The 217,740-nt window shown below is 44.8% G+C and overlaps 1 protein-coding gene across 4 annotated transcripts; it reads right to left on the bottom strand.

The window, feature by feature from the left end:
* Positions 1-32,080: 32,080 nt before the first annotated feature.
* On the bottom strand, positions 32,081-172,044 carry NFIC (nuclear factor I C). Of its 4 annotated transcripts, none has more exons than XM_069962558.1 (11): positions 171,851-172,044; positions 128,082-128,613; positions 98,745-98,816; positions 98,536-98,610; positions 95,368-95,491; positions 92,796-92,920; positions 58,789-58,917; positions 58,411-58,595; positions 57,676-57,829; positions 54,771-54,856; positions 32,081-36,647 (listed from the first exon to the last, which is right to left on the bottom strand). In XM_069962558.1, the coding sequence occupies exons 1-11, from the start codon at positions 171,851-171,853 to the stop codon at positions 36,630-36,632; spliced, it is 1,503 nt and encodes a 500-aa protein (XP_069818659.1). In that variant the 5' UTR covers positions 171,854-172,044; the 3' UTR covers positions 32,081-36,629. The 4 variants fall into 4 exon arrangements, with proteins under 4 accessions (XP_069818659.1, XP_069818660.1, XP_069818658.1 ...); XM_069962559.1 differs by lacking the exon at positions 171,851-172,044 and adding an exon at positions 167,994-168,394 and having other exon boundaries at positions 57,676-57,778; XM_069962557.1 differs by lacking the exon at positions 171,851-172,044 and adding an exon at positions 167,994-168,393.
* Between the last annotated feature and the right edge of the window lie 45,696 nt (positions 172,045-217,740).

Raw genomic sequence — 217,740 nt, 5'->3', positions numbered from 1 at the left:
GAGACAGTGAGGCAGACAGAAATTTAAGCAGAGTCTGCAGCAGGGATTTAGAAGCTCGGAATTTCTGCCTGTTTTCCACAGTGTGAACAGGCCCTTCGACTAATACCAATCGGGTCCTATCCAGCTTTTTTAATGGCAGCATTCACACAGAATACAGGAATACAATCTGCAAGATACATACCAAATAAACAAAAATCCTGCTTGTTAACCCCTTAGGGACCAAGCCTATTTGGACCTTAATGACCAGGCTTATAGCTCAGTGATGCTTTAACGTATGCTAGCAATTCTGAGATTGTTTTTTCCTAACATATGGTACTTTATGTTAGTGGCAAAATTTGGTCACTGTCTTGTGTGTTTTTTGTGAAAAACATCAAAATATCATAAAAAATTAGAAAAATTTACATTTTACGAACTTTGATATTCTTTGTTCCTAAAAAAAGAAAGTCATATCACATAAAGAAGTTAGTAAGTCACATTATCAATATGTCCTCTTTATTCTGGCTTCATTTCGTAAACATATTTCACTTTTTTAGGGTGTTACGGGGCTTAGAAGTGTATCAGCAAATTATGAAATTTTCATACAATTTCCAAAACTGATTTTTTTTTAGGGTCCAGTTCTTTTTTTAAGTTTATTTAGGAGGCTTGTATACTGAAAAACCCCCATAAGTGACCCCATTTTGGAAACTAGACACCTTAAAGAATTAATCTAGGGATATAATTAGCATTTTAACCCTACAAGGGCTGGAGGAAAGTATTCACAATTAGTCCGGAAAAAAATGGAAAATAGAAATTTTCCAATAATATATTTGTTAAGATTAAAGTATCTCATTTTCATAATAAACATGAAAGAAAATGCACCCCAAATTTTGTAACGCAGGTTCTCCTGAGTACAATGGTACACAGCCGGGCTCAGAAGGGAAGGAGCGCCTATTAGCATTTCCAGTTCAGATAATGCTGAAGAAGTTTCTGAGCAGCAGGTGTGTTTGCAGAGCCCCTATAGTGTCAGCAGAATAAACTCCCCCCCAAAAGTCACCCCATTTTGGAAAGTACACCCCTCAAAGAATACATCTTGGGGTGTCGTGACCATTTTGACCCCACAGGTATTAGAGGACAGTATTCAAAAGAAGACAGTAAAAATGAAAAAATAGAATTTTTCCAATAATATGTATGTTTAGTTTAAAATTTCTCAATTTCACGAGGAACAGGGGAAAAAAAGCCACCCAATATATGTAATACAGGTTTCCCTGAGTAGAATGGTACCCCATACATGGGTATAAACCACTGTATGGGCACACAGCAGGGCTCAGAAGGAAGGGAGTGCCAATTAGCATTTTCCGTGCATGATTTTTCTGAAGAAGTTTCTGAGCGCCAGGTGCGTTTGCAGTGCCCCTGTAGTGCCAGCAGAATAAAAAAAAAAAAAAGTCACCCCATTTAGGAAAGTGCACCCCTCAAAGAATTCATCTTGGGGTGTGGTGACCATTTTGACCCCACAGGTATTAGAGGAAAGTATTCAAAAGAAGAAGGTAAAAATTAAAAAATTGAATTTTTCCAATAATATGTTCATTTAGTTTGAAATTTCTCAATTTCACAAGGAAGAGGGGAGAAAACTCACCCCAATATATGTAACGCAGGTTCTCCTGAGTAGAATGGTACCCCAAATGTGCGGCGTAAACCACTGTATGGGCACACAGCAGGCCTCAGAAGGAAGGGAGCGCCAATTAGCATTTTCAGTGCATGATTTTTCTGAAGAAGTTTCTGAGCGCTGGGTGCGTTTGCAGTGCCCCTGTAATGTCTGCAGAATAGAACCCCCCCAAAAGTCACCCCATTTAGGAAAGTACACCCCTCAAAGAATTCATCATGGGGGGTGGTGAGCATTTTGACCTCACAGGTATTGGAGGAAAGTATTCAAAACTAGACAGTAAAAAAAAAAAAAATAGAATTTTTCCAATAACATGTTTGTTTAGTTTGAAAATTTTCAATTTCACTAGGAACAGGGGAGAAAAAGCACCCCAACATTTGTAACGGTGCTTCTCCTGAGTACAATGGTACCCCATATGTGGGCATAAACCACTGTATGGGCACACAGCAGGGCTCAGAAGGGAAGGAGTGTCATTTTAGTTACAGGCAATATGTGAGTGTTTACTGGCTATTTGGGGTTGTAATGGACAATCTTGGGGTGTTTACTGGCTATCTGAGGTTGCGACAGGCAATCTGGTGTGGTTATGGGCAATCTGGGGTGGTTACGAGCAGTCTGTACCAATCTGGGGTGGTTACGGGCAATCTGGGGTGGTTACGGGCAATCTGGGGTGGTTACAGGCAATTTGGGGTGGTTACAGGCAATCTGGGGTGGTTACGGGCAATCTTGGGTAGTTACGGGCAATCTGGGGGTGTATACTGGCTATATGGGGTGGTTACGGGAAATCTGGGGGTGTTTACTGGCTATCTGGGGGTGTTCACTGGCTATCTAGGGTGGTGAGGGGCAATCTGGGGGTGGTGACGGGCAATCTGGGGTGGCGACGGGCAATCTGGGGTGGCGACGGGCAATCAGGGGTGTTGACAGGCAAACTGTGGTGTCGACGGGCAATCTGGGGAGGCGACGGGCAATCTGGGGAGGTGACGGGCAATCTGGGGAGGTGACGGGCAATCTGGGGAGGTTGCAAACAATCTGGGGTGGTGACAGGCAATTTGGAGTAGCTACGGGCAGTCTGTGGCAATCTGTGGTGGTTACAGGCTGTCTGCGATGGTTACGGGCTGTCTGCGATGGTTACGGGCTGTCTGCAATGGTTACGGGCAATCTGGGGGGTTACGGGCAATCTGGGCAGGTGACGGCAATCTGGGGTGGTGATGGGCAATCTGTGGTGGTTACGGGTAATCTGGGGTGGTTACGGGTAATCTGGGGTGGTCACAGGTAATCCAGGGTGTTTACGGGTAATCCAGGGCACTTGACTTTGGTGACGGGTAAAAAAGTGCCGGCACCATTTGGGACAAGCGATCAGTGGTATATAGTATATACCGCTGATCGCTTGTACTGGGACCACACCAGCTGGTCCCCGATCATTGCCCCATGCTCTCTGCCACCTCCGGTGGTGGAGAGAATGGAGCTTTGATCATTTTTAGAAATTCCATCACTGTGAACAGAGTCTGTTCACAGTGATGGCGGCGGCCATCTTGGATCAGATGGCCGCCCAGGGAGGGGAGGGTCAGTGACCAGGTCACTAGGGTTAATTCTGGGGACAGGGGGGGACATGTTCTCATCTCCTCTAACCGTGGATTCACTGTGAGAAGAGATGAAAGCGTTCAGCTGCGCTGGCAATGTCTGTTACCGGTGGCCGCAGTTATACTGGTAATAACGGCGATCGCCGGTGAGGGGACTGGCCGGGACTCAGCCCACACTCTGCCCCAACCCCTCAGCTACCGAAGCGCCGCTGCACTATTCTGCACCATCTCCATAAAGAGCTGATGGCAGCAGAATAGAGCCCATTAGTGATCACCGTAAAAATCCGTATCTGCGGTCACTAATAACATAATACATGTATTCTCTGGGTCACTACGGTTACGGCGATACCACATTTGTGTAGGTTTTTTTAACTATTACCACTTTGGCGCAATAGAAACTATCTTCCTAGCAAAAACCCACAAAAACTGTCGCCGCATTGCAAGATCCATAGCGTTCTTATCTTTTGCGCGACAGAGCTGGTTTGGGGCTTATTGTTTGCAAGAAGATCTGTAGTTTCTATTGATACCAAGTTTTATATGTATATGACTTTTTGATCTCTTTTATGACGTATTTTCTAAAGTGGATTGATAAAATACAGCTATTCTTGTACTGTTTTTTTAATTTATTTTTTACAGCGTGTGTCGTGCGGTGTAATCATTGATATAGTTTTATAGACTGGGTCGTTACGGACGTAACGATACCAAATATGTATAGGATTTGTGTTTATCACTTTTATGTCACGTTTTATTGGGTATAGGGAATGTAATGCATCTTTATTATTGGGGGGGGGGGGCTGTGTTGTGTTTGGTGCACTTCTTCTTTTTTTTCTCTTTTTTTTTAGTTTTACACTAGTGTACATTACTGTACGCTAGTGTAAAATACTTATTTTACACTACTTACTTATTACTTATTATTCCAAATTAAACTTCTTTTGCCATTTCTCTCCCCAAGCCTTCAGCTTCCCCAAAACCCTCTGTAATGTAATATTATTCTTCTCTGTGGTGATTATTTTACCCAGTTTAGTGCCAACTGCAAATATGGAAATTCTACTCTGTAGCCCCTCTACAAGGTCATTAATAAACAGAGAAACAGAGCTGTCATGCCTTCAGCAGTTTATGTTATGTAAAATGTATACTGTTGTATAAGGTTTTGCACTTGCTGTTCCTTGTATTCATGCTGTAATTAATCTGTATTCAAGTCTTTAATACTCCATCTAGTGGCCATTTGCATACACTGTACTATGTATGTAAAAGTTTGTTTGGTCAATCTCAGCTACCTTATCTGTAGCCTATGACCCTGATGATATTATCATCATCTTCATCATTCTAGCCATTACCCTCAGAACACTGCAGAGCCAGCTGTATCCTAAGCCATCCTCTTCATCCAAGCTTACAGTAGCATCACTCGTACGTTTATACACTCATCTAGCATTGTATACCTGCATCTTATTGTATATTAATTAGTGATGAGCGAGTACTAAAATGCTCACGTGCTGGTTACTCGAGCCGAGTATTTCCCGATACTCGAGTGCTTGTTTCGAGTAACGAACCCCATTGAAGTCAATGGGAGACTCGAGAATTTTTTGAGGGGACCCAAGTTTGGTAGAGGGAAGGTCATGTGAAAACCTGTCAACCTCAGAAATTGATGGAAACACAACGGAAATGGACAGGAAACAGCAGTGGCAGCATGTATGCATGCCTCTGAGGCTGCCTAATGGCAACATTATGCGTAATTCTGTGCAACAGCCTGGTTAAAACAGAGGTAGGCATAGGGACCACCCAAAAACTCAGCCTGACACAGCATGGCATTGAGAACACAGGGAACCATTAAAACAGAGGTAGCTTATCATGAACCACCCAAAAATTCAGCCTGACACAGCATAGCGGTGAGGACAGAGTGAACCAGGTAGAAGCGGTAGCCTTCCAGTATGGATGCCAGTTAAGGCCCAGCAGTAGTCAACATGGATGCCAGTAAAGGCCCAGCAGTAGTCAACATGGATGCCAGTTAAGGGCCAGCAAAAAGGAGGCAAGGGCAGGCACACCTAGTGAGGCTCCCCAAAACTAGGCCAGACACTGCAGGGCCTTGAACACACAGAGAGCCATTACAAGTGAGTGAGGAAGCTAGTGAGGCTCCCCAAAACTAGGCCAGACACAGCATGGCATTCAGCACACAGAGAGCCATTACAATTGAGTGATGAAGCTAGTGAGGCTCCGCAAAACTAGGTCAGACAGTGCAGGGCCTTGAACACACAGAGAACCATTACAAGCGAGTGAGGAAGCTAATGAGCCTCCCAAAAATTAGGCCAGACACTGCATGGCATTCAGCACATAGAGAGCCATTACAAGTGAGTGAGGAATCAAGTGAGCCCACCCAAAAATTGGAGTGAGTCCAGGGGCTGGGATATGTAGTGGACATGAACCTGGGTGCTGACAGCTAACTGGCTAGGCCTGCTCTCACTCACCACTCACCATCAAGAGTACACTTGATGCCTCTCGACCGGGTGGGGTGAGGCCCTGGCCACGGCTAGACAAAAAAAATAAAACAAAACAGCTGGCTGGTTGGCGGGGGCGCGATCGGCGGGCCCCCGGCAACCAGTCCCGCTCCTCTGCAGACGTATTGTGACGTCAGGCAGTGAGGACACATAGAACAATACAGTCTTCTTAAGAGGCCCTGGAATTTGAGAACACGGGGAACCATTAAAACAGAGGTAGCATATCATGAACCACTCAAAAATTCAGCCTGACACAACATGGCGGTGAGAACAGAGCGAACAAAGTAGAAGCGGTAGCCAGGGGCGTAGCTAAAGGCTGATGGGCCCTGGTGCAAAATTTTAGCTTGGGGCCCCCCCATCTCCCCCTGATCAGGCAAAGTCCTATCTAACGTTATATCCAATTACTCTAATGTGCCACCATGTTCTAATGCCCTGTCACTGCCTCCACCTCATGTACTGCACTACTGCCCTCTATAATTAATGGACTGTACTGTGTCATTGACTAATCATTGTATTCCAATCTTTGACTCTACAGCTGAAAAACTACAACTCTCATCATGAACTGCCAGTTGGAAACGATGGGGGTTGTAGTGCTGCAACCTGAAGAGCCACATGCTGCAAAACTACAACTCCCATTATAAACTGTCAGCAGGGCACGATGAAGTTTGAACTTCTGCAACCTGGTGAAGTCACCTGATATCACCTGCAGTCCTATGTAACACCACAGATAACAGTGATATCCCTCTGAGAACAGATAATGTAGTAGTCACCTGCAGTCATATGTAACAGCACAGATAACACAGTGATATCTCTTAGTACAGATAATGTAGATGTCACCTGCAGTCCTATGTAACACCACAGATAACGCAGTGATATCTCTGAGTACAGATAAAGTAGTAGTCCCCTGCAGTCCTATGTAACACCACAGATAACACAGTGATATCTCTGAGTACAGATAATGTAGTAGTCACCTGCAGTCCTATGTAACAGCACAGATAACACAGTGATATCTCTGAGTACAGATAATGTAGATGCAGCACAAGCTGGAGCTCAACGCGGTAAAGATACGGCCATAGGACACAGCTTGGGCCGCCAAGGCAGATGTCTGGAGGAGGGGGCGCTGGTACTTGCTGTCATCTGATTAGGTAAGAGGCCCAATCAGATGACAGCATGTGCCAGCGGGCGCAGCGGGACAGATTAGCGCAGTGCTTCCCAACCTTTTCCACCTCGGGGCACCCCTACTAAATGATGTTCTACAAAATAAGAAAACCGTCATACAGTGACTCACCGGTGATGTCTTCTTTGATCTGAGGCGTCACTTTCCCTTTTCCTCTTCATCCGGCCCAGTCCTCCATGATGATTCCTTCCAGATACGTTTCATCCCCTTAGAACCTGCGAGACAAACAATTCAGGCTCCGCACATTTCTAGCAACTTCCTTCCCTTCCTCCCTCCTGTAGGCTCCCATAGTAACTGCACTGTTTGGTGTAATGTGCAGTAAAGTGAGTAGGAATGTGGGATGCCCCCTGTATGTAGGATTCCCTGCTGTGCCCCCATACAATAATAATGCCCCCAGAGGTGCCCTCATGAGCTAATTATGGCCCCAGAGGTGCCCCCATACAATAATAATGCCCCCAGAGGTGCCCTCATGAGCTAATTATGCCCCCACAGGTGCCCCCATGAACAAATAATGGCCCCAGAGGTGCCCTCATGAGCTAATAATGCCCCCAGAGGTGTCCCGATGAGCTAATAATGCCCCCAGAGGTGCCCCCATGGACTAATAATGCCCCCAGAGGTGCCCCCATGAACTAATAATGCCCCCAGAGGTGCCCCCATGAGCTAATAATGCCCCCTGCTGTGCCCCCATGAGCTAATAATGCCCCCAGAGGTGGCCCCCATGAGCTAATAATGCCCCCAGAGGTGCCCCCATGAACTAATAATGCCTCCAGAGGTGCCCCCATGAACTAATAATGCCCCCAGAGGTGCCCCCATGAGCTAATAATGCCCCCTGCTGTGCCCCCATGAGCTAATAATGCCCCCAGAGGTGGCCCCCATGAACTAATAATGCCCCCAGAGGTGCCCCCATGAACTAATAATGCCTCCAGAGGTGCCCCCATGAACTAATAATGCCCCCAGAGTTGCCCCTATGAACTAATAATGCCCCCAGAGGTGCCCCCATGAGCTAATAGTGCCCCCAGAGGTGCCCCCATGAACTAATAATGCCCCCAGAGGTGCCCCCATGAGCTAATAGTGCCCCCAGAGGTGCCCCCATGAACTAATAATGCCCCCAGAGGTGCCCCCATACAATAATAATGCCCCCAGAGGTGCCCCCATACAACAATAATGCCCCCAGAGGTGCCCCCATATACTAATAATGCCCCCAGAGGTGCCCCTAAAAAAACAAACATCCTACTCACCTAATCCGCGCTGTGCAGGCAGCAGCTCTCCTCCTCCTCTTCGGGCTCCATCTTGCGAGCCGCAGGGACGGGACTTCCGGCAGACGTGATGACGTCACATCCTCACGCCTGCCGGAGAGGTCACGTCCCGGCCTCCCATAGGCTGCTGGCATGAAGTGCCGGCAGCCTATGGGAGAGAATACAGGAGGAGGACACTGACAGGTCCTTTTTCTGTATTCTGATCTCTTTAATGTTCCGCCCGCTCACTGTGCGGGCGGAACATCAAAGCGATCTGTGCATCCCGAGAAGCTGCGCGGCCGCAGCTTCTCGGGATGCTTAAGGTGACAGTGTCACAAGTGGCAAGGGGGGCCGTGCGGGCCCCCCTAGCGTAGGGGCCCGGTCGCCATGGCGACCCCAGCGACCCCTATAGCTACGCCACTGGCGGTAGCCAATTAGCCTTCCAAAAATTTTACCAGACCTAGCATGGCATTGAGTACACAGAGAATCCTTAAAAGTGAGTGAGGAAGCACGTGAGCCTCCCAAAAATTAGGGCAGAAGCAGCATAGCCTAAAAGAGAAAAAAAAACACACAAAATGTGCAGAGCAATTTCCACTGAACCCGCAAATACCCCACATGTGAACACAAAGCACCATGTGGGCACAGGGCAAGCCTCAGAAAGGAAGTAGCGCCATTTGGATTTTGGAGACTGGACTTGGCTAGAATGGATGATAAATGCCATGTCGCATTTACAAAGCCCCCGTGCTGCCAAAACAGTGGAAACCCGCCACAAGTGACCCCATTCTGGAAACTATACCCCTCGAGGAATCTAACAAGCAGTGCAGTGAGGACATGGACCCCTTGATGATGGCCACATTTGTGCCGTGAAAGTGAAAAAATGAAAATTTTTACTTTCATGTCACATTGTTTCACATTTGTGCCCGTCACTAGTGGGGTCCATATGCTCACTGCACCCCTTGTTAGATTCCTTGAGGGGTGTAGTTTACAGAATGGGGTCACTTGTGGGGGGTTTCCATTGTCTTGGTTGAATAGAGGCTTTCTAAATGCGACATGAAATCCATTCCAGTGAAATCCAGCTTCCAAATGCGAATTAGCTCTCCTTCCCTTTGGAGGCTCGTCCTGCGCCCTCTTGGCACTTTATGTCCACATGTGGGGTATTTCCGTACTCGGGAAAAATTGCGCTACACGTTTTTTTTTCTTTTATCCCCTTGTAAAAATTAAAAATTGAAGGCTAGAACAACGTTTTAGTGTAAAAAATTTAATTTTTACCCCACATTGTTCTGAAAATCTGTGAAACACCTGTGGGGTCCAGATGATCACTGCACCCCTTGTTACATACACCCCATGTTTTTTATGTTTTGTCACCCCAGAGCCTCTGCCAACCTGAAGTGGTACAATCAGAAATGACCAAATATAATGGAGGCATTGAAATTCACTAGGTGCTCCTTTATATCTGAGGCTTGTGGTTGTGTCAAATAGCGCAATAGGGCCACATATGGGGTATTTCTATAAACTGTAGAAAAGGGGCAATAAATATTGGGGTACACTTCTCTGGTAATAGTTTTATAATTATTAAAATTTTAAATTTTCTTACACACTTAGCTTTTATTTCTGTGACTCACCTAAAGGGTTAAAAAAACCTTTCTGGATGTACTTTGCCACAGTTTTGGGGGGGGGGGTTGCAGTTTCTGAAATGGGGTGCTTTCTAACATATAGTCCCCTCAAATACACTTTAAGGCTATGTTCACACTACGTAAAAGGACGACAACGGGCGTACTTTGCACGTGTATGCACATTGCCTCTCCTTCTATGGGATCCCGGCCGGAGCGTATACACATCGTATACGCTCCAGCCGGGATCCCATGTGGCGCCGCAAAGAACCGACATATCAGTTTTCTGCGGCCGCAATTCAGTGAATTGCGGCCGCAGAAAGACCTGTCAGTTCACACAATGAAGCGAGCGGCTCCGGCCGCTTGCTTCATTGTGTGCTATGAGAGTTCTAATGCAGAACACTGCGGACGGCACTTCTGTGACCCGGACGGTCTCTTACAGCGTGTGAGAATAGCCTAAACCTGAACAGGTCCCTAAAAAAATCAGATTTTAAAATTTTTGTGAAAATCTCTAAAATTGTTGCTAAAGTTTAAAGCCTCCTACTGTCTAAAAAAATTTAAAGAAAGTTTAAAAAATGCCGCCAACATAAAGCAGACATATTGCTTATGCTATTTATTATATAATTTATGTGGCAAAACCATTTTCTGTACAAGCAGAAAAGTTTCAAAGTTGGAAGAATGCTTTTTTTCCACATTATTTATTTATTTATTTGTTTTTCATAAAGATTCATTACCAGAAAATTACCAGAAATATAAAGTACAATATGTCACGAGAAAAATCTCAGAATCGGCAGGTAAAAGCATTCCCAAGTTATTTGCCTTGGTCCTTAAGGACATTTCAGCCACGGTCTTTAAGGGGTATACTATAATATACTATATGACCATTACATTGGCACCTCATTTAATCAAAAATTATCTTCTGTTCCATATGATCTCTCATAATCTGTCTTGTACCATCGGATAGCTGCTTTTAGTCCAAGATTTGTCCTGGGGTCCATTCGGCAGGTGATGCAGTTAGTGTCCTAAAAAACAACTTTTGAACTTGCAGTCCTGTGTCAAATTGGCGTGGCCTACAGTGTCGAGGCAAGTGATGATTAGGAAAAGTCCTGCCCAGGGGCATTCTAAATGATGATGAAGGCAGAGAGGAGAAACGGAAAGGTGTCACAGGCCTAGGGCACAGACACTCTAGGGTTTGTAAATTAGTGTGTCTTTATGTCTTAGCAACATCTAACAGTGTCAGCAGTTTGGAACATGAATTACAGCTGACAGATTACCATTAAATTATGGTCTAACCTCTTTACTAAAAGATTTGTGTCTTGACTGCTAATGTCTTTAAAGGGGTTGGCCTCATCTTTGTTTTTTTAATGACAAATTGGTTTCATATCTTAAACAAATAGCCTTACATATATTTACTTTAGATTTAGTTTTAACTCTAAAATTAGCAATAGTGAAATATTATATTTTTATGTCTACCCAGAAAAATCATTATTTTGTCTTTCATTTCCATGAAACATTTTCCTTAAGACTAGTAATTGCTTCCAAAATTTGTCAAGCGATCAGAAAAATAGGGCTTTCACAAAGAGGCACGAGTCAATAGTACATTGTGTTTAATATCTACCAATCAGCTTATTTGTTTTCATGTCAAGTTAAGCCAAGTCAGCTATAAAATTTGTATTTTTCTATAGAGATTTTTAAAATCATAGAAAGTTAATAATGCAAGGCTAACTTTTGTAAACAGAAAACAATGCTAAACTACATAGTTACAGAGGTCGATAAAATACACATCTTTGAAGTTCAGTTTTTATTGCTTTATTTTTAGTACTGGCCTTTTCATGTGAGGAAGAGAGACTTTATGGACCCAGTCAGGCCTAGACACAACTGCACCTTTGTACCATCTATGGCTATGCTCATGCATCTCAGCTTGTTATTCACTATCCATATGATAGGGCATAACGAATTGATCGGTGAGGGTGCAACCACTGGGACCGCCACCAATCCGAAAATAGGGCACAGTTGTCCCCAGAACGAATAAAGTAAACACCACACCTGCACTCCTTTCATTCTCTATGAGCTCATGAACTTTTTCAAGCATTGAACTGCCTTATCATACACAGCCCACGAATAGAAAGGGTATTGTTTTTAGGGGAGAAAAAGGCTTTTTTTTTATAATTCTAGACAAAGGATTTTCTCTTGGACATGATTCCTAAAGCCCATACAGTTTATGGTGACATTAATGTACAGTTTTGCCAGGAGACCAGTGTGGTGGGCTGTGGGACCTGCCCTTCCCTGCTTAAAGAGTCACTGTCGTATTTTTTTTTTTTTGCAGAAATCAATAGTCCAGGCGATTTTAAGAAACTTTGTAATTGGGTTTATTAGCCAAATCTGCCATTATCTGCATGTAAAAAGCCTTTTCCCAGGTCCCCCCCTCCTTCCTCTTTTTCATCCACTCCAAAAAATCTGAAAATTGTGACTTGTTGCAGGAGACGTCCCCTGTCTGCTCTAGGGAGAGGGGAGGGGGGAGGAGGAAGGAGGGAGTTAGCCGGCAGCAGAAAGCAGATAACAGAGGATTACAGGCACGGAGCTGGGTGACAGCTGTAATCCGAGCCCAGACAGCTCACTGGTGACTGTCCAAGAAGATAACGGCGAGATATTTGTAGATTAACTCTTTGTTGTCCTGTTTTGGTCTTTTGTTTAGCTCTCTCCATAGGAGAACAATGAAGACAGGGGGAAGCGCTTCAAACAGCTTTTTCATGATAAAAATGCATTTTTCTGATAATAAACCCAATTACAAAGTTTCTTAAAATCGCCTGGACTATTGTTTTCTGCAAAAAAAATTTTCACGACAGTGACACTTTAAGGGACCTATTGAAAAGGAGCAGAAAACCCCTTTCAGTATTCCATATAGTTTGGTGTAAACTAAATAAAGTTGTAAACTAAATAAATATGGAAAACTTGCACCTCATTATTCAAATAACCAAAATGCATAAATAAGAACACTCACATTTCTGTATTGTAAAAATGTGTTTTGTCCTCCAGTGTGACTGGGGCCTGTTTATGACACTGATGATTTCACCCTGCTGCTCTACCCCCTCCCTGCTAATCACAACAGGCAGGGCTCTCACACGGACAATGGCCACGTGGCTGAGCCACTTTCTGATGTCTCTTAACACACCCTTACAGTGAGTTGCCTCTTAATCTTTCTACTTAATTAAAGTTGAAAACTATGTTTTGTATTAAAACGTTATTGACTTATTATAAAAATGACCTTAACCCCTTAGCGACCCATGACGTATCTGATACGTCATGGTGCCGCTCGGGGTGTTCAGAGCGGGGTCCCGCCGGGACCCCGCTCTGAACGGCGCTGATCCCGGCTGACACGTGCAGCCGGGCAGTGCCTCTATTAGCCGGCGCGGGTCCCGTTGCCGCGCCGGCTAATTAAGCCTCTAAGTGCAGCTGTCAAACCTGACAGCTGCACTTAGATGCTGTGCTCTCCGTGTCCCTGGTGTCTAGTGGAACGGATCTCCCCCCCCCGCGATGCGATCACGGGGGGGAGATCCGTTGTTCTGCCCGTGCCGGAATGACGCTGATCCCGGCTCGGCAATAGATTGCTATGGCCTGCAGCAGGCCATAGTAATCTATGACCGATCTAATCGATCTTTGCTGTGTATATACACAGCATTGATCTCTATGAGAGATCAGTGCTGTCTATATACAAGTCCCCCAGGGGGGCTTCTAGTTACAGTAAAAAAAAGTAAAAAAGTGTTTTTATTAATAAAAAATCCCCTCCCCTAATAAAAGTCCAAATCACCCCCCTTTTCCCATTTTATAAATATAAATTAATAAATAAATAAATAAACATATTTAGTATCGCCGCGCGCGTAATCGCCCGAACTATTAATTAATCACATTCCTGATCTCGCACGGTAAACGGCGTCAGCGCAAAAAAATTCCAAAGTGCAAAATTGCGCATGTTTGGTCGCATCAAATCCAGAAAAAATGTAATAAAAAACGATCAAAAAGTCGCATATGCGTAATCAAGGTACCGATAGAAAGAACAGATCATGGCGCAAAAACTGACACCTCACACAGCCCCATAGACCAAAGGATAAAAGCGCTATAAGCCTGGGAATGGAGCGATTTTAAGGAACGTATATTTGTTAACAATGGTTTGAATTTTTTACAGGCCATCAGATACAATATAAGTTATACATGTTATATATCATAGTAATCGTAACGACTTGAGGAACATGCATAACAAGTCAGTTTTACCATAGGACGGACGGCGTAAATGCAAAACTCCCCGAAATCAAAACAAATTCGTTTTTTTTTTTCAATTTGACAGCGCAAATGATTTTTTTCCGGTTTCGCAGCATATGTTATGGAAAAATAATGCCTGTCATTGCAAAGTACAATTGGTTTTGCAAAAAATAAGCGCTCATATACGTCTCTAGGTGAAAAAATGCAAGCGCTATGGACTTTTAAACTTAAAATGGAATAAGCAAAAGCGCAAAAACGAAAATAGGCTTTGACCTTAAGGGGTTAAAGGACAACTCCGGTGCTAAGAAAAAAAAACAGCCAATTAGAAACATAGGGGGAGATTTATCAACAGGGGATTTTTCTAGATGTGGTCTATTTCTGCTTTGGCATGAATAGACTGGTCTATTTAAAGTGCAATTTACTATCAGGGATAAGCCTGGTCTATTTTCTGTGGTGCAGATTTGTTTGGCTCAGAATTGTCTCTAAATGGTCTCATTGGCCCTGGTTTGCCTCCTGGGTAATGAGCATTTTCTTCTCCCTTTCTTTTTCAGATACCGGCATGCAGAGGATTACGTTAGATTCATTTGGACTACGTCGATGACCGGCGGACTTTACTGTTCAATAAAATGGTCAACGAGGGGTGTGGGGGTGTTTTTATTTGAATAAAAAAAATTTTCTCTGTGTGTTTGTGTTTTCTTTCATTACTTTTCAGACTTAGTAGTGGAAGCCGTCTAATAGACGGAATCCATTACTAAGTCAGGGCCTAGTGTTAGCTGGTATAAAATGGCTAACACTAACCACCCATTATTACCCCAGTACCTAATGCCACCAGGGGTACTGGGAAGAGTCGGGTGCCAGGCTCTACTGGGAAGTGTTACCAGGCTGCTGTTGCTTGGTTTTTAACCCGGCTGGTTATGGAAATAGGGGGGACCCTATGCGTTTTTTTTTTTATTATTATTATTTTTTTTTTAAACGCATAGGGTCCCCCCTATTTTCATAACCAGCCGGGTTAAAAACCAAGCAACAGCAGCCTGGTAACACCAGGGTGGGAAGAGCCATTGGTTTAGGCCCTCCCCAGCCTAAAATTGGCAGGAGTGCCAATTTTGACGCTCCGGGACCACTGGAACCCGGCTCTTCCCAGTACCCCTGGTGGCATTGGGTACTGGGGTAATAATGGGGGGGTTAGTGTTAGCCATTTTATACCGGCTAACACTAAGCCCTGACTTAGTAATGGATTCCGTCTATCAGACAGCTTCCACTACTAAGTCTGAAAAGTAATGAAAGAAAACACAACACACCTAGAATTTTTTTTTATTCAAATAAAAACACCCCCACACCCCTCATTTACCATTTTATTGAAAAGTAAAGTCCGCCGGTCATCGACGTAGTCCAAACGACTCCGACGTAATCCTCTGCATGCCGGTATCTGAAAAAGAAAAAAAAAAACACGAGCAAAGACAAACAACAAGTAAGGGGTTAAGTCCCTGTGAGCCAGACTGTAACTCCCATGCTGAAGGTCACCCAGCTTTCCCTGCATCCTGTAAGGTTAACCCTTACAGGATCCTGGGAAAGCTGGGTGACCTTCAGCATGGGAATTGCAGTCTGGCTCCCAGGGACTTAACCCCCTGGGGACCAGACTGTTGTGGCACTGCATCTGCACCAGCAAGGAAGGGGGCTAAGTACCCCCCTTCCTTGCTGGTACAGATGCAGTGCGCTCTGGGGAGGGGGGGTTACCTGCTGCTGCTTCTTCCTCTTCCATTGTTGATAGCTGTCCCGGGATGTCCCGATAAGCCCCGCCCCCTATACGGGCGCGCCCGATGCAGTGGGTGGGGCTTACCGTCGCGGGGGCGGGGCTTATCGGGACAGCTATCAACAATGAAGGAGGAAGAAGCAGCAGCCGGTAACCCCCCCCCATGGAGATCGCACTGCATCTGCCCCAGCAAGGAAGGGGGGCACTTAATCCCCTTCCTTGCTGGTGCAGATGCAGTGCGATCTTCATGGGGGGGGGGGGGGTTACCTACTACAGCTTCTTCCTCCTTCATTGTTGATAGCTGTCCCGATAAGCCCCGCCACCTTGACAGTAAGTCCCGCCCCCTTCATCGAACACGCCCGTATAGGGGGCGGGGCTTATCGCGACATCCCGGGACAGCTATCAACAATGGAGGAGGAAGAAGAAGCAGCAGCAGGTAACCCCCCCCCCCCTCGGAGATCACACTGCATCTGCCCCAGCAAGGAAGGGGGGCACTTAACCCCCTTCCTTGCTGGTGCAGATGCAGTGCCACAACAGTCTGGTTCCCAGGGGCTAAAGTCCCTGGGGACCAGACTGTAGCTTCTCTGCCGGGATTTTAAATTTCCCGCCCAGAAGCAGACGCTTTCTGCTTTTGGGTGGGAAACCCTGTAGGCAGGGAATCCCGGCTTAATTAAGGGGATTCCCTACTCCTGTACTGCAAGGAGGGGTGCGCTAAGCACCCCTCCTTACTGTACAGCCCCAGGGGGTTAGTAGTGATGCTGCTGCATCACTACTTAACCCTTTACACTCCGTGGACCGGGTGCACTGCACCCGACCCACGGAGCAAACTCGCTCCACAGTATAGGTGGTGAAATAGACCACCTCTAGTGTGGAGTGAGTTTGCGACACATGTGCGACTATTTTAGATAGTCGCACATGATAAATCATGCCTACTTTTAGCGTAAGCTGAAGTAGGCATGATCAATCTAAGTCAGTGACATGTCTCAAAATTTTGCGCAGCTATACAGGTGCGCAAAATTTTGCGACATTTTTACTCCAAAAAAATGGTCTACAATGATGATAAATCTCCCCAATAGTTTTTAAACTTAACATCCCTCCTAAGTTGTCACTGTTTGAATTTCCCACCGTCTGCGTACCCCCTGAGCTCCAGTCTCTGTCTTCATTCCTTCTCTACTTCCTGGTTTGACCTTCCCATGATGCACTTTGGCTGCTGTGACAAGCCGGCCCCTGCTGTGATGTTGCAAGTGCCTACCCCTTTATTCACTTCGACTCCCATCGTACACTAATGTGGTGTGTAATCCAAGGTGTGGTGTTATATCGGAGGATCGGCCGGTCACTTGCTAGGTAATCAGGTGTGACTCCACGCTGGGGGTTGTTGGCTGAGATACAGCCGGACCTTAGAGTGTTATTTTGTGACGCCAGTGCCAGTGAGGCACACAGGTGTGATGGCACGCCTGCTTTTATTTTTGAAGGCCAGTTGCACCTTTTGCCCTGTGGTCAGTGTCCTGCTGGGTTGCTACTGGGTCCCTTGGGTTAGAGTGATCACGGATTGCCAGAGTGGTGTAGCAACCCTCCCAGACTATAAGAACCGCCACCTACAGAAAGGGGAAGTGTCCCAAGGTTGCGGTGTGTGCTGTGTCAGTGGATAGTGAGAAATCACAGTCTTTTTAACGTAAGGAAGGCTGGTTTTTTAGTTGCAAATGTGCAGCAGGTCATACAGAATCAACAGTATGAGGTTTCTCTGGATAAAGCACTGGATAACACATTTGACAATAGTTCCAAATAAATACTTGACAATACAACAACCTGATCTGTAGTAAGGGTGCAATGTAGGATATAGTCGTGATGACTAGGGAAGTGCTGAGAAGTATGAAGAAACAGAGTAGCAGAGTGGAGGATGTCGTGAGAGTCTTAACCAATGTAGTACTGTGCTATGCCGGGATGTTGGAGGAAAAGGTACAATACTTAGAAGAACACCTGTGCCGTGTATTGACCTTTGCTTAGTTTTCACACCACCTTATGCCCACTAGACTCAGCTGAACCTTCCTAGAGGGTAACACAGGCCCCAGACCTTGATACCTGGGATGAGCGGAATGCTGAGGGTTCCCTGCTGACACCCGCAAGCTCTTTAGCTTTCGTGGATACTGTCCTGCTCTGTGAAACTCCTTGTCCTTAGCGTGGGTTCAGGTTGTCTCTAGCTTGTCCTCCCTAAGAGGGGTTTAACAGTGCATAGTGCTGTGTAGCGTTACTTGTAAGAAAGTTGTTAAATGTGTACTGTCTTGCGTCCTTTCCATACAGGGTTCTAGCTAAGACTGACTTGAGGTACGGGGACCTGGCTCAGACTGACTTACACTTCCTGTCTCCCACATGACTTACTCCCTAGCGTAACTAACGTGCGCTGTGAGTGGGTGAAAGTGCAACAGAAGAAACAAGGAGAGAGGTGATAGGAGAGAAGAAAACAAGACAAGACTCCTACTGGCCTATAGATTCAGGTGACACAGGTGTGGCTTCAAAATACACATACATAATGCAACGACATCTAGTGGCGAACTTTAGTACTACTTTCATCACCACACAAGTACAATAATTACAGACTTTTGTGAAGGGTGTATCTAACTGTAACACCTGTGGTAGGACACAGCATACTCCCCCTTGAGAAACACCTTGAGAAAAAGACTGGACGTTTGTTAAGGCACAGCATGGGTTATAAAACAAATATCATAACTGGGATAACAGTTTCACACCAACAGTAGTAACAATAACAGGAACAGTGCAATAGGCAATAGTCCAGTTGTCCATAGTGCAAACAACTTGTCATCAAGAGTCCTTAAGAGCAACATAAATACAACAGGTATAAATCCATTTAGTCCGTGGCTTGTTTAAATCCCTAATTAACTAAACTAAAGTTTAACTACACTAATTAACAGCTATAAGGAAGGAAATAAATCGACGGGCAAAACTAAAAAAACAGGTCATGAAAACAAGCTGGAGGTTGACCTTTGGTGGATCTTGATGATCTTCTTGGCTGTAGAGTCTCTTCTAGAGAGATGCCAGAGTCAATTGGATGGCTGCCTACCGGATTATAGGAAGGAGGGTGACCTGAGCTTCTTGGCTGGACACAGGGAACCATTGCCGGAGCTGGGCCTGTGGTTAGGCTGCAAGGCAGGTAGAGGGGCTCAGTATTCAGCAGCACTTCCCCTATTGAAGGCAAATGAGCTGGAACAGGAGGTTCTTTGCTGTTTTCAGCAGCCAAGGGTTTTACTTGTAGGTCTCTGTTACTGCAGAGCTTCAGCCGGTTGCGATGGATGTTCACAGGCTGTCTTCCCACCCTTTGGATCTGGTATACGCCAGCAGCTTCATGGGGGATTGCAACAATAGAGTAGGGATCTTCTTCCCGGAGTGGATATAGTTTCCCAGTTCGATGTCCATCTCTCAACTAGATTTTATCACAAACCTGGAGAGGTTGAGCGTTGGGACGCCGATTGTAATCTTACTCTTGACGGTGATGAACTTCCTTCATCCAGTAATTAACTATCTCTTGGGATTCTTGGATTCTTCGCTGGTGTTCCTGAGCCCAGTTTGGTTGTGGCAGGAGGTTAGGGGAATCTGTAACTTGGATTCCTAAAGCCCTGTCATTAGGTAGTTGGCCTTGTCACCGGAACATCAGATAGAAAGGCATGTAGCCAGTGGAACAGTGGGTAGTGTTATTGTAGATCTCAACAAGTTCCTCCATTAGGCCATTTACCTGGCTTAGAGACTGCGGCAGTTCTCAGCATGTTGATGACCACTTGGTTCATGCGTTCGCCTAATCCATTTCCTAGAGGGTGGTATGCGGTCGTCCTGAGTTTCTTCCACTCATGATACTGGCAAAGCTCTTCGAAGAGTTGGGACTCAAATGCTGGACCTAGATCTGAGAGGATGGCCTTGGGGCAACTGTAGTGTTTGATATAATGATAGTACAACACAATAGCTGTGGTCTTTGATGTTAAGTCCTTTACTGGGACGATTACTGCCCACTTACTGTAGAGGTCAATCATGGTAAGGGCATAACAGTACCCGGATCTTGTAAGGGCTAATTTCAGATGATCTATGGCCACAATCTCTCCTGGACTGAAGGGTCTGATAGGTTGTAGACGAGCTCTGGCATCGGTCTTCCCTCGCTTGGCGAGATTGCAATCAGGGCAATTTTGACACCAACTTTCAATATCAGTCTTCATTCCGACCCAATAGAACCTTCTTTGGATGGTAGCCTCTGTTTTGTTGTTTTGTGTACACCGAAGTGGCCGGACTGATCATGGTAGGCATCCAGGATCATCTTTGCATCTCACCTAGGGATGAGGATTTGCTGGACTCTCTCTCTCGTCACAGGATCTAGGGAGTTCCTGAGGAGTAGGCCTCTCTGTAAGAAGAGACGTTTTATCTGTCGCCAGAGTCTCTGTAACTCAATGTCTGGATGAGCTTTGCGGAGCCGGACCGGTATCTTGCCTGTGAGCAGGTAGTCTTGGAGTTCTTCAAAGACACGGCTCTCGGCCTGTAGCAGCTTCCACTTGGGCAAATCATGCTGAGGGTCGACCTTAAGACCTTTTTTGTCTGCTGGGCCACAGTTACTACTTCTTGGTGAGCGAAGCGGTCATAGAAGGGCAGCATTTCAACATCTTCCCACTGGTCTTCAGAGGAGGGCTCTTCGCTGGCTTGCAAGTGGGATAAAGCGCCACCGTTCATGTTGGCTTTGCCACTGCAATACTTGATGGTAAAGTTGAAGTTTGGCAGGCGTGAAGCCCATCTCTACTCTAAGGCACCCAATTTAGCAGTGTTAAGGTGTGCCAGGGGTCTGTTATCTGTGTAGACAGCGAAGCTGGAGACAGCCAGGTAGTCCTTAAACTTTTCGGTGACAGCCCAGACTAAGTCCAGGAGTTCTAGTTTGAGGGAGCTGTAGTTCTGGTCATTCTTTTCACTTTCTCGAAGGCTTATGCTAGCATTAGCGATGACCCTTTCTTTGTTGTCCTGGACTTGCGAGAGGACAGGTCCTAGGCCCAGATAGCTGGCATTAGTAAACAACCGGAATGGTTGGGTGTAGTCTGGGTAGGCCAGAATTGGAGGCTGTCAGGAGGGCTTTCAATGTTTGGATGGGTAATCTCTTCCCAGGAACATCTCTTGGGCAGCCACATAGCAGCTCAGTCAGAGGAGCGGCAATCTGGGCAAATTGTGGGATGAAACGCCTGCAGTACCCGGCGAATCCCAGTAAACTTCTAACATCTTTGACAGTCTTGGGTGTAGCCCAGTTGGTGACAGCAGCTGTCTTTTTTGGATCAGGCTGAATGCCTGTGGAACTCACAACGTGACCCAGGTAGTTGATACAGGGTATAAACAAGTGACACTTAGAGGACTTGATCTTTAGGCCGTGGCGGATAAGGAATTGAAAGACTTCCATTAGGTGCTGCAAGTGGTCCTGGTAGGAGCCAGAATACACAATGACATCATCAAGGTACAGCAGGACACTCTGGAAGTTGACATGGCCCAGACATCTGTCCATCAGCTTCTGGAAGGTTGCAGGTGCGTTGCATAAGCTAAAAGGCATACCTGTGAACTTGTATAGGCCCATGGGGTAGGGAAGGCAGTTTTCTTCCAGTCTTCTGGTGCTACCGATACTTGCTAGTATCCGCTGGCAAGGTGGAGAAGTAGGAGGCTGATCCCATAGCAGCCAGGGATTCTTCTGTTTAGCCTTGGAGTTTTCTGCCAGTACATCCTCTGGATTCAGTTGGTACAGCTGGGCTACTGCATGGTACTTGGGAAGCCGAGCTGGTTCACTGCTGAGATTCACCAGGTGGACTGATACTCGCCCGTTGCAGACTGTGACCAGGCTTCTTGCTGCTCTGATGAGAGGATGTCCTTCTATGCTGATGGGGTCCAAGGCAGCTTGATAGTCTTCATTCTCTATGCCAGGTCGTGCTCGGCACCACATCACCACTTCACTATTGGCTGGAAGGACTACTGGACGTGGGTCTGCAATTCTGACTCTGCAAATCTCTCCTTTGGAGTTGACAAACTTCTGTTGAGCACTGAGACGGCTGATAGCTTTCTGAACTGAGGATCTGTCAAAAGGAGGAATAGAAAAGAGAGGCATGCAAGGCTTCAAGAACATCAGTAAAGCAGTGTCTGATCACATTCATACCCAGTACCATACCTGAACTTGTACTTCCATGTGTTTCAGTCACAATTATACTTTGACCTGGTATCCTATCTCTACCTACCTAAATTGTAGCTTCCCAGTAACGAATCTGCGGTATGGGTGTACCATTGCTTGCAACAAGTGACAGACCTCCTGGAAATTCGCTAGACAGTTCAGAGCAGTCAAAGTGTTTCTTGAACACCTGGTGATCGACAGTAGTAACTTGGGAGTCAGTGTCTAGGAGTGCATCTGAGGGGACTCCATTAAATCGGACAGATACATGGGGGCAGGATGATAGGAACCTTGATTCTAAAACTAGGAGCAGGGGAAACTTGCAAGTCTTTCAGTGCCTGGCATACACTTTTAAAAGTCTTAGTCATGGCTTCCACTTGTTCTTGTAAAGGGTTAACAGGGGAAGCTGCAGCTTGGAGAGGCTGACTTGGGTGAGCAGCAGAAAGTCCAGGTAACACAGGGGGAGCAGCCAGACTTGAGGGAGGAGAGGCGGCATAGAGTGTCTCTGCAGGGGGTCACTGGTACCTGGAGGGCTAAGTGATTTTAAGGCCAGACTTTTGAACTCTGTGAATGGCATGCCAAAGTTCTGCTTGGCCAAGTCTCGGAGTCTATCTTGTGTGGACCTGGAATCTACTCCCTCTATGAATCTATCCATGATAATACGTTCTGCATCAGCAGGTGTAAAGGTGTCTAGTTGGCGTATAGCTCTGAAGGCAGCGTGTAGTGCGAGTGCATAGTCCCTGAGAATCTCACCTGGCTTCTGACGTCTGTCCTAAAATCTAAGCCTGACCTCCGATGGGGACTGGATTTCGAACTAATCTTTCAGCTTGCGGAGGATAGCATAAATGCTGGTCTTGTGAGCAGAGGCCCCAGATGCGGACTTCCTCAGCTGCTGGTCCTTCCAGTTGATCTAGCAGGATCTCCACCTGTTGCTCATGAGATAGAGAAATTTGAGTGACCTGCAAAGCTTCTGTGTTCTTGGGGTGCCCCGGTAGAATGGAAGATTAGTGGGCCAGATGAAAATGGAAGCTGAGTGAGCTGCCATAGCTGGGGCAGATGAGGATGCAGTGGCTGGGGCTGCTGAAGAGGCAGGTGCTGCAGAGGATGCAGGTGAGGGCACGGAGGCAACAGAATCCGCAAGGTCATCAGTGTCAGAACCAGACATGTTGAATCCCAGAGTGATGAGAGAGGCTGCAGGATAGTTCCGGTGGCTGAGGGCGGTATGGGACTTGTGGTGCACCACAGAAGGAATTAAGAGCGGCCAAGGAACAGCAAGATAGCGCTGGAGGAATTCCGGTGGGGACGCTGGTCTTTTCTAGTTCCGTCACTAGAGGGCTTTTAGGCAGTCCTTCCCGCGTTTTATCTGGCGGGCAGTAAGCCTATGAACTCTGACTTACTTTCCTAGCATAACTAATGTGCGCTGTGAGTGGGTGAAGAGTACAACAGAAGAAACAAGGAGAGAGGTGATAGGAGAGAAGAAAACAAGACTCCTACTGGTCTATAGATTCAGGTGACACATAAAGAAACAATAACCCTTTACATCCCTCAGCTTTGTGGCTTCCAAATACACATACATAATACAATGACATCTAGTGGCGAACTTTAGTACCACTTTCATCACCACACAAGTACAATAAGTACAGAGGGGGAGATTTATCAAACATGGTGTAAAGTGAAACTGGCTCAGTTGCCCCTAGCAACCAATCAGATTCCACCTTTCATTTTCCAAAGATTCTGTAAGGAATGAAAGGTGAAATCTGATTGGTTGCTAGGGGCAACTGAGCCAGTTTCACTTTACACCATGTTTGATAAATTTCCCCCAGAGTATCTAACTCTTACACCCGTGGTAGGATACCACACTAAACCTGGCCCTCTCTCTCTCTCTTCAATCAGGCTCCTATAAAAACACACAGGTTCACAGCCCCTGCACTGAAGCTGCACACACACTTTCACATTTCCCATACTTGCAAGGTAGTGTATATTGCAAAGTGAAATTAGCCGGATCGCTGTCCCTAATTAGGTCAAGGCAGCAGGGGAGAGATAAGACGGGGGTCTGTGTAGTTGATATGCTGGAAGTCAGCCACGAGGGAAGATAAGCAAGTGACATGTCTCACTGAGTCCACTCGGCAGGAAGAGAGAGTACAAGGGGAGGGGTGGGTCATGTAGCTGCTTATGTGCTGGGAGTCAGGGAGGGAAGATAAGCAAGTGACATGACATATTCACTCACTGTCTCCACTCAGTCAGTCCAATCCTTGTTACCACATCATATTATACTGCTACCCATCAAATTGAAACTGCAGGAAAGCATTTTTTCCATTACTAAATTGTAGAATGTCAGATGGCTTACAGCTTGCCCAGCCAATCGGAGCTGAGCAAGCAGAGTCATCTGATAAGGCAGGAGAAGGGAGGCTGGACTTATGGGACAAAGACCAGCCTCCCTCTTAATGACGACATTGTCACAAGATGGAGCTGAGAAAAAAGCCTGGGGTTGACAGTAATTAGGCATGTATGAGTTTACTACACTTCCTGGTGGGGGGTTGAGGGGGGAAAAGATAGGAGGGGGGGGGGGCAGAATGTGAATGTTAATCAATAGAGAAAGAAGAATGCAAGGGCACTCACTGTTATGCGCTGTAAACTTTATTGAGGTGTAAACTTCTTTTTTACATGGTTATTGCAGGCGGCGAAGATGCCAGACAAGTATCTGGCTTCCTTGCCGCCTGCAAAAAACATGTAAAAAAAAGGTTTACACCTCAATAAAGTTTACAGCTCATAACAGTGAGTGCCCTTGCATTCTTCTTTCTCTATTGATTTTTGTGATTACAATACTATAACTCTAGCAAGAGAGCACCATCAGTGCACAGAGAAATCAGTGCAATACCCCACCCATCCTCTGCACTATTCCTGCCTGATGGAGGTAGAAGTGCTGGTATCTGCATCTTACAAAGGATTTATTTGCATTGCAACAAATCATAGTAAATGTGGTTGCAGTGTGACCTGCAAGTTATTGCAACCAAATCAGGACAGTTGGCAGAAATCCAAACCTGCTGAATTTCCGCACAATCACACTCACTAAGATTACTGTAGTTGTGATTTTAACAATGCAACATTAGGATCTTATGACATGTTGCCACCAATCACTGCGAAGTCTTAAAGGGTTTTTTTGTCGTGGGGATTCTTTTTTTTTAAATGCCTCCAGATGTAGTAAAAAAAAAATAATAATAATAATTTCTTGTGACATTTTGTTTGTCCAGGCCATTCAACAAAGTGAGTGAGCAGGAATTTCCTTCAGTAATGAAACATCACCTGAACCAGGAAGAAGTAGACAACAACAGGGACTGGGTGCAGTCAAAACTGAAGCGATAGTAAATTAGGAAAAAGGAGCATGTCTTCTTTTCATTTCACTCATAGGCATTTAAAAAAATCCCTGCCTTAAAAACCGCTTTAACCTTACACAAATTCTCATAAAACCACACATGGTGATAAAGTTCTTCAATTGCCTCTTGTTACAATAAAACTATTTTAACTGGCTAATGTTACAGCATATAAACACTTTGAATTTGAGCAAAACATTCTCACACATACCCAAAAATTGGATACTTAAAGTGTGACTGTTGTTATAACTTTCAAATTCTACATCAACAGTAGATGTGATATAAAGCAAGTTTGCAATATAAATTCATTATATTTTTTGTTGTTATCATGCTGTAAAACAAAGCTGAACTCACCAGAAATCCAGTTCCAGTCTACTGAAGGCAGATTTTTAGACTTGTGCTGGTTGTAAAACACAGACTAAACACAGGAATTTCAGCCAGTACAGAGAGTCAAGGCTCAATGTGTCCATCAATCACATGACTTCCTCTCCATGAGCGCTCAGAAGGGCTGGGAAACACAGGACTTCCTGTTTTCTGACTCTTTGAGAAAAAACAATCAGAAAACAGGAAGTGCTGTGATCTCCATGATAACTAAAAAAAACAATGAATGTAAATTGCAAACTTACTTTATATCACATCTACTGCTGATTTAGGTTTTGAACGTTATACCAACAGTGATACTTTAAACTGTTCAGACAGTACAAGTCCACACACAGCACAGGCAAATCTTTCTCCATTGTTTCTGGAATAAAAGAGAAAATCTCAGATTTATTTTTTTCCTTTTATATATTTTTCCTTAGTTTTGCTGATCGCTTACAAAAGAAACCGTCCGTTCTTAAAAAAATAGGGAAATGCACATTTCCTCCCACCCTCAGCCCCAGACCCCAAAAACATAACAGTGGAAGAAAAGGAGATTTATACGCATGAAAACTATACAGATAAAAACCCAATTATTTAAATTTAACAGAATGTAAATCACCATTTAATTTAACCCTCAAGCAGCTAAAGGAGATTGCAACACGTCACAGTCCCTTTTTACTACATAGGAGTTAGTAAGTCCTACAACAGTTCTGGGGAGAAGGACATCCTACATTTGGTTTAACTGAATATATAAAGACATTTACCATTTTAAGTTTAGCTCATTTCCCTTTAAATACAATCCTTGGCAAGTTAAAGGAGATGTCCTCTCCCCTTTACTCTCACAGAGTGTAGGACAAATAGAACAAGTTGCATATATTTAAGAGGCTTTGGAAGACGCAAGAGATACAACAAAAACAGAAAGGGTATAAATCTGCAGAGGAAAGGGAGAGGGACAGTAAAGAGCACAAAGTGAAAAGATTGCCATATAAATGTTTATCAATACAAATGATATTTGCCATAGTTATCAGGGAATGGAGCTGGTTGCTACCATCCAAGCAGCCTATAAACTAACTCAAGACATTATTACAAAGTTTGCAGTCTTTTGCAGTCTGTGAAGGAGACAAATACTTTATATGTTTTATACCATTTGGTTTGTTCTGTGTAAGGGGACCTTATAGTTATCATAGAAGTATATGTTCACATTTGAACACCATTTTACACATGTATCATGATACATAAAATGTTAAGGATTTGTCAAAACACAACAAAAGAAACTTGTGAATAGCTGACCGTCACAGGTCCATGTTCTGTTACTATTCGCAACCATCTTTTTTTTTTTTTTTTTTTTTTTTACCAGGGATAGGGGCCACTTCTACAGGTCCATTACTGGTCAAATGACTGTTCATAGAACAGGAGGGAGAGCCAACAAAAAAGTGACCACTGATCAACTACTGATCTGTCCATGTAAAAAAGCTGCTGCATGGCAAATGTATTATTCAAATTCTAATGGATTACCATTCATTAAATGCATGAACAGGTTGGGGTGGCTCTTAAAGAGTAACTCTTCATTTTGGATCATAGAAGGTAGTTATGACATCCACATACCCTATCAAGGGCTATGGATAGAAATTTCTCTTTAAGAAACAACCCATTTAAGCAACTTTGAAAATAATGTTTTACTTGTACTAATCATAACATGTAGGTTATATTATAAACTTGGCAGCATTTGCAATTCTGCAAACTTCAATGCTAAAGCTGACCATATACATTATGTAAGAGTTGAATGAATTTGACGATTTCAATAAGATTGGACAACTATCTAATTTGTATGGTGGCCTCCCGGCTCCCTCCTGAAAGCAGATGTTAGAAAAAAGAACAGTCAAATATGTTGCATTTGAATGGCCAATCTTTTTGTTCACAGGATTCCATTGTGCCAAGTGGGAGCATCAGTGGGAGTTTAACCGATAGCTATCTCATGTATATGGCCATATTAAGGTCTCTTAACATTCACTGCTTGCCTAACGTCTTCAGATGCTATCGTGGAGAATTGTATTCTGAAAAGTATCGACTCCACTAATCTTGGTACAGCTATGTTGCTATGGATATGTCTCTCAACAAGCTTGTTGATAGTTTATAAATGCAGTTCTGGATCAAAAGATTATGAGACAGGGCAAGGATGAGTAAAGAGGAAGTCACACCAAAATGAAAAATGTCAGGAAGGGAGTGGGTGTTAGAAAATGATAAACAAGTAAACTCACCCGTCCCCCGTGCATCTGTTGCGCTGCTCCAGGGTCCTGTTCACAGCAGCCGGCTGTCATCTTCTGCTGGAAACTGGTTAAATCAAGTTCCAGCTGCAACATCATAGCCCAGCTGAACGATTGCCCGCTCAGCCGGTCACTGATTGGCTGTAGGACACCGGCTGCTGTAAATGGGACTCAGGAGCGGCACTACAGAGGCATGAGGAGGGGCGAATTTACTGTTTATTGTTTTCCTGCTGCCCCGGGCTGTCTGCATTTTTTTACTTTTGTGGGACTTCCCCTTTAAATAGTGTTCTGTGTACCCACAAAGATAGTCAACAATTAAAGATCATAGAGCTGTTAAAATGAAATGTAGCTATGCTTTTTTTCCCATTTAGCTTATGTTTTCACATAATTATGCTTTCAAACATTTCTAGCTGTGGCAGGAGCAATATTCTACTATATGGCAATCAGATCACTCATAGCAAAGGTCAGAGTTCTGTAGTTCTGAGTTTACATTTCTAGTAGAATCAAAATGACAAATCTAAAGTATGCAATACTCATTGCTATTCTATAATAGTAAGATCGTATAATATTCTAAATTAAAAAATGATTAGCATTGCAACTGCAGAAGCTACAAGAATTGAACTAGAAGGAAGGAAGGTTATACAAAGGAAAAATGTATATATGTGAATTTTGAAATGGGGACTATATAGTATAAAGAAATTTGGGGAGTCTTAAAAGACATAGAATAGTGCAATCTTTTTATTGCATGGTAAGGAAATATAAATGCAGAACTTGATGTGTCTGACCCAAACATTTTGAGAGGCTGTTAACCTAGCTGGCGGTAAAAGATACCAAAAAACACATATATGGTTAGGGAATCTAACAACTGTGTAAAGACGTACTGGGAATAGAAAATAATATTTATCATCCAAATCAATTACAAATGAACAAAATCAAGGAAAGGACTCGGTCATATTAAATTCATATTCCCCAATTAGGCAGTTATATTATAGAAAGCAGTTAAACGTCTAACTATTTTCTGGCAGGTAAGGGACATTTACATCCACATGTTTTATGTGTTCACTGTAAGTATATCAAAAAGATATTTTGATGTATACTGGAGCATACCTGTGGTGTGGAAATAGGCTTTAATTTAATAATATATTCTATGTAGTGTCCTGCATATTAAACATACACCAACATAAAACAACCAAAGGAAGAATATGTTTGGTCATATTCAAGCCTATGGCCATGCCTCAGGTACATGGATATACCTTTTTGAGGATATTCTGATACAGGCAAAATATTGGTAATGCAAAAGATAAAAGCATTTGTGAGCTATTCTAGTGCGCATTTACCCAAATAGGATAATTCAGAAAGACTCTCATCTATTAAAAAAAACAAAACGAAAGAACAAAAACAACCTTTCAATATGAAAAAATGGCCTTGTTGTTCAAAATAACCAATGACACATCAGCATTTATTTCCTAGGCTATGTTCACTTTTTTTTTTTGCCTTTTCGCAGCCGTTTTTCTTGCATGGCTGTCATTTTGGTGCCAAAACTTAGCAGTTTCATGCAAAATGTTCGCAAAAAGGCCCAATACAGACTTTGGCTATGTTCACGCAACCTTATATTTCAGTATAGAATGGACACTGATTGCAATGGAATCAGCGTCCATTCTTTACTGCAGGGGCAGCATTGCATTGAAGTCAAAATAATGTTCATGCCTATTATTTCAGGGTGCTGTTCAGTGAACAGCGTCTGGAAATAATAGCTGTTCATACAATGTAAAGTTGGCTGGGGCCGCGCTTTACATTGAAGTGAATGATTAATTGATTTGCGGGCACACCCGACGGTGCCCGCAAATCAATGGTAAAAAAGAACGTTCCTCCAGCCGGTACAGAAGTAGCTGCAGGAATGTGCTGAATGCAGCCCGGCAGCTTACCAGTGTCCATTGCTATGCAACAGACACTTTTAAACACCAAGTGTGAACATAGCCTTAGATTTAAACTGCTGCACAGTACTGGCTGTTATGGCGAACAAAACTGTCTTTTATACATTTTAATGAATCAGGCACAGTAGTTTAATCTCCCTTAGAATTTCATTTCAGCTTATATTCACAGCTGGTAATATGTCAATACTACAATTTATTGATTGACATACTTTATTGCCGATTCTACCAACAAAATCAAACAGGTCAAATTGGTTTTATGGGTATAAAAGTTATTTATTACAGAAGAAGGTTATTTGGTACAGAAGAATTACATTTGTCTTTTTGAAAGTAATGCTAATATTCAATATAGTTTTTCTTTACTGTCATTATTAATTGGGGAAAATGAATTATTAAAAATATACACTAACAAGTAATAATGGAAAGAAAGAATATAGACCAGATGTATCCAACCAATTATTTGTTACACTTTCTATATACCTGGCTCTTTTGCTTCTAGTTTTGTGTCTTAGCTCCCTTTTCTATGCCAGTACCATTTATCTGATAGGGTCATAAGTCGGCTTTTCATTATATGTGCATCCTACAATAGACCCCGAACATAAGATTTAGAAAAACCCACTGCAAACCCATGCCCTCCAGTTCTTATTAATGTTTTTTTCAGGGGGGCAGGTGAAATCTGAGTTTTACCAAGGTTGTAAGAGAGAAATCAAAATACTTCCAGCATTGTCAGTGTTTAACAGCCTCTCCAAGGATACGCACTCCACAAGGGGAAAGACAATGCAACAGAAATACTGCATAAAAGGTGAAGACAACATACAAAAGAAAACAATTAAAAATCCATTAATAAAATAATAAGAAATCAGAAATCATTAACTGTTTAATTTCTGTACACAATTCATATTTCCTGTATACTGAAGTCAGAGCATGCAGCAAATGAGCAAGTGGTTATTTCATCATTTGTCAGAAGGCAAGGCACATAATGTGATAGAAAATTTCGTGCAAATAAGGGAAAAAAGATCATTTGTACATATTTAATGCTATATATATATTTATATATACTTATTTGTTTCATATGATATTTTTTTTTACTCTCTAGTGTTTTATTTATATTGTTTTTTTTTATGTATTCCTTCCAATTAACATCTTAAAACACAGCAGACCCAATCTCAGAATCATGTGATGGTCTTATGGAACAGAGTGAAACTACTATTCTTACCACTTCAAAATGTCCCTCACTTGTTTACAATTTTACAAAACTGCTATTTTGTTAGTGGCTGAGAATAACATGCGTAATCATATATAGAGCGTAGCCTTGTGGACATTATGTCAAATGATAGCTAAACAATTGCTGAGGACTCTATGAGTAGCTCTCAGCAAGAATTTCTTTAGGGTTAAGGTGGGTCAACTGAAAAGGACATCCCTACCACACTATGTACTAAAAAACAGTAACCAAATAACTGTTTCCTTCTTCAAAATCTCTATAGAAAGACTGATTATTAGTATATGACTTATAAAAGAATAGGCACTCTCATCCTAACTATTAATGGGACTAGTGCCATATTTAAATCTGCCATGCAGGTCTCCAGCCATAAGCCTGTATGATGAGTGCAAGTAGTGGGTTGATTGCAGGAAGAAGCGCCATGCAGTTTTACTCTGTAAAGTGGCTAATAAATTTCACTTTGTTAGGTCAACTTCATTATTTTCTTCAAATATCAACACAGCAGTTTTTCATTTGAGGGATACACCCAAGTAGTGTATGTGCTGTACATATCTTTATACTTCCGTTCTATGTGTGTTTAAATTTTTGTTACAACAATATATTAGTATATATACCAAATCTATATACACACACATACATAGTTTATTTAGAGCTGGATTTGCAGATTTGGTGAAAAAAAATTGATCAATTCTTTAATGCATCTTATGTCATACTCTTATACGATTGCAATTTATACATATTAAGGCTGGGTTCACACTATGTATATTTGCGGCTGTATTTGGTCCTCATGTCAGGTCCTCATAGCAACCAAAACCAGGAGTGGATTGAAAACACAGAAAGGCTCTGTTCACATAATGTTGTAATTGAGTGGATGGCCGCCATATAACGGTAAATAACTTCCATTATTTCAATATAACAGCCGTTGTTTTAAAATAACAGCAAATATTTGCCATTAAATGACGGACATCCACTCAATTACAACATTATGTGAACAGATCCTTTCTGTGTTTTCAATCCACTCCTTGTTTTGGTTGCTATACAGCCTCAAATATACGTAGTGTGAACATAGCCTTAATATGGGATGTTTACATTGATGACCTTTATTCTACACCTGGGATCCTCATGAATTAGCAAAATGAAAGGAAAACATTCCATACCCCAAGTGTGTACAAGGCTGTGTGTAGTATTGTGGCTTAGTCTATTTAAAATAATAACAATATAACAATTTGTAAAATGTATTTGTATAGTACCACAAGATTCTGTAGGTGTTTGGGATAAGCTACAGTACACATTCCCATAGATGTGTGTCAATGCCCTGGCACAGCAGTATAGAAGCAACACTGCCCCTTTGTTTGCTCCCTAGTGGAGGTCCTGCTGAAGGAACCCCACTAGTCTCAAATTGATAGGTTGTCCTAAGGCAACTAATGTAAAATACTTTTTATATTTTATGGGAAGGTAACGTTGCTTCCCTTTACATCCAGTCAGATTCAATGTTTTTCTAGTGCAGTCCTCTAAATAATACAACTACAAAGGGCAACATTATTCATCCATCATGCCTGCATAAAGGGTGGTTTCACACTCAATATATTTTTTTAAACTCTACTGCAAATAGATTTAAAATGACATAGCCATAATGTTGTAAAGCAAATTCTAATAAAAATGTTTAAAAAACACTGGAAATAAAAGGAAGGACTTCTTTCTGAACACATTCCTCTCTTTGGCCCAGAAACAATGCATTAAAAACTGCAATGGTGTTCTTTAAAAAACTCAGAGATGAAAAATGATTAAGAGCTTCCTTGATAAATATCTTTTTGTGGGTTTTTTTTGGCTGCTCAAAAATACAATCTTTTTTATGCAACATACTTTTTTCCTTTTTAAAGGGTAAATATCATTTGTGTGCCATGGCAGGATACTACTTATAAATTCTGTCACTTCAATAAATTAAAAGGTATACAGAGTTGTAAAAAATTCCAGACTTCCAGCAATTCTGTATACTGCTTGCTTTAGTTGTAGAAAACTGGGTTGCCAAAGTTTGGAGATGATATCATGCTACATCGCTTAGAAGATTGTTAGCCTGTTTTAGTATGTTCATTTTATGGTAGTATTTCCTCAATAATGTGATCCAAAGATCATGCATTTCAATGATTCCTATATGTATTGTGAAGAACACCACAAATAATGTAACAAAAAGCAGAACAGAACACACATTTACACATGCATTTTTTCAAGCAGAAACAGAGAATCTAGGTCTACAGAAAGTAAAATGCATCTTACTTGCTGAAAAACACCACACATGGAGCATGCTGCATGAACCCTTAAAAACACCACAAGCAAAGAAAAAATATCATAAAAATGCATTATTTGCAGCGTGTTTACTGTCAAATTTTAACTAACACCTGATCACAGTGTTATTTTAGCCAAAAAAGGTATAAAACATTGCAGTTAAAATGACAGAATAAATTGTAGCATTTTCCCAAATAAACTATGGGGGGAGATTTATCAAAGGGTGTAAAATAAACACTGGAGTAAAGTGCCAGAAGCAACCAATCACAGCTCCGCTCTCAGCTTTGTTAAAATGAAAGCTGAGAGGTAATTGCTTGCTGTGGGCAGTTTACACCAGTGTATATTTTACACCATTTGATAAATCTGGCTCTATGTGTAAAACCACCCTTAATGAGTCATGGCTGAATTTAGAACTATTTCTTCTGTGAAGGTCTCTACTATATTTACACACAACAAATTATACAAAACAAGCAATGAGGTTATGGGATCAAAACTTATAAATAAAGTAAACTAGAAAAAAATTAAAGGTGCAGTTGTTGTTATAGTGTGTGTGGATCACTTCACATATCAGTAGAGTGGATAATGCATATTTTTTGTAACTGGCCATAAAGTGCAGATTATTGTTTAAAATCCACGTACTGTAATCATAGACACAATCTTTATATCTGTGGTACTAAACATGATTTGGTAATCTGCCTCATCTGTCAAAATACTTATTGTCATATTATATGTCGTATTATAATGTTATTCTGCTGTTAATGCTAAATGCTATTTCTACTTTCCATACTCATAATGGTTTTCTATAGAATATATTTGTCGTTACACTTTTTTTTAAAGAGAATCCTGAAGGCAAAAAATATTCAGAACACTTGGGGAGATTTATTAAACTGGTGTAAAGTAGAATGATCTTAGTTGCCACTAGCAACCAATCACATTCCACCCAGTGGCATAGCTACCATAGAGGCAGGGTAGGCAGTTGCTATGGGGCCCATAAAGGAGGGGGGCCCGGAGGAGAAGGTAAGAGCGTGTGTCCTTCTGCTTAACCCCTTATGTACTGCAGTGTGTAAGTGTCCCAATGTTTACTTACATGCTGCAACACAAAAAAAGGGTGAACAAGCAGAAGACAAAGATTTCTGCTTCATTGCACTGATAACCTCTGATCTGTTCTCCAGCTGCACAATCAAGTAGGAAAGGAAAATGTGCAGAGCTCCTTGCAGAGGTCAGGGGCTATCATTGCACCAGCAGTAATGCATATATATATATATATATATATATATATATATATGCGCAGTGCTTTGTGTTGTGCGTAGGGGGGCCACCTTAAAAATTTTTGCTATGGGGCCCCGTGAATCCTAGCTACGTCCCTGATTCCACTTTTCATTTTTTAAAGAATCTGTGAGGAATGAAAGGTGAAATCTGATTGGTTGCTAGGGACAACTAAGACAACTGTACTTTACAGTTTGATAAATATCCCCCTTAGTGTAAGGCTATGTTCACACAACATCAAAAAAAGAGAAAAGGCTTCTGCTTTTTCTATTTAAAAAGACATTCATTATTGACGCGATTTAACTGACTGCAATGCAATGCATTTAAGTCAATGGAATGACGGACGTCCAATGCCCACAGTGTATAAAATGATGACGTTATCTGCACAGACGTCAACATAATGATCATGTTAATTATTTTTCAGATGTCTTTTACAAACAGCGGCTGTTATTTTTTTGTTGTTCTCACACAGTTTTTCTTTTTTCACTGTCCTTTCTTAATTTTTACTATTAAATTTAGTGGACTTTTCAAATAAAGATACACCCAAAGGGCAATTAGTCCACCTAAACTAGAATAATGTACCAGCAGCAGTTATTGCACTGACGCCAACCAATTCTCAAAATTATACGGACAAGAAAAAAACATTGTGGGAACATAGCCTATTAGGGAAAAATCTATATGTCTTTGGTCAGCTTTCGACGCTGGAGGACATGTCCTGACACAAACAACCTATCATTATGAAGAGAATTTAATGCTTAATTTTCCTGGTGTTGGCGATGTATGGAAATTGAGCACTTGCTGCCAGTCTTTAACAATCACTAGGGGGACACTTTGTAATCAACTTATTGTTTAGGGACCCCACTAACCAGTAGGGATTGTCCAAAGCTGAAAGGCCATAACAAGTCACTGCAATGTAAATAACTGCAATATATGCAAGGCATATTACAACTGTATATGTGTCTATATATACACATGGATACATACATATAAAGTTTGCATATATAAAAGTATAGTCCTTGGTAAAGTGTGTGTGTGTTTATATATATATATATATATATATATATATATATATCCACGGATAGACATACAGATGTCAACATACTATATGTTAATGTGTACATATTTGTTGTCAGGTACATGTACATTAATAATCACCCAAAATATGCATGTAAATGTAACTATTGAGAACATGGAGGAAAAAATATTTATATATATATATATATATATATATATATATATATATATATATATATATTGATTGATTGTTCCTTCTTCCAGAAGTTGAAATAACATAGTTTCAAACTTTTTAATAATGTTTAGAATGAAAAAAAAATTCAAAATAAGAGACAACTTTGAGATGAGACACTGAGTTGTCTGTGGATGTCTTAAACACATGACAAGTGCTGCTTTACAATCATGAATGTACATATGTAGCTAGTTCACTAGGTATCCTGGAATAACAAACAAGATCTGGGGAAATGGTTAAGGTGCATACCACAATATTCTGTGTATCCCCCAAATGGCAAGCTGTCATTAATCAAAATCCTTCAGCCAAAGACAGTTAGACTATTCAGGGAGGGGACAGAACAGAGTAAATAAACAATTTAGCTATATCAATTGCATAATAATAATATTATTAATAAGAGCAACAATAATAAAGTATATCCATACAGGAAGACCTTTGTTCTTCCTCTTCCTTGCTGGTTGGATATTCAACCCTTTTATGAATGGGTTAAGAGTGAAAGGATAATAAAATCATATACACGTATACTTTCTCAAAATCCTAAATACAAGAGCTCAAAGATATCCTGTTTGAAGACAAGAGCCCATCAAAGTATAATTGTACTTCTTCATCTCCCACCGACTACTGTGGTATATCACTGATTTATTCTTTGTTTTCTTGTGGGAACAATATTTATAAAAAAGACGCATTGAACTCTTGTCCTGGACCTCAAACTTTGCAGAGACCTTCGTTTTCTGTCTGCTGGTTCCAGTGGATGGGAGGTAGGTCAGGCTGCTATCCCAAGTACCATGACTGTAAAGAGAAAAGTGAGCAAGAAAACCATAAGATAAAAGCGAGAATGAAGGATAAACACTGATAAATGAATGATGAAATAAAATGAATTTATCTTTCTGTTGTGAATTGACTTGATTAAACATATTGGAGGAAATTTGTTATTGTTTGTTGAGTGCCTGACTTGCCAACTGTGTTATGCAATGTGTATTATTTCTGTTATTTACTATTTTGGTGCATGCTGGTTAGTAAAGTGATTTATAGCTATGATTTTTTTTTTGTGTAGCTTGTGCCAGAAATAAGCCTTTTCATTAGTAAATGTATTATGAAAACATAGTTCAGGAAGAAAAATACCTTATAACATGAGGTTTCCCAAACAGTGTACATTATTAGAAACTAGGGTGTACATGACATGCCCCAAACTATGGCACTCAAGTGGACAAAGATGTGGCAGTTGTAAATACCCCAATGTGTCACATGCCTAATATTGACAATGCTCTGGGACTGTCTGGGATTTTTCAATAAATAACCATTGCATTGACCTCTGAGGATGTTGTATATTCTACATACACTTCTATTATTTATTTAGAGTGCTTATTGTGTTCTCAGGCTCAGTCACATGACCATTCTGCCTATGTTTTCTTTACTTTCTGTGATGTCACGTTCCCTTTCTGTTTCCTGTTCCTGCCAGTGAAGGAACAGTGAGTCATCAGGTGGGCGGGGTTTAGCCACACCCTGTAGGAGGAGCTAATATCTGAGCCCATTAGAAACTGCAGCAGTAAGGACAGCATGACATGGAAGAGACCAGGAGCTGATAGCAATGATGTGGGTGGCACAGAGGTTAGCCATGTTGTGGAGGGCACAGATGTTAGCCATGTTGCTTTGTAGTCTTGAGGTCCTGGGATAACAGCTGCATGTATGTCCCCCAATGTCTGCATAGATTTTATCACACATTCCAGAACATTGTGAGCTCCATTCGGGTCAGTGACCAAGATGAGTGACTACAATCTCTGTACAGTGATGCAGAATAGGTTGAATAAAGGAACTATGGAGGTAATTTATCAAATCTTGTGAAGAGGAACAGGGAAACAGCGCATAGCAACCAGTCAGATTCTAGGTCTGTTGCCCATAGCAATTGGTTGCTATCGGCAACTGTTTCCCTGTCCCTCTGCACAGGCTTTGATAAATTTCCTATATTGTTATAGTTATACTGTAAAGATCAACAGTGTTAGGGCAGTGCTGCTGCTGCTGTCTGTAATATGAAAGAAGACATGGTACTTCACATCATGTCAGTCACCATTCTATTTCTTGCCGAGGAAAGCACCTATAAATTCTGGATTCTTGTGATAAACGTCCTATACCCCAAAAGAAAACAGGGATAAGGGGGGGAAAAAAAGATAACCGAATGGTAATAGAAACAGAACTAAACACCTATAAGACTTATCCGATATGCAAATGAGCAAAAATGTCAAATGAATTGGTACAAAAGAACTTTATTGAGAAATATCGCAACAACAAATAGGGACAAGAAAGAAAAAAATAAATATAAAAACAAACAAAGACCTGGGAGGTGGGAGACCAAGCATGAGGGGAGGTATATGTTTACAAAATAAAGTGCAAGTGCATATATACAGTACTCATAAGTTTTCAGTATGCAGTCCGGTTATAAGCATATTATAAAGTGCAAGTGCTCAAACATGACCAAAAACACAAGCTGCATAACTAAATCTAACAAGGTATAGGCAGGTGCACATAAACAACATTACCCAGGGATATGATTCCCAGCCCCTCAGGACTCCCACCTCACACTCCTCCAACGTCGTTTCGCTATTCGCTTCTTCAGGGAGTCCCCTCATGCTTGGTCTCCCACCTCCCAGGTCTTTGTTTGTTTTTATATTTAATTTTTTCTTTCTTGTCCCTATTTGTTGTTGCGATATTTCTCAATAAAGTTCTTTTGTACCAATTCATTTGACATTTTTGCTCATTTGCATATCGGATGGGTCTTATAGGTGTTTATTTCTTGCCGAGGTTAACTTGTGTATATGTAATCCAGGACATGTACATGTGTGCTAAGCTTTGTAGTTCTACATACAATAAAAAATTCAGAAAACTAGTTTATTTGATAATATAAGTAATTGGCAGACACTGAGCCACCATGCTGCTCAAAAGACACTTGTAGGAAGACTGACATTACCCTGCCTATGGGTAGAGTAAGTGCAGCTATATTCAGAGAGGAGGGGGTGGTGCTAAAGGCTTGCAACAGAGGAGGCTGGATGCCCGGGGACACAGAGGAGAAAAAAGGATAGAGAAAACCACTAAGGGAGAGGGACAGATTACAAATTATTCAAATTATTTCTGTAATATTGATGGCATAAACACTGAAGGCTGGCATGCCATGTGTCCATAGGAAAAAAGGATCAATGCAGTTCCTTGGTTGTCCCAGGCTGCCTCAACATCTGAACGGTAGATGAACTCAGGGCATGTGCAAATACAGTACATTCTGCTATCTGAATTTGTGCATACAGTCAACATATGCCCATCAACTTAAGAGCTGGGGTTAACAATAAAGTCAAAACCACAAATACAACACCAGTAAGAGTCAGGCACTACCAGTGTGTGTGTGTATATATATATATATATATATATATATATATCAGCCCGCTTGTTGTAGGAGTCTCACATACAGACAATAAACTTTCCACCGACGAGGTGCTCACTGAAGATCAGAAAGCCGCAGTGCCAAAAAAAGTAGAAATAAAGCCAGTGGCACTCACGTGTCTTGAGGTGTAGAAAAATCCTTTTATTCATATATGTGAGCTGCTAGATGTGCTCGCAGCCCTATTTCCCTCCCATGCATCTGTGATTTTAAGATGTGAATAAAAGGATTTTTCTACACCTTAACACGTGAGTGCCACTGGTTTTATTTCTACTTTGGCATTGTAACAATAAAGTCAGTTTTAGCTGTATGTGCATTACCGTACAGTTTACAGCCTTCTGAAATGTTTTAAATAAAGTAATAAAGCCAGTAATAATGTAAAACTTTTTTCTATTAATATTTCTATAGACTTGCACGTTTATGTCATGTCAGACATAATGATGTCTTTGAATCACTGGAAAGACTTAAATATATTTTCTCGGATTTGAGAATAGGTGCACATGTGCAAAATTTTCCCATATAACCAAAGTCTGGGTTGAGAACTAAATCTGTTTTTTAGACATCCAAATATACATTTGATTGCCATGTCAAGAAGTTTTGCTATATGGGTGGGAATGAGCAAACTTGAACCGCAAAGTTCATGTGTTCATGCAGGGGCGGACACAGACTGCAAAGAGCCCCTGTGCAAAAAATGTGTTTGAGCCCCCATAACCTATTTGTTTCTCCACCTTTCTGCCTTAAAAGGCACACACATATGTACGCCCGGGTATCCGGTACATGTGTCCTGGTTTCTCAAGAGGACCCTACAGCACAGATGCCAGGGCCCACTAAAGGACTGTACTGTAGTGAGTGCAGGCCCCAGTGTGAGACTGGGGTACCTGTGGCCCACCAATAGAACTGATCATGGGGGGCACCCAAATAAAGAACCCGTCAGAAGCAACATGCAGAATACAAAACCTGCTCGGAGGAATGACAGAAAAGCACAGAGGTGGAGGACTGGCCCAACGCATTGCTGTGCCCTATGCAACTACGTCAGGAGGTCAAGTTGTTAATGAACTCACTGTGATTTACCCTCCCAGCATTACAAAGTTGAAAAGCAACTTTGGTACCGTCCCTTTAATAGCGAATTTGGCCCCAGCCCTTTAAAGTGACACTGTCACCCCCTTTTTGCATTCTGACTTCTCTACACAGGTGTAACGGGTAAATTAAGCAGTTTTCATACCTTATTTTATATCATACATCATGGTGCTTGCTTCAGCGCCACTTAGCCCGCCCACAGCCTCACTGTTGTCCCCGCCCCAGGAGCATAGCTAGGATTCATGGGGCCCCATAGCAAAAAACTGTATGGCGCCCCCCCCCCCCTACACACTATACAATGGAGAGAGAGAGAGAAGAAAGCCAATGTCTGCTTGTTCAGTCTATCCACTGTATTTAACTATAACAGCCTATTAGGAGCCTCATGGTTATATACTAGATGCAGGAGCAGACTACCTTTTGCTTAACCCCTCAAGTACTGCAGTGTGTAAGTGCCCCAGTGTTCTCTTAATGCTGCAACACAAAAAAAGGGTTAATAGCTAAAGACAATTAGCTCTTTCCTTCACTACTCCTGCACTGATAACCTCTCACCTCTGTTCTCTGAGCTCCTGCAGAGGTCAGGGGTTATCAGAGCAGTGAGGCAGAGAGCTACTGTAATTGTCTTTAGCTTATTTACCCTTTTTTGTGTTGCAGCATGTAAGAGAACACTGGGTCACTTACACACTGCAATACATAAGGGGTTAAGGAAAAGGACACCGGAGCCTCTTATCTTTCCTGTGCATCGGGCCCCTTCCCCCCAGGGGCCCCATAGCAACTGCCTTCCCTGCCTCTATGGTAGCTAAGCCACTGCCCCGCCTCTCTGTGACATCATTGCCGCATAGGCCCCACCCCCTTGATGCCCATTGGTATGGGCCAACCTAGGGGGGGGGCCTAGACCTTTAGGCCAGCCTGTTCCAATGGTCAGAAAGGGGACGAGGTCAAAGTGCCTATGACGTCACCATGATGTATGATATAAAATAAGGTATGAAAACTGCTAAATTTTCCTTTTACACCTGTAGAAAAGTCAGAATGCAAATTTTGCAATTCTGGTACTGGCCCTTTAACCCCTTAAGGACAGAGCCCAATATTGCCTTAACCCCTTCGTGCTGCAGCTAGTTTGGGCCTTAATGACCAGGCTAATTTTTCAAAATCTGACCCGTCTCACTTTATGCTCTTATAGCTCAGTGATGCTTTAACGTATGCTAGCGATTCTGAGATTGTTTTTTCGTCACATATGGCACTTTATGTTAGTGGCAAAATTTGGTCACTACTTTGAGTGTTTTTTGTGAAAAACATCAAAATATCATGAAAAATTAAAAAAAATAGCATTTTATGAACTTTGAAATTCTTTGCTTCTAAAAAAAGAACGTCGTAGCAGATAAATTAGTTACTAAGTCACATTACCAATATGTCTTCTTTATTCTGGCATAATTTGGTAAACATATTTTACTTTTTTAGGATGTTATGGGGCTTAGAAATTTATCAGCAAATCACATTTTCGTGAAAGATTCCAAAACTGATTTTTTTTAGGGACCAGTTCTTTTTTTAAATGGATTTAGAAGTCTGGTATCCTGAAAATCCCCATAAGTAACCCCATTTTGGAAACTACACACCTTAAAGAATTAATCTAGGGGTATAATGAGCATTTTAACCCTACAGGGGCTGAAGGAAAGTATTCACAATTAGGCAGTAAAAAAATGGAAAATTAAAATTTTCGATTAATATATACATTTAGATTAAAGTTTCTCATTTTCAAAAGGAACATGAGAGAAAAAAGCACCCCAAAATTTTTAACGCAGGTTCTCTTGAGTACAACGGTACCCCATATCTGGGCGTAAACCACTGTATGGGCACACAGCGGGGCTCAGAAGGAAGGGAGCGCCAATTAGCTTTTCCAATGCAGATTTTGCTGAAGAAGTTTCTGAGCGCCAGGTGCGTTTGCAGTGCCCCTGTAGTGTCAACAGAGAGAAAACCCCCCATAAGTCACCCCATTTTGGAAAGTGCACCCCTCAAAGAATTCATCTTGGTGTGTGGTGACCATTTTGACCCCACAGTTATTACAGGAAAGTATTCAAAAGAAGACAGTAAAAATGAAAAATCTCGAATTCTTCCAATAATACGTTCATTTAGTTTGAAATTTCTCAATTTCACGAGGAACAAGAGGAAAAAAGTACCCCAAAATTTGTAACGCAGAATCTCCTGAGTACAATGGTACCCCATATGTGGGCATAAACCACTGTATGGGCACACAGGAGGGCTCAAAAGGGAAGGAGCGCCAATTAGCTTTTTCAATGCAGATTTTGCTGCAGAGGTTTTCGAGCGCCAGGTGCGTTTGCAGTGCCCCTGTAGTGTCAGCAGAATAGATTCCCCCCCAAAAGTCACCCCATTTTGGAAAGTACACCCCTCAAAGAATTCATCTTGGGGTGTGGTGACCATTTTTACCCCACAGGTATTAGAGGAAAGTATTCAAAATTGGCCAGTAAAAATGAGGAACAGGAGAGAAAAAGTACCACTAAATCTGTAACGCAGGTTCTTCTGAGTAAAACGGTACCTCATATGTGGGCATAAACCACTGTATGGGCACACAGCAGGGCTCAGAAGGGAAGGAGTGCCAATTTACTGGAGCAAAACCGCAGCTAGTAATAGTTATTAGAATAGCGCAGTTACTAAAATAAAATAAAAAAAATAGATTACAGGTAATGTGGGGTGGTTACGGACAGTCTGGAGTGGTTATGGGCAACCTGAGGTGGTTACAGGTAATCTGGGGTGGTTACGGACAACATGGGGTGGTCACGGGCAATCTGCTGTGGTTACGGCAACCTGGGGTGGTTACAGGCAACGTGGGGTGGTTACGGGCAACAGGTGGTGGTTATGGGCAACCTGCAGTGCTTACAGACAATCTGGGGTGGTTATGGGCAACGTGGGGTGGTTACGGGCAATGTGGGGTGGTTACGGATAAACTGAAGTGCTTATAGGTAATCTCGGGTGGGTACCTGTAATCTGGCATGGTTACCGCAATCTGGAGGGGGTCATTGGCAATTTGGGGTGGTCAGAGGCAACGTTCGGTGGTCAGAGGCAACCTGCGGTGGTCAGAGGCGACGTGGCGTGGTCAGAGGTGACGTGGCGTGGTCAGAGGCGACGTGTGCAGTGGTCAGAGGCGACGTGCAGTGGTCACGGGCAACCCGCTGTGGTTAAGGCAACCTGGGTTGGTTACGGGCAACATGGGGTGGTTACGGGCAACCTGCTGTGCTTATAGACAATCTGGGGTCGTAACGGGCAACGTGGGGTGGTTACGGGCAACCTGCAGTGCTTACGGACAATCTGGGGTGGATACGGGCAACGTGGGGTGGTTACGGGCAACCTGTAGTGCTTACAGACAATCTGGGGTGGTTATGGGCAACGTGGGGTGGTTACGGGCAACCTGCAGTGCTTACAGACAATCTGGGGTGGACACGGGCAACCTGCAGTGCTTACAGACAATTTGGGGTGGTTACGGGCAACCTGGGGTGGTTACGGGCAATGTGGGGTGGTTACGGATAAACTGAAGTTCTTATAGGCAATCTGGGGTGGGTACCTGTAATCTGGCATGGGAACCGCAATCTGGAGGGGGTCATTGGCAATTTGGGGTGGTCAGAGGCAATTTGAGGTGGTCAGAGGCGCCATGGCGTGGTCAGAGGCGACGTGGCGTGGTCAGAGGCGACGTGGCGTGGTCAGAGGCGACGTGGCGTGGTCAGAGGCGATGTGTGGTGGTCAGAGGCAACGTGTGGTGGTCAGAGGCATCGTGGCGTGGTCAGAGGCAACGTGCGGTGGTTACGTGCAATCTGGGGGGTTACATGTAATCTGGCGTGATTACGGGCAACCTGGGGGGGTTATGTGCAACCTGGAAGGGTTACAGACAATCTGGGATTGTTACTGATAAACTGAAGTGCTTATAGGTAATCTGGGGTGGGTACATGTAATTTGGGGTGGTTACGGGCAATCTGGAGGGGGTCACTGGCAATTTGGGGTGGTTACGGGCAATTTGCGGTGGTTACGGGCAATGTGCGGTGGTTACGAGAAACGTGCGGTGGTTACGGGCAACGTGCGGTTGTTATGGGCAACGTGCAGTGGTTACGGGTAATCTGGGGGGGGTTAGGGGTAATTTGGGAGTAAACTGCAATTATTACTATAATAAAAAGTGTGTGTTTTTTTGTATGTTTGTCACTTTTTGTACTTTATACATTCATTTTCACTGTATTACTATGTTTACTATGATATTTTCTATCACAGTAATCATAGTTCAGTGACAGAGACCAAATTGGTCTCTGTCACTTTAAATTTTCAGAGTTGGCTGGTTGTGGAGCGCATGCGCACTTCATAACCAGCCAGGACGCCGAGGAGGAAGGAGCTCCAGGATCAGGTAACGTATATGGGGAAGGGGGGGTGACTGGGGGGGTGGGGGGCGACTTGAGAGACAGGACACATCACTTTTTATCCCCTGTCACCAATCAATTATGGTGACAGGGGATAAAAAGTGCCTGGAGCACATGGCACAAGTGATCAGCGGTATATAGTATAGCCGGGACGGACCCCACACACTGCCCCAACCCCTCAGCTACCCGCGGTAGCTGGGGGGATGGGATGGTAGCCGTCCCGGCCCCGCTATCTTATTTTCTGCCATCGCCGTAAAAAGCTGATGGCAGCAGAATAAGGACCCTTAGTGACCGCCGTAAAAAGCCGTATCGGCGGTTACTAAGGGGTTAAGGAGCGGGACAATTTTCAGTTTGGGGTTTTTGTTTTCTCCTCCTCGCCTTCTAAGAGCTATAACTTTTACTTTTCTATCTACAGGGCCGTGTGAGGGCTTTTTTTTTCAGGAACAGGTGTACCTTGTAATGGCACCCATCCACCATAAAATGAATGACGGAACCCCCAAAATATCATTTATTGGGTGAATTTGGGACAAAAAATGCAAAGTTTGGGGGATTCTGTGTTTACGTAATGTACTTTGTGGTAAAACTGCCATTTTATCCTTATTCTATAGGTCGGTCTGATATGCATGTTTACATAGCTTTTTTTTACAGTTTTACTATTTGTGGCCCTATTGTGATTCTTGTAGCGCTTTTATTTTTTTACCTATGTGGCTGTATGGGATGTAATTTTTTGCACCACGATCTCTAGTTTTTATTAGTATCACATTTGTGTAGATCGAAAGTATTGATCACTGTTTATTAATTTTTAATATATAAAATGTAATGAAAAAATTAGCAATCCTGCCTCGATTTATTCACGCCGATCTTGCGGGAATAATATTGTTTTATTTTAATAGATCATACGATTACGGTATTTTATAAGTTTATTTGATTATTTTAATGTGTTTCATTTATTTATAAAATAAGAAGGCGGTGATTTAGACTTTTATTGAGGGAGGGGTTTTGGGGCATTTTTGAAAACATTTTTTAGTCCTCCTATGGGACTTTTACATACATATATTAGATTTCATCCACTAATCAATGCTATACATGCTGATAGCATAGCATTGATCAGTGTAATCTGTCATCTTTTGATAGAGCCTGCCTGTGGCAGACTATTAGAAGATATAAGATCATCATACTGCACGGAGGTAAGCTGCATACCTGCAGCAGTCAGGCCATGCTATCGGGACCTCCACAGACACGCTGTGGGGGTCCCGATTGGTAACTGACAGTAGCTGCTCCTGTCACTTCTTAAACGCTGCGCGATTGCGGCATTTAAGGGGTTAATGGTGGCCTGTTGCGATCGCGCATTGAGACTGATAGCAGCCGGTCCTCACCAGTTATGAAGCAAGCTCAACCCCCCGGCAGGGCGAACATGTACGCCCTGATGCGTTAAGTCACAGGCGGCGGGGGCGTACATGTATGCCCTCTGTCCTTAAGGGGTTAAGAGTGATTTTAGTATGGTCACTTTAAGAGGGACTTTGGTGCCGGCCCTTTAAGACAGACTTTGGTGTCGTCCCTTTAAGAGCGGCTTTGGTGCCGTCCCTTTAAGAGCGGCTTTGGTGTTGGCCCTTAAGAGCTAATTCGGTACCTCCTCTTTAAGAATGACTTTGATACTGTTTACTTAACAGTGACAACCACAGCAGTCTTGTATCTTCTACATCTACATCTTCTATTGGCCAATAGTGGACATGGTGGACATAGTTGAGTTTAACTGCGTGGATGTTGTCAGGCACTGACCTGACAAGACCTGCGAGTTTATATAAGCTGCTACATTTCGACTATTTGCATATGTACTGTGATGCTGTTAGTGTTCTTCTGTGTGGCTCAATATTTCTTATGGGAAATTAGGGGTCTTCAAACGTAAAATTCTTACAAATTACAAATCCGAACAAAATGAAAAATACTTAGCACACCTCTCACCACCAAGGGCTTCGAAATGCAGTTTGAACAGAGTATGTGCACAAAGTGGTTCGGGCTGTATTAAAGGGGTAGTGCGGCGGTAAAAAATTATTCACAGAATAACACACATTACAAAGTTATACAACGTATGTTATGTCTGTGAATGGCCCCCTTCCCCGTGTCCCACCACCCCCACCCGTGTACCCGGAAGTGTAGTGCACTATACATACCTGCTCCGTGTCGACACGCGTCCACCATGTTGTGCCAAACGTCATCTTCGGCTGGCTGGCCCGAACACCTCCAGTTATGCTCAGCCAATCGCGGCTGAGCAGCTGATGACACGGCAGAGGGCGGCCGGCACTCGGGAAGATCGGAGGTGTTCGGGCCAGCCGGCCGAAGATGACGTTTGGCACAAGATGGCGGACGGGCGCGATACGGATCAGGTAATGTATAATGCACTACACTTCCGGGTACACGGGTGGGGGGTGGTGGGACATGGGGAAGGGGGCCGTTCACAGACATAACATACATTACAAAGTTGTATAACTTTGTAATGTGTGTTATTCTGTGAATAATTTTTTACCGCCGCACTACCCCTTTAATGGTGGAAAAAAGCTGGAAGAAGAAGAAGCACTATAATAAAAGGGAGAAATACAGTGGTACCTTGGTTTAAGAGTAACTTGGTTTAAAAGCATTTTGGTTTAACAGCTCACAGTTTTTCAAAATTGTGACTTGGTTTAAGAGCATTGCTTTGGTTTAAGAGCTCCCTGTACTGGGTGGGAGGGGGAGTGGGGGAGGGGCATGGTCTGCATAGCGGGGTCTACAGCCCTGTACTCTGACCCAGGAAGTCTCCCTCACCTTCCAAATCATAGCAGATCCACTTCAGGCTGGGGCTTGCATCAGGGGACAGGACTGTGGGGGTAATCTCTCCATAGCTTTAACCCCTCTATCCCCAGAGAGCGCTGCATGTCTGTGCCCACATATGTCCTGCTCATTCCTTCATACTCCCTGCAGGCTCTGTCAGCCCTTGTGTTTCCTATTCTCTCCATTACTGTACAGTAACTTACAATATCACATATTCTGCTGTTTCTGAATGATTGTTTCATTTGTTATTCAGAATATTAAATATTCATTTTTGGGGTGTGGAACCAATTGTCTGCATTTCTATGATTTCTTATGGGAAAATTTGCTTTGGTTTAAGAGTGGATTTAGATTACATGCACAGTCCCAGAACTAATAATGCTCGTAATCCAAGGCACCACTGTAAGTAGAAACTATCTAACACTTACAATAGTTGTTTGCCTTCCCAGGCGGTTGGCGAGAATCATGCCCCCGTCCACTGTGACATGTTTTTTCTCTTGCAGTCATTTCAAGACTCAATTCAGATTTCAGACTTACCAATCAGTTCACTAGGGTAACTAAGGGTGCCTTCACACCTACCGTATCGCAGCAGAAAATCCGCTGCGGATCCGCAGCAGATTTAATTAAATGGATGAACACAGCATCAAATACACACACTGTCAAATCCGCTGCAGATCCGCAGCGGATTTGACGCTGTGTCCATTCATTTAGTTAAATCTGCTGCGGATCCGCAGCGGATTTTCTGCTGCGATACGGTGGGTGTGAAGGCACCCTAAAAGCAACTTTGGTACAGTCCCTTAAAGAGCGATTTTGATGCCAACCCTTTAAGAGTGACCTATATACTGTCCCTTTAGGACCAGCTTATGTTCTGTCCCTGTAAAAGCAACTTTGGCCTGGCCCTTTAAGAACAACTTTAATACTGTCCTTTAACCTCTTAAGGACATATGACATACCCGTATGTCATATGTCCTCATTAGCACTTCAAAGCAGGGCCGTGCGGCGACCCCACTTTGAAGGGCCGCGGTCCTGGGTGCCGCGTGTAGCCCGGGAGCGCCGCTATTAGCGGGCGTGCCCGCTAATTAGCTAATCGGAGGCAGCTGTCAAAGTTGAAAGCTACCTCCGGTTACCGGAGGCAACCTTTCCCTGGGGTCTAGTGGGGGAGATCGCTCCCGGAGGAGCGATCTCCCTGTCTGATGCCGGCCGGGGACTCAAGATGGCGCCGTCCCCGACTCGGCACTCGTTTGTTTCCGGCTGCAGCAGCCGAAAGCAAACGAGTGCCGATCTCATTGATCTTTGCTGTATATCTATACAGCAGAGATCTCAATGAGAGATCAAAGTATATATACTAGAAGTCCCCCAGGGGGGCTTCTAGTATATGTGTAAAAAAAAAAGTGTTGTTTATAGTAAAAAGCCCCCTCCCCTAATAAAAGTCTGAATCACCTACCTTTTCCCAGGTTTTAAATAAAAGTAAACAAATAAATAAATAAATAAAGATGTTTGCTATCGCCGCGTGCGTAATCGCCCGAACTATTAATTAATCACATTCCTGATCTCGCACGGTAAACGGCGTCAGCGCAAAAAAATCCCAAAGTGCAAAATTGCGCATTTTTGGTCGCATCAAATCCAGAAAAAATTTAATAAAAAGGGATCAAAAAGTCGTATATGCGCAATCAACGTACCGATAGAAAGTAAACATCATGGCGCAAAAAATGACACCTCATACAGCCCCATAGACCCAAGAAAAAAAGCGTTATAAGCATGGGAATGGAGCGATTTTAAGGAACGTATATTTGTTAACAATGGTTTGAATTTTTTATAGGCCATCAGATACAATATAAGTTATACATGTTATATATCGTTTTAATCGTAACGACTTGAGGAACATGCGTAAAAACACAAAGGAATGGCGGAAAAACACAGTTCCCCCAAATAAAAGAAATGCATTTTTTTTTTCAATTTCACCACACATTGAATTTTTTTCTGGTTTCGTAGTGTACCAAATGCAAAAATTCAGCCTGTCATTGCAAAGTACAATTAGTGACGCAAAAAATAAGGGCTCATGTGGGTTTCTAGGTGGAAAAATGCAAGTGCTATGGCCTTTTAAACACAAGGAGGAAAAACCGAAAACGCAAAAACGAAAATGGGCGCCGTCCTTAAAGGGTTAAAGAGTGACTTATGTACCGTCCCTTTAAGAGTAGAAACACACTATTGCAGCTCACCAATTCTCCCGGGAACTTTAGACGGTGCACAGGACTGCTGTTCGGCAAACAACGACTTTGGTACTGCCCCTTTAAAAGCGCCTCAGGTACTGTCCCTTTACTGTGTGGCTTTTAATGTAAATTTCGGAAAAATGACAAATCCGATGGAAACCAAAAATACTTAACACACCTTTTACCACCGAGGGCAGTTTGAACGGAGTCTGTGTGCAAAGTGGTTCGGGTTGTAGTAACTGCAAAAGAATAGCTTGAAGAAGAACAGGAAGAAGATAAAGAAGAATACCGATTACAATATTTCAAGCACTATAATTAATTGTCCCTGATTGGCTGGCAGGGCCAGGGACACTTCCTTGTATATGTCCCTTGATTGAACCATTGTACCTTGGTTGGGGGTAGGGAGTGTTGTGGTTGAATGGATCTATCCCTCTTTTGAAGTAGACAAAACGCCAGTCTCCATGTCATAAGTCACACTTGGAGACAACCTGTTACCCCCACCCTCAATAAACCAGGCCAAGTGTTTTCTTACCAGAGACCTTTAATAAACCAGGCTTCCTGAGTTTATGATGTTTTGCATGAGCCAATGTGTAGTAAGAGAAATACACATAACAGTCTGTAGTTATTGACATATACAAAACACACTTTCATAACATTTACCAATATTGTTCAAAACCCGGGGGCAGTGATGACATGGCCTTTCTGACCCCTGCTCTTTTGCCAGGGCTATTGACGGATGTAATTCAGGGTTTCCAATGCATCTCTATGAGAACTCTCTCATAGAGATGCATTGGAGACTTTGACTTCCAGCCTCCCTAGCTGCAGAGCTGAAGCTGAAAAAATCATGTGGGCATCTACGAGATTTAAATGGTGCCGCAGGACTGGAATGAAACCACGCCTGCAGCGGGGGACAAATAAGAAAATAATGTGGACTGCTTCTTTATAGGGAATCTGTCAGCACCCGGGCCCTACCAAAGGTGCTGACCTGACAGTGTGCTGTAGCTGGCAGTCCCCTAGTGAGCATGGTGCCTTTTGGTAATTTGACCATGGACTGGATTATGCATAATATCAGGTCTCCTACTGTAACGAAGAGTCAAAGAGGAGTTGTTTGTGCTGCACTTTGGCACACATCACCACTTCTTTCTCCTCCCTCTTCAGCCTCCTGCTGGCTCAGCTGTCAGTCAGTTTCTCCAATTGCAGATCAGTCCTCTGTAGGCAGTTTATGTCTGAAAGAAACACTCAGATATAGTTGAAGCCCTCTGAGCCCCTCTGGTTGCCTCCTCGCTATCCAGCCAGTGTATCCCATGCACCACCGATTTCAGCACAGCTAAGGGGAAGCGACAGCAGGCTGTGCTGAAACTGATTTGTCTGGGGGATAAACCCCACATTGTGCAGGAGCTGTGATAGGAGATAGAGCAGCAGAGAGACCAGTGGTTGCTGCTGCTGTTCCTGAAACCCAGCAAGGTGGTGTGCGACATTAGGCGGAACCTAATAGCAGCTCTGTGCATAATTCTTTTGGCGCGAATCCCTTGCCTGGCACATGTGCGCATCTTGGTGGTGCAGATCTTCCTGGCACATTACTCTGATACGTCAGATATGCTGTAGAAAGTGCATTATGTAGCACACTGCAGGTGTTCCTACGTTGAGCTGCAGTGAAACTTTGGCCTCCCCACCCACCACCTCATATGCAACGTGCCCATATGCTGGAACTCCACCTTGCAAATGTTGCAAATAGTCTGCGAACAGCAGTCTATAGTCGAGTTTCAGCTGTGGCACACACCAGTAAGTCGCAACGCGAAACAAGACTTCACGACAAAGGAGTGGGCCCCCATGCGGGACATTTGTGCTGTCTTGAAATGCTTTGAGTATTCCACAAATATGATCGGAACTGAAGACACCATCATCAGCCTCACTATCCTCTTCCTATGCCTGCTGGAAAAACACTTCAGGCTAGGAAGAAATCATGTCACAGGAGGAAGTGGAGGAGGAGAAAAAAGGTTTATTTTCCCAGTTGTCGGTCCTCCCATCCACTTAGGTCCATCCAGGGGACAGTTTTGGAGGAGGACAAGGTGTGCTTTCAGCAGGGTGAAACCTATAGCAGCTCACTGGCAGCAGTGGAGTGCAGCTGGGAGGATGCAGAAGAACCAGAGCAGACACATTGCACGGACTATGGGCAGCCTCGCCCATATTAGCAATTACTGTATATGCTGCTCTGCCTGGAAAATGACCCCCTAGTTGCCATGATCCTCACCTGTGCTGTCTACTGGGTGGCCACCCTGCCAGATCCCCACTATAAGAATAACACTGCAACCTTAATACCACTAAACAAAAGATGGTGGGGGCACTATTCTCAAAATTCCCATATGAGAGAGAGGGCTCAGGGGGAGCAACAGGCAGAGGAGAATGAAGTTGCCAACACAGTTCAGGGACTAGGACCGCCTTGGAAGATAGGGTGAGCATGGTCGGGATGTGCAACACCTTCTTAAGCACTCCACAAAATGCGCCAACATCACCAGATACAGCACATATGAGCAAGAGGCAAAATTATAGTACATGGTGGATGGGTACGTGTCAGCATATCTCATGGTGCAGGTATTTATTTTATGTTAATTATTTTAAATACTTTTCCTACCCCATTATTGCCAGGGCTATTGCCTTGTTCTTACCCCCATTTTACTTGCATTTGTCACCCTGTATCTCTTCCTACACCCATTTTACAGCCATTTTTGGGTCCCCATTGACTTCCATCTGTTCAAATAAGCTGCTCGAACCTGAATATCCACAGGTCCGCTCATCACTATACATGGGCCATTAATAAAATTAGGAAAAATTATATCCTAGAGTGATCTTTCTTAAAGGGGTTGGCCACTTTATAGTAAAATAGGTCAGTACAAAGTATTAGTAAGTGTACTCACTGTATATACTGACAGCAGCTCCCTGTGTACCTCATAGAGCTAAAATCAGACTCCTCTTCACCAGGCTGGGCTGCCCTGCTCTGTTTTGTTTCAGTCCAAAAAATGGCTGACATGAAGGAGCATGTGACCATGCCCTGTCCACTGTGTCCTCCATAGACACATACAGGCTCAGTGGTGAACACTGGGGGGGCGGGGCCTGGTCACATGCTTCTCAATGTCAGCAATCTTATGGACCAAAACACCACAGAGCAGGGCAGCCCATCCTGGAGGATTGAGTCTGCTATTAGCTCTATGAGGTACACAGGAAGCGGCTGTCAGTATATACAGTGAGTACACTTACTAATAGTGTACGCTGAACTATTTTACTATAAAGTGGCCAACCCTTTTAACTTATAAATGATAAATTTAAATTTGATAGATTTAACAGGCTGGCAATTAATAACATTAACAGTGCATTATACTTACAATATAGCATTTTTGCATGCGCACTATGATTACATACACACCCCTATCTGAACTTTTTTTAGAACTAACAGTTTTAGGGTAAATTCACACGGGCGTCTCGCATAAGAAATCCGCAGCTAATCCGCAATACACGTATTAATAATAATAAGAATTATATGTATATTGCGGATTAGCTGCGGATTTCTTATGCGAGACGCCCGTGTGAGTTTACCCTTAAAACGGTTTTATATATTATCCTTTAGGTTTTTAAGTCAACCCTTTTCAGTTTGGAGCCCTAAAATGACAAGTCAGAACTAGCTTGTGGCACTCCTGGTAAACAGCTGATTTCCCTTCCCAGTGAATTCCCAAGGATTTTAGAATGAATGGCAAAAATATGTAATACATTGATGGCGCTATTTTCTGTCTTACTGGGGAAGAACCCTTCCAGGGTGTCCATATGCCCTAATAAGATATATGTAAAAACAAAAGCCAGAGCCTCCCAGCTTCTGAAGAGGTTGGGGATCAACAATTTCAACCATGAATATTCCTCCACATAGGGCCATGAGCGGCTGACATCTTTCAGCCTGAGGACGTTTCTTTGTGAGTGAAAGTAGTCACTAGAAGTTATGCAGAGCTCTTAGTTTTTGCTTTCCCGTTGGTGCTTACAACCTTTCATGATGTAGAAGGGACAGTAGTCTGCAGCTATCTCCTCCCTCCTAACTCCTTAGGGTTCTTTATATAGATTGCTGGCAACACTGGACATCACATACAAGTTAGCTTCCAGATAGATTGCAACAAGCTTCTATATATTACCCCTATTCTCATTCAAAATGTTATAGCACCACCTGGTGGACACCACTTTTAATACAGGTGTTCATCTATTTTTCATTCCATTTTTTTCTAATTTTGTATAGATTTTTTACATAGTTATAATAAATGTTACATCTTATATCTGTAGAGGTATTTGTTTTGGGTTCATGGCCCTATGTGGGTGAATATTCATGGTTCTAATATGATATATGGGCACGGTTTGCCTTTATGAGACAACAAAATAAAACACACCCCTAGCAAAAGTAAAATGACAAACATTATACCAATATAAGTAGTGGAAGTACATTTAAGCCACTTATTAATTAAAAAAAAATCCTCTACAATTTCTTAGTATTTCTGTCATCCTCCTCAACTAGAAAATATCGTCTACATATTTCATTGACACCTCAAACAGAAGCAACTATAGAGGCTAGAATGGCATGGGCCTATATAGAAGCTGTTTAAGGGTCAGATCATACACTGTATTCAAATTGTGGCCAAATATTCAAATATTTGGTTGTTTTGTTTTTTTTTTTGCTGTGATTTATGCAGATTTGAAAGCAATGTGTGAACCTGACTAGTGCATGTGATATGTGATATACTCATGAGCTCCAGATGGTGACAAGTCAATTGTAGTTGTAGTGTTTTCACTTGGTGAGTAATCTTTTCACATACTGTACACAAATATTTGCCTTTTTTAATAACTCTCACTACTTTCAAAATTAGTCATGTGACACAGGTTGTCAAAGAGAATTTTAATAGGTATATCCAAAATTATACACATTGTCATGAATGCAAAAGCTTACCTTGATCCAACTTACCTGTGGCTGATATATACTCCCAGGATCACGGGGTCCAAGTCCTACAAAAGATCGATTTGCGGGAGGCGTGCTAGGGGCGGAGTATGCTGCAGAGAGAAAAAATACAAAAAAAAGCTATTTAGCAATAGTAAAACTATTAATATAAAGTGATTTTGCTAAGCGCATTTATAATTCTGTCCTGATGCAGGTTTCAAGCAGTGACGTAGCTACAGGAGTCACAAAGGTCACAGTTGCGACCGAGCCCTTAAAGTGTACTTGTCCATTTTTTTGGGGGGCAGAAATTAATAGTGCAGGCGATTTCAAGAAACTTTGTAATTGGGTTTATTAGCTGAAAATGCATTTTTAAAATAAAAAAGCAATACTTGTCATAGAAGAAAAATGAGAGTGCACTCACCATTAAAAATTTCTTTTATTAGGTCCATTAAAATTCGCAATTCATAGCAGACGACGGCGTGGCACGCCAGCACCCTCCACTGATCGTTACAGCTGTTTCGTGCTAATCACAGCACTTCCTCTGACGTCAGAGGAAGTGCTGTGATTAGCACGAAACAGCTGTAACGATCAGTGGAGGGTGCTGGCGTGCCATGCCGTCGTCTGCTATGGATTGCGAATTTTAATGGACCTAATAAAAGAAAGTTTTAATGGTGAGTGCACTCTCATTTTTCTTCTATGACAAATATTGGATGGACTATGTTTGCTCAAGTAGTTTGCACCACCGAAACTTCGGTCACACCACATCTCCCTTACTACCTGCATAATCTGATAGGAAACCCGTCCCCATTATGCTGTAGTGCCGACTTCTCTATCTACACTATTGTTATAATAAAAAAGCAGTCTTCATGGTTCTTTATGAAGAAGGGATGGGTGGAGGGAGATGAGGCACCAAAACAGGACAACAAAGAGTTAATATACAGCTACATCACCAGGCTATCTCCTCTGAAGTCACCACTGACCTCTCTGACCTCTAAATACCGGCTTTCACACAGCTCCCACTGTGTACTCCTTTGTTCTCTGCTCTCTGCTGGTGACTAATCTCCCTCCTCCCCCTCCCCTCTCCATAGATTAGACAGGGCTCAACTGATGTAAAAAAGACGAGATTTCCTGATAATGAGCAGTGAATGAGAGAGAGGAGGGGAGCGGGGACTTGGGGAAAGTCTTTTTAAATGCAGATAATGGCATATTTACCTAATAACCCCATTTACAAAGTTTCTTAAAATGAAACAACAGGTATACTTTAGGCTAAGGGGGGGGGGGAGGGTCTATGGGCCCCCATCCCACCACATCAGATTTCCTGTAATTAACAGTATCAGTTTCCTGTATCTTCCTTCCTCCCCCGCTTTTAATGCTATGAGATCCTGAAGTGAAGCTGACAGGAGAGGAAGATACAGCACTGCACAATGTCACAGGGGTATGTAATCCGTGGGGGCAGGGCGGCAGCAGTAACATACTGTGGCGTAAAGAGTCAGCCCAGGACATGCGCCTACGACTCTTCATGGCTGAAAAGAGACTACAGAGCAGTCCACAGCTGCAGCTGCAGCTACAGAAACACTGGGCAGCATAATAGATGACAGCCAGCACACTGAGCCAATGAGCATGCAGTTGACATCTACTGTTGTAAGATTCTTCCTCTAAAACAGAACTGTACAGACCTCTTCCCCAGCACTGTAGGGCACCCGTCCCTTGTCCCAGCACTATAGAATTACCCTCCCTTTCAGCACTGTAGAGAGCCCCTCTCCCTCCAGCACTGTAAATTCAGCCTCAAGCCCTGTAGAGACCCCCTCCCTTCTCCCTGCACTGTAGAGAATAACCTAGAACTGATTCATCTTGCTTCTCTCCTGCAGTCTCTAAACTAAAAGGTGAGCCAACACTGGGTGTATGTGTATAAATATATGTACACATATATATTATTATTATTATTATTTATATATGTATATGTATACAGGGTAGGTGGAAAAAAAAATCCCAGCATATCCTCACTATTCAGGCCATAGTGGGTGCTGTAGTTTTACATAATACAAACAAAGAGTTGCACAGTAAGCATTGGGCTAGTTACACACAAATAAACCAGTAGGTCAAAGCAATATGTTGCCATTCCATCAAGAAAGGGATGCCTCTGTGATTCACTCCAGCAGGCCCCATTCACTTCAATATCCTGAACATAGTATGTGGCTATATTAGGATGGCTTCCTGCTAATATAGGCTTATTAGCAGGGTCTGCTGCATGATTGTGTCCCAGAAAATAAGCACATATCAGGAATTGGCCCGAATATAGTCACTAGCTGGTTAGCTTCAGGACGTTGAAGTGAACGAAGCTGATAGAGTGCAACAAAGTGTCCCTAGGATGTACTGCTTGAACACAGTATGAACTTAGCCTAATGCTGATAATTATTAATAGTGCTTGGTTCTGGTGGTCCCTCTTAATAACCATGTTTAGGAAAGACATCACCTGTGAGTCACCGGTTGCAAATGTACTGGGCAGACGGCCCAAGCCAAATGTTTGCATCAGGACCCATGAGCTTCTAACTACACCCCTTGTTTCAAGATTACTGAGACCTTCACCACCAGTATGACAACAAGAGAACAGCAATACACACATAAGTAATAATGGCTGGAATTACCGGGTTAATGCTGATTGCATGACATATCATTTCTCTTCTGCATTGGGGATTAAGGATTCTGCATGTCAAAGCATTTGGCTTAATAGCAATCAAATAATAGTCACAGATTATAGAAAGTTGTGTGCTGCATTATTTATTTAGAGATAATCATTATATATATATATATATATATATATATATATATATATACACACATAAATATATATATATATATATATATAATAGACAAAATCATTTGTTTTTGTACTTTGTTGTGTGAATACCTATATGTCCTAAAAGGTACTCACTTGGAGAAGTGGGCGAGGAGTTACCCCCGTCGGATGCTGTGGTAGATTTGGTGTCAGAGGGCAATGAGAGGCGGGGCATCCCTGGAGGAGGTGGGGCCAACATCTGCGTGGAGATATAGTGACTTGAAACCTTCACCTGGCCGCTCCCATTCAGCTTTGATAGCAAGTGGGTGGAGAGGAAAAGTGGTAACAGTATAGAGTTGCACCCCATAGTACATATTATTTCAAGGGAAATACCCAGTGAAATAACACTACAGCTCATAGCAACTACACATTGCCCCTTACTCTAGTAGTAACCTATCTTTCCATAACAGAACATGCTCTGCATACTTTTGCAAGATGTATCAGTATTTTATCCACCTAAATCTGGAATACCATCTTTACAACACACTGTATAAGTACCCTCCACCCTTATCTTAAAGGGGTTATCCAGTGTTACAAAAACATGGCCACTTTCTTTCAGAGACAACACGACTCTTGTCTCCAGTTCAGGTGCAGTTTTCAATTAAGCTCCATTCACTTCAATAAAACTGAGCAGCAAAACCCCGCCCAAGCTGGAGAGAAGAGTGGGGCTGTCTCTGGAGGAAAGTGGCCATGTTTTTGTAGCGCTGGATAACCCCTTTAACATCTATCTCTAGAATAAGATTACATTTATCAGCTATCCTATGACTTTTATATAGGCTCCTCCTATTTGATCATATGCAGTTTTATTTTTAAAAACCCTCACATGCTTACCGGGCCTGGTTGCTGACTGGACGGGTCACAGGCAAGAGACACCAAGTCTTTCAGGGGATCCTGAGGGTTTAGGTGAGGGGGGTATCGAATAGCTGTGTGTGGAAAGTAGGTGGAAGCAGCTTGAGGAAGGAGGGAAGAAGGTGGGAAGTGCAATGTAGTGGAGGTGTGGGGACTTCGGGCAAGGCCTTAGTGGTGCAAAAGTAATGGAACAGTAAAGGATGGGAGAGAAAAAAAGAGAGAGGGATAAGTACACAATTGAAAAAAATAAAAACATATAGAGAGCAAAGTGTGACAAATAAAAACAACCTATGAAATATTATGTGTGCACTAGAGAGCTATGCTCTCTCTTGTGAGCAAATATAGGGATTATGCACTCACCACTGTGCACAGCTATGACCGGCCTGTGATGCTGTGTGAAGCCACTGATTCTTGGGGATGTATCTTGAGGAGATGGGCTGTGAAATGGTGATTTGTCCAATTCAGATTTCTTCACAGTGGGAGACATTCCTAGCCAATCAATTATAATACAAAACAGGTATCAGTTTTGTCAAAACTTCCTGCCACAGTTATTAGGCTAGACTAGGCTGGACAGGGGGCACTTTATTTGCATTCCCTCCACGGCAAGGTGTGCTCACATATTTTATGAAGGGATAGGGTTAATGGTGACAGTAGAACTAAGGAAGATTAGCCTAAATGGCAGAAAACAGAGAAAACATGCTCTCCCTCAGAAAAAAAACAAAAAATATTAAACTTAAAACAATTACATGAATAAGTAGAACTCCCAGATGCTGTTTTTAAATGTGAATGTTTTTAATGCAAATTCATACACTGTGACCCAGATGGACTCAAACTTTCTATGTGAAAGCTTAGACTCTACAGTTGTCAAATGAAACAGATTTATCAATGTACCTACTACAAGAAAAAGAAACAATGTTAAAAATTGAAATGCACACTCATATTACAAATAGTATTGAGGACCATCTTTATTTGAATAATGAACAAAAAAAAAAAAAGATTAAAAGCACTTAAAAAAATTAGACCAAACATGGTCCAGGGTCAATCAAGGGGCCAAGCTGCACGAACAATCAGGTATCGTCCATGCAGTCATAGAAACTACTTGCAAAGATATACATATATCTTTGCTGTCAGTTTCCAGATCACACATTAAGTGGGAGATGGGGGGGGGGGGCATGGGAACAGTATATTGGGGGGAGGAGCATGGAAGCACTATATGGGAAATATGTGATTAGATGGTAATAACATATATGATTAGAGGAAATATAATATTTGATAAGTATTTGATCAGTGGAGGTCTGACCACTGTGACCCCCACCAATCACAAGAATGAGGACCGTTATCTCAAATGAATGATGCAACCACATACATACACTGATCAATGTATGGACATCCAATAGGGAATGTATGGTTGCAAATCTGTGAGGCTGTGAAATTAACCAAGGGGACAATAGACATCCATTCTGGTAACTGGTGGGAGCCTAAGTGGTTGGACCCCAACTAATCAAATACTTACAGTAAAGGCCCTATTACACCAACAGATCTGACGACAGATTATCTGCCAAGATTTGAAGCCAAACCCAGGAGTGGATTTGAAAAGAGGAGAAATCCAGTCTTTACTTTATGACCTGTTCTCTGATTATAGTCTGTTCCTGGGTTTGGCTTCAAATCTTTGGCAGATAATCTGTCGTCAGATCTGTTGGTGGAATAGGGCCTTTACCCCTATCCTGTGGAGCAGGTGTAGATTTCTGCGCCCGTCACGTGGCATAAGTAGGTCAGGCCAGATTCACTAGAGGCATGTGTCTCTTTGCGAATCTGGTGGGGTGATTGAGCGGGGGCTAACTAAAATGTTCCCACAATCTTCTCCCAGAGACAAAACACTACATTGAGGACAGAGGTTACTGCTACGCTACCTATGGCTTCTCCTCCTCCTTCTCTATATTACACAGGATATCTTCTTATTACACTGCTTCTGCCCCAGTATATTACAGTATATTGTACACCCCAGTAGTGTCCCCACTTATATAGTACAAGCAGACAGGAGTATGTAAATATAAAATAAGTGGTAGACTAAACACTGGAGTAAATAGTGTAAATTAGATATTTATTAGGTAAAAATTGTGTTCTATATATACAGTAAAAAAAAATAGGCGAATAGCATCCATAAATTAGACATAGAGCAAGGGTAATTTGTCGGTGGATGTTCGTTCAAGGTAAGAGTAGCTATTACACCCTACCTTACCCTAAAGAGCCGCTTGGGTAGAGCGTCCCCAGTACTAAGCGGAAAACTTTCCCTATTTCTAGACAGGAGAGACAGTCTGATTGGTTAGGTTGTGCAGTCACTCCTACAGGTAGGGAATGTCAGGTAGTTTTTGCTTGCGTTATGTTATGTGAATAGCTGCAACAATGTGCAATATGCACTTTTGGGTTGACTGATATACAGGCTGGCATTTAGAACAAAGATTTGTTCAACACTAACACAACTGTTGCATCAGGGATAATGGTAACCCTGGCTACAACTGTATATGGTAGTCAGGTCCCCTCGGTGTCCCAACAGAGTAGTTAGGTTCCCTTTATGCCCCAAAGTAGTAATAAGGGCCCCACCAGTGCATTCACAATAGTAGTTTGTTCCCTCTGTGTCCCTATAAAGTAGTTTGGCACCCTCTGTGCATAGAGTAATATGGCCCCCAATATGCCCCCATATTACAGTTAGTCCCGTCTGTGTCTATATATATTGTAAAATATAGGATAAGGCCCTTTTGTGGACTCATATGGTAGCTAAGCCACAGTAGGTAGTAACCCCAATGCAGCTAACCTCCCCCCCATGTAGCACCTTGTAGGTAATCCCCCTGTTATGTTATTGCCCCTGTTATGTTATGCCCCTGTAGGTAGTCCCCCTGTAATTGCTATGCCTCTGCAGGTAGTCCTCCTAGAAATGTTATGCCCCTGTAGGTAGTCCACCTGTAGGTAATTGCCCCCAACTCTGCCATCCACCCGGCAAACACCCCACTCCCCTCCCCCGTGCTCTACAATAAAAGGCATCTATACCCATCTGGCTCCCGCACACGCGTGTCCCTCCCTCTGCTCTGCAAGCAGTGCAAGTGGCAGGAACACCAGGAGCAGCCTCTGGTGACCAAAAGCAAAATACTGCCTGCGCTCACAAAAGTGGCTGACATGGCCAGGTAGTTGCATTTAACTACAAGTGCTCTTTATAAACACTTTGTAGTAAAAGTGCTGGATGCAGCAGCCAGGGAGTGCATGGATGGGTGAGTAGATTTTTCACTCACCCATCCAAATGGCGCCCCACTGATGCCACACTAGTTGCACATAGCTAAGGCTGGCCATGCCTACTGCAATCTGGATGACATTGTCTCCAATGCCAATAGGTTTTTAATAGCAGCTGGGGGAGAGTTACAGCTTTTTGCTGAAAAGAAGCTGAAATACAGTGCACTGGATGACTTTGAAAAATTTGTGCCGCATGAAAAAGACTATTAAGGTTGAAACGTCGCTATGTGTGCCATGTTGGAATAAAGTGTTCCCCCCAAACCCAGCAGGCACCGCCGGTGGAGAAAGCGGCCTCCAAGCAACACAACTGTGAAAAAGGAACTACCTCCGGTGCAGTGGTGAGTTGTAAGACCTTGTCCTTGTTACTTGGTGTCCACCTTGTTCTTGAGTTCAATTTTCTTTTTCTAAAAACACTTCCCTCCTGAACATTATTTAGTCCTTTTAAATATTTAAAGGTTTTAATCCCCCACAATATCTTCTTTCTTTCAGACTTTACAGATTTAGTTCCCTTCCTGATATGTTTTATGCCTGATATTTACCAATTTTGTATCCCGTCTTCGGACCCGTTCTATACAGCCCAGCATGCAATTTGCTTTCCCAACCTCCTGGTTGCACTTGTGACTCCTTTTAAGGATGTCAGAAATCACTACCACTAAATCCTTCTTTTCTGCAGTCTTTGCTAACACAGAACACAGAATGGAGACATTGAACTGTGAACAAATAGGGCCTTTAGTTGTAGGCCAGATTGAAAGCTAAAAGATTTCACGATTAGTTTATAATATTGATAGTAAAAAAAAAACACCACCAAAAATTCATTAAAAATATGTTAATCATAAAAACTTAATTAATTTAATTGATTTAATTAATAGATCATTTTCTGATGACACTTTCCCTTAAAGAAAACGCCAGCTCACATGGAAATACAACCCTGAGGGTGCACAGACAATTACGAATGTTAATTATTTTTGCAAATACTTTTATTGAGCAAACATGTCTACTACTTTTCATGTGCTGCTCTTTCCCTCCCATTGCTGACAGCTTGTTGTCTAGGTCACAGACCACCTCTCTAATTTAAAAGCAATAGTCAGGCTAATGCATATATAGCCATAAGGCAGATGTATAGAAATAAAGGGGGCCATTTATCAAAGTTACAAGACAGAGTATACAGAACTTGGTTCCTGGTCCACGCTCTGGCTGCATCTGAGGCTCCTGGCTACCGCCCAGCCACTCAGTGCACTTGCAGTGTGAAATCCACTGAGGACAGGGGCGTAGCTAATGTCTCTTGGGCCCTGGTGCAAGAGGTCAACTTGGCCCCCCCCCCCCCCCTTACCACATACTGACTAACACAACCGCTGCTACTGAATAAAATCCTCTGTACATAGACCAATATCACCTCATCCAGTCATATAGAGGTGGCCCAGCTCTACACAGGCTCTATACACCATATACATTACAGTGCAAATATATCAGGTGACTCACAGGAGACGTCTTCTCTGATCGGAGTTCTTCCCTTTTCATCTTCTCCATCTGCCCAGGGCCATTATGAGAACTTTTTGGAGCCACGAATCCACAGAATCTGCCAGACAAACATATTAGGCTCCTCACACTGACACCATCCTCATCTCTCTACAAACTGCACATCTGTATTGGCCCCTTTACACCCTCATTTAGTGGGTAGCCTGACTCTATGTGACTCCCTTATAGTACATATCCCCCTATTGTATACACCCCCTGTGTAGTCCACCTTATAGATGGCCCCCCATTGTTTCCTTCTTATAGATGGCCCCCTGTGTTGTCCCTATTATAGATGCCCCCCCATGTTATCCCCCATATAGATTGCCCCCATGTAATCATACATATAGATGCCCCCCATTTTATCCCCCTTACAGATGCCCCCCATGTTGTCCCCTCCTCCTGCCCCTCCATCATCATACTACTACCCCTTTCATCCTCCTGCCCCTCCATCATCATACTACAACCACCTCCACCATAATACTACTACCCTTCATCCTCCTGCCCTTTCATCATCATACCACTTCACCCCTCATCATCCTCTTGTTCCATCATCATCATACCACTACATCCTCATCATCCTCTTGTTCCTTCATCATCATACCACTACACCCCTCATCATCCTCTTGTTTCATCATCATACCACTACACCCCCCATCATCCTCTTGTTCCATCATCATCATCATCATCATACCACTACATCCTCATCATCTTCTTGTTCCATCATCATACCACTACACCCTTCATCATCTTCTTGTTCCATCATACCACTACACCCCTCATCATCCTCTTGTTCCATCATCATCATACCACTACACCCCCATCATCCTCTTGTTCCATCATCATACAACTACACCCCTCATCCTCCTCTTGTTCCATCATCATCATACCACTACATTCCCATCATCCTCTTGTTCCATCATCATACCACTACACCCCTCATCATCCTCTTGTTCCATCATCATACCACTACATCCCCATCATCCTCGTTCCATCATCATCATACCACTACACCCCTCATCATCCTCTTGTTCCATCATCATACCACTACATCCCCATCATCCTCGTTCCATCATCATCATACCACTACACCCCTCATCATCCTCTTGTTCCATCATCATACCACTACACCCCTCATCATCCTCTTGTTCCATCATCATCATACCACTACACCCCTCATCATCCTCTTGTTCCATCATCATCATGCCACTACACCCCCCATCATCCTCTTGTTCCATCATCATCATCATCATACCACTACATCCTCATCATCTTCTTGTTCCATCATCATACCACTACACCCCCTCATCATCCTCTTGTTCCATCATCATCATACCACTACACCCCCATCCTCCTCTTGTTCCATCATCATACCACTACACCCCTCATCCTCCTCTTGTTCCATCATCATCATACCACTACATTCCCATCATCCTCTTGTTCCATCATCATCATACCACTACATTCCCATCATCCTCTTGTTCCATCATCATACCACTACACCCCTCATCATCCTCTTGTTCCATCATCATACCACTACATCCCCATCATCCTCGTTCCATCATCATCATACCACTACACCCCTCATCATCCTCTTGTTCCATCATCATACCACTACACCCCCATCATCCTCTTGTTCCATCATCATCATCATCATCATCATACCACTACACCCCTCTTCTTCCTCTTGTTCCATCATCATCATCATACCACTACACCCCATCATCCTCTTGTTCCTTCATCATCATCATACCACTACACCCCTCATCATCCTCTTGTTCCATCATCATCATACCACTACACCCCTCATCTTCCTCTTGTTCCATCATCATCATACCACTACACCCCTCATCTTCCTCTTGTTCCATCATCATACCACTACACCCCCATCATCCCCTTAAAAACAAAAAAATCTATACTCACCTGCATGATTTCTGTAGACCCAGGTCACACGCGCTGGCGGGCTTCCCCCGGCGGGAGGCGGGGCTTAGCGCGGAGGGGGCGGAGCTTCGCGGGAGTCTGTTTTTTTTCTTAACGCGATGCTCCCTGCGCTGGAAGTACTTCCCCCACCGCCGCACACAGAGCTCCCTGGGGGCCGCAAGACAAAACATTGCTTGCGGTCACAAGAGGGAGTGGGAAGCGGGCAGTGCAGTGGTAAGGGGGGGCCTCGCGGGCCCCCCCCTTGGTAGCGGCCCGGTCGCGGCGGCGACCCCTGCGACCGCGGTCGCTACGCCACTGAGGATAAGGTATGTGTGAAACTAGCCTTATTATGATTTTCAACAGGCTTGACGGGGGCAATGTGGGCACTGGGGTATGGAGGTGCCATCTCAGGTTTCGCCCCAGGCAGCAGAAAACCTAGAATCAGTCCTGAATATAAATATATATATATATATATATATATATATATATATATATATATATACTAGAAAATGTACCCGGCGCTGCCCGGGTATAAAGTGTCAGTGTGTTAATTAGATTTGTTCTAAGGTGCCCAGGAGGCCAAGCTAAAGGTATTGTTTCATCTGAGTTAATCAGTGGAATTAGTGTATACCTGTAGTGCATAGTTGGAGGGGTTCTGTATACCCACAATGTATAGTTTTTAGGGGTCTCGCATATCTGTAGTGCATAGTTGGGGGGGCTGTATACCTATAGTGTATAGTTGAGGGAGGTCCTGTATACCTGCAGTGTACAGTTGGTGAAGGTCCTGTATACCTGTACTGTATAGTTCGGGGGTCCTGTATACCTGTAGTATATAGTTGGTGCTGTATACCTGTAATGTATAGTTGGTGGAGGTCTTGTATACCTGTAGTTTATAGTTTGAGGGTCCTGGATACCTGTAGTGTATAATTGGTGGAGGTCTTGTATACCTGTAGTATATAGTTCCGGGGTCCTGTATACCTGTAGTAAATAGTTTGAGGGTCCTGTATAACTATAGTATAGAGTTGGTGGAGGTCCTGTATACCTGTAGTGTATAGTTTGGGGTCCTATATACCTGTAGTATATAGCTGGTGGAGTTCCTGTATACCTGTAGTATGTTTGGGGTCCTGTATACTTCTAGTATAGAGTTGGTGAAGGTGCTGTATACCTGTATTATAGAGTTGGTGTAGGTCCTGTATACCTGTAGTGTATGGTTTTGAGGTCCTGTATACCTGTAGTGTATAGTTTGGGGTCCTATATACCTGTAGTATATAGTTGGTGGAGTTCCTGTATACCTGTAGTGTATAGTTTTGGGGTCCTGTATACCTGTAGTGTATAGTTTGGGGTCCTGTATACCTGTAGTATATAGTTGGTGGAGGTCCTGTATACCTGAAGTATATAGTTGGTGGAGGTCCTGTATACCTGTAGTATATAGTTTTGGTGTCCTGTATACCTGTAGTGTAAAGTTTGGGGTCCTGTATACCTGTAGTATATAGTTTTGTGGAGGTCCCGTGCACCTGTAGTGTATAGTTTTGGGGTCCTGTATACCTGTAGTGTCCTGTATACCTGCAGGGTTGTATTTACCCGTATGGCAGTGTTATTCAGTCACAGTGTGTCGGTATTGGGTCATGTCTGGTATGGGGGTGTTATCCAGTCACAGTATGGCAGTATTGGTCAGGTCTGGTGTGGCGGTGTTATCCAGTCACGGTATGGTGGTATTGGTCAGGTCTGGTATAGCGGTGTTATCCAGTCACAGTATGGCAGTATTGGTCAGGTCTGATATGATGGTGTTATCCAGTCACAGTATGGCGGTATTGGTCAGGTCTGGTGTGGCGGTGTTACCCAGTCACAGTTTGCCGGTATTGGTCAGGTCTGGCAGTGTTATCCAGTCACAGTATGGCGGTATTGGTCAGGTTTGGTGTGGCGGTGTTACCCAGTCACAGTTTGCCGGTATTGGTCAGGTCTGGCAGTGTTATCCAGTCACAGTATGGCGGTATTGGTCAGGTCTGGTATGACAGTGTTATCCAGCACATTATGGCGGTATTGGTCAGGTCTGGTATGACAGTGTTATCCAGTCACAGTATGGCGGTATTGGTCAGGTCTGGTGTGGTAGTGTTATCCAGTCACAGTATGGCGGTATTGGTCAGGTCTGGTGTGGCAGTGTTATCCAGTCACAGTATGGCGGTATTGGTCAAGTCTGGTGTGGCGGTGTTACCCAGTCACAGTATGGCGGTATTGGTCAGTTCTGGTATGGAGGTGTTATCCAGTCACAGTATGGCGGTATTGGTCAGGTCTGGTATGGAGGTGTTATCCAGTCACAGTATGGCGGTATTGGTCAGGTCTGGCAGTGTTATCCAGTCACAGTATGGCCATATTGGTCAGGTCTGGTATGACAGTGTTATCCAGTCACAGTATGGCGGTATTGGTCAGGTGTGGTATGGCAGTGTTATCCAGTCACAGTATGGCGGTATTGGTCAGGTCTGGTATGGAGGTGTTATCCAGTCACAGTATGGCGGTATTGGTCAGGTCTGGTATGACAGTGTTATCCAGTCACAGTATGGCGGTATTGGTCAGGTCTGGTATGGAGGTGTTATCCAGTCACAGTATGGCGGTATTGGTCAGGTCTGGTATGGAGGTGTTATCCAGTCACAGTATGGCGGTATTGGTCAGGTCTGGTGTGGCAGTGTTATCCAGTCACAGTATGGCGGTATTGGTCAAGTCTGGTGTGGCGGTGTTACCCAGTCACAGTATGGCGGTATTGGTCAGTTCTGGTATGGAGGTGTTATCCAGTCACAGTATGGCGGTATTGGTCAGGTCTGGTATGGAGGTGTTATCCAGTCACAGTATGGCGGTATTGGTCAAGTCTGGCAGTGTTATCCAGTCACAGTATGGCCGTATTGGTCAGGTCTGGTATGACAGTGTTATCCAGTCACAGTATGGCGGTATTGGTCAGGTGTGGTATGGCAGTGTTATCCAGTCACAGTATGGCGGTATTGGTCAGGTCTGGTATGGAGGTGTTATCCAGTCACAGTATTACGGTATTGGTCAGGTCTGGTATGGAGGTGTTATCCAGTCACAGTATGGCGGTATTGGTCAGGTCTGGTGTAGCAGTGTTACCCAGTCACAGTTTGGTATACCTGTTGTGCCCTGTATATACATGTACTGTATAGATGGAGTAGGGAGTCCTGTATATACATGTACTGTATAGATGGAGTAGGGGGCCCTGTATATACATGTACTGTATAGATGGAGTAGGGGGTCCTGTATATACATGTACTGTATGGATGGAGTAGGGGGTCCTGTATATACATGTACTCAGTGGCGGTCTTTGGCACCAAGCACCCCAAGCAATCGCTTGGGGCCCCCAACATCCAGGGGGGCCCCCATGCCCCGCTCTTGTGCTCAAGACCGCTGGACAGGGCCGCTGCCCCGCTCCCTGCTGCCATCTGAACTGTAACTATGAGCACTCTTAATGAGTGCTCATAGTTACATGCAGCAGCACTGACAGGGCGGGAGACATTGGCTCCCTTCCTGTCAGTCACTCTTGTGGCCGCAGGAAGGGTTTTCCCTGCGGTCACAAGTGGCAGCTTTGTCCTTGAACTTTGTGACATCCCTGGAACATCGGCGCCAGGACAAGGGGAGTGCGGCCTCTTGTGATCGCAGGGAAATCCCTTCCTGCGGCCACAAGAGAGAAGAGAACCCAGGACGCCCGGACCCAGGTGAGTATAAGTGTTTGTTTTATTGTGTTATATACTATATGGGAGGGGGAGCACACAGGGGTCTGTTTAACTGGGGGAGCGCACATCGGGGGTCTATATAAATGGGGGGAGCACACAGGGGGGCTATATAACAGGGAGAGCACACAGGGGGGCTATAGACTACTGGGGCTTCACAGAGGGGTCTATATACTACTGGGGGCAGCACACAGGGGGTCTATATACTACTTGGGGCAGCAGAATGGGGTCTATATACAACTTGGAGAGCACACAGGAGGTCTATATCCACCAAGTGGGAGAACACACAGGGGGGCTATATACTACTGGGTTAGCACACAAGGGGTCTATATACTACTGGTGGGGCACACAGGGGGTCTATATACTACTGGGGGAACCACACAGGGGGTTTATATACTACTGGAAGAGCACACAAGGGTCTATATCCAAGTGGGGGAGCACACAGGAGGTCTAAATCCAAGTGGGGGAGCACACAGGGGGGCTAAATACCCCTGAGGGGGCACACAGGGGGCCTATATACAGTGGGGGAGCACACAGGGGGTATATACAACTGGGGGCAGCACACAGGGGGTCTATATACAACTGGGGCAGCAAACAGGAGGTCTATATACTTCTGGGGGAGCACACGGGGGGGGGGGCTATATATATCTGGGGGAACACACAGGGGTCTATATACCACTGGGGGAAGCAAACAATGGGTATATACTACTGGGGGCAGGACACAAGGGGTATTTACTACTGGGGCAACACAGCGGTCTATTGTTTTGGAACGTGTCGAGGGGGGGGGGCCCAGACATAACTTCGCTTGGGGCCCCAGAAATGCCAAGACCGCCCCTGCATGTACTGTATAGATGGAGTAGGGGGTCCTGTATATACATGTACTGTATGGATGGAGTAGGGGGTCCTGTATATACATGTACTGTATAGATGGAGTAGGGGGTCCTGTATATACATGTACTGTATAAATGGAGTAGGGGGCCCTGTATATACATGTACTGTATGGATGAAGTAGGGGGTCCTGTATATACATGTACTGTATAGATGGAGTAGGGGGCCCTGTATATACATGTACTGTATAGATGGAGTAGGGGGTCCTGTATATACATGTTCTGTATGAATGGAGTAGGGGGCCCTGTATATACATGTACTGTATAGATGGAGTAGGGGGTCCTGTATATACATGTACTGTATGGATGGAGTAGTGGGTCCTGTATATATATGTACTGTATAGATGGAGTAGGAGGTCCTGTATATACATGTACTGTATAGATGGAGTAGGGGGTCCTGTATATACATGTACTGTATAGATGGAGTAGGGGGCCCTGTATATACATGTACTGTATAGATAGAGTAGGGGGTTCTATATATACATGTACTGTATAGATGGAGTAGGGGGTCCTGTATATACATGTACTGTATAGATGGAGTAGGGGGTCCTGTATATACATGTACTGTATAGATGGAGTAGAGGGTCCTGTATATACATGTCCTGTGTAGATGGAGTAGGGGGTCCTGTATATACATGTACTGTATAGATGGAGTAGGGGGTCTACCAGTTATTTCTGTGGATGTTGTGAGGCAGCTTCCCTAGCAACCATTGCTGCCTGTGAAAATGAAAGCAGTAATCCTATTGGTTGCTAAGGCTCCAACTGCCGTGTCTGCTGCAGCTAATTATATCACCTGTGTTTGCAGTGAGGAGATTTTCCCATTCATCTCTATGGGGCGCCTCTCTTTCCCCTCCCCCTCCCCTCCTGTACATCTGGCGGGGACGGGACCTTCGCAATAACCTTCCCGGGCACCCAATGTATCTGTGTGCCAAATTTGGGGTCAAACGGTTCAGGGGTTTGGAAGTCTATAGAGGACAGACAGACAGACAGACAGACAGAAGGACAGACAGACAGACAGACTTTGATTTTTATGATATAGATATATATATATATATACTCCATATCACTGTTTCTAAGAGAGGTCTAAGAAGTGGTCTGTAACATAGACAGCAAGCTTTTAACAATGGAAAGAAAAGAGCAGCTCTCTACGTCTGCTCCTTTACTAGACCAGGGACATAGCTCAAACTTGCCAACATTCGAAAAGAGATACACAGGGGGAGATTTGTCAAAGGGGTGTAAAGAAGAACTGGCTCAGTTGCCCGTAGTAGCCAATCAGATTAAACTTTTCAAAACTCACTGATGTTCACTATGTTCGAAAATGAAACGTGGAATCTGATTGGTTGCTAGGGGTAACTAAGACAATTCTACTTTACACCAGTTTGATAAATCTCCCCCACAGTCAGGGGTGTAGCTAGGATTCATGGGGACCCATAGCAAAAAACTGTATGGGCCCCCCCTCCCCTATACACTAATATTATATATATATATATATATATATATATATATATATATACACACACACACATACATACATATATATACATACTCTGTGATGTGGCAAAAAAATATTCTCTTGTGGCCAGAGGCAGAATCCTATGGTTATGTACATAGGTGCAGGAGCAGACTACCTTTTGCTTAACCCTTCATTTACTGCAGTGTGACTGTAACGCCTGGAGTAGTGGATCCACTGGACCGTCACCAGCGATGGCACTAACCTCACCAGGGAGCGGAGTCTAAGGGGCCGCTGGTTTTCACCAGAGCCCGCCGTAAGGCGGGATGGACTTGCTGCGGCAGGCGACCCCCAGGTCGCTACCCCTGGCTTGGTTGCTGGTGACGGCAGGCGAGGAGTGGCAGGAGCAGTAGGCAGGAGATCGCGCAGGCAGAGGACAGAAGGCGTGCTCGCAGGTGGTGGACAGGACTCAGGAACAATGGGAAGGCAGCGGGCAAGGATAGGGACAAGGACTAAGGACAGGAACCAGGGACAAGGACTAAGGTCAGGAACAACAGGGAGCTGGGCCAAACGCTATGGGAAGCATGTAGAGGCTCCAACACGAGGGACAGGGCATGCTGGGATTTATAGGGAGTGATTGGGTGCAACTACCAATTAGGGACGGACTGGCCCTTTAAATCTGAGACAGCCGGCGCGCGCGCGCCCTAGGAGGCGGGGACGCGCGCGCCAGCCGGCACAGACGGAGAGCGGAGCGGGACGAGGTGAGGCGCCCCCCGGGGCCGAACAGACCGCAGCGCCGGGTCCCTGCACCAGGACCCCGGCAGCCGCGTCAGACAGAGGGCGGTCGCGGCGGCGGCCCGGAGCACGGGACGCCGCCGCGGCCATGACAGTGACCCAGTGTTTTCTTACATGCTGCAACACAAAAAAGGGGTTAATACAGAAGACAATTAGCTTTCTCCTTCACTACTCCTGCACTGATAACCCCTGACCTCTGCAGGAGCTCAGAGAGCAGAGGTCAGAGGTTATCAGAGTAGTCAGGCAGAGAGCTAATAGTCTTCTGTATTAACCCTTTCTTTGTTTTGCAGCATGCTAGAGAACACTGAGTCACTTACACACTGCAGTAAATAAAGGGTTAAGCAAAAGATCACAGGAGGCTTTTATCTTCCCTGGGCCCCCTCCCTCCATGGGCCCCATAGCAACCGCCTTCCCTGCCTCTATGGTAGCTACGCCACTGCCCACAGTGTACAGACATCTCAGTTTTCAAGAAAGTAAAACATGATCAAATCATCAGGAGGGGGACAAGTCAATAGGTGACAACCGTTTCATACATAAACTACGTGTTTTCTCACAGTCCATGACTATATTCCATACACCTGGCCTTATATCAACTAAAAAATCCAAAAAGCGGGACATACAATTTCTTAAACATAATGTATACGAACGTTTAGTACTTGAACCTTATTCTTACCAACATGTGCCATGTATATTTGACCAGTTATTTAGTCCCAAATCTTCCATTTTTAGAATAAGTTCAGTCTCCTTGCGTAACAACTTTATAGGGGGCATTTTTCAGGTCTTAAATAAAGCCTCTTACCCTTTTCCATGGTTGGATTTACTAAGAGATGCACGCCTCTTAGTAAAGGGGTCCTAAGTGAACCTGGCACAAGCAGTGCGAAACAAATCTACACCTGCTCTGGAGGTCTATCGCCCCCCCCCCCCCACTGGTGACTTTATTACATGCAACAGACCCATGAAACACAAAGCTGTAATGTAATGGAACGAGGGTACATGCGTAATTGGTTTGGGTTAGCCTTTTCCTGTTCTAGCCGACGGCATATGTGCTGCATAACATTTGTGCATTGGTTGGATTGTCTTGCCAATGTAGTAAAAGCCACAACTGCAGCTGACGGCATAAATTTCATATGAAGTGCGACAAGTAATAAAATCTCTGACCATTTCAAGCTACCCAATATAACCTCCTTTACATGATTCTAATAATTATAGTAACTGCGATGACAACATTTTTAATTACCCTGCATATCCTTAAAACTACCCAACTCATTATTTTTAATATTCTGGATTCTACCTCTTACCACTTTGCCATCTTCTCTCTAGATGGTCCAATTGGTCCATTGTGAGATTGTGAGATAATGTTTGTTTTTTTTCTTCTTAGAAATTTTACAGTGCAAAAACATAGCATCAACATGATGCGTTAGAAAAAAACATGATAGGGAAAAGATAGTGCAGAAACCAAAGTGTCCATAATCTCAAAGGTGCAGTCCGTAGTACCAATCAAATGGCGTAATGAGGTACAAACTAACTTTATACAGTCTATAGCATTGCAAGAGTCCACCTGGGTTGACAAGCGGTGTAACTGGTCAGTCCAGCGTAGACGAAATAATGGGGAACAGAGGTAGGGGCAATAGAGGAAGGCAACAACTATACCCTAGAGTCAATCAGTTGTGCAAGAATAGGACAGAGAAAATAAAGATCAGAGAACACAATGTTAAAAAAATATATGGGAAATGGTGGCCAGCAGATCTGAGTGTATGGTTATAAAAGAGTAATAACACAACACTGATGGGTGTCATAGAGGGCAAAGGGGGAGAGCAGGTCTTCAAATCAAGCCGGGGCTGCCATGTCTTAAGGTACTTATCATGTCTATGTTCTGCTCAACTAGACAACTCTTCCATCCTGCAAATCTGGTTTAGTTTGTTCTGCCAAAGTTGCATAGATGGTGGGGAATCGCTGAGCTAGAGTAAGGGGATCAGCAGCTTGGCTGCTGCTAGTATATGTGTGGCCAAGGACGTTTTATCCATTAGAAAATCTGAGGCAGGGAGGGCTAATATAACTACTTGCGGAGTGAGTGTGAGCGGCACTAACCTTATTGTATTTTTGACTTCGGACCCGTAAGGCTTAATTAGTGGGCAATGCCACTGGATATGCAAGGTCCTTCCAACAGCCAGATGACAGTGCCAGAATTTAGCAGAGGGAGACAGCCCCATATGAAGTAGGAGTTCTCATGTATTATACCAACATTTCACACAGCATGAAAAGCTGTGTTTTATTTAGAACCAATGCCTCTATTTGCCATGAAAGTAGGAATAGTGGAGTGTGTGTGTGTGGGGGGGGGGGGGAGCAAGGTCTTGTAGCAGTTGGATATAAATGAAGGAGAGGCGCAGTTTGGTAGCAGCTCTAGAGAGGCAGGCCTTTTCTACTCATGTCAGCTCCTTCTCTGCCTTGTGGAGCTGCAAGAAACCTACACACTGTTGAATGAGAGATAACAATTGGAGGAAGTTGAGATAATGAGGTGATAACAGCGAGCATCCAAAGGTGCTTTATTTACCTTAATGAGTGTAGAGAAGGGTACATTTTTTAGGATGCTCCACATAGTGTCTGTCTGGGCTTGAAGATACAGATAGAAAAGCCATTGTGAGATAATGTTTACCTTTTGTATAACATGTTCCATAGTGGGCATGTCAGCAGTCAGCCATCTAGATAAGAGACAATGTTTGGCTACCAATATAATTGTGTGCACCAATAAAGTAGTTGTCCCCTCATCAGGAGATATGTGTAGGACCATAAAATTTGCATCTACCTGGACCGTTTGGTGTAGTTTTGTCTACGGCAAGTTTGATAAGTCTAGCCATTTAGGACAGACTGGGTGCTTTGGGGGAAGCTAAACCCATAAGTCGCATGGTGCAAAATGCTTAAGTCTGGTAAAGGGTTAGAGGGTTAGATGTAAGTTCTGCCTCTAGGTCTTTTAGGCTATGTTTACACAACGTAAAACTACGTCCGTAGTTCTCGCCGCAGAACTACGGCCGTAGTTTTGCGTTGTGGAACAATGCCTTATTTGCAATGGGATCCCGGCCGGAGCGTACACACATCGTATACGCTCAGTCCGGGATCCCATGCGGCGCCGGAAAAAACTGACAGGTCAGACCTGTCAGTGCACACAGTGAAGCGAGCGGCTCCGGCCGCTCGCTTAACTGTGTGCTATGGTAAGCTCTGATGCGGGCGCGCGCTGATGCGCCCGCATCAGAGCTCCGCGGGCGGACGGATCATCCGGCCGGTACTCAAGTACCGGCCGCGATAATCCGGGCAGAGACCGGCCGTTCCATGACCCGGCTGGGGTCACGGAACCGCCGGTCTCTAACGGTGTGTGAACATAGCCTTAATCTAAATACTAAAAAGCTTTTCATTTGTGTATAAGAATGACCCGATCCCAGATTGTAGGATGTCTGCACCGCCTGAAAGGTAAAATACCTTTGTTCCACAGTTTTAATAAGATTAGATTCCTTTTTAACCAGATGCCATATTATAAGAGAACAAAGGATTCTGCCCCCCCCCTTTGGGGAAGTTAGGGAAGGAGCCACAAGTCTAGGTGTTAAAGCGACTCTGTACCCACAATCTGCCCCCCCCCCCCGTTTGTACCTTCGGATAGCTGCTTTTAATCCAAGATCTGTCCTGCGGTCCGTTTGGCAGGTGATGCAGTTATTGTCATAAAACATTACTTTTAAAATTACAGTTCCGTGCCCTACGGGCGTATCTGTGGCCTAACTTTGCACCACCCCTCCGTCCCTCCTCCCCACCCTCCTCATCATTAGGAATGCTTCAGGCAGATTTCCTTATTATTCACCACCTGTGTTACCACAGCACATGGGCTGGATCATTAAGACACCTGTGCAGTGTTCAAACAGAAGTAAATGTTCCAGTGGGATTCCTAATGATGAAGAGGGTGGGGAGGAGGGACGGAGGGGTGGTGCAAAGTTAGGGCACGCCCGTAGGGCACGGGCCTGCAATTTTAAAAAATTTTTTTATGACAATAACTGCATCACCTCCCTAAGGGACCACAGGACAGATTGGATTAAAAGCAGCTATCCGAAGGCACAAGTGGTTTGCGGGGGGGGGGGGGGGGGGGGGGTACGGACAGATTGTGGGTACAGAGTCACTTTAACTGATAAGAAAAGGTAGACCTAGAATTTTACTTCAGTGTCTCTAAACAATACACTGCATTTTATGTTTTTAGGTAATGCCCCAAACTTAGTATAAAGGAGGCCATTTGTAACAGAAGGACCATGGTGTAACCATTTGGGATTCTAAAGAGAAATTTAAAAAGCTACTGGTACCCCTCACCTCAGTAAACGGGCTAGATTATATAGACGTACATCTGGGAGGTTGAGGCCTCCCTTATCCTTGGGGAGGAGTAGTTTCTTTTTGGGGATCCTTGGCCTCCTAGAGGCCCAAATAAACCTGGTAAAAGTGACAGAATGTTCACGTCCTAGTGTCTGATAGGCACTGGAATTGTCTGTAATGGGTACAGGAGCTTTGCAAGTCCCATTGTTTTCAATAACTGGGAAAAATTTAGTGAGTATAGGGAATTGGCCTACTTTCCTATCTTTATTCCTAAATATGTGATTGAGGAGAGTGCCCGTTTAACTGGCACTACTAAGTGATCAACACTCCATCTTGTTTTATGAGAGAGGTCTTGAGTCTTACCATACTTATCAGCTGCTGTATGTCCACGAAATGTTGTTTTCTTTCCAGTCTGACACAGTACTCTCTGCTGACATCTCTGTCCATGTCAGGAACTGTCCAGAGCAGCAGCAAATCCCCATAGAAAACCTCTCCAGCTGGGGGGCGGAGCCTAGCTGCCTATGGAGTAGCACACGTTTCTCTGTGCTCTTCTACCAACTCTGGGTCTTTACATCACAGGGGGGAACCGGACACCCCAGAATGAGCAGAGCCACCAGAGACAAGCGCAAGGACACCCCCAGAACCTCTCGAGTGCGGAATCTGCACCCCGACATGGAGAAATTCCTCAATAAAAGGTCAGCCTCTCCCGCCCCGGATCCAAGATGGCGCCATCGGGGAAGAAGCAGCCCGCGCAGACCCGCGACTCTGATAATGACAGTGTGGGCGACTGCTCTGAGACGGGGGAGGAAGGTGAAGCCGGCCCGGTCTCCAAAAGCTTTATGAGGAGGTTGGTGGCCCCGATTATCCATGAACTCTCAGACCTGCGCCAGGATGTGCAGCATATAGGCCTCAGAGTGGAACAGGTAGAGACTCAGCAAGCGGACATTATCCGCCATAGTGCCGTGATCGCTCAAAACCTTAATTCTTACGGGGCCCGACTGAATGATGCTATCTTGGCTATAGAAGACCAGGAAAACCGCAGTCGGCGGAAGAATATTCGCTTCCGCGGCATCCCTGAATCCTTTGCCCATGAGGCCCTGCCCCAGATTGCGGCCTCCATATTTACAGACTTACTAGGCACTGATAGAGCTGAACCTATAAGAATTGAGCGCATACACAGGGCCCTGCGCGCCAAACCAGCCCAAGGAGGGCCACCCCGAGACGTCATCTGTGGCCTGCTGGCCTACCCTGATGCCGCAGCCATCCTCAAAGCAGCGAGAGAAAAATCCCCCCTGACTATAGAGGGCTTCGACTATCAGATCTTCCAAGACATCGCTGCCTCCACTCTCAGCAAACGTCGCCTGCTTAAACCATTATTGGACGCCCTCCGGTCCCGAAACATCCCCTTTCGCTGGCTGTATCCGTTTGGGCTGGGGATTATGCTACAAGGCAGAATGCTACCGGTCCGCTCGCCACCCGATCTAGACGCGCTCTGGACCAAGCTGGACATGGAGCCATTGGACATCCCTTCGTGGCTTCCAGTGCCTCCGCTGTTGGATCTACCCTCACTACCCGACCCTGGTGTTTGGTCGGTCAAAGGCAAGACCAAGTCTCCACGACAAAAGAAGGATCGCCGCAATCTGGGAGAGGGCTGACCGCCCTTTATGCACCCTACAGTATTAGGTTTCTCTGCCTGCCGGCTCACATACACGTGAGACTTTATTACTTAGCTCCCCGAGCTACTCTTCACCTAAGTTAACTGTTCATGGTTTGTTTTGTTTACTTTTAATAATGTTCACTCCCTAGTCCGGTTCCTCCAATCTGTATACATAGCCTCTTATCTTATCACACCCTTGGTTGGTAGTAGTACTAGGCCCATGGTTGTACTTTCTACCCCTCCCCCTGCTTGCGACTCGACTCAGAGGCACGCCTATATTTTGCTTGCTCTAGTTACCAGTGGACCCTACCCCCGGGTCATGTTGCACTATGTAAATAAGTTTGTTTCCCTTGTTACCCCCCCCCCCCCCCCCCCCCCCCCCCCCCCCCCCCCCCCCCCCCACACCCTGTCGTGTCTCCCCTTGTCTGGTTTCCCTATGTCAGGGGTTTGCTCTTCTTTTGGGACGGACGGTTTTCCATCCCCCACTACCCAGGTCTATGGCCAACCTGAACTGTATCTCATATAATGTGAAAGGTATGAACATTCCACAAAAACGCTCGCAGGTGATTAGACTCATGAAGGCTCAAAAAGCATCCATTCTTTTCTTGCAGGAAACCCATTTTAGAGCTGCCAATTTGCCTAAAATGTCCACCGCGGTCTTCTCTCAGTGGTTTCACTGCCCACACCCTAACAAAGCAGTGGCTGGAGTGAGCATTGGCATCTCTAAACAGGTTCCATTTATTCTTTCTGTACAGCAGACTGACCCTAATGGCAGATTCCTTTTCCTTAAAGGTTCCATTGCACACGAAAAATTCTCCTTTGCATGTCTGTACGCCCCTAATGCAGATCCAGTTCCTTGGATTTGTGAGACCCTACGGCTTTTCTCTACCTTTGCAGAAGGGACATGTGTGGTTGGCGGTGACCTTAACACCCCTCTAGAACCAGCACTGGACTCGACCTCCACTTCCTCCCATGTTTCCTACCGCAAACTGGGTCGCCTGAAAAGAGAATTAGCCCACATGCACCTGGTCGATGTATGGAGATTACTGCACCCCACAGGAAGAGACTTTTCTTTCTACTCTAACCCCAGGAATTCGTACCACAGGATCGACTTCCTCTTTGTATCCCAAAGGATCTGCCAAAAGGTGAGGTCTGCTGACATAGGCACCATTACGATATCAGACCATGCCCCAGTTTCATGCGATATCTCTATACTTGAAGAACGCAGTCCTATGCAATGGGCGCTGAACGAAACACTCCTCAGTGACCCCCAATGCTCCTCCGATATACAAACAAAACTTAGATTGTTCTTTGCTGAAAATGATTCACCTGTTATCTCTGCCCCCATTCTGTGGGAAACTCACAAGGCAGTGATGAGGGGAGAATTCATTGCTCTGGCCTCGGCCAGGAAAAAGGAAAAAATGAAGCGACTCAATTACCTTTTCTCACAAATCTCTACTCTAGAATCCCTCCACAAGAAGTCCAGAGTGGCCCAAACTTTAGCTGATCTAACCTCCCTGCGTAACCAACTCAAAGACCTGCTCAATGCCCAAACTGCTAGAGCCTTCATGAGATCTAAATGTAAGTTTTATCTACATGGTGATAAATGCTCACGACTCACCTCGTTTCTGCTGCGAGAACGAGCTTCCCAATCCCATATTGGAGCCATTCGCTCCCCCAGGGGCCCTCGTGTCACTAAGACGGAGGACATTGCCTCTGAGTTCTCCGCCTTTTACCAGTCTCTCTATAATTTGCGGCCCTCTCCGTCCGAATCTGCTCATACTGAACACTTATCCCAGATTAACTCTTTCCTGAATTCTATCTCCTTACCCTCCCTCTCCCCCTCCCAACAATCCTCTCTTCTCACCCCCATCACCCAGGAGGAGGTGGAGGAGGTCATTGGCTCGATCCCCACAGGTAAAGCTCCAGGTCCAGACGGTTTCCCCATCCTATACTATAAAAAATTCAGGGATACCCTTACACCCCGCTTTGTAACACTCTGCAACTCCCTTCTAATGGGCAACCCCCTTCCTAAACAGGCTTTAGAAGCCCACATCACTATCATCCCCAAGGAGGGGAAGGACCCTGAATTGTGTGGCAGCTATCGCCCTATATCTCTCCTCAACACAGATGTCAAATGGTGGGCTAAAATATTGGCCTCCAGACTGAGTAGCCTTTTGCCCTCCCTCATTGGCGAGGAACAAGCGGATTTTGTACCTGGTCGCGAAGGTAAACATAATACAAGTAGGGTGATAGCTGCCACACACTTTGCTAAATCCACTAAGACCCCATTGGTCCTTCTCGGTACAGACGCCGAGAAGGCTTTCGATAGAGTTAACTGGCTTTATATGAAACAGGTTCTCCTAAAATTCGGCCTACCCCCCTCCTTCGTCTCCGCTATCTTCTCCCTATATTCTACCCCTTATGCCAAATTAAAAATTAACGGTACCCTCTCTCCGATATTCCACATAACTAATGGTACCCGTCAGGGTTGCCCCCTATCCCCCTCCCTTTTCATTCTAGTTATGGAAACTCTCATCCAAAAAATCCGCTCTGATCCCCAAATCTCCGGTCTCAAAGTAGGCTCCCTAGAACACTCCACAGCTGCCTTTGCAGATGACCTCCTAATATTTCTCTCCAACCCCAAAACCTCTTTTCCGGCCCTGATGGATATTTTTAATGCTTTTGGCCAAGTCTCCGACTTTAAAATTAATTACTCCAAGTCTGAAGCACTGAATGTCTCCGCCCCCGCCTCTGTGATTGCCCACTTGAAAGCCCATTACCCCTTCCTATGGCCGGACAAGGGCATTAAATATTTAGGAGTATTTATCCCCCCTAACCCCTCCCATATATTCTCAGTTAACTTCCCCCCCCTACTCTCTAAGATCTCCTCTCAGCTTAAAAACTTTCAGCTCCCATTCATGTCCTGGGTAGGGAGGAAGAACTACCTAAAAGCCTATGTTATGCCCCAGCTCTTATATCTCATACAATGTGCCCCTGTCCACGTCCCAAAATCCTACTTCACTAATGTGAGAAGAACCTTCTCCCGCTTTCTTTGGCGTAATGGCAAACCTCGTATTGCCTATAGCAAACTCACTCTTCCCAAGTCCCATGGAGGGTTCGCCCTCCCGGACCTTGAGAAGTATTATGAGGCCTCTCACTTAGCTAGATGGCTTTCCCTAGTCCGGGCCGCTCACACCCCCGCTAGACCTCCCCACATTGACTTGGAAATATCTCTCCTAACCCCGCCCAAAGAACTACTGCTATGGAACCCTCCCTTACTGAGCTCTACTCTACTACACAACTGTCCACTGTTGATGACTACTCTCTCAGTCCTCAAAGACCTGTGTGGTCGAGCCGACACCTTCTCCATCCCTTCCCCGCTTACTCCTCTCCACCTTCTGCCAGCTCTTCACTCTAACTCCCTAGCCCCCCCACCCCCTCTCTGGAGACATTTATCTAAACATCATCTCAGGGACCTGTCTAGACAGCCCAACCCACTTGATGTATCTACTCTATTACCCGCTAGACATTTCCAATCTCAACATATCCAGAATCTATGTCAGTCCTATGTCTCCTCCACTCCGAAACTGAGGGATACCAACTGGCTAGAGAGGTTAGTGTTGTTCCCTAATAACCCACTGAGGCCTATCTCTAAAATCTACACAGGTCTCATATCCCCCCCGGACGACCAGTTGCCTAGTTGCCTTGGCGAGTGGGAGCGAGAATTACAGACCTCCTTTATAGCTGACCAAGCCAAATTCATGATGATACATTCACACGGGTTCTCCCCCTGCATCCGCATCCAGGAATCCTCATTTAAACTGTTCTCTCGCTGGTACAGGACCCCAGCTTTTCTATTCGACCACGGCATTACCCCCAACGACCTTTGCTGGCGGTGCCTACAACACAGAGGGACCCTTTCCCACATTTGGTGGTTCTGCCCACTCATTCGGCCCTTCTGGGACCAGGTCCTGAGGCTAATTGCTTCACTACCGGGCCCCACACTGGACATCAACCCAGAACTAGTCCTGTTGTGGACACCCTCCGCCCACTTCTCTCCCAAAAGAGAGAATTTAGTCACGCAACTTATAGCCGCGGCAAAAATGATGATACCCTTATATTGGAGATCCACTTCTCCTCCTCCAGTTACCAGATGGATAGAGAAAGTTGAGGATGTTAGACGCTTGGAGGAGGTCTGTAGTTGGCAATCCCTTTCACACGACAAGCACTCTACCTTATGGTCCCCCTGGACAACTCTTCTGCAACAGCACTTTAGTCCATCCACATCCCAGTAGCTCTCTAGCTCACCCAACTCCATCCTTCACCACCCCCCCCTGACTGTGTCGCCCCCCCCCCCCCACAACCCAATTCTCCCTCTCCTTGCCCCTGCCGCCCCGGGCCCCTCTCGGTACCGTTGCCAGTTATGTTTGCCTTAATATGTATATATTTTGTTTAACTGTATGCTTATGTGGTTGGTTGGAGAGGCCCTCCCTCTCTCTTTTCCCTACCCCTAATGTTGTACCCTGTGTTTATATGAAAATACATGTTTTCAATAAAAGAGAATTGATAAGAAAACCTCTCCAGCTCTGGACAGTTCCTGTCTCAGACAGAGATGTCAGCAGAGACAGCAGAGACTGAAAAGAAAACAAAATTTCCTGCAGGACATACAGCAGCTGATAAGTGCTGGAAGACTTGAGATTTTTAAATTGAAGTAAATTACAAATCTATAAAACTTTCTGAAACCTGTTGATTTGAAAGAAAAAGATTTTTGCTGGATAACCCCTTTAACCCTGAAACCAGATTGTTGACCAAACTCTGTTATGTACTTGACTGTAGACTCTAAGGGGGAGATTTATCAAACTGGTTTGAAGTAGAATTGTTGCCCCTAGCCACCAATCAGATTCCACCTTTCATTTTTCAAAGAATCTGTGAGGAAATAGAATCTGATTGGTTGCTAGGGGCAACTGAGACAATTCTACTTTACACCAGTTTTGATAAATCTCCCCCTAAATCTCTTGTAAGATCTTTCAAGAAGATAGAAAGGTAATCTGCAAACAAGGTGACCCACACTTCAACTTTTCCTGGCATTTCATTTATAAAGGGGAAATAAAGGTGACAATATGGATCCTTGTCTGAGGTGTTGTGTATAAGTTGTGTACATAGTGAATCCCATTGCCCCCATCACCCTCAGCATCTATCCCCAGTGTCATTTGAAAGAAGAGCTGGGGATGGATGCAAATGAGGTTTAATCTCGTCCAACACAACCATCACCTTACAAATATTCGTTACTGCTGATCGCCCTTTAATGAATCTAGTTTAAGCTGGGGACAAAAGATTTTGCATAATCACAGCTAGTCTTTCTGCCATAATTTTGGATATTATTTTTAGGTCTAGGTTCAGTAATGATATTGGGCGATACGAGCCCGGGTTTTTAGGGTCTTTCCCGGGCTTCAGCAGGACTTTGATATAGGCTGTGTTGGCAGAGCTTGGCACACGCGTACCACTTAAATAAGTATATAGTATACAGAGCCAACACAGTTGGGGAGATATCATCACATAAGATTTTATAGAAATCACCCGAAAACCCATCAGGCCCAGGTGCCTTGTGTGACTTCAATTCCTCCAACGTGATAGGAGAGTTCAGTACATTTCTACTGTCCTTTGACAACTGTGGCAGACCCCTTTGTTACCAAGTGGGAATGTCTCCCGTGGGGGTGGAATCTCTAGAGTAGAGGTTTTGATATATATGGAGTAAAGGTGCCCTTTACAAATCTCACCAGTATCCTCCCTGCCTTATTGCCATGTCTGAAGAGGAGGGCATCAAATCAGTATGCCCTTAACCCCATGTTGCATTAGATGGACTATTCAAAAAATTGGCATCATTATGCAGGCTTCAGCTTTTCCTATGCGGTGGCCATGTTGGGAAAGTTCAGCCTGCAGCTGCTGAAGAGAAGCTTGTCACATGTTGGCAAGTGTAGCAGCCGTATGGCCACTTTAATAGCCAGGCCATGGGTAGGGTGATAGCTGTTAGGTCTCGCTAGATTTACTTGCCCCTTTTATTACATCCGGCAGGGTGAATGGGAGCAAGGGTTTATTTAAGACTGGGGTACTTAAAGGGGTAGTCCAGCTGCGACCCATTTTTTCACAATTGCCAGGGGGGGGGGGGGGGGGCGGGATGAAAACTATTCCATCTACTTACTGTACCTCCTCAGCTCTAGCACTAATGCCAGCATCCATCTACTCAGGTCCTGTGTTCTCCAGCTGCTTTCTGGTCTGAGAAGGGGCTTGAGACGTGACATCTCAAGCCTGCTCAGCCATTAAGCCGCTGAATGTACCCCTTTAATTAATCCCCACTAAATGTTATAAAATTTGCTGACAACTAATACAGTACTTGTATTCTCAGCCAAACTAGGCAACTTTTTATAATATAAACTAAATGGCAGATGCTACCATGTGGGTGATGGGTGAGGGCCACTGTCTACAGCATTCATGAATGTGTTTGCTGCAGTGTGACAGGAGTGTTCTGTTCTAAAATTCATGCATGAGAAAAAGTGATAGCCTGGCTGCTGGAGGAGTTAGGACTTTTACATTACCATGCTATCTTTCTCCCTTCAATTACAATGAAATTTATGGTTCATTCCTAAAATCAGATTAAAATAGTATAAATCTTTAGAAATGGAGGAAGACACCATGAGATCAATACTGTAAGCATCATTTTGTGGTGTGCTGTCAAATTTAAATGTATGAGCAAGCATAACTGTAGCAAACAAATATTACAGTTATTTACAGAGCACACAATGGTGTGCATTGCCAATGTATCTAAGCAGATGCATGCATAGCTGCCTAAAACTAAACTGTGTTACAGGCAGTGAAATTCCACTGCCTGGCCAGCACAACAAGCTCCTGATACACATCCAACCACAGTCTGAACAAAGACATTAACTGAGAGCAGAGGGAGGGAGTTAGGAGGGAAAGGAGGGGTGACTGAAAGGAGGGGGTGTCAGGACCTGGCAGTTCATCTCAGGACAGCCAAGCTATAATACGGTAAACATGTGACACAGCAGGGAGGAGACCTACACAGAAGTCCCTGCTATGGCCACAGACAGACAGTGTTGAAGCTTTACTGTAAACTTCCTGCTATTGCTTTGATTGAGCTCCCTTGTTTTTGGATGTTATATTAAACCGATGCAGAAATTCCTAGGTAAAATAAATGTTAAGCCAGTTCTGAACCCCTTAAACTATATAATGTACAAGAATCAGTAAGGCTAAAGTGTTCATAGTACAAACTGCCTGCAATACAGATAAATCTTTGTATCAGTAGATTCACATGTGACAGATTTTTTGCTGAAACTGCAAGTGAAAATCAGTTTCATTCATCTGGGGTTGTCTTGTTAGCAAAATTTACAGCGAATTTACAGTATGACAGTGAAGCAAAGCAGTTCGATAGCCCAGCAGTCAGCTTATCAGCCACCTGCCTTTGAGTTCCGCGCTGCTCCGCTCTGGGTCCCTGGAAAAGCTGGAACCAGTCCTGGGAAGCTGGGAGAAGTTACCCAGGACTGGATCCAGATTTTGCAGGCCCCGGAACAGCACAGAGTTCAAAGGCAGCTGGCTCATGACATTTCTCCATCAAAATCTGTAGTGCATGAATTGACTCTAAAGGCCCTATTAGGGTCAGTTCACACAGAGTAAAACTGGCACAACTCTGCGGCGGAGAAACCCACCAGCCTCCGTGTCATACAGGCAGTCTATGGAAGGGCTCGTGCTCCCTCTCCCTGCTAAGAAGAATGGACATGTAAATTCTAACGACTGGAGAGGAGCGGAGAGAGGAGGCAAGCAAGCCCTCCCATTAACTGCCTGTATGACACCGAGGCTGGCAGGATTCTGGGGCGGAGAGTTCCGCCGTGGAATTCCGCAAGTTTTACTCCATGTGAACTGGCCCTTACACTTAACGATGTCCGATTACTGACCGCTCAGGCTTAGAACTGTTCAGTGTTATAGCACATTTTGAAAGGCAACGATCAGCCACCGTGCACAATGTCGGCTAATAGTGATCTATCAACATGCTGGAAGTTCATAGTTTTGTCAGCAACGGTCTGTAGCGTGTCGTTCTGTGTAATAGGGACTTCAATGGGCCATCCGAATGATCTAAGGATCGTTCGAGCGTCCCCTCCCATTGCTCTCTGCTCACTGTCTGTGTGTCTAATAGCGAGCACTGATCTGGCAGGTTGGCACTTGCTTCCCCCAGAACATTGTGCCCTGTAATACAGCCTTAAGACAATCATAAAATTAAAGGTTCCATTTGTCCTGACACTGTTCACACCACATTTTGGTATGTCCCCTTGGGTATTATTGGAAGGCCTGTTATGGTTGTCTATTTTTGTCAGTTTTGACAAGATTTTGTTTAACAAAAATGTTTTTGACACCAAAAAGTTACCAAGACGTTCTTATATTGCTAAGGTTAAGGGCTTTTACTGAAATCCCTCTGACAAACTGACATCCTGATACTCTTTGGGATGCATTCCCCACAACTAACTACAATACAGTGGTCCTTTACCTACTCTTATACAGTAGTAATGGATCACTTAGTAATGTTGATTTGTTTAAACCCAAAAATCAAAGTCATTACTATTGGATAGGTTGCATACAAATGTTTTACTTTACATTAAACAACCACACATATCCCCGCCTTCTATAATTGTAGAATTGAACAATCAAACTTTGCCTACTTACTGGGTGCTAGGAACTGTGATGAAAAGGATCGTCTGGAGAGCAGAAAACAGCTAAAGTATTATGCTCCCTGGAGATGAACCTCCCCCCCACCACTTCAGGGGCTAGGTCGAGATAATAGCATGCGGGCAAAACATGCCTGCACGTGATGTCCAAAAGTTGCACAGTATTTTCACAATATTGGAGACATTTTGCAGCTATTGGACATCGTGTGTGGGTGTAGTTTTGCCCGCAAGCGATGATCACAACTTAGCCCTGCCACTTCACGTCACAGAAGGCTTACTTAAGACACAGAATTTTAGAAAGTGAACGCCAGAGAGCAGAAGTCTTCAACCGTTTGCTGCTTCTTTAGGGTATAAACCCACACACCGTATACACAGCGTATTTACTGCTGCGATACGCAGCGAATACGCAGCAAAAACGCAACAAATACGCAACAAAAACGCAGCAGATTAGATCTAAATAACTGAACTCAGCATTAAATCTTCACCATCAAACTGCTGCGTATTTGCTGCGTATTTGTTGCGTATTTGTTGCGTATTTGTTGCGTATACGGTGTGTGGGTTTGTACCCTTAGGGTGCCTTCACACCTACCGACTCGCAGCGTTAATAATGCTGCGAGTCGGCTAGGTCCTTGCAGATCACTGTCATTACATACAGGCAGCGGTCTGAACGACCGCTGCGTGTATGTAAATCTGCAGGCCGCTTAACCCCTTCTGATGCCGCCCGCCTCCCGCTCCGCTCGGTATACATACCTCCTCGCTCCACGGGGTCCCGGCGTCCTGCTCTCTCGCCCGGCCAATCAGTGTGTTGCCCAGCCGCAGACACTGATTGGCCGGGTGGGAGAGCAGGACGCCGGGACCCCGTGGAGCGAGGAGGTATGTATACAAAGCGGAGCGGGAGGCGGGTGACATCAGAAGGGGTTAAGCGGCCGGCAGATTTACATACGCGCAGCGGTCGTTCAGACCACTGCGTGTATGTAATGACAGTGATCTGCCAGGACCTAGTCGACTTGCAGCATTATTAATGCTGCGAGTCGGTAGGTGTGAAGGCACCCTTAAAGGGGTTATCTGGAACTTAAAAACTTTTTATATGAGCTGCACTCATATAAAACATAACCATTTTACCCTTACTTCTCCACGCTCCTGTGGCGCCCACAGGCGCTCAACACTTCCAAGATGAACTTGTCCCGTCATTAACAGTCCGCTGAGCCAACCACTAGACACGGCTCTGTCAGTCTTAGTGATGGGCTGAGCGGGTTGCCACTGCAGAGATCGGTTTGTCTCGGAGTGGCGGTGGCTGCAGTCATCAGGGGGACCTGGAGACACTACAGTAGGACACCAGGGTAGCACAGAAAGGTAAGGATAAGATGTTTGTTATGGCAGCAACATATAAAAAGTTTTTAAGTGCCGAATAATCCCTTTAAGGGTACGTTCACACCAGGGCTGTGGAGTCGGAGTCGTGGAGTCGGAGCTAGTTTTGGTTGGAGTCGGAGTCGGAGTCGGAGCTAGCTTTGGCTGGAGTCGGAAAAAAATTTACTGACTCCGACTCCAGCTTTAAAAAAAATCTTTAAAAATGTAGAATGGAATTTTGATATGAATTTTACAAGTTTTGCTCATGAATATATATTATGAGCAACATTCTAATAGGACACTGGTCCTATTAGATAAGGGTGGTCATGGAAAAGTGGTTGGTCACTATTTGGCAGTTTGGTTCTGAGCTGGAAGAGTCCATTGTGTGGGGGAGATCTGTGCTGTTCTCTTCCTGGATGCTGGATGACTGTGAGCAGCAGTGTAATATGAAGATATCCTGTGTAATATAGAGGAGGAGGAGAAGACATAAGTAGTGTAGCAGTAACCTCTGTCCTCAGTGTGGTGTTTTCTCTCTGGGAGAAGATTGTGTGTTTTTATTCAGTGTTCTATGGCTGCAGCTGTGTGTGTGTGTGTGTGCGCTATGGCTCCAGTAGGCTGTGTATGTGCTATGACTACAGCAGGCTGTGTGTGTGTGTGTGCTATGGCTGCAGAAAGCTGTGTGTGTGTGCGCACACTATGGCTGCAGCAGGCTGTGTGTTTGTGCTATGGCTGCAGCAGGCTGTGTGTGTGTGTGTGTGTGTGCTATGGCTGCAGCAGGCTGTGTGTGTGTGTGTGTGTTATGGCTGCAGCAGGCTGTGTGTGTGTGCTATAGCTGCAGCAGGCTGTGTGTGTGTGTGTGTGTGTGTGTGCTATTGCGGGCCCCCACAGTGACCTTCTATATCACTATGTGTGACCTCTATATCACTATGTTTGACCCCTCTCTATATCAGTATGTGTGACCCCCTGTATATCACTATGGCTGACCTCTATATTACAGGTATCTGGCATTATTAGCAGTGCTTCTTTAAGTATGGTGAATATTTAGTTAGAAACATAGAAGACTGTCTGCAAGAAAAGACCACCTGCTCCATCTAGTCTAGTTGAGAGTAGTTCAGGACATGGAGGCTGGAGACTGGCTGCATCCACTGCACACACAGGAGAATCTGCTTTATATACAGTATTCCTTTATTCCCTCAGTAGTTGCCCCAGGATCATGTAGGACATTAGGGAGAAACTGCTGAGCCAGTGTGATAAGTAACTCCCCTGCCATTTATGAAGGAGCAGGAGTTGGAGTCGGGAGTCGGAGTTGGTCCTGATAAAATTCAGGAGTCGGTGTCGGAGTTGGAGGCGGTCCTGATAAAATTCAGGCGTCGGAGTCGGAGTTGGAGCTGCGGCTTACCGACTCCACAGCCCTGGTTCACACGTACCGGATCCGCAGCGGATTTCATGCTGCGAGTTTGCTTCACTGCAGCCGCGGCTCCGAGCAGTTAATGTATGGTCGGGGCCTGGCTGTGGGCGGCGGGGGTGGGGTGGGTTAAAGGGGCCGGGTCCCATACACGCAGTACACGTGTATGGGACCCATTCAGCTTTACACTACCGGATCCGCAGCAGATTTTGCTGCAAACTCGCAGCGTGAAATCCGCTGCGGATCAGGTACGTGTGAAGCTACCCTAAAACTGCTTATTTGAAAACATGGCATGGGTGGAGACTAGATGCTGTGCCCCACATATACAAGGTACTGGGGCGTTTATAACAATCTGTTCCAATTCTTGTTATTAACTTATTGGCCTCCGCCCCTGAGTTCTGACCATACTCTTTTCTGCCCCCTTCCTTTCCCCCCTCCCTTCGGGGACGAGGGAGTTCAGCATGTTTGTCTGTCTCTGCAGTCTGTGATGCCAGCCGGGTTATTATTCACAGTGAGGTTGCTGGCAACTTGATCCTGGAGAGGCCAACTGTCATCCCAGAGTGCAGAGACAGCCAGTCAGGGATGTTGGTCACGTGGGCATCCCAGAAGGAAGGTGGGAAGTTTAGGGGCTGACGGGAGAGGAATGCTGAGACAGTTTTCTGTGTTTTGAGCAGAAGGGAGCACAGTTAGAACTCAGGGAAGGAGACTGATAAGGTAATAAAAAGTATTGAAAATATCAGTCTCCAGGAGGGGGGATTATTTAGGATTATTTAACATCTATTTTACTTAACCGGATAACCCCTTTAATAACCAAGAATAATCTTGTTGCTATGAAAAACCTGTTGCCAAGGATTTCTTATGGTTATGCGTAACTCATCGATTGTTATTTAGACGTCCAAAAGGGGCAAAAGTACATTCAGATCTTGCAGTCTTCAATCACCCCACCCTGAAAATGCCTTCTCATGTCTTTAGGTTTTCTTTGGGGTTTTACTACTGCTCTGGATAGTTCAGCAGAGACATCCTCTCCTCTCTCCTCCTCTCCCAGCTCTCTAGCATCTCCTAATTGGTGCTATAGATGTCACTTAGAAACCCCAGAGTCTTTTAACTCTAGACCTTAAAGAGTCACTGTCGTATTTTTTTTTTTTTTTTGCAGAAATCAATAGTCCAGGTGATTTTAAGAAACTTTGTAATTGGGTTTATTAGCCAAATCTGCCATTATCTGCATGTAAAAAGCCTTTTCCCAGGTCCCCCCCCTCCTTCCTCTTTTTCATCCACTCTGAAAAATCTGAAAATTGTGACTTGTTGCAGGAGTTGTACCCTGTCTGCTCTAGGGAGAGGGGAGGGGGGAGGAGGAAGGAGGGAGTTAGCCGGCAGCAGAAAGCAGATAACAGAGGATTACAGGCAGGGAGCTGGGTGACAGCTGTAATCCGAGCTCAGACAGGTCACTGGTGACTGTCACAGGAGATATCCTGTGAGGGATTTGTAGATTAACTCTTTGTTGTCCTGTTTTGGTCTTTTCTTTAGCTCTCTCCATAGGAGAACAATGAAGACAGGGGGGAGAGCTTCAAACTGCTTTTTCATGATAAAAATGCATTTTTCGGATAATAAACCCAATTACAAAGTTTCTTAAAATCGCATGGACTATTGATTTCTGCAAAAAAAAATTTCACGACAGTGACACTTTAAACAAATCCACAAGGGGCAATCTTAATTGGGGAGCACTGGTTTGCATGAATGGCACTTGCCATACACCCCCATTAGTTTTGTGTGTGGCACTGATATTGGAGCCGATGCAGAGATATGGCAAGACCTAACAACACCTTTCAATAAATCAAGGTGACGTATAGCATTGACTTCTTACAGCCCTATTCCACGGACCGACTGTGAGGAGCAAACGAGGGCTTTTACACGCGGTGTCAGCGAGCGGGTGAGTGTGGGAGAGGCTGCGCGGAGGCTGCCTGGGTGATTGCTAGATCGTCTGGGCAGCCCATAGACGATAGCTGCAGTCTCCTGCCGCCGCTCCTATTTCACGGAGCGACGGCAGCAGATCGTTGTTATCACAGTCGAATACGGCCTTTAAAACAAAATGTATTTATCTCCTCACAGTCAGACCTCATCCAAAGAACAAACAGTTATTCTATTATTTTATGGTACTGTACAGAGATACAGCCCTATTCCATGGGCCGACTGTGAGGAGCAAACGAGCGCTGTCAGCAATCCTCATTCCCGGCTCGCTGCCACCGCTATAACACACGGCGGCAGCAAGGAGTGTGGGAGGGGCCGCGGGGAGCTGGAGGGGGGCTGCACAGGTGATCGCTAGAGGATACTGGTGGTCTGCCCATAGAGGATAGTGGTGGTCTGCTGCCGCCCCTCCTGTTCCACGGAGCGACAACACCAGATTGTTGCTATCACAGTCGTTTGTTTTTCAACATGCTTGACAAAGGATGTTGTGAAACGTCACTGAAATTATGTAAAACTTATCATGAGGATAGGTCCTTATAATAATAACAGGGTCAATGGTGTTTGATATAAAGGAGGAGAGTCAATGAAATAGTCATAAACAGGTAGCAAAGACTATAACACAAAAATGACATCTCTATATAGCATTATGCGAGTTTGTAAATTTCAGTTATGACAATACTATATGATACTATTAGAAGTGAACAAAGCAAATATTAGCCAGAAATATAAGCAGCATCCAAATCCCCAATCCCAGAAGCAGAGAAGATTATGACCATATTAATCCAATATCTAATTTTATTTATTGAGTCTTTATTGAGTTAAAGAAAATATACAAAGGATTTGTCAGTCATTTCATAATGAATCCATTATGAAAGCCATGGTGTAAGGCTATTTTGCCACTTTGGGATCATAGCAGGAAAAGACGTTAGTCTCATAACATTGATGTCCGTTGATGTTACACACATAAGCTAAACATAGTGGGAACATAGCCTAAATGTGAAGAGTCTTATACATCCTTTGATGTCCCACTGAATGGCATGGTGGTTCTCAGTAATTTGACAAACTATATTTGCCATTTTCCAAAGTAACAAAATATTGCCTGTTATTTCATAATGTTGATAGGGGAATAGGTAAGATTTAGGCCTTCTCTCCTGACTACTGATCTTGTAAAATTGGTGGACAATGAACAGAAAGTGTTGCTATATTACTTTCTGTTTACACTAAACCTTATGAATACATAATTCACAGTGAACGTTCTTTGAGCAGATCATGAGATTAAGAGCAATATTAAACATGTGAGCGTTTATGTCTTTTAGTTTGTACGTTATAATGAAAACACTTACCCCCCTCCATGTCCTCTGTCCAGTTTCGGCTGCTCCCAGTTGGAGATGATGGAGATGTGTAGAACTCCCCTCCTGGGCTTGTGTCAACATCATCTTCTAGAGAACCAGATTTGTGTCTTTTACTCCTTCAAAAGATTTGTACACACATTTAACTGAACATGTTATTTCAACCGCGCTCACCAGGGTAAGGACCCTATTACACACACAGATTTATCTCACAGATATCTGACAGCTCATTGAAGCCAAAGCCAGGTACAGACTATAAACAGGGAACAGGTCATGAAAGAAAGATTGAGATTTCTCCTCTTTTCCAATCTATTCCTTGCTTTGGCCTAAAAAATCTGTCAGTTATCTGTCAGATAATCTGTGTGTGTAAAAGGGCCTTAATAGATATACTGGTTGTATAAAGATATACAGATTATGTGAACACTGGCTCCTTTTTCAAAAAGCACTGAAGATCTGTAAACGCCATGCAAGATGCTGTGAAACAATTCCTGTAATAAGATTTTCAGTGCATTTTTCCCAGTTCTACCTAACATATTGTACCCAAGATTTTTGTACACAGTATTATCATTTCCCTGCTCTTTATATTTCAGCAGCAATTTCCTTTCAGTTACAATTTGACATTAACATGGCTATATAACAGCCATTGGTATTTTTATTCACAGACCTACTTTGGCTGCAAGTGTCATTTACTCCTGAAACAAAGCCCCCGCTGAGATAATGTTTTACACATTTATGTATGGTGTATAAAGATGTTACACACGGAAGGCACACACAATCACTTATATATATATATATTAATGCTTTGCCACTGCATAGCACTGATCAGTATTATCGGCGATCTGCACATACAGTCTGTCTGAGATTTGTCTGCTTTGTTTAAGGGGTTAATGACAGGCCGCTGCATGATCGCGGCTGCCTGTGACCATGCCCCGCTCCTGGGACACCAACATGTGTGGGATTGATCACACTGAAGCAGCCACACACATTAAAACCCCTTCACAGTCTGGCACGGTAGGAAAGAATATATAAGTATAAGGGACGTAAAGGGGTTAAAAAGCGCAAGCTATTGTAAGTCTATTTCACCTGCTTTGGTGCAAATGAAAGTGATAAAACTGCCTTAAACGCAGTGGAGGGGCAACAGCAAGGCCACCCCTAAAAAGGCAACGGTTTTGCAGGTGGTGGCCACAGATAATTACCATTCTCCTATCTGACAGATTCTTCTCCAGTTTTACATTTTGCTAGAGTGCTGGTAGCATGGCACAGTACCTGCAGCCCTTTTAGGTTGTACAGGGGATCCAGCTCCTCCAGGAGGGCACATCAATACATGCAGTCTAAAAAAGGTTTAGGGCCCATTCAAACTGAGCAAAAGGGGCGAAATTTCAATCGGAGCCCGTGCCACAGACACAGCTTGAAATTCCACCAGTCACAATGATTCAATGGGATTTCTTACGCGCCTCCGCTCTCTGCCCAGAGAATTGACATGTCACACTCTCCACCCCCCACCCCCCACTGTACTCTCCCAGGCTGTGTGGACCCCCCCACTGCCTTGTCACACTCTCCCCCTACTGTCCTGACATCCCCCCCCCGCACAGTTTACCTACTCTGGCACTCCGGGATATGTAGTTTCCCGGCTGCTGGCCTGTAAAAGTCATCCCCAGTGGTCTAGTGGCCAGATCAGCTTTCCACTATGAGATCGTCAGAAGCCGATCTATTATACTTATCGGGTCTTGGTGCTCCTGGCTTAGCGATCACTAGAGGCTGCCTTCAGCAGCCCTTAGTAATTGAGGACCAATTATATAGCCCAATGCAGTACATATGTACTGCATTGATCCCTATAAGCAATCATCGTATTGCTCAAAGGAGTCCCCTAGCGGGACTATAAATTAGTAAAAAAAAAAAAAACAAAACAGTGCAACTGTACTAACAGAAACATCAAGCTGTTTGGAGACAGTCTTACAGCCTTTACCTTTAACATGTTGGTTTTGTTTCTAATCTTCTGCACCAACTCCTTAGATTTCTTTGGTCCACGTTCAGTGTGGTACTCACCATGATACGTAACAGCACAGTGACTACCTACACCCTGTACATACACAGACCAGTTGATTACAAGTGTAATGATAGCTGTGGTGCTAATTACAGGACTCACTATAGTTTAAAATGTCCCTATGATCAAATTATTTTTAATCTTTTCTAAGGGTACCATCATTTTTGTCCAGGGCAGTTTCATTAGTTTGTTTTTTTACATTCTCTGTTGAATCTCAATTTGAAAGCAATGTCTGGGTAACTAGGCCTATTACTCATCCGCTACTTGTGTGTTCACAATTTTTTTGCTACAATCGGTGAGTGCCTCCGCTATCTATCTTTTAATTGAAATGCTTGGATGACACTGTCTTTAATGCTGAGAGAGCAACACCGCTAGCATTGTGTCTAAAGGACGCTATACCGATCACCCCTATGTCCCATGCTCATGAAGGGAAGTGCAGAGGTTTACCTGTGTTTGATTAAGTTTGCTTTAAATTTATGACACCTTAGTTTATTAATTAAATTTTCTACACATTCTACACACCCGCTTGATGAAGTGCTAGGGAGAGTCCTTCTCATCCCAGTTCCAGCAGGGTTTAAATCATATGCCAGGTGTCCCTGTAGCTCTCCTAGAGAGAAATTGGGTCCTGTGCCGGACACAACTGGGGCTGTAAAAAAAGATAATGATATACAGTATTATTTATGATTATAAGAGGTATGCAACTGGAGGATATCCTTTTTTTTTACTATCAAACATTGGGATGTAAAAATTCTATGTACAAAATGTCAAAAAAGCGGTTCATGCTAAATTCAATAGCAATTCAACGTTCTCGTACTACATAAGCACTAAAATTTAATATGGAGGCAAAAAAGGAAAGTTAAATGATAGTATTCCTGAATGGTCAGTGCCATAGCTATACACTGTATTGTATGAAACATCATTCTATTTGGGGGTTGTAGAAGATTAAAAAAAGATATGCTTTCGTAAAACACTTAACCTTGGATTACCAAGTACAACAATCGCATACATGAAAGAATACCTTTTGACTTACACATTTTTACAATGCCTCAAGACCCTGCAGGGCCCAATATTCTGAAAACTACTCAATGTTCTCAAAAGACAACTTTCGAATACAATTGTATTTAAAAAAAAACAGCATACTTTGTAGGGTAAACATGTTTTCTTACTCCTATAGCTGTCAAACTATGGATTAGATTAAGCCACAGTAATTACTGTAGTATGGTTCAGTCAACAAATGTATATCATATCAAGTTACTGAACAATGGGAGAAAGGCAGAGTTTACTCATAAATGAACTGATTTTTATTCCAGTGCAGCATATGAAAGAATCATAGCCAACATTAGACACGCAAAATGGCACTTATGCACAAGTGATCCAAATGGTCTCTAGTAACAAGAATAAAACATGAATTTTTCAGCCATACAAAACCAAGTCCCATTGTGCCCAAAATGTTGCGACTATTTCACTATTAGGGTACAAACCCACTTGACGTATTTGCTGCGTGAATCAGTCTTAAAAATAAGCAGGCAAAACGCAGGTTGGCCTTATACGATTGTTCTGCGTTAAAATACGCAATTGCGTATTTTTGAAGCATGAAGCTTGTTGTTAGCAAAGCATCAGTTGTTAACAACCTGTGTGAAAAACGCATGTAGCTTCATGCTTCAAAAATACGCAATTGCGTATTTTAACACAGAACAATTGTATAAAGCCAACCTGCGTTTTGCCTGCTTATTTTTAAGACTGATTCACGCAGCAAATACGTCAAGTGGGTTTGTACCCTTAGGCTGCGTTCACTCTACGTATATTTCAGTCAGTATATTTCAGTCAGTATTGCAACCAAAACCAGGAGTGGATTAAAAACACAGAAAGGATCTGTTCACACAATGTTGAAATTGAGTGGATGGCTGCTATTTAATGGCAAATATTTGCTGTTATTTTAGAACAACGGCTGTTATATTGAAATAATGACAGTTATTTACTGTTATATGGCGGCCATCCACTCTATTTCAACATTGTGTGAACAAATCCTTTCTGTGTTTTTAATCCACTCCTGGTTTTGGTTGCAATACTGACTGAAATATACGTAGTGTGAACGCAGCCTCACACTTGGAGTACTCTGGAGAATAACAATAAGAAATCATTTTATACATTGCTTTAATGGACAATTCCGGGCAGGGAGATTTTTTGCAGAACTACTGCGGAAAATGAGGATTAAAGAAATAACCTTACCGCTACTCCAGTCCAGACGGGATCGGCACATCCCAAGTCCCCAAACAGACCAGGAAGCGGAGCAGCGGTATGCGGCTACCAGTGCTGGAGCCGGGGAGGTAAGAGCATATAATTCCTATTTTATATACAATTTTATGTTTAGTGGCAGCAGTACAAGGCAACACAGCCCCCTCTGCTGCAACCAACATTTGTGTCAGAAACTGCAGGGCTGTATCAACAGTCCTATATTTACGACTGGATCAAGGCAGTGGAGTGGGGACCAGAGCTTGGACAGCCCTGCAGTTCAAGACACAAATGTTGGTGGCGGCAGTATTACAGAGTTATGTAACTTTACAGTATTAGGCCATGTTCAGACCTCGTATGAAACCGGGCGTTCCGTGACCCGGCCGGAACACGGAACTGCCGGTCTCTGAAAAGATCATCCGGATGATCTTTCAAGCCGCAAAATTCAGATGGGGGCGCATGCGTGCGTGCCCACATCAAGACTCCCCAAAGCACAGAATAGAGCGTGCGGCCGGAGCCGCTCGCTCCATAGTGTGCACTGACAGGGTTTTCTACAACCGCTATTCACTATTCACTGACATGTCAGTTTTCTACGGCGCCACAAGGGATTCCAGCCGGAGTGTATACTAGGTGTATACACTCCGGCCGGGATTCCCTCAGAAGGCAGCACAACATGAGTTCTGTGGGAATTACAACAATTGTTACAACAGCCGTGATTCCCACGGAACTTTCGTTGTGTGAACATAGCCTTAAAGTAATTTATAAAAGCTTAAAAAAAATCTTATTCTCTAGAGTACCCCTTTAAAAGAAAAATGGGTTGTTCTTGGTGAGATCCTTACCAGCCTATAAGCAGCATAGATTTTAGATTTGATGAACAGAATGTCAAAGATGCATCAAAATGTTTAAAAGGCATGCATCTCAAAATAGGTCCGGTCTGCAGAATACTGTCCCTGCACAGTATTTTTCAGACGTGTTAATAACCCCTTACTCCAGCATTTCTTATTATTAAAGGGAAAATGTTACATTAAAAATTCGATTTTCAATCATCAAGTTATAAAACATGAGGAGCTCAGCAGACTGTTACAGCTTTGTGGGAAAATTTCTAGTGATTTATTAGTATTCTTTCCAGTAGTCAAGTGGGCGGTCCTACTAAGTTCTCTTAGTAGTTGTGCAGGACTGCACTGCACAACTACTTAGCTCAGAATGAGCGGTTACCATGGGACTTTCCACATAAAACTACAAATCACTCTGCTCTTCTCCTGTTCTATATCATGCTGCCAATAGACTGGATTGCCTTTTCAATGTGACAACGTCCCTTTAAGAGTGGCACAGAAAATACTGGCTTTGATAAATTCCTTATTTATTTTATCAATACTGTACAAGTATTTGTAATGCAATTCTCTTCTCTCACTAATACAGTATACTCAGAGATTAAAAAGCATTGAGGATGGTACTCACTTCTTGATACTTGAATCAACTCTGTCACACTGAAAACACCAGAAGTAACAAAACTCTCTTGGAAATCGGTCATATCTGCAGAGACAAAAGAGCTATGACAGGACTCAGAGGCATAGGATACATGTGGGTGGAGTATGTACACAATCCCATTACAACCAGCAGAGTTAGGAGGAAAATACTAGGCATCACAACACTGAGTACTCACTTACCCAAATTGATCGGTTTAGTGTCCTCTAGATCTGAGCCAATAGCTGTGCGAGGGCTGCTATCTTGCTCAGAATCTGCAATTAGAAAATACTGTATATTAAATGTGAGTAAAATGAAAACAGGCATAATGTATCCATTGCTTTCATAATAAAAATATATATTAAATTATGGAATACAGATTAAGGCTATGTTCCCACACAGTATTTTTGCAACCAAAACCAGAAGTGGATTAAAAACACAAAGCCTATGTTCATACACTGTTGAAATGAGTGAATGGCCGCCATTTGTTGGCAAATATACCAACATCCACTCAATTTCAACAGTGTGTTAACATGGCCTTTCTGTGTTTTTTTGGTTTGGGTTGCAAAATACTGACCAAAAAAGTTTGTGTGAACATAGCCTAATAATATAAAAGAAAACCTAAACATATATGGGTCAGGGTATGAATAGTTTATTATATAGATCTCCATTTTATATGGTTAATCTTCCTTGGTACTACAAATCAATTCAGGGGTTTTCTTGCAAGAGACATAGTATGTCAATAATATATATAAAAAAAAAGCCAGGCACACTCTTGCAGCCCAGATTCCTGCTGCCACTGAGCAGCATTGTCCCCAAAAAACCATCCATGTCAATACTAGGGAAAAAATCTTAGGAACACATCAAAACAATGGCTGTATTGTTAATATCTTTTTATATTTTGTATAATTAGATTCTGTACCTTCTCTTATTAATGTGAGCTGTCACACCTCACAAACATGCAGCAAATGCATGATGCCACCCTACATAAATGTTCTCATGATACCCCACATGAACTTTCCATGATGAACTTCATGAATATTCTCATGACACTCCACAAAGAAGTCCTCATGCCAGCCCACAGAAATGTTTCAATTACTCCATAAGGAAAGTCAATAACATAGTAAAACCAACATAAATACATGAAGAAAAAAAACATATGCTTTAGGCTGTTCCCACGTCGTCGTTTTAGGTGAAATAACAGTCGTTTTTGTTAATGACAGCTGTAAATAATAAACAGCATTATTAAATTATGAGTTACAGCATCAAAGGGAAAACACACCAGTCCCTGGAAGTCAGGATATCAACCCAGCTTCTCTCCGAGTATGTCAGGAGATGAGGCTGGGTAATGAAATATACGTCAAGGCAACTGTACTATACATGGATTAATAGGTGTACATTTTAGGTAATACTTTTAGAAGTGTCTGCTGGTTATCTGCCTTCAGTATAGCTTACACTGTAACACTTTCCTCCCCATTGTCACAGTCTATAAGAGAATGACAAGTAAACTGTTCTCTCAAAGAAAGGGTCTCCCCACTCTCCCATGTGGTACGTGCCAACCTCAGTGGGCAGCCCTCCCCCGTTTCTGCGTCTCTCTATTAATATCATGCTCCTGCAGACGCTGAGCTCAGCACTTCTTACTCCCGAGCAGAAAGATCTTCACATCTGTCCTCCCTGCAGAGGAGCAGAACATCCCCCCGCACTGCGCACTCAGCACTCCCCCGATACAAAGCACACCTATCTATCTATCTATCTATCTATCTATCTCTTTTATATCTTGTATAAAGAGCAGTAGTAAAGCAGTAGTTTAAATCTTGTTTTTTTTTTATTGCAAAGCACTATTTTGGCTAAATAAGTATTTCTAAGAGTAATAGGGACTGAGCACCCCTAGGTGACATGAACCAGGATTCCCCTCAAGGGTGCTACTTCCACCTTAAGTCTATGTTAACAAAACATCAAAAAAGGAGAAAAGGCGGCCGGCCGCCTTTGCTATTTAAAAAGACATCAGTTTTTGTCGCAATTTATTTGACTTCAATGCAATGCATTGAAGTCAATGGGATGGCTGATGTCCAATGCACACAATGTATTAAATAACTGATGCTGTCTGCACGGATGTCAAATAATGATCATGACAATTATTTTCGGACGTCTTTTGCAAATAGCGGACTTTATTTTTTAGTTGTTCACACACAGTTTTTATTTTATCACCATCCTTACACTGTTTTTACTATTATATTCAATGGACTTTTCAATTAGGCCACACCCAAAGGCCAATTAGTCCACCTAATGGTGTTTTTACACGGACCGATTATCGTTCAAATTTTCGTGATAACGAACGCATTTGAGCGATAATCAGCTTGTGTAAACACAGCAAACGATCAAGCGATGAGCGAGAAATTGTTCATTGTGATCTTTCAACATGTTCTCAAATCGTCGCTAGTTGTTCGCTGAAAATTCGCAGATCGCTTCGTCTAAACAGTCTTTCATTCATTCACCCTATGTGCGAGATGGGCTTAAGCGATCTTAAAACGATTGCTATAACGATGTTTTCAAACGATATATCATTCCATCTAAACGCTGATCGTTATAAAAAATACATCCTTACATCGAAATTGTTAATCGTTCCATTGGGCAAATTATCGCTCCGTGTTAACATGCCATAAACTACACTAATGTACGAACACAAGTCATTGCACTAAGGGGAGGCCAGACAGCTAAATGGCGTCCATCATTTTAGACACAAAATGAGGGGCATCATTTTAAACGGAGCTGTGAAAACATTGTGTGAACATAGCGTTACAGACATTACATACATCAAGCATAGCCCTAGGATCCAATTGATTTTTTAGGACAGGTAGATTTGGGTAAATATTTTTATGACTCTATAGAACAGCATATTTTATTTTTCAAAATAGGGCATTGTAAAAAAAAAAAAAAAAAATAACCATATGAAGTACAGTATTTCTTTTTTTTTTTTTTTTTACATGGTAGCCTCCAGGTGGTGTATACCACTGTATACCTATAAAGTAGCATACATCTGAGTCTTTTCTTCATAAGTATACATGGTCCCTAACCAGTGGCTCAGAGGCCACATGTGTCTAAGGCCCCTCATATGCTGAGATTATAAATGAAGTCCATAGTATGCTGCCAAGTAAAACAATATCATCACAGCAAAGTTCTCATCTTTTTTCCTTGAATACTTAGGAAACACTAGTAAATGCTCTTCTTTCTTCTCCTAGGAGACTTGGCCAACACCTGCACCTCAAGCAATAGGGTTCCCATGGTCCATCTAGTTTGGTTTTGTGTTTTTCAGGACATGGTGTTTGGAGACTGGCTGCATCCACTGCGTACTTGCGCGCACACACACACACACACACACACACACACAAATCTGCTTTATATCTTTGCCTTATTCACTTAGAAGTGACAAAAGGGCTGCGGCCAGGCACCAAGCTCCTCTGTTTACATGCAGAGAAGTAACCAAACCCAGGAGGTGCGCAAGGACCTCTTCTATGGCCTCTTCTATGCCTCTTCTAAGGCCTCTTCTATGAACCCTGCGACTGGGATTTCCCGAGTCTGCCACTGCGGAACAGCAGGAACAGATGTATCTGATGCACAAGTTGTAAGTACCATATCCCAACCCCTAAAGGGAATTTGTATTAGGGATATTGTACCATAACAACGTACATTATGAGGTTATTAATACAATTCTCACAGGTTGGTACACTGATACATATATAAGGCACTCACACAAGAGGGACCTTACAGGAACTTAGTGAATACTTGTATTAAAGGGGAACTCCACATAAGGAAAACTTGTGTCTATATAATGTATTACCATATCTGTCTGATTCTGTCACACTGGTAGCTAATTGACATCCAGGAACTGAAGAAAATGGCCTCTGTGCCAATCCACATTGTCTCCTGCTCCTTCTGCTCTCCCACCTTAGTGATTCCCCATCTCTGACCAGCCAGAAGCAGGTGCTGCACATTCGGTGAAAATTAGGGCTATGTTCACAATGAGTTTTATTGCAGTACTGCAGCGTATTCACATAAATGATGCAGTAACACAATTAAATGATTCTAAATGGCAGAGAGGATCAGAGCCGCCACTGCCAATCACACCTGGACAAAAAGGCATAAACAATATATCCAGGGCCGGACTGGGACTGAAAATCGGCCCTGGCATTTCAAAGCACACAGGCCCACTTACTGTACGGGGTTGTCTATGCATTACTATGCACGCTGTTACAGTGCCCACGTTATGCCCCTTGTAGAATTTAGAGCCAGATTCCCTCTATGTAATAGAAAGGCCCCCTGTGGTCTAGTGGTCTAAGGAGCATAATGGTGGATGTATTAGTGGTCTAAGAAGCATAATGGTGGGTGTAGTAGTGGTCTGAGGGCATAATGGTGGATGTAGCAGTGGTCTGGGGGCATAATGGTGGGTGTAGTAGTGGTCTGGGGGCATAATGGTGGGTGTAGTAGTGGTCTGGGGTCATAATGGTGGGTGTAGTAGTGGTCTGAGGGCATAACGGTAGGTGTAGTAGTGGTCTGGGGGCATATTGGTGGGTGTAGTTGTGGTCTGGGGGCATAATGGTGGGTGTAGTAGTGGTCTGGGGGCATAATGATGGATGTAGTAGTGGTCTGGGGGCATAATGGTGGGTGTAGTAGTGGTCTGGGGGCATAATGGTGGGTGTAGTAGTGGTCTGAGGGCATAATGGTGGATGTAGTAGTGGTCTGGGGGCATAATGGTAGGTGTAGTAGTGGTCTGGGGGCATAATGGAGGGTGTAGTAGTGGTCTGGGTGCATAATGGTGGGTGTAGTAGTGGTCTGGGGCCATAATGGTGGGTGTAGTAGTGGTCTGGGGGCATAATGATGGATGTAGTAGTGGTCTGGGGGCATAATGGTGGGTGTAGTAGTGGTCTGGGGGCATAATGGTGGATGTAGTAGTGGTCTGGGGGCATAATGGTAGGTGCAGTAGTGGTCTGAGGCATAATGGAGGGTGTAGTAGTGGTCTGGGTGCATAATGGTGGGTGTAGTAATGGTCTGGGGCCATAATGGTGGGTGTAGTAGTGGTCTGGGGGCATAATGGTGTGTGTAGTAGTGGTCTGGGGGCATAATGGTGTGTGTAGTAGTGGTCTGGGGCCATAATGATGGGTGTAGTAGTGGTCTGTGGGTGCAGTAGTGATTTAGTAAGAACCCATACATAACACCTCCCCCAGTGCCTCCATTACTCACACACTCTGCTGCTGATGATTCCTCCCCTGTCCCGACTGCTGCTGCTGCTGACAGGGAGGAGGAGAGTCACACACAGACGCTGCCCCTGGCTCCGGGCCTTCAATGAGGGAGATCATGTGATCTCTGCAGGGGAGGTCATGTGATCTCTGCAGGACCCAGAATTTACATGTAAATGAGCAGGCCCAGCCGATGCCTGCTCATTCTGCATGTCAGTGACAGGGCCAGCAGGGGCAGCAGGGGGCGGGGCTTACTGGGGCAGGAAGAAGAGGAGGCTGACTGCACTGTGAGTAAGAAGACAGTCTGTAACCTCCTGATGCTGCAGGACCATGTGATTGGCTGGGCAGCATCAGGAGTTTACAGGACTTGGGGAAAGGAAGTAGCCGTGTATGGAGGGGTCCGGACCGGCCCACGGAGGGGGCGGCCCCTCTGGCATTTGTCAGAACTGCCCTATGGCCAGTCCGGGCCTGAGTATATCCCATGCAAGATAATATTGGATAAAGTCCTTATTGTGGGGCTCAACTTCAAAAATAAAATGCTTGATCATAATATGTGCATGGAGATGAAAAAATGAAAATGATGGCCATCATTTAATAGCAAAAAATTACCGTTATTTAAAAACAACTGCTGTTGTTTTGAATTAATGCACTTTATTTGCTGTTAAATGATTGCCATCTACTCAATTTCAACAGTATGTGAACATAGCATTTCTGTGTTTTCAATCCACTCCTGGTTTTGGTTGCAAAATACTGACCAAAATACTTAGCAAAAATTCTGTGGGGGAACATAGCCTTAAACCGTAACCAGCAAAAAAAATTACCTGACAACTGTAACATGAATGTGTGTGTATGAATATACAGCTGTTTCCTCATAGGGTACAATAGAATCCAATGGGAAAAATATGTCAGCTTTTTGCAATTTTTAAAAAAACATTTAATGGCTATGTTTCCACTACAGAATGGGCTGTGATTTATGGGGAAAAGGGACCCATCTATTAATGACGGCCACAAAAAATGATCATGATCATTTTTTGCATCTGTTATTATTAACAGACGATCACCTTTTCCCGCTAAATCACGGTCCATTCCGCTAGTGGGAACCTAGCCTATGGGCCAAGGGAACATGGAGATTAACAATACAAAGGAGAATAACAACAGGAACACGATACAAAAGGTTGCCTATATGCATTCCTTTGGTGCTAGTAAAACTGACACATTCGATATATAGCATACAGTGATGAACAATGAAGTGTTACTGCAGATTTTTTTTTAAACCAAATTGAACTGTGTAAGACAGAAACTGGTGTAAACTGCCCACCGCAAACAACCACAGCTCAGATTTCATTTAAACAGAGACAGCCATCATTTTTGCAGTAAATAAGGGCTGTTATTTTATTTTTAATAATTATTGTATAACATTTGTCCATTATTTGTCTTAAATGACAACCTTTGTGTCATGAAAGGATCCTGGGCGCCTAAAGTGACTGTACCACCAGGCCCAGGCTGAAGCACTGGAGGCGGGCCGACCCACCCTTAGTGGGAAGAAATTCCAGCCCCTCAATGAAGTAACTCCATTAGAATCAGTGGAACCCTATCATAGAGGGGCTAGGGTTTCCTCCCACTAAGGGTGGGTCGGCCCGCCTCCGGTGCTTCAGTCTGGGCCTGGTGGTAAAGTCACTTTAAGAGAGCTTCTTAGAACCTGCAGCTAGCAAATTTACAATATGAATGTCCTATTCCCCAAGCAATTTGATGCCCTAAGTCACATTATGCCGAGGCAAGCCAAGTAACAGGATATACTGTACCAAACAGTTTGATAAATGACTAAAAAGAAAATAAAACAATCGACATCAGAGAACATTCAGTGCAATGTCGCTAACAATACAACAGTCTGGTTCATTTTTAGTGGATCTAGCCCTAATTGTCTGTATCTTATACTAGACGTCGAGTAGAGTATGTTAATGGAATGTAGCATGTGCATGTTGTAAATTTTTTTTTTCTGCAGAAATAAATAGTACAGGTGATTTTAAAGTGGTACTCCATCGGGTGGGCACTTTTTCGCTGGGAGGAGGTGGCTGAGGGAAAAGACGTCCACTTACCTCCTCGGTTCCAGCGGCGGGTCCCACATCGCGGCACTTCAGTGCGGGCCCAAGACGTGACGTCTCAGGTCGGCTCAGCCAGTCAGTGAAGGAGGCGGGATCCGTTCCAAGTCGGCTCAGCCAGTCAGTGACAGAGGCGGGATCTGAGCGGACTTGAAACGGATCCCGCCTCCTTCACTGACTCCTTCACCTGAGACGTATGGTCTTGGGCCCGCGTCAAATACCAGGAAGCGGCCGGGAACCGGGGACCAGAGCGCCGCAATGCGGGACCCGTCGCTGGAACCGGGGAGGTGGCCGTCTTGACGTCTTTTCCCTCAGCCACCTCCTCCCCGGTCCCAGTGAAAAAGTGACCCCCCCGCTGGAGTACCCCTTTAAGAAACTTTGTAATTGGGTTTATTAGGCAAATATGCCATTATCTGCATTTAAAAAGACTTTTCTCAGGTCCTTCCCTCCTCTTCTTTCTGTCATCCACTGCTCATTATCAAGAAATCTTGACTGTTTTACATCAGTCGGATTCTGTCTGTGCTATGGAGAGGGGAGGGGGAGGAGAGAGATTAGTCAGCAGCAGAGAGCAGAGAACAAAGGATTACAGGGGTCAGAGAGGTCAGTGCTGAGCCTGGTGATGTAGCTGTAAATTAACTCTTTGTTGTCCTGTTTTGGTGCCTCATCTCCCTCTACCCCTCCCCTCTTCATAGAGAACAATAAAGACAGGGGGGAGAGCTTCAAACTGCTTTTTCATGATAAAAATGCATTTTTAGGCTAATAAATCCAATTACAAAGTTTCTTAAAATCGCCTGTACTATTGATTTCTGCAAAAAAAAAAAAAAAAATTTACGACGGTGACACTTTAACTACAGAAGCCAAGAAAAGGTTAATATTCAATAAGTTATCCAGCTCTGGCAGTAGAACATGGCGTTCTTTACAGTGTTTACCACTTGTAAAATGCACAACATCTGTTTGTGTCTTTTTTGCTGCATTTACTGTACATATCCATAAAGTATTTCATGCATCGGTCTAAACATATAACACAACCTGATAACAGCTACCACTTCCTTCCTATCGGCTTCAGTAAAGCAGAGTCAATAGATGTAATGTACAATACACATACTTAGTGCTGATCATATATTTATCATGGCAAATGTCCAGTACACAGACAGAATTTGGGGGGGTGGAGACTTTTGGAGAGTTATAAAAAGGTGGGGGTGTGTTTTGGAAGAGGCAATGCTGTAGCTCACGCGGTACCTGTGTAATGTGTAGGCAGCCATTTTGTTTATCTGCTACATTTACATTTTCTTTTCCCTCCCCACTCCCAGTTTTGCAGAATGGCGGCCATTTTGTGGTCTCCGAATGTGAAAATGTGTGCTAAGCATAGAGGTTTAAGGGGGAAGAGAAGTGAAGAGCGTGCTGGCGATTTTTTTTATGCAGTACCCACTGATAAAGTTTAACCTTTTAAGTAGACAGAATCACGGCACTAACAACACATGGCATAAGCTGGCCTCCCTAGTAGACAATATAGAGTTAATATTGATAATTCAAGTGGCATCTCTGATAACGAAGAGCCGCGCCCTAAACAAGTGTGAGGATCACGGAAGTCTGTCTGCTTTAGAGCTCACCAACTACAGGGTTAAATTTTCTAGCATTCAAGCCTGCCAAACAAAGTAGTTGAATTTGGCAAGCACCCTCTTTCCTCTCTCTTTCTCTCCCTCCTTCTCTCTTTGCCTCCACTCCCTCTTTTTAGCTGCTCATGCCATTTCCTTCTCTTACTTCCTCTTATCTTCTGCACTCTCTCCTATTTCTTAAGATTTCTATTATTTCCTCTATCTTTTAAAGTGGTTCTTCTCACAGCACGCTCATTTTTCTCTTTCACTGCACATCATTTTCCTCTAGGTTTTTTGTCTTCCATATCAGATTCCCCATCTATGATTTAAGTCAGTATCTTCTTATTAATTACATTACAAAAATGAAAATCTCCTATCTATAATATGGCAGTGAAAGCCCAGGGACAGTATTCTTAATGGTATAAAGAGGCAAATGTTTGGACAAAATTGTTCTCAGCTTTCTAATTCTTGTCTGGAAGGAGGGCACAGAGTTATTCATGATGCCCATTTCAGAGTGGGACAGACATGGGCTTCTTTTTTAAAGCTTTTTGCTCCTTAGTTTGTGAACATGAATTAGCATATTTAAATTCATCAATTTATTTTAGATCCAATTTGCATCGTATTTGCCTCTGAAACGCACATGCATAGCCCAGTAGAAGACACAGCTTTGTTAACTGGACTTAAAGCCTCTGTTCACATTGGTGTTTATTTACATACAGATTTTGAAAACATTTCATGCTACATTGTATTCTACTTTGGAATTTGAGTCTATATGAATCCAGATAAAAAATATGCACTATTTTTACTGCCTGTAAACATGTCCCTACTGTAAAAAGAACAACTTGTTTTTGTTAAAACTGTTAAAGGAAACCTGTCACCCAGCATTCCGACGCTGAGCCCGCCCGACCCCCCAGTGCAGCCCCGGATACTTACCCTTTGCTGCAAGTCCCGCTCCTGGAGCCGGTCCTGGGACGGAGATATCGCCGCTGGCAGCCGTGCGCGCACGCTCCAGAGATGAGTCCAGTCTCCAGTCATTCTCTATCGGCATCAGTCATCTCATGTAATTTGCATAAAGCGCGCTTACCTTCGGGCGCCGATATCTCCATTCGGGGACCGGGTCCAGAAGCACTACTTGCCGCAAAGGGTAAGTATCCGGGGCTGCATTGGGGGGTTGGGCGGGCTTAGTGTCGGAATGCCGTTTGACAGGTTCCCTTTAATATGTGTCTTTCTTCCCTTAAACACTTCCTGCACTTTAACATGTAAGGGTGCTGAGGTAATTGGTACATCTTGATGTAGGCCGTTGCAAGTATGCAACGCAGCAGAAATCGCAACCTGAAATCTGCTGCGATATTTGTGAAACTGGCCTTAAAGCATGAGGTCTTTTACACACTTCTGTGGTTGCTGTCCTCATTATCTGACAGTTTATGGACCCATTTCGGTTTATGGGCTTATACACATAACCATGCATGCTATCATACAGTCTGGGTTCCATAGTCTTTATTCCTCCTTTGGAATGCTTAGTCTGTTATTGTGGGCAGAATGCGGAGTATCATCTGCAAAAACCCCATGTGTGAACACAGACTAACTACAGGAGTTTTTTGAATTTGGTTGTTTAATGCTTCACTAGGGCCCATTCACATGTACAGGATCTGCAGCAGATTTGATGCTTTGTTCCATCTTTTAATTTCATTGATATCTGCAGCATAAGATATTCAGAAGATCCAGTATGAATGGCATATGGTGCCACATAAACAATTATGTACTGTAAGTGACTGGCAGTGTGTACACATAGCTGGTCACATACATAGCTCTATGTTGTCGCTGTGTTACACGGAACGATTATCGTGCGAAAAATTGTTAAATCTCTCGTCGACACGAATCAGGTATGTATATTGCACTACACTTCCGGGTCCACGGGCGGGGGTCAGGGAACGGGGCCATTCACATACATAACATACATTACAAAGTTGTATAACTTTGTAATGTGTGTTATTTTGTGAATAATTTCTTAGCGCCGCACTACCCATTTAATCCGCACCTCTCACTGTCTCAAGGATTTTACCCAAGCGACACCAGTTCTATGACTGCATTAACCAAGACTGTCAGACTCACCTCCAACACCCAAAGCTTCAAACGTGCCCTCAAAACTCATCTTTTCAAGCAGGTTTATCAGTTTTCCTATTTTGACCCTTGAATGATTTTATTAATGCCCGACTGGCTCTCAACAGGGAAAAGGTTCCCCACCCCTGATTTAAGCACTTAGACCTGTAGCATGCAGGGATTGCTTAGTGACTGGCTCACCCACCCTTACCTGCACTGCAAAATTTAAAAAGATGACCGGACCATTGTTACAAAGAAGCACTTTGCCCCTCTCCCTTTTTAGTCTCAAACCCCCTCTGTGAGCTCTTGTGAGCAGGGCCCTCACTCCTCATGTATGGATAATTATATGAATAACTCTGTAATATCTGATTTTTGTCAGTTTGTACCCCCAGAATTGTTAAGTGCTGCGGAATCTGTTTGCGCTTTATAAATAAAAATTATTATTATTATTGTTATTTATCCTGATGATTTCCAGTGTCATTGTCACCTTTTTAACCCTACTTCTTTGTCTCTCAGCAGCTCTGATCTTTTTTTTTTCTATGGATGGGCCCGAGCGTAATAATGTGACAAAGAAGTACCTGTATTTGCCAGGAATGTATTGCACTTCACAGTTCACTTGTCAAGAAAAAAAAAATATATATTATAAAAAAAAAAAAAAAAAATATATATATATATATATATATATATATATATATATACAAAATAACTTGATTTAACCCATTCATGACTGAAGGTGATTGATGCACAGATGTCCAGGTCAAATTGAAGCAATGCTTCTCCTCATCTTCTAAGAGCCATAACGCTTTTATTCTTCCGGGTTGCGGTGACATTTTTTGTGCCATGAGTTTTTATTGGTATCATACTGGTGTGAGAGAAAAATTTTGATTTTTTTATTTTTTTTTATTTTTTTCTAAATATAATTTAAAGAAAATCAGCAATCCTGGTGTTTTTAATTTACGCTGCTCATTGTTCGTGAACAATATTGTTACACTTTAATTTGATAAGGACTATCTATATAACTATATTCATGTAACACTGTTAGGTAGCATAACAGCATAATGAGGCTCTAAGAAATCTATTGTGTTTCTAGTGATAGCAACACCATGATAACATACTGTACAATGCAGCACATACAGGAGGTGTCTGCAAATAAGCTGGCAACTCTGATCAGACACAATGCCCCCCTGTGATTCTCTTAAAGAAGATGCCCTCTGTGAATCACTTGACTGCACTGTAATCACTTATATATGCGATACAAATACGGAGGGACAAAGCTTGGGGTGTTTTTTTTATTTATTGAAAAAAAAACATATACAATTAAGGAGGTTTTTCCTCTTCATCAGACAGAGCGACTAGGTATAACCTTTTCATATGAAAACAAACTTGCCTAAAGGTGTCATCCAGGCATAGAAAACCTAACCACTTTCTTCCAGAAACAGCAACACTATATACAGCAGTTTAGGTGTGATCTTGCAGTTCAGTTTCATTGAAGTGAATAGAGCTTAATTGCAATACCACAGGCAAACCGAGGACAGGGGTGGTGCTGATTTTGCAAATGTATGGTCATCTTAAGTGGGTCTAGCACCACTCTAAGTCAAATTTGGGGAAGGAAGGGCATAAACAACTTTATTGCTACTCCTGGCAGACAAATGGTAAAAAAGGGTAGTTATAACAAAAAGCAGAACTTGCTAAACCATGACAAGTATAGGTAAGTAGGGGACAGGGTTAATGTAACGTTAAGAGGCAATGTTTACCAGCTGTAGGGAGAAGGAAGCGCTCCTGTCCATGTGCGAAAGCAGCGTGTGGTGTTTCCAGCCCTGTATAATGGGAGACGGATTGCCACTTGATCTTGTGAGAAGATGAACTAAGCTATCACTATCTTGTTATAGAGCAAAAGTAGCTAAGCGGATTGATATATATCTTTATGGTAACATTGAGTATAGAGCAACTTGTAATTTATTGATTAAAATCTCTGATGTTTCCATGCTAAAAAGTACAACCCATTAAGTGACACTGTCCACTGGACTCCTTAAGGGCAGCTTCACAGAGGACGGATCGCAGCGGAAATCTTGCTGCGAGTTTTGCAGCAAGCTGTTACAATCCAAGGTTCTGGCTGTTCCTTGTGAATACATATTTGCAGCGGATAATTCAGACTGCTGCGACTATGTAAATCACCTGCCCCCTTAACCCAAAGGCTGCCGACGCATACATCACCTGTGCTTAATCCGGCTTGCTGCGCGGGGTACCGGTTTCCTGCTGGGCAACACACTGTTCGGCTGGACGGGAGAGCAGGAAGCTGGGACCCCGTGCAGCAAACTGGATTGAGAATGGGTGATGTATGCGCAAAACTTGCAGCGAGATTTCCGCTGCGATCCGTCCTGTGTGAAGCTACCCTAACACAGGAACACAGGAAGAATGACGGCTCCATTCATTCTCTATGGGCATCGGACTCATCTCTGATGCGTGCGTGCCGGACTTCCGACGGTGATATCTCCACATCGGGACTTCGTTCTCCGGGGTAAGTATAAGGGTCTCTAGCGGTGGGTCGGCCGGGCTCTGCCCAGCACGGGGGACGACAGGTTCCCTTTAAGATGTATAGAGTGTATAATTACACCACTGGCCAGATTTGGCTGGGGGGCCAAAATTTGACACCCTGGCCCTGGTGGGCCCCAAGAGTGATTTCCTCTGGATCCAGGGCTGCATTCATAGGTCTGCTGGTTGTCAACAGACTGCTAGTGACATGAGATTACTGTACAGTGCTTTATCTACACTAATTCTCCCATACTCAACAATGTTTGAGGCGAACATTAAGACTTTTTTATAGCTCTAGATTTTTACCTTAATTCCTTGGAGTGCTTTAACAACTATTGAATTTAGGGAAGCTTTAATCTGGCTTAAGTCTGCTGGTGCCATTAGTTCGACCGCACCAGTGTGCTGCATCTATTTAACTGCTACACATCCATTCACCTCTTTCTAGTGTATGGATGTGTAGCAGTTAGCAGCAGAACTCTAAAAAGACATGTTTTACTGCTATATTCTACTAATAGCTGTTAACCACCTAATCCACAGTACCAATTTTTTTTTTTAGAAATGCTATCTGGATTTCTGCCATGGATTGCCCAACAGATCTGCACATGAACAACAGTTAGAGTACAAATACACAGGGCGCATCCGCAGCGCATAACTCACTGCGAATTCGCAGCAAAATCTGCTGCGGGTCCCTTGGCTGTAGTTTCTGGGAGCTGATAAAAAAACTGAACTACAATTCCAGTTGGTGTCTTCATTTTTTCTTCACTTCCTGGTTTGGGCTTTCCCATGATGCACTTTGTCTCCTTTGATGTCTAACTGACTCTGTAGAACTGTTAGATGGCTTACAGCTTGCTCAGCCAATCAGAGCAACCTGAGTCATCTGATATAACTTTGTAATGTGTTTCAATTACTGGGAAAAAAGCTTTTCACTGGAATACCCCTTTAATGAGGGTATAAAATACTCTGTTTGTATACATTGTCGACAGAACGTTAAAGTGAATCTGTCACCTACAATTTATTGAAATTTATTGAAATTACTAAAACTGTTAGATAGCACAAGGTACCTTCTATATAGCTGTCCTTTCATAGCGTAGAAAAATGCTATGCTATCTGCTGCAAAGAGGCTTTCCCAGGCCTCTAAAGTGCTAAGGGTTGTAACAATTTTTTGCTCCCCCTCCCATCACTTTCCCTGCATGTCTGTCAGTTGAAGCTGAGCGCTAACTATCAATCAAGCAAGCAATGGTAGAGGAAGTTAGGATGTGTTACATGTCAGTACTTCAGGGACTTGGGAACACCTCTTTGATGTTTTGCATCAGCAAATCAAACCATTTTTCTACATTCTGGAAAATTTATTTTCAACCATATCAGCCTTATGGTTGCCTTCAAAGGGACGACTGTGTATGTCACCTTACTAACAGACCAGGATGTCCTTTAGGACCAGGTTAGATAATAGTCAGCCCCTTCAACCTCTTTTTCACTGAGCTGTGTTCCAAATAATGTCTCCCTTGGTACCCTGCATAGTGAGACACATTAGGTAAGTGGGTTGGGAGAGGGGGGAAGGATTGGATAGGGCTATGTAGGTACCCCTATGTAGAAGGTTATCCCCCCCATTAAAGGGAATCTGTCAGCACCCGGGCCTACCTAAGGTGCTGAAAGTGTGCTGTAACGGGCAGTCCTCTAGTGAGCATGGTACCTTTTGGTAATTAGTTCTTGCAGTGGATTATGCACAATCCTACTGTAATAAAGTGTCAAAGAGGAGTTGTTTGTGCCACAGCTTAGCAGACCTCACCCCTTACTGCTCCCTCAGCTGTCAGCCAGTGTCTCTGATTGCAGATCAGTCCACTGTAGGCAGGTTAGGTCTAAAAGAAACACTCCAGGTATAGTTGAATCTCTAAACCCAAATGTGTTGGAGCTATGGTCTACGGGGTAACTGACTTGTCTAAACACCTGCCAGCAGTTCATCCTTTGGTGCAACCAAAACCAGGAGTGGATTGAAAACACAGAAAGGCTATGTTCACACACTGTTGAAATTGAATGGATGGCCGTCATTTAATGGCAAATAATGGCCATTATTTCAAAACAACGGCCGTTGAACCAAAGAAAGAACTGAGATTAAACTATATCTGAGTGTTTCTTTCAGACATAACCTGTCTACAGAGGACTGATCTGCAATTAGAGACACTAACTGACAGCTGAGCGAGCAGGAGGCCGAGCAGCATTAATTATTCATGAAGCAGAGGGAAAAATAATGAGTGGTGCGGTGTGCCAGAGTGTGGCACAAACAACAGTATGACACTCCAGTATAGTAGGATTGTGCATAATCCACTGCACGGACAAATTACCAAAAGGTACCATGCTTGTTAAGGGAATGCCAGCTACAGCACACTGTCAGCACCTTAGGTAGGGTCCGGGTGCTGACAGATTCCCTTTAAGTAGGCACTCCCAGTAGGTAGGTAATTCCAACTCTGAATGCCTCCAGTAGCTATGCAATTCCCACCACCACCATGACGTAGATGCCCCCAATAGGTAAGTAACTCCCCTCTTATTATGTTTGCACCAACAGTAGTTAGGCTATTCCCCTCCCTTTAGGTGGGAACCCCAAGCAGTTAATTCCCTCCCCCAGAATGCATCCATTAGGTAGCCCCCCCCCTTGAAAAGAAAGTTACTACCAAGTTAGATATTTGGGGAAATGTGCAGTTTTGCAGCCAAATAGTAAAATTTCTGGATCACGGGTATATAAATGGAATAAAAACAGAATTGTAATCAGGGTTTAATAACAAAATATGTTCTTTTCACTGGCTAATTTCCCACTGTTTAATACACAGCTTAAAGGAGTATACCCAAATGGGATACTTATCGCTAGAGATGATGAGCAAACCTGAACTGTTGGCTTCTGATTCTTGCTGTGACCCATGACCTATGGCTGTATCCCACATTTGCAGGTGGTGCTCAGACTGTATCCACCTTCTCCATGGAGTAAGCAGACAGTGGGAATCAGAAGCCGACAGTACAGGTTCATACAAACCCAAACCTCAGCTCTCTTGCTCATCTCTACCTATGGCATATCCACACATATGCATGTCCCACCTCTGCGACCTGCACCTATCTGCAACATAGGCCTGTTTATGACTGCCTGTTGTGACTGCGAAAGGTGATTGGGAAGCTGAAAACAGCCAAATTAGTCAAGTTACGCAATTTTCGTAGCTCCTATAGACTTTAACCTGTTCCTGCATTCGAGCATAAGGGTATGTTCCCACGAAACAAATACGGCAGAATTCCGCGGCAGATCTTTCTGCCGTGGAATCCCGCCGTGCTCAGTGACCCGCTGTGAGTGAATGAGAGGGCGCGCTTCCTCCTCTGCCGCCACTCTCTGTTTGAAGAAGTCACATGTCACTTCTTTGAGCAGAGAGCGGTGGCTGCGGAGGAGCGCACGCTCTCACATAGACGGGCTATGGCACACTGAGAAAGGCGGGATTTCGACGAGGAATTCCGCATGTTTTACTCAGTGTGAACATACCCTAACTGTACATCCATCTATGCAGTGCATTCCCTCAAATGGCCTTACAGTCCATTGGTAGCCATGGCAACTCGCAACAGATGTCCTGGCTACGGAAGCTGATTAGGCTCTGCCCTGAGGAAGAGTCTGATCTGCTATGCCTGTCAGTGTAACACTGACAGACATAATACACTGTAGCACTGATCAGTACTGCAGTGTATTAAACCTGCCATCAGCAGAGGGCACAAACAAGTTCTAGTGGGACAGTAAAATAAAATGTAAGGGTCCGTTCACACGTACAGGGTCTGCAGCAAATCTGATGCTGTAGATATCATTGTGACTGAACACAGTATGAAATCTTTGGATAAGTTAAAGCATCCTAGACCTATTACAGCATAAAGTGAGACAGATCAGATCTGAAAAATAGGCCCTAATCCTTAAGGCGTGAGGTGAGCGAAGCAGATTTGTTTTGCTTTATACAAGGCAAAACTGATCTGCGCTTGTATCCCTCAGTGCCCACTCCGTGCAGAGGGAGGATACCACCCAAGGACCGCCTGGAAAATGCCTGGCAAACATGGATAGCTAGTTAAATCCATTTTAGCCCAGTCCTGAATGAATTAATGGGAGTTTCTCAAATGGAGTAGCCTACGAGCTACATTGTTAATGTAACTTGGGAGATACACAAACTGCATAGCCAGCAGGACTACATAGTTTGCGCAACTTCTATCAAAATCAATTGGCGCTATGCATATTGCATAACTTATTGAATTCTGGATCTGCTTCCCAACTACCTCCAGGAGCTGCAAATAGGCTGAAGGGGGTCAGGGAGCTCTTGATCTGCAGATAGGTGTGAGTCGTAGGGTCCTATTGCATGTAGCGAATTGCCCTGATTCGGCAGAGTATCACTCCGTGTGATAAAAACAACGATCAGCTGATGACAGAGATCATCGGCTGATCATGTCTTTAGGTCCTGACCTAAAATCATCGGCTGCTGGAATGTTGACTGTGTAAAAAAAAAAATAAACTTACATACCTCTCTGCGCTCCCTGACGTCCTGCTAGCTTTGGCTTACGCCGGCAGTGTCTTACTCAGCCAATCACTGGGACAGCGTTGCGGCGCCCTTGCTGCAGGATTATCAGGCCGTGTATGGGCTCAGTAAGCAAGCACCAATCTAGCAGATTGGCACTCACTTACACCAAGTTATCGGCCGTGTAATGCAGCCCTTAGAGGTGGGTAGTCCATCTAGGGGACACTGATGGCGTATCCTGTGGGTATACCCCCTTGTTTTTGTAGCTGTAGAGGCTTATCCATTCACAATGTTTGTTTTGAATGTGTCCTTTTGGATGGCTGTCATTCTTATGGCAAAAGACAACCGTCTTCTGCTGTCAAAATGTCGGCCATCCAAAAAACTGCTAAAAAATGACAGTGTGTAAACATTACCAGCCAACCGAAATGTCTTCATTGTAGACAGTAATAAAATTTATGTTAGAGTAGAAAGATGAAACTCTGTGGGTCAGTGGTGCTAGTGCTAGTAAAATCCAGGCAAATGTAGTGAAGAATCCCGACACTCACCTAGATCAATTGATGCTTTAAGCAAAGCAAAAACTTGTCAGCTCACCACAGCTGTGCACAATTCTGTAGAAGTGTAGCACTGTTTCCCAGTTTAGAGCAGGTGGTTGTAGAACCCAAGGCCAACAGGTGATGAACCAATCAGAGATATAGGAAGATATCCACCTCTCCAGATTAAAGGGGTTATCAATTGCTACAAAAACATGGCCTCTTTTGAATCACTCTTGTCTCCAGTTTGGGTGGGGTTTAAAACTCAGTTCCATTGAAGTAAATGGAGCTTAATTGCAAAACACACCTGACCTGGAGACAAGAATGGTGCAAAAGTGGCCATGTTTTTGTAGTGCTGGATAACCCTTTTAAATTACATAATTTTATTCCGACGTTTAAAACATGGTACAGGTTAAAAATACACGCCAAAGCGTTTCAAGGTGAACCCCCTTTATCATGGCAATTGAATTTGGTGAGTGCCAGGATTCTTTACTACAGTAATAATATTCAACAAAACAGAACTTGACGAAAAGAAATTATGAAGCAAAAACACTCACAATCTGCAAATTATTTACACCTTTAAAAAAAAATTACTATTTAATATGAGGGTCATGTATCAAGAGTCCTTCTGCACATACAGAGTTAAAATAGGCTGAGGTTTTGCTTCACAGAGCACCATCCCACCCCTTCTTAACAACATGCAGTACCCTTCTCCCAGGCTGATCAATACTCATCGACTGGCTCCGGTCTGGCCTGTCAATCTGAGCCCTATTAAAATTCAGAGCTGATAGAAAAGCCTCCCCTCATTTCACCCCAATCCTGGACAATAGGCTACAGAGTATACAGCATTATTTTTAACAAAAGTACACCCACATGTGTAAAATATTCAACAGGTAATTCATAGTTAACAATGGGAATCTGGAAAATAGAGAAAAATATTTGAGAATAGAGGATTCTATCCCTTTATAGACTTCCGACAACGGATAACAAATTGCTAATGTACTATCATAAAATGTGTTAATACAGAGCATGCAAGCACCTGTATATATGTTCCACATTAAAGACACAAAGGGAATTTATGTTCTTTCCCAGTTGTTGGGAAAAAGCAGTAGTATGAGCCCATGTAAGGGGGTTAAATACATTACCAATGCTGCAATGCCCAGCTCAGTGAAAGTCCTCTTCACCACCCCTTTGACGTTTACATCCAAAGGATGAAGGTGTTGATCGCCTCTTTGTAAAAGAGGTGATAATCTGATGAATGGGCAATTTCGAATTTGTTGCTTGATCGCTGGCCCTTTTTACATTATAACAGACCCTAAGGCAGAACATGAATGGACATCTTAGTGACCAAACTGTAGATGTTACTATATATACACGGCTTCTGGCACTATTCTACACAAACTAGCTGGTATCAAGGGTGTGACCTAGAAATTACAGGAAAACTAACAGCAGGTTGGAAGCTTCTAACCTGCTGATATGTCCCTATGGCACATGAGCAGCTGAGGATGAAGGTAGTTTCCTTGCATTGATCCTCTGTACTGTTTTCAAGAAAATTGTAGTTTATTCCTTAAAAAAATGAGAAGGTTTGGTGCACTGGGGACTGGGCAACCAGCTGCCCTGCCGGAGTGACGTGAATATTCATTAGGAGAGACGGGCCAGTCAGGGCGGATCAGTGCACTGGTGGCAGTAGTCCCACCCCCAGTGCACCAAACCGCCTTGTTTGCATATCTTATAAAGTTTTAAGCCTGTTGTTAGTTTCCCTTTGAGGCTGGGTTCACACTATGTATATTTGAGGCTGTATTTGTGAGGCTGTATAGCAACCAAAACCAGGAGTGGATTGAAAACACAGAAAGGCTCTGTTCACATAATGTTGTAATTGAGTGGATGGCCATCATTTAATGGCAAATATTTGCTGTTATTTTAAAACAACGGCTGTGGTATTGAAATAATGGCCGTTATTTACTGTTATATGGTGGCCATCCACTCAATTTCAACATTGTGTGAACAGATCCTTTCTGTGTTTTCAATCCACTCCTGGTTTTGGTTGCTATGAGGACCTGACATGAGGACCAAATACAGCCTCAAATATACATAGTGTGAACCCAGCCTAAAGCTGCACCCTCACATGTTGATGCATCAAACCCTTGTCGGTCAGCTCACCGGCTCCTGCTCTCCAAACGATGCACAGAAAAACTCAGAACAGGATCAGCACAACAGAAAACAAAGTTTACTCCATTCAAGGCGCTGGACTTTGTTTCCTAACATGTTCATGAAAGCATGCAGCTGCCATCTTGTCTACCAACATTGCATGGCAATTGGTGAACACATGGTCACATGGTTTCGTCTGCATGCATTCACTGGCATGTGGGAGCGTGACCCAAAGTGGTTTTTCCTTGCAGAAATAAGAGAGTTAAGTGAGTACATTAAAACAGTAAATAGCCGCATAGTTGCCTAATCCACTCCTCACTGCAGAGTTTTTTTGGTTCTGGCTATGATCCCATTATGCCAGCTTCTAATGGTGTTCTGCTGCCTGCCCAGCCAATTACAGAATAGGCCATTAACTTACTTTTATATCTGCCCTTTTTGGTGGTGCTCTAGCAACAAATGTAGAACAATACTATAGAAGTCAAAATGTCCATGAAGCCTAAGAATGATGTTTAACAAACGTGAAATAAAAATGGATTCTCCTTGCTGACCATACTATACATCAGCTATTTTATTTTTTTATTCCAAAGGTAATGTGTTATGAGGTGTACTAAAAAATCTGCACATCCCAAAATGTGTTACTGGATATAATTAAGAAGTTGTATGGTATGGATAGCATGCAGGATCCATTTTTCCTTCTCATTAGTCACTGTTGTGATAAGAGAATTTACAGTAAAAATGAAGCGAATCGCTTTGTTAGATAGCCAATTTGCTCATCAGCCTGCTGCCATTTAACTGACTGCCGCTCCACCCTAGGTGCCTGCAAAAGCTGAATCCAGTCCTGAGAAATTTCTCCCGGTTTCCCAGGACTGGAATCAGTTTTTCCCAGCACCCGAAGCGGCACGGACTTCAAAAGCAGCAAGCTGGAAAGCAGATTGCCAAGCTAAGGAAGCAATTTGCTTTGTTTTTACAGTAAATTTGCTCATCTATAGTTGTGTCTACACACTATCACCCCAGGAGAGTCTTATTCCACCTTTTAAATATATAATGTATATCTTTTGGATTGCTATAGTTGTATACAATCATACCCTAAAGGGTGTTCTGCCTTCTCTTTTTATACAATTTAAGAATGATGTTTACTCGTCCACATTTAGGTTTTTATTATTAAGGATTAACAGTAACAAGGAAAAACATTTTCAATTCCACTCTTGCCTCAGCCCTTAAAGATAAGAATGAGTAATGATGATAAGGATTTACTCTGTAGTAAAATGTACTGTATATTTCTGCTGTCCTTTTCTGACTCTTAATGGGTTAATCTTTCTGTATGGGGAGGTGCCTCCTATGGATCCATTAAAAGGAGAGGCAGAAAAGGAAGAGAGGGAACTTGAGGTCAGCAAGGAAGCAAAACTAACAGGAATATAAATATTATGATACTGGATTCCAGAAAGACAGGAGAGAAAGCAAAAAGAGCAGAGGGAAAACAGAGATAATCTGTGAAGAATTAAATGAACTATAAGTGCCTATTTAAGCACACATTGCAGCTGTCAGTCTCTAACACATTCAATACTCTGACCTGGGAAAATGATTCATATGGAAAAGTCTAAAGACAAAAAATTATGGTTAAACAATACAGTGGTTTAGTTATTCTTTGTAGATTGTAGGTACTACCAAACATATCATACACTATAAGCCAGGGTACTTCAAACAGTAAAACAAGTTCAGTTTGTAGAATCTTATATAATCCATAAAACCATCAAGACTTAAAAAAAGAAAGAAAACCAGGACACTGGAAAACATGAATTTAGGGCACTAGAAAAAAGCTTTTGCAGGACGTTAATTCCCAAGTAATCTCAGAATAACCGGTGAAGGAGCGTCAGTATGTGCATACAACAAAGAAGCTCTGGCATTATTTCTTTATTTATGACTATTAATACTAAGGCCTTATTCACAAGTCCTATAATCAAGTCTGTTAGGATTCGCAACTATGTACTCAAGTTAGTGCCCATTATTGACCGCTATTGGGCTATTCACTCGATCAATAGTTTACAAGTATGCAATATCCAATCCGGAAAAAAGGACATGTCCTGGTACAGACCCAGATTGACCAATTAAAGTCTATGGGATCTACAATTTTTTGGGGCATTGGAAAAAAAATATGGATCCACAAAAAGAAATACGGATTCCCAAAGAAATGTTACAGGCTAAAAGCAATCATGTGACCAGTTCAACTTTATTAACAAGCACTGTACATTTTTTGGGGTCTGCAAAAACATTGTGGATACACTAAAGACTTACTAAGGATGCACAATCCATAATTTTTAGCGGAATGTAAACGTTGATGGCGAACACAATATACGGGCCAGAGAAAAACACGGACCATGTGCAAAAGGCCCAACATGTTCTGTAACGTTGTATACATATTGTACCAACAAACCAGTTCCTTCCAGAGTAGTACGCATGCAAATAAAACATTTCCAGTTACATATATGTCCAGCAATCTAGATCTGTCCTAGCTTTGATCTGAGGCAACCACACAACAATTTCACTGGACAGTTGGACTACTACTTACACACCAGGGCCGGTGTCAATCTAAGCTAATATATAACAACCCCTTCAAAAAAATATACACAAACTTGGGGAGAGCATACAAGCTTCATGCAGATGTAACTTCCATTGAATAAAGACTAAGGCAGGAGTGTCAAGTTCTCCAGCTGTTGCAAAACTACAATTCCCATCATGTTTGGACAGCCATAGCTTTAGCGTTAGCTTTGGCTGTCCAGACAGAATGGGAGTTGTAGTTTTATAACAGCTGAAGGGCCTGGGTTTGACACCTGTGAACTAAGGGCTTGAATGCTGCAGTTCAACAGGGGGTTTATAAACCAAATCCCTTTACCACACACAACTGTCACCGCAAAGGGCGATTCTAAGATATTTCAACTACAATCAGTCTGAATCATGGCTGCTCAGAAAATGTGTTAAAGGGAATGATGTGTTGCTATGTGTTTTTATTAAATAATATTTTTAAAGAATTTTTGTGGGGTTTTTAAATTTTCCATTATACTACCTATATGTGTTGAGGTTCGGGTTCGGCAACAGTTCGAGATCGGCAACTTTCTCCGAACCAAAGCGCATGGCATTTGATTCCCAGCAGCTGCAGAAGTTAGATGCTGCCCTAGGACGTACTGGAGAACAAAGATACAGCCATAGGCCTGGTTCACACTTAGACAGTGGCCGTTCTATGACACCATTGTAAAGTTCAGTACGGCAGTACTGGCCGGATCTGGATTGTGGGCGCATTCGGGTGTGCCCGCATTCCAAATCACCATCGCACACAATGGAAAGAGCGGCTGGAGCTGCACTTTACATTGTCTGCACAGTCAGATTTCAGCTCAGGTCACAGTCAGGGCTCAGCTTTCAGCAGGGATCAATCAGGGATAGAGCTAGATGGGGATGTAAGGAGTCTTTAATACACTTGCACTTTAGGAGCTTGGGAAAGACTCTTTGAATGTCTGCATAGAAGAATAAAATGTTTTTTTCTGTTTTTCATTTTCCTTATGAGATCCTACATATATTTACTAATACGATAAAATGTTACACCCATTTAGCTGCAAATTGCACCATAGGCCCCAGGCTGTTCACAAAATGATGTTGTTCAGGCCCAAGGGGGCCCACCTTAGCTCATGACCCACTGGATTTAATGGTGCTTTAGGGGATAATCAGAGATTTGGATATTTTTGTTTTTATAACTCAAATCTGACTTCTACTTTCCAACAACTCTGTGTTCTTGATATCTCATTGGACTGCATCGTGTTCTTTGGCTAGTGGTGCCTTAAAAACAGTGTGACACTTAGATTGCACACAGGTGGACTTTTTGGCACTAAGAAAATTGGTTGCACTAGAGATTTTTAGGGGCTGCATACTAAAAGGGGTGAATACATATGCACATGCCAATTTTTCTTTCTCTTTTTTTCTTAAATAAATAAATAAATAAATTTATTTTTCTCTTTTCACTTCACCAACCATAATAATGAGGAGAAAAGGCTGAATTTTTTTTTACAGAATTCTGGGGTAGATACATGAGTACATCTGTAAACAAAGGAGCACAACAAAAAAGCTAATGTGGGAACCCATCCTGGAAGATAACCTGTAACCAGCCATGACCTGTCTGATCAAATACCATCAAACACCAATTCTAGCACATCTTTTCTGTGCATTGCGATTCCTCTGTTATCCTTACTAGAAATAGCTAATAAATCTTTAAAAGGAACATGCTAGAAGGATTTAGGCCCTCAAACCACCAACAACCTGTTATCCAGGAAGATATTTCTAGTTTTTCTGCACACAAATCCACTGTAGGAGATGACTTTTTTTTACATGTGCCATTTTGAGGAAGCTTTTTAAAGCATTTTTGAAGAGTGGAGTGCATAAAATAAGAGAGGGGAATTCTATAGGAAGGATTCTACATCTCAATTTAAATCAACTCCTAGTTTTGACATTGAAAAACGCATCAAAATGGCATAGCATTTTTGCCTGGAAAAATGGCTGGACAGTTGCTCCAGAGAGAAATGTTCTGACCAAATAGGGGACCTCACTTTTTAAACTCAGAATTGACACACTCTCTGTCTCACTCTCTCACTTTATGTAATGGACAGGCCCTTTAAAGAGATAATGTATTAACAGCGAAAGTATGGAAAGGTATTACCTTTCCTTGCTCCTTAGCGCTCCACATCCATCCCACTGTTGTCTCGGATTTAAACCTGCGGATACAGCATTGCAAGTATTGGCCTTGTGCTGCCACTGGCCACTTCATTTAGGCATGGTTTGTCCCACACATGATGATCAGTTCCCAACCCCCCATCTCAGAAGTTATACTTCAGAGATTACAGTGGAGCAGAAGCAAAGAGCAGGGGAGTGAGGAAAGATTATTCCCTTCAACATTTTAGCCCCAATAAACACATTTTCTTTCAGTGACTTCTGTAACAATGAAGTACTCAATTACATTCATCATATTCATTTTATTCCAGTGAAAGAAAATTCCAAGTCAGATTCTTATTATTGTTACTATTTCTCAGAGGATAAAAAGGTAATAGTCTTTTTCTTCCCAGACATCAAAGCAAGTGGTGACATCACAGAAGGGAAAGGTTCATGAGGAAGCAGAATGGAGATGAAGTTAAAGGCCCTATTCCACCAACAGATCTGACGACAGATTATCTGCCAAAGATTTGAAGCCAAACCCAGGAGTGGAGTTGAAAAGAAGAGAAATCCAGTCTTTCCTTTATGACCCGTTCTCTGTTTATAGTCTGTTCCTGGGTTTGGCTTCAAATCTTTGGCAGATAATCTGTTGTCAGATCTGTTGGTGGAATAGGGCCTTAAAAAGGGATAGCAGGTGGCAACTGTTGTGTAAGAGTTAATACACATCTGTGAAGCCTGGCACAGAGGAGGTGACAGATGAGTTCCTCCCATACATTACCAGGCAGACTGGTGCCATCTGCTGCATGTCTCAGGGCACAGGGAGAAGGAAGAGTATTCTGTGTAAGCAAGGGGTAAAAAAGGTGGAGGAAAGCATATTAGTGATCCACATTTACCACTCCATCTACTACTCTTTGTTCACCACCCATCTTCTCTAACACTCTCTTCTATGTGGACTAAGCATGTTTACTTTATTCATTTACTGACCTCTTCTCATTTCCCACCCTATACTTTCCCCTGCAGCCACAAATTGAAGTAAGTAAATTTGTAAAGACTTCTGCAAAGAAGCTGCAGTGAGGAAATGTGTCATGTGACCTTCTCGGGAGAGAGAAGACACGAGACAAACAGTGAGACATGGGCAGACAAAGCGGAAGAGTCATAAGGGGAAACGCATATTACAGATTCACATTCTTCCCTCAGAAGGGACACAATGTTCCAGGCCAAATTTCCCTAGAGTCGAAACCTTAAGAAGTTAGCGGGGCGCTAAGAAAATAACACTGATGTAAGACAAAGGGAGACAGAAAGAATAGAAAAGAAAGAGAGGCACAGTAGAAATGTAAGGGCTAAAAAGTCATGTTGGAGGGATATGCCAATGCAAAAGCACCATATTTGTGAAGGCCCCAGTTCTTTGCCCTACACAAACTACTGTTTGGAAAAGGAGATTTGGAGTGACAGTCTAGCAAAGGCCTGTTTACTAGACATGGGTTTCCAATTCCTTTAGCTGTAAAGGATGGTATCTTCATGCATTATATAAGAACCGGAATTGTAGGATGACAAAGTATAACTGGATTAAAAAAGGGTATCCCAGTATAATAACAAAAAAAAAATAATAATTTTGCTGGGGTTGGTATTAAAAATAAAAAGTAAGCAATTCTCATCTATTCTAGTCCGTCACAGTTTTGGTCCTGACTTGTCTCAAAAGCAGGAAGAAGAGGTGAAAAGCAGGGGACTAGAAGGTGCTAGAATGGAGGAAGCAGGTTGTATATGGTATTTTACACCAACTCTAGCAACACAACCATTTTATTATACCAGAATATCCCTACAATGTACTATATTAATATCAAACAGGCAAATGAATTAATTAATGAATTAGCTTGCCAAGCCCCATATGGTTCTTATAAAACCAAAACCTAAAATTGTTTTATAAAACAATATATAAATGACTTTATATATAAGGTAATTATAATTTTTTCTAAATGTCCATGTCATTTTAGGTAGGGGGTGGGGGGAACATCAGTGTCGTAACTAGAAATGGCTGCACCCCATAGCAAACTTGTGATTGGGCCCCCTCCCAACTGACAACTAAGCTGTGAAGTGTGGTCATAAGCGCAGTGCTTTTAGTTAAAGCAGAACCCGGGAGGCCCGCTCGGCCAACTCGTTCTGCAAATGGTGACAGCTCAGGGGGCCCAGTGTATTGTAGGATAAGGCCAAGGGGCTCCCGGATGCAGTGGGCCCCATAGCAGCTTCTATGGCTGCTACAGTGGTAGTTACGACCCTGAGGAACATAATAAAGAAAGTATGCTTACCAGATTTTGTGCCCATGCGCCGGAATGAGGCGATGTGCAGGTAATGGGTCAGGTAAATTTACGTTCTTTATTATGTTCCCTCACCCCCTGACCAAAATGACTTTTTCCACCACCGGACTTCTCCTTTAAAAAGAACCAATCACGGCCAAATGTTGTTTTTTTTTATTGCTCCATTTAATAAGATTTAATTTTTAATACATTTTTGTAAATATAATTGATACATTTTTTTGCCGGGTTTTTAATATATTTGCATTTCCCTTCACTGTCTCGCGCCGGCTCTTTTCAAAAGAGCCGGCGCGCGACAGGAAACTCCCGGCATGCCGAGCGGCGGGAAGGGCTCCCATGAGCCCGCCGCTCTGTAAATACACAGTGATCCCGCGCTATACAGTGCGAGATTACTGTGTATAAATGTCCTAACTGACAGTTTAGTTTATCTCTGAAGATACAGACTGCCTTTGCAGTCTGTATCTTATATTTTACCTAATCCATCCTAGCGGCGCAGTAAGGCCGGGCGCAGCCATCTTGATTATGTCCCTTGCGTTCCAATGGTGCGTTCCACCGTCGGATCGCAAGTGACGTCATCAAGATGGCGCCTGGCTTTACTGCACCGCTACAGAGGATTGGGTAAAGTATAAGATACAGACTGCAAAAGCAGTCTGTATCTTCAGAAATAGATTTTATGAAGATACAGACTGCCTTTGCAGTCTGTATCTTATACTTTACCCAGTCCTCTGTAGCGGTGCTGTAAAGCCGGGCGCCATCTTGATGACGTCACTTGATGACGTCCGACGGTGGAACGCACCATTGAAACGCAAGGGACATAATCAAGATGGCTGCGCCTGGCCTTACTGCGCCGCTAGGATGGATTAGGTAAATTAGAAAGATACAGACTGCAAAGGCAGTCTGTATCCTCAGAGATAGACTTAGGGAGAGAGGAACTTTTACAACAGGGACAGTTAAATTTAGGTGATTGGTCCTCTTTAAGGGGCATATGCATTAACTGAAATTTTGTGCACAGGCAAATTAGCTAGATTTCTGCAGTTTACACCACATTTGCCATTTCTCGTTGTTTGCGCCAGCAGGGGCATTGTTTCAGATTAGCTACTTTTTTGAGTGATTTACTATGTGCAATTCTTTTATTTTTGCAGATTTTTTTTTTTTTTTTTTTTAGTCAAGCTGTTTTAGGCACAAATTGCCTAAGAATTATCAAGGCACATGCATCTAGTTTTTGTGCAGCAACTATAAAATTTTGCACAGCCCATAAAAAACAATAAAAACATGTTACCCTAAAACAAAAAAAAAAATCATATATAAATTCCAGACAACTACTTTACTTTGTTATATATGGGTCTGAGCTGCAATACTAGACAGAATACTATAAAACCCCCCCGAAAGCATGGCGCTGTTGGGGGGAAAAACGCTCATCTTTTTCCCAAACTTGAATAGCAACTTTATGATCTGCAACAGAAGCACAATACCAATCACCCCTCAATATAAAAAGAGGTTTGGTAAGGCATAATACTGTAATATGGAAATAATTATCGCTGCTTCGCTAGGCTCGGCTGTCAGCTTGTTCTCGGAGAAGTTTCCCACTACTGGATCCAGCTTTTCCAGGCACCTAAAGTGGAGCAGCACAGAGTTCAAAGGCAGCCGACTGAAAAGCCAACAGCTGAGCCTGCTTCGCTAATACTGTAAATATGCTAATCTCTAGAAATAATTAATCAATGTAAATACTTGGCATTATAGAAACAAGGTTAAAAAGCCGAATGAACACCAAAATACGGTTTTACCTCTTTCTCGAATGAAGTAAGCCAAGTACAGGTCTAGTTCTTTTACAGATACACTAATATGGTGCGGCTGCACACATAACTGGGGGTTAGAGCAGTGGGCTGCCTTCACCAGTCTCTCTCCATCCGTGCTCTCCAATGGAATGCCTTTGAAAAGGATCACCATGACAAGATCCAACCTCCACACCTTATCTGCCTGTCGAAGGCAATCTATTCTCCTCATCTTCCCCTTCTGGTCTGGGTTTGAGAGGACACAACTGGCGGCCTTCTTTCCAGTAATAGACAACACAAAGTCCTCCCGAAACTCTGGCCTGATATCTTTGCGAAGCTTTGCTAAAAGACGTGATGCCCATTTCTGCTTAACCTCAGCTTTCTCATTCAACAGTTCATCCTTTACACCTCGTTCTTCCTCTTTAGTCATTTTTTTCTCATGTTTCTTGAAATATTTTCTTTTTCGTGCCTGGAGGTTAAACCAAGTGTAGGCAAAAGCTCGCACATGAGGGAGCAGGGCTTCAATAAAAGGGTGAAATTCATCCTGGTAGGGAAGATTAAAAAGTATTAATAGTCACCCTATGATAGAAGTGATACAATACATTGTAATACTAAGTATTGTTGAACAGTTAGACCTATTTACTAAATCAGTTACATACACCTTTGTGAGCTAATGTTATATAAATAAAAATGATCATCGTTATCAACAATGTAAATGAAAGAGAATCAAGCTACGGCTTTGAACCAGTTTTTGAAATTCCATTTATTTTTAAAAAAGCACATACTTTTTTGTTGTTCTTTTTTATTTTTAACAATTGAGGTCAACATAAGATTAAAATCTATTAGCAACATATTTTACTTTTCCACAGAAAGAGTTGCAAATCATGGTGCAAACACAAATGACACTTTGTGTGTAGGTTATGGCCAGTAGTTAAATGCTCAGAAAAGCTGCATGTAAAAACAAAAATATTATGGAAAAATTGTTTCGTATTGTTTGCTCCGTTGTCAATCTACTCATCAATCCAATCAATTGGTTCGAGAAATTGCAGGCAGTTACAATACACGTCCGAAATCCTATATGTAGTTGCAGGTCCACAATTATTGACAGGATTACTGATGTGTGAAAGGGGCCTTAAGACTTTAGACAGCCATACCTGCAGCTCACGGTCCTAAGGAGTCCTGGAAAACATGGATACAGCATATGGCATATAATTCTTGCTATTAGCTGGTATAAGTATTTGCTTTAGTCCTTCTTGTGATACAACTATTATAACTCCCTAGGACTTCACGACTGACAAAGCATCAGCTTAATTTCAAGGCAAAGCTCAATACTAAGGGTGGGCAATTCATTTGCCCGTGGGGCCACATGAGAAATTGGAATGGTTTAAAAGGGCCAGACTAATATACTTAAAGGGGTATTTTGCTCATGCTGGAAAAATAAAATGCTCCACAACCTTGCTGGTCATACCCAGAGTCCTTTGGAGAATTTTTAACCTTCTCACGCCTCTCTATGTGCCACCTTTCTTGTTTTTGAACTAAATCTGTTTTTTCTAAATGCTTACATACAGCCAGCGTCAGCCGAGAAACTACATTTCCCATCATGCAGCACGGCGCCTTCATCGCCGGCAGTGTGACCAAGAGCCACAACCCAAGTCCCAAACTAAGGGAAGAACCGAAAAAGAGAAAATGTATATTGAAAGACTTGCACCATGTCAGTGTTTTGGACCCACTCCTAGTTCCGGCTTAAAAATTCTAATAAAAAATACTGATCAAAATACAGCTATGTAAAAGGGACATTAGGCCCTTTTCACACATCTGTTTATTCTGTCATCATCTGGACCTATTCAATTCTATGGGCCATACACACAGCTGTAGATAGGCAACGATCACCTATTCTCCAGGAATATTTCCATGCTAATGCTGACAGTTACGGATGCAAATCCATAGTGCTGTTTGTAGCTGTAGGTCCGCAGCTGCAGAAAGCTCTATGGATGTGTGAATTGGGCCTTAAACTCAAATAATCTAAGAAAATATATATCCATTTACTCTGCAAAATATGGATTTAACAGGCAAATTAGGTGGCAAAAAAGTCTGAATGTATTCTCGACAAACCAAGGCAGAGGGAGCTTTGAGGAGGATCCTGTAGAGCAGATGTCCTTAGAAATCAATAGAAGCCAATTGATTTCCATGGGCACTCTGCAATGCTGCAATTTAACACAGTAAGTATATGTAATGTAATTTAGAGCTAGACAAATTCAGTTGCCAGCTTGCGGTAGTGACTGGGCCTTACTGCTAGCTCTGTACGCATTGTTTACATCTAATGCCAATACCTGGTAAAATTTTAAGCAGAAGCAGCTAGTTCCTGAGAGACTCTCTCAGCAGGTTTAAGCTGTCCTATCTAAGGGTATCATAAACTAGTGACAGAGAAGCTAAACAGAATGCTGTATCACTTACATTGTTCTGTGCAGCTAATTTGGAGATATCCTCCTGAATAACATGGACAATACGTAGTCCTCTCCATTATGTGCATAAGCCCAGTAGTTCTGGATATTCATGAGAAGCAGAAACTCCACCCACCAGCTGCTGATTGGCAGTTAGTTATTTATTTATGCTGTGTATAGGCAGTCAACTGTCAATTAGCTTTGTATAGGCGGGCAACTGTCATTCAGCAGCTGGAGGGCAAGGGGTGGTAAGAATCCCATTCTTACCATCCCATCCCATCCCATTACAATCAATGGAGCCGTGTCACAGAGGATAGGGGGTTTAATCACACTGCCTGTCTCCGGTGGTTCATGCCGGGCTGGTGCCTGAGAATACACCGTCAACCGTGCGACCATTCAAAAAAAGGATGGCACCGCTGGTGTTCCAGTGCCAATCCATTCATGTAAAAAATTATGTAAATGATGGTACATTCGCTTTAACCACCAAAAAAGAGCAGAAACAAAGAAATGAAGTTCAGGACGGAAGTGTTTTAATAAAAACTGAACATAAGACACAGGGACACAATCTGATCTGGGGTTAGTTGGGGAAAAGATCAGAAGCGACATGAGAAAATACTTAAATTACTTTACTGAAAGAGTAGTATATGCTTGGAGCAAACTTCCAGCAGATGTGGTCAGTAAATCTGCAATAACTGATTTTAACCCTTAGGCGACCCTGGACGTACTCCATGTGTTTAGAGCGCGGCCGCGCTCTGAACCGCCACGGTACCGGGTGCCGCTCGCAGCCGGGGACCACGGCTATTAGCGGCCATGGTCCGATCGCCGTGCCCGCTAATAAAGTAATCGGATGCAGCTGCATCCGATTACTTGAATGCAGCCATCCCTGGTGTCTAGTGGGGTGGATCGCTCCACACATCTTACTGCGTCCAAGGTCAGCGCCGTAATGACGCTATGCAGCATAGATCTCAATGAGAGATCAGCGCACTTATACTAGAAGTCCCCCAGGGGGCTTCTAGTATAAGTGTAAAAGTAAAAAAAAAGTGTTATTATCAATAAAAAGCCCCCTCCCCTAATAAAAGTCCGAATCACCCCCGTTTTCCAATGTTATAAATAAAAATAAATAATCAAACAAACATGTTTGGTATCGCTGCGTGCGTAATCGCCCAAAATATTAATTAATCACATTCCTGATCTCGCACGATAAATGGCGTAAGCGCCAATAAAATCCCAAAGTGCAAAATTGCGCATTTTTGGTCGCATCAAATCCAGAAAAATTGTAATAAAAAGCGATCAAAAAGTCGCATATGCGCAATCAAGGTACCAATAGAAAGAACATATCATGGCGCAAGAAATTACACCTCACACAGCCCCATAGACCAAAGGATAAAAGCGCTATAAGCCTGGGAATGGAGCGATTTTAAGGAACAAATATCTGTTAACAATGGTTTGAATTTTTTACAGGCCATCAGATACAATGAAAGTTATGCATGTTACATATCGTTGTAATCGTAACAACTTGAGGAACATATATAACAAGACAGTTTTACCCCAGGGTGAATGGCGTTAAAACGTAAAAACCCCAAATAAAAGAAATACGTTTTTTTTCGCAATTTCACTACACATTGAATTTTTTTCTGGTTTCGCAGTGTACTTTATGAAAAAATTCAGCCTGTCATTGCAAAGTACAATTAGTGGCACAAAAAATAAGGGCTCATGTGGGTTTCTAGGTGAAAAAATGCAAATGCTATGGCCTTTTAAGCACAAGGAGGGAAAAACAAAAACGCTAAAATTTTAATTGGCCCGGTTCTCTTAGGGTTAAAGGGGTAGTTGAGCGGAAATTTTTTTTCTTTCAAATCAACCGGTGACAGAAAGTAGCAGAGATATTTAATATACTTCTATTAAAAAATCTCAAGTTTTCCAGTACTTATCAGCTGTTGTATGTCCTGCCGTAAGTGGTGTATTCTTTCCAGTCAGGAGAGCAGGAGAGGATTTCCATGGGGATATGTTACTGCTCTGGATATTTACTGTCATGGACAGATGAAGCAGCAGAGAGCACTGTGTCAGATTAGGAAGTATACACAACTTTCTACAGGACATACAGCAGGCGATGAGTACTGAAAGTAATTTACAAATCTCTGGCACTTTCTAGTACCAATTAGTTGTGCCGCGCTATATGTAGGGAACTGTTGTAAAATAAAAATAACACACAAGTCCGCATCAGTCACTGTTCTATAAAATGATCTTATACGTGTGGCCAATTTCACTCACTCATATACTTCAACTGCTATTCTTTGACTTGTAGTCCTTTGTAATGATTCACAGTGATAAGCGATGAGCGACGCCCTCCTGGTAGGTATCCCACAGAGGCAAAGCTATCCTGATAGGTATCCCACAGAAAGCAGTTCAACCGTCTGCTATTTGCAAGGTACGTGCCCCGGCCAGCGGCATGTATTAAACTTGACTAAACCTGAGTACTCTGTGTCACAGAAGCTACGTATCGCTGTATGAGGCAAACCTCCTCAACTAGTTTTAAAGGTTACGACTAGAGATGAGTCGATCCGAACTCAAACGTTCAGTATTTGATTAGCGGTGGCTGCTGAACTTGGATAAAGCTCTAAGGTTGTCTGGAAAACATGGATACAGACAATGACTACATCCATGTTTTCCACATAGCCTTAGGGCTTTATCCAAGTTCAGCAGCCACCGCTAATCAAATGCCAAAAAGTTCGGGTTCGGATCGAATCGAGCATGCTCGAGGTTCGCTCATCTCTAGTTACGACCTTCTTTCTCAAGAGCATCTGTCTCATGGCCAAAGTGTCCCTATATAGGGAGAGGTAGAGTACTCTTGGTATTAATCAGTCAAAGAATAGCAGCTTTACCTCTGTGGGATACCTACCAGGAGGGCGTCGCTCACCACTTATCACTATAAATCATTACAAAGGACTACAAGTCAAAGAATGGCAGTTTAGTATATGGGTGAGTGAAATTGGCTACACCTATAAGATCATTTTATAGAACAGTGACTGATGCGGACTAGTGTGTTATTTTTATTTTACAACTAATTGTTTTTAGATAATTTGAAAGAATTTTTTTTCTGAACTACCACCTTAAACTTTCCTGGATTAAACATATATCTATTACATAGCTAGGGCGGGTTCACACTACGGAATTCTCGCGGACAAAGTCCGCGGAATTCTGTCAGCTGTCCGCCCGCACGGGCACACGCTTTTCCGCCGGCTCCATAGACACCATTCTATGGGCCGGCGTATTCCGCGATCCGCTAAAAGAAGTGACATGACACTTCTTTCAGCGTACAGCGGAATACGCCGGCCCATAGAATGGTGTCTATGGGGCCGGCGGAAAGGCGCCCAGATGTGCGGGCGGACAGCTGACGGAATTCCGCGGACATTGTCCGCGAAAATTCCGTAGTGTGAACCCGCCCTAAGGGTATGTGCACACTGAGGAAATTGAAGAGGAATTTCAGCTTGAAATTCCTCCCGTAAAATATGTACAGAGCAAAGTCCCATAGTGTTCAACGGGTTTTCTGCTCTGTTGTTCACACTGCAGAATTTCCGAGCAGAATTTTCTGCTGTAGATCTGCTAGAGGAATCCTATAGAAGTCAAATTCTGCTTGAATTCTGCCTGAAAACCTTCTGCTTCAATTCCTCGAGAATTGCTCAGTGTGCACATACCCTAACACAGTAAATAAGGTTGAAAAAGTTCAAACTACAGAAACCCTACTGTGATCCAGAAGAAGGCAAAAAAAGCCTTATGAGGCACATGCCAATTGTCCCATTGCAGGGAGAAAAATTCCCTTCCAACTCCAATGGCAATCAGAATAATCCCTGGATCACATCTAAAAAGCATCCAGACCTCCCTTGAATGTAATTAAAGGGGAACACCACATAAGGAAAAAAAATTCTATTAAAAGTACATTAAAAGTTATATAGATGTGTCTATGTAATGTATTAACATATCTGTGCTGTTCTGCCACACTGGTAGCTGTTAGAAATCCAGGAAGTGAAAATAAATGGCCTCTATGCCAATTCATATTGTCTCCTGCTCCCTCTGCTATCCCCCCTTAGGAGACAAATCTTCCATGCCCTTTGTCTCACATTGTGTGTTTGCCGAGTGCAGGCTGATGATGCAGACAGGGGGCAGGGTGTGATGTCACAGGAGGCTTGGCTGGATCCCCCAATCCCCTGAGTGATTCACTATCTCTGACCGGCCAGAAGCAGCTGCTGCACTGATTTCACTGATTGCGCAAAAGTCTGCAGTGATATTAGGGCTGTGTTCACACATGTTGGAATTTCATTTCAGTACTGCAGCGTTTTCACAAAAATGATGCAGTAACACAAGTAAATTATGCTAAATGACAGAGAGGATCAGAGCCGGCACTGCCAATCCCACCTGGAGAAAAAACAATGCATAAACAGTATATCCCATGTAAGATAGTATCGGATAAAGTTCTTATTGCAGGGCTCAACTTCAAAGTTAAATGATGCTTGATCATAATATGTGGGTGGAAATGAAAAGAAAAAAAAAAAAAAATTAAAAACTTCTTTACTTTATTCCAAGATCAGCATTGCAGGTAGAGAATACAGCGTGCTGTGTGGTGTTACAGGTAGAGAATACAGCGTGCTGTGTGGTGTTACAGGTAGACAATACAGCATGCTGTGTGGTGTTACAGGTAGAGAATACAGTGTGCTGTGTGGTGTTACAGGTAGAGAATACAGCGTGCTGTGTGGTGTTACAGGTAGTAACTGTGTTCTGTGTGGTGTTACAGGTAAAGAATACAGCGTGCTGTGTGGTATTACAGGTAGAGAATACAGCGTGCTGTGTGGTGTTACAGGTAGCAACTGTGTGCTGTGTGGTGTTACAGGTAGAGAATACAGCTTGCTGTGTGGTGTTACAGGTAGAGAATACAGTGTGCTGTGTGGTATTACAGGTAGAGAATACAGCGTGCTGTGTGGTGTTACAGGTAGTAACTGTGTGCTGTGTGGTGTTACAGGTAGAGAATACAGCGTGCTGTGTGGTGTTACAGGTAGAGAATACAGCGTGCTGTGTGGTGTTACAGGTAGAGTAAACAGCGTGCTGTGTGGTGTTACAGGTAGAGAATACAGGGTGCTGTGTGGTGTTACAGGTAGAGAATACAGGGTGCTGTGTGGTGTTACAGGTAGAGAATACAGGGTGCTGTGTGGTGTTACAGGTAGAGAATACAGCGTGCTGTGTGGTATTACAGGTAGAGAATACAGCTTGCTGTGTGGTGTTACAGGTAGAGAATACAGTGTGCTGTGTGGTGTTACAGGTAGAGAATACAGCTTGCTGTGTGGTGTTACAGGTAGAGAATACAGTGTGCTGTGTGGTGTTACAGGTAGAGAATACAGCATGCTGTGTGATGTTACAGGTAGTGAATGTGTGCTGTGTGGTGTTACAGGTAGAGAATACAGTGTGCTGTGTGGTGTTACAGGTAGAGAATACAGCATGCTGTGTGATGTTACAGGTAGTGAATGTGTGCTGTGTGGTGTTACAGGTAGAGAATACAGAGTGCTGTGTGGTATTACAGGTAGAGAATACAGCAAATAATTCAGTAACACAATAAAACTGCAATGTGTGAACACAGCCTAGATGCTCTGCAACAGATTTGGGCGGAGAATGAGCAGGGTGGAAGACTGTGATGAACAGCTGAGGGAAAGCATTACATTCTGGAACTAGTACTGCATTCTGTGAACTGCTGAACCAGGAAGTACAGAAACAGAATACAGAACAAAATCCCCCCAAACAAATGGATTTTTGGTAATTTCAAATCTGGGATAGATAGGTAAGAAATGCTATATGCTTCTACAGAAGTTTCATTTTTTTTACCTCTATCTGGAGTTCCCCTTTAACCTGATTCAGTGTAGTCCCCCGTTGCTTCTTTCTCCCAGCTCTCTAGTGCATGAGTGACGCAGGGGGCCACAAAGGTCTTTTTTTTAACCTCTATCTGGAGTTCCCATTTAATGAGTCAGCCATGGCAACATAATGTGGCAGAGAGTTCAATTGTATTAGGCCCCATTTACACGTCAGTGTCAGTTTTTACTGTCAGGAAATCCTGATCAGGAGACCTCAAATGTCATCAGGAAAGTATCAGGATTTCCTGACAGTAATCCGTTTTTACCTTCAGGAAACCATCAGGAAAAACCTTCAGGATTTCCTGATGAGAAAAAAAAAAGTGTTCTCAATATGGTCTAGTATGCCAACATACATCCCACATACCCACACAGCCCTTCGTGTATCCTGCCACTGTGTCCCCCTCGTGTACCCTGCCACTGCATCCCCCTCGTGTACCCTGTCACTGCCTCCCCCTCGTGTACCCTGCCACTGCCTCCCCCTCGTGTAACCTGCCACTGCATCCCCCTCGTGTACCCTGTCACTGCCTCCCCCTCGTGTACCCTGCCACTGCATCCCCCTCGTGTACCCTGTCACTGCCTCCCCCTCGTGTACCCTGCCACTGCCTCCCCCTCGTGTAACCTGCCACTGCCTCCCCCTCGTGTACCCTGCCACTGCCTCTCCCTCGTGTACCCTGCCACTGCCTCCCCCTCTTGTACCCTGCCACTGTCTAACCCTGTAACAGGGAGAGCAACATGTTGCAAAATGACAACTCCCATCATGGACTGTCAGTGGGACATGATGGGAGTAGTAGTTCTGCAACCGGAATGGGCACTTGTTGCAAAACTACAACTCCCATCATGGACTGTCAGTGGGACATGATGGGAGTAGTAGTTTTAGGGGGATAATCTCACCTGTCCTGGATCCTGCTTTGGTCCTCTTTCCTGCGGTGATGGTCCCCGAGGTGATGATTCTGGCAGGTGATGGGGGGGATGCCGCTGAAGTCCAGGGAGGGGGGGTTAGTGGTGCCGCTGAAGTCCAGGGGGGGGGGGCTTCGGGAGGCGCCGCTGAGGGCCGGGGGGGGGGGGGGGGGCAGAGGTGCCACTGAGCTCCGGGGGGGGGGTGCATCAGGATAGCGTCCGGCTTTCCGGCGTCCCCATAGAGTTCTAATGGGGAGTTCTGTCCGTGTCTAATGTAAGTAAGCAGATTTTCCGGACGTGTGAAGGCGACCTTAATGCCCTTACGGTAAAAAAAATCTGTGTCTGTGCTAAAGGTGAAAAGTTCTTTCCTCTAGACCAGTGTTTCTTAACCTTTTCAAGCCAAGTACCCCCATGTGATGAGATGCTCCAGCTGATTACCCCCAAGGACGCACTCCCACTCCCACCATAGGCTATGTATAAAGTCTCTATCTGCTATTGATTCCCAGATCAGATCCCCCCCCCCCATAACAATGTGACTGATTTGTAGGACCCAGTAATAATGCCAATAGTAATGTCTAATAATAATGCCCCTAATAGTCAGTAATAATGCCCCCTTCCCCAATAATAAAGCCCTTTCCTAGTAATAATGCCCTCTGTAGCCATTATTAATGCCCCCTTCCTAATAATAACAGCCCCTTTGGCCAGTAATAATGCTCACCTTGTAGCTAGATGCAATGTTTCATTTAGCCAGATATGTCCATTTTAGACAGAGTATGCCCCCAGTAGCTAGGTATGGCTCTTACAACCAGCTATGCCCCCTTCAGCCAGGTATGACACATACAACCAGGCACGGACTGGTAATCTGGCAAGCCGGGCAAATGCCCGCTGGGCTGGCCGGATTACCAGTCCGTGGGCCGCCCGGCTTGCATAGTAAAAAAAAAAAAAAACATAATAAAAAAAAAAAAATCACCACAGCAGCCTGATCCTGTAACCGCCCACCCGCTGCTGCAGCCGGCCCCTGCCCGCTCCTGACGTGCTGCCTTGTGCCCGCCGGCCGGCCCCTGCCCCTTCCTACTTGCTCCTCTAATCCAATTAACTTGGAGCGGGAGCGTGGGGCGGGTGCGGCCGACCATTGCGCACGCGCTGTACGTGCCCCACGGCTAGCCGCCGCGGCCCCACGCTCCTGCTCCACATTGATTGGATAGGAGAAGCATGTCAGGCTCCGGTCACAAGAGGCTGCGCCGGAGCTTGACGTGCTTTTCCTATCCAATCAATGTGGAGCAGGAGCGCAGCCCACGCACAACTGCTCTCTCTCCCAGGTCGGCCCCTCAGCGCGCGAGATGCAAGTGATCTTACAGAGCTGCAGGAAGGGACATTGGAGGGCTGTGTCGCTGGCAGGTGAGTATGTGTGTTTTGTTTTTTTTTACACAAAACAGGATGCCCCGGTATGCTTAGCCCGGCGGTCAGGGGCAAGTGCTGTTTGGCCCAGGGCTGCTATTGCCTATGGGGTGATTTCTACAGTGGGATAGCACATGGGGGGGCTGGGAAATTACCACTGTGGGATAGCACATGGGGGGGATGGGGAATTACCACAGTGGGATACCATTGGGGGGGGGGTTACTATATGGGACTGCATATGGGGAGGATTACTATATGGGACTGCATATTGGGGGGGGGATACTATATGGGACTGCATATTGGGGGGTTTGCTATATGGGACTGCATGTGGGGAGGATTACTATATGGGACTGCATATTGGGGGGGTTACTTTATGGGACTGCATATTGGGGGGGATTACTATATGGGACTGCATATTGGGGGAGTACTATATGGGACTGCATATTGGGGGGATTACTATATGGGACTGCATATTGGGGGGATTACTATATGGGACTGCATATTGGGGGGGATTACTATATGGGACTGCATATTGGGGAGGATTGCTATATGGGACTGCATATTGGGGGGGATTACTATATGGGACTGCATATGGGGGGGGTTAATATATGGGACTGCATATGGGAGGGGGGATTACTATATGGGACTGCATATGGGGGGGATTACCATTGTGGGACTGCATATGGGGGGCTGTTACTACAGTGGGATACTATACTTATACTATATCTACTATATGGAGGTACAAGAGGGCATATATTATATGGAGGCACAGAGGGGTCTATACTGTTGAGGCCACAGAGGGGTCTGTACTATATGGCGGCGCAGAGAAGACTTGTTTGCTATATGGGGACACAGAGCGGCCTGACTACTATTTGCAGGCACATACTGGGCATAACTGCTTATATGGGGGCACTGATACAGAATGGAGCAATACATGGGGACTTTGTATAGAGATGAGAATGATTGTGGAGCAAGGAGCCTAAAATGTCTGTCTGGCAGATCCTGTGGATACGAGTCATGGCTGGAGAAGTCTTCATGACGATCGGAGCCAGATGGAGAAGAATAGAAAAAGCGAACAACTTTGACAATGAGAAACATCACATGCAGTTCATACAGGGAAGACGCCGGCTGTGAGTCCCCGCACTATAGTAATTTATAAGCTTGCAGAACCTCCTGTATACACTTTTATATACCTCTATACAGTCACTGCACTATAGTCACTTATAAGTCTGCAGAACCTACTGTATACACCTGTATATACCTCTATACGGTCACTGCACTATAGTCAGTTATAAGTCTGCAGAACCTCCTGTATACACCTGTATATACAGTACCTCTATACGGTCACTGCACTATAGTCACTTATAAGTCTGTGGAACCTGCATACAGCTGGATCTACCTCTATGTGGTCACTGCTCAGGGAGAATATAGCTCTTTATATAGTAACAGTATAGTGGCATGATCCAGTTGCTGTATGCTGAGGGTGGTGCTCATGATGTGAGGGTATTATTTGTCCTATATATACACTGGTATTATTGGTAATACAGTATTTGTGTTTATATAGTGGATTGTATTCAGTATCAGTATAGTGATCTTAGTTACTTTATAATTGTAATAGTGTGGAGATATAGTTACTTTTATACTAGTAGTATCAGTCTCTGTATTCCGAGTTTGCTCAGTAACAGTTTGGCATTAACATGTATGGTGATATTTGCTTCCTGTATACTGGTGTGATCCATTGCGAATTTTAAGCTGCTCATTAAGTCACTTTAAATAAATACGTAAATATGCAACATCGAATCCACAGCAGATAACATTATATCTTTACTTTTAAGTGTTCACATATTTAAGAAAGTAGAGAGGGACATGGCTAGCTGAAGCAGAATTCACTACAGAATGAGTCACTGCTATCCATGATATCTGGGAGGATGTTGTATGTGGGCTGCTGGGGCTTGAGTGCCAGGGCTGATTTTAAAGGGAACCTGTCACCCCCCGTGCCGGGGTGACAGGCTCCCGACCCCCCGTTAGAGCCCCATATACTTACCTAATCCCGCCGGGTCCCGCTTCTGGAGGTGGTCGGGTGACGGAGATCTCAGCCGCTGCAGCCCGGCGCGCGCGCTGAGAGATGAGTCCAACACCCATAGAGAATGACAGGAGAGTCCAGCACCGGGCTGCAGCGGCTGAGATCTCCGTCACCCGACCACCTCCAGAAGTGGGACCCGGCGGGATTAGGTAAGTATATGGGGCTCTAACGGGGGGTCGGGAGCCTGTCACCCCGGCACGGGGGGTGACAGGTTCCCTTTAAGTCCCAGTCCGGCCCTGCATACAACCAAGTATGCCCACTGCATCCTGATATGCTCTTTGTTGCCAGGTATGCCCACTGCAGCCATATATGCCGCCTGTAGCTAGATATGCAGTCACATAAACCTCTTGCAGCTAGATATGTCCCTAGCCAGGTATTCCCCCAGTCATCACATGCCCCTTTCTGATAGGTATGCCCCTTGCAGGATATGTCCCCTGCAGCCAGGTGTTCACCTATGCAGGTATGCCCTCTAAAGCCAAAAATGTCCCCTTCTATGGGTTCTGCAGATATGTCTCTTGATGCCAGGTATGCCCCCCTGCAGCAGGATATGCCCCTAGCCAGGTATGGCCCCTGCAGCTTGATATACCAGTAGCTAGGTGTGCCACCTGCAACAGGATGTGCCCTTAGCCAGGTATGCCCCCTGCAGCCAGATGTGCCCTTAGCCAGGTATGCCCCCTGCAGCAAGATGTGCTCTTAGCCAGGTATGGCCCCTGCAGCTGAATATGCCTCTTGCAGACAGGTATGACCATGGAGCTGCATATGCCCTTAGCCAAGTATGCCCCCTTGCAGCCAGATACATGTCGCTTTGCAGCCATATGGCCCCCCAACCCTTCCCTTCCCGTCCCCTTGTAGCCAGATACATGGTCCACTGTAGGTAGAAACATTTCCACTTGCAGCCAGGCAGGGCCAGGGGGGCTAAAAAAAAGCAGCCCTGGCACACAAGCCCCATCAGCCCACATAAATATCTCCCTCTATCCATTGCATTTAATGTGTTGAGAAGATTTTTTGTTCTACTATGTCACACCATTTTCTTACATATGTAAAGAACAGAATAATCGCAGAAGAGAAATAAGTGTACACTACCAATATAATTAATAATGCCTCTATACACTGACTATATAGCCATCAGATACCAGGTGTACACAGATGTAGTACACCCTGCAGATTAGTGATGGTCAGTGGGTGTTAAAGGGGTTTTCCAGAGCTACAAAAACATGGCTACTTTTCCCCCTCTCTTGTCTCCAGTTCAGGTGTGTTTTGCAATAAAGCTCCATTTACTTCAATGGAACTGAGTTTGAAGCCCCACCCAATCTGGAGACAAGAAAGGGGGAAAAGTGGCTATGTTTTCGTAGCGCTGGATAATCCCTTTAAGGCCGTATTACACAAAAAAAATGATGTGCCAAATCAGGCAGATATCGCCCCACAGAGACAGTAACATAGACAGCAATCAGCCAAGGAGGAGGAGCACATCAGCTGATCATGGTCCTTAAATGTGTTTAAAAATCATCAGCTGCTGCTCCCGACTGATCACAACAAGGGCTGCACAAACAATTCTGCAGACCCCTAAATACATTCATATCCCAGACCCCTAATTAAATGGAATCCATATAACCTAATCGTACCCCCACTCTACTCCCCCATATAAGAGATTACACTGTAGTTACATGCAGGGTCTCAAAGATGACATCTTCTCTGATCAGTTGATCACATTTCTTTTCTTCCCCATCTGGCCCAGACCAATTTTCGGAAAAATGCCACTGTGTTTGTTTTTTGTTTTTTTTGCGCAAATACACCAGCAGCCAGGTATTAGCTAGGAGTGAATTGAGTTTATGATACAGTATGTCTTACCGCACATGGCGTTTTTTTGGCGTGGTGTTAGTCTCTCCTTCTTGGTGTTTTGGAGGCTCTGTGGCAGTTTTGTTCAAACGCAGCATGCTGAGGGTTTTGCATTTTTTCTGCAAACTGGGGCATTTTTTTCCCTCAGATTTCAATGGAAGTCTTCCGCTCTACTAAAAATGCTATAGCCTGTGTATCACGTTTTTAGTTCTACTTTTCTGGGGAGAAAATGCCACAGTCTGGCCCCCAGGTCACCTTAACCCCCTGTGGGCCAGACTGTGCTCCATTGGGGGTTGGGCGGGGATGGTTAGCCAATCGGTGGCTAAAGCAATGTCTTGGCTCAGGTGAAGACATCTGTGGTGAGTACAGAGACCCCCCCTCCCCCTCAGCACTGTGTGAGGTTAATATGGATGTGTAGGTCAAGTGTGGATGCCATACATCCTCACTTAACCTCCTCTGTGCCAGACTGTAAGCAGCATCTGGCAAGATGCTGCATACTGTAAAGTACTGAACACCTGATGGGTGTTCTGCTCCTGCCTTTATGTTTTCACCTTTTTTTTCAGATATGGGTATCCATATTGCATCAGATTCAGTGGACCACGTTGATGACCAGTATTGTGTTTTGTTTTTTCTGTTTTTTAATAAAATGGTCGAGGGGTGTTATTTTTTGAATAAAACATTTCTCTTAATTGTGTTGTGTGTTTATTTTTTTATTACAGGCTTAGAAGTGGAAGCTGTCTGGTAGAGGGCATCTATGACTGGTCAGGGCCTAGTGTTATCTGGTATAAAATGGCTAACAATAACCACCAATTATTACCCCAGTACCCACCACACCAGGGGTAATGGGAAGAGCTGTGTACCAGTAGTTGAGTGCATCAAAATTAGCACTCCTGGACAGGGTGGTATTATTAGGTTGGGGAGAGCCAAAATTAATGGCCCTTCCCACCCTGGTACTACTAGGTTGCTGCTTTTCGGCTTTTGACCCTGGCTGATTATGGAACTAGGAACTATGGAACCCTATGCGTTTTTTTGTTTAAATAATTTTAAAAAACGGTGGACGGCCCAGGGGCGTAGCTAGGATTCACGGGGCCCCATAGCAAAAAAATTTAAGGGGCCCCCTCCCCTACGCACAACACAAAGCACTGCATATATACATATATTTATAGTGTATGCTCTCTGATGTGGCCAAAAAATAAATTCTCTAGTGGCCAGAGGCAGAATCCTGGCTGCAGCCACAAGAGTGACTGGCAGAGCAGAGAGCCAATGGCTGCTTGCTATGACAGTTTACTGTTTTCACCTATAGGGGCCGATTAGGAGCCCTTATGGTTAAATACATAGGTTCAGGAGCAGACTACCTTCTGCTTAACCCCTTATTTACTGCAGTGTGTAATAGACCCGATTTTTAGAAGACAAGGAGATCTTTGCTTTACTGCTTGAGCACTGATAACCCCCTGACCTCTGCACGAAGCTCTGCACATTTTCGTTTCTTACTTGCACAGACAGAGAACAGAGGTCAGAAGTTATCAGTGCAGTGAAGCAGAGATCTCTGTATTCTTCTTGTTAACCCTTTTTTTGTGTTGCAGCATGTAAGTAAACATTGGGTCATTTACACACTGCATTACATAGGGGGTTAAGCAGAAGGACACAAGCTCTCACCTTCTTCCCCGGGCCCCCCTCCTGCACAGGCCCCATAGCAACTGCCTACCCTGCCTCTATGGTAGCTACGCCACTGGTTCCCCCTATTTTCATTACCAGCCTGCTTCAAAAACAAAACAGCAGTAGCCTAGCAGTACTAGGGTGGAAAGAGCCATTTTGTTTGCCCTCCCCAGCCTAATAATACATGTCTGCCACTGCCCTGTCCAGGAGTGCCAATTTTGACAATCTGAGACTACTGGTACACGGCTCTTTCCAGTACCCCTGGTGCGGTGGGTACTGGGATATTAATGGGGGGCTAGTGTTAGCTGTTTTAGGCTGGCTAACATTAAGCCCCGACTTAGTAAAGGATGCCATCTATCAGACAGCTTCCACTACTAAGCCTGTAAAAAATAAATAAACACACAACACAATTGAGAAATGTGCTTTATTCAAAAGATAACACCCTCACACCCTTCATTGACCATTTTATTAAAATTAAAATAAAAACACAACACTGGTCATGAATGTAGCCCACCGAATCCGACGCAATCTGGATATCGATATCTGGAAAAAAAGGGGCCCCCCAAAAAAAAGCCAGGAGCAGGATGCCCATCGTTTTGACAGGTGTTCTGCATCTTACAGTATGTAGCATCTTGCCAGATGCTGCTTACGGTCTGACACACAAGGGGTAAAATGAGGACACATTGCATCCACACTTAACCCTTTGGGTGCCAGACCGAACAATGTCACACTTAACCCCCTGGGGCCAGACTGATCTCACACCGTACCCATCCCAGCAAGAAAGAGAGTTAAGTGCCAGGACTATGCAGCCGCTGATTGGCTAAGATGATGATGCACAAGTGTCATCTTAGCCAATTAGTGTCTGAAGCTGTGTCCTGGCTCAGCTACTGTGGGAAAGAAGACAGGGAAAAGACCGAGGGGTAAGTCAACCATCCCCCGCTTCCCCCTAACTGAGCACAGTCTGGCCCAAAGTGGGTTAAAGGGAATCTATCAGCTGCAATTAATTTTCTAAACTGCTGACACTGTTAGCTGTTCTCTGGTACAAGGAGTCAAAGAAGCTTTTTTGAGCTAACGATCTGCTGCAAGCTGTAATGCTTCCTCTCTCCCCTCTACCTTCATTCTATAGAATAAAAGAACAGACAGATATGTGAAAGGTACCATGTGTTTCCTTGTTCCTTGTCACTCTTCCCCAACACCCCCCACCCCCTTCACAACACAGCACACAAAATACTGCAAACGGTTTTCTGTGCGCCAAGTCTGGCACTCGATTCAGCAAGGAAAGGGTCACTTAACCCTTCTTTTTTTTTGAGCAGGTGCATTCAGGTAGGCATTTTGACCTGAAAATGTACTTAGAAGTGAAAGTATGTATGTATTGCTCCACACAGTAATAGTGTCCACTGTGTGCCCCATATAATAAGCCCTCTCTGTACCCCCATGTGGTAAACATAGCCCCCTTTGTGACCTCATATAGTGTATATATATATATATATATATATATATATATATATATATATATATATATTTATACACCCCTTCTGTTACCCCAGATAGGGTATTTATACCCCCCCCCCCCCCGTGTCCATATACTTTGTATAAGCCCTATAGTTGTTTTATGCCCTCTAGGTGCCCCATATAGTTTTATTTCCCCCCCCCCTTTGCCCCATATAATTGTTTTATGCCCACTCTGTGCCAATATAGTTGTTTTATGGCCCCTCTGAACCCCATATAGTTGTTTTATGTTTCATAAATTTGTTTTGTGCCCCATATAATTGTTTTATGCCCCCTCTGTGCCCCATGTAGTTGTTTTAAGAACCCTCTGTGCCCCATATAGTTGTTTTATGCCCCCTCTGTGCCCCATGTAGTTGTTTTAAGAACCCTCTGTGCCCCATATAGTTTTATGCCCCTTCTGTGCCCCAATGAGTTTTTCTATGGTGTAAAAGAGTATTACAAAGATCTCTGTACAATCCATTCATATATTTGTACATTGCAATCAGACTGTCCCTAAGACGTCTTTTTCTTAATGAAATAACCCCAAGCTTGATAACCTGTCTTAGTACTGTAACCCACTCATTCCCTTAATGACCATGGCCGCCCTCCTCTGCACCTGTTCCAGGTCAGCCATGTCCTTCTTATATACTGGTACCCAAAACCGTACACAGTATTCCATATGTGGTCTGACTAGTGATTTAAGAAGACGCAAAACTATGTTCTCATCTTTAGCATTTATGCCTCTTTTAATGCATCCCATTATTTTGTTATCCTTGACAGCTGCTGCCTGGCACTGATCACTAAAGTTGAGTTTACTGTCCACCAATACCCCTAGGTCCTTTTTGGAAGCAGTTTCACCTAGTGTTATATTACTTCATTCATAATTTATTTTTTAGTTATCATGAAAAGCACAGCACTTCCTGTATTGTGGCTCTTTTTTTTAATCTAAACACAAGGGGGGAGATTTATGAAAGGGTGTAAATATACACCTGATGTAAACTGCCCACAGCAACCAATCACAGCTCCACTTATATTTTACCAGAGCTGAAAGCTGAGCTGTGATTGGTTGCTGTGGGCAGATTACACCAGGTGTATATTTGCACCCTTTCATAAATATTCCTCAAGAAGTCCAGTGTTTCCCAGGTCATTTGTGCTCTCAAAGAAGGCAGTCACTTCATTGAGGAAAGCATTGAGCTTTGACTCTCTGTACTGGCTGGGATTTCATGTGTTTAGTCCCTTATTTTTAAACCAGCACAAGACTAAAAATTTGCCTTCAGGAGACTGGACCTTGATTTCTGGTAAGTATAGCTTTGTTTTACAGCATGATAACTAAAAAATAAAATTATGAATGTATATAGAAAACTTCATTTCACTATACTGTTGATTTAGACCTGGCATGTCAAACTCTGATCCACGAGCCAAATCTTGCATGTGGGGCCAGGATTTTTGGCCCGCAAAGGAAATCAATTTCCTTAAGCTGGCCCACAGGACATCGCAGCATATTATAATATGGGTGGTCTTCTAGGCTGCAGAGTACAGGGGAGCCGGAGAGGTGCCCAGCCTGCTGCAGTCTCTGCCAGTGTAAGTCTCTGCCAGTGGTGGTAGCATTGCGGTAACTTGTGAGCCTCTGAGGATCTCACTGTTTCCTCTGGTGAGTGTTGCCCATACTAGTATTTCCTTTACTTGTCACTGCGTAGGAAGGAGACATGAGTTCTGAATTCACCACGCTGCCAGCCTCTGCTCTGAGGTCATGCCGCAGCCTGAACCAGTTCTACAGCTCTCAGCCATCCTTATGAAAATTTTGAATTGCGTGCTAGTGTTGTGGCACTACTGGGGGAATAGACTACTTGTGGGGCAGTATTGTGGCACTGTTGGAGTTAGCTATTTGTAGGGCAGAACTGTTGCACTACTGGGGGAATTAACTACTGTATGGGGTATCTATTTTGTGGGGGGCATCTACTTTCGGGGGCAGTATTAGAGGGTTCTATGGAAACTAATATTGTATGGGCTATAAGAGGGGGCATTGTTACCTTTATGAATGGGGAGCTTGTATATAGATAGGTAGGAGGTGCTATAACGTATCGCTCATGATGCTGGATGCTTCCTGCCAGAGGAGCCAACATACTAGGCCGCAGTCAAACCAACCCCATGGCGGCACATGCAGCAGTGATGTGGATATTTCCCTCCCTAAAATTTTCTTCACCCTGCTCTCTACGTTCCTATCCCATACTTGTCATGCCATAGCAATGTATAGTATCATTTATTATAGTGCACAGCACCATGAACGCTGCAGACACACGTCAATAAATATCAAGGTTGGCACGCGACTTTATGCAAATGTTTAATTTTGGCCAACTGAGTATGTGAGTTATACCCCCCCTTCCCCCCGATTTAGATGTTGAAAGTTATAACAACATGTACACTTTCATAAATATATTAAAAAGAAGAGGACTAGAGATGAGCGAACCTCGAGCATGCTGCATTTGATTAGCAGTGGCTGCTGAAGTTGGATAAAGCCTTAAGGCTATGTGGAAAACATGGATTTAGTCATTGGCTGTATCCATGTTTTCCAGACAACCTTAGAGCTTTATCCAACTTTAGCAGCCCCCGCTAATCAAATGCCAAACGCTCGGGTTCGGATGCACTTGAGCATGCTCGAGGTTCGCTCATCTCTAGTCCTCTTCTTTTTAATATATTTATTAAAGTGTACATGTTGTTAAAATTTTTATGCGCGCCGCTCTGGAGGAGGAAGGAGCCGGCATACACAGCATCCACCGGTGTTTGTGACAGCTGCCGAATACAGGAGGGTGCTGTCTGTGCCGGCTCCTTCCCCACTAGAGCGGCGCGTGTCTTCAGTCTCCTGTGGGCCACGTGTGATGACGTCATTTCATCGCGCGCCGCTTGCAGGAGAAGATCGGCACAGGAGACCTGGACAGCGTGGGAGCGGAGGTAAGGTGAGTGGGATGTTTATTTTTTTTATTTGGGGGTTAACTAGGCTGCCGGGGACATGACTGATGGGGGGTTAACTAGTCCACCAGGGACATTAATGATGGGGGTTAACTAGGCCACCAGGGACATGACTGGGGGGGGGGGTTAACTAGGCTACCAGGGACAAGACTGATGGGGATTAACTAGTCCACTAGGGACATGACTGATGGGGGTTAACTAGGCTACCAGAGACATGCCTGATGGGGGTTAACTAGGCCACCAGGGACATGACTGGGGGGGGGGGTTAACTAGGCTACCAGGGACATGACTGGGGGGGGGGGGTAACTAGGCTACCAGGGACATGACAGATGGGGGGGATAACTAGGCTCCCAGGGACATGCCTGATGGGGGTTTACTAGGCTACCAGGGACATGCCTGATGGGGGTTAACTAGGCTACCAGGGACATGACTGATGGGGGTTAACTAGGCTACCAGGGACATGACTTGGGGGTTAACTAGACTACAAGAGGCATGACTGGGGGTTAACTACAATAGCAGGGGCATCACTGGGGGTTAACTACAATAGCAGGGACACTAGGGGAACAATACTTTGCCTTGCCCCGTGTTCTGCAAACCCACGCTACTAACTGCCGCGCACAGTATGTGGCCCTCAAATGATTTTATTAATGCCCGACCGGCCCTCGACATGGAAAAGGTTCCCCACCCCTGATTTATTGCATCCCTAACAGCTGTAATTAACCACACTGTTTCCACCTATTTCTACTGTTTATTCCCATATGGTATGTGTTGTTCACAAGATCTACCTAAGATGCTCTTAAAAATGTCCCATTTTACTTCTGAGGGCAGTGTCCTAGTCTATGTCCTCTCAGTTTTTGGAAATTAGCCTAAAGTTTAATGCTTTTGTTGCCCCCCTACTAAGCATTTTATTGAAGGTTAAATGAAAACTTATTACTGTATGTTGTGGTCACTATTACCTAGGTAATCCCCCCCCCTCTTTTTGATTCCTGTACTAGTTAGGAAGTTAATTGTCTTTTAATTTTTCCAAAAATCTGCATCTTTTGCTGGAGCTGCAGGTTTCTGCTTTCCAGTTTATATTGGGGTAGTTAAATCGACTCTGTACCCACAATCTGACCCCTCCAAACCACTTGTACCTTCAGATAGCTGCTTTTAATTCAAGATCTGTCCTGGGGTCCGTTTGGCAGGGGATGCAGTTATTGTCATAAAAATAACTTTTAATATAGCCGCGCTGTGTCTAACGGCCGGGGCTTACATTGTGTATGCATTAGGCTGGCACACCCTCTCTGTCCCTCCTCCCCACCCTAATCAGCATTAGGAATGCTCCAGGAAGATTGCTCCCTATTCCCCACCTGTTTGTATAATGAACATGGGCTGGATCATTAAGGGTACAAACCCACTTGACGTATTTGCTGCGTGAATCAGTCTTAAAAATAAGCAGGCAAAACGCAGGTTGGCTTTATACAATTGTTCTGCGTTAAAATACGCAATTGCGTATTTTTGAAGTGTGAAGCTACATGCGTTTTTCGCACAGGTTGTTAACAACTGATGCTTTGCTAACAACAAGCTTCACGCTTCAAAAATACGCAATTGCGTATTTTAATGCAGAACAATCGTATAAAGCCAACCTGCGTTTTGCCTGCTTATTTTTAAGACTGATTCACGCAGCAAATACGTCAAGTGGGTTTGTACCCTAATACACCTGTGCAAAGCTCAAACAGCAGTAAATGTTGAGGAGGGTGGAAAGGAAGGACAGAGAGGGTGTGCCAGCCTAATGCATATACAAATGTAAGCCCCGGCCGTTAGACACAGCGCTGCTGGATTAAATGTTATTTTTATGACAATAACTGCATCCGCTGCTGGACGGACCCCAGGACAGATCTTGGATTAAAAGCAGCTAACCGAAGGTACAAGTGGTTTGGGGGGGTCAGATTGTGGGTACAGAGTCGCTTTAAGGTCCCCCCTAATAATGACTTTGCTGGAACCGGCATCACTGCGGCAGCAGCGGTCTGTTGATGTAAGTAACTCAAATCAATGTACCTAGTGGTACATTCTCTGTAACCCTTTCAAAACCCAGTCCTAAATTACCTAAATAGCCGCGCCGATTTTAATTTTTGCATTTTCTTTTTTTCCTACTCACCTTCTAACAGCTATAGCACTGTTATTTTTCCTTCTACAGAGGCAAAGGGCTTGTTTTTTTTTCAGGAACAGGTGTACTTGGCCATTCAATCTACCACAAAATGTATGACAGAACCTCAAAAATATTGTTTATCAGGTGAAATTGGGAAAAAAATAAAATTTTGTTCATTTTTGGGGGTTCCCGTGTCTACGTAATTGCACTTTACAGAAAAACTGACATGATATCTTTATTCCATAGGTCAGTCCAAAAACAATGATATGCATGTTTATGTAGCTTTTTATTTTTATTTTTTTTACAGGGGTTAATGGGGCCAGGTACTGGCAGCAGAATGAAAATTCTGCTGCGGGTTTGTGACCCATTCAACTTCACACCAGGATCCGCAGCGGAATTGGCTGCAAACACGCAGCGCAGCTGGTATGTGTGAAGCTACCCTAAGGGTACAAACACACACACACACCGTATACGCAGCGTATTTACTGCTGTGATACGCAGCAAGTACGCAGCAGATGTGCAGCAGATACGCAGCAGATTAGATCTAAATAACTGAACACAGCATCAAATCTGCTGCAGATCTGCTGCATATATGGTGTGTGTGTTTATAGGCTAAGGGTACAAACACACACGGCATATACGCTGCGTATCTACTGCTGCGATATGCAGCAGATTAGATCTAAATAACTGAACACAGTATCAAATCTGCTGCGTATCTGCTATGTGTGTTTGTACCCTTAGGGTACAAACACACACACCGTATACGCAGCGTATTTTCTGCTGCGATGCACAGCAGATACGCAGCAGATTAGGTCTAAATAACTGAACACAGCATCAAATCTGCACCATCAAATCTGCTGCGTATACGGTGTGTGTGTTTGTACCCTAAAGGTGCCTTCACACATACCGTATCGCTGCGTATTTATCGCAGAAAACTCGCACGAAACTTGCATGAAACTCGCACAAAAGTAGCTGCGTTTTTTGTGGTGTTAAACTCTTCTGTGAAAAGCATGTAAAAATTGCACCAAACACGCATCAAAATCGCACCAAACACGCAGCGAGAATACACATACATTGACTTTATAGCAATCAGTATCACTGTGGGTTTATGTGCGAGAAACTCGCAACGATAAATACGCAGCGATACGGTACGTGTGAAGGCACCCTAAAGGGTGCGTTTACACCTACAGGATCCACAGCAGATCCGCAGCAGATTTAATGCTGTGTTCAGTTATTTAAATGAAATCCGCTGCGGATCCGCTAGGTGTGAACGTACCCTAAGGAGTTTTTTAACAGGCTCATTTGCTTTTGTTGTTTTGGGGTTGTGAGGGGTTGTAAAACACAATATAAGAATCTAATGAACTATTCCTAGATTGACATAAGTCAATCGATACTGATTTTGAGATGAAACAGAGACATTGCAATCTGATCTACAGTGTTGGCAGATGTCTAACATTTATTGTATGATGACACTGAAAGTAAACATGTTCACACGTTGTATGACATCGTCCGTTCTGTGACCCGGCCATGTCACGTAAGGGTCGGTGTCAGAAAAGATCATCCCGCCTGATACTTCTGTACCGGACGGATGATCTTTACTGACGCTGAATTCGGATGTGGGCCCATCTGTGCGTGCTCACATCCAAATTCCCAGCTGCTCACAGTGAAGCATGCGGCTGGAGCCGCACTCTCCATCCGCAAAGATAAGGACTTAGAAATTTCTTTGATTGAAAATCAGCTCTATTAATCTAAATCTTTTTTTTCAGTGGCATGCACCTATATTTCTATTAAGATGAGTAGGAGAGTTGCAGAAATGTATATGAAAAAAATGTGCTATGTGCCATAACAGCAGCTTATCGCCTCTCTACAGGATAGGTGAAAAGTGTCTAAATGATGACCGTCCAGTTGCTGGATTATGAGAATGTGGGTGTCATGGTCCTCTGTTTGAAAAGAGTGGCAATCATCTATGTGCACTGCTGCTCTATTCAATCTCTGTAGGACTGTGTGAAAGCTAGCAAAGTGTTGTACTTAGTCTTCAGCCATCCAAATAGTGACAGTGCTATATCAGACGCCCACTGAATTCAAAGAAGGGACCACAGGACCACCGTTCTCATAATGGGGTTCTCAGTGGTTGGACTGCCACTGGTCAGACATTAATCACCTATCCTGTAGAGAAGTAATAAGCTGTCTTTAACAATCAAACACCTAAGTTGTTTGCCTTTGGGCCACTCTTGTGGCATTTTCTAAAGGCCCTTTTATATGGGCTGGCCGGCGATCAGCCAACACACGAGAAAACAGTTGTTCATCGGCTAATTGCAGCTGCACATGGCCCTGTGTAAATTCCAGGCTCTCATTATTAGAAGCCTGTCGGCCTGTGTCCAAGGGCCCTAAGTAGGATCTGGTCATTGCTTCAGGGGACTACTGGGCTGTTATTTATGGGCATTGTGCGAGTTAAGGTGGTAGCTAGCTTGGCAAAATGAGAAATGCCAGCACAGATACATGAATGGTCAGAAGACAGGCAAACAGGTCAGAGTGGCAGCAAAGGTTCATGTTCAAGACAGGCCAAGGTCACACACAGGTGATACAGAGCAGTACAAAATAAGCCCAATAAAGCCTAATTAAAGTCATGATTAGCATCACTGCAGATACTCTATGACTTGTCTAATTTAGCAGCGTAAAACAGTGTCAGTTGTTTTGATTATTGGGGTTTCTGGATGAGCATCACTTTAAGGGTATAAACCCACACACCGTATATGCAGCGTATTTACTGCTGCGATACGCAGCAAACTCGCAGCAAAATCGCAGCAGATTAGATCTAAATAACTGAACACAGCATCAAATCTGTACCAACAAATCTGCTGCGTATTTGTTGCATATCTGCTGCATATACGGTGTGTGGGTTTATACCCTTAGGGTACAAATACACACGGCATATACGCTGCGTATTTACTGCTGCGATACGCAGCAGATTAGATCTAAATAACTGAACACAGCATCAAATCTGCTGCGTATCTGCTGTGTGTGTTTGTGCCCTAAGGGTACAAACACACACACCGTATACGCAGCAGATACGCAGCAGATTTGATGGTGCAGATTTGATGCTGTGTTCAGTTATTCAGATCTAATCTGCTGCGTATCTGCTGCGTATCGCAGCAGTAAATACGCTGCGTATACGGTGTGTGTGTTTGTACCCTAAGGGTACAAACACACACACCGTATACGCAGCAGATATGCAGCAGATTTGATGCTGTGTTCAGTTATTTAGATCTAATCTGCTGCGTATCGCAGCAGTAAATACGCAGCGTATATGCTGTGTGTGTTTGTACCCTTAGAGTACAAACACACACGGCATATACGCTGCGTATTTACTGCTGCGATACGCAGCAGATACGCAGCAGATTACATCTAAATAACTGAACACAGCATCAAATCTGCTGCGTATCTGCTGCGTATCTGCTGTGTGTTTGTACCCTAAGGGTAGCTTCACACGTACCGTTTTGCTGCGTATTTTTACATGCCCTAAGGGTAGCTTCACACGTACCGGATCCACAGCGGATTTTACGCTGCGAGTTTGCAGCGAGATCCGCTGCGGATCCTGGTAGTGTGAAGTGAATGGGTCACATACCGGCAGCGAAATTTTTATTCCACTGCACGTATGTGACCCGGCCCCTTTAACCCCCCGCAGCCCCCAGCATACATTACCTGCTTGGCGCTGCAGCTGTGTGTGAGGTTCCCCGCTCCCCTCGTTTCCCATCAGTCAATCAGTGCTGCCCCTGCACTGACTGGCTGATGGGCAGTGAGGCGAGCCGGGAGCGTCACACACAGCTGTGGCGCCGAACAGGTAATGTATGCTGCTAGCCGGGGGCTGCGGGGGGTTAAAGGGGCCGGGTCACATACTGGCAGCAGAATGAAAATTTTGCTGCTGGTATGTGACCCATTCACTTCAGGCTAGGTTCACACTGCGTTTTCAGCATCCGTTTAACGGATCTGTTTTTTTTAACGTCCAGAAAAATAGGGTCAGCAACGTTTTTTGGTCCGTTTTGGTCCGCCAAAAAAAACGGATCCGTTTTTTTTTATAATGGAAGTCAATGGAAAAACGGATGCACACAAATGAATCCGTTTTTTGCAATCCGTTTTTCATACGTTTTTTGCAAAAAACGGATGCGTTAAACGGATGCTGAAAACGCAGTGTGAACCTAGCCTTACACTACAAGGATCCGCAGCGGATGTTGCTGCAAACTCACAGTGTGAAATCTGCTGCGGATCCGGAACGTGTGAAGCTACCCTAACTTTATAGGTTTCTCCCAGTTCTAAGCTGCCGCTTTCTGCTGAAGAAACAAAAAACTGTGTGGGATCTGTGTGGGGCATTATTTGCTACTTTGAAGCTTCTTTGTAAGGGTGCCATTACACACAGGTATTTTGTGGTGTTTTGTTTGCCCCAAAAAAGGTATTACTTTTTTTATGCGGTTGCATTTTTTCCCGGCATTTTTTCTAGCCTGTTTTACTTTGTGTGAATGATCTATTTTGTGGTTTAGGCGTTTTTGTGTGCTGAACTTTTTCTTTGTCTGTCATCAGCTGCTGGACCACAAAAGGTGACAAAAACGCAAAAAAAAACACAGAAACGCCATACACAAAGCACTGGCGTTTTTGAGATAACCAGAACAATCTCATTGAAGTCTATAGGAGAATAAACGCCACAGTTTGCCAAAAAAACACCACACATGCTGCGTTTTGGAAAAACTGCCACAAAGCCTCAAAGACGCCAGAAAGGAGAAAAAATGCCACCCCAAAAAAACGCCATTTGTGCAAGGCAAATTATAAACTTAAAAATCATCTGGCCATTTGCAAAAAAACAAAACAAAAAAAAACGCCATGGCAGTGTGAAGGCAGCCCAATGCTGGGAGGGTTAATCTGAAGTCAAGTTGCTGATGATCTCAGTCATTATCCCTCCAGCATTACAATTTGTTCCAAAGTTACAGATAGGGACTTATTTATATCAGCCATCTCAAAAGGGGGGGGGGCGGCGACAGAGAGAAAAGCTCACACACAGTTTTTTGTATCCTCATTAAAAAAGCAGCAGCCTAGAACTGGGAGAAACTTATAAAGTTAAAGTGACACTCACCCAGGAACCCCAATAATCAAAACAGCTGACACTGTTTTACAGTGCTCACATAAAGAATACAAGTAAGGAATGAATTGTTAGTTTCACCATGGGCAGCAACATGTCAAAAGTTATGTTTGAGTGGAATACCCCTTAAAGTGACACTGTCACCCCCAATAATCATTTTTCAATCTTTACAGGTGTGTGTAACCCGCCTATATCTCTCTGCATACCTGTAACTATTTTTCAGTTTCATGAGGTGGCTTTCCCTGAAAGCGTAATTTGGCCGGGTATCTTCTAGCGCCACTGGGCGGGGCTTGGTCCCTGAAGCGCCACATAGCCCCGCCCATTACAGCGCCGTTGACCCCGCCCCCTTGGGCTCTGTGTTTGAGGCCTCCCTGACGTGCGCGTCCACATCTCCCGCCGTCTTCCGCGTGCGGGATTGTCATGTGGCGCGCAGGCCGCACCGTCCCTTGTTGCGTGGGACTCTCCGGATGCCTCGCTGCGGCTGTGAAACCCTCCTCACAGCCAGCAGCGAGGCGCAGACATAGAGCGCAGGCGCACCGCGGCGTCCGCCGCGCACTGCGCATGCGCCGAAAAGGACCGCCGCAGTGCGCCTGCGCTCTATGTCTGCGCCTCGCTGCTGGCTGTGAGGAGGGTTTCACAGCCGCAGCGAGGCATCCGGAGAGTCCCACGCAACAAGGGACGGTGCGGCCTGCGCGCCACATGACAATCCCGCACGCGGAAGACGGCGGGAGATGTGGACGCGCACGTCAGGGAGGCCTCAAACACAGAGCCCAAGGGGACGGGGTCAACGGCGCTGTAATGGGCGGGGCTATGTGGCGCTTCAGGGACCAAGCCCCGCCCAGTGGCGCTAGAAGATACCCGGCCAAATTACGCTTTCAGGGAAAGCCACCTCATGAAACTGAAAAATAGTTACAGGTATGCAGAGAGATATAGGCGGGTTACACACACCTGTAAAGATTGAAAAATGATTATTGGGGGTGACAGTGTCACTTTAAGGACAGAGACAATTTTCATTTTTTTCCTCCTCACCTTCTAAGAGCCATAGCGCTTTGATTTTATCACCCACAGGGCTAACTGGGGAGTAATTATATGTGCCACAGTCTCTAGCTTTTATTATTATTTCTTTTTATAATTTTTTGCTTATAAATAATGGAAAAAAACTTTTTTCCTCTGTTTGTTTTTATGTACCCTAAAAAAATGATCTGTTTTGATCCGTCTTTCTTAATAATAGAAGTCAATGGGAAAATGGATCCAAACGGCTGCACACAAATGCATCTGCTTTTTCCATTAAATGAAACTGTTAAAGCGACTCTGTACCCACAATCTGTCCCCCCCCAAACCACTTGTATCTTCAGATAGCTGCTTTTAATCCAAGATCTGTCCTGGGGTCCGTTCGGCAGGTGGTGCAGTTATTGTTTTAAAAACTACTTTTAATCCTGCAGCGCTGTGTCTAACGGCCGGGGCTTACATTGTATATGCATTAGGTTGGCACAACCTCTCTGTCCTTCCTCCCCACCCTCCTCATGATTAGGAATGCTCCAGGCAGATTGCCTCCTATTCCCCACCTGTGTGCATAATGAACATGGGCTGGATCGTTGTGCAAAGCTCAAACAGCAGTTAATGTTCCTGGATCATTCCTAATGATGAGGAGGGTGGGGAAGAAGGACGGAGAGGTTGTGGCAGCCTAATGCATATACAAATGTAATGCTAAGTTTACACGAGGCGGTTATTGGCCCAATCGTACGATTAACGATGTCGGAGTAGCGTTTTTTTTTTTTTTATAACGATCAGCCTTTAGACGGTTTAATATATTGTACGGAAAAATCGTTTTGCGATCGCGCACCCGCAGCCCGCCCCCCCACTCATCCGCAGCCCGGCCCCATGCTCATCCGCAGCCCGGCCCCACGGTCAACCGCAGCCCCCTGCGCCGCCCCGATCGCCACCCCCGCCGCCCCAATCGCCACCCCCGCCGCTCTGATCGCCACCCCGCCGCCGCTCCGATCGCCACCCCGCCGTCGCCGCTCCGATCGCCACCCCCCTGCAAGGCAGCACTGATCGGCTGAAGAGGGGAATTTCAAACAGCTCCTCTTCAGCCAATCAGTGCTGCCGTGCATTGATTGGCTGAAGAGGAGAGCCGGGAATTTCAAACGGCTCCTCTTCAGCCAATCAGTGCTGAAGAGGAGCACTGATTGGCTGAAGAGGAGCCGTTTGAAATTCCCGGCTCCCCTCTTCAGCCAATCAATGCACTGAAGAGGGGAGTCGGGGATTTCGAAGACCTGCTATGCGGAGCAGGTAATGTATGCTCGTGGCCGGGGTGGCGGGGGCGATCGGAGCGGTGGCGGCGGCAGAGGGGCAATAAGAGCAGCGGGGGGGGGGGGCGGGCGATCAGAGCGGCAGGGGTGGCGATCAAGCCGGCACAGGGGGCTGCGGATGAGCGGGGGGCCTGGCTGCGAGCGAACGGGGGGGGTGCGGCCGACCAGACTATCGCGCGACAACTGTTTACACGGAACGATCAGCGAATTTTTTGCGAACGACGATTTAACAACATGTTAAAAGATCAAAATAAACGATTTATCGATCTTTCGCCGCGTTTACACGTACGATTATCGTTCAAATTCAATCGTTATCGCGAAAATTTGCCCTATAATCGTTCTGTGTAAATGTAGCATAAGCCCCAGCCGTTAGACACATCACTGCCAGATTAAGGGTACAAACACACACACTGTATACGCAGCGTATTTACTGCTGCGATACGCAGCAGATACGCAGCAGATTACATCTAACTGAACACAGCATCAAATCTGCACCACCAAATCTGCTGCGTATCTGCTGCGTATATGGTGTGTGTGTTTGAAACCTTGAGGGTACAAACACACACACCGTATATGCAGCAGATACGCAGCAAATACGCAGCAGATACGCAGCAGATTTGATGAAGACTTGATGCTGTTTTCAGTTATTTAGATCTAATCTGCTGCGTATCTGCTGCGTATTTGTTGCGTATTTGCTGCGTATCGCAGCAGTAAATACGCTGCGTATATGGTGTGTGTGTTTATACCCTAAGGGTGCGTTCACACCTACAGGATCTGCAGCTGATTTTCTGCTGCAGATTTCAGTTAAATAACTGAACACAGCATCAAATCTGCTGCAGATCTGCTGCAGATCCTGTAGGTGTGAACGCACCTTACGGGTACAAACACACATGGCATAAACGCTGCGTATTTACTGCTGCGATACGCAGCAGATTACATCTAAATAACTGAACACAGTATCAAATCTGCTGCGTATCTGCTGCATATTTGCTGTGTGTGTTTGTACCCTTATTAACCCCTTCACGTCAGCCATCTGTATATATACGTTCCTATTGCACATGCCCCGTGCAGTAGGAATGTACATATACGTTCCTGACTGACAGGGGCTTTGTGATGAGAACGGGATCGCTGCAGGGACAGCGATCCCGCTCTCATCTGTGTATAGCACCGGAGATAATGAGGATCAGCTGCGATCCCGCAGCTGACCCCCCATTAACCCCTTAGTGACCGCCGAAACGGCGGTCACTAATGGGCCGGTGCCGCCGCTGTATTTCATCTCCCCCCACCGTGAATCCCCACGGTGGGGGGAGATGAAATAAGTAAAAATCAGACCCCAGATCAGCCCCCTAGTGCCCCAGTCACTAACCCCCCCCCTCCCGCGGCGGCCATCGGATCCAAGATGGCCGCCGCGATCACTGTGAACAGACTAATGTCTGTTCACAGTGATCAAAAAAGAAAAATGAATGAAAGCCCCATGCTCTCCGCCACCGGAGGTAGCGGAGAGCATGGGGCAGTCATCGGGACCCCCCCTGTGGGGTCCCGGTACAAGCGATCAGCGGTATATACTACCTGCACTTTTTATCCCCTGTCACCATGAATGATTGGTGACAGGGGATAAGAAGTGATGTCCCCCCACCCCCCAAGTCGCCCCCCACCCCCCCTGTCACCCCCGTCCCCGAGTCACCCTCCCTTCCCCATATACTCACCGGATCCACGGAGCTCCTTCCTCCTCGACGTCCTGGCTGGTTATGAAGTGCGCATGCGCTCCACAACCAGCCAAGCTCTGAAAATTTAAAGTGACAGAGACCAATTTGGTCTCTGTCACTGAACTATGATTACTGTGATAGAAAATATCACAGTAATCATAGTAATACAGTGAAAATGAATGTATAAAGTACAAAAAGTGACAAACATACAAAAAAATAAAACACACACTTTTTATTATAGTAATAATTACAGTTTACTCCCAAATTACCCCTAACCCCCCCAGATTACCCGTAACCACCGCACGTTGCCCGTAACCACCCCAGGTTGTCCGTAATCACGTCAGATTGCACGTAACCCCCCAGATTACCCGTAACCACCGCACGTTGCCCGTAACCACCGCACGTTGCCCGTAACCACCGCACGTTGCCCGTAACCACCGCACGTTGCCAGTGACCCCCTCCAGATTGTCCGTAATCACCCCAGATTGCCTGTAACCACCCCAAATTACATGTAACCACCCCAGATTAGCTATAAGCACTTCACTCTATCCGTAACAATTCTAGATTTTCTGTAACCCCTCCAGGTTGCCCCTAACCACCGCAGGTTGGGCATAACCACCGCAGGTTGGGCATAACCACCCCAGATTGCCCATAATCATGCCAGATTACATGTAACCCCCCAGATTGCACGCAATCACCGCAGGTTGCCTCTGACCACCGCACCTTGCCTCTGACCACCGCACCTTGCCTCTGACCACCGCACGTCGCCTCTGACCACCGTACGTCGCCTCTGACCACCGCACGTCGCTTCTGACCACCGCACGTCGCCTCTGACCACCGCACGTCGCCTCTGACCACCGCACGTCGCCTATGACCACCGCACGTCGCCTATGACCACCGCACCTTGCCTCTGACCACCGCTCGTCGCCTATGACCACCGCACATCGCCTATGACCACCGCACCTTGCATCTGACCACCGCACCTTGCCTCTGAACACTGCACCTTGCCTCTAACCACCCCAAATTGCCAGTGACCCCCTCCAGATTGCCCGTAACCACGCCAGATTACAGGTACCCACCTCAGATTACCTATTAGCACTTCAGTTTATCCGTAACCACAGCAGGTTGCCTGTAACCACCCCAGATTGTCCGCAACCACCCCAGATTGTCCGTAACCACAGCAGGTTGCCTGTAACCATACCAGATTGTCTGTAACCACAGCAGGTTGTCCGTATTCACCCCACGTTGCCCATAACCACCCCAGGTTGCCTCTAACCAACCCAGGTTGCCTCTAACCACCCCAGGTTGCCTCTAACCACCCCAGATTACCCGTAACCACCCCAGACTGCCCGTAACCACAGCAGGTTGCCTGTGACCACCCCATGTTGACCATATCCACCCCAGACTGCCCGTAACCACCCCAGACTGCCCGTAACCACCCCAGACTGCCCGTAACCACCCCAGACTGCCCGAAACCACCTCTAGATTACCCGGAACCACCCCAGATTACCCGTAACCACCCCACATTACCTGTAATCTAATTTTTTTTATTGTATTTTAGTAACTGCGCTATTCTAATAACTGTTACTAGCTGCGGTTTTGCTCCAGCAAATTGGCGCTCCTTCCCTTCTGAGCCCTGCTGTGTGCCCATACAGTGGTTTATGCCCACATATGGGGTACCGTTGTACTCAGGAGAACCTGCGTTACAGATTTTGGGGTACATTTTTTCTCCTGTTCCTTGTGAAATTTAGAAATTTCAAACTAAACCAACATATTATTGGAAAAATTCAAGTTTTTCATTTTTACTGGCCAATTTTGAATACTTTCCTCTAATACCTGTGGGGCCAAAATGCTCATCCTACCCCAATATGAATTCTTTGAGGGGTGTACTTTCCGAAATGGGGTGACTTTTGGGGGGATTCTATTCTGTAGACACTACAGGGGCGCTGCAAATGCACCTGGTGCTCAGAAATTTCTTCAGAAAAATCTGCAGAGAAAATGCTAATTGGTGCTCCTTCCCTTCTGAGCCCGGCTGTGTGCCCATACAGTGGTTTATGCCCACATATGGGGTACCGTTCTACTCAGGAGACCCTGCGTTACAGATTTTGGGGTGAATTTTCTCTCCTGTTCCTCGTGAAATTGAGAAATTTCCAACTAAAGGAACATATTATTGGAAAAATTCGAGTTTTTCATTTTTACTGTCTACTTTTGAATACTTTCCTCTAATACCTGTGGGGTCAAAATGCTCACCACACACCAAGATGAATTCTTTGAGGGGTGCACTTTCCAAAATGGGGTGACTTATGGCGAGATTTTACTCCGCTGGCACTACAGGGGCACTGCAAACCCACCTGGCGCTCAGAAACTTCTTCAGCAAAATCTGCATTGAAAAAGCTAATTGGCGCTCCTTCCCTTCTGAGCCCTGATGTGTGCCCATACAGTGGTTTATACCGACATATGAGGTACCTTTTTACTCAGGAGAAACTGCGTTACAAATTTTGGGGTACTTTTTTTCTTTTGTTCCTCGTGAAATTGAGAAATTTCGAACTAAACGAACATATTATTGGGAAAAATTTGAGTTTTTCATTTTTACTGTCTAATTTTGAATACTTTCCTCTAACACCTGTGGGGTCAAATTGCTCATCCTACCCCAAGATAAATTCTTTGAGGGGTGTACTTTCCAAAATGGGGTGACTTATGGGGTTTTTTCTCTCTGCTGACACTACAGGGCACTGCAAATGCACCTGGCGCTCGGAAACTTCTTCAGCAAAATCTGCAATGGAAAAGCTAATTGGCGCTCCTTCCCTTCTGAGCCCCGCTGTGTGCCCATGCAGTGGTTTACGCCCACATATGGGGTACCGTAGTACTCAAGAGAACATGTGTTACAAATTTTGGGGTGCTTTTTCTCTCATGTTCCTTTTGAAAATGAGAAACTTTAATCTAAATGTATATATTATTGGAAAATTTTAATTTTTCATTTTTTTACAGCCTAATGGTGAATACTTTCCTCCAGCCCCTGTAGGGTTAAAATGCTCATTATACCCCTAGATTAATTCTTTAAGGTGTCTAGTTTCCAAAATGGGGTCACTTATGGGGGTTTCCAGTATACAAACCTCCTAAATCAACTTAAAATAAGAACTGGTCCCTAAAAAAATCAGTTTTGGAAACTTTCACGAAAATGTGGTAATTTGCTGATACATTTCTAACCCCCGTAACACCCTAAAAAAGTAAAATATGTTTATGAAATGAAGCCAGAATAAAGAGGACATATCGGTAATGTGACTTAGTAACTAATTTATGTAATACAACTTTCTTTTTTTAGAAGCAGAGAATTTCAAGGTTCATAAAATGCTAATTTTTTCAATTTTTCATGATATTTTGATGTTTTTTCACAAAAAACACACAAAGTAGTGACCAAATTTTGCCACTAATATAAAGTGCCATATGTGACGAAAAAACAATCTCAGAATCGCTAGCATACGTTAAAGCATCACTGAGCTATAAGCGCATAAAGTGAGACAGGTCAGATTTTGAAAAATGAGCCTGGTCTTTTAGGTGCAAATAGGCTCGGTCTTGAAGGGGTTAAAGTTGTTTTTAGGACAATAACTGCATCCCCTGCCGAACGGACCCCAGGACAGATCTTGGATTAAAAGCAGCTATCCGAAGGTACAAGTGGTTTGGGGGGGGTCAGATTGTGGGTACAGAGGCGCTTTAAATGGACAGCAAAAATTCTATGTGAACCCAGGCTAAGCCACAGACTTCCATGGCATGTTTATATACATTATTTGGGGCCTGCATTATAAATAAAAAGGCAGTTTTGTTCATCTTATAATGTATTGTTGGCAAGTCTTAATATAGTGTATTCACTTTTACTGCAGAGATGAAACTGCAGAAAATCTTAAGGAAATTAGGAGCCATGCATCTTACAAAAGGAACATATGAAGCATATACTACTACATATTCCTTGATAAACAATACAGAAACACTACATATCCTTCAATCTCATACTTGACAGAAAACAAAGAACAGAGCTCTCAGTTATAAAGGGTGCTGTTGGCTGATGAATGGTTAACTTCACAAAGCAAATGCAAGAAATACAAGGGGGGGGGGGGGCGCGGAATCTTACTTCCGGAGTAAGAACAGGTGGAGCTCGAGAGGGGTGTTTGTGCTAAGAGAACAGAAAGTAAGGTTATACGAGGACACAGATTCTGTGTGTGCATTTAGGAATATATATAGATAGTGGAAGCGTGTTAACACACACAATTCACATACATAAAGTAGAAGAGAAATGCTTAGCACTGCATTATCCAGTTTACAACATTATGTATCACTATACTATTAAGCATTTAATTTTGTTATAGCCGTGAAAGAAGACCAGCGCGACACACAAGCTCATGCACAGCTTCATGGCTATATTCCCACAATGTCATTTTTGGCTGTTTGAGGCCAAATAACGTCTGTTATTTCATAATGACAGAAGTTATTGTACAAAATGATGTCATTATTATGAAATAACGGCAAAAAAACACTGTTAGAACACAACTAGTTAGTGAATTGTGTGCGTCACACATGACTTTGTTACCATAGACCTCAATGTAAGTAACATGCAACTGCAGCACAAGTAAGTCCTGCTTTCTCACAATGGCAAGTGCTAAGTCTATGATCAGCTAAAATGGCCTAGCTCAAACTGTGAAAAATGAGCCACAGACCATTATCAACTCTCCAACAACATTTACAAGCAGCATTACAATATCTGCCAGATATTGAGGTTGCGCTCACACATGCAGGATCTGCAGCAGATTTGATGGCGCAGATTTGAATCTGCAGCAGATTTGATGGCCTAGAGTTACTTTGCATTGATTCTGCAACTTCAAATCCGCGCCATCAAATCTGCTGCAGATCCTGTACGTGTGAACACACCCATAGGGTACAAACACACACACCGTATACGCAGCGTATTTACTGCTGCGATACGCAGCAAATACGCAGCAGATACGCAGCAGATTAGATCTAAATAACTGAACACAGCATCAAATCTGAACCATCAAATCTGCTGCGTATCTGCTGCGTATACGCTGTGTGTGTTTGCACCCTAAGGGTATAAACACACACACCGTATACGCAGCGTATTTACTGCTGCGATACGCAGCAAATACGCAACAAATACGCATCAGATTAGATCTAAATAACTGAACACAGCATCAAATCTGCTGCGTATACGGTATGTGTGTTTGTACTCTATGGGGACAAACACACACCGTATACGCAGCAGATACGCAGAAGATTTGATGGTGCAGATTTGATGCTGTGTTCAGTTATTTAGATCCAATCTGCTGCCTAATCTGCTGCATATCGCAGCAGTAAATACGCTGCGTATAGGGTGTGTGGGTTTGTACCGGTTGAATCAACACACCAAAGGATACATTTCTTTTGCTCCAATTAGCAATGGCAGAATGCTTTACACAACTCTAGCTGGCTTCTGGTAAAGGCTTTTAGTCTGAAATCCCATACATTAAAGGGGTATTTCAGAAAATGGTTTTATTCCAAATCAGTCAAAAAGTTATATAGATGTGTAACGCTATTTAAAAATCTCCAGTATTTCAGTACTTATCAGCTGTTGTATGACCTGCAGGAAGTGGTGTTTTCTTTTCAGTCTGACAGTGTTCTCTGCTACCACCTCTGTCTGTGACTGTAAATGTCCAAAGCAGAAGCAAAAGCAAATTCCCAGTAGAAAAACAGTTCCTGTCACTGACAGAGGAGGCAGCAAAAAACACTGTGTCAGACTAGAAAGTACACCACTTCCTGCAGGACATAAATATGTTGGAGTGCCTTGGAAGGCCTTTCTCTCGGTGACATACTGAAGATACATAGCTCTGAATCCCACCCAGAGGGGCATGATTACAGCACTGACACGCCCAAGGGACCATAACTACTTGACAAAAGAAAAATGCCCAGATGACTAGTTGGCCCTCATTAAAGGGGTAGTGCGGCACTAAATAACACACATTACAAAGTGTGTTGGGTGATGTATCAGCACGTTTCCTTAGCATTATAGGCATTTTTTAAGTGATTGGTTCCCGTTAACAAAAGCAAATATTTTATTTATTCGAACATATAGCTTAATGCCAAATACACAGCAATGTATACACAATACAAAACAATTCTACAATCAAAAAGCTAATATCAGCTAAAAATAACATTGCAGCATTGACTAAATGTTATTTCACATTTACACCAAAAATATGGAGTAGAATAGCCTAATCTTTGATACCAGTAGGTGCCAATTAATGGCTATGTTCACACATAATATTTCCTTCAGTTTTTTTTCAAAACCAGGAGTGGACTGAAAACACAAACTGTGCAAATCTTCCCATTATAATTTTGTCCTGTCAGTTTCACTCCTAATTTTGGTTGAAAAAAGACTGACAGAATTACTATGTGTGAACGTAGCCAATCACTGCAAAACTGATTCTTAGTGCTATACGATCCTACATTATGTAAATAAGTGTGGTATATCTGTTCTGCACATGGTAACGCAATGCTACTCTATGGTTCATCCATTCACACAGAACTTACAAGTTGCACTTTGTCACGCTAATGTTTCTTTGTATCACTACGTTTCTTTGAATACAGCTATTTCTCTATATTTAGCATATGTTCTCTAATATTATTTATTATTTAAGTAGATAGTTTGCACTTAACATCACTTTACCTTCAGTATAAAATGCTGACCAGTCTACAACACATTGTTTTATAAACCACATAGTAGACACTTCTATAGTTGTGTATGTTAATAAAAAAAATTGCAGTTAATGCCAGGCTATACATGTATTAGAGCACATACTGACACACACCTACATAAACTGAGACATGCCTATATGGATGCAAACAGAAAAAGGTTGCAATATGAATTGCAGGTGCACCAAAATACAATGAAAAGTGGGAATAATTGGCCTTTGCTGCTGCTCATTGGGAGTGCTGTCATACCAGGCCAAGGTCACTTCACGCACCAGGCCCTTTCCACCCTCCAGTCCATTAACCCCAGGGCTGCCATTTGAGTGAGCAATAAGATACACAGCAAACCAGACCTAGTTTTGGTTTTGTAGAAGTTACCGAACTTCAAAACATTTGAACTGGAAAACACCCACAATTACTCAGCACCCCAGGGAATAACGGCACTAATTCTATATTGTAAATGTGATATAACATGAACAAAAAGCCTTCAATTAGCTGTATAGCCTAGAAGAAAGACATAGAAAACAAATCGTGAACTTAACCAAACCTTCCAGACCACCCTTTGAAAATAAGCAGAGATGCTGGCACATGTCTCGAATCACACACGTAACACAAAAATATATATCTTAATGCATATGTGTATATCTAGATCTATCTATCTATCTATCTATCTATCTATCTATCTATCTATCTATCTATCTATATATATACACACATACAGATATAAAATTATATATCTATATATAAAATAAAAATACACGTCTCAGAAAAGAGCGGGCGAGAGGGTGTGGGGCGAGGGGCGGACCAGACATGTGACTAGCTTTTTTTTTTAATCAGCAAAAAACGGCCTGCAACACATTCCTGAGAAAGAAAAAGTTCTTAAAAACATACACCCAAAACTTTATCTGAATTGATATTTTCTATATTTAAAAACAACTATATGTAGAAATGTGACCTCTTCGAGGACATAAACACTTCCCTTTGAAGTTTCTGGCTTGTTCATTTTTTTATATTCAGGAAACCTCAAAGTCACAACTACCATCATCCTAACACACAGGCATGGAGGCTATCATTTTCTGTGCTGTTTCATCTGGATGCAAACATTTACAATCTCCACTGCCATGCAATAAACATGTTATAAAGATGCAAACGTAGCTGCGTATGACAAGGCTCTAGAATGCAGTGGGAAGTGGCATGTAGGGTGGGAGAAGAGTAATTCAAGCTGCAAAACAGAATAACTAGATAGAAGTCACTTTACCTGTGTCAGGCATAAAGGTGATGCATACATGACTGTATAGGGTATCCTCTTATACTCCACTGTTACATACACAAAGTTACTGAGTCACAGGCAGCAGCTGTCCGCTCGCTTTTGCTTCTGCAATCCCACATCCAACTTTCTGTATCCCCCCCAAAAATAAAAATATTCCTGCAAAATACACATTAAAAAAGAAAAGCAATAAAGCTTCCTTTGGAAATTCCAGATTTGGATAGTGGCAGGGGGTTTTGCTTTAAAAATCCTGGGACCCTCCTTTCGCACACTACCCAATTTAGGCTTCCTCACATAGAGGTAGAAGGCAACTTTGTGAATTGTGTTCCATTAGGAAAATGAGCAGAGGAACGGTAGAATAAAAAAGACAGAAAAGAGAAAGAGAGAGAGGGAAGGAGGGGGGAGGAGGAGAGGAATGGGTGACGTCCTACATCAGGCCCATCCTACACTACTTAAAAAAAAAACCTGATATAAAATGACATCCCTTTAAAGATGTAGTATCCGTACACAAAGAATGAGGACACAGATGGGTGAAAGACCGTGCAGCTCCCTGTGCACTTCAGCACCTTATTATTCTAGCACCTGACTGGTTAACCAATGATGTATGACTGAAAGTGCTACAGCCACCAAAGAGAGATTGGTGAGATGTTACCACTTAGTTATAGAATGATCTTTGAGGATTGTGTTTTTCTTGGACTGCAGTATTGAAAGGGTTACTTGGGAAACTCTTCTAGCTCTAGATAGCTGGCTGCAGTGTATGGTGTTCTGTGTAGACGTATGGATTACAGAAATCACAGAAATCACCATGCTGCTATGGCATTCAGTAGTTACTATGCTTTTACACTTGCTGTATAAAAGGCGATTTGGGCTATTTTTTACTCAAATGCTGTATTGCTGTCTCTTTACCACTATAAATAAAGCTTTCTCAAAGTCATTCTTCAACTTAGTAAGACTTTGCTGGGTTTAGGCTCTCTGTACCTTTGTTTTATATGGTATTTTTCTGGTAAATAAAGCAACAAAAAAAAGTGAGCTGTGATATTCTGTAGCATATGTTCATACCATAGTAAGCTAAATATTTGCATATAACTCTATAGAAGACACTGCCCAGAGGTGATCTTAACACATTGTACTGGACAAGTAAGACATATTACCTTTGGGTCTGTGCTAAAAGACGTCCACCTTGCCAGCCAGATGTTCACTCTATGTCACTCGTCTTATAGTATAGGATTTTATACAATATAGGATTATTCCTATTTTATAGTACAGGGTTCTATAGAAAACATACGTCTGTCTCAGTATATTATATATAGTACGCACTTCTGTCTCAGCATAGTTTTATATATAGGGTGCAGTTCTGTCTCATAGTATAGGATTACATATAGGATGTTTTTATGTCTCATAAATATATCTCATGGTATAGGATTATATATAGGGTGTACAAATGTCTCAGTATAGGATTATATATAGGGTGTTCAACTGTCTCAGTATAGGATTATATATAGGGTGTTCAACTGTCTCATAGTATAGGATTGTATATAGGATGTTCTTGTGTCTCATAAATATATCTCATGGTATAGGATTACATATAGGGTGTACAAATGTCTCATAGTATAGGATTATATATAGGGTGTTCAGCACAGTGGCTCAGTGGTTAGCACTGTAGCCTGGCAGCGCTGAAGTCCTGAGTTCAAATCACACCAAGGGCAACATCTGCAAAGAGTTTGTATGTTCTCTCTGTCTTTGCTCGGGTTTTCTCCCACATATATATACTTTAGTCTCATGGTATAGGATGTTCTTATGTCTTGTGGCAATTGATTATATATATAAGATATACTTCTGTCTCATATTATCGGATATATATATAAAAATTTATTTCATATTATAGGATTATATACAAGATGTGTCTTATGGTATAGGATTATCTATAGGATATGTCTCATAGTGATTATATGTATAGGGTGCACTTCTGTCTCATGGTATAGGATTATCTTTAGGATGTGTCTCATGGTATAGGATTATATATAGGGTGTACTTCTGTCTCATGGTATAGGATTATATATATAAGATATACTTCTGTCTCATGGTATAGGAATGATATATAGGATGTACTTCTGTCTCATGGTATAGGATTATATATAGGGTGTACTTCTATCTCATGGTATAGTATTATATATATAGAGTGTACTTCTGTCTCATGGTATAGGATTATATATAGGATGTAATTCTGTCTCATAGTATAGGATTATATATATAAGATATACTTCTGTCTCATGGTATAGGATTATATATATAGAGTGTACTTCTGTCTCATGGTATAGGATTATATATAGGATGTACTTCTGTCTCATGGTATAGGATTATATATAGGATGTACTTCTGTCTCATGGTATAGGATTATATATAGGGTGTACTTCTGTCTCATGGTATAGGATTATATATATATAAAATATACTTGTCTTATGGTATAGGATTATAAATAGGGTGTTCTTCTGTCTCATGGTATAGGATTATATATAGGGTGTACTTCTGTCTCATGGTATAGGATTATATATATATATAAGATATACTTCTGTCTCATGGTATAGGATTATATATAGGGTTTACTTCTGTCTCATGGTATAGGATTATATATAGGATGCACTTGTCTCATGGTATAGGATTATATATATAAGATATACTTCTGTCTCATGGTATAGGATTATATATAGAGAGTGTACTTCTGTCTCATGGTATAGGATTATATATAGGGTGTACTTCTGTCTCATGGTATAGGATTATATATAGGGTGTATCTCATGGTATAGGATTATATATAGGATGTACTTGTTTTATGGTATAGGATTATATATTGGGTGTATCTCATGGTTTGGGTTTATATATAGGATGTACTTCTGTTTTATGGTATAGGATTATATATTGGGTGTATGTCATGGTATAGGATTCTATATAGGGTGTATCTCATGGTATAGGATTATATATAGGGTGTATCTCATGGTATAGGATTATATATAGGGTGTATCTCATGGTATAGGATTATATATTGGGTGTATCTGATGGTATAGGATTATATATAGGGTGTATCTCATGGTATAGGATTCTATATAGGGTGTATCTCATGGTATAGGATTCTATATAGGATGTACTTCATGTCTCATGCGTTCTGTGTGTATTGCTCCGGTTAGAAGTGTCCCGTTACCGTAGGAGGCCATTGCCAGACAACCTAGTAGTACACAGCCGTACAGAAAGTTCTCGGCCGCCCATGGCACCAGCTGGTGATGCTAGCGCTGAGCGACCTCCATCGGGCACTGCAGCAGGAGGCAATGCGGGCACCAGCTCCGCCGGGCTGCCCCTCCTGTACCCATTTGCTGCCCTACAAACATGGGGAGGGACGCGCCATATAGTGCGCCTCCTATCTCCACATCATGGCTGGTGTCCCGGGATGGAGCTGGCGGGCCGGGCACTGCCCCTTTAATACGGCTCTGGCCGGGACACCTGTCTAGAGAGGAGAAGCTCTCCCCGGCTTCACTTCCAAGTTGATCCCGATGTTTGCGCCGGGTCCTCCCCTTCCTACGCGGCCATTTTTAACCAGCTCCAGCCTCTAGTCTGTTACAGCAGAATCTCCCCACCCCCTTGTCCTAAATTCCCCTCCTCCGGTGTAAAGCAGACCTAGAAAGGGGAAGGGATGGGGTGTGGGTGCCCCCCAGTAATGCTGCAAGGACAGCAATGCCTCTGCCAGCCTATGGTGCCCTAAAGTATGTGCCCACCAAGAAGCCCGCTAGCCGGGCACTCTGTGCTTTCTCCAGTGGATGCCCAGCACCCCACCCTCGGTGCGCTGGCACTGTCACCTACCATGATCCAGTCCCCTCACTCGCTGTGCCCGCTACAATTAGGCATTCACAATTAGGCTGACGGTGCCAGGGGCTCTTCCCGGATCCATGCTCGTCGGGTACACGAGATGGCAGGCGATGAGATGCCCATCGGGGTCCCTTTGTGTCCTGTCTCAGTGGCCACTGCGGGTCCCGGTGCCCCCGTCTCCTGTAAGTGGTGCTGTGAATGAAATGCTGAGTAACATAGTGTGAGCTCCTGTACTGCCCTCCCCGCCGCTCCAGCTGGGGAATTACTGGGCCGGAGGGAGGGGAGAGGGAGTTGGGGATAAAGGAGCACCCTAAAATAACGCAGCACTGTGAACGGAGCCTACTCAGAATGCCATCTCCTTTTCCAGGGGACGTCCCCCCGCTTCCTCAGTGCCCCTGCAGCCCCACAGAGGCTTCATGTCTGCACACTGTGTCGGGCAGACTCACTACAAGCCCGCATATGATCTGTGATAATGGCTCACACTGCCTGCCCACATGTGCACTCATCATGGACTCATTTCAGTACTGGCACAAACTCTAGGTTCCCATTGCCTGTCATGTGCGCCTCCCTCAGTCTCTCCGTATTTACCCTCATCCTCTGGTCCCCCCCCCCCCTCCAGTCTCCACTCTCCGCACCCCCTCCACCCCGGGCACCATCACCGCCTCCTCATCTACATGTCCCCTCCCCTCCATACACTGGCCGTACCCATCTGGCCTGTGCCCCCTGGCATCTGCAGGGGTAAGGGAGGAGCTCCTCTCCCTCCTCCCGCCCTCAGACTGCACGGGCTCTTGGTTAACTACTTCATTACTGGGCTAGCACTATGTCTGAGAGTTCTGACTGCAGCCAAGTGTTTCCATGGATGATAGCTGACAATCCGCGGCTCTTACACTATCCCAGGTTTTACCACAAGAGTATGAAGAGAGGCACCTGCAAAGAGGACGGAGGTCCCTCAGGGCCACCAGGAGACCTGAACATGGAGCTAAGCTCATCTAGAAGCAGTGCACACGGCATACACAGTCACCTCGGCTCCTGAAAGGATTCATCCCTCTTGGAATTTACCTATGTTGTGCCTTTACAACCTGTGTTTAAATGTTTTTAATCTGAATTGTGTGTGATGCATCTGCACAAAATAGTCTAAGTTGGTGATGTGTGTAAAGAAAAAAAATAAAATAAATATATATACACACACACACACACACACACACACACACACACACACACACACACACACACAGTGGTACCTTGGTTTAAGAGCGTTTTGGTTTAAGAGCTCACAGTTTTTCAAAATTGTGACTTGGTTTAAGAGCTCCCTGTACTGGGTGGGAGTGCGAGTGGAGGAGGGGCATGGCCTGCATAGCGGGGTCTACAGCACTGTACTCTGACCCAGGAAGTCTCCCTCACCTTCCAAATCATAGCAGATCCACTTCAGGCTGGGGCTTGCATCAGGTGACAGGACTGTGGGGGTAATCTCTTCATAGTTGTAACCCCTCTCTCTCCATACAGGGAGTGCTGCCATACTGTACCCCTATATACCCTGCTTATTCCTTCATGCTCCCTGCAGTCTCTGTCCGCCCTTGTGTTTCCCATCCTCTCCATTACTTTATAGTAACTTATAATATCACAGATTCTGCTGTTTCTGAATGTTTGTTTCATCTGTTCTACATAATAATAAATCATAATTTTTTGGGGTGTGGAACCAATTGTCTGCATTTCAATAATTTCTTATGGGAAAATTTACTTTGGTTTAAGAGTGGATTTGGATTACAAGCATAGTCCCGGAACGAATAATGCTTGTAATCCAAGGCACCACTGTATTTATATATACAGTATAAATATATATATATATATATATATATATTTTTTTTTTTTTTTTTTAATTTAAAAAAAAATGGAAATTGGCATGTGCATATGTGTTCACCCCTTGGGTATAAAGCTCCTAAAAAGTTTTCTTTAGGGTGCCTTCACAAATACCGGATCCGCAACAGTTGTGCTGATTGGTTCCCGTTAAGGACACAGCTCAAAATGGCCTTATGGACCAAACCAAATTTTATGAATATGTCACTTGTCACTTCAGTCACAATGTGGGGATGCTTTTACATAGCCTACTCATTCTGAAATTTTTTGTGGAACATTCTACTATAGTTGCCAATATTTGATTTTTTTCCCCCAAGAACACTTTAGTGTTGGCAACAAGGGGTGTGGCTTATAGTAGGTGTGGTCTCGGTGGGTGTGGTTTATGGGGTGTGGCTTGTCACCAGTGTTTTGGTTTCTTTTCCCAGAATTTTCCAGTTAGAACTAGTGAGAACAACACAAAAGGATGAGGGGTGTAGTAGCAGTACAGGAACAGATGAGGGGCAGGGGTGTAGCTAGGAGTCATGGGGCCCCACAAAATCTTGAAAACTTGGTAGCTGAGGGTGACTGGAGCAGACTGAGGGTGACTGGAGCAGACTGAGGGTGACTGGAGCAGACTGGGGGAAACTGAGGCAGACTGGGGGTGACTGGAGCAGACTGAGGGTGACTGAAGCAGACTGAGGGAAACTGGGGCAGACTGGGGGTGACTGGAGCAGACTGAGGGAAACTGGGGGTGACTGGAGCAGACTGGGGGTGACTGAAGCAGACTGAGGGTGACTGGAGCAGACTAAGGGTGACCGGAGCACACTGGGGGAGACTGGGAGTAAATGGAGCAGACTGGGGGTGACTGGAGCAGACTGGGTGTGACTGGAAGTACATGAAGCAGACTTGAAAACTTGGTAGCTGAGGGTGACTGGAGCAGACTGAGGGTGACTGGAGCAGACTGAGGGTGAATGGAGCAGACTGGGGGAAACTGAGGCAGACTGGGGGTGACTGGAGCAGACTGAGGGTGACTGAAGCAGACTGAGGGAAACTGGGGGTGACTGGAGCAGACTGAGGGAAACTAGGGGTGACTGGAGCAGACTGGGGGTGACTGGGAGTAAATGGAGCAGACTGGGGGTGACTGAAGCAGACTGATGGTGACTGGAGCAGACTGAGGGTGACTGGAGCAGACTGGGGGAGACTGGGAGTAAATGGACAAGACTGGGGGTGACTGGAGCACACTGAGGGTGACTGGAGCAGACTGGGCGTGACTGGAAGTACATGAAACAGACTGGGGGTGACTGGAGCAGACTGAGGATGACTGGAGCACACTGAGGGTGACTGGGGGTGACTGGAGCAGATGAGGGGTCTAGTAGCAATACAGGAACAGATGAGGGGCAGGGATTTAGCTACGAGTCATGGGGCCTCAAAAAACCTTGAAAACTTGGTAGCTGAGGGTGACTGGAGCAGACTGAGGGTGACTGGAGCAGACTGAGGGTGAATGGAGCAGACTGGGGGAAACTGAGGCAGACTGGGGGTGACTGGAGCAGACTGAGGGTGACTGGGGGTGACTGGAGCAGATGAGGGGTCTAGTAGCAGTACAGAAACAGATGAGGGGCAGGGGTGTAGCTAGAAGTCATGGGGCCCCACAAAAGCTTGAAAACTTGGTAGCTGAGGGTGACTGGAGCAGACTGAGGGTGACTGGAGCAGACTGAGGGTGACTGGAGCAGACTGGGGGAAACTGAGGCAGACTGGGGGTGACTGGAGCAGACTGAGGGTGACTGAAGCAGACTGAGGGAAACGGGCAGACTGGGGGAGACTGGGAGTAAATGGACAAGACTGGGGGTGACTGGAGCACACTGAGGGTGACTGGAGCAGACTGGGCGTGACTGGAAGTACATGAAGCAGACTGGGGGTGACTGGAGCAGACTGAGGATGACTGGAGCACACTGAGGGTGACTGGGGGTGACTGGAGCAGATGAGGGGTCTAGTAGCAATACAGGAACAGATGAGGGGCAGGGGTTTAGCTAGGAGTCATGGGGCCCCACAAAACCTTGAAAACTTGGTAGCTGAGGGTGACTGGAGCAGACTGAGGGTGACTGGAGCAGACTGAGGGTGAATGGAGCAGACTGGGGGAAACTGAGGCACACTGGGGGTGACTGGAGCAGACTGAGGGTGACTGAAGCAGACTGGGGGTGACAGGAGCAAACTGAGGGAGACTGGGGGTGAATGGAGCAGACTGGGGATGACTGGGAGTAAATGGAGCAGACTGGGGGTGACTGAAGCAGTCTGAGGGTGACTGGAGCAGACTGGGGGAGACTGGGAGTAAATGGACCAGACTGGGGGTGACTGGAGCAACCTGAGGGTAACTGGAGCAGACTAGGCGTGACTGGAAGTACATGAAGCAAACTGGGGGTGACTGGAGCAGACTGGGGGTGACTGGAGCAGACTGAGGATGGCTGGAGCACACTGAGGGTGACTGGGGGTGACTGGAGCAGACTGAGGGTTACTGGGGCAGACTTGGGGTTACTGGGGCAGACTTGGGGTTACTGGAGCAGACTGAGGGTGAATGGAGCAGACTGGGGGTGACTGAAGCAGACTGGGGGTGACTGGAGCACACTGAGGGTGACTGGAGCAGACTGGGGGTGACTGCAGCAGACTGGGGGAGACTGGAAGTACATGAAGCAGACTGGGGGAGACGGAGTAAATGGAGCAGACTGGGGGTGACTGGAGCACACTGAGGGTGACTGGAGCAGACTGAGGGTGAATGGAGCGGACTGGGGGGAACTGGGGCAGACTGGGGGTGACGAGCTGACTGAGGGTAACTGGAGCAGACTGGGCTGTCTGGAGCAGACTGGGGGTGTCTGGAGCAAACTGGGGTGACTGAAACAGATTAAGGGAAACTGGGGCAGACTGGGGGTGACTGGAGCAGACTGAGGGAAACTGGGGGTGACTAGAGCAGACTGGGGGTGACTGGGAATAAATGGACTGAGGGTGACTGGAGCAGGCTGAGGGTAGCTGGAGCACACTGGGGGAGACTGGAGCACACTGAGGGTGACTGGAGCAGACTGGGGGAGACTGGAAGTAAATGAAGCAGACTGAGGGTGACTGGGGTGCCTGGAGCAGACTGGGGGTGACTGGAGCAGACTGGGGTGACTGAAGTAGACTGAGGGTGACTGAAGCAGACTGAGGGAAACTGTGGGTGACTGGAGCAGACTGAGGGAAACTGGGGATGCGTAGAGCAGACTGGGGGTGACTGGGAGTAAATGGAGCAGACTGGGGGTGACTGAAGCAGACTGAGGGTAAATGGAGCATGCTGGGGGAGACTGGAGCACACTGGGTGAGACTGGAAGTAAATGAAGCAGACTGGAGCAGACTGAGGGTGACTGGAGCAGACTCAGAGTAACTGTGGATGACTGGAGCACACTGAGGGTGACTGGAGCAGACTGAGGTCGACTGGGGCAGACTGAGAGTGACTGGAGCAGACTGAGGGTGACTAGAGCAGACTGGGGGTGACTGAGGGTGACTGGAGCAGACTAGGGGAAACTTGGGGGGACTGGGAGAAACTGGGGTGGCTGGGGCAGACTGGGGGTAGCTGGTGGAGATTGGGGCAGAAATGGGGGTGACTGGAGCAGACTGGGGTTGGCTGGGGTAGACTGGGGATAGCTGCATACTCCCCACATCATTGTCGCCCCCTGCCCCCGCCCCCGCCAAAAGTCCCAACGGGAGCTGAGAGGGCACATTAAGAGGGACACTGACAGGCCCCTTCTCCCTGCAGCCCCCGCCCCCGGACACTGAAGTGCTGCGCCGCCGCTGCTCCGGTGATGTAAACACAGAGACTTCCGGTCCAGGCTTCCTGCATCGGAAGTTCCCTGTCTCAGCATCGCAGCGCACTCACTCCTCTCCTGCTTGGCTCAGATGTGACGTCATGTCCAGAGCCAAGGAGAGAGTGCGGACGCTGCGGGGCTGGAACAGGGGACTTCTGATGACAGGAAGCCTGCACCAGAAGTCTCTGTACTTCGGAATAGAAGCTCCAGGGGGAGAGACTGCGGGGGAGCCTTGTGATAGGTAAGTTTGCTTTGTGTGTTTTGTTTTTTTTTCACATCGAATCTACTACACAGGGGGAGGGGTATACTATGTGGGGACATACAATGTGGGGGCTACAAAGAGGGACTATACTACGTGGGACTATACAATATGGGGCTACAAAGGGGGACAATGCTGGGGACATTATAAATATATGGGGGCAATGCAGAGGGACTTTATTACTACATTTGGGGCAATGCAGGGGGACATTATAAGTCTATGGGGGACAGCGCAGGTGACATTATTATACGTATATGGGGGACAGTGCAGGGGACATTATTACTATATGGGGACAGTGCAGGGGGGGGATTATTATTACTATATGGGGGACAGTGCAGGGGGGATTATTATTACTCTATGGGGGACAATGCAGGAGGCATATTATTACTACATGGGGGACAATGCAGGGGACATTATAAATATATGGGGGCAATGCAGGGGGATTTTATTACTACATGTGGGGCAATTCAGGGGGACATTATAAGTATATGGGGCAATGAAGGGGGAATTTATTAGTATATGAGGACATAGCAGGGTACATTATTACTATAAGGAGGTACAGTAGGAGACATTATTACTATAAGGAGGTACAGCAGGAGACATTATTACTATAAGGAGGTACAGCAGGGGGCATTGTTACTATATAGAGGTACAGCAGGGGGCATTATTACTATATGGAGGTACAGCAGGGGATCCTACATACAGGGGGCAATCCACACACCTACTGACTTTTGCGCACCAAACAGCGCAATTATTACAGTTTGGGACCCTATAAGCGGGAAAAGTGAAGGAAGATGCTGGATATGTGCGGAGCCTAACATGTTTGTCTGGCAGGTTCTGAAGAGATGAATTGTAGCTGCAAGAAGTCGTCATGGTGGTCCGGGCCAGATGGAGAGGAAAGGGGAAAGTGACGCCTCAGATCAAAGAAGACGTCACCTGTGAGTCACTGAATGATGTTCTTCTATTCAGTAGAGCATTATCTGGTAGGCGTGCAACACTGCTCTGTGCCGTAATACTTACACTGCTTCTTCCTAGTAACCCGAATTATGATAACGGCCCCCCTTACTTCCCCAGGAAGGGGGGGGGGGGCTTTTATCAACATTTTATCAACATTCGCCCTGTTTCCAAGATGCCCTAGAAACTGTCCTGCTTGGGGCTGACTGGGGGTAGCTGGGGCAGACTTGGGGGTGACTGGGAGAGACTGGGGGTAGCTGGAGAAGACTGGAGCTTTATTACCTTCAGCATTATCCCCCTCATGTAGGCAGCCCACCTCCAGTGGGAGGAAACACCCGCCCCTCTATGATGCAGCTCCATTAGAATCAATGGAGCCGTATCATAGAGAGGCAGGGGTTTCCTCACACTGGGGGAGTTTCAGTCCGCTTCCAGTGCTTCAGCCTTAGCCTGATGGTACATTCACTTTAAGTGTGTGCAAGTAAGGGTGCCTTTACACAGAGAGCTTTATCTGACAGATTTTTGAAGCCAAAGCCAGGAGCAGACTTTAAACAGAACAGGTCATAAAGGAAGGACTGAGATTTCTGCTCTTTTGAAATCCATTCCTGGCTTTGGCTTCAAAAATCTGTCAGATAAATCTCTGTGTGAAGGTACCCTTAGTAATATGTGTCAGTCAGTAATGTGATTGTAATGTCATTATGTGTCAGGAATGTGTGTGTCAGTAATGACTGTGTCAGTAATGCTGCGTTTACACAAAAAGATTTATCTGACAGATCTTTGAAGCCAAAGCCAGAAATGGACTGTAAACAGAGAACAGGTCATAAAGGAAAGACGGAGATCTAGCCTCTTTTCAAATCCATTCATGGCTTTGGCTTCAAAAATCTGTCAGATAAATCTCTCTGTGTAAATGCACCATTAGTCTGTGTGCCACTAATGTGTGTTTGTCTATGTTAGTGGTGTCCAGGCCCGGATTGGTAATCTGTCTCACCGGGCAAATGCCTGGTGGGCTGACCAGATTGCCAATCAGTGGGCTGCAGCCACCTGTGCCACTGAACATTTTCACTGGCCGGCCCTCTGCAGTGGCGATCGGCCGCTGCGCTATTCACTCAGCCTCTGTGAGGCTGATCCCCCGCAGCCACCATATACACGGCAGACGTGCCGCGCGCAGGCACGTCTGCTGGAACCTACATCCGCCCCCCGGCGGATGACGTCACTTCTGTGACGCTCCTTGATGACCCGGGAGGAGAAGAGAGGTGCCGCCACCACGCTGCAGCAGGGAGCTGTAGACCAAAGATCCGGGCAGTGGAGGAAGCTGCTGGGGAGCTTGAAAGGTGAAAGGTGAGAATGTTTTTTTTTTTTTTTTCTTTTACATGGGGCCACACAGCAGGGTTCTATATGGGAGGGGGATGTACAGCAGGGGATGGGGCTCTTCTATATGGCGGAATGCAGACAGCAAGGGGGATTCTATAAGGGGGCATGTACGGGGGGTTCTATATGGGGGATGCATAAAGCAGGGGGGATTCTATATGGGGGATGCATACAGCAGGGGGGTTCTATATGGGGGATGCACACAGCAGGGGGGATTCTATATGGGGGATGCACACAGCAGGGGGGGTTCTATATGGGGGATGCACACAGCAGGGGGGGTTCTATATGGGGGATGCATACAGCAGGGGGGATTCTATATGGGGGATGCACACAGCAGGAAGGGTTCTATATGGGGGATGCATACAGCCAGGGGGTTCTATATGGTGGATGCACACAGCAGGGGGGATTCTATATGGTGGATGCACACAGCAGGGGGGGATTCTATATGGGGGATGCACACAGCAGGGGGGAATTCTATATGGTGGATGCACACAACAGGGGGGCTATTCTATATGGGGGATACACACAACAGGGAGGCTATTCTACATGGGGATGCACACAGCAAGGGGGCTATTCTACATGGGGGATGTACACAGCAGGGGGCTATTCTACGTGGGGAGGATACACACAGCGAGGGGGGGGGCTATTCTACGTGGGGATACACACAGTGGGGGGGGGGCTATTCTACGTGGGGATACACACAGCTGGGGGGGGGCTATTATTTATGGGGTACAAAGGGGGCCTAATACTATACAGCTGGGCACAGGGGCCAGACTACTACTAGTGGGTGCACTGATACTGTGTGAAAAAATACACATGGGGAGTTTGTATGTTAGATGAGGATGATGCTGGGGCAGGTAGCCTAATATGTTTGTGTGGCAGATCCTGTGGAGACATTGCCAGAGAAGCCTTCATAATGGCCGGAGTCAGATGGAGAAGAAAAGAGGACGTCCCTTGTAATTCATGCAGAGAAGTCGCTTCTGTGAGTCACTGGATATAACTGTACTATAATCACTTATAAGGTCTGCAGAATCTTTATACAGCTAGGATCTACCTCTGTATCATGGGTGTCAAAATCTGCAAAATCTGGCCCTCCAGCTGTTGCAAAACTACAATTCCTGTCATGCTTTGGCTGTCCAGACATGATGGGAATTGTAGTTTTCTAACAGCTGTAGGGCATCTGTGTTTGGCATCTGTGTTCTATGGTCACTGCTAAGGGAGAATATTGGTCTTTAGATAGATAGATAGATAGATAGATAGATAGATAGATAGATAGATATAAAATATAGCAACTTTCATCTAAAAACAGCACCAACCCCTGTCCTCCGGTTGTGTGTGATATTACACCTCAGCTTCATTCACTTCAATGGAACTGAGCTGCAAAACCCACACCCAAACTGAAGAGGAGCGGGGCACTGTTTCTGGAAGAAAGTGTCCATGTTTTTTCTCATGTGAATCTGTGAGGTCCATACCAGGTACACTGCTGTAGATCTCAGCAGACAGGTGTGAGGCTACGTTCACACAGAGCAAAAGGGGCGTATTACGCGAGGAAATATTTCCGCCTGAAATCAACTGACGCTGAATTCCGAGCAGAATATAAGCAGAATGTAAGCAGAATCCCTGCGTATTCCGCTAGGAAAGTGTTCAGCTCGTAATCAGCTCTTGACAAATTCAGCGCGGAATACTCAAGGAATCCGCGCTGAATCCGCATGCATTCAGCGCTGAAATTCAGCGAGTATTTGGCGAGTAAACTAGACTATACCAGAATATATACTAGAATCCTCCTCCCCCCCTTTTTTCCCCATTTCCGCACTGATTCAGCGCATAATTTCCGCTTGTATTCCGCTTGTATTCCGCGCTGAAACTGAAAATCAGAGCCCCATTGGTTTGTAAAGGCTTCATGTTCATTCTTCTGGCGGAAAGCGGATTAGTTCAGTGCGGAAATTCCACCGTGTGAACTGCAGAGCAGAATTTCCATTCAACACAATGGAAATTAGCTCTGCACCTATTTTAACGGCTGAGGGTGATAGGAGTGACAGGACCTTAAGTCCAGGGCAGGGGCGTAGCTAGGGGTTCAGCCTAGGGGGGGCGAGTGAGTCTGAGTGGGCCTCCAACCAACCTTACCCATAGGGAACCTCAGCAGGTGACAAGGCTTTCTGAATAAAGGGTATATTCTTTTACATTACTTATAGTGAATAAGGATAAAGAGCAGTGTAAAAGGCTTCTCAAATTTCACATATAGAACCACAAAACAATTAAAGGGCTTATCAAAGATTAGGAAAATATAGCTGCCTTCTTTCAGAAACAGTACTTTTGTCCTCAGTTTGGGTGTGGTATTGCCACTCAGTTCCACTGAAGTGAATGAAGCCAAGTTGTAATACCACACACAACCTAAGAGCAGGGGTAGCAATGATTTTGGAAGAAAGCAACTGTGCTTTTTTTATTTTTATTTATTCTGGAGAACCCTTTTAACCAGATTATCTTTGCCTATAAATAATAGCGGTAGAAGTAATGAGCTTTTAGACATTAAAAGGGGTCAACTGGTTGTAATCATCCATGTATGTACAATTCAAGATATGTGATGAGCTATCTATCTATCTATCTATCTATCTATCTATCTATCTATCTATCTATCTATCTAGCATTGACTGATCTAGAACTAAGCGAACTACAGTGATGATTTAACGTACAGTAAGTTGTGGTTCACACATATTTAAACCCTGATGGTTGGATGAAATGGATGCATAGGTTACATCCATTTTCTCCAGCCACTGGGATTCAAATATAGAGTGTTTGGGTTCATGTGAACCTGACCTTACTGTAAGTTTGCTCACCTTTAGCAGTGACCAAATAAAGGTAGAGATCCAGCTATACAAAGGATCTACAAACCTTATAAGTGATTATAGTGCAGTTACATCCAGTAACTCACCGCGGGTGTCTTCTCTACATAAATCATAAGTGATGTTTTTGGTGTCCGAAGCTGTCTGTTTTCCCTTTTCTTCTTTCCTTTCCATCTGGCTCAGCCCATCATGCAGATTTCTTCAGCCATGACTTCTGTCTCCACAGGATCTGCCAGACAAACATGTTAGGCTCCTTGCTCTACAATCATCTTAAACTTATTCGTCATCATAACCTTATATTCCCCATGTGTACTGCTTCACACAGTAATAGTGTCCCCTCTGTGCCCCCATATGAGCAGTAAGGACCCAATATGTGCCACCAAATAGTAGAAAAAGTAGTGTGCCAATATAGAATTAGACCCACTCTATGCTGGGTCACCATGTAGTATTAGGCCACTCTTCCATGCTCCCCTATAGTAGGCTCCCCTGTGCAGAAGTCCCGTTTACTATAGGTCCCACTGTGCAGCAGTGCCTGAGCAGCCTGCAAATACTATAGCCCCCCAAGCAGCCCTGCATAATATAGATTTCCTGTGCAGTCCCCCATAGTGTAGCGCCACATATTTTAGGCCCCCCTCTGTGTAGCTCCCAAATAGAATAGCAGCCCCTACATATTAAAAGACCCCCTCTGTAGCTCAACTTAATATAGCCCCACATAGTATAGCCTGCCCTCTGTAGTCCACATAATATAGGCCCCCTGTATAGCCCCAGTGTAGTCCACACAGAAAATGGCCCTGTGCAGCCCCCACATAGTATTGTCCCCCTTTGCCCCACTCCCTCTGTAACCCCAACATAGTTTAGGCCCCATGTGTAGCTCGCACTGTGAAGAAAAAAAAAAGTATACTCACCTCTGGTGGATCCAGCAGCGTCTCTCTGTTCCCCTCTGGTCGCTGCTTCTCTCTGGTCCATCAGCTGCTCTTACACGTTCCGGGACAGGGCTTGTAAGAGACAGGCAGCGTGATGCACTCTGCCACGGAGGCTTACAGCTCCACTCCGGCAGCGCCAGTACTTCTCTCCTCTACTGCTCGGATGAGACGGGTAACGGCTCACGACGAACAGGGCTCACAACGAACAGGGCTGCAGCCGAACAAGAGAGGAGAGAAGCACTGGCGCTGCCGGAGTGGAGCTGTAAGCCTCCATGGCAGAGTGCATCACGCTGCCTGTCAGCCGTGCTTTCAAAGAGGCAGAGAGGCCGCAGAAAGCGCCGGCGGCCGCAGGGAAGTGGGGGGCGGAGTCTGTGAGGCCGTGGCGGCCGGGGTCGCGGACTTGGGGAATGTTTCAGGGGGCCCTGGCAGCATGGCAGGCGGCCCTCGGACTGATAATCTGGCCGGCCGGCATTTGCCTGCTGTGCCAGATTATCAGTCCTGTCATGGTCTGAGACCTCAGTGGGCCCCTGCCTGAGTGGGCCCGGGGGCGACCGCCCCCCTTGCCCCCTACTAAATTTCGCTACTGGTCCAGGGTAAACTTTTATAATTGTACTTTTCATTACCAACTGTAGTGTCACAACAGCAGCAGCAGCACCACCCTATACGTCCATCAGTCAGAGCAGGCAGGGGTGGGGGGCAGAAGGTGCTGCTGTGGCTCCGCATCAAGAACACTTCAGCTGGTAATAAAAATAATGATTATAAAAGTTTAGTCCAGTTCCTGACCTGTACGCTGGGATCTACAGCTGTATACCTGGTATGGACCTCACAGGTTCCCTTTAAGGGCACGTTCATACCTAATCTGTTGTAGATTTGATGCTTCTGATTTAATCAGTTAAAATAAATGCGGAAATATGCCGCATCAAATCCACAGCAGATTGTTATATCATTATTTTTAGGTGCTTATGGTGGGGTTCACATGTTTAGAGGAGTAGTGGCAGACACGGCTAAATGAAGCAGAATTTGCTACAGCGCGTATTTTACAGGGCTATCCATGATATGGTATGTGGGCTGCTGCAGCCTAAAGCAATCGAGTGGCGAGCTGGGATCAGCGCTATTATGGCGCAGACCCTGGCTGGGTGGGGACGCGGGGATCACTCCTCCACGACAACCTCGCTGGGGGGAGCGATCCCCCCACTAGACACCAGGGAACAGACTGCAAGAAGTATTCAGATGCAGCTGTCAACTTTGACAGCTGCATCTGAATACTTAATTAGCGGGCACCACGATCGCACTGTGCCCGCTAATAGCCGCGGTCTAGGGCTACAAGCGGCACCCGGGATCGCGGTGGTTCACAGCAGGACAGCCGCGCAGCTCCGCTCTGAACTCCCCTAGGCGGCCCAGGACGTACGGGTACGTCCAGGGTCGTCTAGGGGTTAATCGCCCAGTTCTACTTTCTACCTTCCTGAGGTAAAAAGTGCCACAAAGGTTAAAGAAAGCACCGAGGTGTGTAATAATGATGATACTTGTAGTTCCCCCTGGGGCTTCTTTATTACTTTTGCCTGAGGTGTTGTTGGAGACACCCTTGATGTTAATGAGGTGCAGAGAAAATCAGACAACAGGGAGTTGAGGTACAACAGTGACTTTACTTGAAATTAAAATATGTAACTTTTCCACTAAATATTTTCTAATATGGCCGACATCCAGAGATGTGTCACTGATGTTGAAAATGTGGTTGTCAGGACTGGCAAGCACAGACAGGACAGAGGCAGTGGGCCCTGAATCTGAACCCACCCACTGACCCTACCTAATTGCCTCGGTCGACCCTAAATGGTTGCGGACAACCACGAAGGCGTTCCCTACGCTGCGTAAGTGAAACACAGAACAATGCGGACAGACAAAAGACAATATAGAATAGTAGAACAAGCCAAATCAAACCACACGGGCAACGCAGTACAAAGTTGGTAACACAAGGGATAGTCGAAAGTCAGGCGGAGGTCAGAACACGAGTAGTCAGGCAGAAGGAATTAGGACGGGATTCGCAGGAAAAGGACAGGGGGAGCTGGGATCAGAATAAACTAATAGCCAGCGATTACTAGCTGGCTTTAACTTTACTTTATACTGGATCAGGAGCCCGGACCAGACACTGATTGGTCCGGTCTCCTGATTCCAGCAACAATGCAGCTGCGGCGCTGCAGACCAAGTGGCAGAGCGATTTGCCACTTAGCCTGCAAGAAAGCCACATCAGCTGTGCCGGCCGGCTGACTATCACGTGAGACCGCGGCGTCAGGTCTCCGCGACGTCACTCGGCTCCGGCAGGCGGAGCGCCGGCGCGCTCTCGAGCCGGCCGCCGGAGCCGAACCCGAAGAAGACGCCGCAGGAGCCAGGTCAGGTGAGTTCCTGACAGGAGTCTACTGTATTTAGCAGGGCCTGCTGTTGCACCCGGCACTATAACTATGAATTCTCATAATGAGTGCTTGCAGAATAGAGGAGACGTACCGACATCAGGTGAGTATAAATGTTGTTATTTTATTATGTAGGATGCCTACCAGGGGATATGGGAGGAGGCTAACACACAAAAGGTAAGCACACTAGGGGGTCTATATACTACTGGGGACAGTACACTATTAGGCTATGTTCACACTACGTAAAACTACGGCTGTTGTTGCCCATGGCAACAACGGCCGTAGTTTTTGTGCAGCGGAACACAGCCTATTAAGCAATGGCATCCCGCCGGAGCATACACACATCGTATACGCCCTGGCCGGGATCTGTGCGGCCCCGCAAAGACCTGTCAGTTCACACGGTGAAGCGAGCGGCTCTGGCCGCTTGCTTCACTGTGTGCTATGGTAAGCTCTGATGCGGGCGCACGCTGATGCGCCTGCATCAGAGCTCTGCGCCCGGAAAGATCATACAGCCGGTACTTAACCCCTTCACGTCAGCAATCTGTATATATACTTTCCTATTGCACATGACCCGTGCAGAAGGAATGTACATATACGTTCCTGACTTGAGGGGGCTTTATATACTATATACCGCTGATCGCTTGTGCCATGTGCTCCCGTCACTTTTTATCCCCTGTCACCATGAATGATTGGTGACAGGGGATAAAAAGTGATGTCCCGCCACCCCCCAAGTCGCCCTCCACCTCCCCAGTCACCCCCGTCCCCCAGTCACCCCCCCCCTACCCCTTATACATTACCTGATCCTGGAGCTCCTTCCTCTTCGGCGTCCTGGCTGGTTATGAAGTGTGCATGCGCTCCACAACCAGCCAGCTCTGAAAATTTAAAGTGACAGAGACCAATTTGGTCTCTGTCACTGAACTATGATTACTGTGATAGAAAATATCACAGTAATCATAGTAATACAGTGAAAATGAATGTATAAAGTACAAAAAGTGACAAACACACAAAAAAATAAAACACACACCTTTTATTATAGTAATAAATGCAGTTTACTCCCAAATTACCCCTACCCCCCCCCCCCCCCAGATTACCCGTAACCACCGCAGGTTGCCCGTAACCACCGCACGTTGCCCGTAACCACCCCAGGTTGTCCGTAATCACGACAGATTGCACGTAACCCCCCAAATTACCCGTAACCACCACACGTTGCCCATAACCACCGCACGTTGCCCGTAACCACCGCACATTGCCCGTAATCACCCTAGATTGCCTGTAACCACCAAATTACATGTACCCACCCCAGATTACCTCTAAGGCACTTCAATCTATCCGTAACAATTCTAGATTGTCTGTAACCCCTCCCCCAGGTTGCCCGTAACCACCGCAGGTTGCGCATAACCACCCCAGGTTGTCCGTAATCATGCCAGATTACATGTAACCCCCCAGATTGCACGCAACCACCACAGGTTGCTTCTGACCATCGCACGTCGCCTCTGACCATCGCACGTCGCCTCTGACCACCGCACCTTGCCTCTGACCACCGCACGTCACCTCTGACCACCGCACCTTGCCTCTGACCACCGCACGTCGCCTCTGACACCGCACGTCACCTATGACCACCGCACGTCGCCTATGACCACTGCATGTCGCCTCTGACCACTGCACGTCGCCTCTGACCATTGCACCTTGCCTCTGACCACCGCACTTTGCCACTGACCACCGCACCTTGCATCTGACCACCGCACCTTGCCTCTGACCACTGCACCTTGCCTCTAACCACCCCAAATTACCAGTGACCCCCTCCAGATTGCCCGTAACCACGCCAGATTACAGGTACCCACCTCAGATTACCTATTAGCACTTCAGTTTATCCGTAACCACAGCAGGTTGCCTGTAACCACCCCAAATTGTCTGTAACCACCCCAGATTGTCCGTAACCACCCAGATTGTCCGTAACCACTCCAGATTGTCCGTAACCATCCCAGGTTGTCCGTAACCACCCCACGTTGTCCGTAACCACAGCCGGTTGCCTGTAACCACCCTAGATTGTCTGTAACCACAGCAGGTTGTCCGTATTCAGCCCACGTTGCCCGTAACCACCCCAGGTTGCCTGTAACCACCCCAGGTTGCCTGTAACCACCCCAGATTGTCTATAACCACCCCAGATTGTCTGTAACCACCCCAGATTGTCCGTAACCACCCCAGATTGTCCGTAACCACCCCAGATTGTCTGTAACCACCCCAGATTATCCGTAACCACCCCAGATTGTCCGTAACCACCTCACGTTGCCTCTAACCACAGCAGGTTGCCTGCAACCACACCAGATTGTCTGTACCCCACGTTGCCCATAACCACCCCAGGTTGCCTCTAACCACCCCAGGTTGCCTCTAACCACCCCAGGTTGCCATAACCACAGCAGGTTGCCCTTGACCACCCCATGTTGACCATATCCACCCCAGATTACCCGTAACCACCTCAGACTGCCCGTAACCACCTCTAGATTACCCGGAACCACCCCAGACTGTCCGTAACCACCCCAGACTGTCCGTAACCACCCCACATTACCTGTAATCTAATTTTTTTATTTTATTTTAGTAACTGCACTATTCTAATAACTATTACTAGCTGCGGTTTTGCTCCAGCAAATTGGCGCTCCTTCCCTTCTGAGCCCTGCTGTGTGCCCATACAGTGGTTTATGCCCACATATGGGGTACCGTTGTACTCAGGAGAACCTGCGTTACAGATTTTGGGGTACATTTTTTCTCCTGTTCCTTGTGAAATTTAGAAATTTTAAACTAAACCAACATATTATTGGAAAAATTCAACTTTTTCATTTTTACTGGCCAATTTTGAATACTTTCCTCTAATACCTGTGGGGTCAAAATGCTCATCCTACCCCAAGATGAATTCTTTGAAGGGTGTACTTTGCAAAATGGGGTGACTTATGGGGTTTTTTCTCTTTGCTGACACTACAGGGGCACTGCAAACGCACCTGGAGCTCGGAAACTTCTTCAGCAAAATCTGCAATGGAAAAGCTAATTTGCGCTCCCTTCCTTCTGAGGCCCGCTGTGGGCCCATACAGTGGTTTACGCCCACATTTGGGGTATCGTAGTACTCAAGAGAACCTGTGTTACAAATTTTGGGGTGCATTTTCTCTCATGTTCCTTTTGAAAATGAGAAACTTTAATCTAAACGTATATATTATTGGAAAATTTTAGTTTTTCATTTTTTTACGGCCTAAATGTGAATACTTTCCTCCAGCCCCTGTAGGGTTAAAATGCTCATTATACCACTAGATTAATTCTTTAAGGTGTCTAGTTTCTAAAATGGGGTCACTTATGGGGGTTTCCAGTATACAAACCTCCTAAATCAACTAAAAAAAAAAACTGGTCCCTAAAAATATCAGTTTTGGAAACTTTCACGAAAATGTGATAATTTGCTGATAAATTTCTAAGCCCCGTAACACCCTAAAAAAGTAAAATACGTTTAATGAAATGAAGCCAGAATAAAGAGGACATATCGGTAATGTGACTTAGTAACTAATTTATGTGATACAACTTTCTTTTTTTAGAAGCAGAGAATTTCAAAGTTCATAAAATGCTAATTTTTTAAATTTTTCATGATATTTTGATGTTTTTCACAAAAAAAACACAAAGTAGTGACCAAATTTTGCCACTAATATAAAGTGCCATATGTGAAGAAAAAACAATCTCAGAATCTCTAGCATACGTTAAAGCATCACTGAGCTATAAGAGCATAAAGTGAGACAGGTCAGATTTTGAAAAATGAGCCTGGTCTTTTAGGTGCAAATAGGCTTGGTCTTGAAGGGGTTAAGTACCGGCCGAGAGGATCCAGCCAGAGACCGGCCGTTCCATGAGCCGGCGAGGGTCACGGAACGGCCGGTCTCATACGTAGTGTGAACATAGCCTTAGTCTGTATACTACTGGGGGCAGCACGCTATTGGTCTATATATTTTTGGGGCAGCACAGTATGGGTCTGTATACTACAGGGGGCAGCACACAAGGGGTCTATACTGTCACATCCGCAGCACATACCTCTTGCTGCGGTTGTGCTGTCACCCCTGGTCGCGGCAACAGTCCCGTCTCTGGCGGCGCAGGTTCTGCTGTTGCTGCCCCATCTCCTGCCCTGTGCCGGGCTCCTCCGGCTCCCTGTCAGCTCGACAGGTGCACCCCTGTCTACTAGGGACAGTGCGTGCTGGCTCTGCTTTCATTTAAAGGGCCAGTGTGCCCTTAATTGGCTAATGCTCTTCAGCTCTACTATAAATTGCAGCCCTGCCCTACCACATGTGTTGGAGCCTCTACATGCTTCCCATTAGTGTGTGGCCCAGCTCTCGTGTATCCTGTCCGTATATATCTTGTCTGTGTATCCTGCCCTTATATTCCTGTCCGTGTATCCTGCCCAGCGTTTCCAGCCATTTCTGGTTCCTGCCATCTGACTGCTGTCTCAGCTCCAGCCGAGCCTCCTGCTGAGTTCTAGCCTATCTGCCTACTTGTCTCCAGCTGCACATCGCCACCACCACTAGCAAGACAAGCCAGGGGTAGTGACCTGGGAGTCGCCTGCCACGGCAATAGGACCACACAAGGGGTCTATATACTACCAGGGGCAGAACATGGGTGTCTATATACTACTGAGGGCAGCACACAAAAGGTCTATATATTACCAGGAGCAGCAAACAAGGGGTATATACTATTGAGGGCAGCGCACAAGGGGTCTATACTACTGGTGCAGCACACAGGGGGTCTATAGTATTGGGGCAGCACATGAGGGTTCTATATACTACTGGGGCAGCACACAGGGTATATACTACTGGGACAGCACACAAAGCGTCTATACTACTGGGGGCAGCACACAAGTGGTCTATATACTACTGGGGCAGCACACAAGGGGTTTATATACTACTGGGAGCAGCAAACAAGGGATTTATATACAATCATGGCCAAAAGTTTTGAGAATGACACAAATATTATATTTTCACATGATCTGATGCCCTCTGGTTTTTATGTCTGTTTGTCAGATGTTTTTATCACATACAGAAATATAATTGCAATCATATTATGAGTAACAAAAGCTTATATTGACAGTTAGAATGAGTTAATGCGGCAAGTCAATATTTGCAGTGTTGACCCTTCTTCTTCAGGACCTCTGCAATTCTTCCTGTCATGCTCTCAATCAACTTCTGGACCAAATCCTGACTGATAGCAGTCCATTCTTAAACAATCAATGCTTGCATTTTGTCAGAATTTGTTGTTTTTTGTTCGTCCACCCGTCTCTTGATGATTGACCACAAGTTCTCAATGGGGTTATGATCTGGGGAGTTTCCAGGCCATGGACACAAAATCTCTATGTTTTTTTCCCTGAGCCATTTAGTTATCGCCTTTGCTTTATGGCAAGGTGTTCCATCATGCTGGAAAAGGCATTGTTGATCTTCAAACTGCTCTTGGACTGTTGGGAGAAGTTGCTCTTGGAGGACATTCTGGTACCATTCTTTATTCATGGTTGTGTTTTTAGGCAAGACTGTGAGAGAGCCGATTCCCTTGGCTGAGAAGCAACCCCACACATGAATGGTTTCAGGATGCTTTACAGTTGGCATGAGACAAGACTGATGGTAGCGCTCAACTCGTCTTCTCCAAATAAGCTGTTTCCAGATGTCCCAAACAATCGGAAAGGGGATTCATCAGAGAAAATGACTTTACCCCAGTCCTCAGCAGTCCACTCCCTGTACCTTTTGCAGAATATCAGTCTGTCCCTGATGTTTTTTCTGGAGAGAAGCGGCTTCTTTGCTGCCCACCTTGAGACCAGGCCTTGCTCCAAGAGTCTCCGCCTCACAGTGTGTGCAGATGCACTCACACCTGCCTGCTGCCATTCCTGAGCAAGCTCTGCTCTGCTGGTAGCCTGATCCCGCAGCGGTCCTGGCTCTTGCTGGTCTTTTTTTGGGTGCCCTAGAGCCACTCCCAGTCCAGTCCACTCCCTGTACCTTTTGCAGAATATCAGTCTGTCACTGATATTTTTCTGGAGAAAAGTGGCTTCTTTGCTGCCCTCCTTGAGACTAGAGATAAGCGAACTTTTCAAAAGTTCAGTCTGACTGGACTTTCGGATTTTTTCGGAAGGTTCAGTCTGACCGAATTTCGGATTTCTTCGGATTTCATAGTTTAAAGCATCTATATGATATGGGGGTAGTGTATTTGGTTAAATTTAGGGCTCTACATGTCAGTAACATCATTATCTTTTCGATATCTCAAAGTTAATTTTTTTTTTTACTTCAATATTCACCATTACAGGGTCTATGCAGGAAACTCACCATTACAGGGTCTATGCAGGAAATTCACCATTACATGGTCTATGCAGGAAATTCACCATTACAGGGTCTATGCAGGAAAAAGGTCACAAATGCAGTGAAGGAGCAGCAGTAGTCATTGGAGGCCAGTGGAGGTCCAGCAATAGTCATTTGAGGCCAGTACAGGAGCAGCAGAAGTCAACATGGAGGCCAGGCAGGAGCAGCAGTAGCCAACATGGAGGCCAGACAGGATCAGCAGTAGCCAACATAGAGGCCAGGCAGGAGCAGCAGTAGCTAACATGGAGGCCAGCCAGGATCAGCAGTAGCCAACATGGAGGCCAGGCAGGAGCAACAGTAGTCAACATGGAGGCCAGGCAGGATCAGCAGTAGCCAACATGGAGGCCAGGCAGGAGCAGCAGTAGCAAACATTGAGACCAGGCAGGAGCAGCAGTAGTCAACATGGAGGCCAGGCAGGAGCAGCAGTAGCCAACATGGAGGCCAGGCAGGATCAGCAGTAGCCAACATGGAGGCCAGGCAGGAGCAACAGTAGTCAACATGGAGGCCAGGCAGGATCAGCAGTAGCCAACATGGAGGCCAGGCAGGAGCAATAGTAGTCAACATGGAGGGCAGGCAGGATCAGCAGTAGCCAACATGGAGGCCAGGCAGGAGCAGCAGTAGCCAACATGGAGGCCAGGCAGGAGCAACAGTAGTCAACATGGAGGGCAGGCAGGATCTGCACTAGCCAACATGGAGGCCAGGCAGGAGTAACAGTAGCCAACATGGAGGCCAGGCAGGATCAGCAGTAGCCAACATGGAGGCCAGGCAGGAGCAGCATTAGTCAACATGGAGGCCAGCCAGGAGCAGCAGTAGCCAACATGGAGGCCAGGCAGGAGCAACACTAGTCAACATGGAGGGAAGGCAGGAGCAGCAGTAGCCAACATGGAGGCCAGGCAGGAGCAACACTAGTCAACATGGAGGGAAGGCAGGATCAGCAGTAGCCAACATGGAGGCCAGGCAGGAGCAAAAGTAGTCAACATGGAGGGCAGGCAGGATCAGCAGTAGCCAACATGGAGGCCAGCCAGGATCAGTAGTAGCCAACATGGAGGCCAGGCAGGAGCAGCAGTAGCCAACAAGGAGGTCAGGCAGGAGCAGCAATAGCCAACATGGAGGCCAGGCAGGTTCAGCAGTAGCCAACATGGAGGCCAGGCAGGAGCAGCAGTAGTCAACATGGAGGCCAGGCAGGAGTAGCAGTAGCCAACAAGGAGGTAAGGGCAGGCACAACAGTAGTCAACCTAAATGCCAGTTAAGGCCCAGCAGTAGCCAACACGGAGGCAAGGGCAGGCACAGCAGTAGTCAACCTAGATGCCAGTCAAAGTAGCAAACATTGAGACCAGGCAGGAGCAGCAGTAGCCAACATGGAGGCCAGGCAGGATCAGCAGTAGCCAACATGGAGGCCAGGCAGGAGCAACAGTAGTCAACATGGAGGGCAGGCAGGATCAGCAGTAGCCAACATGGAGGCCAGGCAGGAGCAACAGTAGTCAACATGGAGGGCAGGCAGGATCAGCAGTAGCCAACATGGAGGCCAGGCAGGAGCAGCAGTAGCCAACATGGAGGCCAGGCAGGAGCAACAGTAGTCAACATGGAGGCCAGGCAGGAGTAACAGTAGCCAACATGGAGGCCAGGCAGGATCAGCAGTAGCCAACATGGAGGCCAGGCAGGAGCAGCATTAGTCAACATGGAGGCCAGCCAGGAGCAGCAGTAGCCAACATGGAGGCCAGGCAGGAGCAACACTAGTCAACATGGAGGGAAGGCAGGAGCAGCAGTAGCCAACATGGAGGCCAGGCAGGAGCAAAAGTAGTCAACATAGAGGGCAGGCGGGATCAGCAGTAGCAAACATGGAGGCCAGCCAGGATCAGCAGTAGCCAACATGGAGGCCAGGCAGGAGCAGCAGTAGCCAACAAGGAGGTCAGGCAGGAGCAGCAATAGCCAACATGGAGGCCAGGCAGGTTCAGCAGTAGCCAACATGGAGGCCAGGCAGGAGCAGCAGTAGCCAACATGGAGGCCAGGCAGGAGCAGCAGTAGCCAACAAGGAGGTAAGGGCAGGCACAGCAGTAGTCAACCTAGATGCCAGTTAAGGCCCAGCAGTAGCCAACACGGAGGCAAGGGCAGGCACAGCAGTAGTCAACCTAGATGCCAGTCAAGGCCCAGCAGTAGCCAACAAGGAGGCAAGGGCAGGCACACCAGTAGTCAACCTAGATGCCAGTTAAGGCCCAGCAGTAGCCAACATTGAGGCAAGGGCAGGCACACCAGTAGTCAACCTAGATGCCAGTTAAGGCCCAGCAGTCGGCAACATTGAGGCAAGGGCAGGCACACCAGTAGTCAACCTAGATGCCAGTCAAGGCCCAGCAGTAGCCAACATTGAGGCAAGGGCAGGCACAGCAGTAGTCAACCTAGATGCCAGTTAAGGCCCAGCAGTAGCCAACAAGGAGGCAAGGGCAGGCACACCAGTAGTCAACCTAGATGCCAGTCAAGGCCCAGCAGTAGCCAACATTGAGGCAAGGGCAGGCACAGTAGTAGTCAACCTAGATGCCAGTTAAGGCCCAGCAGTAGCCAACAAGGAGGCAAGGGCAGGCACACCAGAAGTCAACCTAGATGCCAGTTAAGGCCCGCAGTAGCCAACATTGAGGCAAGGGCAGGCACACCAGTAGTCAACCTAGATGCCAGTTAAGGCCCAACAGTAGCCAACATTGAGGCAAGGGCAGGCACACCAGTAGTCAACCTAGATGCCAGTCAAGGCCCAGCAGTAGCCAACATTGAGGCAAGGGCAGGCACAGCAGTAGTCAACCTAGATGCCAGTCAAGGCCCAGCGGTAGCAAATTATGAGGCAGGGGCAGGCATAGCAGTAGTCAACCTAGATGCCAGTCAAGGCCCAGCAGTTGCCAACATTGAGGCAAGGGCAGGCACAGCAGTAGTCAACCTAGATGCCAGTCAAGACCCAGCGGTAGCCAATTATGAGGCAGGGGCAGGCACAGCAGTAGTCAACCTAGATGCCAGTCAAGGCCCAGCAGTAGCCAACAAGGAGGCAAGGGCAGGCACACCAGTAGTCAACATGGATGCCAGTTAAGGCCCAGCAGTAGCCAATTATGAGGCCAGTGAAGGCCCAGCAGTAGCAGGTGTCACAAGGTATCAGGAGCAGGTGTCACAAAGTCCTTATATATCCATGTGGCGTTCATTTTGATGAAAGTCAGACGTTCCACACTATCACAGGACAATTTGGTTCTCCTGGGACTGACAATATGGCCTGCTGTGCTGAAAACTCGCTCGATTCACACTGCTGGCCGGACAGGAGAGTATATCCAAAGCAAATTCAGCTAGTTGTAGCTAGACATCTAATTTTCCCACCCAGTAGTCCAGGGGTTCCGGCACGTTTGGTGGCAACTCAGAATCCAAAAACACCTGGACTTGCTGTTTGAGGTGTGCCACCATGTCCTGCTGCTGTGCGGGTGCTCCTGTTACCCCGTCCTTTTGCTGCATGTAAGTGTGCATCATGGACATCAGGCTCTGACTGGTGCCGCTGCTCATGCCACCCAAGCTGCTAGAGGAGGATGTGGAGGAGGCAGTGCGGCTGGTGTGGCCCTGGTGGGAATGGCGTGAATGAGAGCGCTGTGTTCCAAAGGCTGACACTAACTGTGCACCCAGCTCCTCTCTATAATAATTCATTTTTTCCTCCCGTTGGGAAGGGTGAATAAATTCACACAGCTTGTTGCGATACTGTGGATCCAGTAGTGTGGCCAGCCAGAACTTGTCCTTTGCAAGCGTTCGTCGGCCTGAAATTATATCAACATGCGCTTAGCCATTTCCACCAGGGAGTGGGAAGGAGTCCCCGCCTCTGTCTCCACAGCATACTGCCAATGGGTACTGCCTCCATCCTCCTCATAGCCCTGCATATCCTCCTCTGGCCCCCCTCTGGTCTGGCAGGAAGGCTCATCTCCTTCTTCTCCACCCGTCTCCCCTAAGAGTTCCTCTGCGTTCAGGTCCTCCGCCTCCTCAACTTCCTCTCCCGCCTCTCCCGCCAAGCCTTCCTCCAGCGACCCAGGCTGCGACAGTGGCAAGACCTCTTCCCCCTCGCCACTGAGTCGCATCAGCATCAGCTCCAGTACATGAAGCATGGGTATGATGGCGCTCAGTCCTGTGTCTTGCCCACTGACCAGAAAGGTGGCCTTCTCAAAGGGTCGTAGCAAGTGGCAGGTGTCACGCATGAGCTGCCACTGGCCAAGCTCCAGGTTACACAGGGAAGTTGCTGTGTCCGCCTGCATCAAGAGGAAATCAGTCAAGGCCTTCCTCAGCTCATAGAGCAGGTCCAGCATGTGGAGGGTGGAGTTCCACCGCGTGGCTAAAACGCAAATGAGACGATGGTTGGGAAGACCATTCCTCCGCTGCAGGTCGAGGAGGATGTGGTGAGAGCGACTTGAATGGCTGAAATGGTTACACAGCTTTCGAGCCATCGACAGCAGAGTCTGTAAATGGGATGAAGACTTTAGAAAGTGTGTAACTATTAGGTTTAAAACATGTGCCATACACGGGGCGTGCCTCATACCTTCTCGAGAATGTTGCTCCCATTGTCTCTCACCACCGTCCCAACTTTAAGATGGCGTGGAGTCAGACACGAGAGGATTTCCGTCTCGAGCAGGTGGTGCAGCTCTTCCCCTGTGTGTCTCCTTTCTCCCAGGCAGGCTAGGTGCAGCACAGTGTGACACCTCTGTGCTACACCCAAGTGGTACAAGGGAGGAACACTGGCGGTTGAGGGGGTTTTGGACCTACTGGAGGAGGTGGAGGAGGGCCGCGACACAGGAAACCTTGCTGTGACAACGGGGTGGTGTCATCGCCCTTGGCTGGCCAAGTTGCTGGGGGTCCGCCGGCCATATTACATTAACCCACTGAGCAGTAATGGACATATACTGCCCTTGCCCGTAATTACAGCTCTAGATGTCTGTGGTTAAATGTACAGTACATGTCTGCTCACTGAATGGCTCAACGAGTCAGCAACTTTTTCGCGAACATAGCTGTACATGGCCAGGATAGCTGTGTTGGAAAAGTAGTGTCGACTCCGCACCTTCCACCATCGCTCTGCACACGACATCAGTTCATGGACAAGTGCCGAGTCAACAACTTTAAACGGCAGAGCCTGGAGCACCAGCAACTTGGCCAGGTGGGCGTTCAGCTTGATTGCTGCGGGATTGCTGGGTGCATATGTCTGCCTCCGGTATAGGGACTCCATGATGCCACGCTGCCTACTGAAAGCAATACAGGGGCCACCAGCCGAAGAAGGGAGTGAAGCCACACTCCCTTCCACAGAGGAGGTCTGACTCTGTGAAAGGCCCCCCTGACTACTGCTGCTTCCTGCTGCTGTTGACCGCGGCTCTGCCTGGGCCTGCTGTGACCCACTATCACCCCGTTTATCCCAGGCGGAAAGGTGGTGGCGCTTCATATGGGCAGCCATGGCGCTGGTGCCAGGATCGCAACCCTTGCCTCTTTTAATGCTCCTGTCACACAGGCGACAGATGACCACTTTTTAAAAAACTGCCACACAGGCAAGGTGTAGTGTCTAGTACCGACATGCTGCGAGGATGGGCGGGTGCTGAGGATACTAGGACCTGCAGTGGAGGATGGTTCCCCAGTGGTCTGCTTGTCCCGGCTACGCTTCCAACTTGTTAGTTGACTACTGCTGTCTGCCTTTTAGTTGTGGCGGGCCTGCTGGCGGACGGATTCCCGGTTGACAAATCAGTCGAATAAGCCAAATCCTGCCGTGGATCCCATGTAACATCCGATGTAGCATCATCCTGTTCCAGAATAATGCTATCATCCTCATCAGGATCCTGCCCAGCCCTCTCTCGTCTACTGCCTACTGCTCTCCTGCCAGGCCTAACATGGGCCTGCTCTGATATCGCCTCCGACACAGCTATGCCCTGCACTTGATTGTCCCCTGTCTCTTCCTCCACGTGCTCATCGTCATCAAAGAGCAGTTGGCTGCTCATAGACGCCAACAGTTCCCTTGCAGGTGGCGGGTCAAAAGTTAGCGGGATGTTGCTGAGGATGTCTGATGGAGGACATGGGGGAATTGCTGCGTGCCCGTGCCAAGTCAGGGTCATGTCCGAGGTACCCACAGATACCTGGCTGGCTGTCTCACTACTCATCCTTGTGGACGTCGAAGTGTGAGCCAGCCACTCCAGGACTGTGGAATTAGACGTGTGGACACGACCCTGGTGTGACAAAGGAAGCTCAGGCCTGCCACTGCTTTGCACTGCTGGTAGCCCGATCCCGCAGCTGAAACACTTTTATGAGACGGTCCTGGCTTTTGCTGGTCTTTCTTGGGTGCCCTGGAGCCTTTTTGGCAAAAATGGAACCTCTCTCCTTTAAGTTCTTGATGATTTCTCGTGTTTCTTTAGAGATAACCATGGTTAACAGAAGAGAAACAATGATGCCAAGCACCAGCCTCATTTTAAAGTGTCCAGTGGTGTCATTCTTACTTAATCATGACAGATTGATCTCCAGCCCTGTCCTCATCAACACCCACACCTGTGTTAATGGAGCAATCACTGAAACGATGTTAGCGGGTCCTTTCAAGGCAGGGCTGCAATGATGTTGAAATGTGTTTTAGAGGATAAAGTTCATTTTCTAGGCAAATATTGACTTTGCAAGTAATTGTTGTTAAGCTGATCACTCTTTATAACATTCTGTATATGCAAATTTCTATTTTAAAAACTGAAGCAGTAGACTTTGTAAAAATTAATATTTGTATCATTCTCAAAACTTTTGGCCATGACTGTACTACTGGGGGCAGCACACAAAGGGTCTATATACTACCGGGAGCAGCACACAAGGGGTATATACTATTGGGGGCAGCACACAAGGGGTCTGTACTACTGGGGGAGCACACAAGGAGTCTATATACTATTGGGGAAGCACACTTGGGGGTCTATATACTACTGGGGGAGCACACAATGGGTCCATACTACATTGGGGCTGCAAACAGGAGCCTCATATTAAGGATACAGCACCACACATTTCCAGGCCACATCGGCCTCTTCCTCAAGTGCATATTTAGAGATGCTTAACATCATAAATAAATGCAGAAACAGGAAATGACAAAACAGCTAAATCTGACATCACCTTAAAGGGACAGTACATCCTATTAAACATCTCTATCATTAAAATGAAAGTCTGTCTGTCTCCTATAGACTTCCAAATGGATGAATCGTTTGACCCCAAATTTTGCAGGCAGATACATTGGGTGCCTGGGAAGGTTAGAGCGAAGGTCCCAGCCTTGCCAGATGTACAGGAGGGGAGAAGGAAGAGTGCCCTAGAGAAATGAATGGGAAAATCTCCACACTGCACACACAGGTGGCATAATTAGTGCTGCAGGTCTCCAGCTGTAATGGCAGTTGGAAGCCTTAGCAACCAATAGGATTACTACTTTCATTTTCACAGGGAGCTGTGGTTGCTAGGGCCAGCTGCCTCACAACAGATCCACAGAAATAACTGGTAGACCCCCTACTTCAACTATACAGTACAGGTATACATACCTCCCAAGGACGGCCAAAGAGGGACAGCTGTGGTTTATGCTATGAAAATTTTACAGACATTTCTTTTTATTTAAGGATGCATTTACACATACAGGATCTGCTGAAGATTGATGCATTTAATTACATTGATATCTGCAAATCTGCAGCAGATCCTGAATCTGTGACTGCATCCTAACGTCCCAGTCACACATCAGAAACCCTGTCTTTAATTGCGGACCCAACACTGCAGACAGTATTACAAATGTGTTTCAGTTACTGTTCACATTTGCAGATACCCACTGTCATACAGGTGACACAGACGCACAATGGCTTAATCGTTTTGTTGCAGCATGGATCATGACCCCAAATGGATCAGAAACACCAACAGTTGTGTGTATGGGGCCATTGAACTCAATGGGGGAGATTTATGCCAGGGTTTAAGGTCCTCCACTTACTCTATACTACAGGTATACAGTGCCTCCACCAACTCTATACTACAGGTATACAGGACCCCCAAACTATACACTACAGATATACAGGACCCTTAAACTATACACTACAGGTATTCAAGACCTTGACCAACTATACACTACAGGTACAGTATAGAGATCCACTACCAACTATATACTACAGGTATAAAGAACCCCAAACTATACAGTACAGGTTTAGAGACCCCCCCCCAACTCTACACTACAGGTATACAGGACCCCAAGACAATACACTACAGGTATACAGCACCTTCGCCAACTATATACTACAGGTATACAATATCCCCAGACTATACACTACAGGTATACAGGACCCCCCAAACTATACACTACAGGTATACAGGATCCCCAAATTATACACTACAGGTATACAGGACCCCACAACTATACACTACAGGTATCCACGACCCTCAAACTGTAAACTACAGATATACAGCACCTTCACCAACTATATACTACAGGTATACAGGACCCCCCTCCCCAACTATACACTACAGGTATACACTAATTCCAATGATTAACTCCGATGAAACAATACCTTTTAGACAATTGCAGTTTCCTGATAAGCATAATTTGCAATAACAATAAACAAGGCCCAAGCCTGATCACTGCAGGTGGTGGCATAAATCTGGATTCTGCATGTTTTCCGCATGGACAATCGTATGTTGCTGCTCCACAGTTTTATCAGGTAAAAATATGTCTATGTACCTTACAATAACACTGCCAATGTTGTACATAACCAGCCTGTATATAACTGCCAATGTTGTATATAACCGGGCTCTGTATATAACACTGCAAATGCTGTTTATAACCAAGCTGTATATAACACTGCCAATGTTGTATATAACCAGGCTGTATATAACTGCCAATGTTGTATATAACTGGGCTATGTATATAACACTGCCAATGTTGTATATAACCAGGCTGTATATAACACTGCCAATATTGTATATAATCAGGCTGTATATAACACTGCCAATGTTGTAAATAACCAGGCTCTGTATTACACTGCCAATGTTGTATATAACCAGGCTCTGTATAACACTGCCAATGTTGTACATAACCAGGCTCAGTATAACACTACCAATATTGTATATAACCAAGCTGTTTATAACACTGCCAATGTTGTATATAACCAGGCTGTATATAACACTGCCAATGTTGTAATAAACCAGGCTCAGTATAACACTGCCAATGTTGTGAGAAAAAAAAGAGACAGGGGGCGCTTCCTCGTGTAATAAAAGATAACCAGGTGGATGGTAGCAGGGTCTTACAGGGATCCACTCACCTGGATAGGTTGTGCAAAATTTAGGCACAACTCTATATGCAGCATAAAGGGGTGTACTCCGCAACTGTACTGGGGGACGTCACCACCAACGGTGGGAGAAGCAAATGCAGATGTGTAATCAGCCGACTACAGGACCAAGAGTCGAATCCACACCAGGTATAATAAGCGCAGGAGTATTTAAATTTGCACACAACGGTGCAGCCAGGGATCATCCAGAGATAGATGGCATAGTAAACATATACTCTTTATTGCAACGCGTTTCGGCCCTATATTGTCTAACCAGGGATCATACCTCTGGATGATCCCTGGCTGCACCGTTGTGTGCAAATTTAAATACTCCTGCGCTTTTTATACCTGGTGTGGATTCGACTCTTGGTCCTGTAATCGGCTGATTACACATCTGCATTTGCTTCTCCCACCGTTGGTGGTGACGTCCCCCAGTACAGCTGCGGAGTACACCCCTTTATGCTGCATATAGAGTTGTGCCTAAATTTTGCACAACCTATCCAGGTGAGTGGATCCCTGTAAGACCCTGCTACCATCCACCTGGTTATCTTTTATTACACGAGGAAGCGCCCCCTGTCTCTTTTTTTTCTCATTACAGTACTTGTCCACACAAGTAGGACCCTTTGTGCGACTTGGACCCTTGCTGGTCATTTCCATTGGTTGGCTGCATCCTCTTCAAAATGGTTGCTTGATAAAGGCCCATGTTAGACAATATAGGGCCGAAACACGTTGCAATAAAGAGTATATGTTTACTATGCCATCTACCTCTGGATGATCCCTGGCTGCACCGTTGTGTGCAAATTTAAATACTCCTGCGCTTATTATACCTGGTGTGGATTCGACTCTTGGTCCTGTAATCGGCTGATTACACATCTGCACTGCCAATGTTGTATATAACCAGGCTCTGTATAAAACACTGCCAATGTTGTATATAACCAGGCTATATACAACACTTACAATGTTGTATATTACCGGGCTCTGTATACAGTCTGATCACATGACATCTCAGTTTGGCTATTAGGTATTTAGCATGTTAAAATTTTTAAGTTTATTTCTAATGGGCCTAAGCTACAATTTACATAAACAGTGCAGAACTGTCAGGTATATAGGGGTATATAGGGCTCCTGGCGATTTCCCCTTAACCCCTTAGCGACCCATGGCGTACCTGGTACGTCATGGGGTCCTGCCGAGACCCCGCTCTGAACGGCACCGATCCCGGCTGCAATCTGCAGCCGGGCAGTGGCTCTATCAGCCGGCGCGGGTCCCGTTGACGCGCCGGCTAATTAAGCCCTTCAATGCAGCTGTCAAACCTGACAGCTGCATTGAAGTGCTTTATGCACAACATCCCTGGTGTCTAGTGGCACGGATCTCCCCCCCGCAATCACAAAAGAGCGCCCCTTTACCAGTGACTTCCCTTTAAGAGAAACTTTACCCTGGGTGCCGTCTCTTTAAGAGCGACTTCGGTCCCATCCTTTTAAGAGCAACTTGGCTCCCGTCCCTTTAAGAGCAACATGGGTCCCTTTAGGAGCGACCTGGGCTCTTAAAGGGACCCAGGTCACTCTTAAAGGGACCCAGGTCACTCTTAAAGGGACCCAGGTCGCTCTTAAAGAGACCAATTTAGCTCTTAAAGGGACCCATTTCGCTCTTAAAGGGACCCATTTTGCTCTTAAAGGGACCCAGGTCGTTCTTAAAGGGACCCAGGTCATTCTCATAGGGACGCAGGTCGCTCTTAAAGGGACCCAAGTCGCTCTTAAAAGGGATCCAGGTCGCTCTTAAAGGGACCCAGGTCGCTCTTAACGGTACCCAGGTCGCTCTTAAAGGGACCCAGGTCGCTCTTAAAAGGACCCATTTTACTCTTAAAGGGAAATATTTAGCTCTTAAAGGGACCCAGGTCGCTCTTAAAAGGACCCATTTTGCTCTTAAAGGGACATATTTCGCTCCTAAAAGGACCCATTTTGCTCTTAAAAGGGACATATTTCACTCTTAAAGGGACCCAGCTCACTCTTAAAGGGACCCAGGTCGCTCTTAAAAGGACCCATTTTGCTCTTAAAAGGGACATGTTTCGCTCTTAAAGGGACCCAGGTCGCTCATAAAGGGACCCAGGTCGCTCTTTAAGGGACCCAGATCGCTCTTAAAGGGACCCAGGTCACTCTTTAACCCCTTAGGGACCAAGCCTATTTGGACCTTAATGACCAGGCTCCTTTTTCAAAATCTGACCTGTCTCACTTTATGCGCTTATAGCTCAGTGATGCTTTAACGTATGCTAGCGATTCTGAGATTGTTTTTTCCTAACATATGGTACTTTATGTTATTGGCAAAATTTGGTCAGTGTCTTGTGTGTTTTTTGTGAAAAACATCAAAATATCATGAAAAATTAGAAAAATTTGCACTTTACGAACTTTGAAATTCTTTGCTTCAAAAAAAAGAAAGCCATATCACATAAATTAGTTAGTAAGTCACATAACCAATATGTTCTCTTTATTCTGGCTTCATTTCGTAAACATATTTCACTTTTTTAGGGTGATATGGGGCTTGGAAGTGTATCAGCAAATTATGAAATTTTCATACAATTTCCAAAACTGATTTTTTTTTAGGGTCCAGTTCTTTTTTTAAGTTGATTTAGGAGGCTTGTATACTGGGCACCCCCATAAGTGACCCCATTTTGGAAACTAGACACCTTAAAGAATTAATCTAGGGGTATAATTAACCTTACAAGGGCTGGAGGAAAGTATTCATAATTAGAAAATGGAAAATAGAAATTTTCCAATAATATATTTGTTAAGATTAAAGTATCTCATTTTCATAATAAACATGAGAGAAAATGCACCCCAAATTTTGTAACGCAGGTTCTCCTGAGTACAATGGTACCCCATATGTGGGTGTAAACCTTTGTATGGGCACACAGCGGGGCTCAGAAGGGAAGGATCGCCAATTAGCATTTCCAGTTCAGATGTTGCTGAAGAAGTTTCTGAGCGCCAGGTGCGTTTGCAGAGCCCCTATAGTGTCAGCAGAATAAAACCCCCCCAAAAGTCACCCCATTTTGGAAAGTACACCCCTCAAAGAATACATCTTGGGGTGTGGTGACCATTTTGATCCCACAGGTATTAGAGGAAAGTATTCAAAAGAAGACAGTAAAAATGAAAAAATAGAATTTTTCCAATAATATGTTAGTTTAGTTTGAAATTTCTCAATTTCACGAAGAACAGGGGAAAAAAGCACCCCAATATATGTAAGACAGGTTTCCCTGAGTAGAACGGTACCCCATACGTGGGCATAAACCCCTGTATGGGCACACAGCAGGGCTCAGGAGGAAGGGAGCGCCAATTAGCATTTTCCGTGCATGATTTTTCTGAAGAAGTTTCTGAGCGCCAGGTGCGTTTGCAGCGCCCCTGTAGTGTCAGCAGAATAGAAACCCCCCCAAAGTCACCCCATTTAGGAAAGTACACCCCTCAAAGAATTCATATTGGGGTGTGGTGAACATTTTGACCCCACAGGTATTAGAGGAAAGTATTCAAAAGAAGACGGTAAAAATGAAAAAATAGAATTTTTCCAATAATATGTTCATTTAGTTTAAAATTTCTCAATTTCACAAGGAAGAGGGGAGAAAACTCAATGCAATATATGTAATGCAGGTTCTTCTGAGTAGAATGGTACCCCATATGGGGGCATAAACCACTGTATGGGCACACAGCCGGGCTCAGAGGGAAGGGGGCGCCAATTAGCATTTTCAGTGCATGATTTTGCTGAAGAAGTTTCTGAGCGCTAGGTGCATATGCAGTTCCCCTGTAATGTCCACAGAATAGAACCCCCCCAAAAGTCACCCCATTTTGGAAAGTACACCTCTCAAAGAATACATCTTGGGGTACAGTGAGCATTTTGACCCCACAGGTATTGGAAGAAAGTATTCAAAACTAAACTGTAAAAATGGAAAAAATAGAATTTTTCCAATAATATGGATTCACTGTGAGAAGAGATGAAAGCGTTCAGCTGCGCTGGCAATGCCCGTTACCAGTGGCCGTCGTTATACTGTTAATAAGGCAATCTTAACGCAATAAGGTGAGGAGACTGGCCGGGACTGAGCCCACACTCTGCCCCGACTTCTCAGTGACCTCCAATAGCTGAGAGGAGGGGGCTGTGGGCATTACCAGCGCCGCTGCACTATTCTGCACCATCGCCATAAAGATCTGATGGCAGCAGAATAGAGCCCATTAGTGATTGCCGTAAAAATCTGTATCGGCGCTCACTAATAACATAATAAATGTATTCTCTGGGTAACTACGGTTACGGCGATACCACATTTTTGTAGTTTTTTTTAACTATTATCACTTTGGCACAATAGAAACTATCTTCCTAGCAAAAACCCACAAAAACTGTCGCTGCATTGCAAGATCCATAGCGTTCTTATCCATGGCGCGACAGAGCTGGTTTGGGGCTTATTTTTTGCGGGAAGATCTGTAGTTTCTATTGATACCAAGTTTTATATGTATATGACTTTTTGATCTCTTTTATGATGTATTTTCTAAAGTGGATTGATAAAATACAGCTATTCTGGTACTGTTTTTTTTAATTTTTTTTTACAGTGTGTGTCGTGCGGTACAATTATTGATATTGTTTTATAGATTGGGTCGTTATTGACGTAACAATACCAAATATGTATAGGATTTGTGTTTTTGATCACTTTTATGTCACGTTTTATTGGGTAGAGGGAATGTAATGCATCTTTATTATTGGGGGGGCTGGGGGGGGGCTGTGTTGTGTTTGGTGCACATTTTTTTCACTTTTTTTTACTTTTACACTAGTGTACATTACTGTACACTAGTGTAAAATACTTAGATCACTGATACAATACATTGCAGTACCTGATGTACACCCCTGTTAGCATGAGGCATCTCCATGGTGACCCCGCGGACCTTCATTAGGACCCCGGGATCACCATGGAGACATCAGAGGACCAGACGGCGCCGTGGGACATCGCAATCACGTAAGTGACCCACGGCGCCGACTGGAAACCGTTAGATGCCGCTGTCATGGTTTGACAGCAGTATTTAATGGGTTAAACTACCCGGAGCGGCTCTCCCCTCCGGGCAGTTACAGGGGGGGTGTCAGCGGTCACACTGACCGCTGATCCCCCGCTCTGCTGCCGCCGGGCGGCAATTCGTTCCGATGCGTACGCCGTTAAAAGGCGTACGCATCGGAATAAAGCCCATTAGTGGCCACCGTGAAAAGGCAGCACAGCGGTCACTAAGGGTTTAGGGGACCCAGGTCACTCTTAAAGGGACCCATTTTGCTCTTAAAGGGACATATTTCGCTCTTAAAGGGACCCAAGTCGCTTTTAAAGGGACCCAAGTCGCTCTTAAAGGGACCCAGGTCGCTCTTAAAAAGACCCAGGTCGCTCTTAAAGGGACCCATTACGCTCTTAAAAGGACCCAATTCGCTCTTAAAGGGACCCATTTTGCTCTTAAAGGGACATTTAGCTCTTAAAGGGACATATTTCGCTCTTAAAGGGACCAGGGTCCCTCTTAAAGGGACCCATTTTGCTCTTAAAGGGACATATTTAGCTCTTAAAGGAACATATTTCGCTCTTAAAGGGACTCAGGTCGCTCTTAAAGGGACCAATTTTGCTCTCAAAGGGACCCAGGTCGCTCTTAAAGGGACACAAGTCGCTCTTAAAGGGACCCAAGTCGCTCTTAAAGGTACCCAGGTCGCTCTTAAAGGGACCCTGGTCGCTCCTATAGGGACCCCGGTCACTCTTAAAGGGACCCAGGTCGCTCTTAAAGGGAACCAGGTCGCTCTTAAAGGGACCCAGGTCACTCTTAAAGGGACCCATTTCGCAATTAAAGGGACCCAGGTCGCTCTTAAAGGTACCCAGATCGCTCTTAAAGGGACCCAGGTCACTCTTAAAGGGACCCAGGTCACTCTTAAAGAGACCCATTTTGCTCTTAACGGGACATATTTCGCTCTTAAAGGGACCCAAGTCACTCTTAAAGGGACCCAAGTCACTCTTAAAGGGACCCAAGTCGCTCTTAAAGGGACCCAAGTCGCTCTTAAAGGGACCCATTACGCTCTTAAAGGGACCCATTACGCTCTTAAAGGGAACCATTTCGCTCTTAAAGGGACCCAGGTCGCTCTTAAAGGGACCCATTTAGCTCTTAAAGGGACATATTTCGCTCTTAAAGGGACATCTTTCGCTCTTAAAGGGACCCATTTCGCTCTTAAAGGGACCCAGGTCGCTCTTAAAGGGACCAATTTCACTCTTAAAGGGACCAAAGTCGTTCATAAAGGGACCAAGGTCGCTCTCAAAGGGACCCAAGTCGCTCTTAAAGGGACCCAAGTCACTCTTAAAGGGACCCAGGTTGCTCTTAAAGTGACCCTGGTCGCTCTTAAAGGGACCCAGGTCACTCTTAAAAAGACCCAGGTCGCTCTTAAAGGGACCAATTTTACTCTTAAAGGGACCAATTTTGCTCTTAAAGGGACCAATTTTACTATTAAAGGGACCCATTTCGCTCTTAAAGGGACCCAGGTTGCACTTAAAGGGACCCAGGTCGCTCTTAAAAGGACCCATTTTGCTCTTAAAGGGACATATTTTGCTCTTAAAGGGACATATTTTGCTCTTAAAGGGACCCAGGTCGCTCTTAAAGGGACATATTTCGCTCTTAAAGGGACTCAGGTGGCTCTTAAAGGGACTCATTTCGCTCTTAAAGGGACCCAGGTCGCTCTTAAAGGGACCCAGGTTGCTCTTAAAGGGACCCAGGTCGCTTTAAGACCCGGGTCCCTTTAAGAGCGACTTGGGTACCGTCCCTTTAAGGGCAACTTGGGTCCCGTCCCTTTAAGAGCCAGTTGGGTACCGTCCCTTTAAGAGCGAATTGGGTCCCATCCTATTAAGACCGACTTGGGTACAGTACTTTAAGAGCGACTTGGGTACCGTCCCTTTAAGAGCAACTTGGGTACCGTCCCTTTAAGAGCGACTTGGGTACCGTCCCTTTAAGAGCGACCTGGGTACTGTCCCTTTAAGAGCGACTTATGTAATTTCCCTTACACAGCGCCTTGGGTACCGTCCCTTTAAGAGCGACTTGGGTACCATCCCTTTAACCTCTTAAGGACATATGACGTACCTGCACGTCATATGTCCTCATTAGCACTTCTAGTATATGTGTAAAAAAAAAAAAAGGGTTGTTTATAGTAAAAAGCCCCCTCCCCTAATAAAAGTCTGAATCACCCCCCTCTCCCAGGTTTTAAATAAAAGTAAACAAATAAATAAATAAATAAACATGTTTGGTATCACCGCATGCGTAATCGCCCGAACTATTAATTAATCACATTCCTGATCTCGCACGGTAAACGGCTTATGGATAGAGCTTCACCTTCCAGTCGCTGTTTTGATTAAAGCCAAGCTATCTATTTTCGCACACTGATTGGGACTTTACCCTATAGTTGGAGTGGACTCTAAACCTGCGAAATGGGATCCGAGGATATGAGTGAGTAGCGGGCACACATGGGAGACTGTGTGTGAACTGCGCGGCGAAGCCACGGAAACCATGGGGAGAGAACTCTCCGTATGATGGTGTATGAATAAATTTGAACTGTTATCCGATTGGTGCGACTATACAGCGACTGCTGAGAATAATAGACTCTGCCGTATATGCTGACATTCAGCTACCTGAGGGACCCTACTGATGGAGACCCGTTGAATTTGAAGGTACATCTTACAAGCAGGTGTCCGGATGAAGAATTTAGCCTTTCCTGATGCTACCAGATGACATCTAAATGTATGCTATACCTTACCGGATGAAGAATGGACTTACATGGGGCTTGCTGATGTCTTGTTAGTTTAGCGTCGGTGGTCGCTATGACAGCGGTCAGCTGACCGCTTGAGTTGACGCCCACGACGCAGTGATTGGTGCGTAATAGCGCATGCGCAGTGGATGCAGCGGGACGCCGGCATCCACACGTGACGCGCTCCTTCCTCGCTCCTTTTGGTAATCGCAGCTGTAGGGAGGTGGGTCTTTTACTATGTGCTTTTAACCTGTGAAACACTTCTTTTTGTACGTTCTAATAAAGCAAGTATTTGTAATATATATCACGATGGGTGTTAAGGGTTAATAGTTTTAACTAGAGTGAAGATACTACTCTGTCTATTGGCTGGAACTGCTTTATATACTGTGACGTGTTCATGTCCTTGTATACTTGAAAAAGACCATTGCGGTTGAAACGTTGTATCTGTGCCATGCTGGAATAAATAACTTACCTTTTATCTACCTCCGCCTTGTGAGATGCTGTTACCCTTTTGATACTTGCACGGTAAACGGCGTCAGCGCCAAAAAATCCCAAAGTGCAAAATTGCGCATTTTTGGTCGCATCAAATCCAGAAAAAATGTAATAAAAAGCGATCAAAAAGTCGTATATGCGCAATCAAGGTACCGATAGAAAGAACACATCATGGCGCAAAAAATGACACCTGACACAGCCCCATAGACCTAAGAATAAAAGCGTTATAAGCCTGGGAATGGAGCGATTTTAAGGAACGTATATTTGTTAACAATGGTTTGAATTTTTTATAGGCCATCAGATACAATATAAGTTAAACATGTTATATATCGTTTTAATCGTAACGACTTGTGGAACATGCATAACAAGTCAGTTTTACCCCAGGGCGAATGGCGTAAAAACACAGTTCCCCCAAATAAAAGAAATGCGGTTTTTTTTTTCAATTTCACCACACTTTGAATTTTTTTCTGGTTTCGTAGTGTACCAAATGCTAAAATTCAGCCTGTCATTGCAAAGTACAATTAGTGACGCAAAAAAAAAGGGCTCATATGGGTTTCTAGGTGGAAAAATGCAAGTGCTATGGCCTTTTAAGCACAAGGAGGAAAAAACGAAAATGCAAAAACGAAAATGGGCCCCGTCCTTAAAGTGACACTGTCACCCCCAATAATCATTTTTCAATCTTTATAGGTGTGTGTAACCCGCCTATAGCTCTCTGCATACCTGTAATTGTTTTTCTTTTTCATGAGGTGGCTTTGCCTGAAATTGTACCTTTGCCGAGTATCTTCTAGCGCCACTGGGCGGGGCTTGGTCCCTGAAGCGCCACATAGCCCGGCCCATTACAGCGCAGTTGACCCCGCCCCCTTGGGCTCCGTTTTGAGGCCTCCTTGACGTGCGCGTCCACATCTCCTGCCGTCTTCCGCGTGCGGGAGCGTCATGTGGCGTGCAGGCGCAGAAGGTGAACGCCGGGTGACCCACAGCCGGGCTGTGCGTGCGGTCGCACAGCCCGCCGATTACACCGGCCGCACCGTCCCTTGTTGTGTGGGACTCTCCGGAGGCCTCGCTGCGGCTGTGAAACCCTCCTCACAGCCAGCAGCGAGGCGCAGACATAATGCGCATGCGCACTGCGGCGTCCGCCGCGCACTGCGCATACGCCGAAAAGGACCTCCGCAGTGCACCTGCGCACTATGTCTGCGCCTCGCTGCTGGCTGTGAGGAGGGTTTCAAAGCCGCAGCGACGCCTCCGGAGAGTCCCACACAACAAGGGCCGGTGCGGCTGGTGTAATCGGTGGGCTGTGCGACCGCACGCACAGCCCGCGCGCCACATGACGCCTGCGCGCCACATGACGCTCCCGCACGCGGAAGACGGCGGGAGATGTGGACGTGCACATCAAGGAGGCCTCAAAACGGAGACCAAGGGGGCGGGGTCAACGGCGCTGTAATGGGCAGGGCTAGGTGGCGCTTCAGGGACCAAGCCCCGCCCAGTGGCGCTAGAAGATACTCGGCAAAGGTAGAATTTCAGGCAAAGTCACCTCATGAAAAAGAAAAATAATTACAGGTATGCAGAGAGCTATAGGCGGGTTACACACACCTATAAAGATTGAAAAATGATTATTGGGGGTGACAGTGTCACTTTAAGGGGTTAAAAGCGACTTGGGTACCGTCCATTTAAAAGCGACTTGGGTACCGTCCCTTTAAGAGCGACCTGGGTACTGTCCCTTTAAGAGCGACTTATGTAATTCCCCTTACACAGTGCCTTGGGTACCGTCTCTTTAAGAATGGCTTGGGTACCGTCCCTTTAAGAGCAGCTTGGGTACCACCCCTTTAAGAGCGGCTTGGGTATCGCCTCTTTAAGAGCGGCTTGGGTACCGCCTCTTTACAAGCGGCTTGGGTACCGTCCCTTTAGGAGCGGCTTGGGTACCGTCCCTTTAAGAGCGACTTGGGTACCGTCCCTTTTAGAGCGGCTTGGGTACTGTCCCTTTTTTTTTTTTTTTTTTTTTTAAATTGTATTTTTATTAAAGTTTTGTTTTTGTTTTTGTCAGCGTAAAAGAAGACAGGAAAAAAAGAGCAAGAACATAATACAAAAAGACAAGGCAGTCTAATAGGAAACACGGATCGCAGCCGCAATTACTGATATATCACAATATGGAGCGTAGCATAGGTAGCTGGATACAGGGAACCTTATTTAACCTAGTAGCAGTAATCATAGGCAACATCCTATGCCGCTATGTAAACGACATTAAATGGGGTAGGGGGGACAAACGAAGACTAGACAAGACAGACACGGGGGAGGGAGTATGATAAAGGGGGATCAGGAATGGAGGGGGCAGCCTTTTGATTTTCAAGGCTGATGTCTCCGGGGCGGTGGCGGGTGGGTAATATTTCTCTCTTCCCAATATACGTCCCATAGGCGCCAGACCTTTTTAAAGTGGTCAACTTTGTTGTCGAGCATAGCCGTCAGCTGTTCCATGTTTCTCACGTCTAGAATACGGGCGCAGAGGTCCTCCTTAGTCGGAGGAGCAGTGCGTTTCCAATACTTTGCGATTAAACATCTGGCAGCTGTGAGGACATGGAGCAGGAGTTTTAAGGTAGTACGTCCAACTTTAAGCGTAGTTACATTAAATAGGTAAAAGACTGGATCCAACGGGATATCCAGTCCCGAGATCTCTCTAAGTAAACCTTTGACCATTAGCCAGTAGGGGGTAATAGACGGACAGGCCCAGTAAATATGTGGAAGAGACCCTAGAGATCGTTGGCACCTCCAACATATGTTGGGGATTGTTGGGTTCATGGCATGCAAGGCCTCTGGAGTATAGTACCAGAATTACATTATTTTATATTGGTTCTCCTTATATGTTACACATATAGACGTCTTGGCAGCCCTGTCCCAGATTATCTTCCACACACTCAAAGGTAGCTGTCTCCCAAAGAGATTTTCCCATTTATCCATATAGGGATACCTCACTTCAGTGTCCGGTAAGGGCTGTTTAAGAATTCTGTATATATCGGAGATAAGGCCCTTGGCGGACACTCCCACCCTGCAAAGTCGCTCAAAGTCTGTTGGGAGTGATACTGTAGTAGAGGAAAATAATGACATCATGTAATGCTTTATCTGAAGGTGCTGGTACTGCGCTGCCAGAGGGAGATTAAAATCAGAAGCAAGACTCGAAAAGGGTCGCAAGGTGCGGTCTGACGGATTCACAATGTCCGCAAATCGGAATAATTCGTTAGTATACCAATGCTTTGTCAGTCCACTGGTAAGGCTGTCTGGGAATTTCGGATGGAATAGGAATGAGCTCATTGGGGAATGCTGGGAGGTCAGGGGAAATTTGCGCATACAAGTATTCCAAATCCGCTTAGTGTGAGCGATCGGGCCTAAGACAGGACCTGAAAGGGTGGTGTCCGAGGTAGCCCACAGAAGGGAGTTAGGGTGAATGGGAGCAATCCAAAGCTTCTCAATGATCATCCACTTTGAGTAAGCCCGCAATGCAGACCAGGCTGGGATGTGGCGCAAATGCGCTGCCCAGTAATAGCAGAGTATATCCGGGAGGGCTAGTCCCCCCCAAGATTTGGGAGCCTGTAGAATAGTTTTAGCCACTCTGTGGCGTCTACGAGCCCAAACAAAGCGGAGGATAGCAGCCTGCAAGGACTTAAGTGTACTAAGAGGGACCTGGATTGGCAAAGTCTCAAAATAATAGATGAGTTTGGGAAGCAATGTCATCTTAACTGCTGCCATTCTCCCTAGTAGCGATAGAGGCAGTGCGTGCCATCTATCCAACAAGGTCCGTATTTCAGAGAAGAGCTTGGGAAAGTTATGTGTGTACAGCGAGGAGTAGGAATTGGAGATCTGTATTCCTAGATACTTGAGGGAGTGTTCCTTCCAATTATACTTGTAATTGGATTTCAGGTTGGTCAACAAGGGTTCCGGCAAGTTAATGGGCAGGGCTTCCGTTTTAAGTGTGTTGACTTTGTACCCTGAAAGATAGCCAAAGCGGGTCAGAAGAGTATGTAGATTGGGCAGGGAGATGTGCGGTTGTGTGAGTGACAGTAGGACATCGTCCGCAAATAAGGAAACTTAAAGTCAACTCCCCTGATTTGAATACCATGAATGTCCGGGTGCTGTCGTATCGCTGCCGCCAGGGGTTCGATGCATAAGACAAATATAAGGGGTGAGAGTGGGCAACCTTGCCTTGTGCCGTTATATATCGGGAAGGAGGTGGACAGTGCATGGGGGAATTTAATTGCTGCAGATGGAGAAGTATACAGGCCCCTGATCGCTGTGAGGAAGGTCCCCCCTATACCAAACGTTGGGTACTGTCCCTTTAAGATCGGTTTGGGTACTCTCCCTGCTACATGGCTGCCTCAGCTCTGCTATTTTACTGAATAAACTCTGCTACTTATAATGGCAAAGATCATTGCTCGGTTACCATGACAATCTTATGGTGCATTTACACAGGCAGATTTATCTGACAGATTTTGAAAGCCAAAGGCAGAAACAGACCATAAACACGGAACGGGTCATAAAGGAAAAGCTGAGATTTCTCTTCTTTTCAACTCCATTCCTGGCTTTGGCTTCCAAAATCTGTCAGATAAATCTGTCTGTGTAAACGCAGCATTACTCATGTCAGTGAGACAAAATCGTTAAGGACCTTCCATATATTACATCTTCTATTGGCCAATAGTGGACATGTGACTTTGGATATTGTGAGACATTGCCTGACAAGACCTTAGAGTTCCTATTGGCTGCTATATTTCAGCTATTTGCATATGTGCTGTGATTGGCTTTTAGCGGTTAGAGTGTGGCCATTATTTCCAATGGCCCATTGGAAACCCATTGAAAACTAAACTTCAGCACACTACACTTGTTTACATCAGCCGTCTCGGAAGGGAGGAGAAGGAGGGGAAGACAATAAAAAAAGCTCCATGGGCAGCAACTAGAGATGAGCGAATATACAGTAAGGACGAAGCGAAGCGCTTCGTCCCTCTCTGTATTCCGCTTATCGGGCTGCGGCGCTTTGAAGTGCTCTCAGCTCCGTGCCGCTCCTTCCCAGGTGCTGGGAAAAGATGCATCCCATCCTGGGAATCTTCTCACAGTTTCCCAGGACGGGATCCATCTTTTTTCAAGCACCTGGGAAGGAGAGGCAGAGAGTGGAGCGCACTTCAAAGCGCCGCAACCTGGTGAGCGGAATACAGATAGGGACAAAGCGCTTCGCTTCGTCCTTACTGTATATTCGCTCATCTCTAGCAGCAACATATAAAAAGTTATGTTTCAGAGGAGAACCCCTTTAACCCTTCAAGGAGAATGTAAATTTGTTAAGAACCACACCAATTTTTATTTTTGCTTTTTTTTTTTTTTTTTTTACTCTTTACCTTCCAAAAGTAATATTGTATTTTTGGGTTTTTGTTTTTTTAACATACAGGGCTGTTTGGGGTCTTAAAGTATCACTGTTGTTTATTTTTTTTTCTAAAATGTTAGATCAATTGATCTAACCTTTTTTCAATATACAGTGGTACCTCGATTCTCAAACTGCTTGGTTCTCAAACTGCTTGGAACTGAAACTATATTTTCAAAAAAAGTTTGCTTTGGTTCTCAAACTCTTGCTCAGTTCTCAAACACTTTTCGGGCCCCCAGTCTTAAAGTATTCGGTATCTGGACGTTTTTGTGAGCGTGGATGGGGGGTTTTACCTAATGAGTTTAGCACTGGTGAGGTTTCACATACAGTACAGTACTATACAAGACTGCTGGAGTGCATATACAGTACAGTAGTAGTACAGACAGTGCACCACCATCTCCCATCCATTACACTGCTGGGATGGGGGGAACAGAGGATGAGTGAGTTGGTGACTACTGTACTATAATTGCTGGTTTTGTTGAATGTTTCTTGTGTATAATGTACTGTACAGTATAGTGCTGTTCTGTACTGTACTGTAGAGATTAAACTGGGCACTTTTTAATGTAATAAATGAGTACTGTAGGTAATTATTGGTGGCTGCTGGAACCAATTAAACACATTTCCATTATTTCCTAAGGGAAAACACTGCTTGGTTCTCAAACTGCTTGGTTCTTAAAATGCCTTCCTGCACCAATTAAGTTCGAGAACCGAGGTACCATAGTATTTTATTTATTTATTTATTTCCATTGCTTCACCCTGCAAATCCTCGTTATGCATTTCTAAACCAGGGGGAGCTGTTTCTTAGTTTTAGCCCCCAGATACTTACCCTTTCCGACAAGTCCCGTTCCTGGAGCCGGTCCCGTGCCGCTGAGATGGGTCTGACGCCCATAGAGAATGACGGCTCCATTCATTCTCTATGGGCCCCAAACTCATCTCAGCGGCGCGCGCACACGGTTTCGGGCACTGATATCTTCGCCCTGGGACCGGCTCCAGGAACGGGACTTGTCGGAAAGGGTAAGTATCCGGGGGCTGCTTCGGGGGCTGCATCGGGGGGGGGGGGGGGTTCGGGGGGGTCTCTGTGCCCGCGTCCCAGGTGACTAGTTCCCTTTAAGTATTTGTTTTATAGGGCTTTTTAAAAAACTGTTTGGGGGGGGGTCTCTGATTGCAAATCAGTCCTCTGTAGGCAGTTTATGTCTGAAAGAAACACTCTGATGTAGTTGAATCTCTGAACCCAAATATGTTGGAGCTGCCATCAGTTCATTAATGATTAATGATTATAGCAATTTTAAGATGGAGCTGCCTGTGTATGCAGCAGTCTGCCCTTTGTTCCCAGCCGGCAGCTCAACAGAACATCCATGGAGCAGCTTCCTCGGGCATGGCGATATTATCCTCCAATCCCTCTTTACCCATCATGAATTGTAAGGTGGTAACAAGGAGCTTTACTCACCACAGGCCTCACTGGTGGATGCTCACAAACCTGCTGGTAGGCTGCAGTCTGAGTGGCTAACAATGGCTAACAATGGTGTCAATACAGTGTGTAAACATAGCCTTAAAGAGCAAGTGTTTATGTGGCCTTTGGCAAGTGCTTAGCAGTATACCAACATCTGCCCTGTGAAGTGGAAGATTACCTCATCTCCTAAAACAATCCAAAAGATCTTTACTACAGCGTCTCGGGAATTGTCTATAGCATCTTCAAACAAGAAGCTGGTTCGTTATCAGACTCTGCTTAGAGTTATGCTATTAGTTGTTTCTGACCCTATCTCTGATATGTTAGGCCTCAGCATGAACATTCATCCTACCCTAGTACTGTGGCACCTTGGGTGGATCGCCACCTTTGTGATTCAGACTTTTAGACTGTAACAACTATTTTGGAATTTTTGCCATAACAGAGGTTTATGTGTTATAATTCGACTATTGTTGGTGCAAAGGTCCAGCCTTTTTCTAATAAACACAGGGTACGATTTGTTTTGTCTTGTGAAGACATGTATTAGTTTATGACAGCTTGTCACTATTTATGGTACTGCATTTTACTAGTTTAAATGTGAAGGGCTTGAAGAGCCCCCAAGCAGTCATATCTTTGGACAGAGACTAAGAAGCTTGTGGCGTCTTTTATATTCACTGAAAAAAGTAAACATCTTGAAAAAGATGTTTCTAGACAAAGGAATCGAACCTTCCCCAATATATACC

The sequence above is a fragment of the Dendropsophus ebraccatus genome, chromosome 3, assembly GCF_027789765.1.
Source record: "Dendropsophus ebraccatus isolate aDenEbr1 chromosome 3, aDenEbr1.pat, whole genome shotgun sequence".
Taxonomy (NCBI): Eukaryota; Metazoa; Chordata; class Amphibia; order Anura; family Hylidae; genus Dendropsophus; species Dendropsophus ebraccatus.
This window is presented reverse-complemented; position numbering and strand designations above follow the sequence as displayed.

Coding starts and splice junctions, on each gene's coding strand:
- NFIC (XM_069962557.1), bottom strand. CDS start 168,023: ATGTATGCATCACCTTTATGCCTGACACAG. Junction 98,611..98,744: donor CACTAAACCGATCAATTTGG/GTAAGTGAGTAC, acceptor TTGTCTCTGCAG/ATATGACCGATTTCCAAGAG. Junction 92,921..95,367: donor CCTAGCACTTCATCAAGCGG/GTGTGTAGAATG, acceptor AATCTTTTGAAG/GAGTAAAAGACACAAATCTG.